The sequence below is a fragment of the Motacilla alba genome, chromosome 22 (assembly GCF_015832195.1).
Source record: "Motacilla alba alba isolate MOTALB_02 chromosome 22, Motacilla_alba_V1.0_pri, whole genome shotgun sequence".
NCBI lineage: Eukaryota > Metazoa > Chordata > Aves > Passeriformes > Motacillidae > Motacilla > Motacilla alba.
Genome location: NC_052037.1, coordinates 508,377 through 731,454, shown reverse-complemented (window position 1 = coordinate 731,454; position 223,078 = coordinate 508,377). Strand labels below are relative to the sequence as shown.

The window sequence follows — 223,078 nt, the reverse complement described above, 5'->3', positions numbered from 1 at the left end:
CTTCCTGTGAAGTTGCAGTTTTGCGGGGCTTGAATGAGTCCAGTCCTCCCCTGGCTCTGCCCAGCGCCACCGATTGGCTCCGCAGCCCGGGGGGGACCGATAAGGGCGGCTATAAAAGCCTCGCAGCTCCCGGTCCCCCAGCGAGCAGCAGCCAGAGGGGCCGCCCGGATCCTCCGCACATCCCTGCGCTCATCCCCGGGCTCGCCAGGATCCTCCCTCCCTCCTTCCCTCCCTCCTGCGAGCGCGTATCCAGCTCCACATCTTTGCTCAAGCCGGAGTGGAAGAGGAGAGGCGCACACATCCCAAAAAAAAAAAAAAAAAAAAAAAAAAAATCTACCACCCAAAAAAAAAAAAAAAAGAAAAAAAAAAAACCAACCCAACCCCACACTTAGCGGAAACTTGTCAAAGAATGCTCCTAAAGTCTGGTTTTCTCCTGCTGCTGCTGATCAGTGCATCCGCATCCTACGAAGCTGAGCAGAATGACTCTGTGAGCCCCAGGAAAGCGCGGGTGGCAGCCCAGAACTCAGGTAACGCCAGCGAGGAGGGCTCGGAGCCGCAGCCCCGATGCTTTAAACTGTCTCACGTTTCTCTGCTGCTGATTTTTCTTCTTTTTCATTTTCCCCCCTTTTTTTTTTCCCCCTTATAAACTCACCGGCTGGCAGCACCAACGTTCCTTGCAGGGCTGGCAGGAGCTGCTGGTGCAGAGCCGGAGCAGGAATCTCCCGGAGGAGCCGGGGCAGGGAAGCGCTGCGAGGATGCGATCCAGGCTCTCCCCTCCTCCCGCAGCTCCCCGGGAGCTCCGGGCACTTTTGATCGATTCCATTTTCCTGCTTGCATGTTTCCCTCTCCCTTCCCCGCTGCGGCGCTGCTCCGGTGTTAAACCCTTGCTTTTTAGGAAGTTGATGCGATCCGCGGCGCCGGGACTGCCCCATTGTTCGGGAACACCTCAAAGAGGGGCAGCCGGGGCCGCCGCTCGCAAGAATGCAGGAACCCAGAAAGTGTCCCCCGCTCGCTGCGATCGTCACAAACCGATCGCTATCGGGCAGCTGCTGCTGTAAAAACACATGGGTGACATTTTCCGAACTTGCTTCCACAATGGAGACAAAAAAAAAAAAAGAAAAATCGCTTTGGCGAGTGAGCCCGGGATGCGCGGACTTGGACATTGTCAGGAACAATGGGATTAAAAATCCGCCTTCTGCTGCGCCGCAAAGGTTTCAGGGCTCCAGTTCGGGGCTCGTTAGCAGCTGCCTTGTTTTAGCCCCGCGAGGCTGGCGGCGCTGGAGCGGGGTTCGCTCCCTCGCTCCTGTCGGTGGTTGCTATAGGAACGCGGGGTGTCCCCCTCGCCCCGCGCCCGGAGCGCTCCCAGCCCCGCGCACCCGCGGCCCGCGGCGAGAGAACTTCCACTGGAGCCTGGGGAAAGCCAATTACGGGAGCTGATGAACCGGGGAGGGCAAGAATTACCAAATATTCCTCCCTTCAGGCACGTCAGCAGGAGCGCGGAACGGCGAGGGGTTCATTGAGGATTTTTTTTTTTAATATTATTTCTTTTTTTTTTTTTTTTTTCGGGAAAAATCCCGGTTATAAAGAATCCTCTTTAGGATGAAGCTTAGATTTAATAAGGTGTGCTCTCTGCCGGTAAAGGCTTCATTTTCCTCCACCTCAGGGCGGGATGGGGGAGCCTGGCTTCGCATTTCTTCCCCGGGAATGTCTGGTAACATGAGCTGCAAAGGCAATGAACGTGCCTTGCCCGGGCGCGGGAGGGGACAGATGTTCGGCTCGCCCAGAAAGGTTAATCCCGGCTAATTTCAGGGCAATCATGTGGCAATTCTGCTGATTCATTGTTAAAATGCACTGGATCTGCTCTGAGAAAGCCGGGATGACATGGATACCCTCGTGCTCGGCCGCGCCGCTGCCTCCGGGGTTTCGCTATTCCCGGAGCGGAGCGGTATCACCTGAACTTTCTCTGCCCAAATTTCCCTTCCCCTCCCGAATCTTCAGCAAAAATGACCTTTTTTTGGCTATGCCAGCGAGCTGCCGGGGCAGTTTTAGCACCAAGCTGCTGGACCGAGTCCTTTTGGGCGCAGACAATTGACTCTCAAGCCCAAATCTTCCTTCTAGGTAATTCAGGCATTTCAGAAAAGCACAAACGCCTCCCAATAAGTGCAATTTCCTGCCAGCTTGTTGGCATTTGCCAACACTTCCATCTCATTTTCCAGTGGTTTTGTGACCCAAGGCTGCTCCTCGAGGAAGAGACCCCAGCACCCAGAGCTTTCCATGGGCCCATCCTCATCCCTGCTCTTTAGAGGGACTTGGGATAAAGATGTAAATGCCTGAAGAGAAATGGGTTGGGATGGACATTTGGGTCCCCATCTAAACAAGGACAATTAGGTGCTGCCTCTTTTAGTCCGTGTGCGACCCTCGAGGGCTTTGGCAGCTGGAATTTCTGTTTTTGGGGTGCTGGCCGTGTCTTCAGAGAATCCTGGAATTGTGGAATTGTAGAATCATGGAATCACAGAATCATGGAACTGTAGAATCGTGGGATTGTTGAATCGTGGAGTTATAGAATTATGGAATCCTGGAATGGTTTGGGTTGGAAAGGGACCTTAAAGCTCCTTCCATCCCCTGCCCTGGGCAGGGACACATTCCGCTATCCCAGGGTGCTCCAACCTGGCCCGGGACACTTCCAGGGATGAGGAATGCACAGCCTCTCTGGACACCCTGTACCAGGGCCTCACTGCCTCCAAGGAAGGATTTTCTCCCTAATATCTGACTTAAATCTCTCCTCTTTTAGCTTAAAACCAATCCCAGCTGTTCTAGCACTGTGCATATAAAAAGTCACTCTCCCACTTTTTATAATCTGCTTTTCTGCACCAGAAGAGGCTCCGAGCTTTCCCTGGAGCCTTCTCTTCTCCAGCAGGAGAAGCTCCAGCAGGAGCTCTCCCAGGCAGATTTTGGGGTATCAGAGAGGCTCTGAGCCTCGCCACGCTGCCGCAGCGGGATTTGGCCGCGGGCTGGGCTGGCTCTCGGTGTGCTGATGCTGCTGTGCCTCTCTGTCCCACAGCCGAGGTGGTTCGGTGCCTGAACAGTGCCCTCCAGGTGGGCTGCGGCGCCTTCGCCTGCCTGGAGAACTCCACGTGCGACACGGACGGGATGTACGACATCTGCAAATCCTTCCTCTACAGCGCTGCCAAGTTCGACACTCAGGTACGGCCCGGGCACAGAGGGCACGGGAATAAAACCCGGCCGAGAATGAATCAAACCTGGCTGGGAATCAAACCCAGCCAAGAATAAAACCCGGCCGAAAATAAAACCCGGCCGAGAATAAATGGGAGCCGCCTTCTCACGGCCCGGCCAAGTCCTGCGGGCTCTAAAGCACGTGCTGAGCGCTCCGCTCCATGCCTGCCTTAATTTAAGCTGTGCTTTGGGCAGGATTAACCCTCCCCTCCCTGCAGCCCTTCCTGCTGCTCGGCTGCTCCTCTCAGCCCCCGTTTTTGGCTCCAAGTGCATCCTCCAGGGCTCTTTTTCCACCCGCTCCCGGCTCCGTGTGAGGACTTGGCACGGAGGGTTCCGTGGGGTGGAGAGCAAGGTTTCCTCTCCGGGAGGAAATAGAAATGTTCTTCTAACAAAATAAATCTCCTGACTGTGTGACCTGGCACAGGGCTGGGCTTTGACTTGGAAGTGTTTGGGTCTGGGAAGGCACGGCCCGACTGGGGCTGAGGGGAGAATAAACGGGATAATATCGGAGGGCTGTGCTCTGCCAAAATCCTTTTCCCTCTGTGCTTTCCTCCCAAAATTCACACAGCCCCTTGTTCCCTGTCCTCCTGCTCCCAAGGACAGATTTAAAAGCTCATAAAGGCTCTTGAGGTCAGAACCAGAAGAGTTAAACTGCTGGCATTAAATTGATGTAGATCAATGGGCAGAGCTGCTCCACCTCTGGTCCTGGCACTGCCAGGCCGAAGATTCCCACTACCTAAATCCTTTGGGAATGGGAGTCCAGAACATCCCAGCTGCTGAGAGTGACAACTCTGCAGTAATTGGGAGCATTCAAGTCCATTCCCTGCCGTGTCTGTAATTGCAGGAGGGTGATCAGCACAGCCAGGACTGGCGAGTATCCATAACACTTCTCCTTCCTTTGGATTCTGTTAAAGATGGGTTAGAAACTGTGGTAAAATAGCTGATGGATCGTTCAGCATGTGCTGTGAGTTCGGTTATTCTATTGTAACAGGGGTTAAAGGGCAGTTGTAAGCAATCCGGTGCTCGAGGTACCCGAGCACAGCTCAGTAAAGTGCAGCACCCCCAGCGGAACGAGCCGGCCTGGCCAGAGCTGCCATGGGCCAACCCAGCGCCTCAAACCTTCCTGCGAATGAAGGATCCGAGCAGAAACCAACCCAAAGGGACAAAAACAGGATCAAAAGGGGCTCCTGGCCCCCTGAGCTGTGCTGCTCCATCGGGGCCATCGCTGCTGCAGCATCCTCGCCGGGAGCGCTGCTGCTCGGCCCGCGGGGCCCTCGCTTTGGGCCTTGCTTTTTATAATAAAAGCTGAAATCACGTCAGTCTGGGAGCTGCTCTCGTGTTTATCAGATTCCCTGGAAGTCAGCTGAAGGTGTTTTCCTTCCATTGGCAGGGAAAAGCTTTCGTGAAGGAGAGCCTGAAGTGCATCGCCAACGGGGTGACGTCCAAGGTGTTCCTGGCCATCCGCAGGTGCTCCACGTTCCAGAGGATGATCTCCGAGGTGCAGGAGGAGTGCTACAGCAAGCTGGACATGTGCGGCATCGCCCGCCGCAACCCCGAGGCCATCACCGAGGTGGTGCAGCTCCCAAACCACTTCTCCAACCGGTACGAGGGGCCCGCCTGGGACGCGGGAGGGGAGCTGCAGGGGCAGGACCAGAGGGGATGAGGGGCTAAACGCCTGCCAGTCCTGGAACACCTTAGCCCAGGAAAGCCCGCTGCCTTTTCAGACCCTGCTCAGCTCGGGCAGCATCCTCGCTGCTCTTTTTGGGAAATGCACTTACTTCCCTTTTTGGGAAAAATCCCTATCTCCCTTTCTGGGCAAATACATTTATTTCCCTTTGTGGGAAAATACACTTGATTTTCATTTTGGGAAATACACGCATTTCCCTTTCTGGACAAATACATTTATTTCCCTTTTTGGGCAAATACATTTATTTCCCTTTTTGGGAAAATACATTTATTTCCCTTTTTGGAAAAAATTTATTTCCCTTTCTGGGAAAACACACTTGATTTTCATTTTGGGAAATACACATATTTCCCTTTCTGGGCAAATACATTTATTTCTCCTTCTGGGAAATTAATTTAAAAGCATTTCCAGGGGAGAATCATAACATTCTCCAGACGTCCCATACTCCAAAGCCTGGAGCTTGTTTAAATGTTAATTTTTTTGTTGTTTTTGGATGCACTGTGATGGCCAATGATCCCGAACAGGTTGATTAATTTGGCGTGTCTGGTGCACTGAGCTGCTCAGAGAATCATGAAATGGTTTGGGTGGGAAGGGACCTTAAACCCCATCTCATCCCACCCCTCCAAGGACAGGGACACTTTCCCCTGTCCCAGGTGGCTCCAAGCCCTGTCCAGCCTGGCCTTCTCCATCCATTGCTATCATTCCCTTCTCCAGATGATTATGGGACCTCCTGACCAGCTCCAGCCACAGCCACAGCCTCTTTCCACGGCAGAACACGTCCCTCTCCTGCTCTTGGGCTTTGTGGGGTGGTTTGACCTCATTTTGCACCGTGGTGCCAGCTCCTGGTGACTAAGCCATGCAGCGAGTTTGGCAAATCCCAGCTTAAACGTGTTCACAGCATCCCCTTCCTGGGCTCGTGGCACCTGGAGAATGAATCCTTGTCCTCCAGGTGCTACAAGCCCAGGGAACACGAAAGGAGCCAGCACACCTGATCCTGTGCAACCCCACAGTGCCAGCCCCGTGTTCCTCATTTCTGGGGACAGCCTGGGGCTCTCGCCGCTCTGCTCCGGGGCTGTCTCCCGTCCCTGCAGGGACAGAATGTCACGCTGCTGCCCGGCACCTTCCCCTGAGCAGGACGGCCCTGTCCCTGTCCTGCAAGGACAAGGGACACAGGGAGGGCTGCTGCAGTCTGCACAGTCACGCTGCAGGGGCAGGGATTTCTTCCTCCCAGTCCTGGAACAATCAGTGCTGAGTCTTGTGATTGGGATAAAAGAGACCTTTTGGAGCAGTTGGAGTAAATAACGCCGGGTTGGAGTGCAAACAGAGCACTGGGTCCTGGGCCTGGCCGTGGCCGAGGCCTCAGCTCCTCTGGGGTGGCCTTGGCTGGATCCAGGAGCATCCCAAACCTCCAGACCTGTCCCGGGACAGGTGTGCAGGTGATTAATGCATTTTATGCTGCATCAACGAGCATAAATTTATTCAGAGAATCCCAGAATGTCCAGAGCTGGAAGGGACCCTCAAGGATCACGGGGATCCATTTCCTATTACAGAAAACTCTCTTGTAGATGGAGATATTTTTTCTGGTCTATCCAGAAAATGGCAACACTGGGAAGGCAAAATTATACTGGGGGGAGTAAAAATGAAACTGGTGTGTCTTTCCCCCAGGCAGATTTTGGGGCAGGGAATTGGAACCTTTGAAAGAGGTTTTCTGGAGGGCTGGGAGAGGAGCAGGCAGCTCTGTGGAGGCCCAGGTTAAGCTGATGGACGGTGGAGCTCAGCAGCCCCCAGAGGGGGACACGGGGACATTTGGGCAGCGCTGGCCACGCTCCTCCGAGAGGACCAAGCCCTGGAGCCTCTCCCGAGGCACGGGGAGCTCCTCCCCCGGCCCGAGGCAGAGGATATTGTGACACGCTGAGGAACAAAAGCAGCAGGATTTCCCAGCCCCGAGGTTAGGCTGAGGGCTCCCCGAGCATCCTGCTTTCCCAGCCCCAGGATCAGAATGTGCCACTTGGCCCGGCCGCCCAGGGGAAGTCGTTAAAGGTCATTGCATCTTCCTGCCATTTCATCTCGGGGCAGGAGCAGCAGGGGAGGAAAATCTCTGCTCGCAGCCCAGCTCTGACGGCTCTGGGAAGGTGTCGCAGCGTGGAGGCCACGGGGCTGGATGGGCTCTGTGTCTGGCTCTGATTTAAGCCGGGTGTGTGGCTGGCTCAGCTTTGCTCAGCTCCACTTCAGACCTCGCTGCCAGCCCTGCTGAGCCGGGCTCAGAGCGAGCCAGAGCCTGGTCCTTTTGTGCAGCTCAGGCTTTGACCTCACCTGACCTCCCCTGGCTGCTCCAAAGGCCAGGGCTGAGAGCTGGAAAAGGATTTTGAATGGGAACTCTCATTTCCCTCTTCCTTCCCCTCCTCCACCTGCAGGTTGTTCTCCTCTCTGCTCCTGTGGAAAAATGTCACCGTGACCTTAAAGTGCTTAAAATAAGTTCCCCGACGTCCTTTCAGGCAGAAATCCCAGCGAGTGTGGGACTGCTGCCCTTTTTCCCAACTTTGTCTCCCTGGGAAGATGTTCCCTGGCACAGGGAGTGCCAGGTGCTCTCCCAGCCCTGCTCCTGGGGGAGCATGCCTTGGGAATTCTCAGCAGGGCTGGGAATGCAGAGCAGCACCCCTTCCTGGCTGTCAGTGCACAATCAGGCCTGGTAAAAAGTGACCTGGACTCCCAAGGCATTCACAGGAGGATAATTCCATTTATTGAGAAACACATTGCTTTTTATACCCTAGTTCACTACAGGTGACCCTGACTGGGCCTTTAATTAAAACACCATCACCACTGGCCAATTAACAAAACACCCATTTATAAACAATCTTATGAGAATAACAAGAAAACAGATATTAGAGAAACACCTGCAGGTTGTTTTTAATAATTGGCTGTCATTGTCTATCTCCAGCTCCCCAAAGCTCCCCAGGCCAATGCTGGGAAAACTTATCTAGCTTCTCTCTCTCGGGGAGCTGCCACCACACCTGGCTGCTCCTTGGACACGGAATTTGTGCCCAGGGCTGCTGGCAGGGGATGCAGCTGGACAGGAGGCGGGGGAAGCCTCGCCTGGGGTTCTGTGCACGGCGGGCTGGAAGTGACCACGGATTGCGTGTCCCAAGGATCTGTCCCCAGGGAGTCCAGGGATCTGCTGGGCTTGGACTGGGCTGCTTCTCCCCCTGGCCCTTCAAAAGGCTGTGCAGGGAAAGGGACAAGAGGGACGAAGGGAATGGTGCCACAGGGATGGATCAGTCATGGCTCTGCCTCAGAGCAGAGGCCAGGCCAGCCTGGGACCCCAGCAGGATCTGTCGTTGCCAACACCAATTCTTTTCCTTCCCAAAACTCCAGGAATTCGGGTGTTCAGCAGAGAGTAAATCACACCCTTTAACCCATTCCTGATCTCTCAGCTCCTTGTTTTACCTTCCCGATCCACCAGGATCACTCCAAACCCACTGCGCTCACCCCCCACCTCCCAGAGCTGGGGCGGCTGCTGGTTTAGGGCAATTAAATCAGAATTTTGGCGATGGTGTTCCTTCCCTGTGCCAGGGCCACAGCACCTCCATACCCAGCGTGTTTGGCTGCAGTGACAACAAGGTTGGACTTGGCCCTGGGAGGCCTTTCCCAACCTTGAAAATCCTGCCACAACACCATCAGAAATCAATTCCAAACACGCTCTGGCTGAGTTAAAAATCCTGATTCTTGCAGTTTTGTCACCCGGCTGGGTGACACCGTGGGCTAACGAGGTGCCTCTGCTGCAGGTATTACAACAAGCTGGTGCGGAGCCTGCTGGAGTGCGACGAGGACACGGTGAGCACCATCAAGGAGAGCCTGATGGAGAAGCTGGGGCCCAACATGGCCAGCCTGTTCCACCTGCTGCAGAGCGACCACTGCGCCCAGGGCCACCCCCGCGCCGAGCTCCTGCGCAGGAGGCTCTCGGAGCCGCAGAAGCTGAAGCTGCTCCTCAGGAACCTGCGAGGTGAGGGCTCCGCGCCCGCCCACGCCAAGCGCGGCTCCGCCGAGCGCGCCTGAGCGGGCAGGGCAGGCCGAGCACGACCAAAGCTGAGGGCTCTAGGAGTGCTGCACCCAAAGCCGGTGGACTGTTGGTGTTTTAACCCCCAGGAGCTGGGTTTAGTTCCTTAGGGCTCGTTTAGTTAGTTCATCTTTTCTGTTCCTCTCCAACAACACTTCTGCATGGTCTGTGTTCGGTGTCGCGGCTTTCCCGCCAGCCAGACGGCTCTGTCTCTTCTCTTCCCCACAAAAAAATCTGTTATCCCAAAAAATCTTAGTCATTAGTAGATCCCTACAGTGGTCGGGCCTTCAGGCACCAAACTCCCAACGTTTGGAGGCTGAGTTTTGTCCCAAACTGTTGTGCTGACACCACCCAGGCCTGGAGCTTCGGCGCCGAGGGGAGGAGCCGGTCCTCTCCTGCAGGTGACGAAAGATGCACTAAAAACTCATCCTAAAAACATCCTAAAAACATCCGTGGGATTCATGTCATGAATCTGTGCTGGCCACGGACGAACATGGATGTCACGTTCCTGGTCCTGCAGTGTCACCCTCAGTCCTAATCCTTCCAGCAGAGTGCTGTGAACACGTTTAAGTCGGGATTTACCAAACTCGCTGCATGGCTTAGTCACCAGGAGCTGGCACCACGGTGCAAAATGAGGTCAAACCACCCCACAAAGCCCAAGAGCAGGAGAGGCACATGTTCTGCCGTGGAAAGAGGCTGTGGCTGGAGCTGGTCAGGAGGTCCCATAACCGTGCGTTGTATTTCAAAGCTCACATCTCTGTACTGTATTTAACTGCCTGAAGCTTTAAACCAAGCCTAACAGAAAGAAAGCCTGTCTTAAGATTAGAGTATTAAAGGCCTTGCTCTAACTGTGGTATGAATAGTGCTAGAATCTGTCTGTACTGTACATAAACTCCACCAGAGTCTGCTTCAAAGGAGCAGAACTGAATAACTTTATTGCCTAAACTGAGTTTTGTAAGTCAGCTCTTTCTTTATTATTATTATTATTATTATTATTATTATTATTATTATTATTATTATTATTATTATTGCTTTCTTTTTCCTGGAAGCAGCACCTCTGTCATAGTCAGGAGTTCACATTCCACTCTGTGGCCTTTTAAGAAAGGAAGAGGGGAAAGGTTTAGGATGGGAATCGCAGGACCAGGAACTGCCTTTCAGAGCTAAAATTGAGGCAAAATCCATAAAAACCCAGGTTCGGGCTGGTCAGTCCTGTCCCCACGGGGCTGCCAGGCAATGCACTTAGACCCAGGGCAGAGCTGCTGGGAATTCCGGCATTGTCAGATCCTTTGGGAATCTCACAGGGCAAAACTCCCGTCAGGATTGCAGGGGAAAGGCTGGGGAAATCCATCGTTCTCTCAAGCTCCAGCGGGAAAGCTGAGGACACCATGAGTGCTCTGGGAGCTGCCTTTCCTCCACCCTCCTCCTCCTCCTCAGCGGGCTCTGGGAAGAGGAGCCGAGCTGGGAGACCCCAAAGCTGCTCCCCACCATAGCCAGGCCCCGGTGAGCCCAAAAATGCCCTTTGTGGTGTGGGATCCACCAGGCCAATCCTAAATCCATGCCTTGGAGTCCCTGCAGAGTGGGAGACTCTGCCTCAGATCGCTGGAGAGCTGATAAAGGAGGGATCTCTTTTCCTTGTGGAAACCTGAAGCAATATTATTTTATTTTTTGAGTCGTTTGGGAAACCACAAAGCCTTTAAACCAGAACTTGCTGCTAAAATATCAAAACCAGATGCAGCGCAGCATTTCAGAGGTCACTGTCTTCACGAAATGTGGAAGTGCTGGCAGAGAATTGGAAGCAGCAAAAAAAATATTGCTGACATCAGTGGAGGGTCGGAATTTGTAATTTTTTTTAGGATACTCCGAACAGAGCCGTGCAGGGCAAGGAAGATGCAAAGTTGCTCCTTCCTGAATCAGGCAGGGATTGAGACGCCAGCACAAAGAAGTTCTGAGAAGTGAAAACCAAAAGCTTCTGGAATATCCCGACCCTAAAACTGGGATTATCTTTAGGAATTGATCCCAGAAGCGCATCCCTGACTTCCCGCCCTGCGGCTGTTGGGGTCCAGGGAATCCTGCTGGGGTTTGTGCATCCAGTCCATGCTTTTATTTGGGAATTGGACACAAAAATTCTTTCTCTTCCTCGGGTCAGTGGTCCAGCCCCAGCTGGGAGGCTCTGCCGGTGCTCCAGAGCTCCCACTGTGGGGTCCCAAAGCTCCCAGGAGCTTTCCAAGGACACCTGGGCAGGGACATTCCTTGGAAAGCGGCTTCTCCAGCCCCCCATTGCTCTGCAGCCCCAAAAAGGCGCCTGGAGCAGATTTGGGGCCAGGGAGGAGCCTCGGGCCTCCCAGCCCCATCTTTTTTTGGGATATGCCGTGATGAACTTTCCCTTTCCAGCAGTGATTCCAACTTTGCCTCCGGAACACGGGTGGGAAGAGGAGCGGGGAGATGATTCCCCCAGGTGGGGTTTGCTGTGGTGGCCCAGGGAATCATCCCCTGGAAACAGCCCGGGGAGCTGCCCCCGCGCCATCCGTGTCCCAAAGAGCCACAATTCCCCAGTTCTGAGCTGCTTTGAGGCCGCTTCTGTCCCTGTGCTGGAGCAGGGAGGAACTGGAGATCCCTCAGCCCAGCTGGCGCTCCCAGCTCTCCCCTCCCGGCAGAGGGGCTCTGCCCATCCCTTGGGAACGAGGGAAAGGTTGGGATTTGGGGTGAGAGACGCCGCGGGGCGGGGAGTGATCCCCACGATCAAGTCCAGCAATTTCACCCTGGAGTTCATCTCTGCTTCGTGGTTTTTTTTGGTCTCACAAAAGGATTCTTTCCTCTCGGGGCGGGGAGGGGCTTCCCCGGGAAGGTTTGCATGAGTCTCGTGGTTTGTTTGCACTTTAGACGTTTTCGTGCCATTTGAAATTTGCGCTGTTTGTATTTATAATTTAAAGAGACGAAGAAAAGGGAAAAGGGAGAGAGTTTGGGGGTTTCGGGGGGGTTTTGGGTTTTTTTTTTGCTGAGTACTGGAATAAACAGTGAGCATATCTGGGATATGTCCTTATTTATTGTTTCCATGACATTTGTAAAGCGCCGTGTGTTCATATAGAGGTTATTTGAAACATATCATAGCGAGGAGAGAGAGGCAAGGTATTTTCTTTGCTTATTTTTATAATTAAAGATGCATAATGTAATGAGGCCTACGTTGGATTTTCTTCTGCAATGAAATAAAAAAGTCGAATTTAAAGGGTTTTGGTGTCCGAGTCTTTATTGGGGTGTCGATGGCAGCAGGATAAAAATTCTATTAATAATTTTTATTATTTTTAAATAATTTATAATTATTTTATAAATTTGAAATAAATATCAATATAATAGAAATGTAATATAATTTTAAAAGAATTTATTTTCATTTTTTTTCCTTGGATTCAGCATCGAGCTCTGCTGTCTCCTCTGGCTGTTTGTGGCCTGGCTTGGTAATTGCATTTTATTCACCCTGCTTATGAAGGCAGAAGCACTTTTTAATGAATGCTGCTGCATTCATTAAAATAATTTATAATTATTTTATAAATTTTAAATAAATATAAATGTAATAGAAATTTAATATTATTTAAAATAAATAATTTATAATTATTTTATAATTTTTAATAATTTATAATTGTTTTATAAATTTTAAATAAATGTAAATGTAATAGAAATTTAGTATTATTTAAAAAGAATTTCTTTTAATTTTTTTTCCTTGGATTCAGCATCGAGCTCTGCTGTCTCCTCTGGCTGTTTGCGGCCTGGCTTGGTAACTGCATTTTATTCACCCTGCTTATGAAGGCAGAAGCACTTTTTAATGGATGCAGCTGCACTGCGCCTGCAGGGAAATAAAACACCTGGAAACTGGAATTCCATGTGCATTTTATCCAGCCAGGAAATCTCAGATTTCCACTGGAACATCAAAATACATTTAATAACCCGCAGAGGAAAAGTGGCATCTTAATTCCAACTCTGCTCCAAAAGTTGCTGCGAAGTTTGAAAAAACATTTTCCCGTTGCACGAGAGTGAAAGAATAAATACTGGGAATAGAAGAGGATTATTAAAATATTTCTTGTCCAAAAATCATGGAAAGATTTGGATTGGAAGGACCTTAAAGCTGAACTCATGCTACCCCTGCACTATTAGTGTTGCAATATTATTATTTTTATCATTATTATCATTATCATTATCATTATTAATAATAATATAAAGAAAAGTATTTGTAATAATGATAATTATAATATTATAATTATCATTATATTATATAATTATATATTATATTTATATGATATAATTATATATTATAATTATCATTATTACTAATAATTTTCTTTTTCATTCTAATTATTTTTATCATTGCAACAGCATGAATAAAAATAATGAGTTAAATTATTAAGATTATACACATAGGTGTTGACTAAAATAATTAGTTGTAATTAATATTTATATGTCATTATTATACCCATTGGCATTATTGGCACCGTCGGAAATTCCCTTGGACACTTCCACCTGGAGCTCCCAACCTTGACAATATTCCAGAATTTTGATGCCTTTTTAAGACTTGGGAATGAAATGGACACATTTAGGTCAGCGCTGGTAGGGGAGGGAGCTGAATTCCCAAAAAAAAAAAGAGCAGGAGCAGAGGGGTCGGATCAGCCTGGGCTCTGTGGTGGAAAAATGGGGAGGAAAATCATCCCGGAGAGGGAAATTTCAGTTCACTGATGAAGAAAATTCTGCTAGAAAAGGAAATTTACGCTGGATAATGAAGAAAAGGGTCCTGGAAAAGGAAATTTTGGCTCAGTGACAAAGAAAAAAGCCCTGGAAAAGGAAATTTATGCTTGATAACCGAGACAAAAGTCCTGGAAAAGGAAATTTCGCCTTGATGACGAAGAAAAGAGTCCTGGAAAAGGAAATCTGGGCTCGGTGGTGACGGAGAGCTCGGGAAGCATTAAAATCCTGGTTGATTTTCCCCTGGAAAAAAAACCCAGGAATTTGTTTTGGCCGGGATCCAAAGGATTGACTGGATGTTCTTTTCTTGTCCATGGGGGTTTTTGCAGTTTCGTGACGAAACAAAGGGAAAACCAGTTCAGATTTTCCCAGTCCTCACCCTTCCTGCCAGCTTTGGGAGGGAGGGAAGGAGGAGTGGGATCCCCGAAACTTCCAAAGGGCTGGGAATGAAATCTGGGACCAGACTTCCCTTCCAGCCTCCCAGAAACTGAGGAAAATAAAAAGGCAGGGGAAAAAAAACTCACACAGAAATGAAGGACAACAAAAACTCGCACAGAAATGAAGGATATTGTCTTTGCTGCTGTGATTCAGCCATTCCGAGTGGGAATACGGAAGGAGTTCAAAAGATAAAAGGAGTGGGAAATAGAAAATAGAAAAAATAGAAAATAGAAAAAATAGAAAAAAATAGAAATCAAAGCTCAAATTGCCTGGATCCAGGGGTGATTCCCATTGGGAGAGCTCAGATGGGTGAGGAGCGGAGAAAAAGGCAGGAGAAATGCAGAGGGATGAAGATTCAGCCAGGGAATTCTCAGGACCCCGAGATTTCGATGTCTTTTGATCAATTTCAGTGGAAAGCAGCGGCCAAAAACTAACCTGAGGGATTGAGAGGATGACGGGGCTGGAAATCCCTGAAAACCACGGACCCATGGAATGGGTTGGGTTGGGTTGGATGGGACCAGATCCTCCAACCCATGGGATGATGTGGTTGGGAATCCCTGAAAACCACGGAGCCCTGGAATGGGTTGGGTTGGCTTGGGTTGGACCAGATCTTCCAACCCATTAGATGATGGGGCTGGAAATCCTGGAAAACCATGGAATGGGTTGGGTTGGATGGGACCAGATCCTCCAACGCATGGGATGGTTGGGCTGGAAATCCCTGAAAACCACGGAGCCATGGAATGGGTTGGGTTGGATAAGACCAGATCCTCCAGATCCTCCGACCCATGGGATGATGCAGTTGGGAATCCCTGAAAACCACAGAGCCATGGAATGGGTTGGGTTGGGTTGGGTTGGATGGGACCAGATCCTCCAGTTCCAACCCTGCCGTGTTTCCGGGCAGATCCCGGGAGGATTCCCTGCTTCCAGACTCCCAAAAAGTCACTTCCCAATAAATTTCCACCTTTTCCAAGGAGCCAGCCCTTCCTCGGCACACAAAGCTGGATTTCCAAAGGCTTTTCCTCCCCAAAAAAGCCAAAAGAACATCAGAGAGGTTTTGTGTGACCCTCCCGCCGGATCCAACCAGAGAGGTTGGAGAACCTCAGGCACAAAATCCCTGGGAGAGACCCGGGAGTTTTATTCTAGGAGCAGTTGGAAAAACCAGTAAAACCAGTATGGCTCATGGGGGGATGGCATATTTCCACACAGACAGAGTTTTTTTTTGTTTTCCCTCTTTGATTTTGATTTTTAAGTGGAGTGAAAGTCCAAGACGAGCCGGATTGTGGCTCCAGAGGATGACCCCTGTTTCCCTCTCCAGCCTTTTCCCTGCTCCACCTGGAATCTTCAAGTCCTAAAAAACCAAACTGGTCACGATTGTTTAAAGGGAAAGGGGTTAGGGTTAGGGTTGTGGTTTAGGGTTATGGTTAAGGGTCAGGATTAGGGTTAAGGTCATGGTTTAGGGTTAGGGTTAGGGCTAGAGTTAGGATTAAGGTCGTGGTTTAGGGTTAGGGTTAGGGTTAGAGTTAGGATTAAGGTCGTGGTTTAGGGTTAGGGTTAGGGTCATTGTTTAGGGTTATGGTTTAAGGTCAGGGTTAGGGTCAGAATTAGGGTTAAGGTCATGGTTTAGGGTTAGGGTTAGGATTAGGGTTAAGGTTGTGGTTTCGGGTTATGGTTATGGTTATGGTTAGGGTTAGGGTTAGGGTTAAGGTCATGGTTTAGGATCAGGTTTGGGGTTAGTGTTATGGTTATGATCATATTTTACAGTTAGGGTTAGGGTTAGGGTTAGGGTTAGGGTTAAGGTCATGGTTTAGGTTTAGGGTTTGGGTTAGGGTTAGGCTTAGGCTTAGTGTTAGGGTTTGTGCTGGGGTTAGAGTTAGGGTTAAGGTCATGGTTTATGGTTAGGGTTAATGTCATTGTTTAGGATCTGGTTTGGGGTGTGTTATGGTCATATTTTACAGTTTGGGTTAGGGTTAGGGGGTTAGGGTCAGGTTTTGGGTCATCCACCTCCACCTGGGACAGGAGGCACATTCCCAGTTTGGAGTTCTTGGGATGCTCAGTCTTTCCAGGCCATCCCTGATCTGTTTATTAGTTTCTGCCCATCTCCGACCCTGGGGTTCATTTCTGCCCCTCGTGGTGCAGTTTCCAGCCACGGACAGGCCCAGCTCTCACCTCTGTGTTCTGGAGGAGCCTCTTGCTCTTTGCAGCCTTTGGAAGATCCCAGCTTCTCCTCAGAGCCTTGGCTTTCACCAGGGCTTTTCAATATTTTCAATATTTTTTATTTAAATTCAATTCCTGGGCTTTTTGGGGTGACCCCCAGCAGTCCCCGAGGTCTCCCGGCCCGGTGATGGATTCACAGTGTGGGAGAGGCACAGAGTCAGTAACTCCTGAGGCATTTCCCCTGCCCTGGCAGCCCTGGGGTTGGATGTGAGCTGGGCCCTGCCTGGGCCTTCAGCGTGGGATGACATCAGAGAAACAAAAATTACGCAATTCTGGGTTTAGGAGTTTATTTAATCCAGATATTTTCAGTTACGTTTTTGGGACAGAATCCAAGGGATCTTTCCACGATCTAAGTAAATCTCCCGTTAAGGAAAAACAAACCCAAAAGCAAAACAAAGCCCAAACCCAACAGATGTGGCCAGAGTTCCAGAGCTGGAAGCAAATCCCAGTACTTCTGCCACGGCTTTGAAATCCCAGAATCGTGGAATTCTGGAATGATTGGGCTTGGGAGGGACCTCAGAGCCCATCCAGTGCCCCCCTGCCACGGGCAGGGACACCTCCCCCGTGCCAGGTGGCTCCAAGCGCTGTCCAGCCTGGCGTGGGACACTGCCAGGGATGGAGAAACCCTCTGGGAATTCCATCCCAGGCCCACCCCACCCTCTGAGGGGGGAGAACTGTGCCTTTCCCGCCGCGAGTTTGGGATGCTCCAAGCCGTTATCCCGCCGGGAATTTCCGAGAGATGCTGGAAGGGACCTGCAGCCGTCCCGGGGTGAAGCACTCCAGGGCTTTTATCCTAGTTTGTTTTATTGGTTTTTGTTTTTTGTGGGGTTTTTTTTTTTTTTGGTGGTGTTTGTTTGTTTGTTTGTTTTCCCAGGAGATCTTTATCCCGGTTTTGTTGTTGTTGTTGGGGTTTTGGGGTTTTTTTTCTTGTCACGCCTCTTGTGCCACCTGCTGACCGAGGGCTCCGCGTCCCCGCAGCCCCGGAGCCTCCCCGCTCCTCCTCCGGCATCTCCCGGTTCCTTCCTTCCCTCACCCCGCTCCCACCGCCGGCCCCGACCCGGATTATTCACGAGGCTTCACCGCAAAAATCCCCTTTAAAAAACAACTCCGAGCGCGCTCGGGGCACCCTGAACCCCGCCGGATTTTATCTCCCGGGACAAAGCCCCAAAAATCAGCAATTCCCGCTCGCAGCCCTCGCTGCCCCGCTGCTCTCTCCCCGGGGGCTGGGGGAGCACAGCGGGGATTTTCCCACCTTTCCAAGCCCCAGTTTGGGGGATTTGGAGGAGAAGCAGAGCTGCAGATCCCGGCTGGCCAAGCAGAGGGCACTGCTGGCTCACGATTCCAGCCGGGGCTCTGCTCTTTGAGTCCATCCCAAAGCCCTGGCTCAGGAAATCTCCGCCGGGAGCAGAAATCCCAGGAGCGGCGGCTGAGAAAGCCTGTGTCCCCTTCACCCCCCTGATTCCAACAGGTCCTAAAAATCCGGGAATAGGAAGTTCAAAAGTGGGAATAACACCCAGTCGAACAGAGCAGCGATGGGCAAGTGCTCAAAATGGAAAATTGGGGGGGAAAAGAGATTAAATGGACACAGGAGAAGAGCCCCTGGCCCAGTTTGGGGTTCATCAGGGTGTCCTGACGCCCAGCAGGGCAGGGGAGCGGCTCCACCCCAGAGTCACGGAACGGGTTCCCCACGGAAGTGCACTAAAGTTTCATATTTCTGTCTCATGGATTCTGAAATGGAAGAATTTTTTCTTTTTTTTCCCCCACTGATGTATATTGGAAAGCCCTGGGGAGGGAATCTCCTCCCCCTCGTCCCCCTCCAGCTCCTTCTCCCTCCCTTCCTTCCCACTTTTTCTTTTCTTTTGCTGATGGAAAAGGACAGGAGCAGCTGGGAGGAAGCAAAGGATGTAGAAAACCCTCTCAAGTGGAATTTCAGCTGTTCCAGAGCATCCCCAAACCCCTCGGAGGTGCCCATGCACAGCTCTGCGCTCGCAGTCCCCTGTGCACCACATCATTACTCCATTTATTCATTCCTAATATTCCCACTGTGAATATTCCCATAATTCCCCCACTCCTGACCGCTTAAACCCCAAAATCCGGCAGGACTGAAGCTTCGCGGGGCGTGTTGGCTCTCCTGAGAGGCGGATTCGGGTTTCCAGGGCTTCGGATGCTCCTCCGCCGCCGCAGCTCCTGATGCATCCCAGCGATATCCCCCGGAATCCGATACCGCGGGCGCTGCCATGGGGCCGCTGCCATGGAAATGCTCCCGTCCCAGCCCAAAGTGGCTTCTGCCGGTTTCACCTAACCTGGTTAGAGAGAGGAGCCGTGGCCCCGGAGAGCCGTAACCGGATTAAGCCCGCGCCGGAGGGAGCCGGGGCTGAGGGGCGCTCGCCGCGGATCCTCCCGGGAACCCCCGGGGGCAGCCCGGCCCAAATGCTCCGGCCCAGAGCTTTGGGAAGGGCCCGAGCCCCCTGGGAAGGGTCTGAGCCCCCTGGGAGGGGTCTGAGCCCCCTGGGAAGGGCCTGAGCCCCCCTGGGAAGGGCCTGAGCCCCCTGGGAAGGGTCTGAGCCCCCCTGGGAAGGGTCTGAGCCCCCTGGAAAGGGTCTGAGCCCCCCTGGGAGGGGTCTGAGCCCCCTGGAAAGGGTCTGAGCCCCCTGGAAAGGGTCTGAGCCCCCCTGGGAAGGGTCTGAGCCCCCTGGAAAGGGTCTGAGCCCCCTGGAAAGGGTCTGAACCCCTCTGGGAAGGGTCTGATCCACCTGAATGGCACTTGGAAAGGGTCCCGAGCCCCCTGGGAAGTGCATGATCCTCCCTGCATGGCACTTGGGAAGGGTCTGATCCACCTGGATGGCACTTGTGGGAAGGGTCTGATACCCCTTGGGAAGGGCCTGAGCCCCCTGGAAAGGGTCTGAGCTCCCCTGGGAAGGGTCTGATCCACCTGAATGGCATTTGGGAAGGGGCTGAGCCCCTTGGGAAGGGTCCTGAGCTCCCTGGGAAGGGCATGATCCTCCCTGGATGGCACTTGGGAAGGGTCTGATCCCTCCTGGATGGCACTTGGGAATGGTCTGAGCCCCCTGGGAGTGGCATGATCCATCTGAATGGCACTTGGGAAATGTCTGATACCCCTGAGAATGGTCTGAGCCGCCTGGGAATGGCATGATCCTCCCCGGATGGCATTTGGGAAGAGTCTGATCCCTCCAGGATGGCACTTGTGGGAAGGGCCTGAGCCCCCTGGAAGGGTCTGATCCCCTCTGGATGGCACTTGGGAAGCATCTGATCCCCTCTGGATGGCACTTGGGAACAGCCTGAGCCCCTTGGGAAGGGCCTGAGCCCCTTGGGAATGTTCTGATCCCCCCTGGGAAGGGTCTGATCCCTCCAGGATGGCACTCGGGAATGTTCTGGTCCCTCCTGGATGCCGCTGGGAAAACCCCAAAAAGGCTCCAGGAAGGCTCAGCAGCAGGATTTGCCAGGGAGCACCTGTGAGGTGATTTAGGAGCCTCATCCAAGCCTCGGGATGCTGCAGAGGCCGCCTGCCAGCGAGGGGGGGCTGGATGTGACCTGTGGGATGTGCACGGAGAGGGATGGGGCGGCCACGCGGCCCCAAAGCCATCCTGGGGCAACGATCCTGCCCCGAAAATCCATTTTCCTTCCCTCAGCGCAGCCGGTGCCTCATCTCTCGGCGGGTCCCGAGAGCCAAACCCCTCCCGCCCATTAATCCCGGAGCCATTAGGGGCGGATGAAGCCGCTGCCCCCAATTCCTTCCTGCTCGTCTCGATCCCAGCCAAGCATTTCACCTCGGCGCCGAGGTGTAAAATGAGCCCTGTTTGCTCGCAGCCCCAAACAAAGCGGCCAGACGTGGCCACGAATCCCCCGGGCACCGGGAAAGGGCTGCGGGCGAGCGGGACGCGGGTCTGGAATTGTGGAGGGCGTTTGGAGCGGGGGAACTGCGGGAAGGGCTGTCCCGGGAGGAGGATCCAGCCCGAGGAGCCGGGGCTGGGCCAAGGAGCTGCAGCCTCGCTCCTCTGCGGGAATGGGAATTTTGGGGGGGGTGGGCTGCAAGTGCAATAGCACAAAAATGGCAAAAAATGGCCCCAAAAATGGCCAAAAATGGCACCAAAAAAAAAAAAAAAAAAAAGGCAAAAAGAGGGAAAAAAAAAGGGGGGGGGGGGGGCAAAACAAGGGAAAAATAAAAAAGGGCATCTCAGAGGAGAATGTGAGAGGAAAAAAATCACCGAGCAGGGCCTGGGCTTTCCCCACCAAAGGGATCCAGGAGATGCTGAGATGCTGAGGGGATGCTGAGCACTGAGCCTGGAAACCGGGGCAGGCGAGCTCAGTGATTCCTGCGATGTCTCCAGCCAAAATTCCCACTTTAGACTGGAAAGTGGGAATCATGGAATCGCAGAAAGGCTGGGAAATCCCTCAGATAAGACCCCGCGAGCAGGGATGTGCCGTGGCTGTGAAAGCACCCGGAGCAAACGCACCGAGCCCGGGGCTGAAGTGAGCCCGGCTGTTCCCCGGGAATCAGAACCGACCCGTGGCGGCTCCGAGCGCTTTTCTCGCCCAGCCACTGTATTTATTTTCCCTCCCGTTGCAGCCCCTCGCTTCCTGGCCTGCTTGGGGCCGTTTATTTGTTCAGCCTGCCCTCCCGGGCCGCCCTGGCTGCGGCGGGAGGCGCCGGCCCAGCCCGGCCGCGGCCGGCCCGGCTCTGTCAGGGCTATCAGCGAACACCAGCGCCGAGCCCGGCCAGGAATTTTAATTGAAATCGCCGCTCCCTGGGCTCAGATAAGGCCCAGCATCACCCCACGGCCCGAGGGGCTCCCCAGGCATCCCCCCCCCCCCGCGCTGTCCCACGGGGTACCAGCCCCCGACCCCGCTGCCCGAATTCACGGGGGTACCCTGACCCCTCGCCATGCCCCGGTAAGGCTCTGCCAGCTCAGCCGAGGAAGCGCTGGGACAAACTGGGACAAACTGGGAGGGAACTGGGGCCCGAAGCTGCCCCACGTCCCTGTCCCAGCGTCCCCCCCCCGCTCCCGCAGGAGCTTGGTGGTCTGCGCTCCTTATCAGCGCTTATCTGGCGGAGCCGCTCGCTAATGTGACCTTAATGGAGCTCAAATGGACTCGATTTGTTTTATTGCGGCTCAGCCCAAAGCCCGGCACCCCCTGCCCCCCTCCCTCCGCTCCTTGCCGCTTCCCTTGTTTTGGAAACACGCAGGGAAGGGGCTGCTCCTTCCCCGCGGCTCAGGGGGCAGCGCATGGGGAGCCGGAGCACCCCGGGAGGCAGGGAGAGCCCTCCCGGCACTGTCCCTCCTTCCCCTGCTCCCCCCGAGCTCCGGGACCCCCCCGGGCCTGGGGTGCTCGGTGGAGGGTGGGAGGCGGGAGCGGGGCTGGCAGCGCCCGGTGCCCCCCGCGCCCGGAGATGCTGCCCACGCCCTTCTCGGTGAGGGACATCCTCAAGCTGGAGGCGCCCGGGGGGCCCCGAGCCGGGCAGGACGAGCCGCGGCCGCGTAAGTGCCCGCGGGACCCCGCGGAACGGGCGGAGGAAGCGCCGGGGGGGGCCCCGCGGAGCCGCTCTCGCTCCCGCGGCGCGGATCCCGAGGGCAGCGCTGTATCCTCGCACCCGCCGCTCCCGGTGGATCCCCTTTTCCCTCCCTTTTCCCTTCATGCTCCTCTTTTTAACCCCCTGCTTTGGTATTTTTACGGTTGTTCGGGGCTTTTCGGGCATCCCAGTGCGCCCCGGCGCCGCCGCGCATCCCCCGCGCATCCCCCGCGCATCCCCCGCGCATCCCCCGCGCATCCCCCGCGCATCCCCCGCGCATCCCCGCAGCTCCGGCTGCCCTGGAGGAAGCGGGACGGTCCGGGCTGGATGGAGCTGGGGGCTGGATTTGGGATTTTCAGGGTTTTTTCCTGCCCAAAGTCACCCATCGCCGCCGCTTTCGATGTCACCCCCGTGTCGCGCTCCGTGAGTCGGCCCCGCTGGGGACACGCCCGGCCCCGGGAGCGCAGAGGATCCCCGAGGGGGGAGCGGAGCTGTCCCGCTTCTCCCCGCGCGGAAATCCCAAAAATTCCCTCTGTTCCCGTTCCCCAGCGCCCGGCGGCGGCGGAGCGGGGAAACCAGCGGGGACAGAGCGGGAGCGCTGGGCAGACTGGAGGGGGACAGGGAGGGCAGCCCGGGGGGGATTCTGTCCCCTTCACCCCTTCCACCATCCAGAGCCTTCCAGCACCCTGGGGCTCCCGAATTCCCAGCCGGGCTGTGCCAGCCGGAGCCGGACCCGATCCCGGCTGCTCCTCTGCCGCACAAATTCCCAGCGAATCAGAAACCCCCCAAAACCAGCAACTCCTCTCCGATTTAGCGATTTTCCCTCCTCCGCTCCCTGCTCCTCCGGGGGGTTTTGTTTTGCTGAAATTCAGAGAAATGCGGGATTCTCCTTTGCTGGGGCTGGAGGCAGATCCTGCCGCAGGTTCGGGTTCCAGCGCTGCGGAGCAGGGTGGAGGGGAAAGGACATTTGGGGTCTGGAATGCTCGAACCTGCCTTTCTTTGTGTCCCTCGGACAACGGCGGCAACCCCAAAACGTCAGAGGCGTCATTAGGAGGGGGAAAAAGGAGATTTTTATTCAGAATTCGTGTAACAGCTTAATTAAAAAAAAAAAGGGGGGGGGGATTTCATTATCGAGTGCTCAATAAATATCACGGTAAAATTCATATTAAAAAAATTCATATTAAATGTACCAAGTATCACACTTTACTTCATGAACTGTCAGCCCTACTCCATCCTATTCCCGAGGGGTGCCATTCCCGATTGGATCCCTCCCTGTCGCTGGGAACAGAGCTGGATTTGGGGCTGACTTCGCTTTGTTTTTCTCCCCGCCGCAGGAAAATCTCTGCTCGGCCCGAGCTTCGCGGCCGAGGAGGAGCGCGGGGAGCCCGGCCGGGCGCCGGCGCAGCGGCAGCGGCGGAAGCCGCGCGTTCTGTTCTCGCAGGCTCAGGTGCTGGAGCTGGAGCGGCGCTTCCAGCGGCAGAAATACCTGTCCGGGCCCGAGCGGGAGCAGCTGGCGCGGCTGCTGCAGCTCAGCCCCACGCAGGTGAAGATCTGGTTCCAGAACCGGCGCTACAAGAGCAAGCGGCAGCGGCGGGAGCGGTGCCCGGCGCCGGCCGCGCCCGCGCTGCCCCCGCGCACGGTGCCGGTGCCGGTGCTGGTGCGGGACGGCAGACCCTGCCCCGGGGGCGGCTCCCGGCCCTTCCCGGCGCCCTGCGGCATTCCCGGCCCTTTCCCCTGCGGCTCCTGCTGCGGCGCTCTCGGGGCGGGCCGCGGGGCCGGGTGTCCCGCGCTGTCGCCCGGTGCCACCCCCGGCGGTGCCCAGCGCCAGCCCCCGGCTCTGCCCGCGGGAATCGGCGCCGGCAGCTGGAGGTGAGCGCGGAGAGGCGCCGGGAGAGCTCCCGCTGCTCCGGAGCCCGGCCCCGATCGCCACCGCGGCCAAATCCAAAGGATTTCTGCCGGCCCGGGCAGCGAAACGATCCTGGAAGGAGAGAGGGGGACGCTGCCCCACAGCCCCGCGGTGACTTCTGGCACGCAACAATTATAAATTATTTATTTTTAAACAATAATTTGGAGTCTGGCCCCTCTAGCTCCCGAGGGATTTGCTCCCCCAGGGTGTCACCAGGACTTTTCCTTCCTCAGGATAACGGGAAAACAGGGGCTGGGCACATCCCTGTGCTTTTTTTTTTGCTTTTTTTTATTGACAATATTTAATGCTTTGCGTTCCTGTAATTTCTAGATTTGTTTCTGATTTGTTTTTCTTAATAAGTCCCAGCACAGGTATGGATTCCTGCCTTTATTATTATTATTATTGTTACTATTATTATTATTATTTGCAAGTAAAAGCTAATCAGTGAAATTGTGGATTCGCTCTCTTGTCATTTCTCACTTCATATTTTGAATTTACCATCTGCAATTTGCATCTGAGCATCCAAACCTAAGCCAAAGAAAAACAAAAATCAAATCCTAATAATCCAGCCAAAAATTACCTTTTAGTCCAAGGTTGGGAATTCCACAGGGTCCTTTTCCCTGCAGTTCCAGGGAATTCCTTTCCCTGCTGTTCCATAGGGAATTCCTTTCCCTGCAGTTCCAGGGAATTCCCTTTCCCTGCAATTCCACAGGGTCCTTTTCCCTGCAGTTCCAGGGAATTCCCTTTCCCTGCAGTTCCAGGGAATTCCCTTTCCCTGCTGTTCCACAGGGTCCTTTTCCCTTCAGTTCCAGGGAATTCCCTTCCCTGCAGTTCCACAGGGAATTCCCTTCCCTGCAGTTCCACAGGGAATTCCTTTCTCTGCAGTTCCACAGGGAATTCCCTTCCCTGTAGTTCCACAGGGAATTCCTTTCCCTGCTCTTCCACAGGGAATTCCTTTCCCTGTTCTTCCACAGGGAATTCCTTTCCCTGCAGTTCCACAGGGAATTCCTTTCCCTGTTCTTCCACAGGGAATTCCCTTCCCTGCAGTTCCAGGGAATTCCTTTCCCTGCAATTCCACAGGGAATTCCTTTCTCTGTTCTTCCACAGGGAATTCCTTTCCCTGGGCTTCCACAGGGAATTCCTTTCCCTGCAATTCCACAGGGAATTCCTTTCCCTGCAGTTCCACAGGGAATTCCTTTTCCTGCAGTTCCAGGGAATTCCTTTCCCTGCTCTTCCACAGGGAATTCCTTTCCCTGCTCTTCCACAGGGAATTCCTTTCCCCTGCAGTCCCCGGGAATCGCTGCTGGCGCTGGGAGCAGCCCTGGGCTCGCCGTGCACGGGCTCGCCTGGAATCCCCAACAACACCGGGAGATTTCCTTGGAGCTCCAGCCACAAACTGAGGCAAATCCCAGGAAGCTCCCCCAAATAAAGGCAGAAATAAGGAAGGAAAGGTCTTCCCTCAGGAAAAAAGCCTGGAAATGGGAATGGCGAGAGCTGGGGGAGCTCCGGCCAAGCCCCCAGGGACGGGGTGGGATTGTTGGGATTGCCCAGGGCAGGGCCGGGATTTGGACTCCATGATCCCCGTGGGTTCCTCCCAGCTCAGGACATTCCCAATTCCTTTAGGACTCTTCCCAATTTCCCTTTCTCTGCCTAAGAGCGGGCTGAGCCATTGGAGCCGCTGAGCTTTTCCGAGCGTTCCGTGAGTTCGGGGGGATAATTCCCAAACCCGAGGCTGCAGAAGGAAAAGGGGCTGGAAAATCCGGGTTTGGGGCACGTTCGCACAACCGCTGGCGGCTCCGGGCGGCCGTAACCAAACACCTCCTGTAAAATCAACAAAGCCCGCGGGGGATTGGAGGGAAATCTTTTGTTCCCCCTTTTAAGGGTAAAAAAAAAAACCCAGGCCCGGCTGAAGGGGCTGGGTTTGGGAATAAAAGAAGACATCCGTGCTGATATTCCAGCAGGAAAAGGGGTTTGGAGGCAGCAGAGCTGGAGGAGGTCACTGATAAATTCATATTTAGAAATTTATTTAAATATAAACTGCCCGCAATTCCCGGGGATTCTGCTCATGAGCATCACCAGAGCTCCCACGGGACCTTCCTCACGAGATGGATTTGCCTTGGGATGGCACGAGGTGGAGTTTCAATCCCGTGCTCCCCACGCCCGGGGGGTCCCAAGGCTGTTGGGGTTGTTTTCCAAACAGAAACTCTGGAAGAACAACCACAAATCAACCAGATCTCAGGAAAGAATCTGTTCCAGCAGGCGCCTCCCCTCGTGGTTCTCCTTGGATTTGGGAAGGTTTTGCTCCCTTGGGGTGACGCAGACTTTGTTGTTAAAGGTGTTCAGGCTTCTTGAATGAATTGAGGGATTAGTCTGAGGTTCAGGCTTAAACTTTCAGCCTTTTCCATGCCAGGATTTGCCTCTGGAACTGCTCTCCCTGGCTTTTAAATCATCCCCAAGCTCTTGTTGGAGCGGCTTTGCAAAGCTTTGGCATTTCCCCATTTTCCAACACGCTCGGAGCGCATCAAAGAGGAGGCGTTTGAGAAAAAGCCTCAAAATGAATTTAAAAGCCACCCAACCCTTTTATTTCTGTTTTTTTCCCCCCGAAAGCAGAGTTTTCCCAAATAGCTCAGGGGTGGAAATCACTCCCGTAAGCGAGGGGAAGCAGAGCTGGGACTGGGGCGAGGGATGCAGAACATCCTCCAAGGATGCTCTCCCGAAAAAACCCAGTCCGGACGCATTTGATCCCAAAATCCGCGTCCTCGTCTTCGGATCCGGGGGGGATTTGTGAGCAGAGAACGCGGGAGGCGCGGCGGGGCGGCTGTGACCCCCCAAATCCGCGGGGAGGGACGCCCCGAGCCGGAGGGAGCCGAGCCACGGGCGAAGGGCGTAGACGGTGCCGGGCTCTCCAATCAGCCCCGGGAGGTTTGGCTCGGGCCGGATAAATGCGGGGCCGGGCCGGGCGGGGACGCGGCGAGCCCCGGGCGGCGGGAGGAGCAGGGGATGAGCGGCGGGGCGCGGCCGGGACGGCGGCAGAGCTCGGCCCGCAGCCCCCCGGCCATGAGCGGCCCCGCCGGGGCAGCCCCGCAGCCCCGGGCCGGCCCCTCCCGGCCCCGCGCGTCCTTCCTCATCCAGGACATCCTCTGGGACGCGCCCGAGCGCGCCGCGAGCGCCGGGAACGCGGAGCGGGGAGCGGCCGGCGGGGAGAGCAGCGGGGCCAGCGGGGAGAGCAGCGGGGCCAGCGGGGAGAGCAGCGGGGCCAGCGGGGAGAGCAGCGGGGAGAGCAGCGGGGAGAGCAGCGGGGAGAGCAGCGCGGCCGGCGGGGAGAGCAGCGCGGGCAGCGCGGAGAGCAGCGGGGCCAGCGCAGCCCCGGCAGCGCCCCCCGCGGGCCCCCATCCCCCGCGAGCCTCGGCGCCAGCCCCGGCACCCGGCACAGGTAACGGGGAGCGGCCGGAGCGGAGCGGAACGGCCCTGCCTGGGCGGGCATGGAGCGGGGATGGAGCGGGATGGAGCGGGGATGGAGTGGGGATGGATCGGGAATGCATCGGGAACAGATCGGGAACGGATCGGGAATGCATCGGGGACGGATCGGGGACGGATCGGGGATGGATCGGGAATGGATCGGGAATGGATCGGGAACGCATCGGGGATGGATTTGGAACGCATCGGGGACGGATCAGGGACGGATCGGGGACGGATCGAGAATAGATCGGGGATGGATCGAGAATAGATCGGGGATGGAGTGGGGATGGATCGGGAATGCATCGGGAACGGATCGGGAATGCATCGGGGACGGATCGGGGACGGATCGGGGATGGATCGGGGACGGATCGGGGATGGATCGGGAATGGATTGGGGATGGATCGGGAATGGATCGGGAACGCATCGGGGATGGACTTGGAACGCATTGGGGATGGATTTGGAACGCATCGGGGACGGATCAGGGACGGATCGGGGACGGATCAAGAATAGATCGGGGATGGATCGGGGATGGATCGAGAATAGATCGGGGATGGATCGAGAATAGATCGGGGATGGATCGGGGATGGATCGGGAATGGATTGGGAATGGATCGGGAATGGCTGTGCCTGGAGCGGGAATTGATCAGGAATGGATCAGAGATGGATCAGGAATGGATTGGGACAGTCTGTGCTTAGGACAGGGAATAGATCAGGGATTGATCAGGAATGGATCACAAATGGGTCTGGAATGGCTGTGCTTGGGTCAAGGAATGGATTGGGAATTGATCAGGGATGGATCAGAAATGCACCGGGAATGGGTCGGGAATGGGTCAAGACAGTCTGTGCTTGGGACAGGGAACGGATCAGGGATGGATCAGGGATGGATCAGGGATGGATCAGAAATGGATCAGGAATGGATCAGGGATGGCTGTGCTTGGAGTGAATCAGGAATGGATCAGGGATGGATCAGGGATTGATCAGGAATGGATCAGGGATGGCTGTGCTTGTTGAATTAAGGCGTGGATCAGGGATGGATCAGGGATGGATCAGGGATGGATCAGGAATGGATCAGGAATGGATCAGGGATGTCTGAGCATGGGTCAGGGAATGGATCGGGATCCAGACCCAGCTGCTGGAGCCACTCTTGGATTAAACTCCAGGAGCACCTGAGCTGGAGCAGAGGCGAATAAGGAGCTCAGAGACTGAGTGAAAACCTTTCCCAGCGCCCCGAAGGGCTCCGAGCTCAGAACCTGCCTAAAACGTTGATGCAATTTGGTGCATTTCTGCAAAAGCTTCAGAAAAAATTCCCTTTAACGCAGATCCCAGAAAAGGCACCTGGGACAAGCAGCATCCCAAAAGCCCAGTGGGACACAGGACTTTGGGACAAGATTTTTGGAAAGGGGACCCAGCCTTTCCCTGCCCAAACATCCCAGGCCAAACTCAAACAGCCCCAAATCCCTTTGGAATTCTCCAGCGCTGGCTCTGGCTCCAACAGCCCTGCCAGGGGAATTTCGGCTTTCCAGCCCAATTCTATTCACAGAAGTCCCGACATAAAAGCTCTGGGATCCAGGGACAACCAGGATTCACAAAACTGGGAATTCAATCCCTTGGATTTTTCTTGAGCTTCTGTTCACACCTTAAGAAAGTAAACAGAGAAATGACCAAAAGAAAAAAAAATTGGTTGATTTCCATTGGGATGATGCTCAAAAAGGGATTAACTCCAGAAATAAATTTATCTGAGGGGTTTTAGGTGTTGTGGGTGAGACCTCCCCGGAGCGCAGCACCTTCCTGGCCCCTGCCTCTAGTGATCCTCTGGGAATCAGTCGGAGACACGAGGCCAGGGCTGAAGTTTGAGATGCAAAGGGTTAAAACTACCCTAAAATCTCTTGGCATTGCCTTGGAGTTATGGGATGGAAAAGGCAGGAATTTATTCCCTGCTCTCCCCCTGCATCTGCCCTGAGCTGCTCCCATTTCCCCATTCCTGTGAGGACTCAGGAGCAGGAGGATTTATTTCCTTTGGGAATTCTGGTTTTCCCACAGGCACAGGATATTCCAAAGCAGGGCTTGATGTGAATCCTACAAAAAAAAAAAAAAATCCTTCTATGCCACTTTGGACATAACAGCAGAACCTTGGGATTTAGGGAGACCTCCACCAGCACTGGAAAATACTGGAAAATATCCCTTTTGGGGATTTTATTCCATCCTGTCCTGTCCTGTCCTGTCCTATTTTATCTGGGGATTTGGGGATTTTATTCCATCCTATCCTATCCCGTCCCGTCCCGTCCCATCCTATCCTGTCCTATCCTATCCTATCCTATCCTATCCTATCCTATCCTATCCTATCCTATCCTATCCTATCCTATCCTATCCTATCCTATCCTATCCTATCCTATCCTATCCTATCCTATCCTATCCTGTCCTGTCCTGTCCTGTCCTATCCTATCCTGTCCTATCCTATCCTATCCTATCCTATCCTATCCTATCCTATCCTATCCTATCCTATCCTATCCTATCCTATCCTATCTTATCCATTTTATCTGGGGATTTTATTCCATTCTGTCCTATCCTATTTAATTTGGGGATATTATTCCATCTTATCCTACTTTATTTAGGGATATTATTCCATCCTATCCTACCTAATTTGGGGATATTATTCCAGCCTATCCTATTTTGTTTGAGGATATTATTCCTATCTTATTCTTATTCTTATTCTTATTCTTATTCTTATTCTTATTCCTATTTACTATTCCTTTTCCTATCCCTATTCCTATTCCAGTACTGGAAAATATCTTTTTGGGGGGTTTTATTCTATCCTATCCCTATCCCTGTCCCTATCCCTATCCCTGTGCCTGTCCCTGTCCCTATCCCTGTCCCTATCCTTGTCCCTGTCCCTATCCCTGTCCCTGTCCCTGTCCCTATCCCTGTCCCTATCCTTGTCCCTATCCCTGTCCCTGTCCCTATCCCTGTCCCTATCCCTGTCCCTATCCCTGTCCCTATCCCTGTCCCTGTCCCTATCCCTGTCCCTATCCCTGTCCCTGTTTCCATCCACTCCCTGGATCCCGGTTCCTATGGAATTCCGGAGGATGTGAATTAAACCCCGTCATTTAGGAGGGCAAAACTCCCCCCTATGACCCTCACACCATGACATTAAAACACGGGAAACAGGGAAAATGGGAATAGGGAACAGGAATTCTTTCCTCTCTGTGAGGAGGAAAACCAAGTGATTTTGGAGGGATTTTGATTTTTTTTTTTTCCAAGTGGGAACTTTTTTTTCTGAATGGGGATTTTTGTCCAGGTGGGAATTTTTATCCAAGTGGGGATTTTTTGTCCAAGTGGGAACTTTTTTCCGATTGGGATTTTTTGTCCAGCTGGGAATTTTTGTCCAAATGGGATTTTTTGTCCAAATGGGGATTTTTGTCCAGGTGGGATTTTTTATCCGAGTGGGAACTTTTTTCCTATTGGGATTTTTTGTCCAGCTGGGATTTTTTGTCCAAATGGGATTTTTTGTCCAAATGGGAATTTTTGTCCGGGTGGGAATTTTAGTCCAGGTGGGAATTTTAGTCCAGGTGGGAATTTTTGTTCGGGTGGGAATTTTTGTCCAGCTGGGATTTTTTGTCCAGGTGGGAATTTTAGTCCAGGTGGGAATTTTTGTCCGGGTGGGAATTTTTTGTCCAGGTGGGGATTTTTGTCCGGGTGGGAATTTTAGTCCAGCTGGGCATTTTCCCAAGCGGTTCTTTCCCAATTCTTCCCTTCCCAGAGGCGCCGCTGGAGCCGCTCCTGCCCGACCGCGCCCCCGCCGTGCGCGCCGCGGCGCCGCCGCCTCCCCGGCCGGGCAAGCGCTCCCGAGCCGCCTTCTCCCACAGCCAGGTGATCGAGCTGGAGCGCAAGTTCAGCCACCAGAAGTACCTGTCAGCCCCGGAGAGAGCTCACCTGGCGCGGCACCTGCAGCTCACCGAGACCCAGGTGAAGATCTGGTTCCAGAACAGGAGGTACAAGACCAAGAGGAAACAGGTGGTGGCCGGGATGAGCCGCTGGGACTCGCGCCAGGAAGCGCCAGAATTCCCGGGAATGTCGCTGCTGGCGCTCAGGGGCGCCTGGCCCTACCTGCCCTGCCTGTACTACGTCAATTCCTGGAGCCCCTCCTGGTAGAAATGGCTTTTTTGGGGTGGTTTTTCCATAAATCCAGAGGGGAGGGATTGCGGCGCCAGCGTTTCCTAGTGGCAGCGTGAAACTGTGTCACCACTAACGCTGAAATGAGTGAAAAAGAGCCCGACATTTCATGGCAGCGCTCTGGGAATCCTCGGGGCAGCCCATCCCTGGCAGTGCCCAAATCCAGGCTGGAGCTGAGGGCGCCGGGCCCTTCCTGCCCTGCCTGAACCGCGTCAGCTCCTGCAGCCCTCCTGGCAGAAACTGCATTTTTGGGTGGGAAAGATCTGATTTTTCCCCTTAGTTTGGGGTGGTTTAACCCTGTGTGGCTCTCGCTAGACCCGATTAGGGGTGGGATTTCCAGTGGCAGAACAAACTCTCCGGCCACTAACACCGAAACAACCAAAAGAAGCCCAAAACGTTAATAGCAATTAATTCGGGTTTGATTGCAGCGCTCTGGGAATTCCCGGGGAATCCGTGGCTGCTCCAGCCCTGGCAGGGCCCAAATCCAGGCTGCAGCTCAGGGCACCTGGCCCTACCTGCCCTGAAGAATTCTTGGAGCCCCTCTTGGGTTTTTTGGGAGGAAAATATCCAGTTTTTCCTTCAATCCAGAGGGGAGGGATTGGCAGCAGTGGCAGCTCGAAGCTTGCTCCTCACTAACACTGAAATAACCAAAGAAAACAGTCCACAATTTTCATTCCACTTAATTCAGTGTTGGATTGCAACGCTCCGGGAATTCCCAGGGAATCCGTGGCTGCTCCAGCCCTGGCAGTGCCTAAAGCTGGCCTGGCTGGGGCTTGGAGCCCCTCCTGGTAGAAACTGCATTTTGAGGTGGAAAATATCACTTTTTCCCTAAATTTGGGGTGGTTTAACCCCGTGTGGCTCTCCCTGGAGCAGGTTAGGGGTGGGATTTTCAGCGGCAGCACAAACTCTCTGGCCGCTAACACCGAAACAACCGAAGAGATTTTAATATCAGTTAATTCAGGTTTTGATCGCAGCGCTCTGGGAATTCCCGGGGAATCCGCGGCTGTCCCATCCCTGGAAGTGCCCAAATCCCGTCGCCAGCCGGAGGTGCCCCGGGTGCCACCCCGGGAGGGACAATGGGGCGGTGACAGACGAGCTTTGCATATCCGGGAGTGGGCCCGGGCTGGCCGGGCGGGAGCGGGGCTGGCAGAGCGGCCGATCCCCGCTGCAGGGGGAATTCGGGGGTCGCGCTCGTGGTTTTCCACCCCGATCACCCCAGGATTCCATGGATCAGCCCAATTCCCAGCGCTGGGGCACCGGAACAGCGACAGGATGATCCCAACAAGTCTTTTTTTTTGGGGGGGGGGGGGGGAGAAATTTCCCATTTGCACTTACAGAATAGCAAAAACTTCAATTAAAAAAATAATAATTATACTTAAAAGCTCATCAATTCCATGGGGGAAGTGTGAGAATAAAGAGATTTCCTTTATTATTTCCTGTTTAGATGGAAAATATCCTTAACATTGGATATTAAGGAATAAAATTAAATATTAAATGTTTCCTGAATACTTCCTTAAATGAATTTTGGTGGACTTTCCCAGCTGGAAATGCATTTTCTCAGCTGGAGCAACTCAGCAAAGCTCTGCTGGAGCAGGTTTAATCTCCTGGGATTAAAATCCACTGAGGTCTCTTCCCTGGGAAGCTCCAGGGATATTCCTGTGATTCCTGCTCTTCCCATGAAGATGAAAATTCCCATGAAATTCCCTCCTGGAGCAGGGAAACGCAGCCAACAAAGAACGGGACGGAACCGCCCGGATTGTTCCTTTTTCCACGGGATTTTTTGGGATTTCTCTTCTGCCTGCTGAATCCTCTGAGCTCCCGGGCAGAGGAGGCGAAAATTCCAGGGGCAAAATTGCCGGGAAGGGAGGGCAGGGAGTGGAGGACACCGAGCTCGGGAGCTGGGAATTCTTCTCTCGCTATCAGAGCGGCGGCGCTTTGGGGGCCGAGCCGCCCCTCCGGGATTGTCTCTTTCAGCAAAGTAACTTCCCAGAAAAGTAACTTCCCAGAAAAGTAACTTCCCAGAAAAGTAACTTCCCAGAAAAGTAACTTCTCCTATCTCCACTCCACTGCTCTGCCAGCGCCGGCACCCCCGCGCGTCCCGGATTCCAGAGGGAAGGACATCTCCTCTCTCTGTTGCAAAATGTTCCCGTCCCTGCTCTTATCCGCCGGGAACAACAAAAATCCCTTTATTGGCCTCAAAAAAAGTCCCTTTGTCCCCCCCGAGGGCACCTCCCGCCCAAATCCCGCGGGCTTCACCCGCCGAGCCTCGGGAATCCGGCACGGACACCGAGTTTAGCTAAACCCGGCTCGGACACCGAGTTTAACCTAAACCCGGCTCAGACCGGCACGGACACCGAGTTTAGCACGGACACCGAGTTTAGCACGGACACCGAGTTTAGCTAAACCCGGCTCAGACACCGAGTGTAAGCTAAACCCGGCTCAGACCGGCACGGACACCGAGTTTAGCTAAACCCGGCTCAGGCACCGAGTTTAAGCTAAACCCGGCTCAGACAGGCACGGACACCGAGTTTAGCTAAACCCGGCTCGGACACCGAGTTTAGCTAAACCCGGCTCGGACACCGAGTTTAGCTAAACCCGGCTCAGACCGGCACGGACACCAAGTTTAGCTAAACCCGGCTCAGACACCGAGTTTAGCTAAACCCGGCTCAGACCGGCACGGACACCGAGTTTAGCTAAACCCGGCTCAGACACCGAGTTTAGCTAAACCCGGCTCGGACACCGAGTTTAGCTAAACCCGGCTCAGACCGGCTCGGACACCGAGTTTAGCTAAACCCGGCTCAGACCGGCTCGGACACCGAGTTTAGCTAAACCCGGCTCAGGCACCGAGTTTAAGCTAAACCCGGCTCAGACAGGCACGGACACCGAGTTTAGCTAAACCCGGCTCGGACACCGAGTTTAGCTAAACCCGGCTCGGACACCGAGTTTAGCTAAACCCGGCTCAGACAGGCACGGACACCGAGTTTAGCTAAACCCGGCTCAGACCGGCACGGACACCGAGTTTAAGCTAAACCCGTCTCAGACACCGAGTTTAGCTAAACCCGGCTCAGACCAGCACGGACACCGAGTTTAGCTAAACCCGGCTCGGAGCATCCCGCGCTGCTCGGGCTGGGATGGGAGCGTTCCCCTGGGAGGGACTGGGCTGGGAAGAGGGGATTAAACTGGGAATGAGATCTGAGCTGGAAAATAAATCTAAACCGGAAATTAAATCTAAACTGGAAACTAAATCTAAACAGATATGAGATCTGAACCGAAAACTAGAACTAAACTGGAAATGAGACCTAAACTGGAAAAGAGTCCCAAAATAAAAGTCAGGTTTAAACTGAAAAAAATCTAAACTCAAAATAAAATCTAAGCTGAAATTGAAATCTAAACTAAAATGAGATCTAAACTAGAAATGGAAATTAAATCTAAACTGAAAATTTGATCTAAACTGAAAATGAAATCTAAACTGAAAATTAAATCTAAACTAGATGTGAGATCTGAACTGAAAATTAGAACTAAGCTGGAAATGAGATCTAAACTGGAAATGAGATCTAATATAAAAACTTGATCTAAACTGAAAAAAAACGAAGCTGAAAATAAAATCTAAACTAAAATTGAGATTTAAACTGAAATGAGATCTGAACTAAAAATAAGACCTAAACTAAAAAAGAGTTCTAAAATAAAAATGAGATCTAAACTGGACATGAGACCTAAACTGGAAATGAGACCTAAACTAAAAAAAAGAGATCTAAATTGAAAATGAGACCTAAACTGGAAATGAGATCTGAACTAGAAATGAGACCTAAACTAAAAAAGAGACCTAAACAAAAAATGAGCTCTAAACTAGAAATGAGCTCTAAACTGGAAACGAGCTCTAAACTGGAAATGAGACCTAAACTAAAAAAAGAGATCTAAATTGAAAATGAGCTCTAAACTGGAAACGAGCTCTAAACTGGAAACGAGCTCTAAACTGACAGTGAGCTCTAAACTGCCGGTGAGCCGGGAGCTGAGGGAGGGCTCTGCCGGGGTCTCTGGGGTGCCGGTCTGGGCTGTCGCTGTCACAGCGGAGCTTTGCTCCTGCTCGGGGTCCCGGCCCCCTCGCGGGGCTCAGATCCCCCGAGCTCTGCCCGGACCCCCGGCCCTGCCCCCGGCCCTGGCTTTGGCCCCGCTCCCTCTGCTCCGGGCCCGCTGGAATAAAGCGAGGAGCTGCGCCAAGAACGGCCGGCTGCGGGGGTTCTGTCCTGGGTTTGGGGTTTCCGTCCTGCCTTTGGGGTTTCTGTCTTGCCTTTGGGGTTTTTATCCTTCCTTTGGAGTTTCTGTCCTGCCTTTGGGGTTTCTGTCCTGCCTTCCGTGTTTTTATCCTGCCTCTGGGGTTTTTATCCCAGGTTTGGGGCTTTTGTTCTGGGTTTGGGGTTTTTGTCTCAGGTTTGGGGTTTTTATCCTGGCTTTGGGACTTTTGTCCCAGGTTTGGGGTTTTTGTCCCAGGTTTGGGGCTTTTGTCCTGGCTTTAGGGCTTTTGTCCCAGGTTTGGGGTTTTTGTCACAGGTTTGGGGTTTTTATCTTGGCTTTAGGGTTTTTGTCCTGGGTTTGGGGTTTTTGTCCTAGGTTTGGGGTTTTTTTATCCTACCTTTGGGGTTTTTGTCCTGCCTCTGGGGTTTTTGTCCTGGCTTTGGGGTTATTTATCCCAAGTTTGGGGTTCTTTCCATCCCTGCTCCTGCTGTGAGTGACCCCGAGTGTCCCAGCAGCACCAAAAACTGGGACACAACTCCCTGGAGCAAGGTTTGAGTGAGGAATCATCCCAAAATCCTCATCCATCCCTCTTTTTAGGTTCTCAGCACCCAATCCTGCCCCATCCCTTCTCCAGCCGGGCAGAAAGCATCCCTGAGCACCCCGATCCCATTTCCAGCTGATTATTCCCCAGAAGTTGGAGTTTCCAAGTGAAATTCTTTCCTTTTCACCCCCAAACCCCACAATTTCAGCACCATCCAGCATTTTGGAAGCCCCATCCCGGTTATTTCTGCTTTCCACGGTCCCGGAATCCCAGTCAGGGGCAGGTTTGGGTTTTTTTAGGGCCATAAATACAGGGATTGGTCCTGGGAATTCTCACCGTGGGTGCTCCCCTCGGAGGGTGGGGAGGGACAGACCTCTGTCCCAGCTGTCCCCTCATCCCTCCCTTCCTCCCGCTGCTCTTCCCAGATGGAAAATTAGCCCCAGGCCCTGCCTCATCCCCAGCTTGAATTTCTGTTCTGGTAAATGAAAAAAATAAATTACCAAACGCCCCAGAGCAGGAATGAAATGGGAAAAGAGAGCCGGGGATGGAGCCCAGGCCAGCTCCGCAGAGCCCACCACTGCGAGGGGAAAAGCTCCTCTCCAGGGGACGGTTTGTCCCAGGACACCCTCGGCCCCACAGCCAGGCTGGATTTGGGATTTCCCGCTGGATAATCCTGCTGAGCGCCCCCTGCTCCCTCATCCAGCTGCATCCCAAATTTGGCTGCCAAGCAGCAAAGTGCAGGCGGGATCCTGCCAAAAAATTCTGGGATGAGCCCGGCTGGAGCAGGGATGAGGCAGCAGCCCCAGATCCATCCCAGCTCTGTTGGGAGAACCCCTTGGCTGCCTCAGCCCTGCCCTCCCTCCTCCCCTCCCCTGCCATCCCAAGGGGGGTTTTATGGACATAAATCACGCTTCCAGTCACTTTTCCCTTTATTTTCCAAGCACAAAACACCAGGACAAACAAAAAAGGGGCTGAGCTGTTTGATGAGGAAATCCCTGGGGAGCGTGAAGGCATCAATCATTCCCAGGGGATAAATATCCCCTTGATTAATGGGGACTGGGAAAATCCCACACCTGACTCCAGAGCCAGGGGGTTCCACCAGCCCTGAGGAAGCAGAATTCCTGTTTGTGCCCCAGTGGGAAGGGAAAATATCCTTCAAATCCCTCACGATCCATGGGGATTATCCCAGGGCTGGTGCTGACACCACGCCGGCCCTGCTCGGGGCCAGAGCGTTTCTGTAAAGGATAAAACCCCCAAAAGGTGCAAGAGGGAGGGAGGAGGCTGCTGTGGATAATGGAGCTGCTGAGCAACATTTGCATGCCCTGAGCCACATTCCTGGCAGAACTCCAGGGACCGGAGCCAAGGAAAGCCGCGGCTGAAGGGTTTGCCGGGCGCTGGGAACGGGTTTGGGGACGGAGCTGGAGAGGGGTGGGAAGGACAAGGACACCCCGGGGGCTGCGGCAGGGGATCCTCCAGGGGAGCGAGGGAAAGCTCTTGGGAACGGGAATGGATCCTTTAGGATGGGGGATCCTCCAGGGGAAGCAGGGAAAGCCCTTGGGAATGGGAATGGATCCTTTAGGATGGGGGATCCTCCAGGAGAGGGAGGGAAAGCTCTTGGGAATGGGAATGGATCCTCTGGGGTGTGGGGATCCTCCAGGAGGAGAGTGGGAAAGCTCTTGGGAATAGGAATGGGAATGGGAATGGATCCTCTGGGGTGTGGGGATCCTCCAGAGGAGAACAGGAAAGCTCTTGGGAATGAGGAGGAACCCTTTGGGATTTGGGGATGTTTCCCAGGAGAGAGGGAAAGCTCTCAGGAATAAGGATGGATCCTTTGGGATGTGGGAATCCTCCAGGAGGAGAGTGGGAAAGCTCTTGGGAATGGGAATGAATCCTTTGGGATGTGAGGAACCTCTAGGAGAAGAGCAAGAAAGCTCTCGGGAAGGAGGATGGATCCTTTGGGGAGGAGCAGGAAAGCTCCCAGCAATGGGAATGAATCCTTTGGGATGTGGGGATGCTCTCCCAGGAGAGCAGGAAAGCTCTTGGGAATGGGAATGAATCCTTTGGGATGTGGGGATGCTCTCCCAGGAGAGCAGGAAAGCTCTTGGGAATGGGAATGAATCCTTTGGGATGTGGGGATGCTCTACCAGGAGAGCAGGAAAGCTCTTGGGAATGGGAATGAATCCTTTGGGATGTGGGGAATCCTTTGGGATGTTGGGTGCTCTCCCAGGAGAGCCGAAAAGCTCTCGGGAATGGGAATGAATCCTTTGGGATGTGGGGATGCTCTCCCAGGAGAGCAGGAAAGCTCCCGGGAATGGGAATGAATCCTTTGGGATGTGGGGATGCTCTCCCAGGAGAGAGGGCAGCTGAGCCGTGAGGACACCTCAGCCCTGGAAGTGTCCAAAGCCTGGAGGAGCCCCCAGGGACAGGGGAAAGTGTCCCATGGGAATGGGATGAGCTTTAGGGTCTCTCCAACCCAACCCATTCCATGATTCCACAGGGAATTCGGGCTCTTCAAATCCCTCAAGGATTTTCGGTGTTGATTATTCCCATTGTGGACGTTCCTGTTATCCATGGAAACTCCTCATGGATCCACCTGGTGCTTCCTCCACCCTTGGAAGCAGCAATGCCAAAGGGATTCGGGGAAGAAGGGGAAATCCAAGTGGCACAACCATCCAGGCAGATTTCCACAAAAAAAAAGGGGGGGGAAGGGAGAAAAGGGGCTTGGAGAGGTGGAAAATGCAGCTCTGGGGATTGGCATTCCCATGGCAAACTCCTGCAGAAAATCCCAGGTGAATTCCTCATCTTCTGTCACAACCTGGACACCTCACTTCCCAAAAAACAGCCAAAAGCAGGGAGAAATCCCAGGGAAAATCCCTGAAAGTGCTTCCAAAGCTGGCGGGAATTTGTGGTGGCCGCTCCCAGGAGGGAAAGTCGGGAGATAAGAGAAGGATTTTTATGGGAAAAGGAGTTTGGAGCAAAGCGTGGCTGGGGTTGTGCGGGAATGCTCTGAGCTTGGAGCCAAAAGGAGCAGAGGGAAGGATCTGGGGGATGGATTTGGGTTTGTTGTTATCCCTCTTCCCAAAATGGGAAAGGGAGGGATTAAAGGGATAAAAGGGGTCCCCTTCCAGCAGGGACTTGGGAGCCCTCTGGGAATGGGGACAGGAGGGGTGGAAAGCAAGGAAAAGGGGGAGCAAACAAGGGGAAAGGGTGGAAATGAAGGAAAAGGGGTGGAAAGCAAGGAAAAGGGACAGAAATCAAGGAAAAGGGGTGGAAATTGAGGAAATTTTGTGGAAATTGAGGAAAAGGGACAGAAATCAAGGAAGGGTGGAAATGAAAAAGGGGTGGGAATCAAGGAAAAGGGGTGGGAGTCAAGGATGGGAGCCAGGACCCAGCTTTGCCTCCCACCAAAAAATCCCCCTGAGGAGCCAGGAATGTTTCCCACCAGGATCCCAAACATTCCCTCTGCGCTGGGGATTTCACAATCCAAAGATTGCAGTTGACATTCCCATGTTTCCCCCTTTGGAGCCCACCCTGGGCTCCTCTCTGCCAGGGAGCGCCGCAGCCCCGCGATGATCCCGGGGGAGTTGGGCTCTCCCCCGGCTCCGGGGCTGCCAGGGACAGCAAGGACACGAGGGAGGCTCCCGGGAATTTCCCACTGGATGCCGCTGGAGGCGCGGGAGGATCCCCCGGTTCTGTTCCCACCGAGGGCTTTTCCCAGCGCTGATTCCAGGATTTCCCAGAGGCACCAGCAACACAGAATTCCCAGGAACTGGGCCCCACAGCCGGGGCTGGATTTGGGATTTCCTGCTGGATTAGCCCTGCCAGGATAATCCTGCTGAGCATCCCTCTGCTCCCTGATCCAGCTGCATCCCAAATTTTGCTGCCAAACAGCAAAGTGCTGCCAAACCCAATCCAGGGGTTTTTGGGACAGCCAGATAAAAAAAAAAAAAAAAAAAAAGGTGGTAGAACTTCAGAGCAAGGTGCACACATCCCCTCCAGCCCCGGCTTCCCACACGGAGCTTCCAGAGGGATGTTCCCAGATTTTCCAGCACAGTTGGTTTGCCATGGAAGAGTTTGAATCTCCCAGAACTCCTGAGGCTGGAGCAGGATCTCAAAGGAGGAGAAAGGGAAAGGGATCCTGTCCAGGGAATGGTATCCTGTCCAGGGAGTGGGATCCTGTCTTGGGAAAGGGATTCTGTCCTGGGAAACAGATCCCTTTCCCTGAACAAGGTCTCTTCCCCACGACAGGATCCCATTCCCAGGACAGGATCCCATTCCCAGGGCCAGATCCCATTCCCATTACAGGATTCCTTTCCCAGGACTGGATCCCCTTCCAAGGGCTGGATCCCATTCCTAGGATCCGTTTCTCCAGAGAAGATCCCGTTCCCAGGGCTGGATCCCTTTCCCAGGACAGGATCCCATTCCTGGGGTTTGATCCTATTCCCAGGGCAGGATCCCTTTCCCAGGACAGGATCCCATTCCCAGGGCCGGATCCCGTTCCCAGGGCAGGATCCCTTTCCCAGGGCCGGATCCTGTTCCCAGGACAGGATCCCATTCCCAGGGCCAGATCCCATTCCCATTACAGGATTCCTTTCCCAGGACTGGATCCCCTTCCAAGGGCTGGATCCCATTCCTAGGATCCGTTTCTCCAGAGAGGATCCCATTCCCAGGGCCGGATCCCTTTCCCAGGACAGGATCCCATTCCTGGGGTTTGATACTATTCCCAGGGCCAGATCCCGTTCCCAGGACAGGATCCCATTCCCAGGGCCGGATCCCTTTCCCCGGACAGGATCCCATTCCTGGGATTTGATCCCGTTCCCAGGGCCGTACCCCTTTCCCAGGACAGGATCCCATTCCCAGGGCCGGATCCCTTTCCCAGGACAGGATCCCATTCCTGGGGTTTGATCCCATTCCCAGGACCTGATCCCATTCCTGGGGTTTGATCCCGTTCCCAGGACCTGATCCCATTCCCAGGGAGGGGAGGAACTTCCAAGGGACCCTTTCCCCCACCCCAGGCAGCCCCGCATTCCCGGGGCCGATCCCAAGGCCGGGCGCTGCCCGTGGGTTAATCCAGGATCTGGGCTGGGCCGGTGTTGGTTTTGTGCAGCCCATCCGATCTTAATCTGGGGCTCTGCCCAAACACTGCGGCTCTTTCAGGGCTAACGAGCACGAACGCAAACATCTCACCCTCTCCACTCCCCTCTTCCCTCTCCCTGTTTGTCTTGGAGGGCTCCAGGAGGGAAAAGTTTTCCGGCCACTCCTTCCCCTCCCCTCCCCGGCTGATTCTGCCACGCTCGGCCACAAAGGGAATAAAAACAGTTGTGTTTGGCCACGGGATTTAATTCTTTTGAACAGCTCTGGGAGCAGGGAAAGTGTTTTCCTCGGGGCTCTGCAGGTGTAAAACTGCTCTGGAGCGGGGCCAGAAATTCTGAGCTAAAATTCCTGATCTTAGCCCAGGCTGTGACCCCAAATCCTGGATTTTAGCCCAGTTTCTGACCAAAAAATCCTTAATTTTAGTCCGGTCTGTGACCCCAAATCCTTGGTATTTACCTGGTCTGTGACCCCAAATCTTTCATTTTAGCCCAGGCTGTGACCCCAAATCCTTGATTTCAGCTGAGTCTGTGACCAAATCCTGGATTTTTGCCTGGTCTGTGACCCAGATTCTTGATTTTAGCCCGGTCTGTGGTGCAAAATCCTTGATTTTAGCCCAGTCTGTGGTGCAAAATCCTTGATTTTAGCCCAGTCTGTGGTGCAAAATCCTTGATTTTAGCCCAGCCTCTGACCCAATTCTGCCAAAAACGCACAAAGTTATTTAAGGGAGGATGGGGAACTTTTGCAATTCTTAATCTGCTTTTTGTTTGGTTTTTTGCCTTGGCCAAATAAAATAAATGGGTTTTTTAAAGGGTTTTCTTCACTGCTTACCAATGGGGGATCCAGGTGGGAAATGCTGCTACAGTTGTGTCGCTGGAACTTGAGGAAATAAAAATATCCTGATGGAATTCCAGCCCCAAATATTGTCAGTTTTGGGCTTTTTTGTGCCAGAATTCAGCAGCTTCAACCCCCTCAGAGCATCCCCACCTTTGCCTCACTCAGCTCCTGCTTTGTCTCCCACCTCAATAATCCCATTTTTGGCCGGGAAGGGGAAAACCAGGATTTCCTGCTGTTTTCTTTTCCACCTGCTCCGAGGTTTGCCAAACAAAAATCAATTTCTCGTCACCCGCAGGAAGCTGAACCCTCCAAAAACTCCTGGGAGCTGCAGCCCAGCCCAGATCAACGGGTCCATCCCATCCATCCGTCACCTTTATTTGAATTTTTATTATTGTTTTATTTGCTTTCGGCCGGGCCCCGGCGAGGTTTGGAGCAGGTGACAGAGGAAGGTGAGGATTGATGCCCCCCGGGCTGCTCTGCCCAGCTGAGGAGGGGAGAACCCGTGGATAAATAGTGGATAAATGTTGGATAAATAGGGAATAATCCCTCCTTTCGGCAGCTCCAAAGGGGCTGAGGTGCCCCGGAGAGCCAGGGAAAACCTCCAGCAAAAATCTTGGAGGGAGGGGGAATATTGGACATTTCCTGAAGGATTTGTTGGGAGTGGGAGCAGGGAAAAACGGGGCAGAGGAAATGGGCAGAAACTGAGATTTTGGTGGTTTGAAGAAATCCTTCTTCCAAATTCTGGGAGCTGCAGGCTCTGGGCGAGGCTCTGCTGAGCCTGGGCTTGAGGAGAGGAATCTCCAGGAATTCCCAGATTCCTGCCCCAGGATTTTGGCCCTGACCTTTTCTCAGTGATTAATGGGGAAACCCCCAATGTTTCCATCGTGCTGTGGCTTCGCATTAACCCCTGGAGGTTTTGCTCCTGGATTTTGTGGTGACCATGGAATTCCTGAGCTGGGATGGGAATGGTTGGAACCCGCCTGGATTTGGGGCCTCTCAGTGCTCGTTTCACCTGAGGCATCCCAATTTTGGGAATATCAGGGAACTGAGCCCCCGTGGTGGCTTTTTATGTAAGTTTGGGGGATTTTGAGGACCTTCCGCAGGAGCAGGGGAGGATTGGTGCCAACTTGAGGGTTATCCCCATTCCCTCTTTTTTTTTTTTTTTTTTTTTTATGGAAGTCTGGGTTTTCCTGGGAGCCTGCTGCAGGAGCAGGGAAGGATTGTTGCCAACTTATCCCCATTCCCTCTTTTTTTTAATGGAAGTTTGGGACTTCCTGGGAACCTGCAGCAGGATTCGTGCCAATTTCAACAGAATCTCCATTCCTGCCTTTTGCAGAGGGAAGTCTGGGCTTTCCTGGGAATCTGCTGCAGGAGCAGAGCAGGACTGGTGCAGGTTATCCCCACTCCCTCCTTTTTAACAGATACAACCTGGAATGAGGGAACATTTGAGGGGAAAACTGGATGTGGGTGGCTGCTCGCTGGGGAATGGAGAAGATTTCCATATTAAAAAATGAATATTTGGGAAAAAACTCCTGGGAACTTCCCTGGGAAACTCTGGCACTCCAGAGCCACCAGATCCCAGGAATGCTGGCAGTGCTTGTCTTGGTCTGGAAAGCCAGGCGTCTGCTCAGGAAGGCAGGAGCCTCCCCTGAAATGGAAAATGCAAACCCCCACCCTCCAAATGATTATCATTGTGAAATTAAGGGGCTCTCAGGCAAAGATGCAGGAGCAGGAATAACAGCTCTTTATTAGGGAAGAATTAAAAAAAAAAAAAAAAAAAAAAAAAAAAAAAAAAAAAAAAACCCAATAAAATAAACAGTGCAGTAAAACAAAACAACCCTGCCAGAGTCAGAGCAGGCCCTGACCCCCTGTGGGCCAGGCTGGTGGCAGCAGTGCCATTCCATGGTGGCTCAGCCCTCCTGCAGTGCCAGCTGTGCTTCTGCTGGAGCAGGGATCCTGCACAAGGCTGGAGTTTTCCTCTGGAGCTCCAGGGCTGCTGGAGATGGGCCTGGAATTCCTCTGGGAATGCAGGGGAGGGGAAAGCTGCTCCTCTGGGAATGCAGGGCAGAAGAAAGCTGCTCCTCTGGGAATGCAGGGGAGGAGAAAGCTGCTTCTCTGGGAATGCAGTGAGGAGAAAGCTGCTCCTCTGGGAATGCAGGGGAGGAGAAAGCTGCTCCTCTGGGAATGCAGGGGAGGAGAAAGCTGCTTCTCTGGGAATGCAGTGAGGAGAAAGCTGCTCCTCTGGGAATGCAGTGAGGAGAAAGCTGCTCCTCTGGGAACACAAGGGGCAGAGGCTGCTGTGGTGTCCCAAAGCTCAGATTGTATCCAGGTAGGAATGCTTGGCTCCTGCCCTGGGCAGAGCATCTCCCATGGGATGATGGAATTTTATCAGCCATGCAGGGACACTCACTGGCCATGGACAGAAGATAATTAATAATTAATGGCCCATGAACAGAAGATAATTAATAATTAATGGCCCATGAACAGCAGAGATCTCCTGTAGGGAGGATTGGCTGTGGAAGAGATAAAGAAACTGGCCCAATGAACAGCAGAGAACTGCCCCACAGAGAGGAACAGAAAACACACCCCCATTTCCAATCCAAGACAGCGCTCCAGGCTGGCTCCAGGGAATCTGGAGAAGGATTGTCCTTGTCTGGCTGCTCCAAAGGGATCCCACGTTCTCCCTGCTCCAGGAAAACATCTGCCCCATTCCAGGGGCACATCTGGAGTTGGCTGCCAGCCCTGGAACCCCATTCCTGCTCCCAGCATGGGGAACGAGCTCCATTTCAGCCTCATCCCAGCGGTGATTCCGTTGGGATGGTGTTGGGGAACGTTCCTGCATGGGAAGTTGCTCTGGGGTCACTCCGTTCTCTGAAAATTCCCCATTCCCCCAGACCCCCCCGGGCGCTGCCGTTCCCCATGGGAATGCGGCTCCCGATGGGGAATCCATCCCAGGAGGGCTCAGCGGAGCCTCCTTCCTTCCCCGGTGTCCCGTGGATCCCCCGGAGCGAGCGGCCGCTCCCGCCCGGCTCCGTTGGCTCGGGACGCGCCCATCCCTGGCTGCCCGCGCCTCCCGCGGGATGGGGACTCCAGCAGGGGAGGGGAAGCACCCGGGAGGGTTTCCAGAGGGGCCAGATCCCTGCTCTCACCCCTTCGGCTCCATGGGATCTGGACTGGATGCTTTTCCCTGGACTGGATCCCTTTCCAAAGACTTGGTCCCATTCCCAGGACTGGATCAATTCTCCAGGACTTGGTCCCTTTCCAAGAACTGGACCTCTTTCCATGGACTGGATCCCATCCCTGGACTGGATCCCATCCCCTGGACTGGATCCCTTTCCCTGGACTGGATCCCATCCCCTGGACTGCATCCCATCCCTGGACTGCATCCCATCCCTGGACTGGATCCCTTTCCCAGGACTGGATCCCTTTCCCAGGGAGCACTTGGACAGACTAAAAACCCCAAATTTGGACAAAGCCACCCCAAAGATCCCAAAGGAGCTGAGGGATCCCTGCTGCCCCTGTGCCAGCCTTAGGAACATCCGCGGCACAGAAGGGGCTGCTCAGGGCTCCAGAAATCCCTGGGGGAAACCAGGAATTGTCCATTTGGAGCTGAAATGCTCATTCTGCGGTAGGTAATTCATCATTTCAATATTTTGGTGAAGATTCCGATTTTTTTTTCCCCTTTAGATCCCACCCTCAGGGGGAGCTGAGTCCCTCTGAACCTGACGCTGCTCAGCCCAAATTCCAGGGAATTCAACTCCCGGGGAATTATTCCCCACTCAGCACCAGCACCGGGCAGAAACTGCTCCAATAAATGGAATTTTCTCCATTTTTATTCCAGAAGAAGGGAAAATCCAAAGCAGCTTCAGCATTTCCTGGGGTTTTTCCTTCAAATCCTGCAGGATTAAGAGAAACCCAGCAAAGAGCAGCTACGTCCCCGCATGCTCAATCCAGGGGAGGGAAGCTTCCAATTCTGTGGGAATCTGGGAATTTTTGCTGCCGCAGGAGCCACAGTTCCCGAGTTTGGGTCGGGAATTCCCAGCCAGGAGAGATCAAAAACTCTCCAGCGGCTCCTAGAGGAGCTGAGCCGCAGGAGGAGCTGCCAGGCTGGAAAACTCCTCCCAAAAGGGATTTTCCCCTCCCGGGACGGGTTTTCCTTTTCCCAGAAAGGAATTTCCTCCTCCCAGTTCAGATTTGCCTCCTCCCACAATGGATTTTCCTCCTCCCAAAAGGATTTTCCTCCTCCCAAAGGGATTTTCCTCCTCCCAGAACGGATTTTCCTCCCCCTCAGAACGGATTTTCTTCCTCCCAGGATAGATTTTCCTTTTCCCAAAATGGATTTTCCTCCTCCCAGAAAGAATTTTCCCCCTCCCAGAATGGAATTTCCCTTCTCCCAGAAAGATTTTTCCCCCTCCCAGAAAGATTTCCCTTCTCTCAGGATTGATTTTCCCCCTCCCAGTAGGATTTTTCTCCTCCCAGAATGGATTTTCCTTTTCCCAGGAGAATTTTCCTCCTCCCAGAAGGATTTTTCTTCTCTCAGAAAGATTTTCCTCCTCCCAAGAGAAATTTCCCCCTCCCAAAATGGAATTTTCCCCCTCCCAGTACAGATTTTTCTCCCCACAGAAAGAATTTTCCTCCTCCCAGGATAGATTTTCCTTCTCCCAGAAGGATTTTTCTCCTCCCGTGATGGATTTTCCCCCTCCCAGAAGGATTTCCCTTCTCCCAAAAAGATTTTCCTCCTCCCAGAATGGATTTTGCTCCTCACAGGAAGAATTTTCCTTCTCCCAGAATGGATTTTTGTCCTCCCAGGATGTATTTTCCCCTCCCAGTAGAGATGCTCTCTTGCAGAGCTCAGCCATCGCTAGAAGGCACCATTCCCTCAGGGATGAGCCAGCCCCTCCCTCATTCCCAAGGAAAAACAACCACCAACTCCAAAAGGACACAAAAAATCAGGATATTTTTATTTCCTCGAGCTCCAGTGACACAACTGTAGCAGCATTTCATACCCGGATCCTGCGCTGGTAAACAGTGAAGAAAACACTTTTTTTTTTTTCTTTTTTAAATTTTATTTTATTTTTGCCGAGGCAAAAAATCCAAAAGGAAAAAAAAAAAAGGGATTAAGAACTGGAAAAGTTCCTCCCTTAAAGAATTTGTGCGTTTGCGGCAGAATTGGGTCAGAGACCGGGCTAAAATCAAGGATTTCAGCTCAGAATTGCAGCACAACTTCCAAAGGCAAACTTGGCAGGGATTTGGGGGAAAGGGGATTTGGGAAGGGATTTTCCCTGCAGATCCAGCGCCAGCAGCTGGAAAATGGGAAATATTCCTGCTGCAGGTGAGACCTCTGGAATGATGAGGACTGGACTGGTTGTGGTGGATATCCAGGGGCATCCAAGTGGATTTTCCTCCTCCCAGGATGGATTTTCCTTTTCCCAACATGGGTTTTCCTTTTTCCAGGATGGATTTTCCTTTTCCCAGAATGAATTTTCCTTTTTCCAGAATGGATTTCCCCTTTCCCAGAAGGGATTTTCCTTTTCCCAGAAGGGATTTTCCCTTTCTCAGAATGGATTTTCCTTTTCCCAGAAGGGATTTTCCCTTTCCCAGAAGGGATTTTCCCTTTCCCAGAAGGATTTGCCCACTCCCAGCCTGATGAGGAGCGAATTCCCAACAGATGCTGGCTGATGATTTTTGCTCCCATCCCTTGGGATCTCCCCCTCTCCCGGGATGCCCCAGGCTGCATTTTTGTGTCCCTACTCCCAGGTGACTCCAAGGAGGAGCTGGGCTTCTCCCAAGGCAGAAATATTCAAGGAGCATCCCTAAGAACAGGAGGATGGAGCAGGAATTCCAGAGGCTGCACCAAAAGCTGGAATCACCCACATTATCCCACATTTTGGCTCTTCAGCATTAAATCCCCCAAATTCCATCTCCAAGGGAATTTTCCAGGCTGTTCTGGCTCTGGGAATGACTCTCCAGTTTCTCAAGGAAAAACTTCAGCTCTGAGACCTCCGATCCCACCGAGGGCAGGAGAATCCAGTGGGATTTTCCCCCTTTAAGGCACGGGGAGCCTTTGGTGCAGGGATTTATTCAGGTTAAGACACAAAGAAAAGGCAGCAAGAAGCTCATTTCACACTGGGATCCTTCCCACAAGGCACACGCGGCAGCCCCCGGGGGGATCCTGCATTTCCCTGCTCCAAAAACTGTGGGGAAAGGATGAGATCCGCTCAGGGTCACCCTCAAAACCAGGCCTGGGTGTTGAGACAGCTCCAGGGCCACATTCCAGCCCCAGAGATCCCAAAGGACATCCCAGGGAGGGGGGACGTGGATCCTGGAACTGCATCCCAAAAATCCCCCCTTGGCTGCTGATCTTCCAAGGGAGTGGCTAAAGGATGGAATTTGCTTTGGGAAGGATGGAATCCTGGATTCAAATGGGAAATGGAGCCTGGAACTGGAGTTTGCACATCCAGGATCCCAAAAATCCCTCCTGATCTCCCAAGGGAGCAGCTGAAGGATGGAATTTGGTTTAGGAGGAGCCTGGAACTGGAATTTGCACATCCAGGATCCCAAAAATCCCCCCTGATCATCCAAGCAAGAGGTTAAAGCATGGAATTTGCTTTGGAACAGCCACTCCCAAATGGGGAATGGACCCTGTTACTCAAACTTGCACATCCAGGATCCCAAAAATCCCTCCTGATCTCCCAAGGGAGCGGCTGAAGGAAGGAATTTGTTTTGGAAAGCCGTTCCCAGCTGGAGCAGGGAGGCTTCCACCCTTCCCACTCAGCATTCCAAGCAGGAAAACCAAACTCAGGGAACGAGGAGCTTCTCCAGGTTGGGTTTTCCCCCTCCAGGTGGGACTTTTGTCCCTCCTGGACAGGGATGAGCAGCAGGGAGGGCCGGGAGGTGCCTCTGGAGCTGCACTGGGATTTTCCCAAGGATTTGGGGCTGGTTTGGAGCTGCCAGGGGCTCTGTAAACAGCAGCTCCAGGATCTCCCTTTCCTGGGAGCAGAGCAGCTCCAGGCACCCGCCAGGATCCCAGGAGAGCTCCTGGAATGGGATCAGGGCTTCAGAGAGGAGAAAGTGGGAATAAACTCTGCGAGGATGAAGGCTGGTCAGCTGTCCCACCCCATAAAAATGTACCTTTAGCGAGCTGAAATTGTAAAATAACAATATTGGTTAAAAACCTACATCTCCAAGAGCTGTAAAAAACGGAATTGAAATTTCCCCCTCTCCCCCACAGAGGGATTTTGGGATGCCCCACGTGTTCCCAAAGTGATGTCCCCATTCCTTGTCCCCTCAAGGGGCTTCCAAGTACCTTGGCACCCAGAGGAGAAGCCAGGCCACCACCTGGGTAATTAAAGCCAATCTGGCCATAAAATCAGTGATTTTGGGTCTTCCTTATAGGAGGGAAGCACCGAGCCCTTTGAAAACAGCTTTGCACCCAGCTGTACAAGCATTTTAAAACCACCCAACTGCCTACATAGAAAAATAAAGGATAAACATTATCCAGCTATTTTATATTTATATAAAATTAACTTCTGTGCCTGGACATTTTTTGTTTCTCTGCTGTAAAAATAAAAATAAAAAATTTAAAAAAAAACAGCTTAGGTTGGACAACCTAAACCTTCAGCAAGGAGTAAACTCCATCTTCCCTCTTATTGCCAGAAAAAGAGAAGCTTGCGATTTCACTGCTTCAAAATAAAGTTATTAAATAGATATATATTAATATCAAAGTCTGTATAAACTCTTTTTTGTTGTTGTTTAAGGAAGGGAAAGGGGCACTCAGTGACCAGGAATCACAGGGACACCGAGTGACCGGGAATCCCTGGGGACACTTGGTGACAGGGGGACACTGAGTGACCAGGAATCCCTGGGGAGCACCCCAGGAATCCCTGGGGACACCCAGTGACCAGGAATCCTGGAGGAGCTCCATGGGAATCCCTGGGGACACCCAGTGACCAGGAATCCTGGGGGAGCACCACGGGAATCCCTGGGAAACACCATGGGAATCCCTAGGGACACCCAGTGACCAGGAATCCCCAGAATCCCTGAGGCACTCAGTGACAGGGACACACTCAGTGATCAGGAATCCCTGGGACACTCAGTGACAGGGACTCACTCAGTGACCAGGAATCCCCAGAATCCCTGGGGACACACAGTGACTGGGAATCCTGGAGGAGCTCCACGGGAATCCCTGGGGACACCCAGTGACCAGGAATCCTGGGGGAGCACCACGGGAATCCCTAGGGACACTGAGTGACCAGGAATCCCTGAGGACACCTAGTGACTGGGAATCCTGGAGGAGCTCCATGGGAATCCCTGGGGACACCCAGTGACTAGGAATCCCCAGAATCCCTGAGGCACTCAGTGACAGGGACTCACTCAGTAACCAGGAATCCCCAGAATCCCTGGGGCACGCAGTGACCAGGAATCCCTGGGGACACTCGGTGACAGGGACTCAGTGACCCGGAATCCCCAGAATCCCTGGGGCACGCAGTGACCGAGCACCGGGGGGATGTGGAGATGCGAATGCAGCAGAATTCCAGCGGGGCTGCCTGGGAGGAGGCCCAGGGACACTGGCGCTCCCTTCTCACGAGGCCGGCTTCTTCTCCAGCGCGCGCTTGGTGAGGACGTACTTGAAGAACTCATACACGGACCAGGCGATGGCCGTGGAGGGCATCTGGTAAATGACCCGAGCCTGGACGCCCTTGAAGAAGCCGGGAACCCCTCCCAGCTGGTAAACGGTGCTGAAGGCGTTGGCCATGCCCGACAGGTGCCCCCTGATCTTGAGGGAGCTCAGGGCCGTGTTCTCCTGCGTGTTGAGCAGCGTCTTGCACACGTCCAGGGGCGTGGTGGCGGCGGCGGCCACGGCTCCGGCCACGGCGCCGGCCACGATGTGGGACTGGGGGTGGTACTGGCGCTGGGGGTTCAGGTGCTCCTGCATGAGCTCGTAGGTGATGAAGTGGATGGCCTGGAAGGGCACGTTCATGGTCAGCTGCGTGGTGTAGCTGCGGTAGAAGGCTCCAAAGCCCTCAGTCCTGTGCACCGCCCGCACGCAGCCCAGCACCGACGTGTACGGCGAGTTGAACATCTGCAGCCGCTGCTTCACCACTGCTCGGGGACAGCGTGGGGACAGGGACACTGCTCAGCTGCGGGCTCAGGCCTGCCTGGCACAGCCCCGAGCTCCCCTTCCCCAGCCAACCAAACCCCCTGAGCTGCCCAGTGTCGGGACAGCTCAGAGCTCACTTCCTAATGAACCCCTCTCCTCACGGTTAATTAATGATCCTTTAGTTCTAATGAACCCCTCTCCTCACGGTTAATTAATGATCCTTTAGTTCTAATGAACCCCTCTCCTCACGGTTAATTAATGATCCTTTAGTTCTAATGAACCCCTCTCCTCAGGCTTAATTAATGACCCTTTAGTTCTAATGAACCCCTCTCCTCACGGTTAATTAATGACTCTTTGGTTCTATATGAACTCCTCAGGGTTAATTAATGACCCACCAGCTCTAATGAAGCCCTCTCCCCAGGGTTAATTACTGACCCTCAGCTCTCCCCATGAAGCCAGGCTGCTCAGGACCCTGGCTGGGGATGCAGGAGCACCCGGCAGTGACGAGGGTGGGAAGGTGAAGTCACACCTGAGCATCACCCGGGGTGTCCCACGCCCCCTCCAGCCTCACTGGCTGAGTGACTTCCACTGCCTTGCGAGGCCAATTAATTTAACTGATTAATGAGGGTGTGATTAGAAGGATTTGATACACTGGAGGTTTCTCCTTCAGAGATTCCCAGCTCTGGGCCCACTCAGGAGCAAACCCAGTGACGCTGAGGAGCTGGCAGGTGGCAGCATTGTCACTGGAGCTGCATCTTCCTGCGAATCCTCATTTTCCCGAGGCCTTCTCCTGCCTCTCCACCTCCCCAGGAATCTCACAGTCCCTCCATGGGCTCATCCAACAACCTGAGCTCAGCTTGGCTAGTCCAGAGCTCCAGGAAAACCAGAGTCACTGCCCCAAGGAGCAGCAGAGTGGTGACAGCAAAGGTGGCACCAGTAAAGGGGACACGTCCCCTGGCAAGTCCCAATGCACCACAGAGATCCAGGGATAAATCCCTCCTGGCTGCTCTCCCTCTCCTCCCACGGGACAGAGCAATGAGGTCCCTGCGTTTGGAGGTCTCCCAGCTGGGGGCAGCCCTGGATTTCTTCCTCCTCTTGCCACGAGGGAGAAGAGCCAGGAGGGATTTGTGCCTGGATTCACTGGGCAGGGGCACTGAGGGCCCGGGGTGTCCCAGGGGGAGCAGCCCTCCCCAGAGTGCCGGGATTACCTTCAGCAGGATTCATCACGGCGTCGTGGAGCAGCGTGGCCACACTCCCAGCGATGCCTGCAAGGAAGAGCAGCCCTGAGAGAACAAACCCTGGCTCAAAAGGCATGGCTGCCATCCGGGGATCCACCCAGGGGATCCCATCCATGGGAATCCACCCAGGGGATCCACCCAGGGGATCCCATCCATGGGAATCCACCCAGGGGATCCCATCCATGGGAATCCACCCAGGGGACCCCATCCACTGGAATCCACCCAGGGGATCCCATCCATGGGGATCCATCCAGAGGATCCCATCCATAGGAATCCATCCCATGGGATCTCATCCATGGGAATCCATCCATTGGAATCCATGCAGGGGGATCCCATCCATGGGGATCCATCCATGGGAATCCACCCAGGGGATCCCATCCATGGGAATCCATCCAGGGGGATCCATCCAGGGGGATCCCATCCATGGGAATCCATCCAAGAGATCCCATCCATGGGAATCCATCCATGGGAAACCATCCATGGCAATCCCACTCACAGGGGATCCTATCCATGGGGAATCCATCCAGGGGGATCTGTGGGAATCCAATCTGTGGGAATCATGCCCCTGGGGGATCCCACCCATGGGAACCCCTTCCATGGGAATACATCCATGGAGATCCCACCCAGGGGGGCTCCTATCCATGAGGGGCTCCTATCCATGAGGGGCTCCTATCCATGGGAGAATCCATCCATGGCGGATCCCATCCATGGGGATCACATCCATGGGAGAATCCATCCATGGGAATCCCATCCGGGGGGGGGCTTCATCCATGGGGATCCCATCCAGGGCGGGGCTCCTATCAATGGGGAATCCATCCATTGGGGAACTCCATCCATGGGAATCCCATCCAGGGGGGCTCCATCCATGGGGGGCTCCCATCCAGGGGGAATCCGTCCATGGTGGATCCCATCCATGCTGCAGGAGCACCCAGGTCCCGCCACCCAGGGCCACAGCACAGATTCCCAGGGCACAAACCCCATCCTGAGAGAAGCCCAGATCCACTCCCAGCCCCCACCTTCGCTCTTCCCAACAACCATTCCCAAGGATCCGTCCGGCCCAGACACCCGTGGCGCCTGAGCGAGCCGTGAGCAATGTTTACCCTCCCTCAGCGCATCCCTAATTGGGGAATTTCATCCCTTTACTCAGCCTGCTTTCCCAGCCTCAGTGCCCAGGCTGTGCCAAACCCGGCCGGCCCTGACCCATCCCGTGCTCAGCTCTGGGATGAGGCTCTGCAGCCACTCCTTCCCTTTGATGTCGGCTCTCACCTCCAATTCCCTCTTGCCCAAATGACTTTTGGTCATTGCTCATGAAGCCACGGCTCTGATTTTCCTGCTGGCACCACAGGCCTGTAGCTACTTGAAAGGCAAACACAGGAATGTGTTCCCAGCAAAGAGCAGCGAGGAGAAGGGATTTTATTCCCTTCACTGACCCCATGGCAGATTCCCACCAGCACATCCCAGCAAAATCACGGGAATCTCCAGCACAAACCCTTTGGTAAAGCCTTGGCTGCTCAATTCCAGGCTTTCTGCTGGGTTTAAAAGTGAAATGTTCCTGCTAAAAATTAAAGCACACAGAAGATGGAGGGCACTGTGCTCCCAGGGACACCTGAACTCTAACCTCCAGAGGCTGAGGTGACGCCTTCAGCGTAAGATCACACCTTTAGGTGATACCTTCAAAGGTGGGACTCGATCCTGAAGATCTTTCCCAACTTTAAGGATTCCATGGCAATATAGGAACAGCACAGCTGCACCCGAACACCTTTTGCCCACTAAATTGATGATTTGTGCTGGAAAAATTTGAGATGAAATAAGAATTTAGATGGGGAGGGGCACTAGGCTGAGTGAAAAGCAAGCAAGGGATAGGTTGATAACCACAAATGGGTTTGTTTTTTTTTAGGGCAAACCCCAAAAATACCATTGGCCAAGTGGCTGTTTCCTCCTGGCTGGAAAACATCACTGAGAGACTTTTTCATTTTCTCGTAGCAGGCGAAGTACAAGGCGTGGGCAGGACCAGCCCCCAGCATGGTGACATCAATCCCACGTAAAGGCCTCCAAAAGCCCTCGGTCAGCACCATCTTCTTGAGAGCTTCGTACACGCCCCTGTACTGGGCTTTGGGGTCTGGCTGCAGGCTCTGCATCCGTGTCTGCAACAAAGCAACCCGGGAGAGGCCTTGGTTACCCACCCCATGCAACAGCCCCAGGGTTCAGAGCCACCAGAATCCCGAGATCACCGAGGGATCACTTCAACCCCTGGATGCCCCTTATTTATCCTAATTTTTTACTTATCCTGCTGGATGGAGCCCACACTCCCACCGTGACACTCAGGCTGCTCCTGGAGGGAAGCACAACCTCTGCTCTGCTTTGTCCATGGAAAGCCCAAGGGATGAGGCTGCTCCAAAGGCTGGGTGAAGAAATCCAGGGAAGGTTGTAATTTTCTCCTGCTTTCAACACCCTGACTCTGCCCCAGCTTGTCCCTCCCGCAGCTGCCCAGCAGCTTGGGACAGTTCCTAGAAGGGTGAGCTGGGAAACCTGGGAACAGGCAGGAATTCCCTGAAAAGGAGCAAATGCAGAGCCAGCGTCCCCCAGGGGCTCTGGGAGGTTTCTTGTGCCAGTTTTCCCCTCAGCTCCCAGTGGTTTTCTCCCCCGAGGGCCTGGCAGGGAATTCCAGCTGCATTTCTGTCCCTCGGGGTTTTTTTCTCGCACAGATTTTAAGCCAGCTGAGCTCCTGGCACCCAAACCTGCTCCTGGCATCCAAACCTCCAAAGCTCACTGCCACCACTTCATTACACAACCTTCCCTCAGGAAAATTCCTTGGAGCTCCTTCCAGGGCTCCGCAGACAGCAGGGCTCAAAGGTGACAATGACAACACGTGAGGGGTCCCAGGATCCCAATCGGCACTGGGTAAAAGCCTCAAACCTCCACAGCCATGCCAGGAAATCCTGAACAGCAAAATGCCCACAGATCCTTCCTGTCTTCCCTGTGGAAAAGGTTAAAATCCGAGACGGGCCATGGAGTCACCGACCTGGAGGTGGCCAAGGAAGGCCTGGACGTGGCACTCAGTGCCCTGGGCTGGGGACAAGGTGGGGACGGGCCACAGCAGGACTGGATGGCCTTGGAAAGCTCTTCCGACCTCAGGAATTCCGTGCCTCTGCAATTCCAGCCCGTGGCACCAGCACTGGGAAGGCCTGGGCCCCGGGCGAGGGGCGCTCAGCAGCCTCTGCAATTCCTGCTTCTCCAAGGACAGGCTGGAGAGCTGCACAAGGATTCCCACCTCAGCAGGATCCCCTCCAGCTCGTCAAGCCCTTCATTAATTAGCCAGGAGGCCACGCAGCAGCTCGGCCTTCCATAAAAACCTTTAAGGTTTGAACCTCGGAGCCCTCACATCCCAAAACACTTCCACACCCCCTCTGTGAGCCCAAGGAAGAGACCAGAGCTCGGTTCAGGACTTTCACCCAAAATAACAAAACCAAGCTGGGTTTACTCAAGTCTAGGCCAACCAAATTATGGAATTTGTAGTAAATACACTTTAAAAACCCTCAAAATTTGGCTGGAATTTCAGACTGGTGCTCATGAAAGGCATCACCCTCCACCAGGGAATTTGGCAGCCTTGTGCAAAGCTCCCTGTTCCACAGCACCACATTCCCTGGGAACTCCAAACAAACCCAAAAACTCAGGAAAATCCCCTGGGTGGGGGCAGCAATGCACTGAATGAGCTCAGAATTTAAAAGCAGGTTTTATATCCAGCTTTCCATGCAACCCCTCATGGTCTCTGCACCTTCCCATCCTATGGAGGCTGCTCAGGATCTCAGGATGCCCTGGAGAAAATCCCAGTCTCATCCCAGTGTGACATTTACGTGCAGGACCAATGTGCTTTTGGGAAGTAAAGCCAAGCAAGCCATTGCTGATGATCCAGTTTTCTCCACTTTCACCCCAGCAGTTCCCATGAAGGAACAGAATCTCCCGTAGCTGTCAGGGCCACACACACCCCAGAAAAATCAATTTACAGACACCCTGCTGCTCCAGCTTGGGCAGGAACAGGGCAGCTTTTCATGGCAAAGGGATGTAAGGTGGGTACAGCTCTCACATGAGAACGGAGAAATAAGATTTCTTTTTATTTTTGTGTATCTGAGCTGCTCTGAAAACTCACCCCACAGCCCAGAGGAGCCCACACAGGCTGCAGTTTGCATCAGCCACCCATCACTTGTGGGTAGAACAGGACTAACAGCACAAGGAGCAGATAAAACCAGGACTAACTGCCCAAGGAATAACCAAAACCCAGGTTGAGCAGGACTAACAGCACAGGGAGCAGATAAAACCAGGACTAACTGCCCAGGGAATAACCAAAACCCAGGTTGAGCAGGACTAACAGCCCAAGGAATAACCAAAACCTGGGTAAAACAGGACTAACAGCCCAAGGAGGAGATAAAACCAGGACTAGCTGACCAAGGAATAACCAAAACCCAGGCTCAACAGGACTAACAGCCAAGGAGCAGTAAAACCAGGATTCAGCAACCCAAGGAGTAGCCAAAAGCAGGACTCAAGAGGACAAACTACCCAAAGAATAACCAAAATCAAGAAAAACAATCCAAGGAATAACTAAAACCTGGGTTTAACAGGACAAACTACCCAAGGAATAACTAAAACCTGGGTTTAACAGGACAAACTGCCCAAGGAATAACCAAAACCTGGGTTTAACAGGACAAACTGCCCAAGGAATAACCAAAACCTGGGTTTAACAGGACAAACTGCCCAAGGAATAACCAAACCCTGGATTTTGGAGAACAAACAGCCCAAGGAATAACCAAAACCTGCATTTAGGAGGACAAACAGCCAGAGGGGTAACCAAAACCTGGGGCTAGAAGGACAAGCAGCCTGAGGAATAACCAAAACCAGATTTAGGGGAACAAACAGTCAGAGGAATAATGAAAACCTGGGTTTAACAGGACAAACAGGCCAAGGAATAACCAAAATCCATGCTTAGAACATACAGCCAGAGGAATAACCCAAATCAGGATTTAGGAGGACAACAGCCCGAGGAATAACCAAATCCAGATTTAGGAGAACAAACAGTGCAAGGAATAACCAAAATCAGGATTTTGGGGAACGAACAGCCCAGGCAATAACCAAATCCAGGATCTCCCGGGTGGCTGCTGCCGAGCCAGAGGCCTGGAGCTGGGAGCAGCTCTGAGGGAGGGAGCTGAAGTTTATCAGGGCTTGAGGAGATGATTTCCCCGAGCTGGGCAGCGCCCCCAGCTCCTCTCACCTATCTGAAGCCACCAAGCAGCTCCTGGAGCCTCACCCCTGATAAGCAGCCAAGAAATTCTTCTCCACCTACTCCAATTAATCCCCATTGCATAAGGCAGCGGTGCAGGGCCAGCCGCGAGCGCCCTGCTTGTCCTGGCTGCAGCCTGGGCAGAAAAAAACCCCACCACAAGCGCCAGGGTCAGGTTGAGGCAGTTCCCTGCTCCCGGGGAAGAGCTCTGTCCTGCTGGATGCACTTTGGGATGAGCCCCAGCACTCCTCCAGCGCTGGTTTCTGGTTGGTTTTCAGCCAGAATTATTTTTCCAGGTCTCTGTTTTGCACATCCTGGCAGAGGGTCACTGCCTTGACACCCTACAAACACCCTCAGACCTCGTTTGCCTTTTGTTTGGGGTTTCTTTATTCATTTTCTCTGAGCACAACCTGCTTTTCCCGGGTTCACGTGACAGAGGTGCACAAAGGGAACACAAAATGCTTTCAGCAGGAAATCGGCAGCATTTCTGCAGGGATCCAGCAGATCCTGCCAGCTGGGCAAGGCACGAGCCAGGCTCAGGCTCTGATCCCAGTTTTGGGGGATTCACTGGAACAGGACAAGGCACGAGCCAAGCTCAAGCTCTGATCCCAGTTTTGGGGGAGTTCACTGGAACAGGACAAGGCACGAGCCAGGCTCAGGCTCTGATCCCAGTTTTGGGGGATTCACTGGAACAGGACAAGGCACGAGCCAGGCTCAAGCTCTGAACCCAGTTTTGGGGGAGTTCAGCTGGAACAGGACAAGGCACGAGCCAGGCTCAAGCTCTGATCCCAGTTTTGGGGGGATTCACTGGAACAGGACAAGGCACGAGCCAGGCTCAGGCTCTGATCCCAGTTTTGGGGGGATTCACTGGAACAGGACAAGGCACGAGCCAGGCTCAAGCTCTGATCCCAGTTTTGGGGAAGTTCAGCTGGAACAGGACAAGGCACGAGCCAGGCTCAAGCTCTGATCCCAGTTTTGGGGGGATTCACTGGAACAGGACAAGGCACGAGCCAGGCTCAGGCTCTGATCCCAGTTTTGGAGGATTCACTGGAACAGCCCCCACATGAGGAGCACACCCACGGGAGGGGAGCAGAGGGTCAGTCCAGCAGGGTATCCAGGAATTCCCAACATCCCAAAACTCCCCCTCAGCTGGAATATGAGGAACTGCTCCTCCTGGAGCAGCTGGAAATGGGGGGATGCAGAATCTCCCACCACCAAACCCCAGAGAATCCACAGTCCTGCCTCCCTCAGATGTTCTGCTGGGCTTCCAGGAACTTTGTGACCAAAGGCAGTCCAGGTTTTCATGGAAAAGGATTTTTTTGGTCCCCAGAGCCCCTGGCACCCTCTGCCAGAGGGGAGGTGCCAGCCCTGCACACCTCCAGTTTCTCCTCCCAGCAATTAATTACTCCCCAGGGGAGCAAAACTGTTCCTCACATCCCCAAGGGGAGCCCATCCATTGTTTTTACAGCCTTTGGGAAACCAGCTCCAGCAGGAAAATCCCCAAATGGATCAGGGCAGGAGGAGGAGGCTCCAGGGGAGCCCTCCAGAAACTCCTTTTCTGCTGCCGTCGGGAGTCCTTGACACACTGATCCCTCCAGATCATCTGGGGATGGATCAGGGCTCCCAGCAGCAGCCACAAACAAAAACAAGCCTGAGAAGTGTGAGGAACACCCTCAGCACCAGCAAAAACCCAGCCCAGGGTGTCCAAACAACCCGAGCTGAGGGGGAGAGGCAGAGGGAAAGTGCAGGTGAGGCTGCAGCTCAAGGGGGCTTTGCCTAATGGTAAAAAAAATGAAATCATTATTTATTATTCAACACTGGAAAATAACAGGGAGGAAAAGAGCGTAGATTTAAACTGGATGTTGGGAAGGAATTCTTTCCTGTGAGGGAGGAAGGAGGGATGGAATTCCCAGAGCAGCTGCAGCAGGTTGGAGCACCCTGGGACAGTGGGAGGTGTCCCTGCCCTGGGGTGGCCCCGGGGGATTTTATGGTCCCTTCCCACCCAAACCGTTCCTGGATTCTGTGACCCCACCAAGCTCAGGTGTTGTGCAAGTGTCTGCAGCAAACAATTCCCCAAATTACGACATTTTCAGTTTCTCTTTGGGAGGAAATGACTCGCTGGAAGGCAGACAGGAGGAACCTCCGAGCAGGAGCTGCCCAGGTGCCCCTTCTGCACCTGCAGGAAAACCCGACCTCCTCCAGCCTGGACCCTGCCCCAGGAGTCCCACCGAGGAAAAGCTTTGCTCCTCTTCTGCAGGAGCGTGGCCCCTCTGCCACCAGACAGCCAAAGCTTTTACTGGATTACACACACAGGAAAGCGAGCTCTTAGGGATCAAACTCCCTACTGGGGCAGCTGTCAGCTTTGCCCAGCAGGCAGGAGGAGCAGCGGCGAGTGATCCCAGCGGGATTTCGCTCTGCCCCGGCACACCGAGGGCCCCCGGCCGGGCTCCAGCGGCGTTCTCCCGCAGCAGCCGGGGCGATTGATCCGCTGCCGGGATCGCCCCAGCCCGAGGCACAGCCCCGGCAGTCCCAGCTCAGGAGCCTTTCCTCCAGAGCGCCTCCCACTCCAGGAAGCCGGGCACCGCTTTCATTTCTGGCTCCGCTCTCCCCGCCGAGGAGAGCGCTGCACAATTCCGGAGGGACAACACCCAGGAGCTGCCCCGGCCGTGACCGGGCGCAAAGCACCTCATCTGTTTGTGCCAGCAGCCGGCGGCACAGGGTGGGCACCGGCCCCACAGCCACGGGGACACCCCACATCTGCGAGCCAGGTGCGGCAGGGACGGAGCCAGAGGGCACAGAGGGCACAAAACCCGGGAACATTTCCTTCGAGCGCTCGGAACACTGGCAGGAGCTGCAAAAGCCAAGGCATTTCCTCTCCTCTGCCCTTTCTACTCTTTCAGGGAGCCCTGGACGAGAAGGGATTGCAACATCTCGTGATTCATCCACGCCAGCATCGAGGGAGCTCGGCTTTTCCCAGCTTTCCCTCTCCTTTTGAAGGCCCCACGGCAGCAAACCGGCGAGGAATCATCCTTCAGGACGATTCCCACACTCTGGAGACACTGGGAAGCCTTCCCTGAGTGTGCTCGAGCATCATCAGCTCCAAAACCCACCGGGCAGCTCCTCTTCAAACGCCCTGAGCCCAGCCAAGCCGCTCAGCCATCCCGGCGGCTCTTCCCCCCGAGCCGGGATCTGCAGAGCTCCGGGAGGGAGAAGCCGCCCAGGGAGCTCCTGACCGCAGCTCCGGGGATGCCAGCAGGGCACCGGGGGCACCGGGCTGCCATCTCCCAGTCAGGGAGCAGCACCGGGGGTCACCTCTGCACCAGCGGCCGCAGGACAGCCCCAAAGCCAGCGGGGATTTGGGGGTGACACCTCGGGGACCTGCCCGGCACCTTCCCTGTGCCAGGAACCTCGCGCACCTCAACATTCCATGGACACTTTCCCACATGTGCACCCCAACATCCCATGGACACTCTGCCCACCTGCACCCCAACATTCCATGGACACTCTGCCCATCTGCACCCCAACATTCCATGGACACTTTCCCACACGTGCACCCCAACATTCCATGGACACTCTGCCCATCTGCACCCCAACATTCCATGGACACCTTGCCTGTCTGCATCCCAACATTCCATGGACACTTCGCCTGTCTGCATCCCAACATTCCATGGACACCTTCCCACACGTGCACCCCAACATTCCATGGACACTCTGCCCATCTGCACCCCAACATTCCATGGACACCTTGCCTGTCTGCATCCCAACATTCCATGGGCACTTCGCCTGTCTGCATCCCAACATTCCTTACGCATCCCCACCTTTCCTGCACCCCAACATCCCCCCTCCACGCTCTCCCCCCCTTGTACCCCAATTTCTTGCAGATTTTCCTCTCTGGCACCTCGAAAACTCTTACACGTCCCTTGGACCCCAACACCCCTTGAACGCCCTGCACTCCTTTCACCCCAACGACTCCTCACACACTTCCCTCTGCACCCCAACAGCTCCTTGCACACCCTTGACACCTCCCCTCTTCTTGCACCCCAAAACCTCTTTGCACACCATTCTGTTCTCTCTCCTCCTTGCACCCCAATAATCCCTTGCACACCTCTTACAGCCCCCCTTGCACCCCAATAACGGCTTGCACACTCCCCTCTTGAACCCAAAGAAACCTTGCACCCCAATAACCGCTTGGACACCTCTCACACTCCCCCTCCCTTGCACCCCAGAAGTTCCTGCACCCCAATAACCTCTTGCACACCTCTCACACTCCCCCTCCCTTGCACCCCAATATCCGCTTGCACACTCCCCTCTTGCACCCCAAAGAAACCTCGCACCCTCGGCACTTCTTGCACCCCAGTAACGCTTGCACAGCTCTCACACTCCCCTCTCCGTGCACCCTAAAAGTTCCTGCACCCCAAAACCCCTCGCACACCTCTCCTTCTTCCCTCTCCCTGCACCCCACAAGTTCCTGCCCCCCAATAACGCTCTCACACCGCTCACTCTCCTATCCCTGCACCCCACAAGTTCCTGTCCCCCAATAACGCTCTCACACCGCTCACTCTCCCATCCCTGCACCCCACAAGTTCCTGTCCCCCAATAACGCTCTCTCACCTCTCACTCTCCTATCCCTGCACCCCACAAGTTCCTGCCCCCAATAACGCTCTCACACCGCTCACTCTCCCATCCCTGCACCCCACAAGTTCCTGCCCCCCAATAACCGCCCGCACCGCCGTCCCCCGAACAGCCGGCTCCCCTCGCGCGTTGCCCCGCTCCCCGCAGCATCCCGCGGCTGCCCCTCCCGCGTCCCCCGGCCCATCCCGGGCCGCCCGGCCCCCCGTGCCCAGCTGTCCCCGCGCACCTTGACCGAGTCCACGGGGTACATGATGGTGTGCTCCATGATCCCCGCCACGGCCCCGGCCACCATGTGCGTGCCGAGCGCGACGCCGCTGGGCAGGCTCTCGTAGTCCTCGCCGTCCCTCAGCGCGGCCCCGGCGGCGGCGGGGGGCCCGGGCCCCGGCGGGGCGGCGGCGCTGCCCGCCATGGCGCAGCTCAGCTCCATGCGCCGGCGGCGGGGCGCGGGCCGGGCCGGGACAGCGGCACCGGGGGGGCACCGCGACCGCGCGCCGCCCAACCTCCTTTAAAGCCGCGCTCGCCACGCCCACCCCGGCCTCACCAATCAGCGCGGCGCGCATTCGTGACATCGCAGGGCGGGAAAATGACCGGCAAGAGTATTGACCAATGGAAGGTGAGAGGCGAGAGAGGCGGAGGGCTGCGATTGGCCGTCGTGGTGGATGGGCGGGGCGTAGCCGTGAGGGGCGGGTGCGCTGTGGCAGCGCCGCTGAGGGGGACGCGGCGGTGGAGCCGTAACTGTCACCGCGGCGGCGGGCGCCGTGTCCCACCGGGCGGCGGCGGCCGTTTGTGGCTGCCTGAGGGAGGAACGGTGTGCCAGCCCCGCGGGGTGTGCCACGGGGAAAGCTGGGGGCGAGGAAACGGAGATTCAGCCCGCCTGTTGTCGGAGGGGTTTTAGTCGCTGCTGGATGGTGGCACGGCTGGGACTGCCGGGGTGTCACCTCTGCACGGTGACACCGGGACAGCGGGAGCGCGCTCAGAGCTCGCACTGAGCCCTTGTGCCGGCATGGGCACCCTCGTGCCAGCGTGTCCCCCTGCAGTCACCCCCGGTGAAGCAGGGCAAGGTGCAGTCAGACCTGGAGACGGAGATTCCATGGGCAAAGGGGCTGTGTTCCCTGCAGGGACCGCAAATTGTCCCCAAAGCAGCCCCAAATTGTGCCCCAAACTGTCCCCAAAGCAGCCCCAAATTGTCCCCAAAGCAGCCCCAAATTGTGCCCCAAACTGTCCCCAAAGCAGCCCCAAATTGTGCCCCAAACTGTCCCCAAAGCAGCCCTAAACTGTGCCCAAAGCAGCCCCAAATAGTCCCCAAAGCCCAGAGGGGCTGTGCTCAGCTCCTGCGCTGCTGATCCAGGGGATCCGCCCAGAACGGGCTTTCTTTGGGGTTTTGTGGGGAGTCCTGGGGTGTCTCTGTGCACACAGTCCCCTGTCCCCTCCTGTGGTGCTCCCCTGCCTGGGCTGTGCCTCGCTGTGGGGGACAAAACCTCCTGGAAGGGCTTAGGAAAACCTCCTGCCCTTGCTTTCTTTTGAGGAGGGGTGCACAGCATCCCCGTCCCTCTGCAGATCCCGCTCCTTGTGTGGGGGAGTAACGAGCTCCCCTCGAGTCCCTGCTCCCCAAAAATGCTTCTCCATCTTTTCCCACGATTTCCTCGTTCCACCACAAAACCAACCCAAGCCAGGTGAATTTGGTGCTCTCCGGGAGGAGGAGGCAAAGTCTTTGTGGCCCAGGGAGCAGCCCCGACTTTCATTTCATTCCTCTCCGAAGGATTATTTGGAATTCGACCTTGCAGGGAAGGAGGTGTTGCATGAACTCAAATCAAGGTTAACCATTCCCATGATACTGCAGGGCAATTTATTGCTGTGGGGGCCTTGGGAAGGAGGAAAACCACCCTCAGAGCCTGGAAAAAGCAGGAAAATGAAGTGTTGGGTTTGGAAATGAGCACACACGAGGTGAGAAAAGCCAGGTGAGGTCACATCCTGGGTACCTGCAGAGGTGCTGGGGGCAGCACGAGCTGTTCTCCTTCCTCCTTGCCTTGTTTGTGCTGGAAAGTCTCTGTTCCCCGTGGGAACACGGAGCTGCTGCAGAAAATAACAATAAATGACATTGTCACGCATGGGACTCGCTCCTGATTGATTCTGGGGACCTGGCAGCGTTTCCTGCACTTGGCAAAACACTTCTCCAGGATGTGGGAGAGCTGGAGGTGACAGCCAGCCGCTGTCCCAGCTGGGGTGTCCCAGCCATCCCCCCATCCCTGAGACCTGTGCAAAGCCGAGCGTGTAAAGCCCTTCAAGAACACAAAATTTAACCCAGGAATTGCTCAGATCTCCCCTTCTTGCCCTCTGGGAGAAGCCACGGGATCATCACACCTTCATCGCCTTGGAGAGAGACCAAACCTGTGCCGCTGGCAGGGCTCGGCACGGTGCTTTCCACATGAAATGACATTTAAAGCTGGAGAGCCACGTCCACACCCGTAACTGCAGCAGAGAACCACGATCCCCAGACCAAAGCAGGCACAGGAACTTCCCTTGCTGTGACCCAAGGAAATAAAACTGGCAGGGACACATTTCCCAGGATTGCTCCACAGGCTTTATCGAGGTTTTCCTCTCCCTGAGCAAGAACTTTAATCTCCTTCCCGTGCCTTTGGCAGGGCAGGGAGGGGGAATTGGAGTCACCTTAATGAGCCCTTTCTCCTGCACTCTCAGGTGTAGCTCCCTGATAATCACCTGGGTCAGGCTGGAATTCTGCTTCCAGGTTGTATTTTAACCCTGGAGCAGTGCCATGAAGAATCCTTCTGCTCCAAAGCTCAGGGAGCCACAGCAGGGGCTCGGTCTGAGGGGTTTCCCCGTGTTCCTGGGGTGGGATTGTCCGTGATTTCTGCCAGGGAAATGGGGCAGACAGGTCTGGGAAATCAATTTCTAGAAGATGTTTAAAGTTTGATCGAAGATTCCCGTAGTCTGCATAGGTTGTGGCCAGCAGCAGGAAAAGGAGCAGCCTGTGGCTCTGGGGGGGATTTGTGCCATCCCTGGACAAAAGGAGCTCAGCTTCCCTGGCAGAGCTTCCTTTGAGACCGGGCTTGTGCGAGGATTCCCTCGCTCCTCCCTTCCCAGCCTCTGCTCCCTGCTCCCCATCCTGCGGCTCCCCAGCCTCGGCGGTCCCTGGGTGCTCCACGAGCCCCAAACTCCGTGGGAGCAGGGAAACGGGGAAGGGCAGAGCTGAAAGCACCTTCGGGGAAGGGCAGAGCTGAAAGCACCTTCGGGCTGCGGCAGCCCCAGCCCGGGAGTGTCCAGGGCCACCTTGGATGGGCTCGGAGTGACCTGGGACAGCGGGAGGTGTCCTGTGGCAGGGGTGGCACTGGATGGGAGTTAAGGATCCTTCCCACCCAAACCATTCCAGGATTTTGGTTTCCCATCCCTCTGCAGGTGCTGCAGGAACAGCCCCGGACACTGGGAGCTGGCTGGGCAGGAGGGCCTGAGGGGCAGGGCCCAGGGAATGGCTTCCACTGCCAGAGAGCAGGGTTGGGTGGGATTTTGGGAAGGAATTCCTACCTGGGAGGGTGGGGAGGGGCTGGGATGGAATTCCCAGGGAGCTGGGGCTACCCCTGGGTCCCTGGCAGTGCCCAAGGCCAGGCTGGAGCCTCCTGGGACAGTGGGAGGTGTCCCTGCCATGGCAGGGGTGGCTCTAAGTTCCTTCCAACCCAAACCGTTCCATGAATCCACAACTTCACGATCCTCACCCCAGCAAGCCACAGCAGAATCCCCGAAGGTCGCCCTCGTTCCCCCTGTGCCAGCAGCCAAATAAACCCGGGAACCAGCCCCAGCCCCACGGCTGGGCAGCAGCTCCCCCCTGCAGCCTGCAGCAGTGCGTGACAGCAGGAACGGAGCCCGGGGCCAGGAGCCCCAGGAGAAAGGAGAACCCAGGCAGGGGGAGGCTCCCGGGCAGCACCCAGAGCCCCCGCAGCACCTCCCAGCTGATAAGGAGCACCTGGAGCTCCTTATCCAAGGCCTCAGCACGCAGGAGCTGCCAGACCCAGGAGCTGCGCCCAGGCTGATAAGGCAGCAGTGCCCAGCTGTGAGGTGGGCACCCAAACTGGGGTTTATCTCCTGGACCCAGGGGCTTGTATTTACATTTTTGTCACCTTGCAAATCTCCAGCTTCTCTAACAGCTGAGCACCACCTGGCTCAGGGGTTTATCCTCCCCACCAGCAGCACGGGCTGCCCTGGCAGCTGCCAAAGCCACGCAGCAGCAAATTCAAAGTTATTTTGTTTAAAAAAAAATTTAAAATTTAAAATGGGTGTGTTCAGCATCAGATATTAGTGGTTTTCTTCCCTGGCGTGGAATTCCCAGAGGAGCTGTGGCTGCTCCATCCCTGGAAGTGTCCAAGGCCAGCTTGGAGCACCCTGGGACAGTGGAACCTTGCCCTTGGATGATTTTAAGGTCCCAACCCAAACCATTCCAGGTTTTTAATGTGGAAAGGAAAAGACCCTGGTTTATGGCATTTTATAAAGGCTTTAGAAGAGGGATCAGAGCAAATATAAATGGTTGCTTTGATTTTAATTTTATTTGCAGCACAGACAACTGGAATTTTATGTCCTCACAGCTTTTTTTGGCAAGCCTGGGTGCCAGATCCTCATAGGAAAGGCAAATTCCACGTGGGAATCAATTCCCCATCCCACAGGACACGGACCAGCCCCTTCCCAGCACATCCCATCCTTCCTTAAAAACACCCAAAATGCCCCAAAATACAAATTTAACCCCGAGTCTGCACCTCTGTCCAGCCCCAAAATACAACTTTAACCCCGAGTCTGCACCTCTGTCCAGCCCCAAAATACAAATTTAACCCTGAGTCTGCACCTCCTTCCCAGCCCCAAAATACAAATTTAACCCCGAGTCTGCACCTCTGTCCAGCCCCAAAATACAAATTTAACCCCGAGTCTGCACCTCTGTCCAGCCCCAAAATACAAATTTAACCCCGAGTCTGGGCCCTGTCCAGCCCCAAAATACAAATTTAACCCCGAGTCTGCACCTCTTTCCCAGCCCCAAAATACAAATTTAACCCCGAGTCTGGGCCCTGTCCCAGCCCCATCCTGAGCTCCAAGGCAGTGCCAGCTTCAGGAGCTCCCTGGAAAAGGGCCCAGCCCGGGTTCTCCTGGGAATGGAGAGCCCAGGGAGATTCATCTGCTCCGAAACCTGACGTGTCCCAGTTATTTTTTATCTTTGCATTTGCAAACTCCAGGAATATAAACAAACAATTCTGTTTTGTCTTCGGGGTGGCCTGACCCACTTTGGGAGCAGCAGGCCCTGGTGTGAAGCCTCCGTGAGGAGCTGCTGCTGGGATCAGTGCTGGAAAATCACAGAAAACAGGAATTCCTGCTCTGCCACAAGCTCAGGGATTAATGCACTTTTTAGCCCCCCAAAAAAGTGGTGGAGCCCACCAGAATGAATCGATTTGCTGTTTGGAATGGCGGCAGAGCGGGATCGTTCCCAGCTTTAACCACATCCCCTGAACTTTCTCACCACAGCAGGAGGGGACAGTCACCAGCAAAGAAGATTTGAGAATTGAGCCCTGATGGTTCTCCAGGGGGTTATTCCAGCCCCAAACCACCCCAAGATGGGAAGGGGCAGTGCTGGAGCTGCACCAGAGCCGGGCAGGGAGCTCCAGCCCCTCTGACTTTGACTCCGGGAATGTGGCTGCTGGTGTTGGGATCGGTGCTGGAAAATCACGGGAAAAGGAATTCCTGCCCTGCCACAAGCTCAGGGCAGGCGTTAATGGGGTTCTTTGCCCCCAAAAGTGGCGGAGCCCACCAGAAGGAAACAGTTTGACCGGGTAGGCAGAGCAGGATGGTTCCCAGCCGTCGGCACGTTCCTGAACTTTCTCCTTTTCGCCCGAGTCACCCAGGGATTCTGTGAAACGTCACCACAGCGTCACCAGCAAAGACATCAGAAAGAACCGAGCCCCGATGGCTCTCCAGGGGGTTATTCCAGCCCCAAACCACCCCCAGATGGGAAAAGGAGCTGCACCAGAGGCAGGCAGGGAGCTCCAGGTGCGACTGCCGGGATTTCCTTTCGGTGCTCACATAACCCGACCCGATTCCCCTCCCCGGGCGGGCAGGGAGAGGCCGAGCCCGCCGTGTGGAATTAAAGCTGCTTTGCGATTATTTCCTGCGCCAGAGTCGTTGTTTTGGTTTGGTTTTGGTTTTTTCCCCAACTCGCCTTTCTGGTTCGGAGCCCTGCGGGAACAATGGCAGGGCGCGGCGGGAGGGGACTGCGGGGCGGAGCGGTGGCACCGGCGGCTGCGGGGCCGCGGGGCTGGAGCTCCGGGTTCGTCCCGGCTTCATTTCCAGAAAACAGCAACATTCGAGCCAGAAACGAGGGGAAAAGCCTGGCTGGGGATGAAGGGAAGGGAAGGGAAGGGAAGGGAAGGGAAGGGAAGGGAAGGGAAGGGAAGGGAAGGGAAGGGAAGGGAAGGGAAGGGAAGGGAAGGGAAGGGAAGGGAAGGGAAGGGCCTGGGGAGATTTCGGGGCAGTTCCCCAGAATCTAAAGGGCTCCAGGACAGCTGGAGAGGGACTTGGGACAAAGGATGGAGGGACAGGACACATGGAAAGGCTTCCCAGTGCCAGAGGGCAGGGATGGATGGATGGGATATTGGGAAGTCCTGGCTGGGAGGGTTGAGGGGCTGGGATGGAATTCCCAGGGAGCTGGGGCTGCCCCTGGATCCCTGGCAGTGCCCAAGGCCAGGCTGGACAGGGCTGGGAGCAGCCTGGGACAGTGGGAATGGTCGGGGTTGGAACTGGATGGGCTTCAAGCTCCTTCCAACCCAAACCATTCCAGGATCCTGCTCTCCCCAACCCCTCACATGGCCTCGGTCAAATTGGTTAATTCTGATGGGTTTCACCACTTCAGGGCAAATAGACGTGTTTGAAATGGGATTAAAAATAATGAAGAGAAAACGCTGGAATGAGGACTCTGATGCATTCTGAGCCTTCTGCCACAGCACAAGCAGAAAAAAAAATCCCCTTTATTCACCCCAAAGCCAGCGCAGCTTCAGGAGCTTTGAAATGGGAACATTTAAATGAATAAACGCAGAAATGCTGGGAGGAAAATCCCGCTGGGAGATGATAAACACGAGAGCAGCTCCCAGACTAAAGTGATTTCAGCTTTTATTATAAAGAGCAAGGCCCAAAGCGAGGGCCCCGCGGGCCGAGCAGCAGCGCTCCCGGCGAGGATGCTGCAGCAGCGATGGCCCCGATGGAGCAGCACGGCTCAGGGGGCCAGGAGCCCCTTTGGATCCTGTTTTTGTCCCTTTGGGTTGGTTTCTGCTCGGATCCTTCATTCGCAGGAAGGTTTGAGGCGCTGGGTCGGCCCATGGCAGCTCTGGCCAGGCCGGCTCGTTCCGCTGGGGGTGCTGCACTTTACTGAGCTGTGCTCGGGTACCGAGCACCGGATTGCTTACAACTGCCCTTTAACCCCTGTAACAATATAATAACCAAACTCACAGCACGTGCTGAACGATCCATCAGCTATTTTACAACAGTTTCTAACCCATCTTTGACAGGAGACCCTTCCAGCCGCACCCCCTCCTCCCCCGGGCCGCTCCCATCGGCGCTCCCGGGTCCCTGAGCGTGCGGCCGGCTGAGATGGGGACAGAGACCCCTTGAGGGGCACAGCCGTGGCCTGGCCGTGTCCCAGGGGTGATTCCTCCTTGGAGAAACCCCAAACGCTGCTCCTCCGCCCCGGTGTTCCCCAGCAGGATTGGCCCCGGGCTCTCCCGAATTGCACCGAGCGGGGTTGGGTGCTTGGCAAACTCCTCCAGCTGCATCTGGGCAGCGCTCACTGAGACTGAGAAACCCTTGGCTTCTTCCTTCCTTCCTTCCTTCCTTCCTTCCTTCCTTCCTTCCTTCCTTCCTTCCTTCCTTCCTTCCTTCCTTCCTTCCTTCCTTCCTTCCTTCCTTCCTTCCTTCCTTCCTTCCTTCCTTCCTTCCTTCCTTCCTTCCTTCCTTCCTTCCTTCCTTCCTTCCTTCCTTCCTTCCGCCACTTCCTTCCTTCCTTCCTTCCTTCCTTCCTTCCTTCCGCCACTTCCTTCCTTCCTTCCGCCACTTCCTTCCTTCCTTCCTTCCTTCCTTCCTTCCTTCCTTCCTTCCTTCCTTCCTTCCTTCCTTCCTTCCTTCCTTCCTTCCTTCCTTCCTTCCTTCCTTCCTTCCTTCCTTCCTTCCTTCCTTCCTTCCTTCCTTCCTTCCTTCCTTCCTTCCTTCCTTCCTTCCTCCGCCACTTCCTTCCTTCCTTCCGCACTTCCTTCCTTCCTTCCTTCCTTCCTTCCTTCCTTCCTTCCTTCCGCCCCTTCCTTCCGCCCCTTCCTTCCTTCCTTCCGCCCCTTCCTTCCTTCCGCCCCTTCCTTCCGCCCCTTCCTTCCTTCCGCCCCTTCCTTCCGCCCCTTCCTTCCTTCCGCCCCTTCCTTCCTTCCGCCCCTTCCTTCCTTCCTTCCGCCCCTTCCTTCCTTCCGCCCCCCTTCCTTCCTTCCTTCCTTCCGCCCCTTCCGCCCCTTCCTCCCTCCCTCATTCCTTCCCTCATTCCTTTTCTTTTCCTTATTACTTATAGCGTCCTTATTCCTCTCCCCTTTCCTTTTTCCTTCTCTTTTCCCTTTCCCCTTTCCTTATTCCTTTTCCTTTCCCCTTTTCCTTCTCAACTTTTTTTCTTTTCCTTATTCCTTCCCTTTCTCCTTTCCCCTTCCCTTTCTCCTTTCCTATTCCTTCCCTTTTTCCTTTCCCCTTTCCTTTTTCCTTTCCTCATTCTGTTCCCCCTTTTTTTCATTTTTTTTCCTTTCCTCTTCCATTTTCCTTATTCCATTCCCCTTTCCTTTCTCTTTTCAACTTTCCTTTCCCCTTTCCTTATTCCATTCCCTTTTCTTTCCCTTATTCCATTCCCTTTTCCTTTCCCCTTTCCTTATTCCTCCCCTTTCCCTTTCCCTTTCCCTTTCCCTTTCCCTTTCCCCTATTCCCTTTTCTTTCCCTTATTCCTCCCCTTTTCCTTTCCCTTTTCTTTCCCTTATTCCCTTTTCTTTCCCTTATTCCATTCCCTTTTGTTTCCCTTATTCCATTCTCTTTTCTTTCCCTTATTCCCTTTTCTTTCCCTTATTCCTCCCCTTTTCCTGTCCCCTTTCCTTCTTCCTTTTCCCCTCCCTCATTCCCTTCCCTCCCCCGGGGACATTTTCCCACCCAAGTCCTGCTCTCCAGCCCGTCCCGGGATGGATTTCCCCCTGTTACGTTTGCCCAGTTCTCCAATCGCAATGAAAGAACCAAGCAGAATGAAACGCAGCAGCAATTTTAGCGGAGCAGTTCAGAGCAGATGGAATTGAATCCTCTCGGGGTGCTGGCAGTCCAATTGGTTAAAATGAGGAATAACCCGGTTCTGATAACAGCGCGTGAGCAGAAATGGCCGCGGGGCAGGGGGGGCGAGGGCTTGGGGACCCTGCCACCTCCCGCACACGGTCGCTAGATTACAACTCCCCTCCTTGTGCTCGTGCCATCACCATCGCCCGTTTTCCATTCGGCACCATCCTATCTCCACCCTCATCCTCATCTTCATCCGCGTGCGCCGCCATCCCTTTGGGGTGGTCGCAGCACGCTTTGGGGGTGGTCTGAGGAAGGCTTCTCCTCTTCCTCAGGTGTGCTTTGTTTCACCTGTGGGTTACCCACGCGCACCAGGCTGGTATAACGTGAGCCAAAGCGAACATTGTACGAGCCAGCGCCGTGTTCTGACACTAAAGCAATGAATCTCGTACAATTAACACGTTCCTGACTTCCCCCCCAGTTTTCCCCCTTTTCCAGATCAATTCAGTAACACTTCCCTCTTACTCCTTCCTGTCCTGAACACCTGCAAGAGAAAGAGGGGGACGGGTCCCTCCCCTGGCGTTTCACTTTCCACCATTTTATTCTCTCCAAATACCAATTACTGCCTCAGTATTGATCACGGTTTCCGTTTTGTCAGCAGGAATCACCACCCCCAGCCCCGCTTTCCCTGCTCATCCCCATTCCATTCCCGTTATCTCCACTCGTCCTGGCCAGGAGGAGCTTTCCCATTCCTCGGGAGGGATCCTGGAGCGGGCACAGGCGGTGCTGCCGCTCAGTGGCAAAGCGCAGCAGAATTCCCCTCTTCCCATGGAATTTCCTCCCCTTCCTTGGTTTGTTTGTTTGTTTTTGTGTGGTTTTTTAAAATCAAATTAATAGATTTATTCTTTAGATGGTAAATATTGAGAGATTTATTACAGCTGCTACAACCATTGGATTTATGTTTAAAATATTTGCATGGTGACAGCTAGAAATTGAATTTATTCCGAAATATTGACACGTGTGTAAGTTTATTTGAAAACATTGACACTTTCATCGCTATAAATTTAATATATGTCAAAATATTGACACATAAGTATAAATTATATATTTCAAACCGCTATATTTTATATATTATATATATTTTTATATATTTTTATATTTTTATATTTTTATATTTTATATATTTTATATATTTTTATATTTTATATATTTTTATATTTTATATATTTTATATTTTATATATTTTATATTTTTATATATTTTATATATTTTATATATTTTATATATTTTATATATTTTTATTTTATAATGCGCTTGTAGCTATAAATTTATTTCAAAATATTGACGCATTTTCGGCTATAGATTTTATGTATTTCAAAATATATCATATATAGTGTGAGATCCAAAGCTGTGTTTGGTGTCAGGTACACACAGGCAGCGTGTGTGCTTGTGATTGTGATTTGTGTGGAAACTGATCATGGGACAGTTAAAGGATGAATTCTAATCAATAACTGAGGGAGTAAAGCAGGGAAGAAGGCCTTTGAACCTGTCCTTTGTTTGCAATTAACCTTTATAATATCTGAATTAAAGCTTTAAGGATGTTGCTGCTGGACAGGAACTTTCTGCACGTAGCTCAGCATTAAACAGCTTTGCAATAATCACCTTTTGAAGTAGAATTTTAGAATATTCCTTGTAGTAAGGAGCTTTGGAAATATAAGTTTAGAATATATGTAAAGGAAAGATGCTTATCTCAACACCTTAGCAGAACAGTAAAAAGCAGCTTGAGAAAGGAAGATGGACATCAGCCCAAGGATTGATGGCTTCGACCAAGGGAAGCTGGACATCACTGCTATGAGATTTATAGTCTTTGCAATTAAAAGGTGGGCCCACATCTGGAGTCTGGACCGCACCAGCTGGGAGACCTCTTTCTTCTTTCGGAAGCCGCACCCCACCATCTGGGGATACTCCTTTCTGGGGTACATCCTGAGAACAACTAACTCACAATAGTGTATAGAATTGTGCCGTGAAGATTGGGAATAGAAACTGCTGAGAAAAGCTTATGTGTGCCCCTATAAATATCTGTACGCCCCAACCATCGGCGTGCAGCTGGAGGGAAAACTTCCCCCGCTGTACCCAGCGCTGCTTTGCTCACACTTTACCACATTAATTAATAAATTGATTGAAGGAATCCGTGGCTTTCGGGCTGTAAATCCCCCCGGCTAGTTTGGGATTTAGGCCAGCACGGATCCTACATGGACGAAGCAAAGGACGAGGAGCGCTCTTTCTCCACGTGGTTCCCATGTCCTGTTTATTAGCTGGGAAGGGACATCTGCACCAGAGACCATCCAGGTGAAAAAAGAGACCGAATTCCACTCCCAAGGGACATTTACACCCGCGGAATGGGAGGCGGGGACGGAGGGCCGCAGCCAAGGGGACAGCAGTGAGGAGGGGCGAAGGGAGGGGCTACAGGGGACAGAGCACCTTATCCGAGGGGTACAAGGGGAACAGACCACCCGAGGGAGAAGGGGAACCGTTCGTGTAACACAACACCCAGTGCAGAACATCTAAACACCTCTACAGAGCATCACAACCATTGATTGCTGCTGGAATATTGGCCCGGTCAAGCTGCTTGTTGATGACATACATACACATTGCTGGGTGATTGCTGCTGGAATATTGGCCCGGTCAAGCTGCTTGTTGATGACACATAGACACATTGCTGGGCTGGGGCACATTCGTAGCCACAGCGCCGGTCTCTGCCCTGCAGCGCGCTCACGGCGAGCCAGGGCCCGGTCCACGGGAGCGCGCTCGCCCCGGCCACGCCCCCGGCCACGCCCACCCCTGGCCAAGCCCCCAGGGCCACGCCCCCGGGGAATCCCTTCTGGGCCCCGCCGTGACGTCAGCGCGCTTCGCGTCACGTCCGGCGGCGCACCCGGAAGTGGCGTGGGGCCGGTTGCCATGGGGCGGCCCGGGAGGTGAGGCTGGGGGAGAGAGGGGGGAACACCGGGACCGGGACCGGGACCAGGAATGGGAATGGGAATGGCATCGGGAATGAGAATGGCACCGGGATCGGGACCGGGACCGGGACCGGGACCGGGAATGGGAATGGCATCGGGAATGAGAATGGCACCGGGATCGGGACCGGGACCGGGATCGGGACCGGGAATGGGAATGGCACCGGGACCGGGAATGGGATTTGGATCGGGAATGGGACCGGGATCGCCGGGGGGCCGCGGGGTTCGGGGGCAGCCGAGCCCTGCGGGATGGTGGCGGCCGTGGGGAGCTGGACCAGCTCCTTCCGCTCCGCGTCCCTTCCCCGTCCTTGCCTCCATCCCATTCCCTCATCCCGCTTCCCCGTCCCTTTCCCTCACCCTGTTCTCTCCATCCCGTTATTCCCTCACCCCGGTGCTCCCCATCCCATTGTTCCCCCATCCTGGTGCTCCCCTGTCCTTTTCCCCCATCCCATTGTTCTCCATCCCGGTGTTCCCCATCCCGTTGTTCTCCATCCCGGTGTTCCCCATCCCGTTATTCCCCCATCCCGGTGCTCCCCGTCCTTTTCCCCCATCCCGTTATTCCCCCATCCCGGTGTTCCCCATCCCGTTGTTCCCCCATCCCGTTATTCCCCCATCCCGTTGTTCCCCATCCCGTTGTTCCCCATCCCATTGTTCCCCATCCCGGTGCTCGCTGTCCCCTCGGCCGCCCGGTCCCGGCTCCCGCCGTGGTGTCCCCCGGGCCGGGATGTCCCCTCCGGCCGGCGGAGGGAGGGACAGCCGCGGGGTGTCCCTGGGCTGGAATTCCAGCCTTTCCTTGGCTCTGTGGGAGTTGTGCTGGCGCTTGATCCTGGCGGGGGTCCCAGAGTGCCGGGATGCTTTGGGTGGGAAGGAGCTGAAATCCCACCCAGCTCCAGCCCCGCTCCCGCCGCTGTCCCTGCTGCTCCAGCCCCGCTCCCGCCGCTGTCCCTGCTGCTCCAGCCCCGCTCCCGCCGCTGTCCCTGCTGCTCCAGCCCTGCCTTGGGCACTGCCGGGACCCGGGGCAGCCCCAGCTGCTCTGGGAATTCCACCCCAGCCCCTCTCCTCCGTGCCCGAGGGATTCCTGATTGCCTTGGGATTCCGGCATTCCTGACCCGGGAAAGCCTCGGGCTGGCCCCATATCCCGGAGGGAAGGGAAGGGAAGGGAAGGGAAGGGAAGGGAAGGGAAGGGAAGGGAAGGGAAGGGAAGGGAAGGGAAGGGAAGGGAAGGATCCCATCCCTGGGTGTTTCCTCAGGGATCTCCCTGTGCTGAGCAGGGAATCAGCTCCCGTGGGGATCTCCCTGTGCTGAGCAGGGAATCAGCTCCCTCGGGGATCTCCCTGTGCTGAGCAGGGAATCAGCTCCCTCGGGGATCTCCCTGTGCTGAGCAGGGAATCAGCTCCCGCGGGGATCTCCCTGTGCTGAGCAGGGGATCAGCTGCCTTGGTTTTCCCTCAGGAGCAGAGCAGGGATGGCCCAGGGGAGGTCGGATGTTCCTGGTCCCTCCGAGGTCACCGGCTGAGGCTCCACAGCTCCTGCGGCTGCCCCGATCCCAAAATGGGCAGGTAAGGATCCCAGAGGAACTGTGGGATAATCTGGAAAGGCTTTGGAGGGAAGGACGGGGAATGTAATCGGGAATTCCAGCATGGCAATGGTGTCCTGAGTCCTCTCAATCCCGAGCGAAATCCTGGAGTGGGTTTGGGTTGGAGGGGGCCTTAAGGATCATCCCACCCCTGCCAGGGCAGGGACACCTCCCACTGTCCCAGGGGGCTCCAGCCCAGCCTTGGGCACCTCCAGGGATCCAGGGGCAGCCACAGCTCCCTGGGAATTCCATCCCAGCCCCTCCCCATCCTCCCAGGCAGGAATTCCTTCCCAATATCCCATCTATTCCATCTCTGTGGCACTGGGAAGCCATTCCCTCTGCCCCATCCCTCCATCCTTGGTCCCAGGTCCCTCTCCAGCTCTCCTGGAGCCCCTTCAGGCCCTGGGGAACTGCCCTGAGGTCCTCCCAGACTTCTCCAGGATCATCCCCAGATTCCCATTCCCTGAATCCCGAGCCAGGCTTTTCCCTCCTTCCTGGCTCTAATTCTCCTGAGTCTTTGAAAGAAAGCCAGGGGATAAAAAGGAGCTCCAGCTCCAAACCCAGCAAATCCCACGGGATATGGGATCCTTCCATCCTCCTCAGCCCCGGCCACTCCCAGGGATGGGGCAGGAGCGGGAATTCCATCCCAGCCCTCCCCACCCTCCAGGGAAGAATGTTTCCTGCGTTTAGCACCAAATCCATCGCTCAGTCCGCTCGTTTCTCCCTTGGGATTCCAGGATCAGCATCTCCTGCCTGCTGCCGGCCTCGTGGCACTTCAGCCTCTCGCCCGTGGGGTGTCCCCGGCTCCTGAACGCGTCCCTGCGGCAGCTGCTGCTGCTGGGGGCGGCCGCGGCCGCGGCGGCGCTGCTGCTCTGCTCCCTGCTGCTGCTCCGCGGCAAGCACCGCGACGGGAGATTCCACAGGTGAGAGAATTCCATGGGAAACAGGGAATGGAGCATGGGGGAACGGGAAATGCTGCTCTGCTCCCTGCTGCTGCTCCGCGGCAAGCACCGCGATGGGAGATTCCACAGGTGAGAGAATTCCATGGAAAACGGGGAATGGACCTGGGGGAAAGGGGAAACGCTGCTCTGCTGCTCTGCTCCCTGCTGCTGCTCCGCGGCAAGCACCGCGATGGGAGATTCCACAGGTGAGGGGAGGGAATTCCATGGGAAACAGGGAATGGAGAGCTTGGGGGAAAGGGGGAACGCTGCTCTGCTCCCTGCAAGCACCGGGACAGTGGCAGATTCCACAGGTGAGAGGAGGGAATACATGGGAAACAGGGAATGGAGCCTGGGGGAACGGGAAACGCTGCTCTGCTCCCTGCTGCTGCTCCGCGGCAAGCACCGCGATGGGAGATTCCACAGGTGAGAGAATTCCATGGAAAACGGGGAATGGACCTGGGGGAAAGGGGAAACGCTGCTCTGCTGCTCTGCTCCCTGCTGCTGCTCCGCGGCAAGCACCGCGATGGGAGATTCCACAGGTGAGGGGAGGGAATTCCATGGGAAACAGGGAATGGAGAGCCTGGGGGAAAGGGGAAACGCTGCTCTGCTCCCTGCTGCTGGTGCGCGGCACCGGGACAGCGGCAGATTCCACAGGTGAGAGGAGGGAATACATGGGAAACGGGGAATGGAGCCTGGGGGAACGGGAAACGCTGCTCTGCTGCTCTGCTCCCTGCTGCTGCTCCGCAGCAAGCACCGGGACAGGGGCAGATTCCACAGGTGAGAGGAGGGAATACATGGGAAATGGGGAATGGAGCCTGGGGGAACGGGGGAACGTTGCTGTCCTCCTGATCTGTGGGAATTACTGAGCCTGGGATGGGAGATTTCACAGGTGAGGGGAGGGAATTCCATGGGAATCAGGGAAATGGAGCCTGGGGGAAAGGGGAAACGCTGCTCTGCTGCTCTGCTCCCTGCTGCTGATCTGCGACAGCGGGAGATTCCACAGGTGAGAGGGACAGAATTCCACAGGAAACAGGGAATGGAGCCTGAGGGAAAGGGGGAACACTTACAGGTCTCCCTGCTCCTGATCCCTGGAAGCACTGAGCCTGGAATGGGAGATTCCGGAGGTGAGAGGGGAGGGAATCCATGAGAAGAGGGAAACGGAGCTTTGGGGGAATGGCTGCTCTGCTCCTGATCCACTGGAAGTACGGGAGGTTCCACAGGTGAGAGGGAGAGAATTCCATGGGAATCAGGGAATGGAGCCTGGGGGAAAAGGGGAAACGCTGCTCTGCTCCTGATCTGTGGGAATTACTGAGCCTGGGATGGGAGATTCCACAGGCAAGGGGAGGGAATTCCATGGGAATCAGGAAAATGGATCTCTGGAGGAAAGGGGAAACGCTGCTCTGCTCCCTGCAAGCACCGCGACAGCGGGAGATTCCACAGGTGAGAGAATTCCATGGGAAACAGGGAAATGGAGCCTGGGGGAAAGGGGAAACGCTGCTCTGCTCCCTGCAAACACTGGGACAGCGGCAGATTCCACAGGTGAGAGGGAGAGAATTCCATGGGAAACGGGGAATGGAGCCTGAAGGAGAGGGGAAATGCTGCTCTGCTCCTGATCTGTGGGAATCACTGAGCCTGGGATGGGAGATTCCACAGGTGAGGGGAGGGAATTCCATGGGAATCAGGGAAATGGAGCTCTGGGGGAAAGGAGGAAAGAATTCCATGGAAAACAGGGAGTGGAGCCTGGGGAAGAGGGGAAATGCTGCTCTGCTCCTGATCCCCGGGAGGTACTGAGCCCAGGACAGGACATTCCACAGGTGAGAGGGAGGGAATTCCATGAAAAACAGGGAATTGGAGCTCTGGGGGAAGGAGGAAAAGATTTCCATGGAAAAAGGAGAAGTGGAGCTCTGGGGGAAAATAATTCCATGGAAAAGAGGGAATTAGAGCTTGGGGGGAAAGGGGAAACACGCTCAGGTTGTGTTGGTGGTACAGCAAGCAGCTTTTAGCTTTTCCCATCAATTTTTATCTTTCCTAAAAAAACATTTCCTGCTTTTTTTAGGAACCTTTTCAGGTGTTTGTATTTTATGCTTCTGTTGGAGTTCTAGGGATGAAAATTCTCAATAATAAAACATTTTTGGGAATTGCTTTTGCCGTTTGCTGTGGGAATTTGATCCTTGAGGCTGGCTCTTGGAATTTCCTGTGAAACAGGGGCAGGAATGGCTTCCTTCTGCCAGAGGGCAGGGATAGGTGGGATGTTGGGTGTCATAATACGACACGAAAAGACCACACGGACACTGCTGCTCTCCAGGTGAACAAAAAAGAGGGACCTTTATTTTCTGACTCCAACATTTATAGTTTTCCAGAAGTGACAGTGGATTGGAGGGTGACAGTGCCACCTCTCCAGTGACACTGGACAGACCAAGAGTCCATCAATTCTCTCCTCCTCCATGAAAGAATGCAAAACATAAGTTGTTTACAGAACTGTGTGTGAGAAAGTTTGTTACAAGAATGCAAACATCAGAGGGCTTAGCAAGGTCTTAGAAAATCAGGGTGACAGTTGGGAAGGAATTCCTGGCTGGGATGGAATTCCCAGAGCAGCTGTGGTTGCCCCTGGATCCCTGGAAGTGTCCAAGGCCAGGCTGGAGCCCCCTGGGACAGTGGGAGGTGTCCCTGAGGGTGGCAGCGGATGGGATTTAAAATCCCACCCAACTCATCCCAAAATTCCCTGAAAACCACCCTGTTACTGCCATATGTTTTGGGAAAACCTTTTTGCCAGGATTTCCCTCTTGGGTAACTGAGAAGCCTCGGAGAAAAAGGGAAACAAGAATGATCTGATTCACTTCTCCTGTGTTCTGCTGCTCTGGAATGTGGCTGGGGATTGTTTATCCAACATGGGAATTGTTTCAGCTTAATGACCCATCACAGCCAGGCTGTGTCGGGGCTCTGGAAGGAGGCAAGAGTTTTTCTTTATTATCTTTCAGCCTTCTGTGTGTATCCTTTCTCTATTCTTCAGTAGAGTTTAGCATTCTTTAATATAATATCTCATAAAATGATAAATCAGCCTTCCAGGAGCATGGAGTCAGATTCAGCGCTCCTCCAGCCCCGGGGGACCCTGAGAGTACCACAGCACCCGATTTTAATGTGATTTTGACCAAGCCACCCACAGGAAGCTGAATTCCCTGCAGCAATTCCCATTTGTGCCCAGGTACCTGGCCAGGGTGACGGACACGGAGGCCACGGACACGGGGAACCCCAACCTGAGCTACGGCATCGTGGTGGACTGCGGCAGCAGCGGCTCCCGGGTGTTCGTGTACTGCTGGCCCCGGCACAACGGCAACCCCAAGGACCTGCTGGACATCCAGCAGATGAGGGACAGCAACAGGAAACCCGTGGTGATGAAAATCAAGCCAGGTACTGGCACAAACATGGAATTTCTCCATGATTTCCTCTCCTAGCTCTGCTTCCTGCACTCCAGAGGGGCTGGATAAGGGGTATTTCAACCTTGAGAGAGTGGAACAGCTCCAGGTTTCTTTGGGATTGATTTGCAGGGGGTTTTGTGGGGCTGAAATGGGCAGGAGGGAGAGGTTTTGCCATTGGAAAAGGTGGTGATGAAAATCAAAGCAGGTGCTGGGAGAAGCATGGAATTCCTCCATTATTTCCTCCCCTAGCTCTGCTTCCTGCACTCCAGAGGGGCTGGATAAAGGGATATTTCCATGTTGTGAGTGTGGGACAGCTCCAGGTTTCTTTGGGATTGATTTGCAGGAGTTTTGTGGAGCTGAAATGGGCAGGAGGGAGAGGTTTGTCCATGGATAAGGCAGGTGCTGTCCCCACGGGCTGCTGGACATCCAGCAGATGAGGGACAGCAACAGGAAACCCGTGGTGATGAAAATCCATCCAGGTACTGGCACAAACATGGAATTTCTCCATGATTTCCTCTCCTAGCTCTGCTTCCTGCACTCCAGAGGGGCTGGATAAAGGGATATTTCCGTGTTGTGAGTGTGGGACAGCTCCAGGTTTCTTTGGGATTGGTTTGCAGGAGTTTAAGTCTGGAATGGGGCAGGAGGGAGAGGATTTTCCATGAGACAGCAACAGGAAACCCGTGGTGATGAAAATCAAACCAGGTGCTGGCACAAACATGGAATTTCTCCAGGCTTTCCTCTCCTAGCTCTGCTTCCTGCACTCCAGAGGGGCTGGATAAGGGATATTTCCATGTTGTGAGTGTGGGACAGCTCCAGGTTTCTTTGGGATTGATTTGCCATGGGTTTAAGTCTGGAATGGGGCAGGAGGGAGAGGATTTTCCACAGGACAGCAACAGGAAAAGGTGGTGATCAAAGTCAAACCAGGTGCTGGCAAAACCATGGAATTTCTCCGTGATTTCCTCTCCTAACTGTGCTTCCTGCACTGCAAAGGGGCTGGATGAAGGGGATTTCCATACTGCGAGTGTGGAAGAGTTTGAGGTACCTTTGGGATTGGTTTGTAGGGAGTTTGTGGAGCTCAAATCTGGAATGGGGCAGAAGGGAGAGGTTTTGCCATTGGAAAAGGTGGTGATGAAAATCAAAGCAGGTGCTGGGAGAAGCATGGAATTCCTCCATTATTTCCTCCCCTAGCTCTGCTTCCTGCACTCCAGAGGGGCTGGATAAAGGGATATTTCCATGTTGTGAGTGTGGGACAGCTCCAGGTTTCTTTGGGATTGATTTGCAGGAGTTTTGTGGAGCTGAAATGGGCAGGAGGGAGAGGTTTGTCCATGGATAAGGCAGGTGCTGTCCCCACGGGCTGCTGGACATCCAGCAGATGAGGGACAGCAACAGGAAACCCGTGGTGATGGAAATCCATCCAGGTACTGGCACAAACATGGAATTTCTCCATGATTTCCTCTCCTAGCTCTGCTTCCTGCACTCCAGAGGGGCTGGATAAAGGGATATTTCCGTGTTGTGAGTGTGGGACAGCTCCAGGTTTCTTTGGGATTGATTTGCAGGAGTTTAAGTCTGGAATGGGGCAGGAAGGAGAGGTTTTTCCATGAGACAGCAACAGGAAAAGGTGGTGATGAAAATCAAAGCAGGCACAGGTACAAACATGGAATATCTCCAGGCTTTCCTCTCCTAACTCTGCTTCCTGCACTCCAAAGGGGCTGGATAAGGGATATTTCAACCTTGAGAGAGTGGAACAGCTCCAGGTTTCTTTGGGATTGGTTTGCAGGAGTTTAAGTCTGGAATGGGGCAGGAGGGAGAGGTTTGTCCATGGATGAGGCAGGTGCTGGTCCTGTTATAATTTACCTTTATTCTCTTTATTTAATGAAGAAATGATTGTGTTCCTGTAAAGTTGTTTCAGCCAATTATTATCGATAATTATCTATTAATTATATAAAAATCATCACGTCAACACAAGTTTTATCCCTAAGGTTTAAGGGATGCTCAGGTGTCACCTTCATTCTTTTTTTCCTTATTTTCCCCCCATTTTTTCCTTAATTTTTCCTCATCTTTTCCTTATTTTCCTATATTTCCTCATATTTCTTATTTTAAACTCCCTGCAGACCAATCCCAAAGAAACCTGGAGCTCTTCCACCTGGAAATATTCTTTATCCAAACCCTTTGCAGTGCAGGAAGCAGAGCTAGGAGAGGAAATCATGGAGAAATTCCATGTTTCTCCCAGTTCCTGGATGGATTTTCATCACCACCTTTTCCTGCTGCTGCCGCATGGAAAATCCTCTTCCTCCTGCCCTACTCCAGACTTTAAAATTCCCTGCAAACCAATCCCAAAGAAACCCAGAAATATCCCTTATCCAGACCCTTCAGAGTGCAAGGAGCGCCGTTAGGAGAGAAAAGCACCATCGAAAATCAGAATTCCATCATTTTTACAGCTGATTTCCCACTTTTCCTCATTCCTCTGTGCGGCATTCACATTCTCTGGAAAAATCCCTTTGCCAGGATTTCTCTCCCGGGAAGCTGAGAGGCCTCAGAGAAAAGGAAAACAATTTTATCTGCTTTGCTTCTGCTGTGTTTTGCTGCTGTGGAATGTGGCTGGGGATTGTTCACCCACAGGTGATTGTTCCATTGGTTCCTGGGAGTTGTTTTCACTCTTTGGCCGATCAGGGCCAGGCTGTGTCGGGGCTCTGGTGTCGGAATCCAGAACATCCCTCTGGGTGTCCTGGATGGCCAGAGCTGCTGGCAGGGGGCTCTGAGATCCTGGCATGCAGCCAAAGACACACGTGGGGTTTTGATCTTAGTTCATGGAGCAAGTTACTAACTCTGTATGAAGAATTACAAGCCACACACAAAAGTTTAGGTGTTGTAGTAGAAGTAACCACGAAGTGAAAGGAAGGATTTCTGAGTGCTGTACAGGGGGGTTTAAGCCTTGTACGCAGGGATCTAAGTGTTGTACATGGGGGTCAGGAGATCTAAGATGGAGGGATTTGGGTGTGCCCTGTCCTCCTCCTTTCTCCTTCCCAGCCTCCATGTCTGTGGTGATGTTGGCACTCACAGATTGGTTTAGAGTAGAAAGTCACCATTCAATATAGACAGGAGGCATTGGGGAAAAAGTATAAACATGGAACACGGAATGTGTGATATCAAAGATGGCAGCAGCCCCTGGGAGGGCAGTGTGCCTTTGTCTGACCTGCTGAACGGGCCACAGCAGCTCAGGAGAAGAATCTTTTAGATAAACAACAATAAACAACCTTGAGACCGGACAACAGAGGACTGCTGAGTCTTTCTTTGAAGGCAGGGGTTGGAGGAGGGACTTTTCCATCTTTTGGGGTCATCCCAATCTGGGGGTGAGACCCCACACTCTGGAAAGAGTCACGAGTTTCCATTATTATCTTTCAGCCTCTGGCTGTGTCCTTTCTGTATTCTTTAGCACAGTTTAGTGTAGCATTCTTTGATATAATATAGATCATGAAATAATCAATCAGCCTCCTGAGAACACGGAGTCACACTCAGCATTCCTGCCTTCCTCAGGGCACCCTGCAAACGTAACGCCTCTGCTCGGGATTTCCCAGGGAATGCTGCAGCTGCCCCACTGCCACTTTTGTGTTTTGCCAGGAATTTCGGAGTTTGCCAGCTCTCCTGACAAGGTCAGTGATTACATCTCACCCCTGCTGAGCTTCGCTGCCGAGCACGTGCCCCGCTCCAAGCACAAGGAGACTCCTCTCTACATCCTGTGCACTGCAGGCATGAGGATCCTGCCCGAGAGGTGATTGATTCCCTGCTCTTTGTTTTTGGGAATCCCAGCTGAATCCCAACTTTTATTTTAAGCTTTTTTTTTGGTGGGATTTTGCAGCCAGCAGAAAGCCATCCTGGAGGATCTGCTCACGGACATCCCCGTGCACTTCGATTTCCTCTTCTCTGACTCCCATGCTGAGGTGATTTCTGGGAAGCAGGAAGGTAGGTGGGCCTTGGGAAAGTGTCTGGGAAATATTTGGGATTTCCGAGGGATGGTTTGGGGTATTTTTATTGGTTTTTCAAATCCTGCTTTGCTTGAGAGCCTTTATTCCTCAGGGAAGGAATATTCCTGTGTTCCTCTGGAGTCTGGGGATGGTGGGAGCTCCTGATGGGCCAAATGTTTGCTGGTTATCCCTGAAAATTTAATGCAATTCAATTTGGAAAATATTTAGGAATTCCAAGGGATGATTTGGGGGTATTTTTATTGGTTTTTCAAATCCTGCTTTGCTTGAGAGCCTTTATTCCTCGGGGAAGGAATATTCCTGTGTTCCTCTGGAATATTCCTTTGTTCCTCTGGAATATTCCTTTGTTCCTCTGGAATATTCCTGTGTTCCTCTGGAATATTCCTTTCTTCCTCTGGAATATTCCTTTGTTCCTCTGGAGCTCCCGATTGGCCAAATATTTTCTGATTATCCCTGAAAAATTACTGGAATTGAATCTGGAAAATGTTTAGGATTTCCTTTAATGGAACTGAATCTGGAAAATATTTGGGATTTCCAAGGGATGATTTGGGATGTTTCTGTTGCTGGAAAATATTTAGGAATTCCAAGGGAAGATTTGGGGTGTTTTTGTTGCTTTTTCCAATCCTGATTGGCCAAATCTTTGCTGATTATCCCTGAAAATTTAATGGAATTGAATTCGGAAAATATTTAGGAATTCCAAGGGATGCTTTGGGGTATTTTTATTGGTTTTTCAAATCCTGCTTTGCTTGAGAGCCTTTATTCCTCAGGAAATGAATATTCCTGTGTTCCTCTGGAATATTCCTGTGTTCCTCTGGAATATTCCTTTCTTCCTCTGGAATATTCCTTTCTTCCTCTGGAGCTCCCGATTGGCCAAATATTTTCTAATTATCCCTGAAAAATTACTGGAATTGAATCTGGAAAATGTTTAGGATTTCCTTTAATGGAACTGAATCTGGAAAATATTTGGGATTTCCAAGGGATGCTTTGGGATGTTTCTGTTGCTGGAAAATATTTAGGAATTCCAAGGGAAGATTTGGGGTGTTTTTGTTGCTTTTTCCAATCCTGATTGGCCAAATCTTTGCTGATTATCCCTGAAAATTTAATGGAATTCAATTCGGAAAATATTTAGGAATTCCAAGGGAAGATTTGGGGTGGTTTTGTTGCTTTTTCCAATCCTGATTGGCGAAATCTTTGCTGATTATCCCTGAAAATGTAATGGCACTGAATCTGTTTCCTCCAGAGGGAGGGGAAGGATAAATCCCAACATTCCCGATGGAAGGAACTTCGCAGGGTGAGATGATTTCGAAAGCAGAGATATTTTGGTGTGATCACCAGAGCCTTAAAATCCCTTTAAAATTCCATTTCCCCCAGTTCTTTCCTGAATTTTGCACATCAAAGCGGCTTGAATTCATTAAATCCCAAATTTTATCACAGCATTGACCCAGGAGAGGAGAAAATCATCAGGAATTCCTGCGGGAATGAATGATTTCCCAGGAATGTTCAACTTGTACAACTTTATAAAATAAAAGTGAGCAGTGACAGAGCCGAACTCACCCGGGGAAAAAAGAAACGAAAGTGTTTCAATCTGCTTTCACGCTCCTGATGCAGCTGTTCCTGATGTTCCTGACATTCCAGATGTGGTTTATTTCCACCTGCAGGAGTCTACGCGTGGATTGGGATCAACTTTGTCCTTGGGAGATTCGAGCACACGGACGATGGTGAGGATCTGATGGGGCACTGGGGGCTCCAGGGGGTGATTTGCCAGCCAGATGTTGGGAAGCAATCCCAGCCAGATGTTGGGAAGCAATCCCAGCCATGGGAGTTGCATTTCCAGATGTTGGGAAGCAATCCCAGCCAGATGTTGGGGTGCAGTCCCAGCCATGGGAGTTGCATTTCCAGATGTTGGGAAGCAATCCCAGCCATGGGAGTTGCATTTCCAGATGTTGGGAAGCAATCCCAGCCAGATGTTGAGAAGCAGTCCCAGCCAGATGTTGGGAATCAGTCCCAGCCAGATGTTGGGATGCAGTTCCAGCCACGGAAGTTGCATTTCCAGATGTTGGGAAGCAATCCCAGCCATGGGAGTTGCATTTCCAGATGTTGGGAAGCAGTCCCAGCCAGATGTTGGGAAGCAATCCCAGCCATGGGAGTTGCATTTCCAGATGTTGGGAAGCATTTCCAGCCATGGGAGTTGCATTTCCAGATGTTGGGGTGCAGTCCCAGCCATGGGAGTTACATTTCCAGATGTTGGGGTGCAGTCCCAGCCATGGGAGTTGCATTTCCAGATGTTGGGGTGCAGTTCCAGATGTTGGCAGCTGCTGCAGGGGTTGGTTTGGCTCCACTCCCACCTGAAGCTTTGACAGCCACAAACAGCAGCTGCTCTGGGCCCTCCCTGGCTGGACCCCCAGGAGTTCTCCCCGTATCCCATGGATTTTTCCCTATTTCCCATTGATTTTTTTCCCAGTCTCCCACTGATTTTTCCCAGTTCCCCACTGATTTTTCCCCATTTCCCATTGATTTTTCCCTGTTTCCCATTGACTCTTCCCATTTTTTCCCAGAGGATGAGGCCGTGGTGGAGGTGCAGGTCCCAGGCAGTGAGCACAAGGATTTTAACCTCTTTCCCATGGATTTTTCCCTGTTTCCCAGAGGATGAGGCCGTGGTGGAGGTGCAGGTTCGGGGTAGCGAGCACAGGGATTTTTCCCTATTTCCCATGGATTTTTCCCATTGATTTCCCCAGAGGATGAGGCCGTGGTGGAGGTGCAGGTCCCAGGCAGTGAGCACAAGGATTTTTCCCTATTTCCCATGGATTTTTCCCTGTTTCCCAGAGGATGAGGCTGTGGTGGAGGTGCAGGTCCCGGGCAGCGAGCACAAGGATTTTAACCTCTTTCCCATGGATTTTTCCCATTGATTTCCCCAGAGGATGAGGCCGTGGTGGAGGTGCAGGTCCCGGGCAGCGAGCGCAGGGATTTTAACCTCTTTCCCATGGATTTTTCCCATTGATTTCCCCAGAGGATGAGGCCGTGGTGGAGGTGCAGGTCCCGGGCAGCGAGCGCAGGGATTTTAACCTCTTTCCCATGGATTTTTCCCTGTTTCCCAGAGGATGAGGCTGTGGTGACGGTGCAGGTCCCAGGCAGTGAGCACAAGGATTTTTCCCTATTTCCCATGGATTTTTCCCTATTTCCCATGGATTTTTCTGTGTTTCCCAGAGGATGAGGCCGTGGTGGAGGTGCAGGTCCCGGGCAGTGAGCACAAGGATTTTAACCTCTTTCCCATGGATTTTTCCCATTGATTTCCCCAGCGGATGCAGCCGTGGTGGAGGTGCAGGTCCCAGGCAGCGAGCACAGGGATTTTAACCTCTTTCCCATGGATTTTTCTGTGTTTCCCAGAGGATGAGGCCGTGGTGGAGGTGCAGGTCCCGGGCAGCGAGCACAGGGATTTTTCCCTGTATCCCATGGATTTTTTTCCTCTTTCTCATTGATTTTCCCAGAGGATGAGGCCGTGGTGGAGGTGCAGGTTTGGGGTAGTGAGCACAGGGATTTTTTCCCTATTTCCCATGGATTTTTCCCATTGATTTCCCCAGAGGATGAGGCCGTGGTGGAGGTGCAGGTCCCGGGCAGTGAGCACAAGGATTTTTCCCTATTTCCCATGGATTTTTTCCCTATTTCCCATGGATTTTTCTGTGTTTCCCAGAGGATGAGGCTGTGGTGGAGGTGCAGGTCCCGGGCAGCGAGCACAAGGATTTTAACCTCTTTCCCATGGATTTTTCCCATTGATTTCCCCAGCGGATGTAGCCGTGGTGGAGGTGCAGGTCCCGGGCAGCGAGCACAGGGATTTTAACCTCTTTCCCATGGATTTTTCTGTGTTTCCCAGAGGATGAGGCCGTGGTGGAGGTGCAGGTCCCGGGCAGCGAGCGCCACGATCCCATTTTCCGCAAGAGAACCGTGGGGATCCTGGACATGGGCGGGGTCTCCACGCAGATCGCCTACGAAGTGCCCCAAAGTGTAAGCCTTGCCTCCCCATCCCAGGTCATTCTCCAGGAATTCCCCCTTCCCTCGGGGCTCATTTTAACACCTTTTCCTTTCTTTCCCATCCTTTGGAATCCTCCATCCCATCCCATCCCATCCCATCCCATCCCATCCCATCCCATCCCATCCCATCCCATCCCATCCCATCCCATTCTCTAAGCAGTTCCTTTGTTTTTTTCGTTCCCATCGCTCAAGTCCTGCATCAATCCTTCATTTTTAATCTTTCTGGACAATTTTAAATCCCTTACATTCCAAACTTTGCATCCTGGGGCTTAAAACCCAAAAATTCCTGGTGGTTCCTATAAAAAGCCTTCCATAAAAATGACTTTTTCCTTTTAATTCTTGGGAGAAATAGAATTAGCATTTATAAACGTCACCAGATTGCTTTGTCCCAAACTGAACATAAATTGCTCCAATTCCACTGAGTTCTGGAGCAATTCCTGAATTTTCCAAGCTGAACTTCCCATGAAATTAATTGGGAATTATCTAGAGGGAAAACAGCATCAAATCCCCACGTTTGGCTCTTTTCTAATAACGGATAAATCGAGTTTTTAAATCCCGTGGAATGATGTTTCCCCAATTAATTCCCTAATTCCTCTGTTTTAATTAACAGAGGGTGTAGGAAATGATTTGCAATTAATAAAATCTGGACACTCAGCTCCAGAGCAGAGCCAGTCAAATATCAGCTGGGAAAACAGGGATGAAAATTCCTGCCTGTGGGGTGGCTTTATCTGAGCATAAATGGAACAAAAACGGGAATTCTGGTCATGGAATCTGTCCTGGCAATCCAGAGTGGGAGAGGGAAGTGGAGCACTGAATTCAGCAGCCACAATCCACATTTTTCTCTGGGAGAAGAAAATTCCAGGCTCCACAGAAGCAATTCCTGGGTTTTTCAGGGCCAGGGGTCTGAAATTCCAAGATTTTGCCATCCCTATGAAGTGATCTTTTTCAAAATGATGTGGGAAGTGATCGTTCCCAAGGAAAACTCTTTTATTTTGCTCTCCCTATGAAATAATCTTGGATTTTCCAAATAAAATGGGAGAGATGATCATTCCCGAGGAAAACTCCTCAATTTTGCTCTCCCTAGGAAATAATCTGGATTTCACAAATAAAATGGGAAAGATGATCATTCCCAAGGAAAACTCCTTTTTTTGTGCTCTCCCTTTGAAGTAATCCTGGTCTTTTTCACAAATAAAATGGGAAAGATGATAATTCCCAAGGAAAACTCCTTTTTTTTTCTCTCCCTATGAAGTAATCCTATTTTTTAAACAAAAAATATGGGAGAGATTATAATTCCTGAGGAAAATCCCTTTTTTTTTTTGCTCTCCCTATGAAGCAATCCTATTTTTTAACAAAAAAATATGGGAGAGATGATGATTCCCAAGGAGAATTCCTCAGTTTTGCTCTCCCTCCGAAATAATCTTGGATTTTCCAAATAATGTGGGAGATGATCATCCCTGAGGAAAACTCCTGAAATACCTGGATTGCAAAGGGCTGGAAAGCATTGGAAAAGCTGCCCAGGGCAGTGTGGAGTTCTCATTCCTGGCAGTATCCAAAAAGCACGGCTGTGGCTCCGCAGGATTCTTGGATTGATGATCTTCAAGATCTGTTCCAGCCAGAACACGTCCATGATGCTGTGGGAATATCCAAATATCCCGGGAATATCAAAAAACCACAGGCGTGGCTCTTCAGGACTCTTGCATTGATGATCTTCAAGATCTTCAAGATCTTTTCCAAGCAGAACACCTCCACAATCCCGTGGGAATGTCCTTCATCCAGAGTGCAGGAAGCACAGACAGGACAGCACTAAAGAGATGGGCGAGGGGTGGAATTAAAGGTGTCCAAGATATCCCCAAAAATTCATTTTTAGATAGGGATCATCCCAGTGATTCCTGATTTTGCTAAATCAGGATGCAGGAGGCACAGACAGGAAAGCACTGAAGAGATGGGTGAACTTAAAGGTGTCCAAGATATCCCAAAAACTTCATTTTTGGATCAGGACCATCGCAGCGATTCCTGATTTTGCTGTTGGATTGATGATCTTCAAGATCTTTTCCAACCAGACCACCCCCACCATCCCATGGGAATATCCTTTATCCGGAGAGCAGGAAGCACAGGCAGGAAAGCACTAAAGAGATGGGCGAGGGGTGGAATTAAAGGTGTCCAAAATATCCCAAAAAATTCATTTTTGAATCGGGACCATCGCAATGATTCCTGATTTTGCTGTTGGATTGATGACCTTCGAGATCTTTGCCAACCAGATCAACCCCCACCATCCCATGGGAATATCCTTTATCCAGAGAGCAGGAAGCACAGGCAGGAAAGCACTAAAGAGATGGGTGAGGGGTGGAATTAAAGGTGTCCAAAATATCCCAAAAAATTCATTTTTGGATCGGGACCATCGCAATGATTCCCGATTTTGCTGTTGGATTGATGATCTTCGAGACCTTTTCCAACCAGACCACCCCCACCATCCCATGGGAATATCCTTTATCCAGAGTGCAGGAAGCACAGGCAGGAGAGGAAGGCGCTGAAGAGATGGGTGAAATTAGAGGTGTCCAGGACATCCCAAGAACTTCATTTTCGGATCGGGACCGTGGCAATGATCCCTGGTTTTGCCGCTGCAGGAGGAGGTGGCCAAGAGCCTGCTGGCGGAGGTGAACCTGGGCTGTGACGCCCACCAGACGGAGCACGTCTACCGCGTCTACGTGGCCACCTTCCTGGGCTTCGGCGGCAACGCGGCGCGCGCGAGGTACGAGGAGAGCCTCCTGTCCAGCAGCCTCCTGAGGAACAGGTACCCGGAATTCCCGGCAACGAGGGGCCGGCTGGGAGCAGCCTGGGGGTGGGAACGGTCCTGGGAAGGTGGGGATGGTCCTGGGTGACGTGTGGGGAGATCGCAGCACTTCCAGGGTGTGGTGGGAATAGACTGGATTTACGGAAGGAATTCCCGGTGTGAGGGTGGTGAAAGGCTGGGATGGAGTTCCCAGAGGAGCTGTGACTGCTCCAGCCCTGGGAGCGTCCAAGGTCGGCTGGGGCAGCCTGGGCCAGGGGGAGGTGGTCCTGGAAAGATGGGAATTATGGATGGGATGGGAATTATGGATGGGATTTATGGAAGGGAAAATCTGGGCGGTGGAGAGGGATTCCTCCTCAGGAGTTGGAGTCAGCTGAAAAAGTGGAAATTTTGGTTGGATTTATGGAAGGAATTCCCAATATGAGGGTGGGGAGGGCTGGGATGGAATTCCCAGAGAAGCTGTGGCTGCTCCAGCCCTGGGAGGGCCCCGGGGCAGCTCAGAGTAGCCTGGAGTGATGGGAGATGGTCCTGGAAAGATGGGAATGATCCTGGATATTCTGAATGATCCTGGATATTGTGGAGAGATCGCAGCACGTCTGGTGTGGGAAGGGAAAATCTGGGAGGTGGAGAGGGATTCCTCCTCAGGAATTGGAGTGATGGGTTCAGCTGAAAAAGTGGAAATTGAAGCTGGGCCTTGCTGAGCTCTCTCTGTCTCCCAGAGAGAGCTGGACCTTGCTGAGCCGGGCCTGGCTGATCTCTCTCCCTGCCCCAGGCTGGGTGGGCAGGCTGGGCTGAGCCAGGCCTGGCTGATCTCTCTCCCTGTCCCAGGCAGGCCAGGCTGAGCCGTGCCTTGCTGAGCTGGGCCTGGCTGATCTCTCTCCCTGTCTCAGGCAGGCCGGGCTGAGCTGGGCCTTGCTGAGCTGGGCCTGGATGATCTCTGTCTCTCTCCCAGGCAGGCTGGGCTGAGCCGGGCCTGGCTGATCTCTCCCCCTGTCCCAGGCAGGCCAGGCTGAGCTGGGCCAGGCTGAGCCGGGCCTTGCTGAGCCAAGCTTTGCGATCTCTCCCCGTGCCAGGGAGGCCGGGCTGAGCTGGGCCGGGCTGAGCTGGGCCTTGCTGAGCCAGGCTTTGCTATCTCTCCCCATGCCAGGCAGGCCGGGCTGAGCTGGGCCGGGCTGAGCCGGGCCAGGCTGAGCCGGGCCTTGCTGAGCCAGGCTTTGCTATCTCTCCCTGTGCCAGGCAGGCCGGGCTGAGCTGGGCCAGGCTGAGCCGGGCCTCGCTGAGCCAGGCTTTGCTGTGTCTCCCCGTGGCAGGCAGGCCGGGCTGAGCCGGGCCTTGCTGAGCCAGGCTTTGCTGTCTCTCCCCGTGCCAGGCAGGCCGGGCTGAGCCGGGCCTTGCTGAGCCGGGCCTTGCTGAGCCGGGCCTTGCTGAGCCAGGCTTTGCTGTGTCTCCCCGTGGCAGGCAGGCCGGACTGAGCCGGGCCGGGCTGAGCTGGGCCGGGCTGAGCCAGGCCTTGCTGAGCCAGGCTTTGCTGTCTCTCCCCGTGCCAGGCAGGCCGGGCTGAGCCGGGCCTTGCTGAGCCGGGCCTTGCTGAGCCGGGCCTCGCTGAGCCAGGCTTTGCTGTGTCTCCCCGCGGCAGGCAGGCCGGGCTGAGCTGGGCCAGGCTGAGCCGGGCCTCGCTGAGCCAGGCTTTGCTGTCTCTCCCCGTGGCAGGCAGGCCGGGCTGAGCCGGGCCCTGCTGAGCCGGGCCTTGCTGAGCCGGGCCTTGCTGAGCCGGGCCTTGCTGAGCCAGGCCTTGCTGAGCCAGGCTTTGCTGTGTCTCCCCGTGCCAGGCAGGCCGGGCTCAGCCCGCAGGCCCCTCTCCCGGACCCGTGCCTGCCGCGGGACGCGCAGGACGAGCTGCGGCTCCGGGGGCTGACGCTGCACCTGCGCGGCACCGGCGACTTCCAGCAGTGCCGGGAGCGGCTGCGGCCGCTGCTGAACCGCACCGACGGCACCCAGAGCTCCCTGAACGGCGTCTTCCAGCCGCCCCTGCACCTGCAGAGCAGCGAGTTCTACGGCTTCTCCGAGTTCTACTACTGCACCGAGGACGTGCTGCGCATGGGCGGCGACTACAGCGCGGCCAAGTTCACCCGGGCCGCGCAGGTGGGAGAAACGGGGCAGCTCTGACTCGGGACGGCTCTCCTAAGGATTTCATTCCCAAAGTCCTGCAGAAAACACTGCCTTAAGAGAGCCTAAATTCAAAAATTCACTGACGCTGCGCAGGGGAAAGAAAAGATATAAATGCTCTCATTTGTAACATCAGCCCATGAGGATTTTATTCCCAAAAACATTGCCTTGAGAGATCCTAAATTCACTGAAGCTGCACAAGTGAAAAAAGGATCAATTCCTAATTTATAACATCCTAAAGGATTTTGTTCCCAAAGTCCTGCAGAAAAACATTGCCTTAAGAGATCCCATATTCATAAATTCACTGAAGCTGCACAAGTGAAAAAGGGATCAATTCCTCAAGGAATTGAGGAATCAATTCCTTTGTTCTCAAAGTGCTGCGGCAAATCTCTTCCTTAAGAGATCCTACAATCACTGAAGCTGCACAGGTGAAAAAATGGGGATAAATTCCTTATTTAAAACATCTTTTCACAAGGATTTTACTCCCAAAGTCCTGCAGAAAAACATTGCCTTAAGAGACCTTAAATTCAAAAATTCACTGAAGCTGCACAGGTGAAAAAAGGGATCAATTCCTCATTTAAAACATCTCTCCACAAGGATTTTACTCCCAAAGTCCTGCAGAAAAGCATTGCCAAAAGAGATCCTACATTCATAAATTCACTGAAGCTGCACAGGTGAAAAAAGGGATCAATTCCTTCATTTAGGACCTCTCTCCATAGGGATTTTACTCCCCGAGTCCTGAAACAAAAGGGATTGCCTTAAGGGATCCCGTTTCATAAATTCACTGAAGCTGCACAGGTGAAAAAAGGGGATAAATTCCTCATTTAAAACATCTCTCCACAAGGATTTCATTCCCAATGTCCTGCAGAAAAACATTGCCTTAAGAGAGCCTAAATTCAAAAATTCACTGAAGCTGCACAGGTGAAAGAAAAGATATAAATTCCTTCATTTGTAACATCAGCCCATGAGGATTTTATTCCCAAAAACATTGCCTTGAGAGATCCTAAATTCACTGAAGCTGCAGAGGTGAAAAAAGGATCAATTCCTAATTTAAAACATCTCTCCACAAGGATTTTACTCCCAACGTCCTGCAGCAAAACATTGCTGTAAGAGACACTAAATTCAAACATTCACCGAAGCTGCACAGGTGAAAAAAGGGATCAATTTTTAACATCCACAAGGATTTTACTCCCAAAGTCCTGCAACAAAACATTGCCTTGAGAGATCCTAAATTCCTAAATTCACTGAAGCTGCACAGGTGAAAAAAAAGGGATCAATTTCTAATTTATAACATCCTCAAGGATTTTGTTCTCAAAGTCCTGCAGCAAATCTCTTCCTTAAGAGATCCCACATTCACTGAAGCTGCACAGGTGAAAAAACAGGGATAAATTCCTCATTTAGAACATCCTCAATGATTTTGTTCCCAAAGTTCTGCAGAAAAACATTGCCTTAAGAGACCCTAAATTCAAAAATTCACTGAAGCTGCGCAGGTGAAAGAAAATGTATCAATTCCCTCATTTGTAACATCACGAGGGTTTTATTCCCAAAAACATTGCCTTGAGAGATCCTAAATTCCTAAATTCACTGAAGCTGCACAGGTGAAAAAAGGGATCGATTCCTAATTTAAAATTTCTCTCCATTAGGATTTTATTCCCAGAGTCCTGCAGCAGAACTCTTCCTTAAGAGATCTCAAATTCCTGAAGAAATCCCAAATTCCTAAATTCGCTAAAGCTCACAGGTGAAGAAAAAGGGATCAGTTTAACATCAAATCCAGCCCAAATTCCAAGTGTGGATCGAAATATTCCCAGGAAATTTGGGATTTGCCTGGCTGGATATTCCCAGAGAGTTTGACGTTAATTATTAATTGACGTTAACGTTAATTAATTATTTCAGGTAATTTTTTCTTGTTGGGGATAGTTAAAACTACAGCAAAGCAGAGGAATGAGACAATTTGGCAATTCCCTAAAAACAGAGGAACAAGTTTCACCTCCAAGGATATTCCCAAAGAGTTGATCATTATTTCCACCCCAAATTCCAAATGCGGATCAAAATATTCCCATGAAATTTGGGATTTTCCTTGCTGGATCTTCCCAAAGAGTTTAACGTTAGTTGCACCACAAATTCCAAGTGTGGATCAAAATATTTGCATGAAATTTGGGATCCTGGATATTCCCAGAGAGTTTAACGTTAATTCCATCCCAAATTCCCAGAGTTTAACATTAATTCCACTCCAAATTCCAAGAGTTGAACTTTAATTCCACCCCAAATTCCAAGTGTGGATCAAAATATTCGCATGAAATTTGGGATCCTGGATATTCCCAGAGAGTTTAACATTAATTCCATCCCAAATTCCAAGAGTTGAACTTTAATTCCACCCCAAATTCCAAGTGCGGATCAAAATATTCCCAGGAAAATTGGGATTTTCCTGCTGGCAGCGCGAGCTGCTGTTACTTTTTGGTTTTTGGTATTTCAGGTTATTTTTTTCTGGTGGGATTTTCCTTCTCCAGGCAGGTGGAGTGCTGGGATCATTCCCTTTTTCCCTTTTTTTTTTTTGGATTCCACAGGATTATTGTGCCACCAGGTGGTCGGTGCTGCGGGAACGCTTCGAGCGCGGGCTCTACGCGCCCCACGCGGATCTGCACCGGCTCAAGTGAGCGGGGTCGGGCTTGGGCTTGGCTTTGGGCTTGGGCTTGGCTTTGGGCTTGGGCTTGGCTTTGGGCTCAGGCTTTGTCCAGGAAGTTCCTCCTGCCAGGGCCTGTCCGTTTGCTGGATCACTGGAAGTGGGACAAAACCTTGGGAAAGGCCTGAGAATTGTGAAAAGATCCCTTGGAAAAGCTGAGAATTCCATATTTAATTGTGCCCCATGGGCGCTGGAATGCTGAGCTGAGCTTAACCCGCTCTCCCTGGCTGATCCCACCCAGAATTCCCAAGGCCTTTCCATTTCATGGGACCACTGGAAGTGGGAAAAAAACTTTGAAAAGCTGGGAATTCTGTATTTAATTCTGCCCCGTAGTTGCTGTAATGCTGAGCTGAGCTTAACCTGCTCTCCCTGACTGATCCCACTGTTCCCGGCTGATCCCGATGTCCTTAATTGATCCCACTGTTCCCGACTGATCCCGATGTCCTTCATTGATCCCACTGTTCCCGACTGATCCCGATGTCCTTAATTGATCCCACTGTTCCCGGCTGATCCCGATGTCCTTAATTGATCCCACTGTTCCTGGCTGATCCCGATGTCCTTAATTGATCCCACTGTTCCTGGCTGATCCCGATGTCCTTAATTGATCCCACTGTTCCCGGCTGATCCCGATGTCCTTAATTGATCCCACTGTTCCTGGCTGATCCCGATGTCCTTAATTGATCCTACTGTTCCTGGCTGATCCCACCCAGAACTGCCAAAGCTTTTCCATTTCATGGAAGTGGGAAAAAACCTTGCAGAAGCTGAGAATTCCGTGTTTGATTGTGCCCGGTGGTTGCTGGAATGCTGAGCTGAGCTTATCCCGTTCTCCTTCACTGATCCCAATGTCCCTGGCTGATCCCACCGTTCCTGACCAATCCCACCCAGAACTGCCAAGGCCTTTCCATTTCATGGGATCACTGGAAGTGGGAAAAAAACTTGCAAAAGCTGAGAATTCCATATTTAATTCTGCCCTGCAAATGCTGGAATGCTGAGCTGAGCTTATCCTGTTCTCCTTCACTGATCCCAGTGTTCCTGACTGATCCCAGTGTTCCTGATCCCACTGTCCCTGACTGATCCCAATGTTCCTGATCCCTGTGTTCCTGATCCCATGTTTCCTGGCTGATCCCACTGTTCCTGATCCCAGTGTTCCTTCACTGATCCCCGTGTCCTGGCTGATCCCACTGTCCCTGACTGATCCCAGTGTTCCTGATCCCATGTTTCCTGGCTGGTCCCACTGTCCCTGACCCCACTGTCCCTGACCACATTTCTCCTGGCTGATCCCATTTCTCCTGGCTGATCCCATGTTTCCTGGCTGATCCCACTGTTCCTGATCCCATTTCTCCTGGCTGACCCCACTGTCCGTGATCCCATTTTTCCTGGCTGATCCTGCTCGCCTTGACTGATCCCATGTTTCCTGGCTGATCCCACTGTTCCTGATCCCACTGTTCCTGATCCCACTGTTCCTGCCCGATCCTGCTGTCCTTGACTGATTCCACATTTCCTGGCTAACCCCACTGTCCCTGATCCCATGTTTCCTGGCTGATCCCATTTCTCCTGGCTGACCCCACTGTCCCTGATCCCATTTTTGCTGGCTGATCCCCCTGTCCCTGATCCCATTTTTCCTGGCTGATCCCGTTTCTCCTGGCTGATCCCGCTGTCTCTGATCCCATTTTTCCTGGCTGATCCCCCTGTCCCTGATCCCATGTTTCCTGGCTGATCCCATTTCTCCTGGCTGACCCCACTGTCCCTGATCCCATGTTTCCTGGCTGATCCCATTTCTCCTGGCTGACCCCACTGTCCCTGATCCCATGTTTCCTGGCTGATCCCATTTTTCCTGACTGATCCCGCTGTCCTTGGCTGATCCCGCTCTCCTTGACTGATCCCACGTTTCCTGGCTGATCCCACTGTTCCTGGTTGATCCTGTCGTCGCTGACCCCGTGTCTCCTGGCTGACCCCACTGCTCTCCGCAGGTTCCAGTGCTTTAAGTCTGCCTGGATGTTCGAGGTTTTCCACCGGGGCTTTTCCTTCCCGGAGAGCTACGGGAGCCTGAAGACGGCGCTGCAGGTCTACGACAAGGAGGTGCAGTGGACGCTGGGGGCCATCCTCTACCGCACCCGCTTCCTGCCCCTCAGGTACCCCAGGGATCCGGGAAGGGCTTTGGGAAGGGGAATTGTGGGGTGGGAAGAGGTGGAGATCCCTCAAATCGGGCTTTTTAGAGCCTCGTCCCCAAAACAGGCTGGGATTCCTGCCCAGAGCCCAGCTGGAAGGGGAATTTTGCCTCCGAAGCGTGGCCGTTGTCCCTCTGCTCTTTTCCAGGGACATCCTCTCAAAAATCTGGGAAAAGCCTTTGGGAGAGGATTTGGGGGATGGGAATTTGTGCTTTTTAGAGCCTCACCTTGGGGTTTTTAGATGCTGCTCCCAAAAATGGGCTCGGATTCCTGCCCAGAGCCAAGTTAGAAGTGGAATTTTGCCTCCAAAGCGTGGCTGTTGTCCCTCTGCTCTTTTCCAGGGATATCCTCTCAAAAATCTAGGAAAAGCCTTTGGGAGGGGAATTTTAGGGATGGGAGTCTGTGCTTTTTAGAGCCTCAGCTTGTGCTTTTTAGAGCTTATTCCACCCAGTGAGCTCTGATTCCCACCAGGTTGGAAGCAGAGCTTTGCCTCTAAGACGTGGCCGTTGTCCCTCTGCTCTTTTTCAGGGACATCCTCTCAAAAATCTGGGAGAAGCCTTTGGGAGGGGAATTTTGGGATGGGAATTTGTGGCTTTTAGAACCTCAACTTGTGCTGTTTTTCTTATTCCACCCAATGAGCTCTGATTCCACCAAGCTGGCAGTGGAATTTTGCTGTATTTGCTGGGAAATGCCCTGAGGAAGGCAGGAATGCTGAGTGTGACTCCGTGTTCTCAGGAGGCTGATTGATTATTTCATGATCTATATTAGATCAAAGAATGCTAAACTGAACTGTGCTAAAGAACACAGAAAGGACACAGCCAGAGGCTGAAAGATAATAATGGAAACTCGTGACTCTCTCCAGAGCCCCGACACAGCCTGGCCCTGATCGGCCAAAGAGTGAAAACAACTCCCAGGAACCAATGGAACAATCACCTGTGGGTGAACAATCCCCAGCCACATTCCACAGCAGCAAAACACAGGAGAAGCAAAGCAGATAAAATTGTTTTCCTTTTCTCTGAGGCCTCTCAGCTTCCCGGGAGAGAAATCCTGGGGGAAGGGATTTTCCAGGGAACGCGAGTGCCACGGAGCTTTGCCTCTGAGTCGTGCCCGTTGTCCCTCTGCTCTTTTCCAGGGACATCCAGCAGGAGAATTTCCGCGGCGTTCACTCTCACTGGAGGAGCTTCTCCTTTGTGTACAACCACTACCTGTTCCTGGCCTGCTTCCTGGTGGTGCTGCTCTCCATCCTGCTCTACCTGCTCCGCCTGCGCCGCATCCACCGCCGCCTGCTCCCCGGCGGCTCCTCCCCTGCCCTCTGGATCCAGGAGGGGCTCCCCCCGCAGAAAATCCCGGGATAGGATCCAGGGTGGAGGATTCATACACACACACACACACACACACACACACACACACACACAAAAAAGCCATTTTTGCCTCAGGGTTCCTCCTTTTTTTGCCCCTTTTGGAGAAGCGGAGTTGGGAATTCCGGGCAGGCTTGGGAATTCCAGGGGAACGGGGTGGTGAGGGAAAAATGCCAAAAAATGACTTTGCTGGGAATGTTGCACTTGGAGGTGTGCGGGAGAGGATGAGTTGAGTTCCCACCTTTGGGAGAGGCTGAAATCCCAGAATGAGCTTGGATTTTCCTTGCTGGATTCCAGCGTTGCCATCCCTGCTCTCGCTTTGGAGTCTCGAAGAACGGGAGGTTCCAAAAGCAGGAACAAAAAAACACACACAAAAAAACCCCTTTTAGGACATTTTATGTGATTTTCCCCTTCTGGAATCACTCCTGGGATGGAGAAGGAAAATGCCTCGCATCCAATGCTGTGCTTCCATATAAAACTGCTTCCATCACTTCTGCTCCCTCCTTTTTTCCCTTGGAAAAGGGAAAAGGATTTCCTCCTTTTTCACCCTCCCAGTGGCACCAGTCGCTGCTTTTAATCCCAAATTTCTGTTCCATAATCGTGGAGAGACCTCCCAGAAACTCCAGGAATGTGAAGAGAACTGGAAAAGCAGAGGAGAACGTGCACAGGGTCTTTCCAAGTCCTCTGGTAATTTATATTTTATTTAAAACTGTTGATTTTACTTGAAAGTCAATTTGTCCCTGATTAAAAGTGGGATTTCTATGAACCTTTGGGGTGTGGGTGTTTTATTTGTTAATTCTCCAGCTGGAAAACTTCCAAAAGGTGGGAAAATGCAGGAAAATTGGATGGTTTTATTATTGGAGAACTGGATAGATTTTATTTAGCATAAATAATCCAAAAATCTGGATAATTGAAATTGTTTTATGGTCTGGTGTTGATGGTTTTTTACCTTTGTACAGAGAATTTAGGTTGGAGCTGCTGAATTCCACCTAAATTTGGGTGCTGAACTTCTGCTCCTGCCACCCAGCACGGGCTGGAGTCAGAATTCCCTGGATTTGGGGCAGAAGTTTGGAGCAGAATTTTGGAGCAGAATCTTTCCCTGGACCTTCAGAATTCCAAACATCTCCCTTTGGCAAAGGATATTTTTGAAGCTGACGAAAATCAAAGTTTTGGTAGAGTTTAAACCCAAATCTGGATGAGAAAATCCCGGGCTGGAATTGGGATTAAAATCGGGGCTGATAAAAGTGATCCCAAAATTGACCCTGCCAGAGCCTGAATTTCCCCTTCTCATTGCCCCAAATCTCCAATTTCAGGGTTAAATTTTTGAAACAATCCTGTGGGAAGGGTCTGTGGGGCTTGGAAACACCCAGGCAGAAGTGCCAGAGCCTCTAATCCAGCAAGGGGGAAAAAACAACAGAAAAAAAGCATTAAAATGCAATAGAAGCAGGGAAAAAATAAAATTGGGGGGAAAATAAAATCAGGGAAAAAAAGAAAATCAGGGGAAAAATTAATTCAGGGAAAAAAATGGGAAAAAATAAAATTCGGGGAAAAATAAAATCAGGGGGAAAATAAAATTCGGGGGAAAATTGGGAAAGAAAAAAGGGGGAAAATCAGGAGAAAATCAGGAAAAAATCAAATCAGGGGAAAAATTAATTCAGGGGAAAAAATGGGAAAAAAATTTGGGAAAAAATAAAATTAAGGGAAAAATAAAATTAGGGAGAAAATTAGGAAAAAAATTGGGGGGAAAATTAGGAAAAAAAATAAAATCAAGGGAAAAAAAGGCTTTTAAAAATTTGAAGGGGGAGCGGTTCAGCCCTAAAATAAAATTTCCTTTCACTGGAGGGAGGATCAGAGAATTCCAGGCTGGTTTGGGTGGGAAGGGACCCAAAATCCAGATTTAATCCCTCATTGGCCATTCCTGCTGCTCCAGGCTGCTCCAGGCCGCTTTTCCAGGGGTTTCCTGGTGTCACCTCGGTGTCACAGCTCCCCGAGGGCTGTGACAGACAATTGCCTCTCTTGTGCCTTGAGCTGCCGCAGGAGCTCGGGCCGGGGGCAGATTTTCCACGTTTCCCCCTCTGGAATCCCTGGGTTTGGGTTTCGGGCGCGTCCCCTGAGGAGCGTTCACACCCAGCCCGTCCCTCTTGCAGTTCTGCCGGCAGGGACCCCGGAGTGGGGGGCTGGCGGCTTCCTTGGCTTCGGTTTCCTTCCTCCTTCATCCCACCCACACCCCAGGGATCCCAAACCCCAGAGATCCCAGAGATCCAAAATCCCAGAGATCCCAAATCCCACAGATCCCAAATCCCAAATCCCAGGGATCCCAAATCCCACAGATCCCAAATCCCACGGATCCCACATCCCAGAGATCCCAGAGATCCAAAATCCCAGAGATCTATCCCACAGATCCCAAATCCCACGGATCCCAAATCCCACGGATCCCACATCCCAGAGATCCCAGAGATCTCCTATCCCACAGATCCCAGATCCCACAGATCCCACATTTCAGAGATCCAAAATCCTGGAGATTCTGCATCCCAGAGATGCCATATCCCAGGGATCCCAAATGTCACAGATCCCACATTACAGAGATCCCAGAGGTCCCATATCCTGGGGATCCCAGGGATCCCAAATCCCAGAAATCCCAAACCCCAGAGATCCCCCATCCCACAGATCCCAGATCCCAAATCCCAGAGATCCCCCATCCCAGGGATCCCAGATCCCAAATCCCAGAGATCCCCCATCCCACGGATCCCAAATCCCAGAGATCCCCCATCCCAAGGATCCCAGATCCCAAATCCCAGAGATCCCCCATCCCAGGAATCCCAAATCCCAGAGATCCCACATCCCACAGATCCCAAATCCCAGAGATCCCCCATCCCAGGGATCCCAGATCCCAAATCCCGTGGATCCCAAGGATTTGCAGGGTGGGCTCAGCCAGAGGAGGCAGAACTTGGGTGCCGTCTCCTGAGGAGGAAATAAACCCCAAATTAATCCCAAATTAACCCCAAATTATCCCCCCAGATCTTCCTGTGGCTCCAGGAGAAGGAGCAAACCCAAAGGGATTTTCCATCCCAGCCCTGGGGTGATGGCTTTGGGATCCTCAGCCTGGAATTCCCGACCCGCGCTGGGACCTGGGGTTCCCTGCCCTGACAGAATCCATTTTCCTTCTCCGGCTGCTCTAGGGCCCCATGAGGGAGGGGAGCAGGGCAGGGAACGATCCCAAAACTCCCGGCCCTCAAACCCGTCCCTCTTCCTTCCGTTGGGGTTTCCCGTGGGGAGAACGCCCTGAAAGCGGCCCCGAAGGGAGGAGGGAGCCCGAGAGCCACGGCGGGGAAGGGATTGGTGTCCCCGAGCCCCGGGGAACGGGACAAGGGGACACTGAGCGGCAGCGGCTCGGGGCACGGGCACCTCGTCCCTCCCGAGTGCCATTGTTGTTCCCAAAGTCCCGGTATTGTCCCCAAAGTCCCATTGTTGTCCCCAAACTCCCATTGTTGTTTCCGAAATTCCATTGTTGTTCCCAAGGCCCCATTGTCGGTACCAAATAACGCGTGAAGCTCCCGAGAGCCGGAATGGGCCTGGAGGACTCCCTGTGTGCCTGTCCCCTCACTGTGTGCCTGTCCCCATGTCCCTGTCCCCTCACTGTGTGCCTGTCCCCTCACTGTGTCCCTGTCCCCTCCCTGTGTGCCTGTCCCCGTGTCCCTGTCCCCTCTCTGTGTCCCTGTCCATCCCTGTGTCCCTGTTCCTGTGTCCCTTCCCTGGGTCCCCTCCCTGTGTCCCTGTCCCTGTTCCTGTGTCCCTTCCCTGTGTCCCCACCCTGTGCCCCATCCCTTCCCCGTGTCCCTGTCCCATCCCTGCATCCTTGTCCCTTCCCTCTGTCCCGGTGTCCTTTCCCTGTGTCCCTGTCCCTGGGTAGCCTCTCTGTGTCCCTCAGTCCTGTTCCTGGCTCCCCTCCCTGTGTCCCTGTCCCTTCCCTGTGTCCCTGTCCCTGTCGGGACACGTTCCCAGCCTGGCACAGGGAATCAGCACTCCCCGGTTTTCCCTAAAGGCTGAGGGGGGATTTGGGATTTGGAATTTCCTGGGGATGCTCCTGAGCATCCTCACCTTTCCCAGCCCGACCCATTCAGTTCCTGCCTCTTCTCCCTTTTCCTTGGATCAGCCCTTCCTGAGGCCTGAGGGATTGGAGGGTTCCTGAGGTGACTTCCCTGGATCCGATCCTTGGATCCCATCCCTGGATCTGATCCCAGGCTCCCACCCCTGGCTGCCACCCCCGGCTCCCACCCCTGGATCCCACCCCTGGATCCCATCCCCGGATCCCACCCCTGGATCCCACCCCTGGATCCCACCCCTGGATCCCACCCCCGGCTCCCACCCCTGGATCCCACCCCTGGATCCCATCCCCGGATCCCACCCCCGGCTCCCACCCCTGGATCCCACCCCTGGATCCCATCCCTGGATCCCATCCTCGGATCCCACCCCTGGATCCCATCCCTGGCTCCCATCCCAGGCTCCCACCCCCGGCTCCCATCTCCAGATCCCACCCCTGGATCCCACCTCTGGATCCCACCCCCAGATCCCATCCCTGGCTCCTACCCCCAGATCCCATCTCGGGATCCCACCCCCGGATCCCACCCCTGGCTCCCACCCCCAGATCCCATCCCTGGTTCCCACCCCCCGGTTCCCACCCCCGGCTGCCGCCCCCGGCTCCCTCCGGAGCTGGGCTCTGGAAGGGCCCTTTGCCCTCGGAAGGGCCGGGAATGCCGCGGGCTCGGATCCCGCAGGAAGAGGCAGAGCCGCCCGACCCTCATTGCCGGTTTTCCGTGGGATGCGCCGCATCCGCCTCCAGCTGCACTTCTCCTCCTCTTCCTTGCTAGAAATTCCCTCTCTTCGTGGTTTTTGGGGTAAAACGTCGTTTTCCCCGTTCCATCCTCGTCTCCTGGCGAGCTGCACGTGGCACTCCGTCAGGAGCCTGGAATGGATGTGGTGGGATCTTTGTGCCTCCTGCGCTTTGTCAGGAGCTTCCTGGGGGAATTCATTCCAGCCCCGATTCCTTCCCTCCCCGCTCATCCCAGACAGGCAACGAGGCTCAGTGCCTCGTGCTGGGATTCTTCTTCCAGGAAATCCAGGAGCTCCCATTCCATGGGAGACCCCAGCACTGATCCGCCCTTCTCCTGAAAGGGTGGAAATAAAGGAGTTCATTCCTTGAAAAAGGAAGGAGGGAAATAAAGGAAGATTGGCTTTCTCTGGGAATGCCTGGAGCCATCCCCAAGCCCCAGCGCCTGCAGGGAAATGTTCCTGCTGGGAGGATTTGTCCGGAATTTGGGTTTTTCCCACCTTGGCTTTGAAACCTTCCAGGGGTTTGGATAATGGGGGGCTGCCCCGTGCCTGGATGAGTCCCGGGCCAGCTTGGAATGACCCGGGATAGTGGAAGGGTGGAATGAGATGATTTTTTGTCCTTTCCTGCCCAAACCATCCCATGGTTCCAAGCTGGAGAAATTCCCACCAGGATTAAAAATGGAAATATCTTTTTGGGGGGAGATACTGATTCATTTCTCCAGAATTTTGGGGTTTCTGAGCCATTGGGATCTGGCTCTTCAGTCCAGGAGCTCCCCACTGGGTCCCTTGGGTGTGAAAACAGCCACGTGGCCCTAAAATTCCTGCAGGTTTTTGGGATCTCCAGGATCATCTCTGCAGGGAAAAGCTTTTAGGGAGCTGCTCCCAGACTTGGAGAGGTCGAGTCGCCCCACGGAGCCTGCAGGGTGCAAACAGCGGGATGGGGAGGCACTGAGCCTCCAAGGAACTGCGAATTAGGGAAATTACTGCAAATTAGGGAAATTAGAGCAGCCAACGGCCCGTTCCTCATCTCTGGGAGCAGGGAGCATGACTGGCACTCCCCGGTCAAAGCCCAGGTGTGTCCTCAGGGCAGGGAAAAATCCTGGAGGAAGGGATGGGACCGGGAATGGGGGCTGGGAGCGAGGCCAGGGAAGGGATTCAGCCGGGACTGGGATTTGTACAGGGCTTTGGGGTGGGAAATCCATCTGCAAAGTCACCGGGTGCTGAAAACCCGGACCCACGACGTGCCCTCCCGGCTTCCCAGATCCGTTGGAGCAGCGTTTTCCCCCTGTGTGATTCCAGGCTGTTTTCAAATCCCTTTCCCCCCTGGGTGCTTTTCCCCCAGCTGCAGGACGGAGAGGGCAGCAAATTCCCTGAGCCTTGAGGAGCTCTGCTGGATTCCTGCTGGATTCCTGCTGGATTCCTGCTGGATGTTTCATCCCAGGCTCTCCCTTCCATCAGCTGGAATTTTTCTTGGATAAAAAATCCTGCCCTGGCCTGGCCTGACCCGTGCTGGGCCGGGCAGGCTCTGACACGTTCCTTTCTCCACATCCCTCATTCCAGCCTGGAACTGCTCCTGCAGCTTCTCCTGGGACACCTCGATGTCCCCGAGCTGGGGGAGGTGGCTCTGCTGAGGGTCAGCATCCAATTCCCAGGGTTTGTCCTCTTCCCTGAGAATTCCTGGTGCAGAGAAAGGACCTGAGAGCTCATCCCATCACATCCCCTTCCTCTATCCCAGGCTGCTCCAAATCCCAGGGATCCCACATCCCAGGGATCCCAAATCCCAGAGATCCCTCATTCCAAAGATCCCACATCCCAGGGATCCCTTATCCCAGAGATCACAAATCCCAAGGATCCCAAATCCCAGAGATCCCTCATTCCAAAGGTCCCTCATCCCAGGGATCCCACATCCCAGGGATCTCACAGCCCAGGGATCCCTTATCCCAGAGATTCCACATCCCAGAGATCACAAATCCCAAGGATCCCTCATTCCAGAGATCCCTCATTCCAAAGATCCCTCGTTCCAGGGATCCCACAGCCCAGCGACCACAAATCCCGAGGATCCCAAATCCCAGAGATCCCTCATTCCAAAGATCCCTCAAGGTCCCTCATTCCAAAGATCCCACAGCCCAGGGATCCCACAGCCCAGGGATCCCTCATTCCAGGGATCCCTTTTCTCTGGAAGTGACTTGGACACTCCCAGGGACGGAGCTGCCCCAGCTCCTCTGGGAATTCCATCCCAGCCCCTCCTCACCCTCCCAGGGAGGAATTTTTTTCCAAAATCCCATTTATTTCCTCTAGTGCTGGTGCCCAATCCAGTGCAATTTCCCTTCCCAATTCCCATGGGAATTGTTTCTGGAGCGGGAATTGGATCAAACTCAGCTTTTCCAGAAGATGGAGTTGGGCCCCGGAGCTGGAATCACCTGGCATGGATGAATCCCGTTTGGGAGGGATGGAAAAGCTGGGAAAAGGGAGAAGTCTCCTGCTGGGAATGTTCCTGTGCTGCACTGATGGAAATGTGTCTGGAACTGGGCATTAAACCTGGAATTTTAATCCTGATGAATAGAATTAGGTTGGAATTGCTGTGCAGGAGGATCCCAAAGGAAAACCCATGGACAGCAGCCCTGTGCTAGGATCCCACCTCCGGATCCCATCCCCGGATCCCATCCCTGAATCCCATCCCCGGATCCCATCCCCAGATTCCATCCCCAAATTCCATCTCTGAATCCCATCCCCGGATCCCATCCCTGGATCCCATCCCCAAATCTCATCCCCGGTTCCCACCCCCGGATCCCATCCCCAGATCCCATCCCCGGTTCCCATCCTGGGTTCCCACCCCTGGATCCCATCCCCAAATCCCATCCCCAGGTTCCATCCCGGGATCCCATCCCCGGATCCCATCCCTGGTTCCCATCCCCGGATCCCATCCCTGGATCCCATCCCCGGGCTCGCTGGGAAATCCTCTAAAACAGGAACGCAGGATAACGGGGAATGCTCCCTCAGGAGTTACCTTGGGGAATACTTTCCTTGCTGTGTCCATCAGCTTCCTGCTGATTCCTTTGGAAAACCCACGGAAGAGAGGTTTAAACACCCCGGGCCAAAGCTGGGGGGAAAATACCGGGGAACATTCCGGAATTTGGGAAGTGCTGGCACTGCTGCCCGAAGCTGGGTCAGGAGACAGAATCCCGGGTTCTCTTCGGAGATTTAAACCCCGCTCCGTTTCCTGTTATTGTCACACCTGAAGCAAAGGGAATGAAGAGAAATTTTGGGATAAATTAAAGCCCTGAACGACTTTAAAACCACAGCCCCCTGGCAGAGGCTCAGGACGATGTGGGATTGATCCAGCTCTGGTTTTTGGGAGAAGAACTGTTCCCACCTGGGAATTCTCCAATCTAGGATTTGTTATTTTTCCGTGAGGAATCGTTTTTAATCCTTGGGAGATGCCAGGAGTGGGGAATAACTGCAGGACAAGGTGGGTTAATAACAAAAATTCCCTGCTTTGCTTTGAGCTGCTGTAGGAGCGAGTGGAAGGAATTCCCGGGAGCTGGAAAAGCTGGATGCTGATTAAAGGTGGCTGAACGCCGGGAGATGCCAGCGCTGGGAATTCCCGGGAATGAGGAGCAGCTGGAAAAGGGGGATGCTGAAAGGTTCGAGGTGGCTGAACCCCGGGAGATGCCAGCGCTGGGAATTCCAGGATTCTGCGCCAGAACCCCCTGGAATCGCAGGGACCGAATCACCTCAGAGTCCTTCAATATTAAGGTTTCACCCCGGGGGCCGGGATAACTCCCAGGATTTATTCTCTGGGGCCAGCCGCATTACAGATCCATGCTCCTCATCCTTTTTTTATTTTTTTTTTGGGAAGCGCGGCCGCTCCCCCCGCTCTGCCCCTGCCGGGAGGAGCGGGAGCTGCCGGCGGGGCGGCTCCGGGGAGGGGTTTGCGGAGCGAACCCAGTGAAATTTGGCAGGAAGCGGCAGCTCCCCGCGCACATTTCCCTGCCTGCGGGAGGATTTCCACAGCGCTCAGCCCGGCAGGGAAGCCTGGGTGAAGCCGGGCTGAGCTGCCCCCCAGCACAGGCACCGCAGATTGAGGTAAACTCGGGGCTGCGAGCCGGGTTTGGGGTTTTATTGCCGCAAAAAGTGCGGCTGATTGATTGGTTTCAGCGTTTCTAAACCTTGCTTTCTTCGCGGCTGAAAGTTTCGTTTCCCCTCTTCTCTCCGAGTGTGTTTTTCTCCCTCTCCCATCGCGGTGTAAGACTGGGAGGGAAAACCTCCCGCTTCTCCTCATCCTTGTCCCCCGGCTGGATTCGGCCGGGCTGCGATGCCGAGGAGTTTCGGTGTCACTTTTTAAAGAAGTCCCGCCCGAGCTGGAGATTTTATCCCTTTTTTGCTCCCAGCCATTCCCGGCTGGAATAAAAGACGAGTGGCGAGCTCGAGCAATGCCTGAGCCGGGATTTTGGTAAAATATCCCGAATTTCGAGCAGAAAACCCCGGTGGGTGCCATCAGCGTTGGGTAAATCCGGGGGGATCTTGGAGTTCTCCTCTCTGGATAATTCCCGTTTTTTCAGAGGGCAGATGTTTGGCAGAAGGTGCAAAATATGTCCTTAATTAAGGATTTTTTTTTTTTTTTCCTGCTGTCACTGCTGGGGATTCTCTGAGCCTACCAGCAGCTCCTTGAAAAGTGTTTTATCCTGGTGATTTTTAGGATTACTTCGGGATACTCACCTGGAAAACTGGCCCGGAGAAACGTGGGATGTTCACCCCGACCCGGGCTGAGCTCGCCAGTCATTGTGGTTAATATTTCCTTCCCGATGAGTTTTTGTTGTTAATTAAACAGCTGTGGATAAAAGATCTAAGCCCAGATAATTTAGAATATTAAAGAGGAAGATCCAAGTTTGGATATCTGGGAGTGCAGCAGGAAAATAGTTCATCATATCCACAATCAGCTCATAAAGGTGACAGCGCAGTGCTTCCAGTTTTTCCTGGATGAAGCCTGAAAATCGTGGATTTAGGGCTCCTCCTTCCCATTTTTCTCTGCATTGAGCCACCCACGGCGGTGGAATTTCCTCGGCTGGGGAGTGGGGAGCAGTTAAAATCATTTAAAATGAAATGAAAGCGTGAATTGCTGGAACATCCGAGTGCTCAGGGAGGAATCTCACCTCGGAGCGAGTGCTGGGTGCTCCGGGAGGGAATTCCGATCATCCCGGCCCCAGGGGCAGGAGGATGTTGGGAAACATCCCCGAAAATGCTTTGGTGAAGGAAATTTAATCCTTAAATCAGGCGGCGCTGGGGCTCAGAATCCCTCTCCTGTCCGAGCCAGCAGGAGCTTTGGGGCGCAGAAATGAGAATTTTGGGGGGGAAAAACTTCAGGGAAGCGTCGGCAGCTCGGGAAAGCCGCGAGGGTCGCGGGGTGGGATGGGGGAGCCCAGGACAAGGCTCGGGGGACTCGATGGAAAAGCCGCGAGGGTCGCAGGGTGGGATGGGGGAGCCCAGGACAAGGCTCCTGGGGGGACTTGGGATGGAAAAGCCGCGTGCTCTGCTGGAAGCTCGCTCTCACAGGCTGAGACCCCAGAATGGAGCCGGCGATGAGCTCGGGGGTTCGTAAATCCATCACTTGGCTCCTCGCTCTCCCTGTGCTCCGTTCTGCTTTCCTGTCTGTTCCTCCGTTCGCATTCATCTTTCCCTTTCACTCCCTCCCCTCCTGAGCGCCCCCGGAGCTCCCAGTTTGGGGCACTGGGATGATCCCCAGAGTCTGCCGGGGCTGGGATTAAAGGCACGAGACATTATGTCTTGTTTGGACTCAGATGGTCATTAGTTCCTATTTGCATTATATTTACATAGATGTCTATTAGTTCCTATTTATATTATATTTACATAGATGTTTATTAGTTCTTATTTACATTATATTTACATAGATGTTCATTAGTTCTTATCTATTTTATACTTACTTAGATGTCCATTAGATCTTATTTATATTATATTTACTCAGATGTCCATTAGTTCCTATTTACATTACATTTACATAGATGTCTATTAGTTCTTATCTATATTATACTTACATAGATGTCCATTAGTTCTTAATTATATTAAATTTACTTAGATATTCATTAGTTCTTATTTATTTATATTTACTTAGATATTCATTAGTTCTTATTTATATTATATTTACTTAGATGTCCATTAGTTCTTATTTACATTATATTTACATAGATATTCATTAGTTATTATTTATATTATATTTACTTAGATATTCATTAGTTCTTATCTATAATATACTTACTTAGATGTTCATTAGTTCTTATTTACATTATATTTACATAGATGTTCATTAGTTCTTATTTATGTTTCATTCTCACCAAATCTGAGTTTTGCAGCACCTCACTCCAACAAACTAAAAAAATGGAGCCCTGTCTCTCCCCAAGGCTTGTTAAGGATAAATTGTCTAATTAAGAAATCACACTGAAGTTGTTTTTACTCTTAACTTAATAACCGACCACTCGTGGCCTGCAGTCAGGAGTTTTTTATCCATTTACACAATGCCACTTAAACTCGTGAAGAAGGAGCAGCCTCTGCCCTAAAACCTCTATCTTGATTTATATTTATATTTATATTTATATTTATATTTATATTTATATTTATATTTATATTTATATTTATATTTATATTTATATTTATATTTTGTAATTTTATATATATAAAAAATAGAATATATTACTATATTCTAAAACCTTAAACTCAGAGTTTTGCACCCTGTGATGTCACACACTTCTATCCAAACTCCACACCACAATCCCAGCTCTGTCATTCCATTTTGGAAGCTTCTCCAGGGCCTCAGGTCAAATGCAGAGTTCTCCTGGGGGTCAGAGCCCTTTTTTGGACCCTCTCTGGGCCCTTTTTTGACGCCTTTGGGGCCCTTTTTGGGCAATTTCTGAGCCTTTTTTTTGGACTTTTTCAGGGCCCTTTTTTGATGCTCTCAGTGCCTTTTTTGCCACTTTCCGAGCCCTTTTTTGGACACTCTCTGAGCCCTTTTCTGGGCCCTTTTTAGACACTTTCAGAGCCCTTTTTTGATACTTCCCATCCCACATTTCCCATTCCCATCTGCAAAAACGCCCTCGGAGGAGGAAAAGTTCCACTCCTAATCCAGGATGGATATTTGTTATTCCAGGGGGGATTTCCCAGCAATAACAGCAGCCTGCTCTGGAGCCTGGCTGTCCCCTGGTGGATCAGGGGGATTAATTTAAACAGCATCACCCGCAGGCAGAGCAGGGATCCCCTCCTCCTTGGAGGATTTCGGATCCACCTGGAAATCCTCTCCGTGGAAATTTGGGGTGTTCAGCCCCGAGCCAGGCTGAGCTCTGCTCCTTCAGCTCACACAGGATCCTCCTCTGGGGTTAATTTTTCCCTTCAGATGAGTTTTTGGTGTTTCATTTAAGTGGTTTCTGCTGTGTGGAGATAAAAAAAATAAAGATCCAAAGACCAGGAGAGCTTAGAACATCACAGAGACCCTGGCTTAGGAATCTGGGGATGCAGCAGGAAAAGTTTTCCTCATCTATATCAGGAGAAATGTATCACTATAAAGAGATATTCATCTCCATATTTACCTTTACGAGGATATATTTATAAGGATATATTGATGTTTATAAACATAAATGCGAAATTTGCAAGGACAGGGGAATTTTTCCAGGTCCCAACACCCGGATCCATGGCCAGCACCTTTCCTGAAGGGGCAGATCCCAAATCCAGGCCGTGGCCTCTTCCCAGATCTCCTCCAGTTCCCATCTGATTTCAGTTTTAGCCCCTCAGTGCATCCCAGGAGGCACAAAAAGCTCTCCTGGGAACAGAGGGATGTGTGGAGCCCCTTCTGGCCACGGCACAGCTGGAATCCAGCTGTTTCCCCGGCAAGTGCCTGCTCTCCTGCTCTCTTCCCTGTGCCTGGCGTGGGAGGAGGAGCAGGAACGGGGATGAGGATTCTGACTCTCCCAGGGTCCAGGGCCAGCCCTGTCCTGGCTGCTCCAAGGGCCTGCAAATGGGAACCGGGAATTCCCAGCCCATGAACTGCAGTGCTGGGGAAAGGGGGGAAATTCAGGAAGGAATTCCTGCCTGGGAGGGTGGGGATGGGCTGGGATGGAATTCCCAGGGAGCTGGGGCTGCCCTGGATCCCTGGCAGTGCCCAAGGCCAGGCTGGAGCACCTGGGGCAGTGGGAGCTGTCCCTGCCCTGGCAGGGGGGCCACTGGATGAATTTCAGGTCTCTTCCAACCCAAACCATTCCAGGATTTTCAGATTTAGTCAAGCAGTGATAAAAAGGGCCTCGATCAGGGAATTTTCACACGGATTTTTCCATCCCTCTTTGCCCTCCTAGGCTGGCAAACATTCCCAAGTGCCCTGGGAATGGGCAGCCAAGGTGGAATCACCATCCCTGGGAATTCCAGGAGCACCTGTTGTGGCCCTGGGGACGTGGTTAGGTGGTGATCGAGGTGGTGGCTTGGACGGGATGGTCTGAAGGGTCTTTTCCAGCTGAACCATTCCATGGCTCTCTGGGCTTTCCCAGAGCTCCTTTTCCAACCCGGGGAATCCCTGCTCTGATTGTTCCCTTGGCTCGGGATCTCTGCTGGAGACTGGGATTTTCTGCCAGTGGTTGGGGCCTCTGATCCCTGCAGGGACCTTTGTGGCTCAGGGTTTTAGGAGTGGGAATGAGAAGGGATTTAATCCATGGGATTCAACCCTTGGAGAGCCATGGCAAGGTGGAGACTCTCGGAGCAGTGGGAGAAGGTATCCAAAATCTCACCCCAGGGAATGGTGGGATTTTATTCCCTTCAGCAGTTCTGGAGAGGCTCCAGGGGAGAAGAGGCTGGAGAAATCCTCCCGTGGCACCGGGAAATCCTGTTCCCAGCCCGAGGAATGCTCCTGGGGCGATGGAGCTGGAGATGGGGATGCAGGGATTCCCAGGATTCCTGGTCCAAGGGAAATCCTGTTCCCAGCCCGAGGAATGCTCCTGGGGCGATGGAGCTGGAGTTGGGGATGCAGGGATTCCCAGGATTCCTGGTCCAAGGGAAATCCTGTTCCCAGCCCGAGGAATGCTCCTGGGGCGATGGAGCTGGAGATGGGGATGCAGGGATTCCCAGGATTCCTGTTCCAAGGGAAATCCTGTTCCCAGCCCGAGGAATGCTCCTGGGGCAATGGAGAGTGGAATTGGGAATGCAGGGATTGCCGGGATTCCTGTTCCCACCCTGAGGAATGCACCTGGGGGATGGAACAGGGAATTGGGGATGCAGGGATTCCTGGTCCAAGGGAAATCCTGTTCCCAGCCCAAGGAATGCACCTGGGGCGATGGAGAGCGGAACTGGGGATGCAGGGATTGCCGGGATTCCTGTTCCAAGGGAAATCTTTTTCACACCCCCAAGGAATGCACCTGGGGCGAGGAATGCACCTGGGGTGATGAAGCTGGAATTGGGGATGCAGGGATTGCCGGGATTCCTGTTCCCACCCTGAGGAATGCACCTGGGGGGATGGAACAGGGAATTGGGGATGCAGGGATTCCTGGTCCAAGGGAAATCCTGTTCCCACCCCGAGGAATGCACCTGGGGCGATGGAGAGTGGAACTGGGGATGCAGGGATTCCCGGGATTCCCGGTTCCGAGCGGCTGAACACCAACGGTTCAGAGCTCCGGGGACAATCGGGACAATTGTCCCCGCTCCCGGGGGATGTGGAGCGTTGCTGCTCCTCGGGCACAAACCGGCATTCCAGACTTTCCTTTTGCTGTCCGGATGAGGACGGGAGCAGGGAAGCGGCTGGTTCTGGGGTTTGTCTGAGCTGGGTGACTGGATGGATTCCAAAGGGGGGTTTTGGCTGGATTGGGCTCGGGCTCTGTTACACCCGGGAAAACGCTGGAGAAGGAAAATCTCAGGATTGGGAGCTTCGGGAGGTCCGTGAAAAGGAGGGAGAAGGATTTTAAATGGGCAGAGTGCCAGGACAAGGGGCGATGGTTTTAAACTGCCGGAGGGCAGGGTTCAGTGGGATATTGGGAAGGAATTCCTCCCTGGGAAGGGGTGGGGAGGGGCTGGGATGGAATTCCCAGAGCAGCTGGGGCTGCCCCTGGATCCCTGGAAGTGTCCAGGGATGGACGCCCTGGGCCAGTGGGAGGTGACCCTGCCCATGGCAGGGGTGGCTCTGGATGGATCTGAATCCCTTCCAACCCAAACCATCCCAGGATTCCATAAAAATTCCATGTTTTTTCCTCACCATCCCGCACCTCTGTTCCCTTCAAGACCCAGGACTGGAGCCCTGGAAAGGGCTGAGTCAGCAGCCACCAGGATCATCCCTGGAAGCCTTAAATTACACATTCCTGCGGGGATGGATCTCAGCTTCCAGCCTGGAACATGGCACAGAGAAGCGGGAGACCTGGAGCGTTTCCTGCCTTCTCCACCAGCTCTGCTCGATGGGTTTTTAATGCTCTGACTTGGATTCCTTTGAATGGAGAGACCAAAATATTGCCCTGACGTCAGGAGTAAATCTGGAGGTCGTTAGAGGCCGTGAGGGGAGCGATGAGCCCGAGAGGAAGGGAAAATCCAGCCCACACCAAACCTCCTGCAAGCTGGGGCCTGGATTTATTCTCAGGCAGCTCAGCACGTGCAGCTCCCCCGGGCTGGAGGGGGGAACGCGTCCAAGCGTCGCTGCCAGCGGCGGAGCCGTGGTTTTGCCGGAATATTTTCCATGTTAAGTTGTGTTCTTGTGGTTTCTGGTGCCCCCACGCTGTGTGGGTGCAGCTGGTGCTGCCCGTGCCCGCTCAGGGCTGTTTTGAGCGAGGCGCGGCTGAGCAGCCTGCTGCAGTGAGGGGCAGGGAGAGCTCTGCACATCAGAGCCCTGAAAGTCTTGGAGCTGAGGAGGGAGATTTCAGGAAAGAAGAAACCCAGGATTTCTGTGGAGTAAAGGAACTGCTGGGCAATTTTCTCTGTTCTCAATCCTCAAAACCAGTCCAGGCCTCGAATCCCAGTGGGAAAGGACCTGGGTGCTGTGGGTCAGAGCCACGGAATGGTTTGGGTGGGAAGGGACTTTAAATCCCTTAGATCCCGTCTCCTTCCACCATCCCTGGGTGCTCCAAGCCCCGTCCAGCCTGGCCTTGGATATTTCCAGGGATGGGGCAGCCCCAGCCTGAGCTCTGCCATGCCAGAATTCCCAGTTTTCCCTCCTGTCCCCTCGGGATAGACAAAAGCTGAGAGCCCATTTCAGTGCTGAGGCCCTGGGAGCTTTCCCTGGCTTCTGCTGAGTTCCTGAAGTTTCCCCCTTGGACCCGGGCTGCCATTTTTTGTGGGAATCCCAAATTGTGGCTGTGGAATCCCTCTGGATTCTGCTCTTCCTGGCTTAATCTGAGGAAATTTCCTGAGCCCCTCAATGATCAGGGGCTGAGGTTTATTCTTTTGGGGGGCGCAGACCCTGTGGAAGTTTTGTCTCCTGGTGCTTGGGATTGGAGGGAGCTCAGGGCGCTGCTGCTGTCCCAGTCTTGGGCAGAATTCCTGCAGGATTTTTGCACATGGAATGGGATTTCTGAGTGGTTTTCCAGTGCCTTCCCCTCAAGGAGCCCCTCCTGATCCCACAGCAAAGAAGGAACATGGTGCTGCTCCACCTGAGTGCCCTGAGCCATTTTTCCTAGGGATAGGTGGGGAATGTGTTCCTACAATCTTGCTGGAATTCCTTTTCCCCCAGCCAGAATTCCCTCTGTAGTGCTTTATGCTCTCTCACCAGGATTTCTCCAGCTGTGTGAGTTCTCTCCTCTCCCTGTGCAGGATTTGGATGATCCTTGTGGGTCCCTTCCAGCTCAGGACACTCGACGATTCCCAAATCCCTGAATTCCTGGGGAACAGCAGCAAACCCATTTTGGGCTCCAGGGCAGCCCGGCTCAGCAAGGGTGAAAGTTCCACCTCCAAGAGTGAAAGTTCCACCTCCTGGATCTGCTCTAATCCCAATTAGCATCTCCCAGGCTAATCCTGGTTCCAATTAAAGCAACCTGGAGCTCTGCCCTGACCTTCCCGCCCCTGCCGGCTGCTGCCGAGGTCTCGCAGGGCCGGGGCTCTTGGAAAGGCTCTGGCATCTGGCAGCGCTCGGCTCATTAACACCTCCGCAGGGCTGGGAGCCATCCCGGCCTCCTCCGCGTGCTTTCCCCAAATCCTTGTGTCTTTTGGCTCCAGTCCTCCGCGACACGGCTGCAGAGGATCGAGCAGGGGAAGGGCTGCGAAGGGGAGCTCACAGCTTGGAGCTGTTCCTCCATCCCCAGGGACCCCCGAGAGCGGGGCTGACACGGGTTCCTGTTTTCCAGGCACGGGGCAGGTTCTGGGCTCTTGGTCGAGCCTTTTCTCCTCTCAGATATTCGGGGTTAGTTGATGCTGAGCTTTCTGGAGGCTCAGAAATGAACCAAAACTGACCCAGAGGGGAGTTTGTTCATGCTCTGGTCAAGATGCTGAAGTGCTGCCTTATCTCAGCTGCAGGCTTTGACTGGGAGGCTGCTCCTCTCTTTATCTGCCTTTTCCTTCCCAGATTTCCCTCTCGTGGCTGCAGGACCATCCAGATGCTGCCAGAAATAGAAATACAAATATTTATAAACAGAGCCCTGCGTTCTCAGTGTGTGGGACAGCCCTGGGAAACCAAATAATGACCATTTCTAAACCAAATAACGACAATTTCCAAACCCAAATAATGACCATTTCTAAACCCAAATAATGACCATTTCTAAACCAAATAATGACCATTTCTAAACCCAAATAATGACCATTTCTAAACCAAATAATGACCATTTCTAAACCCAAATAATGACCATTTCTAAACCAAATAATGACCATTTCTAAACCCAAATAATGACCATTTCCAAACCCAAATAATGACCATTTCCAAACCCAAATAATGACCATTTCTTAACCCAAATAATGACCATTTCTAAACCCAGCTGGGAGTTTGGGACTAAGGCAGCCTCCCCAGCTGAATTTTTCGGGAGACCTTCTGCAGCCCAATTTCGTTTTTGAGGGGGGTTTGCTGAGGGTTTGAAAATGCTGTTTCTGCAGCAGCCAGGAACATGGAGCTGATCAAACCAGATGTTTAGGGACGGAGCAGATCAATACAGATGTTGAAGGACGAAGCAGATCAATACAGATGTTGAGGGATGGAGCAGATCAAGACAGATGTTGAGGGACAGAGCAGATCAATACAGATGTTGAGGGATGGAGCAGATCAAACCAGATGTTGAGGGATGGAGCAGATCAATACAGATGTTGAGGGATGGAGCAGACCAATACAGATGTTGAGGGATGGAGCAGATCAATACAGATGTTGAGGGATGGAGCAGATCAAGACAGATGTTGAGGGACAGAGCAAATCAATACAGATGTTGAGGGATGGAGCAGATCAATACAGATGTTGTTGAGGGATGGAACAAATCAAGACAGATGTTTAGGGATGGAGCAGATCAAACCAGATGTTTAGGGATGGAGCAGATCAAACCAGATGTTTCAAAGTGAAACCTGCAGCCCAGATTTTCCTGCAGAGCTCGAGGCTCTGCTGAGGTGGAACTCCTCCCCTCTGGAGTCTGGGCTGACAATTCCCACCTGCCCTTCCCTGTCGAGATCCACGGGGACTTCTGGAATTTCTTTCTGCATCCAGGAGCATCTCCCTGCCCCTGTTTGTCCCCTGGGCTGAACCCATCCCGTACCCATTCAAACATCTCCAGAGGTTCCTTCAGAGCCTGGTGCTGCTGGGCTGGGGACCGGGGTGATGCTGGGACCAGTCCAGGCACTGGAGCTCCTGGATCTGGATCCAGGCTTCTGGATCACTCTGCATCCCTCTGGAGCTCCTGCGTCCCTCTGGAGTTTCTGGATCTGGAACTCCTGGATCCCTCCGGAGCTCCTGGATCCAGGATTCTGGATCACTCTGGAACTCCTGGATCCCTCTGGAGCTCCTGGATCTGGAATCCTAGATCCCCCCGGAGCTCCTGGATTCAGAATTCTGGATCACTCTGGAACTCCTGGATCCCTCTGGAGCTCCTGGATCCAGAATATGGATCACTCTGGAACTCCTGGATGCCTCTGGAGCTCCTGGATCCAGGATTCTGGATCGCTCTGGAACTCCTGGATCCCTCTGGAGCTCCTGGATTTGGAATCCTGGAGCTCCTGGATCTGGGATCCCTCGGATCCTGCCCTGCCAGCTGCATTCCCGTTGGAAAATCCCCTCTCCTCACTGCCAGAGGGAGCAGCAGCTGCATTTCCCTCCTCCCCTCCCCTCCAGCCCTCCCCAGGCAGGGGCAGGACCTGATTTCATTCCCCTCTCTCAGCCTCACCTCCTGACCTACAAAAAAATTGGCTCCTGGAAACTCAGTGTTTGTTTTCCAAGATTTTTTCCCCCTCATTTCCCCGTCCCATCCTGATTTATGAGATCCGTTGTAAAACCTCCTCTTGCTTTTCCTGTTTCCCCTCCAACCCTGGGCTCTAAAATCCCTGTGCTTCTGTTTCATTCCTCCCTTCCTCAGCAAAACCCTTTTCATTCCAGCAGGAATCTCCTGAGCCCCATCCCTGTTTAACTCATGGGGAAACTGAGGCACAGCCCTGGTGATGAGCTGGAATTCTGATCCATGTCCTCCTCAGCTTTAAAGGCTGCTCACAGATTTTGTATCTTTATGTGAGGATGGGATTTTTCTGGGATTTTTTTTTTTAGGGGTAAATTTAGCTGAAATTTCAGAGAATTTTCGTTCCTAGACATCTCCTTTGGAGCCAAATCCTCCCCCTTCCTTCCTCCCTCCCCTCCGGTGGCTGCCAGGAAACAACGGAGCTCCGAAGGTCTGGGGAGGTTTTTCCCCCGAGCTCTGGCATTGCTTCGCTGGGAAATGATGGAATCCTCGTCCCCACGTGTCCTGCTTGGCCACTCCACGTGCCTGGGTGTCAGTGGGAAGCAGGGAAAGGACAGCATTCCACAGGATTCCATTCCTGGGTGAAAGTCCTCTCATGAGTCACGAGAAGTTGTCTGTTCCTGCCTTAAATTGTGCTCGTGGAGCCCTTGGATGGCAATAAATCCCCACCCAGACTTACAACCAAAACCTGGAGACCTTTCCCACTATTCCAAGGTCACCCAAGGCTTCTGCCGAGTGTCTGGTGATGTTTTGAGTTTCTACAGGTGGAGCCAGACGTGCAGGAACAGAAATAAATCTTTGATCCCACTGGGAGCCCAGAGTTTGGGATAAATCTCTCACTGCTGGCCACGAGATCTCCTCACCCTCCTGGTTTTCCACTGCTCGTGATGGGTTTGGGTTCCTGATGGGGAGAAAAAAGGGTTCAGTTCTGTCCTGGCAGGATTTGGATGAAGTTTTCCTGCTGGGTTTCTGGAGGAAAACAGGAAAATCATTTGCTACGCCTCCCAGCATAGAGAATTTCACCTGAGGAAAATGTATTTTTGGGGTGAAATTATGTGGCAAGTTGATCTAAACTTATAAATGGGGGAGGTTTCAGTTTGTTTGTCCACCCCACAAGAAATAATTGACCCGACCTTGGTTTTTACAGGTGGCATTGGAGGTAATCCCCATTTCCAAGCTAATAATAGAAATAATCATTAATAATAGAAATAATAAATATAACAATGGATAAAAAATTAAACATTATAAGCAATAAAATGAATAATAACATATAAATAATAATGAAAAAATATAAATACGATACTAATATAAATCACATCAATTTTGTATCATCACAAACTTTAATTAAAATCTGCTTTTCCTCCAGGTCAGCCCTGCCTGCCCTGCCTGCCTCTGTGATCGCTGAGAATGGGAAGATCCCACGCGTTTCCCTCCAGCCCCTGCCTGCTGCTGCTGCTGCTGGCCGAGCTCAGCGGTGCCCAGTACGAGCCCTGGCCGTTCCCGCCCGGCTACCCCGAGCCGGCCCCGCAGGCGTTCCAGCCCCCCCCGAGAGCCCCGAACGTGCCCAAAATCCAGCTGAGGCTGGCGGGCCAGAAGAGGAAGCACAACGAGGGCAGGGTGGAGGTGTTCTACGGCGGCGAGTGGGGCACCGTGTGCGACGACGACTTCTCCATCCACGCCGCCCACGTGGTGTGCCGCGAGCTGGGCTACGTGGAGGCCGTGTCCTGGCTGCCCAGCTCCAAGTACGGGAAAGGAGAAGGTGAGGAACAGGGAGAGGGCCTTTCCAGCTCCCAAGAATCCCTAATTTCAGTCTCATTGATGGTTTTGAGTGTTGGTTTCTTGTGCTCTGCTCTGTGAGGTAAAAAAGATGTTAAAGTGTTGGAAAGCATCCAAAGGATGGACACAGGGATGGACAAGGGCCTGGAGCAGCTGAAGGACCTTGGATTGGGATCCCAGGGCATTGGGAGGGCCTCTCCAGCTCCCAATAATCCCTAATTTCGGTTTAATTGGTGGTGTTGGGGTGTTTCTCTCTCATGCTGGGAGCTGGGCTACGTGGAGGCCGTGTCCTACTGCCCAGCTCCAAGTACAGAAAAGGAGAAGGTCAGGGGGTCTTGGAACAGGGAGAGGGCCTTCCCAGCTCCCAGTAATCCCTAATTTCAGTCTCATTGATGGTTTTGAGCGTTGGTTTCTCGTGCTCTGCTCTGTGAGGTAGAAAAGGTATTGGAAAGCATCCAAAGGATGGACACAGGGATGGGGAAAGGCCTGGAGCAGCTGAGGGACGTTGGATTGGGATTTCAGGGCCTTTCCAGCTCCCCAAAAATCCATAATTTTAGTTTAATTGGTGGTTTTGAATGTTCCTTTCTCATGCTGTGCTCTGTGAGGTAAAAAAGATGTTAAAGTGTTGGAAAGCATCCAAAGGATGGACACAGGGATGGACAAGGGCCTGGAGCAGCTGAAGGACCTTGGATTGGGATCCCAGGGCATTGGGGGAGCCTCTCCAGCTCCCAGTAATCCCTAATTTCGGTTTAATTGGTGGTATTGGGGTGTTTCTCTCTCATGCTGGGAGCTGGGCTACGTGGAGGCCGTGTCCTACTGCCCAGCTCCAGGTACGGGAAAGGAGAAGGTGAGGGGGTCTTGGAACAGGGAGAGGGCCTTCCCAGCTCCCAATAATCCTTCATTCCAGTCTCACTGATGGTGTTGGGGTGTTTCTCTCTCATGCCGGGAGCTGGGTCTTTTCATCTCCCAGTAATCCCTGATTTCAGTCTCATTGATGGTTTTGAGCGTTGGTTTCTCGTGCTCTGCTCTGTGAGGTAGAAAAGGTGTTGGAAAGCATCCAAAGGATGGACACAGGGATGGAGAAGGACCTGGAGCAGCTGGAGGACCTTGGATTGGGATTTCAGGGCCTTTCCAGCTCCCCACAATCCATAATCTTAGTTTAATTGGTGGTTTTGAATGTTCCTTTCTCATGCTGTGCTCTGTGAGGTAAAAAAGATGTTAAAATGTTGGAAAGCATCCAAAGGATGGACACAGGGATGGGGAAGGGCCTGGAGCAGCTGAGGGACCTTGGATTGGGATCCCAGGGCATTGGGGGAGCCTCTCCAGCTCCCAGTAATCCCCAATTTCAGTTTAATTGGTGGTATTGGGGTGTTTCTCTCTCGTGCTGGGAGCTGGGCTACGTGGAGGCCGTGTCCTACTGCCCAGCTCCAAGTACGGGAAAGGAGAAGGTGAGGGGGTCTTGGAACAGGGAGAGGGCCTTTCCAGCTCCCAAGAATCCTTCATTCCAGTCTCACTGATGGTGTTGGGGTGTTTCTCTCCCGTGCCAGGAGCTGGGTCTTTTCATCTCCCAATAATCCCTAATTTCAGTCTCATTGAAGGTTTCGGGGTGTTTCTCTGTCGTGCCAGGAGCTGGGTCTTTTCATCTCCCAATAATCCCTAATTTCAGTCCCATTGATGGTTTTGAGTGTTGGTTTCTCGTGCTCTGCTCTGTGAGGTAGAAAAGGTGTTGGAAAGCATCCAAAGGATGAACACAGGGATGGACAAGGGCCTGGAGCAGCTGAGGGACCTTGGATTGGGATCCCAGGGCATTGGGGGAGCCTCTCCAGCTCCCAGTAATCCCTAATTTCGGTTTAATTGATGAGTTTGGGGTGTTTCATGCTGTGCTGAGTGGATTTGGGACCTGAGAGGTAAAAAAAGGAGTGAAATTATTGGAAAGCGTCCAAAGGATGGACACGGAAATGGGGAAGGGTCCGGAGCAGCTGAGGGCACTTGGAAAACAGGAGACTGAGGGGAGAATTTTTGGGATCTGCTTCTGCCCAGGGGCAGCTCTGACTGTTCCCTGAACAGAATCCAGGCAAGGCTGGAGCTGTGCCGGGGGAATTCAGGTTGGATTTTAGGGAAAAGTTCTGTGTTGTGGCCCGGTCTGTGCCTCCAAAGGGGTCTGAGCATTTCATGTCCTATGGGAATGGTTATATGGGAACAGCAACTCCTGGGTTAAATGGGAATAACAATTATTGGGTTATATGGGAACAGCAGCTCCTGGGTTATAGGGGAATAACAATTATTGGGTTAAATGGGAATAACAATTATGGGGTTATATGGGAATAGCAACTCCTGGGTTAAATGGGAATAACAATGATACTGGAATAACCATTTTGGGTGTCTTCAGGCTGCTCCTGGTGGGGAAAACCTGTCCAGCCTCATCCCAGATTTTATCTGCTGGAATCACGGAATGGTTTGGCTTGGAAAGGAGCTTAGAATCACTCAATGCCACCCTGCCATGGTCACCTCCCACTGTCCCAGGTGCTCCAGCCTGGCCTTGGGCACTTCCAGGGATCCAGGGGCAGCAGCAGCTCCTCTGGGAATCCCATCCCAGCCCGTCCTCACCCTCCCAGGGAGGAATTTCTTCCCAAAATCCCTTCTAAATTTCCCCTCTTTCACCTTAAAGCCACTCCCTTTGTCCCGGGGACGCGTTCTCCACATCCTTTCTCGCCCTCTGAACCTTGCACCTGGTGGAAATGTGGAAAATCCCACCTGAACCCCAAATATCTGCCGGGCAAACCCTTGGAAAGGAGAACGTTTGTGTGTGACAGCCGGGAATTCCCGAAATCACCAAATTTGAGAGGGAAAATGCAGAAACAATCCAGGAATAACAACAGATCTGTGTAACAACGGACGCCCCACAGGATTTCTCGGGATTTCTTGGGATTTGGGTTGGAATCTGTCCTGCTGAGGACCTTTCCTGCCCTCCCTGGAGCTGGTGGATCCCACAGGGGTTAAATCCCACTCGGGAGGGCCGAAGGTGCCGCGTGCTGGATTTGAGCGGGGTTTGAGAGCTCGCACCCATAAACGTCCCATGAAAGAGCCAGCGGGGCCTGAGGGAAATTGCAAAGCTGGAAGGAGCTCCCAGAGTTGTGGATTTTGGCTCCGGAGCAGAGCTGGAGAGTTCCAAGCGAGGAAGAGGCCGTGACATCGGAAAACAAACCGGGCTGGCCACGGGGTCACACGGGAGGGAGAATTCCGGGGAAACCCCAAATCCGGGGTCTGGGGGGCTCCTCCCACTCTGGTTCTGAGGGGAACCTGATTTCTATATAAATTTACAGGTTTAATAGATCAAAGAAATTAAAATATATTAATTTAATATAGATTAATTTTATTCTCTTATATAAGATGTATAATATATAATATTAAATTATATTATCATTAAATCATAATAATAATTTATTGTAAATATAATATGTAATATTAAATTACATTATCATTAAATAATAATAATAATTTATTGTAAATATAATATATAATATAAAATTATATTATAATTAAATCATAATTATAATTTATTGTAATTTAATTTACTGTACTCTTACTTTTAATTAATTAGTTATACTATATTATTAATTTAATATATTAATTTAATTCAATAATAAATACATATTCATATAATATTTAAATAAATAGATTTTTAACATTTTGTGACTATATAATTAATTTAATTAATAGAACATATTATATTGATAAAATATAATGATAATTTGATTAATAAAATAAAATTATATATAAGATGAATATTGGTTCAATATAATTATATATAAGATGAATATTGGTTTCATATAATTATATATAAGATGAATATTGGTTTAATATTTTAAATAAATATATTTCTTTACTATTTAATAAATATATAATTATCCCAGTAAAATACAATTATATATAATTGAATAAATCTACTTAATGTTTTAACGTTTTAAATAAATTAATTAAATTAAATTTTAATTTAAGTTCATTTAATTAACATTTAAATAAATTCATTTTTTACTAGTTTAACAATTTAAATATAATTACTTTAAAACATTACCATTTTAATATATTAGATAGATAGATAGATAGATAGATAGATAGATAGATAATATCTATTTTTAATATAATATAAATGCCTGTGCACACACACCGAGGAAAAATGGGAATTCCAGGCTGGAAACTGGAGGGGAAATTTTCATTTCCCAAGAACCTCCAAAGAACAGCAGCTTCCACCAGCGATGGCTTCAGAAAGAGATGTCAGAGTCTCCTTGGTAGGGCGCGGAAGCAATCCCGGATTTCATGAGGATTTGCTAAATCAGGAATGATTTGAAGCTTTTTGGAGGGCAGGGCCTCGTCAATAAAACTGGAGTGATTTTAATCGGAATTGTCATCACTGATCCCCGGGGCAGCACAGGCTGGAGGTGGATGTTCATTCCCAAATGGATAAAGGACGGGAAAATCCACGGGCCAGAGCTTTGCCCCATCATCAATCCTTGAGGCGCCGCTTGACTTCCACACCAAGATTTCACACCTTGATTTTCACACCGAGAGTGAGACTGAGCAGCTCCCCTGGCTTCCAGGGAAGATTCCTTGGAATCCAGATTCAGGGAATCCAGCCCAGATTCCTCCTTGTGGGATCTCAGCTGCATTTTCCAACTTTTCCAAGGAAAATCTGGCTGGACAACGTGCTCTGCTTGAGGTGCTGCTTTATTCACCTTGATTTTCACACTGTGAGTGAGACCCAGCTGCTTCCCTGCCTTCCAGGGAAGATTCCCTGGAATCCAGGTTCAGGGAATCCAGCCCCGATTCCTCCTCTTGGAATCTCTGCTGTGGATTTTCCCATTCCAGGGAAAATCTGGCTGGACAGTGTGCTCTGCTAGAGCTGCTGCTTTATTCACCTCGATTGTCACACAGTTTTCCACACTGGGAATTTTCCTCTCTGATCCCTGTGATGGATCTGATCACTGCACTGGGGCAGCACAGGCTGGAGGTGGATGTTCATTCCCAAATGGATAAAGGACAGGAAAATCCACGGGCCAGAGCTTTGCCCCATCATCAATCCTTGAGGTGCCGCATGACTTCCACACCAAGATCTCACACCTTGATTGTCACACCGAGAGCGAGACTGAGCAGCTCCCCTGGCTTCCAGGGAAGATTCCTTGGAATCCAGGTTCAGGGAATCCACCCTGATTCCTCCTCGTGGGATCTCAGCTGCATTTTCCAACTTTTCAAGGGAAAATCTGGCTGGACAACATGCGCTACTTGAGGTGCTGCTTTATTCTCCTTGATTTTCACACTGTGAGTGAGACCCAGCTGCTTCCCTGACTTCCAGGCAAGATTCCCTGGAATCCAGGTTCAGGGAATCCACCCTGATTCCTCCTCTTGGAATCTCTGCTGTGGGTTTTCCCATTCCGGGGAAAATCTGGCTGGACAACGTGCTCTGCTTGAGGTGCTGCTTTATTCACCTCGATTGTCACACTATGAATGAGACCCAGCTGCTTCCCTGACTTCCAGGGAAGATTCCCTGGAATCCAGGTTCAGGGAATCCACCCCGATTCCTCCTCTTGGGATCTCAGTGGTGGTTCTTCCCATTCCAGGGAAAATGTGGCTGGACAGTGTGCTCTGCTTGAGCTGCTGCTTTATTCACCCTAATTTTCAACAGAGAGCAAGGCCCAGCTGCTTCCCCGGAATCCAGAGTCAGGGACTCCAGCCCCGATTCCTCCTCCTGGAATCTCAGCTGTGTTTTCCTCTCTTTCCAGGGAAAATCTGGCTGGACAACGTGCACTGCACGGGCAAGGAGAGCAGCCTGGCCGCCTGCGGCTCCAACGGCTGGGGCGTGAGCGACTGCAAGCACACCGAGGACGTGGGCGTGGTGTGCAGCGAGAAGAGGATCCCAGGCTTCAAGTTTGACAACTCCCTGATTAATCAAATTGAGGTAATTGGGGTAAAAATGATGATCCGGAGCGTCCTGAGGGGAGGGATGGCTGGAAGTGATGGAAATTGTTAATTTATCATGTTTATCTCCCATGTTTATCCCATGTTTATCCCATACTTATTCCCATTATCAATTTATCCCATGTTTATTCACATTATCAATTTATCCTATATTTATCCCACATATTTATTCTCATTATCTATTTATCCCACATTATCCATTTATCCTGTATTTATCCCACCTATTTATCCCACATCATCAATTTATCCCATATTTATCCCATCTATTTATTCACATTATCAGTTCATCCCATATTTATCCCATCTATTTATTCCCATTATCAATTTATCCCATATTTATCCCACCTATTTATCCCACATTATCGATTTATCCCGTATTTATGCCATCTATTTATTCACATTATCCGTTTATCCCATATTTATTCACATTATCAGTTTATCCCATATTTATTCCCACATTATCAATTTATCCCATATTATTCCCATTATCAATTTATCTCATGTTTATCCCACATTATCAGTTTATCCCATATTTATCCCACATTATAAATTTATCCCTTATTTATCCCACCTATTTATTCACCTTATCAATTTATCCCATACTTTTCCCACATTATCAATTTGCCCCACATGAATTCCCATTATCAATTTCTCTCCTGTTTATCCCATATTTATTCACACGATCAATTTATCCCAAATTTATTCCCATTATCAATTTCTCTCCTGTTTATCCCATATTTATTCACACGATCAATTTGTCCCATAATTATTTCCATTATCAATTTCTCTCCTGTTTATCCCATATTTACTCACATGATCAATTTGTCCCATAATTATTTCCATTATCAATTTATCTCCTGTTTATCCCATATTTATTCACACGATCAATTTATCCCATATTTATTCCCATTATCAATTTATCTCCTGTTTATCCCATATTTACTCACATGATCAATTTGTCCCATACTGCTCCCATCTCTGGGGTTAAAACTTGGCTGCTCCTGGCTGGGCTGGAGAGACAAAGTTCAGGTTCCAATTTCAGAAAGTCAGATAATAAGAATTTAAAACTTTTTAATATAAATTATTTCGGTTCCTCAGTCGGTTTTTCAAAATCGAAACCTCTTCTTTTCATGTTTCAAAGGATGAATTTAGAGACAAAATGTGCCCTTGATTAATCAGATTGAGCTAAATGGGGTGAAACCACTGACTCAGAGCATCCTGTGGACTGGACTGACATCAATTATCAATTTATCCCATGTTTATCCCACGTATTTTTTCACAATATCAGATCAATAATAAGAATTTGAAACAATCAGAGATTTATTTTATTTTTTTACTATAAATTATTCCAGTTCCTCAAACAATTTTTCAAAATTGAAACCTGATCTGTTACTATTTCAAAGAATGAATTTAGACAGACAAAATCCGTGTTGTGCTCACAGAACTTCCTGACATTTTTACTTCTAATGGACAAAAATCCCGAATTTTCTCTCCACTTTTAACACTGGGACCAGTTTGGAGCTCTCTGGGCTAATGGGGGCAGCGGGAAGGGTTGGATTTGGGGTGGAATAATTCCTACAGCCACGCTGGATTTGCAGTGAAGATATAAAGATATTTGTGCGTTGTTTGGATGAGCAATGATGGAGAAGCCGTGATAAAAATGTGGGAATATTTGCGGGAATGTGGGATTAGGGCTGGAAGTGAGGAAGGTTCTGGGCTCTCACTGGGAGGCTGAGGCGGAGATTTGGGGAAATGACAGAGCCAAAGGGCTCGGAGCCCAAATGGATAAAGGACAGGAAAATCCATGGGACTTCCACAGGATAAAGAAATGCGGGAATGCTGGGCTGGAAGGGAGCTGGGATGAGCTCTCCAGAGGGGAAAAAAGGGATTTTTTTCCTTTAGCTCCTCAGCTTGGGGAGTTTGTGGTGCCTCAGGCACCTCCCTTTCCTTGGATTTTTCACTGTCTCAATTCCCAACTGCCCTTGGCTGAAATTTATGGCAAGAGCCCCCTGTAAGCGTTTCCAGAGCTCCTTTTGAGCAGCCAGGGAAAGCCCGGGATGTGCTGCACATCCCAGTGTGCGGGGCAATCCTTGGGTTTGTCCGGGAGCTGAAGCGGGAGGAGCAGGCAGGGAAGGGCTGCAGGTCCAGGATCTGAGGGATTCGAGTTCTCTCCTCGCCCTGACCTGGCTTCCCCTGCCCGGGAGGGATCATCCCCCGCTGCTCCATCAATGGCTCCCTTGTGTCCCAGGGAATGAGGCGGGATCGTGGAACACCAGGGGTGGCTTTGGCTCCTCTGAAGCCACAGAGAGTCCTCAAAACACCTGGGAGAAAATCTGCTTTAGTCTAGACAGAGGTCAGCTCACCCCGAGCTGCTCCCGGAATTAGTCACGGCAGCCTTGGAGGGCTCTGCCTTTCCATGAGCTCAGCAGCGGGGCTGGATGAGTGGAACTCCTCGGAGAACCGGGAGGGAGCTCGGCTGCCGCTCTGGGGGTGCTGAAGCTTCAGATGAATCATGAGACTGAAGTGGTTCCTGGAGCAGAAGCCTGCATCCATCAGCAGGAGGAGGGGACAGAAAAGGGAGAAGTGGATTTATTTTTGAGGGGCTGTGCTGAGTGGGGTGGAAGCGCTGCATTCGCTGGGCAGAGGCTGTGGCACCCCCTGCTCACCCCCTGCCTGCCTCAAACTGACAGAGAGAGCAGCTTAAAATCAGAAAATGGGGAAAAACCTTCCCTGTGAGGGTGGGGAGGGGCTGGGATGGAATTCCAGAGAAGCTGTGGCTGCCCCTGGATCCTTGGAAGTGTCCAAAACCAGGTGGGAGCAACCTGGGCATTGTCCCTGCCCATGGCAGGGGTGGCACTAGATAATTTTGAGCTCCTTTCCCAAACAAATCATTCCAGGATTCTTTATCTCCCTGAATGATTTTGAGCTCCTTTCCTGCCAAATCATTCCACAATTCTGTCTCTCCCGGAATGATTTTAAACTCCTTTCCTACCAAAAATCATTCCAGGATTCTGTCTCTCCCTAAATGATTTTGAGCTCCTTTCCTACCCAGCTGTTCCAGGATTCTGTTTCTCCCAGAATGATTTTAAACTCCTTTCCTACCCAAATCATTCCAGGATTCTGTCTCTCCCAAAATGATTTTAAACTCCTTTCCTACCCAAATCATTCCAGGATTCTGTTCCTCCCTGAATGATTTTAAACTCCTTTCCTACCCAAATCATTCCAGGATTCTGTTTCTCCCTGAATTTCATGAACCTTCCCACAGCACCACTGCTTCCATCCTGCAAAACCCAGCTGATTTTCCTTCTCTCCCTCTAGAATAAAATCCCTGCAGCTGCAGGGCTCCTTCCCTGCCGCTTTCCCTGCAGCAGGATCGGGGCTGGAGGTGAGGAGCTGGGATGTTTAGGATGCCATCGTGGCAGCTCCTTGCAGTCACAACTGGCTGTCAAACGTTCAGCTCCTTCCTCCTCTGAGTTTTCCACTCTGCTCTATCTCCTCAGCAGCCAGTGGGACACGGCTGGAGCCACAGGCGAGGAGCAGGGTGGCCCAGGGGGTCACAAACCTGAACCAGGGGGGTCCAAAGCCTCCTGTGAAGGCGAGTTTGGAAGTTTTTGCCCTTCTCAACGTGCCTGGGAATTCTGCAGGTCATTCCTCGCATTCACCAGGGGAAACATCATCATCTGGGAGCTCCTGGGTTCTGCTGGAGCCCAGAGCTCGTCCCAGTGATGTTTTCTCTTTGGAATGAGGGTGAGGGGGCTGGAATTTCCTCTGAGCTCTGCTGTGGTCAGGACTCTCCATCAGCTTTTGGGCTGACAGAGCAAAACCAGCTCAATCCCACCGGGATTCCCAGGGGAAGAGATCTGTCCGTTTGTCCTTCAGCTGCTGTTCAAAGCAGGCTTTACTAGAACAGGCCAGATCTGTCCGTCTGTCCTTCAGCTGCTGTTTCAACCAGGCTTTTCTAAAACAGGCCAGATCTGTCCGTTTGTCCTTCAGCTGCTGTTCAAACCAGGCTTTAGTAGAACAGGCCAGGTCTGTCCGTTTGTCCTTCAGCTGCTGTTCAAACCAGGCTTTTCTAAAACAGGCCAGATCTGTCCGTTTGTCCTTCAGCTGCTGTTCAAACCAGGCTTTACTAGAACAGGCCAGACCTGTCCGTTTGTCCTTCAGCTGCTGTTCAAACCAGGCTTTGCTAGAACAGGCCAGATCTGTCCGTGTGTCCTTCAGCTGCTGTTCAAACCAGGCTTTGCTAGAACAGGCCAGATCTGTCCGTTTGTCCTTCAGCTGCTGTTACAACCAGGCTTTATTAAAACAGGCCAGACCTGTCCGTGTGTCCTTCAGCTGCTGTTCAAACCAGGCTTTGCTAGAACAGGCCAGATCTGTCCGTGTGTCCTTCAGCTGCTGTTCAAACCAGGCTTTGCTAGAACAGGCCAGATCTGTCCGTTTGTCCTTCAGCTGCTGTTCAAACCAGGCTTTGCTAGAACAGGCCAGATCTGTCCGTCTGTCCTTCAGCTGCTGTTCAAACCAGGCTTTGCTAGAACAGGCCAGATCTGTCCGTTTGTCCTTCAGCTGCTGTTCAAACCAGGCTTTGCTAGAACAGGCCAGATCTGTCCGTTTGTCCTTCAGCTGCTGTTCAAACCAGGCTTTGCTAGAACAGGCCTGCCTGGAGGTGCTGCACGGAGCTTGGCTGTTGGATCCCGTATTCCCAGCCTGGCTGTGATTCCCAAACGGAGCTGACTGTGCACAGCCCATGGATTTACAGGAGGCAGGGCTGGCTTTGGTGCCTGTGGTCCAAGGGAACGGCTGGAGCTGGGCCAGGGGAGCTTTAGTTGGATATTGGGAAAAGTTTCTTCACCTTGAGGGCACTGCCAGGGATCCAGGGGCAGCCACAGCTCCCCTGGGAATCCCATCCCAGCTCCTGGTCTCCCTCAGAGCCAGGAATTCCTTCCCAATACCGCACCCGAATCTCCCCTTTTCCAGTGGAAGCCATTCCCGGGTCCTGTCCCTCCATCCCTTGTCCCAAATCCCTCTCCATGTTTCTGTAGCTCCTTCAGGCACTCGAGGGCCACAGTGAGGTCACCCCAAAACTTCTGAACAATCCCAATTCCCCCGGCATTTCCTCATCCTTTAGAAAGTCTTAAAGCCCCTTTGGTGCAAATTCCCTGGGGCTGGGAAGGGCTGGGAACATGGAAAACCGGGGTGGGGGGGATCCAGCGGTGACCCCACGGTGACAGGGCCCTGCGTGGGGACGTTGTGCCCAAATCTGGCCTGGCTGGCTCAGCTCTGCCCCACAGGGAGCCCCAACTCATCCAGAAGCAGCTCGATAACCCTTGAGCCGAGCTCATTTCCATTGGACGCCGGCCCAGCTCCGCTTCCCAGTTTGGAAGAGCTGCGGATAAGTGGGATAGGATGAAACTTTCCATGGCCATAAATCACCCAGCCATTCCATACGGATGTGCTCAGGCAGATCCCTTCCCATCACAGCTCATGCTTGGAGGGTTATGTCACACTTCTTCCCATCCCCGAGCCCTTCCATCCTTTTCCTGCTGGGAAGGGGCAGTGCTTGACCTCTGAAAGCTGGGAAAACTGATTGCCAAGGCACAACAAGGTCAGGAACACAGAATTAATTAAATTAAATCTGTGCAAAGGACCTCCAAGCTCATTAAGACCAACCTCTGACCAATCAGCACTTTCTCACCCAGACCACCCCACTCTGTCCTTAGGAGAAGTTCAGTATTTGAACAGAAAATGATCTCTAAAGGCCTTTCCAACCCAAACCCTGAAGTGTTTCAGGGGAGGGAGAACATTGGGAGAGTTGTGATAAGGAGAAGGGAGACAGGTAGGAAGGGGTTAATCCTTCTGGCAACACCAGAATTCCATCCCTCCCTTGTTAAAATTCCTCTTTTGCAGTTTTCCACTTCCACTGCGGATTTTAGAGGATTTCTTGGAGGGTGGTGGAGCTGCAGAGCCTTTGCTGGGTGTCAGGAGCTCTGAAATCCAAATTCCCTGTGTGCTCCCGGAGCTGGGAACGCCATCCCTGCTTTCCCAACAGTGCCTGCAGTCACTCTGTGTCACCCCAGCTCATTCCAGACCCACCTGCAGCTGCTTTCCTGGCTTTTCCAGCCATTTCAAGGCCACAGTGGCTGATTCCTACCTTAATGTATTCCTTAAATCAATGCACCAGAGGGATTTTATTTAATGCCCGCCCCAAAACATCCTGAACAAAATATTTGCTGTCCACCTCCTTCCTCTGCGTGAGCCCACACAGCCTTCAAATAGGCCAGGCTCTAAATATATCGAATTTCTGCAGCTCCCAAATAGCTCTGGTACCTGAGGCCAGCCCAGGGCTTTGGCCAGACGCTGCCCAGACAGGTCTGGCTGCTATTTCTGGCCTTCGCTTCCCCTCTGGGTTCTTGTGAGGCAGAAAAATCTCCCTTCAAAGCCCAGTGGCTCAAAGGCTTTGGTTGTGCTGGGTTAAAGGGGGGCTCAGCCACGGCTGGAAGTGCCCAAGGCTCGGCTGGATGGGGTTTGGAGCAGCCTGGGGTGGTGGAAGGTGTCCCAGGGGTGGGATGAGATGGGGTTAAGGTCCCTTCCAGCACGAACCATCCCATGATTCTGGCAAATTCCAGGTTTTTGACGAGTCCTGCTCAGGGGTTTTCAGTCAAACCAGGCTCTGTGCGAGGCCAGACTGAGCTGGGGCTGCAGGGAGGGAAGGGGGAGAAGTTTGTGCCTTGTCCCCAGGTAAATCTCCCCCTTTTCCAGCTTTTTGCCAAGAAAATCCGTGGAATCTCTGTCTGCACCGTGGGGATTTGTCACACAGGTCACCCCCAGCCGATCTCTGTGTCCTGCAGCCCTCAGTGTTTAATTAGGAAAGTTTCATTTGCCTGTTTGTTGTGACAACAGCGTTGGAGTTTCCCGTTGCTGAAAATCTTCAATCCTCCAAACCAAAGCCCAAGGGCAGCAAAATTCTGCTGCTTTGTGTGTCTGGGAGGGTCTTCAGCATCCCCTCACCTCGGGAAAATGTTAATTAACCTGATCTGGGGGTGATCCAGCATGTTTTAGTGCTGTGAATTCAAAGTGAGTGTGATCATTTGCCTCAGTGGCTCCTTTGTGGCAGGTCAGGGTGCTGGAATCAGGGACTCGTGGAAGGATTTGGGTTGGAAAGGCCTTTAAGGATCATTTTTCTGTTCAAATATTGAACTTTTAAGGACAGAGTGGGGTGGTCTGGGTGAGAAAGTGCTGATTGGTCAGAGGTTGGTCTTAATGAGCTTGGAGGTCCTTTGCACAGATTTAATTTAATTAATTCTGTGTTCCTGACCTTGTTGTGCCTTGGCAATAAATTTTCCCAGCTTTTGGTGCCTGATCCAAACACTTAGGGCAGCTCAGCAGGAAGGGCACAGGGAATGACAAAGCTGTGCCCATCAGGAGCCCCCAGCCCTGGGGCTGCCAGGACAGAGCCGTGTCCCCCCTAAGCTGAGCCCGCCCCGTGCCAAAGCCTCTCCAGGCCCCCCTGCTCCTGCTCTGTCCCCTCCCTGGCGTCCCCAGCCTTTCCCAGGACTGTCCCCTGGCTCTGCCCAGGCTCCACGGAGCCTTTCCCAGCTCAGCCAGCCTTTGGTCAGCCCAAAGCTGCGCTGGATTTGCTCCTGGCCCCCAAGCCTGCCTCACACTCTGCTCCCTCTCCCTTTTGTGCAGCCCCAGCCCAGCTCTGTGCCCCGGGCACTGCTGTCCCCCATCCTCCTGTGTTTATTTAACAGCCAGGACCTTGGGGTGACTCAGAGGCTCAGCTCCAGATGTTCAAACCCAAACAGATTCCACCCATTCCAATGAATGTGGAGAAAAAAGAGTCTTTTTCCTCTGGTGGCTGAGGTTTAGTGGAAGTGAAGGTTTTTATGACGGACAAAGCCCCCGTGGAAAGATTTTTGTGTTGTGTTGTGGATTGGAGGGAAAAAAACAATTTCTTGTTGAAGTTTCAGCCTTAATTCCTGATGTTTGGAAGCTGAGAAATCCTGGAGCTCAGCTGGGAGGGAAAAAGGATTTCACTATTATTATATTATTAAATTATTATTATATTATTATTAAAACCCATTTATATAGGCTTTATTTAAGGGACAGTGGAATAGGTCAGGCTTAGGGAAGGAAAGAGGAGCTTGAGTGGATCACGGAGCTCTCAAAGCAGGAGAGGAATGAAAATGGAAATGAAAAAAATCCAAGGACAGAGCAGAGAGAAATCCAAACTCCAGGGTGATTCAGCACCAGGGCAGCGTCTGAGTCTGGGATTTCTAGGAACAGGATCCTCTCCTGGATGGATTCCTGAGCATCCTCGGGGCTCTTCAAAAGGAAAGGAACAGCAGGGTTTGGGCACGGGCAGGGCCCCAAAAACCCGTCCTGGGCATCACCTGCCAGCACAAAGCACGTGGCAATCGGGGCAGGGGAAGGCTCCCAAAGTTGGGTGGGATTTTGCCGTCGGATCCGGAGCCGCGGGGAAGCGTTTGGTTCAGAGGGTGGAAACAAAAGCAGTCGAGGCTCATGTGAAAACTTTTCCGAGCCAGGAATCCTTTTGTGAGGGCTCAAAACAAACCCTTTTCCCTGGGCTGGCCCCGGCTGCCGAGGCTGCGAGTCCCCGGTTTCGTAACGGAGCTCGGAGCCTCTGCCAGGGCTTTGTGTCCCCGCTGCAGAGGAGCGGCTCTGGGGCCCTGGACGTGGCTCCTGGCAAGGCAAGGATTGGGACAGAGGGAAACACGGCCTGGCATGGAGAGCTTCACACGTTCTTCCCTCATTTTACTAATTGGTGTTGTAGGATGCTGGAAGTCCCAGCCGAGGCTGTGGAATCCTGGAATGGTTTGATTGGGAAGGGAGCTGAAATCCCATCCCCAGGGACACCTCCCACTAACCCAGGCTGCTCCAACCTCTCCCTGGGCACTTCCAGGGACCCAGGGGCAGCCACAGCTGCTCTGGGAATTCCATCCCAGCCCTTTCCTTCCAACCTCCCATCGTGTCCCTGCCCTCTTTCTGTTCCAAACCATTCCCCCGTCCTGTCCCTCCCTCCCTTCCCCAAATCCCTCTCCATCACACCCTTGCCTCCCTCCGTGGTTTAGGGTTAGGGTTCAGCTTTCTCTCGATCCCACGGTTTTCCTTGCGGTGGGATCGCTCTCCACGTGTCCATGGAGCACAGAGAGGGGGATTTTAGGAATCTGCTTTATCCATTAGGTGTTGTTTGCTCCCAGTTTTTCTCTGGGATCTGTTTTCACCATCAGCCCCGCTGCTGTTGGAGGATAAACCATTTCTGCCTGGATCTGCATTATTGAACAGCCCTGGTGTAACAAAAGCTCTGCAGCCGAAGGAAACCATTCCAACCCCACAGAATTATTGGGAAAAAAAGCTCCTGGCAGCCCTTCCTCATGGAGAACCCTCAGTGTGCTTATTCTAATCCTTTGTTCTTGAATTTTCCAATACAAAGCCGAGCTCTGCAGTGCCTTGAATTCCTCTCTGAGGTTTTGCTCTTTGTTCAGAGCTGAGCAAACCCTTGAGTTGCTCCATCAAAAATTCCTTGCTCTAAACCAGCTCTGGGAGGGAAAAGGGGATGGGATTGGGGTTGGTTTTGCTCCCAGACAAAATTTCCTGAGCTCCAGAGCTCTAAACCAGCCCTGGGAGGGAAAAGGGGATGGGATTGGGGTTGGTTTTGCTCCCAGACAAAATTCCAACATTTCCTGCTCTAAACCAGCTCTGGGAGGGAAAAGAGGATGGGATTGGGGTTGGTTTTGCTCTCAGACAGACCCTAAAAATGTCACTGTGGCCTGTTGGAGCTATCAGAAGATGAATTCCCTCCAGGAATGAAATTTTGCCTGATTTTTTGCTGCTTTGCTGATTTTTTTATCCTCCTTGGCAAACACAGGCCAAAAACAAAAACAAAACATGATGACAAAAGGGCTGGATGCACTAAACAGAATCCCAGGTTGGAGCAGGATTTCTTTTCCTGTCTGAGTCAGCATCTCTGGGGGAGAGGGATGAGATGGGAGAGCTCTGTCCAAAGCCTGAGGTGGCACATTGGACCCGGGAATGTTTTCCCAATTTTCCATTTACACCTGGTTTTTCACTGCTGTCAAAAAACCAACAAGGAGCCAGCCCAGACAGTCAGGGGGGAGAAATGTCCAAAGGCCCAGCTTGGAAGGGGGAAATGCAGGACTTTGAAGCCCTGGAGTGGGAAATTCTGAAATCTCGAGTGAGAAATACAGCGATCTTGAGCCTGGACTGGGAAATACAGGGATTTTGAGCCTGGAGTGGGAAATACAGGGATTTTAAATGCTGGACTGGGAAATGCAGGGATTTTGAGCCTGGAATGGGAAATACAGGGATTTTAAATGCTGGACTGGGAAATGCAGGAATTTTGAGCCTGGAGTGGGAAATACAGGGATTTTGAGTGCTGGAGTGGCAAATACTCAAGTGCTGGAGTTGGAGATTTCAGAATCTCAAGTGCTGGAGTGGGAAATACAGGGATCTTGAGTGCTGGAATGGGTAATACAGGGATTTTGAGTCCTGGAAGGGGAAATACAGGGATCTCGAGTTCTGGAGTCATGGATATCCCACCCTTGCTGTGCTCAGAGCTCTTCTGGAAACAGCTGGAACAACTTCTTTTGATTTGTTAAGCTGCAGAAATAATTGCAACAATAACAGGCAAATCCCAAAGTATCTGCCAGCATTCCCAAGCTTCCCATTTTTAAAAGGGTTTTTTTTTTTTTTTGCATCATTGTGACTTTTCTCCTTCTCAGCCTCAGTGGGCTGTTTTCCTTCTCTGCCTGATGCTCTGATACCACAAATCCCCGCAAGGCATTCCCAGATCCATCCAGGGCTTTGGAACATTAAAATCCACCCTCTGGCTTGGAAAATCCATGAGGTGGAGATGCCTGGAAGCTGTGGGAATGCAGCAGGGAAGGATTGCTCCCTGTTACCCTGCTCAGTGTTCTCCCCTCAGCCTCTGGCAGGGACAGGCTGGATGTGCTGGGATTTGGGAACAGAGCTCCTGCCTGGCTGGAGGAGTGGGAAGAAAAGGGAAATCCCAAATCTGTTGGATCAGGACAGGAAAACCCAAATATTCTTGATGAGAGCGTGGCTGCTTTAGGGGCTCTGTTGCGTTCCCTGCTGCAGGGGGATCCTCGGGAGGAGGCTGGAGTTGAATCCTCAGGATCCTGGATAGGATTCCCTGGTTCTTTGGCCTTTGAAGAAGCAGTTTGCTCTCTCTGAGCCTGATCCCTGCACAGAAGGAGTCTGGGAATTGCTGCTCCCTCCCAGGAATCCTTAAGGCTGGAAAAGACCTCCAAGACTGGGCCCAGCTGAGTCCTTTGACTCCTCTGTTTGCCTCGGGGGTTTCCAGGATTCCCACCCGGATGACATTCCCTGGGATGGCCCAGCAGCGAGAAGAGGGATGTTCAATGATGAGGAAGAGGTGGAACATGGGAATGCTGATCCTGGGAAGCACCAGACAGATGTCCAACATCTGGAATGACCCAGGACTCAAGCGGGCTGAGCTGTGGAGCAGCTTCCTCACAAAAACACAAAACACAGCACCTGGAGCAGCACCCCTGGGTGTGAACTCATCCCAAGGACCGGCTGTGGCCTCCAGCTGGTCTAAATCCAAGGAAAAGGGGCAGGGCTGTCCCTTTTGAAAACCATGTGTGGGCTCTAGCACATTGCTGATGCCAGGTCTAGAAGGAAAATGTCCCATTTCTGCCACTTTAATGTGCAGCAGAGCTGATTCTCACCTAACTGTGGGTCCCAAACCCACCCAGGGCTTCCTACAGGATGGAAAAATCCCACAATCACGGATGGAAAACTCCCTCTCCCACTTTCCCAGCTGCAAATTTCCTCCTGTTTCCCATCTTTTCCCAGGTGCTTTCCCAGCCCAGTTCGAAGTGTCGGCTCCCTGGCCTTTGGGTTAATCCCTTTAAAAGGCTTTTATTAAAAACACGTGGAGATCTTCAGCACCCAGAGCTGTTTCCAAGTGGATTTAAAGCTTTGATTACTTTTTCCTGGTGAAGAAAATGAGGCAGGGTAGGGGAAGCAGGGGAACAAAGTTCCCTCTGACAGCCCTGGGTAAGCACAATTTCTCCATCAAGGCAAAAGCTGGAAACATTTCCTAAATTGCACCAGGGAAAAGCGAGTTGCAGGGTTTGGAAAGCAGCCTGGGGAGGCCTGGAATGCCCTGAGGCTCCGATACCTTCCTGACAGCACGTAGGCAAAAACTCTGCAAGATTTTAGGAGACGCTGCCAAGCTCAGGAGAAGCTGCCAGCTCAGGAGAAACTTCGTGCTGCAAATGGATTCCTCAGGCTCCACTGGAGAGGTTTCAAATCCCCTCTTACATCAGACCCTTGGAACACCTGAAATTGCCTCAGATGTAACAAATTTAGGTTTCACAGGGGTTATTTTTAATTCTTGAGGGCTACAAGAGCTTTTAAAAACGGAGCCCAGCCTATGAACCCTACGTGAGTAGCACTTTTGGATAAATCCTATTTTCCAGGGGTTGAGGGATGTTCCAGCTCAGATTTTGGAGAATTAAATTCTTGCAGCTGAGGGGGAGAGGGGGAATCAGTGATTTGCAAAACTGGGTGGTAAATGTAGACAAATAAAAGACAGAGAGGTGGGGGGGAACAAGGAAAAGGAAGGGGGAGGCCTTGAGTGAGTTGTCCAAGGTGGGGTGGGCAGAGCTGAGGATGAGGACGAGATGCCAACCCCATTCCTTGCCCCTTGTCCCACTCCCTGACCCATTTCCTGCCCCAGCAGCCTCTTTCTTTGCCCTTCCCTGGGCCCTGTTTGTTGTATCAGCACCGGTGAAAGCATCTGGAGAATGGATGAGCCATGGAATCTGCAGGACTCGGCAGGTCCTGCTCCAATCCTGACCAGGGGCCCGTGGCCCTTTAAAGCTCCGGGCAATTTTTCTTTTCCGAGTGGCTGAATCCGAGGATTCCTCAGTTCTGATGTAACCCCGAGCGGGACCACGTGGGTTTGCACATATTTGACAAGGAAAGGGCTCCTGGAAGGGAATTTATCCATTTTTCAGAAGCTCTTTTGTAACCACTCGCCACAGAGGACCTTTTCCAGCCAGAATTCGCCTCTGGGGCTCTGCAGGGCTGCTTTGTGCCCTCATGGGTATTTTCCAGTCTGGATTTGCCCCTTTCAGCCAGGATTGCCCCTGGAGTCTTACAGGGCTGGTTTGTGCCCTCAGGGATCTTTCCCATCCAGGATTTGCCCCCTTCAGCCAGGATTTGCCCCTGCAGGGCTGCTTTCTACCCTCGGGGATCTGTTCCAGCCAGGATTTACCCCTGAGGCCCTGCAGGGCTGGTTTGTGCCCTCAGGGATATTTTCCAGCCAGCATTCACCTCTGGAGTGCTGCAGGGCTGGTTTTGCCCTCAGGGATCTTTCCCAGCCAGGATTTGCCCCTGCAGGGCTGCTTTCTACCCTCGGGGATCGGTTCCAGCCAGGATTTGCCCCTGGAGCCCTGCAGGGCTGGTTTGTGCCCTCAGGGATCTTTCCCAGCCTGAATTTGCCCCCTCCAGCCAGGATTTTTCCCTGGGGCCCTGCAGGGCTGGTTTGTGCCCTCACAGGTATTTTCCAGTCTGGATTTGCTCCTGGGGCTCTTCAGGACTGGTTTGTGCCCTCAGGGATCTTTCCCAGTCTGGATTTGCCCCTGGAGCCCTGCAGGGCTGGTTTGTGCCCTCAGGGATCTTTCCCATCCAGGATTTGCCCCCTCCAGCCAGGATTTGCCCCTGCAGGGCTGCTTTCTACCCTCGGGGATCTGTTCCAGCCAGGATTGGCCCCTGAGGCCCTGCAGGGCTGGTTTGTGCCCTCAGGGAACTTTTCCAGCCTGGATTCACCTCTGGAGTTCTGCAGGGCTGGTTTTTGCCCTCAGGGATCTTCTCCAGCCAGGACTCTCCCCTGGGGTTCTGCAGGTCTGATTTTTGCCCTCAGGGGTATTTTCCAGCCAGGATTTGCCCCTGGAGCCCTGCAGGGCTGCTTTGTGCCCTCAGGGAACTTTTCCATCCAGAATTTGCCTCTGGGGCCCCGCAGGGCTGATTTTTGCCCTCAAGGATATTTTCCAGCCAGGATTTGTTTCTGTGGCTCTGCAGGGCTGGTTTGTGCCCTCAGGGGTATTTTCCAGCCAGGATTTGTTTCTGTGGCTCTGCAGGGCTGGTTTGTGCCCTCAGGGGTATTTTCCAGCCAGGATTTGCCCCCTCCAGCCAGGATTTGCCCCCTCCAGCCAGGCTTTGCCCCCGGGGTGTCGCGGGACGTCTCTGTGTCCTCACGTAGGTGCCATATGTGAAATCCATTCGCCTTCCATGACTCACTCGCTGTCCCAGGCTGGGGAGGAGGAGCCAGGGAAACGCTGCTGTCAGCACGTTGGAATCCCAGATTCCACATGAAATCATGGCTGTGGATGAAAACCCCAAAGTCCTTCCCCTGCCAGGGCTCCCACCTCCCTGCCCCTGGAATGATTCTGTGAGTAAGGCTGGCCCTAACAGAGCTGAGCTTGGTTAATTTCCACCGAACAGGGGCTAAATTAAGGTGAAAACGGCACTTGGAATTGAAGTGACAAAGCAGATTTGTTATAGGGCTACTTACAAAATAAATTAGAGCGCTTTTTTTAATGAGGAAAAGAACCTTCTTCCAGAGGATGGATTTACACAAGGTGGAAAGGTTTGTTTCATAAAACCCCAGAAAGGTTTGGATTGGAAGGGAGCTCAAAAATCAGCTCATTCCACCCCCTGCAACTGGCAAGGACACCTTCCACTATCCCAGGCTGCTCCAAGCTGGCCTTGGACACTTCCAGGGATGGGGCAGCCACAGCTGCTCTGGGAATTTCATCCCAGCCCCTCACAGGGAAGAATTTATTCCAAATGTCCACCTAACCCTGCCCTCTGGAAGTCTCTATCTCTGTTTTCCTGTCACTCCTCTGCCTCCCTGCCCTGTCCCCTCCTCAGCGCCTCATCCTTTCTGCCCTACCTGACCACAGCAGGTCTGTGACCCCACCTGGAATTTCCAAAACCCATTTCCCTCCAACCCAGCCTCATTCCCATTTATTTTCCACCCGCAGAACATGAACATCCAGGTGGAGGACATCCGGATCCGCGCCATCCTGGCCACCTACCGCAAGCGCGTCCCTGTCACCGAGGGCTACGTGGAGGTGAAGGACGAGGGCACCTGGAAACAGATCTGCGACAAGCACTGGACCATGAAGAATTCCCGGGTGGTCTGCGGGATGTTCGGCTTCCCGAGCGAGAGGAAATACAACACCAACGTCTACAAGTAAGGGCAGGGCTTGGGGGGAGCCAGAGCCATTGCTTGGAACACTCGGGGCCTTGTTCCCAAGGCAGATTGGCAGGTGGCACCCGGGACCCTGGGGGAGGAAAAGCTCTGACTGCTTCGTGCCTCCAGATGGGAATTTTTCATTTCTGTGAATGTTTGGAATGTCCAGCGTTTCCTGGTGCAGGAGGGGAGGCCTTTGATCCTCATCCATGGGATGCAGGCCTTGATGAGTATCAGTGTTTGACAGGGCCTGGACTGGGAGATAGGACACTTGGCCCAAAAAATATTTGTATTTTGTAATACCAGCTTGAGGATGAACATTTCCTCCAGCAGGGATGGGCTCTGTGTGGTGGGCAGGGATGGGACCAAACTGCTCCCACTGTGCCAGGAAATCCATCAGCTATGAGAAAATCGTGGAATGGGTTGGGTTGGAGGGGATTTACAGCCCATCCAGTGCCACCCCTGCCATGGCAGGGACACCTCCCACAAGACCAGTTTGCTCCAAGCTGGCCTTGGGCACTTCCAGGGATCCAGGGGCAGCCACAGCTTCTCTGGGAATTCCATCCCAGGCCCTCCCCACCCTCCCAGGCAGTAATTCCTTCTCCATATCCCAGCTCACCCTGCCCTCTGGCAGTTTGAAGCCATTCCCTGTGTCCTGTCATTCCATAATGGAAAGTCTCCAACTGCTCACCCCATCCCTGTGCAGAAATCCAGAGGTGGGATCAGTTCTGGATGTGCTGGAAGCTCCAAAAAAGCCACCTTGGAATAAAACGAGCCTTTCTGTGCTTCCTTCTGCCCAGCTTCCCCCTTCCCACTCCAAGTGCAATTCCTGTCCGTGCATCCCAGAAGGTGCTGGGAAAAGGGCTCTCTGTGATCTCAGTGCTGCTTTTCCTCCCTAGATTTGCAGATTCCTTTAAAATGAAGGATGAAGCCAGTGATTTACAGGAGACCATTGTGTTTCCAGAGCTGCAAGCGGAGAGGTTTAGGCTGCGTTTCCTGTTCCTTGGGAGCCAGGAGCTCTGGACTTTGTTGTTGTCATTGCTTCTGTTTGCTTTTTGTCACCAAGCCCTCATCCCAGACTGGGCTCTTCCCACACTGCTCCCTAGGAAAAACACCCTAAAGCAGATGTAAAAGAGCTTAAATGAAATTCCGTCTCGTTCCTTTGCTGCTCCGTGACCTGGGGAGTGGGAAAGCAGCGGCTGCTCCAGGGGAGGGCTGAAGGCCCCAGGCAGGAGCCGTGGTTTTCCTGCCTGCTCCTTCTGGCCTGTGGAATTGCTATTTCGGAACGTTCCCCCTGGATCAGCCTGGCCACGTTTCGTTCCTTTCATTAGCAAGATCCTGATCTGCTGGAGAGGTCCTTGGCTTGGAATAGCCCAAAGCCACACAGGGAAAATCGGGAATAAAGAACCCACTGGAATTCAGTCTGCAGGATTCCCAGGGAGACGAGCAGGGAATTCGTTGCCCTGGACACAGTTTCAGGAGGGTTTGCTTCCACCAGTGCAGCACGTTTCCCTCAAACCCATCCCTGAGATTCCCACCCCCTGCAGGAGCAGGGAATAAATCACCTCCAGACAGACAAAGTAGATTTTTCCTGCTTCCAATTGTGGCCTTTCCAAGAAAAGCATTAACTGGAGCATCTGGAGCCATCTGCCTTAAATAAAAGGGTGCTCAGGAGCTGTCCTGTCTCTGGGACACATGGAAATGGAAAGACTGACAGAAGGTTGTTCAGCAGCAACTCAGCACTGCTGAAAATCCCACTGCACTGAGCAGGAATTAGGAATATGAAGTGCTCCCAAATCCCAGCCCAGGAGACCTCTGCTGCTGAAGAGCCTCAGTGCCCCCAGACCTCCCTCCCTTTCCCTGTTTTTGGCCTTGCTGGGCTCCAGCACCCACAAATATTTTGGAAAACACGCTGAACATTATCCCAGGTTGGAAAAAAAATGGAGATGGCATTTTATTGGAGGGGAGAGGCTTGTAAAGCTTTGGCAGCTGCACAGTTTTGTTTGTCAGCAGAGTTTAAAAGCTGAATTCTTCCTTGGGCCGCTTCCCTCCGTGTTACGGGCGGATGCATCATGTTCAGCTGGTGTTACTGGGAAAGCTCCCAGTTCTGGGCTGGGAATGACCTTGGATTTGTGGTCAAGGCATTGGGATGATGAGCAGTGGCACCTTCTCACCTGGGCCAGGGGATGCTTGTCCCACGTGGTTTGTTTAGGAGAGGGAAAAGCTCATCCTGGAGCTAAACCCCCTCTCCCTGTGAATGTGAAGCTGCAGAAAAGTCCTTTCTCCTCATCCCTCCCTTTGATTTGAGAATCCCCTTCTCCCTGGAGCAGATCCTTCCCCACTCCTCCTCCACAGGCGGGGGAAAAGCTGGGATCAGGTTTCTGCTGGCCAAGGCTGCCCCTTCCCACATCCCCCCATCCCACTGCCCCCAGCCCTGCCTGCCCAGCTCTGCTCCTGCACAATGCTGGGAGGTGAAATGATTTGCAGATGGATCTTGCTCAAAAGAAAACAAGTGAGTTCATCGTTGTCCCGCTGCCAGGGGTTTATTCCTGACTGTAACTCGGCCTCTGGAGCTGACAGCACGATTTATGTTCGGAAATGAAACAAATCTAAAGTCGAGTCCCTGCTCTTGTTCTTTCCTCACAGTGGCTTTTATATAGGAATTGCTGTGACTCCTCCTCCCAGTTCCTGCTCTGGCTGGGAAAGCAGAATTTAATGCATTTTGCTGGTGGAGAGAGGAGAAATTTGGGATCAGTGAGGCAGACCTGATGCTTTTTTGAAGTCTTTGTGACTTGACAAAGAAATGGCTCCAGGATCAAACAGCTACCCCCAACTGAACCAGTCTGCTCACCCCGATACAAACCCAGTCAGAGGTGCTGGGCAGCTCATCACTTCAGGATTTGCAGTAGGAACCCTCCTGGCTTTTTTCCCCCTGGAAAATCCGGGATCTGAAGGGTTTTGGTGGGCCTGGCTTCCCTCCCTCCTGCCTGAGGCTGAAGGCAGCACCTTGATAACTTCAGGAGTTTCCTGAGGGTTGAAACCTCTGCTCACAGTTCCAAGGAGGAGCTCCCCAGTCTCTGCTCAGTGGGATTTGGGTGAATTTTCCTGGAGTTTGTGTGCAATGATTTGTTCTCTGCCCCCCAAGTCATGGAATCCTGGAATACCCTGAGTGCTCCTTAACCAACCCTTCCCACAGAGCTCTGCTTGAGCTTTGTTTAAAGCTTTTCTGGGATGAAAATCCCTCTCTCCTCACCAGTAGAAATGGTTGGAGTTCCAGCTTGACCTGGAATTGGCTGAATTCTCCCAGCAGGAATGCCCCTTCCCACCTCTGACCTGAGCAGCATCACCCTGGGCTCCCACTGATCCCAGCTGGACCCTTTTGTGTTAAAAACGAAACATCAGCAAAGCCTGGGATCCTGGCTGTAAGATCAGCTGAATTCTGCTTTTTTTACATAGATTCAGTCTGGGGACACGAGGTGGGGCTTTATTTCTCCCCAGCCTCCCGAGGGCTGTTAATACCATACAGATGTTGATGCCTCATGAAATTTCCAGGATGAGGTCATTGTTTGCTATTCTAAGGCATCCCCATCCCTGCTTGCCGAAGTCAGGCTGGTTCTTGTCTGCTCTGGAGTTCATGGAGCTCTCTGGACCTGTCTGTGAAGGATGAAAATGCTCCTTCAGGTCCTCCCTTCTGTCCTGAGCATGGCTGGGAAGCAGCTGCTTTGTATTGCATCCTCCCTGGCTTTGTTTTTTACATTTTAACTCTATTCCTATTTTCCCATCCCTTTTTTCTCGACTCAGGGAGTCCCTGACAGCTCTGCTGTGCCAGAGGTGGGTTCTGACAGCCCCTTTTCCCCACAGGACAGGCAGGGTCCTGCTGCTGTTCCCTGGGATGGATCTCAGCCCTGCTTCATCCTTCTCCAGCATCATGGGATGCAGGCGCAGCTCCCTCTCCAGCCTGGCTGGATCCATCCCCAGCCTCGGCCCAGGGAGATCGGGTTCCAGGAAGGATTAGTGAGAGGCTGGGAGCCAGCAGAGCCTGGAGAAATGCTGAGCTGGGCAGCAGAGCTCGGTGAGCACAGGGGACAAAAGCGACCCCTCAAACATCCGCGACCCTGCAAAATCTAAATCCTAAATGGAAAACCTGGGAAAGCCTGGAGCTGCTCAGTGGAGTCCCAAAAGCCCCTCAGAAAGGCTCTTTGGCCCTCTCCAGCTGCTCCCCAGGCTCTCTGCTGCAGCAAAGCAGAACTGCTGCTTTTTCTCCCCAAATTCCAGCCACCTTGCTGCGCCATGTATCACAGCTAATCCCTGATCCCAGCTCTGCGTGGCAGAGATTCCTGGAATGAGGAGCAGCACCAGGATCACACAGAGCCACGTGGAGATCCCAGCAGGGCGAGGGCTCCCCTGAGCCTTCCCTGGTTTTAACTCCTTTTGGAGGCTGACCTGACCCATATTTCCATTCCTGTCCTCTCCAGCAGCCTCCCAGTTAGGATGGAGCTGGATCCCTTCCCTTCCCGGTTTATTGCACGTGCCCCTGCCTCCTCAGGAGTGCCTGGAGCAGCTCCAGGAAGTTTGGGAGCGAGAAGCAGGAGCTGCTGCCAAGCTGCTCTGCTGTGAACAAGTCAGCGGGGGAATTGCTCGTGCTCTCGGAAATTGCTCTCAGGTTGTTAACACAGACTCGGAGAGGCTTTGGATTTTTCCCAACCCCAGCTGATAGCTGCTGGGCAGCAAAAGGGGAGGGTTTTTCTGGGGGATCTCCAGCCCAGTTATCTGCACAAATCCTCTTGGTCCATTTGGAACTCGCTGACCCCTGTCCCTGCCTTGGATGGGATCTGCTCTCCTGGGAGCGTGTCATTTGCTGGAGCCACACCTTTGATTCCTACTCAGACTTTTTAGTTCTTGCAGGGATTTATTTGCTGTAATGTGGTTGGACTTGATGATCTTGGAGGTCTTTTCCAAGCTGAACGATTCCAAGTTTTCAAGTGACACCTCAACAGAGTCATGGTGTGGATGAACACATCAGCCTCCAAATAATCCTGTCCAATCCCCACTTCATCCTAGGGCGTTTTTCCTCCCAAAATTTAGCAAAATCCATTTGTTTACAGATCCCTAACTTCCCCCCTTCTCCTTAACTCCTTTCAGGATGTTTGCCAGCAGAAGGAAGCAGCACTACTGGGCTTACTCCATGGACTGCAGCGGGAACGAGGCTCACATCTCCAGCTGCAAACTGGGGAACCACCTGACGGGCACGGGGAAGAACAGCAGCTGTGACAACGGCATGCCCGCGGTCGTCAGCTGCGTGCCCGGCCGCGCCTTCGCCCCCAGCAGCCACAGCGGCTTCCGGAAGGCCTTCAGGCAGGAGGTGAGCAGGGAACAACCCCAAAACGGGTCGGAAAAACATTCCAAACCATCACCCCCAGCCACGGGCAGGACACTTTCTGCTGGGCTTGTTCCAACCTGGCCTCGGGCGCTTCCCAGGCAGCCGCAGCTTCTCTGGGAATTCCATCCCGGGACCTCACCACCGTTCCAGGGAAGAATTCCTTCCCAGTATCTCATCTATCCCTTCCCTCTGGCGGTGGAAGCCATTCCCTGTGTCCTGTCCCTCCAGGCCTTCCTGCCCAGCAGATTCCCAGAGCTCAGGGCTGTTCCTGCAGCATCCGCTGAGAGATGTGAAAACAGAATTATGGGATAGTTTGGGTTGGAAGGGACCTCTAAGTCCATCCCATTCCACCCCTGCCATGGGCAGGGACACCTTCCACTATCCCAGGGTGCTCCAAGCCCTGTCCAGCCTGGCCTGGGACACTTCCAGGGATGGGGCAGCCACAGCTTCTCTGGGAATTCCATCCAGCCCCTCACCACCCTCACAGGGAGGAATTTCTTCCCAATATCCCATCCAGCTGCCAATTAAACAGGAAACCCTGGGGGTGTGGCATTCACCACCAACTCCCACAATGTCCCCGCTGCAATTCCCACCTCCCTGCACCCGTGGCTGAGCTCCCACCCTCCCAAATTCCAGGTTCTTTCCTCCATCTCCTGCCTCCAAAGGGTGGGAGAGCAGCTCCCGGGGCAGCTGGCAAAGCTGGGAGAGAGGAGTGAGGAAATCCCTGGGTCACGTTCCTGTCGGAGCTGCTCGGTCTGAGCCAGCTGAACTCGTGCCCAGCCGTGCTGTTCCACAGGCTCTGGAATTCTGTTGGAATTACCCTGTGGAAATCAGCTGGCATTTCCTCTACCTCCATGTCCTGTGCGAGGAAATGCCCTGGGGGGAGACTGGGAAAACACAGGGAGCTCGGAAAGCTGGGTTTGTTTAGTCTAGCGAGGAGGAGAGTGCTGAGCGGGGCGTACAAATCCCGGGAGATGCAAAAATGTCGGAAAACAAGGCTGGAATTGGTCGTTCCCAGTGTCAGGGGTAGCAGAGGACAGCTTAACGAGCAGCAAACACGGGCTAGGTGGGTGCCAGGGGAAATTTTCCAGCTGCAGCCTTGGGATAGAGGGGGAATTTCGGAGGTCTCTCAGCGGAGAATTTTGTGGATTTGTGAAATCGTGAACATTTGATTTTGTGGCTGTTCCTGGGTGGTTTTAGGGGGGTCTCGGCTCTTCCTAGGTGCCAATAATGGGAATAATTATTGGTGGGAATAATGCAGTCCCTGCCTGGATCCCAGGCTCTTCCCTGCAGCAGAGCTTGCAGGATTTAGGCCCGGGAGGTGAAAGGTTTTGTAAATCATTGTTAATCTCCCGAGCTGCACGCGCTGCCAAGTAATTCCTTAAGCCTTTGTTTAGGCTTTGCATGTCCTTGGTGCGACCCCAGCCTGGAGAAAAAGCTCCAGGCAGCTCCAGGCATGATCCCAGTCGGAAAAGCAAAGGATTTTTGGTGTTCCCAAACCTAAAGCTCTGCTCTCACCACCTCAAGCCAGCTCCCAGGTGCAGCAGGAATTGGCAGCTCCCTGCTTGGTACTGGAGAGAGGAGTGGCTGATTAACAGATAATAACTAAATGCTATAAACCCAGAAATGAGAGGAACTGGGGCTGCCACCCAGCTGGGTATTTCTGACTGAAATGTCAGATTTTTTATTCCCCTTTTCATTTATTTTTTCCTTATTATTGATGATGTATTGTTTATATATTATTATTGGTCAGGACTGAGCACTCAGGCAGGTTTTATAGGGCTCGAGCTCAGCGTTGGTCCTGGATGAAGCCAGGGCTGGAGGTGTGAACAGCAAATAAACCTCTTTAGGGCAGCCAGGGGTGAGAGCTGGGCACTGCTGGGCTCAGGGCCATTCCCAACCCTCCTGCAAGGCTCCCAAGGAACACGAGAAATGGGTTTTTTCCATTTTTTCCAGGATGGAAAAAGGTTCCTAAATCCAAGCACCTGCAGAGACCTGGGATGGGGTTTTTTATTCTCTCCCCACATGTGAGGTGTGAGAAACAACTCCATGCTCACCAAAATCTTCACAGATAAAAATCTCCTTTCATTCAGCACCTTCAGGCATTGGAATTACGTGATTTTTTTTAAGGTGTCTCAAGTGATTCTGTGATAATTTATAGGCCCAGATTTCCATAAATAACCCCTGTAAAGGATGGAAGTGCCACTCCCACTGGTGCCTTTTTCCCAGCCTGGAAAGGAAACTCGGGACAGTTTTAGTAAGGGGGATCTTTATTTGTTATTTATTTATTTAGTATTTTATTTAGTAAGAGGATCTTTATTTGAAGGCCTCCAGGAGCAGTTGTGGAAAGATGTCCCCAAAACTCACCCCCACAAGGATGAGTACATATTTATAGGGGGAACATATTTGTGAACAGTGCATATTGATAGGGTTTAGGAAATTAGCATGATTGATGAAAAGCACTAATTAGGAGGGCAAGTGGTGATGCAATTTCCCCCCTTCTCTGGAGTCTTCCCTTCAGCACTGGCTGTGTTCTACCCATAAAAATGTTCCTCAAAGAGTTGTTCTGAGCCTTGGCTCCCAGGAAAAACCAAGACAGGACTGGGGCCCTGCACCTCCTGGGGCTTGGAGCTCCGGAATTTGTTTTGTCTTTCTGCCTAGGGAAGGGCCATGGAAAAGTAACTACAAATACAATAGGCTACAGAGCTCCAAACACGTGTGTGAGGAATAAAGAGAACATATCAAAGAAAAAAAAGGTCTGAACAATGAGGTTTGCTTTCTTGGTAAAATTTTAAAAGTTTAATAAAAAGACAGTAGGAGGAAGAAATAACGCAAAGGGTTAAAAATGTTGGGTGTTTGGTATTTAGGTAAGAGTATACTGTTATCTTTGGAGATAATTTTTAAGTATTTTTAAAAATTATATAATCTTGTTGTATAGTCATAGAATTTTATGTATATTCACATTTTTCTACAAGCTAATTTACATATTTTAGTAACTATTTTGCATGGCCCCTCCTTGGGTTTGTGTTTTTAGAGCGTGTGTGTTTCTTGGCTGTGATTTTAGTCTGGATTTTTTTATTACTTTTAGTTTGGGCTTTGGTCTATATTTTCTTCAGATGCTGATAGTTGGTATAGCAATAGTAGGGTCTTCATTGAATGTTCACTGGAAGTTATCTTGACTAAACAGTTCACCCATATCAGCTACTACTACTGTTATGCCTAAGTTTTTGTTACTTCACAGAATCCCTGGGTTGGGAGAGACCTCAAAGATCATCGAGCCCAACCCAGCCCCAACAGCTCAACTGAACCCTGGCAGCCAGTGCCAATCCAGGCTTTGTTAAACACAGCCAGGGATGGTGACTGCGCCAGCTCCCGGGCAGAACATTCCAGAACTTGTTGCGTTCTCAATGCACAAGTGTTGTTATCTTATTGCAAGAGTCCCACACCTTCTCGGTGATTTCTCACGGGTAGCTCTTCTCAACACTGCTCCTTCTCCTTCAAAGCCCAGCCAGCAGCTGCCTCTGGGTGCCAGTTCTCCCTTGTCCTACAGGACTGTTCTTCTGTATTGGTCACAGCTGTGAGCCAAGCCTGTTTCTCATCTTGGATAATTGGCCTGGCTGCAACTCTTTGGGGGTAAAACTGCTTTTTACACATTTCTCAGACTCTATTCCCACCACAAGAGCTTTATCACTCTTTCATGAAAAACTTTTTCCTAATACCCAACCTGTATTTCCCTTCACACAGCCCAGGCTGTGTGCTCTGCTTCTGCCAGTGCTGCTGGAGACAGAGCCCAGCCCAGCTGAGCACAGGCACCTTTCAGGAGCTGTAGAGATAACAGCAGGAATAAAAGTAGAGTTATTTTAACGTTATACATAAAGAATTCATCTTAATGTTTGCAAAAAGCCAACAATATAATATGTAAGCCCTGTGAGGAACGACTGAGGGAGCTGGGGGTGCTCAGCCCAGAGAAAGGAGACTCAGGGGTGACTTTATCCCTCTCTACAGCTCCCTAGGTTGTGCTCAGCTGGGGCTGGGCTCCTTCTCCAGGCAGCACTGACAGAACCAGAGGACACAGTCTCAAGCTGCACCGAGGGAAATATACTGTGGGTTCTCTGTTTCCTTTTTCTGCTTTTATTGAGGTTGGGATTGAAGGGATTTGAAATGATAGTTTGTGTTTAGACTCAGGCGTTCATTGTTTTTTACCAATGTTACAGTCTCACAGCAGTGAGTTTTGTAGTCTTTCATTAACAAAATGGTTAACTATCTCTAGGTACAAGGTCTTTTAAAGTTAAATTATCCAATTAAGAAATTACACCTAAATTATTTTAATTTTAACCCAATAATTGACCACTCAAAGTCCGCACTGAGGACTTTTCTGTTCAGTTACCAAATACCCCCCAAACCCCTGAAGAAAAAGGTGAAGAAGGTAAGGAAGAACAACCTGCCTCCACCCCAAAACCTCCATCTTGCTCCAGATTTATTACTATATTCTAAAACCCCAAACTCTCGGTTTTCCACCCTGTGATATCACACACTTCTAACCAACCCCACACCCATAATCTCAGTGTTATTGATCAATTTTGGAAGCCTTCTCCACAGCCTCGGGTCAAATGCAGTGTTCTCTTGTGTGTCTGTGCCTTTCAGCACAGAAAGTTTAAAATCCTCAGCATCCAGGGCTCCAACATCTTAGGTTGGATGTTAGGAAAAAGTTCGTTACAGAAAGAGTGATAAAGTTCTGGAATGGCTGCCCGGGAGCTGGTGCAGTCACCATCCCTGGGTGTGTTTAACCAAGCCTGGATTGGCACTGGCTGCCAGGGTTCAGTTGAGCTGTTGGGGCTGGGTTGGGCTCGATGATATTGAAGGTCTCTTCCAACACAGGGATTGTGTGATTCTGTGACTCTGTGAATTCTGTGACTCTGTGAATTCTGTGACTCTGTGAATTCTGTGATTCTGTGATTCTGTGAATTCTGTGATTCTGTGATTCTGTGAATTCTGTGACTCTGTGAATTCTGTGAATTCTGTGACTCTGTGAATTCTGTGATTCTGTGATTCCGTGATTCCGTGATTCTGTGATTCTGTGACTCTGTGAATTCTGCATTTATAACAAAGGCAAAACCCAAAGGGCATCACCACTCCTGTGTCTGTCTCCCGCAGCAACCCCTGGTGAGGCTGAAAGGAGGAGCCAACACGGGGGAAGGGCGCGTGGAGGTGCTGAAGAACGGGGAGTGGGGCACGGTGTGCGACGACAACTGGAACCTGGTGTCGGCCAGCGTGGTGTGCCGGGAGCTGGGCTTCGGCAGCGCCAAGGAGGCCATCACGGGAGCCAGGCTGGGCCAAGGTGAGCTCCACCACAGCTCCAGGGAGCCCTGGGCTCGGGAAAACTGATCTGCAAACACCAGACACCTTATTCATCCCCAAACACCAGAAGTTCATGTCCAAAAAGGAGACAGAGGAGTCCTGGAACTTCATTCGAATAAAGGGAGAGGCCATGGGGTCTCTCAAGTTTTTGGAGGATGCAGACTCCCTTTAATCCTAATTTCTCTCTCTCATTTCCCATTGGCTGAGGTACTTGAGAGGTACAGACTTCCCAAATCCCCTAACCCAGACCCTCTTCTAATGTATCCCCCTTTGTCTTTTCCTTCTGTCCATCTGTGGAATTCCTGTGGAATTTATGGTTCCTTCCATTGTTTCTTTCATCTCTCGGTATCCAATTTTATTTATCAGCACACCCACAGCTTGTTTGTAAAGACAAATCCCTCATTCCTTTCACTGGTGCCCTGAATTAAGGAATGTTTCACCCCCAGGAACATCCAGTAATTCAGGCCACGGTGGGTTTTCCTCGGGATGTTCAATTTGAGGACCAGGAATTCCTTCCCTAACCTTAATAAGTCTCTTGGGGCCAGACTGGAATTCTGTGACTTAAAAAGATTCCCTGAAAAAAAAACGTGGGGATGATGAGGTTGACCTTTCGCTCAGGCAGCTGTTCCTGAGCAAAAGGTCAAACTCAGCATCCCAGTAATTAATTCTTAACAACTCCTCATTGTTCCAGTAATTAATTCTTAATTATCTCATCTGCTGCTCTGAAATTCCCTTTGAGTTCTCCAGAACCACACCATGATGTAATGCATTACTAGAAGGTTCCTGGCAAAAAACAAGTCCTGGAGTCAGACTTCAAACGCTCCAATTTAAGAGCAGGACAGTAATTTAGCTCATTATAAATAGAAGGGCATTTGAACACCTCAGAGCCAGGTTTGGGTTTGGATTTCCTGTCTTTGGGAGTTGGTTTAAATCCCAAAAAGTGGTCAAAGGTGAACTGAAACCACCTGGTGATTCCCACACCCCGTTCCCGGGGTGGAAATCCAAAAAAAAAAAAAAAAAAAAAACACCAAATCCTTGTTGCAAGAATAAAGGAATGGGGGGAAATTTGAGAATAAAGGAATGGAGGAAAATTTGAGAATAAAGGAATGGGGGAAAAATGAGAATAAAGGAATGGGGGAAATTCCTTCCGCTTAGAGAAGGGGAGAGAAGGAAAAAACACGTGGGTGTCCTGAGTCTGGGAAGCTTTAAAAGTTGACCAAATCCACTGGATTTGCCAAAAACCCTCTTTGTGGCGGGCTGGAATTTGCTGATGTGTTTAAGGGGATGTAGGAAACAGCTTCATCATCCTGGGGCTGCCACGTGAGGGAGGAGAACGTGGAACGCGCTGTTCCTGCCGGGTCCCACGGCCTGGAACCTCCCTCAGCCTTCCCACATGCTTCCCTTTCCATTTTTTTTTTCTTTCCCTTCTGCTCATCCATCAGTGCTCCCTGTCAGGAGTGTCCCTTGGATGGGTGATGTCCCTCCAGCAGCCAGAGGGTCACGTTTTGGTTGGAAAAGGAGTTTTTTCTGGCCCTGGATGCACAGGGAGCTCTCCAAGCTCTCCACGCTGTGTCCCTGTTTACACTTCATTCTGTTCCAGCTGCATCCCAGGGAATTTGGGTTTTCTGAGGGTGCTTTGAAGGAGCAGCCTCACCGTGGGTGTGGGAGGTTGGATTTCACAGGCTAAATCAGCTCCCAGTGGCTGAACTGGGACTCCCAGTTCACAGAGTCACAGAATCCCTGGGTTGGAAGAGACCTCAAAGATCATAGAGACCAACCCAGCCCCAACAGCTCAGCTCAACCCTGGCAGCCAGTGCCACATCAACGTAGCCACGATGTTTATGTGTAGGAATGTGCCCCCTATGGACAGAGTGACAGAACCTTCCTCTGTCCCCCAAAAAGGAAAGAGCCCAGAACTTTCTCCCAGTGATCAGGTAGAAAAGTCACTGACAGGACCTTGGGGGCTTCATGTCAAGTTTGGGGACAGCAGCTAATCGGCCATGAGCCAAAAGGTCCCGCCTGGGCCATTGAGTAGAAAAGGACAGAACAAAGAAACCAAATCGCTTTTGTGAGGTGTCTTTACCAGGAGCACAAGTGGCACCTGGATCGGTTTGAGTTTGTTATTTTGCCTTTTATTAAACCTTTTTGTTCCTGACGCTGTCACATCAGCCTCCTGCTCCTTTTATGCCTCCCGATGAAAGCTGAGCTATTCTGGGGTGTAGTGTTAGGGTGCTGAGAGCTCATCAGATCAGCTCGAAACCCCCCGGGCAAAACGCTACATTTATGAAAATCCTTTTGCCAGGATTTTCTTCTCCGGAGAAGCTGAGGGGCCTCAGGAACAAATGAAAACAATGATTATCTGCCAGTGTGGAATGCAACAGGTGCATCCTTGGTTGGTCCATGTGAGGTGCTTCTACTTAATAACCAACCAAGGATGCAACTAGATCAGACTCTCTGGGAGTCCCAAAGCTTTGTTATTCATTCCATTCTATTCCTGCTCGCCTTCAGATGAATCCTTCCTCTCTGTTCTTTTAATACAATTTTAACAATGCATTTTTAATATATTATATATCCTAATATAATAAACCAGCCTTCTGAAACATAGAATCAAGATTTCACATCTCTTCCCTCATCCCAGCTGCCCTAAATGCCACACATCCAGGCTTGTTCTAAACACATCCAGGGATGGTCACTCCGCCACCTCCCCGGGCAGAACATTCCAGAACTTTATCACTCTTTCCATAACAAACTTTTTCCTAACATCCAACCTATATTTCCCTTGGCGCACCTTGAGACTGTGACCTCTGCAGTGCTGCCTGGAGAAAGAGAAAGCTCAGACAGAGTGGGAGAGCAGTGCCTTCCACAGAGCTCGGGGTGTGGGAGGAGGATTGATCCACCTTTCACAGGCCCAGACGAAACAATCCACCCTTATTTCCACAAGAGGAGGGGACACTGAGCCCTGAGCTCATGGACATGTGGATGTCCTGGGAGGGAGAACAGGGAATTAAACTCCAAGGACTAGGTGAAGGCAAATGTTGGATGGACAGGCCTAATCCTGGGGGTTTTCAAGTGCAATGGCATGGGAGGAAATACAATTTTCCTCACAGTTCAACATTTGGCTCCATTTCTGTACCCCCATGTGCCATAATTTCCCCAGAAGAGCAGCCCTGCCCGGGTTCTCTGGCTCAGAGAGGCCCTGCCCTTGTCATTTGTCATCCTTGTCATCTTTGCCATCCTTGTCATCGCACTGGAATGGCTTTGCCAGGCTGGGAATGTTGGCCTGGCTCTCTCCTGCATTCCTGGAGCTTCTCCCTCCAGTTCTGGTCAAGGCTTTCCTCCCCCTCAGCCCTTTGGTGGCTGCAGAATGACTGGGAAGTGCTGCCAGCTCCAGATGGGAACCACAAACGGGATTTTAATGAGAGAGAGGCAAAAGAAAGGGACAAGATTCCCATTCCCAGCAGCCTCCCCCAGTAATGTCCTCCCAGCCTGCCCAGCTGTGGTGTGAGGGGTGGACACAGGGCTGGCCAAGTTGCCCAAACCCCATTAATAAATCGTGGGTGAAATTAAACCCAACACATTCACATCTCTGCCTTGTTGTTCTTTCTAACCAGTTTTGGAAGCAGGAGCTGAGTTTTGCAGGAGGATCATTCCCTTCTATGCTTTTCTGATGGAAATTCCAATTTTCTGCTGCTGCTCATCCTCGGAAGACCCAAATTGTTCCATTTTTCTGCCAGCACCTCGAGCCCGTTCTCTGCAGTTGTTCTCTGCTGCTTCCCTCAGTGCTGGAATCCTCGACCTGCCCCAGATTTCTTTTCCTGGCTCCTCACCCACCCTGTGGATGTTTTATTCACAGCCAACGTGTCGATGTCCCAGTTCTATGTCAGGAATGTCAGGCCTTGACTGGAAGCAGATTCCAGCACAAAGACCCAGCCAAGAGGTCACAGTTTGTGAATCCCTACAGCTCGAGTTTGTAAATTATGAAACAGTGGAAACTTGGTTTTTCCTGGGATTCTTGCATGCTTGAATCACAGAGAATACCGGAAAAGTTTTAACAGTGAAATTATAACAGCAATGTCACAGATTTTTGTTTTACTTTTACAAACAATCAGCAGGTTTTTTCCAAGTTTGGAATGCTGGAGGTCACTGTGGTGTTCACAACCTGCTGGGGTATTCCCGCACCACACAAAAGGACGTTTTTTCCCTATTTTTTTCCCAAGGAATGGGTCCCATCCACCTGAACGAGATCGACTGCACGGGCTTTGAGAAGTCGGTCACGGACTGCAAGTTCAACACCGAGTCCCAGGGCTGCAACCACGAGGAAGATGCTGCTGTGAGGTGCAATGTGCCAGCCATGGGCTTCCAGAACCAGGTGAGGAGCTGAGGGATCCAGGTGTGAGGGAATTTTGGGTGGGAATTTTGGGCAGGAATCATTTCACCCAAGCTGTCAATATTTAATTCAAGTTTTACCTAAAAAAGGAGGGGAAATGAGGAGGAGTGTCCCATTTTATGTGGGTTTTGAGCTCCTCTGGACTCATCTCAGAGTCCTGAAAATGAGGAAGGCCAGGTTGGAAGTGGCTTGGAGCAACCTGGGATGGTGGAAGGTCCCTGCCCATGGCAGGAGGTGGCACTGGGTGATTTTTAACCCAATTTTCAACCTTTTCCAACACAACCATTCCATGATTCTGCGCTAACTGCATGAACTCAGACTCAGATTCCTCTGAGTGCTCCTTCCGGAGGTCTAAAGGAGCAGGGAAGGGGAAGCTTTCCCAGGGAATTCCTGCAGCTGGTCCAAGCCATTGAACTGACGGGCTTGGCTGGACCATCCCCTGCCGAACTGGGAGAGGAGCTGAACTCCCTGAGCTCAAGCCTGGAGGAGACTCCAGTGCTGCTCCATCCCTGGATGGTTGCCCAGTGCCTTCCCCTTGGGGAGCCCCTCCTGATCCCACACAGAGACGGGACACGGTGCTGCACAACCAGAGCGCCCTGCGTCGTTTTCCCTAGGAAAGATTTGGGAACGTGTTCGTCTTTTCCTGACTCCCCACCCACCCTGTGGATGTTTTATTCACAGCCAACGTGTCGATGTCCCAGTTCCATGTCAGGAATGTCAGGCCTTGACTGGAAGCAGATTCCAGCACAACGGCCCAGCCAAGAGGTCACAGTCTGTGAATCCACACAGCTCAATCCCCACAGCTCTCCTTTTTGCCAGTCAGAATTCCCCCTGTGGGAGGGAAATCCCTCACCAGGCTTTCTCCAGCTCCGTGCTAAAGGGGGAGTTTTCTGCTGTGCAGCACCTGGGTCGCTTCCAGCTGGGAACAGCCAATGATTCCAAAATTCTGGGGGAACAAAACCCACTTTCCCAGCTGTTGCCCTTTCCCTTGGAAGTTTGCTGTGGATTTAGGGGTTCTGTGTCCTGCAGCTTCGCCTGAGCGGGGGCCGCAACCCCTACGAGGGCCGCGTGGAGGTGCTGGCCGAGCGCAACGGCAGCCTGCGGTGGGGCACGGTCTGCAGCCACAACTGGGGCACCGTGGAGGCCATGGTGGTGTGCCGGCAGCTGGGGCTGGGCTTTGCCAGCCACGCCTTCCAGGTGAGCCCCTTCCCACCCCTGCCTGGGCTTCTCATCTGGACGGGTGGGTTGGGCGTGCTGGAGGAGGAGGAGGAGGAGGAGGAGGAAGGAGGAGGAAGGGTCTTTCCAAAAGGAGCTTCAAATGTGGAGCTGCAAAGACCTTGAGAGTAAAATCTCATTGTGGAGGTGGGGATTTGGAGTAGACGGAGCTGTGGATGATAAAAAGTGAGGGAACTTCATCAGGAACTGGAATGATGGGACAAGGGGGAATGGCTTCCTACTGCCAGAGAACAGGGATGGATGGAATACTGGGAATAAATTCTGCCCTGGGGCTGTGGTGAGGTCCTGGGATGGAATTCCCAGAGGAGCTGTGGTTGTCCCATCCCTGGAAGTGTCCAAGGCCAGCCTGAAGCAACCTGGAATAGTCGAAGGTGTCCCTGCCCGGGTGGGACTGGATGAGTTTTAAGATTTTTAAGGATTTGGTGGTAAACATTCTGCTTCCCTGAGTTCTCTGTTATTTTGTCACAGCTCAGGTCTCCTGACACTCACCAATCCCAGCCTGGGCTGGTGGCTGCATGCAGGTTCTTGTCCCTCCCTGAAATGCAGAGGTCAGGTTCAAACTGGCCTCAGGTCTCCTGAAAAAACAGGATTTTGCTGCAGCTGCTCCGGTGCAGCCCTGAGCAGCGGGACTGGATGCAGCTCCATGCATTGTTGGTGTTCCCGGCTCCACTCCCGCCCCAAACCCTCCCTGCTTCTGCATGGCCAAGAATGACACCTTAGTTCTGCCCCACCCCTGGGAGTGTCCAAGGCCAGACTGGACAGGGCTCGGAGCAAGCTGGGCTGGTGGAAAGTGTCCCTGCCCATGGGATGAGCAATCCAAACCGTTCCATGACCTCTGCCACCCTGGGCTCATGGACAGATCCCAGCCATTCTCCATGGCCAGGGAGGGATCTGCAGGGGACACTCAGGGCATGGACACCCAGCAGGAAGGAGGCTGGATCTGCCCACGTGCTGCTGGAGCCATTCCCTGCTCCAACTGCTTCCTCCAGCTGATTTCCCCCATCAATCCCCGGAGCTGAGGATCTCCACATCCCTGAGCGTGGCCTTTCCGACCGCCTGGCTCTGTTGACACAGCCCTGAGAGGCCAGTGAGGAAAAGGCATTTTTTCCCTGAGCTGAGGCTGCTGGAATTTGGAACAGAAAAGGCTCTTATGCTGCCCCAGCTCCAGGAGCATAAAGCCCCAGTGTGCAGAACAGGGCAGCCCTGTGTGCTCCCAGCCTTCCCAAACAGCCGGGGGCAACGGGAGCCGGGGGACACCGGGGGTTTCTTTTCCTGGAAGCGGCTCCCAGCTTGGGCACGGACAGATCTCGTAGGATTTTTTTAGATTCTTTCTCCCTCCCCTTCTCCCAGTTTTGGGGTTTGGGAGTTGACGTTGTGTCATTCCCATCAGTTTTGTAAAACTGGGGGATGATGAGAGGAGAGGGAATTTCATCAGGAACTGGAATGATGGGACAAGGGGGAATGGCTTCCCACTGCCAGAGGACAGAGTTAGATGGGATATTGAGAATAAATTCTTCCCTGGAACAGTGGTGAGGTCCTGGGATGAAATCCCCAGAGAAGCTGCCCCTGGATCCCTGGAAGTGCCCAAGACCAGCTTTAAACAACCTGGGATAGTGAGAGGTGTCCCTCTCCATGGCATGGGGTGAGACTGGATGGGATTCGAGGTTTTTAAGGATTTGGTGACAACACTTCAGCTTCCCTGAGTCCCCTGTTCCAGCGTCCTTTGGCAAGATCCTCCTGGATAATGCAGGGTCTTGCACCGATCCAGGTAAATGTTCCCCTAAGAGCCGCTGAACCCCAAGGAATGTGTGAAATGCCTTTTCCTGCCTTTTTTTTTGCCCAGGAAACGTGGTACTGGCACGGGGACGTCAGCGCCGACGACGTGGTGATGAGCGGGGTCAAGTGCTCGGGGACAGAGATGTCCCTGTCCCACTGCCGGCACGACGGGCCCCACGTGTCCTGCCCCAGGGGAGGGGGACGCTTCGGGGCCGGCGTGTCCTGCTCGGAGAGTGAGTGACTCGGGATTTGTCCCACCTGGGCAAGGGGGGTGTGCAGGAGGAATGGGGGGACCTGGATACATCAAAACAACACCAGATTTTAACTCCCAGAGAGGTTCTGGCTGTGGCTGCCCCATCCCTGGAAATGTCCAAGGCCAGCTTGGAGCGAGCTGGGATAGTGGAAGATGTCCCTGCCCATGGTGGGAAGGGATGGGAAGGGATGGGATGGGATGGGATGGGATGGGATGGGATGGGATGGGATGGGATGGGATGGGATGGGATGGGATGGGATGGGATGGGATGGGATTTAAGGTCAACTACTCCCGTATGGTGAATGGTTCCCCCCCAGGCTTTTCCTACTCAAACTCGAGAGCAGGATTAATTTGGATATTCAGGAGAAATTGTTCTTTTCGAGAGTGGTGAGGGAACTTCATCAGGAACTGGAATGATGGGATAAGGGGGAATGGCTTCCTACTGCCAGAGAGCAGGGATGGATGGAATACTGGGAATAAATTCTGCCCTGGGACTGTGGTGAGGTCCTGGGATGGAATTCCCAGAGGAGCTGTGGGTGCCCCATTCCTGGAAGCATCCAAGGCCAGCTTGGAGCACCCTGGGATAGTGGAAGGTGCCCATGGCAGGGAGAGGAATGGGATGGGATTTAAGGTCCATATTCCCCTGTGGTGAATTGTTCCCCACCAGGCTTTCCCTGCTCAAACTCGGAGGAGGATTAGATTGGATATTCAGGAGAAATTCTTCCCTGGGAGGGTGGGGAGGGGCTGGAATGGATTCTCTATAGAAGCTGTGGCTACCCCATCCTTGGAAATGTCCAAGGCCAGGTTGGACAGGGCTTGGAGCAACCCGGGATAGTGGGAGGGGTTGGGGCTGGAAGTGGCCGATCCTTAAACCCCTTCCCAGCTAAACCATTCCATGGCACTCTGATTAGCGCTGAGTGAGTCTGATTAGCATTCCATGTCGGGTCATTCCATGGCCTCTGATTAGCATTCCACGTCGGGTCATTCCATGGGCTCTGATTAGCATCGAGTGTGTCTGAGGAGCCCGGTGGCAGGACCATCCTGCACCTCCAGCAGCCACCTTTGGGGTGATTTTACTTCATTTAAACCACTCATCCCTCACTCCAGCCGCCCCTGACCTGGTGCTGAACGCGGAGCTGGTGGAGCAGACGGCCTACCTGGAGGACAGGCCCATGTTCCTGCTGCAGTGTGCCCTGGAGGAGAACTGCCTGGCCAGCTCAGCCCACAACACCTCGCTGACCTCGGGCTACCGGCGCCTGCTGCGCTTCTCCTCCCAGATCCACAACAACGGCCAGTCCGACTTCCGGCCCAAGAACGGCCGCCACGCCTGGGTGTGGCACGACTGCCACCGGTGGGTGTCACAGCCCAGGGGCTCGCTGCCACCCTCCAGCCCCTCCTGCTGCCCCGGGGAAGTCTTGTCCCAGTTCTGTCCCAGTTTTGTCCCAGTTCTGTCCCGGTTTTGTCCCAGTTCTGTCCCGGTTTTGTCCCAGTTCTGTCCCAGTTTTGTCCCAGTTTGCCCCTCAGTTTGGTGGTTGTAAGCAACGTTCCCTGGATTTCGGGAATTCTTTCTTCATTCCGTTCTTTCTTCATTAGATTCCTCAGCAACTCCGAATTAGGCGCTGTCTGTGCCTCGCTCTGAGCTGAGCTTTGCAGACCGGCCCTGCTGGGTCTCGGTGCAGGGCTCCAGGGCTGGGACAGGCATTCCCAGGTGCCATTTGTGGGGGTTTTGTAGGAATTCAGGCCAGGCCTCCCGTCTGTGCCTGTGGCTGGAGTGGGGGGAATTGTCTGGGTCTAAAAACAGCCCCTGGCACTGGGGAGGAGGGCAAGGAGGGGAATTATTTCTGTCTGAGCTGTGTGGAATGGAAAATGGGGGTTTGGAGGGACATTTTGGGGCACAGGGGAAGGTGTGGCTGAGGTGAATTAGAGATGGAGCAGCTCTGCTGGAAGGAAAGGCTGAGGGAGCTGGGAATGTTCACCTGGAGAAGGGAAAGCTCCAGGGAGAGCTCAGAGCCCCTGCCAGGGCCTGAAGGGGCTCCAGGAGAGCTGGAGAGGGGCTGGGGACAAGGCCTGGAGGGACAGGACCCAGGGAATGGCTCCCGCTGGGAAAGGGGAGATTCGGGTGGGATCTTGGGAAGGAATGAGGGTGGGGAGGGGCTGGGATGGAATTCCCAGAGGAGCTGTGGCTGCCCCTGGATCCCTGGCAGTGCCCAAGGCCAGGCTGGAGCCCCCTGGGACAGTGGAAGGTGTCCTGTACGTGGCAGGGGTGGCACTGGGTGGGATTTAAATCCATTCCAACCCAAACCTCTCCATGATTTTCTCACACCTGGGAGCTGAGTTTGCACAGACAGGACATGGGAACTCTTCACCCCCCCACCAGGTGAGCAGTTTCTCACCTGGAAAAGGAACCAAAAATGCTGGAATTCTGTGGGTTTTATGCATCTCAACCCCACTAAAACTGTCAGCAGCTGGGAGGTGTTTTTGCGCTTATTTTTGACAAAATTCATCCCAGAAATGCATCATTTTTCAAGGAATTAAGACAGTTTTGGGGAAATTGAGGGGGGAAAGGGAGCTGGAGGCCATCCAGGTGCTTTGCTGTGAAATGTGGACTGGTGCAAGGTGGATTTTTCCCCAATTTGAGGTAAAAGGCAGTGAAATAATGCACCGCTCCTGTCCTGCTTAAAAAACTGGGGAAACACCAGAGAGGTAAATTTTAAATCTTAGAGTTCTTTATAATCTTCCCAGAGAGCTGAGATGTGCAGGTAGCACTGAAAAAGGGGGAAGTTGGAGCCATTTTGGACACGGTGGAAGGGAGGTGGGATGGGAAAGGGTGAGCAAGAGGCCAGGAGCCATCTGTGCTCCAAACTGGAGCCAGTTTAGATGGACAGGGATGAACTCAATCCCTCTTCAGTCTTTCCAGTCTGTGAACAGCAGAGTGTAAACAGCCCAGGGAGTGACTCAGGCATAGCTCAGAAGCTGAGTCAGGCTCGAGAAGCTCAAGCTCACATCAAATTCCTTGATTTGAGCCAAATCTGCCTCCATCAACAGCCCGGCCTCAGCCTAAGGGCTTTGCTGCCTGCCCTGGGAGCTCCTGTTTGGATGTGGAAGTAGAATAAAAACGGGAAAGACCCCGAGCAGGGAGTGCAAATTGATTTCATTTTTCATTCTGGCAGATGGCAATTTCTGGATTGGTTTGTTTTGGGGTTTTTTTAGTGAGGGGAAATGCAGGAAAAATTTCCTCCCCTTCCCTCTTTCCTCATGCCCCATCTGTAAGCCCATGAGCAACGGTGGTGATTGGAAGTGTTTCAGCCTTGATTATTTTTACAGCTGGAAAGGAGTGGATTTATGCCTGGTTTTCTTCCTTTTTTCTTTTTTTTTTCCTTTTTTTTTTTTTTTTTAATTCTTAAGCAACTGGCTCGCTCTGAGCTGAGCTGTGCAGCTGGGCCCTGCTGGGTCTCAGTGCAGGGCTCCAGGGCTGGGACAGGCATTCCCAAAGCTGGGATACACACATTCCCAAAGGTAAAATGGGATACACAATCCCAAAGCTGGGATAGGCATTCCCAAAGGTAAAACAGGCATTCCCAAAGCTGGGATACACATTCCCAAAGCTGAGATACACATTCCCAAAGCTAGGACGGACATTCCCAAAGCTGGGATACACATTCCCATAGCTGGGACAGGCATTCCCAAAGGTAAAACGGGCATTCCCAAAGCTGGGACAGGCATTTCCAAAGGTAAAACGGGCATTCCCAAAGCTGGGACAGGCATTCCCAAAGGTAAAACAGGCATTCCCAAAGCTGGGTCAGACATTCCCAAAGCTGGGATAGGCATTCCCAAAGCTAGGATACACACATTCCCAAAGCTGGATAGGCATTCCCAAAGGTAAAACAGGCATTCCCAAAGCTGTGATAGGCATTCCCATAGCTGGGACAGGCATTCCCAAAGCTGGGATACGCATTCCCAAAGCTGGATAGGCATTCCCAAAGCTGGGATAGGCATTCCCAAAGCTGGATAGTCATTCCCAAAGCTGGGATAGGCATTCCCAAAGCTCGGACAGACATTCCCATAGCTGGGACAGGCATTCCCAATGCTGGGATACACATTCCCATAGCTGGGATACACATTCCCAAAGCTGGGACAGGCATTCCTAAAGCTGAGACAGGCATTCCCAAAGCTGGGATACACATTCCCATAGCTGGGATACACATTCCCAAAGCTGGGACAGGCATTCCTAAAGCTGAGACAGGCATTCCCAAAGCTGGGATACACATTCCCAAAGCTGGGACAGGCATTCCCAAAGCTGGGATACACATTCCCAAAGCTGGGACAGGCATTCCCAAAGCTGGGATACACATTCCCAAAGCTGGGACAGGCATTCCCAAAGCTGGGATACACATTCCCAACGCTGGGATACACATTCCCATAGCTGGGACAGGCATTCCCAAAGCTAGGATACACATTCCCAAAGCTGAGATCCACATTCCCATAGCTGGGATACACATTCCCAAAGCTGGGACAGGCATTCCCAAAGCTCGGTGACGCAGAGTGGTTTCAGGTCCCACTCCAGTTGTCTCCCTGTTCCCTCGTGCCCGGGATTTGCTCCCGATTCCAAGGCCGGGCTCAAATCCCAGGTGTTGCTCAGCAGCACCCGCACTGCTGCTCCCGGCCCTGACCACGCGGGGTCCAGCTGGGCTAAAGCTCAGCTCAGCTCTGCTGAGCCAGCAGTGGGGCTTAAAAAACCCAATGTCCCCTGAGCCCAATGTCACCCAAACCCTGCTGGGCTCTGCCTTTGCTAATCTGGGATCTGAACATGGACTCTGGGCTCTCTCCTGACTTTCCTGAGCCCAGCAGTGCTGGAATGTTCCCCGGGCTGGGCTGACACAACCTCGGTTTAAAACCAAAAGTGCATCCCGGGTGAAAATCCAGCTCTGAGCAGGGTGAAAGAAGCTGCTCCAGCTGTCGTTTTTTGCTGATAAATTCTCATTCTGCTGCTGAAAACGTTAATCAGTGAAAGCAGCCAGGTCTGGGCACAGCCAGCTCCGTGGGGAATGTTCCTGGGAAATGATGGGGCTGCTCCAAGGGATGATTTTTTGGGTGGATTTCTTGCCCTTCCTGCCACTATAAAACATTGTGATCCCACAAAAGTTGGAGCAAGGGACTTCATAAATGTCCCAGGCCAGGTTGGACAGGGCTTGGAGCAACCTGGGATAGGGGGAAGCATCTCTGCCATGGACAGGGATGGAAGAAAACGATCCTTGAATCCCTCCCCACCCAACCAGTCTGGGATTCCATGTAAATAAATCCCAGGAGGCAGCAGGAGGGGTGAGGGAGCCACAGGATCATCCCCAGGGAATATTTCCTGGGAATTTTCCTCCCCACCCAACCAGTCTGGGATTCCATGTAAATGAATCCCAGGAGGCAGCAGGAGGGGTGAGGGAGCCACACAGGGATCCCCAGGGAATATTTCCTGGCTGGAGCTGTCCCACTCCTGCAGCTCCCCTTGGCCCTTCAGCCCTGGTAATTAAAGGGAAATAAATACAGGGGTAAATTAATGATCCCTCGGGATAATTGTCCTGTCTGTCCCCACAGGCACTACCACAGCATGGAGGTGTTCACCCACTACGACCTCCTGAACCTCAATGGCACCAAGGTGGCCGAGGGACACAAGGCCAGCTTCTGCCTGGAGGACACCGAGTGCGAAGCAGGTCTGTGCCAGGGCCCGCGTCCCGGGAATGTCAGCCTCTTCCTGCAGGAGACGGCTCCCGAGGGCGGAACGCGGCCTGGCAGGAGCCAAGAACCTGTGCTGGATGGATGATGGATGGATGATGGATGGATGGATGGATGGATGGATGGATGGATGGATGGATGGATGGATGGATGATGGATGGATGATGGATGGAAGGATGACGGATGGATGGATGGATGATGGATGGATGGATGGATGGATGGATGGATGGATGGATGGATGGGTGGATGATGGATGATGGATGGATGGATGGATGGATGGATGATGGATGATGGATGGATGATGGATGATGGATGGATGGATGGATGGATGGATGATGGATGCATGGATGGATGATGGATGATGGATGATGGATGGATGGATGGATGGATGGATGGATGGATGGATGGATTGATGGATGGATGATGGATGGAAGGATGACGGATGGATGGATGGATGGATGGATGGATGATGGATGGATGGATGGATGGATGGATGGATGGATGGATGGATGGATGGGTGGATGATGGATGATGGATGGATGGATGGATGGATGGATGATGGATGATGGATGGATGATGGATGATGGATAATGGATGGATGGATGGATGATGGATGCATGGATGGATGATGGATGATGGATGATGGATGGATGGATGGATTGATGGATGGATGATGGATGGATGATGGATGGATGGATGGATGGATGGATGATGGATGGATGATGGATGGATGGATGGATGATGGATGATGGATAATGGATGGATGGATGATGGATGGATGGATGGATGATGGATGGATGATGGATGGATGGATGGATGATGGATGGATGGATGAAATGAATCAATGCAATGGATGGATGCATGGATGGATGGATGATGCATGGATGGGGAGCCCCAGGTCCCCCATTCACCTTTCCACCCTCAGCTCCCTCCATCCTGACTCTGAGCTGCTCCAGAACCCAAACTGAGCATTTTCTGCTCCCTATCCAGTGAACAATTCCAAAAGATACCTCCAGCTGTGAGGGTCGGAAGGTGGCAGCTGGTGAAATCTCCCCTAAAGCACCACCCCTGGAGTTCATCACTGTCCATGGGAACAGCCAGGAATTTTCTGGGGATTCTGCTGAGGGTTTGACACTTTCTGCCTCACTCTCCTCCTTTAGATGTGCAGAAGCAGTACGAGTGCGCCAATTTTGGGGAGCAGGGGATCACAGTTGGCTGCTGGGACGTTTATCGGCACGACATCGACTGCCAGTGGATCGACATCACCGACGTCCCCCCCGGTGATTACCTCTTCCAGGTGGGACAAACACATCTGTGACACCCCCGCCGCTCTTATCTTACCAATCAGATCCAGAATTTACCAAATTTGTCCATTTGACACCTCCAACTTCTGATTGTAAAGGGATTTTATTCCCAGATACCTAAAGGATTATCCACCAGGATAATCAACACACGCTCCCAAGGGAAAAATCAGGCCCATGAGCACAGTTTGGAGATTAAAATCTTAAAAAAAATCCATGTCCAGCTAATCCTGGATAGGCCCAGCCCAGCTGATGTTGACGGTGTTGTCACAGCCCCAAAGCACTGCACCCCTCTCTGGAGCTGGTTGTGAGCAACATTCCTGCATTTTGGGATTCCCAGGCGCTGCTTTTGGGGATGTTGCAGGAATTCGGGCCAGGCCCACGGCAGGGAATTGTCTGGGTCTAAAAACAGCCCCTGGCACTGGGGAGGAGGGAAAGGAGAGGAATTATTTCTGTCTGAGCTGTGTGAAATGGAAAATGAGGGTTTGGAGGGACATTTTGGGGCACGGGGGAAGGTGTGGCTGTGGTGGATTAGAGATGGAGCAGCTCTGCTGGGAGGAAAGGCTGAGGGAGCCGGGAATGTTCACCTGGAGAAGGGAGAGCTCCAGGAGAGCTCAGAGCCCCTGGCAGGGCCTGAAGGGGCTCCAGGAGAGCTGGAGAGGGGCTGGGGACAAGGCATGGAGGGACAGGACCCAGGGAATGGCTCCCACTGGGAAAGGGGAGATTCGGGTGGGATCTTGGGAAGGAATGAGGGTGGGCAGGGGCTGGGATGGAATTCCCAGAGGAGCTGGGGCTGCCCCTGGATCCCTGGCAGTGCCCAAGGTGAGTTTGGAACACCCTGGGACAGTGGGAGGTGTCCCTGCCATGGCAGGGGTGGCACTGGGTGGGATTTCAGGTCCCTTCCCACCCCAAACCATCGCAGGATTCCCTGACTGAGCCTTTATTCCCCGAGCTGCTTTATTCCGCTCATTTCTCTCCCTTTACAAAACAAATCGTATCTTCATTTTTTGCTAAAATAAATGCTGTGAGAAAACAACTGATCCTGCCCAATCCCCCTTTCAACAACCCCACCCCTGTCCCCCCACCCCTCCCAGGTCGTGATCAACCCCAACTACGAGGTGGCAGAGTCGGATTATTCCAACAACGTCATGAAATGCCGGAGCCGCTACGACGGGCAGCGCATCTGGATGTACAACTGCCACATAGGTGAGGGCTGGGAATCCCCAGGCACGCTCCAAGCATTCCTCTCAGACAAGGAATTCCATGTTTCCCCCCCTGTGAAAAGCTCTGGTGCAATCCCAGCGTCCTGGGAAATTCCTTCTTCCCAAAATCCAATTATTGTGCCAAGCTGGGGTCGCGAAGCTTCTCTTGGAAAACAAAGCAGTGGGAAAGAGCCTGCTGTGCCAGGCAGGAATTAAACTGTCCCTGGAATGCCAGGGAAATCTCTGTTTTCTTGGAAAGATTTAAAAGATTTTAAAATTTAAAATATTTTCATTTGGTATTTTTCCTTTTGGTCATGGAAATATCAAAGCCAAGCTAATTTAAATTTGGCTTATTCCATTGTCAAAACCATTGAAAGTGGAATTAACGTGGGGACTTTTCAGGACTGTTTTTACCACAGAAAATGAAATAACACAACTCCCTGCCCAGCTCCAAATAAACCCAGCTTTGAAAAATTCTCTTCTTCAAGGAATGTTTTTCCTGGAAAAAAAAAATCCAGATTTTTCTCATTATTTTGTTGGGATTTCAGCAGAAAATGCTGGTCCTGTGTGTCACATTTCAGACTGTGACCTAGTTCAGGAAAGTGAAGCCTCTTGCAGCTGTTGCACGGGCTCTGCAGCTGAGCTGGGAGGGATTTCTGGTTAAAAATGAAGGTTTTAGCTTTCACTTTGCCCTAATTAGAGAGAAATGAGGGTTTGGTTCTGGTTTAGAGCAGAGCCCTCACACCCTCCCAGGCCTTGCTGGGCCTCACTTTGTTTTTTAAGCACCGAACCAGTGAAATTTGGGTAATTCAGTCTTGCAAATCCACATCCAGCCCTCCTGGGGACCCCTGGCTGTGCCGGTTAGGGCAAGATTTAATTAAAACTTCATTTAATTAACCTCAAACCTTTAAGCCCTTCATTTCCAGGGCGCTGGTTCCATCCAATCCCAGTGTTTCCAAGTGCTTTTCCCTCTCCCAGTGCTCCCAAGGGCTTTTCCCTCTCCTGGTGATTCCAAGGGTTTTTCCCTGCGTATCCGGTGCTCTTCCTTGTGTTCCCAAGGTTTTTTTCCCATGCTCTCCCCATTTTCCAAGGGTTTTTCCCTTTCCTGGTGTTCCCAAGGATTTTCCCCGTGTTCTCCCCATGTTCCAGAGTGTTTTTCCCGTGCTCTCCTGGTGTTTCCAAGGGTTTTTCCCATGCTCTCCCCATGTTCCCAAGTGTTTTTCCCTCTCCTGCTCACCCCCTGCTCTCTTGGTGTTCCCAAGGGTTTTTCCCCGTGTTCTCCCCATGTTCCAAATTTTTCCCGTGCTCTCCCAGTGTTCCTGGGTGTTTTTCCCTGCTCCTCCTGTACTCTCCCACTGTTCCCAAGGGTTTTTCCTGTACTCTCACAGTGTTCCCAAGGGTTTTTCCCGTGCTCTCTTGGTGTTCCCAAGGGTTTTCCCCATGCTCCCCCCATGCTCCCAGGTGTTTCCCTCTCCTGCTGACCCCCTGCCCTCCTGGTGATCCCAAGGGTTTTCCCATGCTCTCCCAGTGTTCCCAAGGGTTTTCCCTGTGCTCTCCCAGTGTTCCCAGGGTTTTTCCTGTGCTCTCACAGTGTTCCCAAGGGTTTTCCCTGTGCTCTCCCAGTGTTCCCAGGGTTTTTCCTGTGCTCCCCCCATGCTCCCGGCGTTTCCCCTCTCCTGCTGACCCCTGCTCTCCCAGTGATCCCAAGGGTTTTCCCCGTGCTCCCTGCGTTTCCCCTCTCCTGCTGTTCCCAAGGGTTTTCCCGTGCTCTCCCAGTGTTCCCAGGGTTCTTCCCATGCTCTCCCCATGCTCCCGGGTGTTTCCCCTCTCCTGCTCCCCCCTGCTCTCCCAGTGATCCCAAGGGTTTTCCCCGTGCTCCCGGCGTTTCCCCTCTCCTGCTGACCCCTGCTCTCCCAGTGATCCCAAGGGTTTTCCCCGTGCTCCCGGCGTTTCCCCTCTCCTGCTGACCCCTGCTCTCCCAGTGATCCCAAGGGTTTTCCCCGTGCTCCCGGCGTTTCCCCTCTCCTGCTGACCCCCGCTCTCCCGTGGCCTCTCCAGGGGGTTCCTTCAGCGAGGAGACGGAGCAGAAGTTCGACCACTTCAGGGGACTCACAAATAACAACGTGTCTGCCCGGTAGAATTCCCACTAATTTAAGGAAGCCAGGACTCCTGCTCCGGCCCTTCCCGAACCACTGCACCCCAGGACATGGAGCCTCCACCAAACTCTGAATTTCAGGTGAATCGTTCCTGAAGAAGCCTCTCCCTCCCCAGTTTAGGTGCTCAGGCCACCCCTCGGTGCCTCCCGCGATTCCAGCTCTCCTCAGCTCCAGCTCTTCACCATTCCAAAGATTTCTCCCACACTTTGCAGCACTCCTCGCCTCAGGTTGGGTGCCAGCCACCCAGAAGTGCCTTCATCCTTCATTTCCAAGGCATTATTTGGGAATTCTCAGCTCTTTTCCACGCCCAGCGCCTGTTTGTGCTGCTGCTTCCTGCTCTCCTCCTCAGCACTGACTCCAGTTCAGCAAGGAAAAGGAAGGAAAGATTTAAAAAAAAGGAAACAGGAAAAAAAGGAGCAGCTTTTTGTGAGCAGAACAGTGTAAAGCTGAATTTAATACTGCAGTGAAACGCTTGGATCCAACAACGGCCACGCTCCGGAGGGGAGCAAACGCAGAACGTGGAATCTCACAGGGAATCTCACAGGGAATCTCAATTTCACAGGGAATCTCACAGGGAATCTCACAGGGAATTTCAGTTTCACAGGGAATTTCACAGGGAATCTCACAAGGAACCTCACAGGGAATCAGAGCTCCCTGAAGTGACCCAGAACTCAGCAGATTCCCAGGGACGAGGCCTCTGGGCTGGAAATTCCCACCCCACGGGGATCCTCCACCCGCCAGGTGCTGTGCCCATCCAAGAATCACCTCCTGGCTGGATATTCCATCTTTTTTTTCAAGGATGAACTATCCTTGTGCACCTTGCAGAGGGAATTTCTGCCTCTCATCCCCAGGGCTCTGCTCCCGTGGGAACTCCCAGTGCTCCTCTGTTTGTTTGAGGACACGCTTTGCTACAGAGCTCCAATAAAAACCTTTTCCCTGGGGAAAAAAAAAAAAAATCACTTTAGAAGCCCTTGGTGTATTTTCTCCTCACAATTTCCGGAAGTTTGGGGGTTTTCCCCCTCTCCTACAATCAAAGTTACCTGGAATTCCAGCTGATTCCACAGGGGATTCCAAACTTCCCCCAAAACCCCACCTCACAGGGATGTTGTGAGGCTCAAAAATGCAGAAATGTTTTGAGTATTTGTCATTTCTCCAGTGCTCCAGAGGGCAGCTGGCAAAGGGTTTTAAGCTCCTGGCAATTGGAACATTCCAGTTTTTCCTCAGAATTCCAGACTGGAGCACAAGCAGAGCCTGGGATGGGGGTGGAAGCTCATTTTAAACCCAGCTCTGGGCACAAATTCTGGAGTTTTTTCCCTAATGAGCAGATCCCAACTTTCCTCACCAACAGGGAAGTTTCAGGCACTTGAAACTCTGTAAATAAGGAAAAAAATTCCCCAAAACTTGGATTCACTGCCTGTCAGTTTTCTGGGATATCTGAACGGCAACGTCGCAACAAACTTGGAACAGATTTTTGAACTCCTGCCCTTGCTTAGAGTTGAATTTTGGCCCCAAAAAATCCCAATTTTCTTACTCTTAATGCCTATTGTCTGTTGGAGAACAGAGCAGGAATAAGGAATAAAGAAACCACCTCGTTCCTGCAGCTGCCCCAGCTTTGAAACAAAGAATTCCAGCGCTTCCCAGGGCTCCAAAAAAACCCGAACAGGAATTCCCATTCCCAACCTTCCCAAGCTGCTCCCTAAAGGAACACCCCCGTGGCACTGCCTGCTCTGCATGCGTTTAATAGCACAGCCATGCTCATCTTTACAGCCTTTTTTTTTTTGGGGATTATTCCTGCTGATCCAAGGGCTCTGCCTGGAAAGCTTCGGTGTCCACGGCCTCGTGCTGCCGCTGCCTCCAGCCCAGCGCGTGGGACACGAGCCGCCTGGCCACCGCCGCGTCCGTCTGCGGCCTCTCCTTCCCCAGCTGAAGCAGTTCTGGGGAAAAACAGGAAAATTTACCCAGCTGCGGCTCGGCCCGGGAGGAATTCGTGGTGCAATCCCAAAAATCAGCTTTTTTTCCTGCTGTTGGATTTGTTTATCAACAGCCAATCGTTCTGGCGCGGTGAATAAATTGGGTTTTTTCGGGATGATGGAATTCCACGTTTTGCACTGGGATTGTTTGGTCACCGTAAAGGTTCAGGGCTCTTCTGCTGTGTGGAAAATTGTTCCCCATCCTCTTCCAGGAATTATTTCTGGTAAAATTCCCAACACCCCATCCCTGTGAACTGGCAAAATTCCCAACACCCCATCCCTGTGAACTGGCAAAATTCCCAACATCCCATCCCTTTCCATGCCTGGAAAAACCCAGGCAATTCATCCATTTATCCAATCGAAACTCCTCCAGAGCAGCTGCCGAAATCCTTGGAAAACAGCAAGGAAGATAAACAAAAAAACCCCTGCATTTAAAATGATTTTTAAATATTTCAGATAATCCGGGGGGCCCTTGGTCAATGCCCTCCATTTCTTGGATTGCTGCAATTCCATCTGCAAGGAAATCCACCAAAATTCCACCCCAAAATTTGGGGATTAATTAATTAATTAATCCATCCTTTATCAATCTGAAGTTGTTCTTTATGCAGCAAGGGGGGGCTTTGTTTGTTTTTCCAGCAGTTTCATTCATAAGGGGAAAAAAAAATCATTAAAAATTTTTTTTAAAGAGACACTGTCAGCTAATTAAAATCCAAATTTGTGTTTGGAAAATAATTAATTGAAACTGGAGACCAACAGAATTTATGTTTAGTTATTGATTAATTAAGTAATTCATTAATAATAAAATAAAAAGAATTCTGTTCTAATTTAACCTGATTCAGAAGAGTGAATTAATGAAAAAACAGATGAAGGGGAGATGCAAATAAACCAGATTTTTGGATCTTTCCTTTAAATCCAGCAGTGCTGAAGCTCAGGAATGTGTCCCTGTGACAGTGTCCCTTTAAAGCATTAAAGATGAATCGATTGTGGCTGCAGTGAGCTGCAAAACCCAGGAACTGCTGGCTCACAGTCACTGCTGCTGCTGCTGCTGGGGTTCGTGGCTTTGCTTCCCTGTGCCAACTGGACCTGATCAGTCTGATTGAAGGCAGTGAAACCAATCACTCGAACCAATCAATAATCAATCAGTCAATGGTAATCAATCAACCGATGCTCACGGCTCAGCTTCACCGTTTCTCCTTCCTGAATAAAACCATGCCAACCACAAGAGCGGGTTTGTGTCCTTCGGGTTGCCAGGGGGAGAGGGAAGGGAAAACTCCTGGGGAATCCGATGGCTTTGCCTGCCAGAAAATCCCAATTCCAGCAGAACCCTTCCCTTGCAGCTGCCCAAAAGAGCAGCGAACTACACCAAAAAAAAATTAAACTAAATCTGAATTCCAGCGAAATTCCACACCGCGGCTCAGCGCCGAGAAATCCACAACAAACCCAGCCAGAAAGAAAAAGAATCCGCCCCGAGTGCAGCTTGCTCAGGAACTGCACCGAGCAGCCAGGAGGGGGAATCCCGAGGAGAGGGAAACCCCGAGGAGGGGGAATCCCAAGAGGGAATCCCGAGGAGAGGGAAATCCCGAGGAGAGGGAATCCCGAGGAGGGGGAATCCTGAGGAGAGGGAATCCCGAGGAGGGGGAATCCCGAGGAGGGGGAATCCCGAGGAGGGGAATCCCGAGGAGCGGGTGGGGTGGGTTTAGGGGCTCTCCTTACTTGGTCTCTGCAGCGCCCTCAGCCTGGACTGCCGCGAGGCGTGGAGCAGCGGCCGCAGCTTCAGGCACGGGTAGCGACGGCCCAGGGCCTGCGAGGCTGCAGGGACAGAGGCTGCAGTGAACCCCAAAACCAGAGAGGGACCCCAAAACCCAGAGAGGGCTGCAGTGAACCCCAAAACCCACAGAGGGCTGCAGTGAACCCCAAAACCCAGAGAGGGCTGCAGTGAACCCCAAAACCCACAGAGAGGGCTGCAGTGAACTCCAAAACCCACAGAGGGCTGCAGTGAACCCCAAAACCCACAGAGAGGGCTGCAGTGAACTCCAAAACCCACAGCATGCTCTGCTGGAACTGAGGCTCAGCCAGGGAGATTCCTCTGCCTGTCCTGAGATGCCTGACCCAGGAGAACTCTGCTTGAACCCCCAACAGCTCTGATATAACCCAACAACTCTGCTTGAACCCCCAATAACTCTGCTTGAACCCCCAACAACTCTGCTTTAACCCAACTCTGCTTGAACCCAACAGCTCTGCTTGAACCCAACTCTGCTTTAACCTCCATCCCTGGAGAAAGCTCCCGGGACTTCGGGATGAACGGGAGTCTCCGAGTGGCTGAGATGGATTGTGGTGCAGCTCAGCACAGGCTGAGAAACGCAGGGCTTTCAGCATGGAAAAAGTTTAGTATGGAAAAGAAAGTTTAATATGGAAAAAAAAAGTTTAGTATGGAAAAAGTTAAGTATGGAAAAAGTTTAGTATGGAAAAAGTTTAGTATGGAGAAAAAAGTTTAATATGGAAAGAAAAAGTTTAGTATGGAAAAAAGTTTAGTATGGAAGAAAATGTTTAGTATGGAGGAAAAAGAAGTTTACTATAGAGGAAGAAGTTTAATATGGAAAAAAAAGTTTAGTATGGGAAAAAAGTTTAGTGTGGAGGAAAAAGTTTTTAGTATGGAAAAACTTTTTAGAATGAAAGAAAAAGTTTAGTGTGGAAGGAAAAAGTTCAGGATGGAAGAAAAAGTTTAGGACAGAAAAGTTTAGTATGGAAAAAGTTCAGTATGGAAAAAATTCAGTATGGAAAAAAGCTCAGTGTGGGAAAAAAGTTGAATGTGGAAAAAAAGTTCAGCATGGAAGAAAAAGTTCAGCGTGGAGGAAAAAGTTTAGGATAGGGAAAAAAGATCAGCGTGGAGGAAAAGGTTTAGTATAGAAGAAAAAGTTTAAAAAAGTTTTAAAAAGTTTATATGGAAAAAGAGTTCAGGATGGAAAAGAAGTTTAGTAGGGAAGAAAAAGTTTAGGATGGAGGAAAAAGTTTAGGATGGAGGAAAAAGTTTAGGATGGAGGAAAAAGTTTAGGATGGAGGAAAAAGTTTAGGATGGAGGAAAAAGTTTAGGATGGAGGAAAAAGTTTAGGATGGAAAGAAAGTTGTTTAGGATGGAAGAAAACATTTAGGATGAAGAAAAAGTTTCGTATGGAAAAAATTCAGTATGGCAAAAAGCTCAGTGTGGGAAAAAAGTTGAATGGGGAAAAAAAGTTCAGAGTGGAAGAAAAAGATCAGTGTGGAGGAAAAGGTTTCGTATAGAAGAAAAAGTTTAATATGGAAAAAAGTTTAGTAGGGAAGAAAAAGTTTAGGATGGAGGAAAAAGTTTAGGACGGAAAGAAAAGTTCAGCGTGGAAGAAAAAGTTCAGTGTGGAGGAAAAAGTTTAGGATAGGGAAAAAAAGATTAGTGTGGAGGAAAAGGTTTAGTATAGAAGAAAAAGTTTTAAAAAGTTTTAAAAAGTTTATATGGAAAAAAAGTTCAGGATGGAAAAGAAGTTTAGTAGGGAAGAAAAAGTTTAGGGTGGAGGAAAAAGTTTAGGATGGAGGAAAAAGTTTAGCACAGAGGAAAAGCTTTAGTGTGGAGGAAAAAGTTTAGGATGGAAAAAATCGTTTAGGATGGAAAAAAATTGTTTAGGATCGAAGAAAAAGTTTAGGATGAAGAAAAAGTTTCATATGGAAAAAATTCAGTGTGGGAAAAAAGTTGAATGTGGAAAAAAAGTTCAGCGTGGAAGAAAAAGTTCAGTGTGGAGGAAAAAGTTTAGGATAGGGAAAAAAAGATCAGCGTGGAGGAAAAGGTTTAGTATAGAAGAAAAAGTTTAATATGGAAAAAAGTTCAGGATGGAAAAGAAGTTTAGTAGGGAGGAAAAAGTTTAGTAGGGAGGAAGAAGTTTAGGATGGAGGAAAAAGTTTAGGATGGAGGAAAAAGTTTAGCGTGGAATAAAAAGTTTAGCAGAGAGGAAAAGCTTTAGTGTGGAGGAAAAAGTTTAGGATGGAAAAAATCGTTTAGGATGGAAAAAAATTGTTTAGGATGGAAGAAAAAGTTCAGGATGAGGAAAAAGTTTTGGGTTTTTAGTACGGAGGTGGGCGGGAGACAAGAGGGAGGATTTTGGGCGTTGTCTGATCTCCCTGCTCTTCATCTGCTCCGTTTTCTGCAGTGCTGGTGGCACAGGGGGATTAATTAGAAAGAATCACAACGCAGATGTTGGACAGGCGAATAATGAGTTATTGGTAGGAAGGTGGAAATAAAACACATTCCAGGAGTCAACTGGACAAAAGAGCTTTAAAAGACCTCGAATCTGGGTCTGGTGAGTTTGGTGCCTTCTCTGTGTGCAGGGAGCCTGAGATGCAGACAGTGTGCTGAGCTCGAAACGAGAGCAAAACAAACATCAACCTGAAGAGTGACAACCCAAAAACCCCACCCGAGCCTCATTCCTGACACAAAACCCTTTAAACATCTCCCCATCAGAAAAAAAACCCCAAAAAAGCTTCCACAGGGTACAGAAACCCCACCTGTGCCTCATTCCTGACACAAAACCCTTTAAACATCTCCCCACCAAAAATGAAAACCCCAAAAAAGCTTCCATGGGGTACAAAAATCCCATCCATGGCTCATTCCTGACACAAAACTCTTTAAACATCTCCCCACCAAAAATAAAACACAAAAAAGCTTCCACAGGGTACAGAAACCCCACCCGTGCCTCATTCCTAACCAGAACTCTTTAAACATCTTCCCATCAGAAAAAAAACCCCAAAAAAGCTTCCACAGGGTACAGAAATCCCACCCGTGCCTCATTCCTGACACAAAACTCTTCAAAAGTCTGCCCGTCAAAAATAAAAACCCCAAAAAAGCTTCCACAGTGGTACAAAAATCCCATCCATGGCTCATTCCTGACACAAACTCCTCAAAGCCCTGCCCGCCAATAAAAGCTCAAAGCCACTGAGCAGCCCCAGCGCTCACCCAGGGCCTGGAGAGAGCAGCTGGAATCACACTGGGCACCCCGGGAGGAACCCCAAAAACAGGAGAAAAGAACCCCAAAAACGGGAGAAAAGAACCCCAAAAACGGGAGGAAGGAACCCCAAAAACGGGAGAAAGGAACCCTAAAAATGGGAGAAAAGAACCCTAAAAACAGGAGAAAAGAACCCCAAAAACGGGAGAAAAGAACCCCACAAAACGGGAGAAAAGAACCCCAAAAACAGGAGAAAGGAACCCCAAAAACGGGAAAAAAGAACCCCAAAAACGGGAGAAAGGAACCCCAAAAACGGGAGAAAAGAACCCCAAAAACGAGAGAAAAGAACCCCAAAAACGGGAGAAAGGAACCCCAAAAACGGCAGAAAAGAACCCTAAAAATGGGAGAAAAGAACCCCAAAAACAGGATAAAAGAACCCCAAAAACAGGAGATAAGAACCCCAAAAACGGGAGAAAGGAACCCCAAAAACGGGAGAAAAGAACCCCAAAAACGGGAGAAAAGAACCCCAAAAATGGGAGAAAAGAACCCCACAAAACAGGAGAAAAGAACCCCAAAAACAGGAGAAAGGAACCCCAAAAACGGCAGAAAAGAACCCTAAAAATGGGAGAAAAGAACCCCAAAAACAGGAGATAAGAACCCAAAAATGGGAGAAAAGAACCCCAAAAATGGGAGAAAAGAACCCCAAAAATGGGAGAAAACCCCACAAAACAAAAGAACCCCACAAAACGGGAGAAATGAACCCCAAAAACGGGAGAAAAGAACCCCAAAAACAGGGGAAAAGAACCCCAAAAACAGGGGAAAAGAACCCCACAAAACAAGAGAAAAGAACCCCAAAAACGGGACAAAGGAACCCCAAAAACAAGAGAAAGGAACCCCAAAAACAAGAGAAAGGAACCCCAAAAACGGGAGAAAAGAACCCCAAAAAGGGGAGAAAAGAACCCCAAAAACGGGAGAAAAGAACCCCAAAAACAGGAGATAAGAACCCCAAAAATGGGAGAAAAGAACCCCAAAAATGGGAGAAAAGAACCCCACCAAATGGGAGAAAAGAACCCCAAAAACGGGAGAAAAGAACCCCAAAAATGGGAGAAAAGAACCCAAAAATGGGAGAAAGGAACCCCAAAAACGGGAGAAAAGAACCCCAAAAACGGGAGACATGAACCCCAAAAACAGGAGAAAAGAACCCAAAAAACGGGAGAAAAGAACCCCAAAAACGGGAGAAATGAACCCCAAAAACGGGAGAAAAGAACCCAAAAATGGGAGAAAGGAACCCCAAAAACGGGAGAAGAGAACCCCAGAAAGGGGAGAAGATGTCTCATTTTGAAGAACCTTGGCCCTTGGGGAATCCCGAGGGATCGCTGCGGCAGCAGAGCAGCCCCCGCGCTGGCTCTGACCGCACTCGGGGCTTTGGCCCCCAAAATGAGAGCACCCGGAGTTCTGTGAGTGCACCCGGAGTTCTGTGAGTGCACCCAGAGTTCTGTGAGAGCACCCGGAGTTCTGTGAGAGCACCCGGAGTTCTGTGAGAGCACCCGGAGTTCTGTGAGAGCACCCAGAGTTCTGTGAGTGCACCCAGAGTTCTGTGAGTGCACCCGGAGTTCTGTGAGAGCACCCAGAGTTCTGTGAGAGCACCCGGAGTTCTGTGAGTGCACCCACAGTTCTGTGAGTGCACCCGGAGTTCTGTGAGTGCACCCACAGTTCTGTGAGTGCACCTGGAGTTCTGTGAGAGCACCCGGAGTTCTGTGAGAGCACCCGGAGTTCTGTGAGTGCACCCGGAGTTCTGTGAGTGCACCCAGAGTTCTGTGAGTGCACCCGGAGTTCTGTGGTTCTGTGAGTGCACCCGGAGTTCTGTGGTTCTGTGAGTGCACCTGGAGTTCTGTGGTTCTGTGAGTGCACCCGGAGTTCTGTGAGTGCACCCGGAGTTCTGTGAGTGCACCCGGAGTTCTGTGAGTGCACCCGGAGTTCTGTGAGTGCACCCGGAGTTCTGTGAGTGCACCCAGAGTTCTGTGAGTGCACCCGGAGTTCTGTGAGTGCACCCGGAGTTCTGTGAGAGCACCCGGAGTTCTGTGAGAGCACCCAGAGTTCTGTGAGAGCACCCAGAGTTCTGTGAGTGCACCCGGAGTTCTGTGAGAGCACCCGGAGTTCTGTGAGTGTACCCGGAGTTCTGTGAGTGCACCCGGAGTTCTGTGAGTGCACCCAGAGTTCTGTGAGTGCACCCGGAGTTCTGGTGCCGTCCCCCTCCCTGTACCCCTGGGACGCGGCTGGATGCTCACGGGAATTTTTTCAAGCCATAAAAGACAAAAAAAAATGGGGAAAAACCCTAAAAAAATCAATTTCTGATCATTATTGTGAGCTGTCGTTTCTAAGAGGGCACACGGCTGCATCCCAGGCAACTAAAAACCAGTTTCCACATCCCAGCCCAGAAATTCCAGCTCCCCAAACCCCTTCCAGGATGGAAAGGAACAGGAAGAAGAAATAAAATTGATTTAAATTAAAATAAAATAAAATAAAATGAAATTAAAATAAAATAAAATAAAATTACAATAAAATTAAAATAAAATTAAAATAAAATTAAAATAAAATATAATATAATATATAATAAAAATAAAATAAAATTACAATAAAATTAAAATAAAATTAAAATTAAATTAAAATTAAATTAAAATAAAATAAAATAAAAATATAATATATAATATAATATATAATTAAAATAAAATAAAAATAAAATTAAATAAAATTAAAATAAAATATAATATATAATAAAAATAAAATAAAAGTAAAATAAAAATAAAATTATATTAAAATATAATATAATATAATATAATATATAATAAAAATAAAATAAAAATAAGATAAAAATAAAATAAAATTATAATATAATATAATATAATATATAATGAAAATAAAATAAAAATAAGATAAAAATAAAATAAAATTAAAATAAAGTAAAATATTATATAATATATAATAAAAATAAAATAAAATAATAAAAATTAAATTAAAATAAAATAAAATATAATATAATATATAATAAAAATAAAATTAAAATTAAATTAAAATAAAATTACAATAAAATTACAATAAAATTACAATAAAATAAAAGAAATACAATATAATATAATATAATATAACATAATATAATAAAAATAAAAATGAAATTAAATTAAAATAAAATTAAATTAAAATAAAATAAAATAAAAATCAAATAAAAATCAAATAAAAAATAAAAATAAAATTAAAAAATAAAATAAAATAAAATAAAATAAGATAAAATAAAATAAAATAAAATAAAATAAAATAAAATAAAATAAAATAAAATAAAATAAAATAAAATAAAATAAAATAAAATCAATCCCAGTGCCAAGCAGCTCAGGGCATTGGGAGGGCGCCTGGAGCCCAGCCAGTACCTGTGCAGAGGCTGGAGAAGATGCCCAGGGCGTGCGTGTCGTCCACCCACTGCAGTCTGAAGCCGCTCTCGCTGCAAGAGAGGAGAAGAATTTGAGTTCATGCCAAGGGAAACAAAGGCCCAGGTAAAGCCCAGGAGGGGCTTCCGGTGTTTTCAGGAGTTTCCCGGAGCATTTTTCCCATTTTAAAGGGGGAAAGGGCAGGAAAAGAAGGAACAAAGGACATTAAAGGTGCCCTTTCCGAGGCCACGGTGAGAAACCACCCGAACTCTCCTCTCCTCTCAAAGCCAAGCTCAGGTCCAGGGATTGCCTTCCAGCACCAAAATCCTGACATTTCTGAACTGCTTCCCAGACATCAAAATTTAAAAAAAGGATTTATCAGGTGATTTGGGGTGAAATCCCATAAAGAGTCAGTGGAAAATGGGAATTTGAGAGCAGGAACTCAAATTCATTCCAATCCATGCTCCACCGGATCCATCCTTCCCCAGCTCTGCTCCACTCCCTGAGGGGGCAAAAAGGAACCTGAGGAAGCACACACAGGGCAGAAAGAGTTATTTAAATATTATTAAAACAGAAATTTGAATCGTTAAATGGAAATTATTCTTTCCGTTTTAAAGAATCATTTCAATGTAATTTTGAAATGTAATTTATTTGGTTTAATTGAGCTGGAGAAGGAATTTTCACAGGTAATCCAGGAATTATCCCAAGAGAGGAACTCAGCTCTGCACCGAAGAATTATTTTAAATACAGTTTTAAAGAATAATTTCAATATAGATTTAAAATGTCATTAATTTATTTATTTGATTTAATTGATCTGTAGAGGGAATTTTCCCATCTAATCCAGGAATTATCCAAAGAGAGGGAGAGGAAAACAGGAGGAGAACTCAGATCTGCCCTCATAAGAATTACCTCAAATATAGTTTTAAATAATTATTTAAATGTAATTTTAAAATGTAATTAATTTATTTATTTGGTTTAATTGCAGGGATCTGTAGAGAGAATTTTCCCATCTAATCCAAGAATTATCCAAAGAGAGGGAGAGGAAAACAGGAGGAGAACTCAGATCTGCCCTCACTGAACAATTATTTAAAATATAGTTTTAAATAAAAATTTAAATGTAATTCTAAAATATAATTTATTTGGTTTAACTGGGGGGATCTGTAGAGGGAATTTTCCCATTAATCCAGGAATTATCCCAAGAGAGGAAAGCAGGGAAAGGAGCCTTTCACAGGACCTCAGAGCTGGGCCCAGCTCTGCCCTCACTGAAGAATGATTTGAAATATAGCTTGAAATAATAATTTAAATGTAATTCTAAAATACAATTTATTTGGTTGAATTGGGGGGATCTGTAGAGGGAATTTTCCCATTAATCCAGGAATTATCTGAAGAGAGGGTGTGGAAAACAGGAGAAGAACCCAGATCTGCCCTCACTGAGGAATTATTTAAAATATCATTTTAAAGAATCATTTAATTATAAAATGTAATTGATTTGGTTGAATTGAAGGGGTTTGTAGAGGGAATTTTCCCATTAATCCAGGAATTATCCCAAGAGAGGAAAGCAGGGAAAGTGCCTTTTACAGGACCTCAGAGCTGGGCCCAGGTCTGGCCTCACTGAAGAATGATTTGAAATATAGCTTGAAATAATAATTCTAATTTCTAAATGTAATTGATTTGGTTTAATTCAAAGGATTTGTAGAGAGAATTTTCCCATCTAATCCAGGAATTATCTGAAGAGAGGGGGAAGAAAACAGGAGAAGAACCCAGATCTGCCCTCACTGAGGAATTATTTAAAATATAGTTTTAAATAAAAATTTAAATATAATTCTAAAATATAATTGATTTGGTTTAATTGGAGGGGTTTGTAGGGGGAATTTTCCCATTAATCCAGGAATTATCCCAAGAGAGGAAAGCAGGGAAAGGAGCCTTTCACAGGACCTCAGAGCTGGGCCCAGCTCTGCCCTCACTGAAGAATGATTTGAAATATAGCTTGAAATAATAATTTAAATATAATTCTAAAATACAATTTATTTGGTTGAACTGGGGGGATCTGTAGAGGGAATTTTCCCATTAATCCAGGAATTATCCCAAGAGAGGGTGTGGAAAACAGGAGAAGAACCCAGATCTGCCCTCACTGAGGATTAATTAAAATATCATTTTAAAGAATCATTTAATTATAAAATGTAATTGATTTGGTTGAATTGAAGGGGTTTGTAGAGGGAATTTTCCCATTAATCCAGGAATTATCTGAAGAGAGGAAAGCAGGGAAAGTGCCTTTCACAGGAGCTGAGAGCTGGGCCCAGCTCTGCCTGCACCCCAAGCTCCCGCCCTGCACTTCCCAGTTTAACCCCGGGCCGAGCCCTTTGGAAACGGCCGGAATCCCCCAGGAACCAACAAAAACATCCCCAAAAACGCACCTGGATGGAGCCAGGCTGTGCACAGTGGGGATACCACTGCCCTGGAGCAAAGCTGGGCTTTAATCCAGGCCTGAACTGCAGGAGAAGCCTTTGAGGCACACGGAGAGGGGAAGGTGGAACTAAAATCCAGAATTTGGGTGCCAGAGCCATGGACAAAAGCTGGGCTTTAATCCAGGCCTAAACTGCAGGAGAAGCCTTTGAGGCACATGGAGAGGGGAAGGTGGAACTAAAATCCAGAATTGGGGTGTCAGAAATGTGGAGGGGAGTAAAGCTGGGCTTTAAACCAAGCCTAAACTGCAGGAGAAGCCTTTGAGGCACACAGGGAGGGGAAGGTGAAACTGAAGCTCAGAATTTGGGTGCCAGAGCCATGGACAAAAGCTGGGCTTTAAACCAGGCCTAAACTGCAGGAAAAGCCCCTTTGAGGCACACAGGGAGGGGAAGGTGAAACTAAAATCCAGAATTTGGGTGCCAGAAATGTGGAGGGGAGTAAAACTGAGCTTCAAACCAGGCCTAAACTGCAGGAAAAGCCCCTTTGAGGCACATGGAGAGGAGAAGGTGAAACTAAAATCCAGAATTTGGGTGCCAGAAATGTGGAGGGGAGTAAAGCTGGGCTTTAAACCAAGCCTAAACTGCAGGAGAAGCCTTTGAGGCACACGGAGAGGGGAAGGTGGAACTGAAGCTCAGGATTTGGGTGCCAGTCCCAGGCTGGCTGCGCTCCCTGCCGCGCTCAGGCTCTGGGGAGTTACTCACTGGAAATCCGAGAATATTTCCAGCAGGTCCTCGGTTTTCAGGGACGAGGGGAAGTCGTAGATCTCGGTGACGTGGCCCAGGTCCCCCTCGCTGACCTGGGCCTCCCCGTAGCCGCAGTAATCCACGCTGATCCTCTCGATGCTGATGTCCTTCACCGTCAAATTCCCAACGATCTGGGAAGATCCAAACCAATTAAAAAATAAAACAATGAGCCAGGCTCCAGTTCCACCCCCTTGAAACAGGAGCTTCTTTGAGCCAGGTCCCAGCTCTTGGAGGTTTATTTCACACTCAAGACAGCTCAGCCGCCTCAGAAGGCAAAAAATCAGCAGGATGGCTTCCGTGGCAGTGTTGGTTTCATAAAAGGCAAAATAACAAACTCTTTACAAAGAAAAAACTATTCAAGTGCAGGAGGTCCTTGCCCCTGGTGAAACACCTCACAAAAGGCATTGGTTTCCTTCTTCTCTCCTTTTTCTAAGGAATTGTCTAGGCAGGACTCTCTGGCTCCTGTCCAGTTTGCTGTCCTTAAGGCTGAGGTGAAGTCCCCAGGCCCAGGAGACGCCTTTTCACCAAACTGAGGAGAGAAACCCTGGGCTTCTTTCCTTTCTAATGGGACAAAAGCTAGTTTTGTCACTCCTTCAACAAAAAGCACATCCCTCCAGCCCCGGAGCCCAGTCCTCACCTTGGCCCCTCCAGCCCCACCTGCACACCCGGGAATCTCCTCCCCGGGAGCGACTCCTTCCCCTCTTTTCCCAGATTTTCCCTCCAGTCACCTCTGCCAGGAGCTCTGCTGTGCAGTCGTCCTCGAGGCCGCTCTGCCTCGTCCCCTCTCTGTCCCCTGCAGCCAAATCCAGGCCCCTGCCCAGCGCCTCAGCCACATCCGAGCCTTCCTCGTCCTCCTCTTCCTCCTTCCTGCCGCGGATCCGCCCCGGAGCGCCGGGATCTCCAGCAGGGAGCGGCTCGGGAGCGGCCAGATCCTCGCCTGGGCCTTCCAGAACCTTCTGCAAGGGTTTCTGCTCCTCCTGCCCAGCGCGGGGGCTCTCCGGCGTGGAATCAGCCCGGCCTCCCTCGGAATTCCGGGAATCCTGCTGGCCAGGGGGGGACACCAGGCCCCTGCTGCTCGGCAGTGTTTCCAGCACTGGGGGGTCTGTCACGGCCACATCTGTCACAGCTGGGTCTGTCACAGGCAGGTCTGTCACGGCTGGGTCTGTCACAGGCGGGTGTGTCACGGCCACATCTGTCACAGGCAGGTGTGTCACGGCCACATCTGTCACAGGTGGGTCTGTCACGGCCACATCTGTCACAGCTGGGTCTGTCACGGCCACATCTGTCACAGGCGGGTGTGTCACGGCCACATCTGTCACAGGTGGGTCTGTCACGGCTGGGTCTGTCACAGCCGGGTCTGTCACGGCCACATCTGTCACGACCGGGTCTGTCACGGCCGGGTCTGTCCTGCTGCCACCGTGGTTTTCCAAAGGGATGGAGCTTCTCCCGCACTCCGACCCTCTGGAATCCCGGCTGGGTTGGTTCTCCTCTTGCAGCTGGCCCTGGAATTCGCTGCCTTCTGGAATGACGGCGCTGGCGTGGCTCGGCTCTTCCTCTCCGGCCTCGGGTGGGTGTTTGTCGTGTGCAGAAGACGGGGAGTGGGAACAGTCTTTATCCCGACTTTCCTGCTCACGGGAACCGCGGCTATTCCCTAAGGATGGCACCTTCCCATCACACAGGGGATGCTCAGCGCTGCCCTTTCCTGGGACATCCTCCGGCTCCTGCTGCTTGCCAGGGCTGCCTCCAGCCTTGCCCAGCTCCTGCTGGGTGTCCCGGGTGGAATTTCTGGGGCAGTTTTCCCCCCCTGGAGCCGCATCCTCGTCCCCGGGGCTCTCCCGCTCCCTCCAATTGGCCTTTTTCCGGATCCCTTTGGGCACGTACAGGGCTTTCTCTGGCTTCTTCCTGGGCGGCCTGGTGATCCTGCCCGAGCCCACGGAGGCGCGGGGATTGTCCCCGTGGGTGTCCCCGGCGAGGCGCAGCCGGGCCCCCCGGCCCCCCCGGCCCCAGGGCTGCGCTGGGCGCTGCGGCCGAGGGGGGTTGGTCCCAGGTTTTTGGTCGCTCGAGGTCTCGTTGGGAAGCCTGGGAAGGAGGGGATGGTGAGAGGGGGGCAGGGGAAGCCCAGGGATGTGGGGGATGCCAGAGGAAAAGGAGGAGAAGCATCAAATTGCCAAAGGGAAAATCCCGCTGCTCCTTAGGGTCTGGGAGGGGCCATTGGTAATGGAGAACCTAAATGGGACACGGTGACTTTGTGCCTGATCCGGGGGCTGGAGCCCCTCTGGAGCCAGGCTGGCAGAGCTGGGAACGCTCCAGGGGCTCCAGAGAGAGCTCAGGGCCCCTTCCAGAGCCTGAAGGGGCTCCAGGAGAGCTGGAGAGGGACTGGGGACAAGGCCTGGAGGGACAGGACACAGGGAATGGCTCCCAGTGCCAGAGGGTAGGGATGGATGGGAAGTTGGGAGGGTTGAGGAACTGGAAAAGAATTCCCAGAGCAGCTGTGGCTGCCCCTGGATTCCTGGAAGTGCCTACGGCCAGGCCGGATGGGGCTTGGAGCAGCCACCATCCCACTGGGACAGCGGGAGGTGTCCCCAGAAGGTGACAAAGGGTGGCACTGGGATGAGTTTCGGGTCCCTCCCAAATCATTCCAGGATTTCCACGATCGTTGTCAGCCCTGACCCAACGGTGCAGAGCTCACCTGACGGCCGAGTGACAAATGACTGTCCTCCTCCTCCAGCCCTCTCCCACCGAGAAGCTGCTCAGCAATTCCATGTTTTCCACGGTGCGGTGGATCAGGTACCTGAGGCGGCTGGACAGGGGTGGGAACAGGAGCACTCTGAAAGGAGAGGGGGCTCAGGGCGTCAGAAACGAGCAGGAAGGGATGGGAACGATGGAAAAATTTAATAACCTCATCCCCACGTCATTCCCAGCACGGGATTTAAATCAGAAAAAAGGCAAGCAGGACCTGATGACATGAAAAGCATAAATGGCTTCTCAGATTTGCAGCCAGGCACATTTTACTCATAAAATGGAATGTGGGGAGGCTGGGAATGCCTGACCCCAAGGCCTTGGCCTGGACTCTCATTCCTGCTGTATCCATATGGGAAAGGCTGGGAAGCACCAGCAGAAAGCTGCCACTGATCCCCTCCCGCCCAGGCTGAGCCTAATTTCATCTCTCTCTCAACAATATCTATCTCATTCTGTAACACTCCTGAATCAAGATTTATCTCAAAAATTATATACAAATATACACTATACAAACCTTCTATCAAACTTTAAAATTCCTCTACAAACCCATTTCCCACACGGAAACCAGGAATAAACCAAGAATGGATAACAATGTCACTGCTGCCACACGGTTCGTCCCCAAGTGTTTGACAACGGCACAGGGAATTTGTTCGCCAAACATTTCAATAAAAAAAGCACTGAAACAAATATTTAAAGTCCTGAGAAGCTGGCAGGGAGCTCAGCTCAGCATTGCCAGCCCTGCTCCTGTCCAGCACCCTGCAAGGGCTCCAAAGGTCACTGGACTGGGAACAGCTCCAGGTGAACCCAGGACGAGCAGTGGCTGCTGTGAAAGCCACCACAAAACCCTGCGTGACAGGGGAGGGGATCCCACCCCAATCCCAGCACGTGGAGCTCCACGGCCAGACCCCAAATGCCGCCGCTTCCACCCCAGAAACCCAGGCAAAGCACGAGCCCGATGTCCCCAGGCGTCCCCGCGGCTGCCTGGCACCCACCGCTGGTGCTGGCCCTGCCCCATGAAGCGCTCCAGCTCCTCCGCGATCCTGCCCACGAACTCATCCTCGCTGGGCGACAGGAAAACGCCATCCATGGAGCGCAGCGCCAGCGCGGCGGCGGGGACAGCCTGCGGGGGACAGGGCACACGTGGAGGGACAGGGCAGGGACACGCGGGGAGGGACAGGGACAGGGCACACGGGGAGGGACAGGGACAGGGCACGCGTGGAGGGACAGGGCACACGGGGAGGGACAGGGACAGGGCACACGGGGAGGGACCGGGGAGGGACAGGGACAGGGCACACCGGGAGGGACAGGGACACGCGGGGAGGGACAGGGCAGACGGGGAGGGACAGGTCACGGGCACGCGTGGAGGGACAGGGACAGGGCACACAGGGAGGGACAGGGCACCCGTGGAGGGACAGGGCAGGGGCACACGGGGAAGGGACAGGGACAGGGCACACCGGGAGGGACAGGGACAGGGCACGCGGGGAGGGAAGCAGGGACAGCCGCCAACCCCCGCCCATGGGTGCTCAGCACCCCCTACAAATCTCACCCGCCCCTGTGCTGGCTCCGTCTGCACCCTGTTATCCCCCCGCCCTGGGCATCCCCAGCATCTCTGCACTGCGTTATCCCCCTTTCCCGGACACCCCCAGTCCCCATCCCGCTCTCTGCATGCCCCTGCCCCCCCCTTCTCCCAGCGCCACGTGCTGCCTCCTGCCCCTACCATCATCACCATCATCATCACCACCCGAGCCCCCCATCGCCCCCATCCCCGCCCCCCGGACCCTCCGCGCCCCCCGCTCCCGCACCCCCGGTGTCCCCGCAGGCTCCGGCCGCCCCGCCCGGGGTCCCCCCGCGTCCTCACCGCCAGGCCCGGCCGAGCAGCGGATACCGGTGCGGCGCCTGCGCCCGGTGCCGGCTCCTCCCGCTCCATCCAGGCTCCTCCCGCCCGGCCCCGGCTCCTCCCGCCCGGCCCCGGCTCCTCCCGCTCCATCCAGGCTCCTCCCGCCCGGCCCCGGCTCCTCCCGCTCCATCCAGGCTCCTCCCGCCCGGCCCCGGCTCCTCCCGCTCCATCCAGGCTCCTCCCGCCCGGCCCCGGCTCCTCCCGCTCCATCCAGGCTCCTCCCGCTCCATCCCGGCTCCTCCCGCCCGGCCCCGGCTCCTCCCGCTCCATCCCGGCTCCTCCCGAGTGGTGCGAGCTTTTTGGTCCCTGTCCGTGTTCGTCCCCTTGCTCTGGGCTCCTCTCGGCCTGTCCTGGCTCTTCCCCGTCACCCCAGTTCTCTCCCTCTCGCTCCCGGTTCTTTCTCCCGGTGCCGGCTCCGTCCGAGCCATCCCCGCTGGTGCCGGCGGAGCTCCTGGCTCTGCTGTCCCCAAACCCCCCCGGGCCGGGTTCATCCCCCTCCCGCTCGGCTCCGAGCGCTGCAGAGGCACCGCTCAGACTGGGGCGGCCGGGGCTGATTCCAGCCTGCCCAGAGCTGCTTTCCCGGGAAACAGCCCCGGCCTCGGCTTTCCCGGGAAACGGTCCCGGCCTCGGCTTTCCCGGGAAACAATCCCGACCTCGGCTTTCCCGGGAAACAATCCCGGCCTCGGCTTTCCCGGGAAACAGCCCCGGCCTCGCCTTTCCCGGGTGGCAGTCCCAGCCTCGGCCTTTCCCTGACGAGAGGAGCGGGTTTCCAGTCTGGAAACAAAGTCAGGCAAAGTCATCCCCCAGCAGCCACATCCCGTTATCCTCCCCTGTGCTCATTTCTTCCTTTCTCTGTTAAATCCATTCTTCTTAAAATTTCTGATTTCTTCTCGCTGAAAAATGACTTTCAGGTCAGCAGCCATTCCCTGTCCCAGGCTGTCTCCTGCGATTCCAGCTGGGAAAGCAGCACAATTCCACGTCACGTTAATTCCCACGCTCTCCCTGCCTGCTGCAGCCCAGCACATTAAAATCATGGAATGGTTTGGATTAGGATGAACCTCCAGTTTTTCTCCTCTATCTGCTGACTTCCACGTGGATCTGATGCTTTTCCTCCTTTCTCTCTTCTGCAAATATCACTTTTCTCAGGCCCCTCTGCTCCTCACCCAAAAAACCCAGAGCCTGTCCCCGGGTCACCCAGGGCGCATCCAGAGCTCCAGGAGTGACCTGTGCTTTTTGGGATTGCAGAGCAGGGTCAGGACAGATCCTGCCCCCATCCCTGCTCTGGGATCAGCCCCAGACTGGAATCACTTCACCCCCCCGAGCGTGGAATTTGGGATGGGAGAAGGAAAAAGAGGAGGAGGAGAAGGAGGAAGACGCTTCCCGGTGGGATTACAGAGGAAGCTGTGCAGGCAGAAAGGGAAAGACGAGACGCATTCTGCGGCCAGGTAAACGGGGGGGCCGTGCCAAAGGCAGCCCCAGTCCCACCAGTTTGGAGCTGTTCCCTTTCCAGTCTGCCCACAGCAATGTCTGTAACACTCTGCGATTTCTTCCGGAGCCTGGCAGGTTTTGGGTTGGCTCTGTCACCACCCGTCCCTTCTATTGCTGGGTCAGAGCTGCTGCAGGAAAGTAACAATAATTAAAGATATTAATTTAATTAAATCATTAAATACAGGTAACAATAGCACACAAAATGGGTCACCTCACCCTGTTCATCACAGACACACCGAGCTGGCTGTTTCCCCAATCCCTTTACAAACCATCCTGGATTAAGCCCCTGAATTTTGCCACACGTATCAAGAAACTCTCCCAAAACGGATTTGGGAGAAGCTGGGCGCTCCCGTTCCCTCCTGCTGCCAGGCCAGGAGTTCCAAGCCCCACACAACACGCTGAATTACAAATGTTAATTATAAACATGACAGCAGCGTTGAGATGGACTCGGTCACTTGAGGGCTTCCAGATGGTCACTCCCCTCTCAGACCAACAATTCCTTCTCTAAATTAGGCTGAAAAACCCCAAGATTGTTTGGGGTTGACCCAAAACCCTCCTGGCTGTCCCACAGGGAGATGCTGTAGATGCTGTGGAATCCTATCAGAGCTTCCTTAGAAAAATCCCCGAGCCCGGGAGAGCTCTGCTCCCCTGCCTCGCTGGTCCTGCTCTAACTGGGCCCTGGTTCATTACTCTAATTAGCGCTGGGCTCGGTCATTAGCACTGGCTGATTTCCCCCTTTGTTTGCCGGGAGGGGGAGCTGAGGGTGTCTGGGGCTCACAGGGATGAGCCGGGTTTAATCAGGCTGGGATCAAACCTCCTTCCCAAAGTCACCGCCAGGGCTGGGATGGAGCCCGGGAGCTGTTCCTGACCCCTCTGATGAGACAGAAACTTCCAGAGGGTGGGATGGAGCCCGGGAGCTGTTCCTGACCCCTCTGATGAGACAGAAACTTCCAGAGGGTGGGATGGAGCCCGGGAGCTGTTCCTGACCCCTCTGATGAGACAGAAACTTCCAGAGGGTGGGATGGAGCCCGGGAGCTGTTCCTGACCCCTCTGATGAGACAGAAACTTCCAGAGGGTGGGATGGAGCCCGGCAGCTGTTCCTGACCCCTCTGATGAGACAGAAACTTCCAGAGGTTGATTGTGGAGCGAGGAGAGCTCCTGAAGAGCCTTTGTGATTGAAATGAGGCAGCTCCGGAGAAGGATCCTCATGAAATGGAGGAGGAAGGGAATTAGAGGGAGAATGAAGCAAAAAGGGATGGAGCAGCCCCGGAACAGGAGGATCTGAGGGCTGGAAGGTGCAGTGGAGGAGCAGAAACCAGGACAGTGTTGTGGGTTTTCTCCTGTTCCCTCTGGAGGGCTCGGACCCCTCGTTGCCAAAGGCTCCCAACAGCCAGGGGCTGGAGCAGGGCTTTGACCCCTGCCCGGACCCCTCAGCCGGGCAATCCCAGCTCCTGCCCCCGGGCCAGAGCAGAATTCCAGCCACCAAATCCTTCCTGCAACAGCTCCAGACAGGAGCTGCTCCCAAACACAGCGCCGGGCTCCAGGGAAGGCGGCCAGACCTGCAGGAGCAGTTCCTGAGGACAGGAGAGCCAGAGGTGAGCCTGGGAGAGTTATCCTGGGAAATCCATGGAATTCCTGAAGACAGGAGAGCCAGAGGTGAGCCCAGGAGAGTTATCCCAGGAAATCCATCACCTTTTCCCCACATAATCCACTGGTTTTCCGTGGCTGGAGGTGCCACACAGCCCAGCATTGCCCCACCGAGCTCCAGGCAGGATTGCCAGCAGCAGTCGGCTGCTGGGGAGCAGGATTTGGCCAGTCCCATCCAGCAGCCCCGGGCCAGTGAGCAGTTGGATTTGGCCAGTGAGCAGTTGGATTTGGCCAGTCCCATCCAGCAGCCTTGGGCTGGTGGCCGCAGGACAAGGGCAGTGGCCAAAGCCTCCTCTCCCCTCAGGCACAGCCGGGTTTTCACTTCCTGACCACAGAGAGGCTCAGGAGACCCAACCATCTCTGCTCTCCCAGCTGAAGTCACCAGGAGAGAGGAATTCCAGCCCTTCCATTTCCATCTTTTGCAGAAAGTGAGGGTTTTGAACCATGGGTGAACTGGAGAAAGCAGCAACGCAAATTCTGCTGCCACCTGGGCTGGGCCCGAAATTCAGTTACAGAAACAGGGATGGAGACACCTGGAAAACCACTCTGGAATTCCACCCTGGGTGATGCAAGCAGAGTGGAGCACCCTCATCATCCTCAGCTCCTCAGAGGACGGGCGTGGCAGGAAGGTCCCAGCTCCTCTCTCTGCTGGAGGCCTTCCCGCCGCCCTTTTCCCACCCAGGCTCAAGGGAAGGCGCTGCTGGGGCAATCCTCCCCGGCCACACCGGGGTTCCACACTCAGGAAGGGGCATCTGAGCGGGGGACGAGCCCGGAGAAACCCTCTCCGAGGCCACCTCGGGGTTTTCCACCTGCAGCACAGCGTGGGGCAGCGGCCGGGGCGGGCTGAGGGTCCGCAGAGCCCTGCGCTCGGACGTGTCGGGGTGGAAGGACGCCAGCTCGTTGCTGAAGGCCACCGTCTGCACGGCGCCGCCGCGGCACGGGCGGCCCCAGCCCAGCAGGGCGGCGAAAGCCCCGCGGAACTCGGCGTTGAAGGCGTAGATGATGGGGTTGAGGGCCGAGTTGGCCCAGCCCAGCCAGGTGAAGGTGCTGAGCACGGCCCCGCTGGCGCACGGCAGCGCTCCGGCCGCGCGGGGCCCGCGCTCGCAGAAGGGCGCCAGGCAGTTGAGCACGAAGAAGGGCAGCCAGCAGCACACGAAGACGCCCACGATGATGGCGAGGGTCTGCAGCACCTTGGTCTCCTTCTTGAGGGAGTTTTTCAGGGAGGTTTCCCAGGGGCAGTCGCTGCTGCCCGGGCAGCCCCGGGCGCGTCCCGCCGGCGTCTCCAGGGAGGAGATCCCGCGGAGCTGGCGCCGGGCGATGCGGAAGAGGCGCCCGTAGGTGCCCAGCATGATGGCAACGGGGATGTAGAAGCTGATGAGGGACGAGGAGATGGCGTAGGTCCTGCTGAGGCTGGAATCGCAGCTCCCCTCCTCCGCAGAGCCGTTAGACCCCAGCTGCTCTCGGCCGGGCAGCTCCCGGTCCTGGTGCCACTGCAGCTGCACGGGGATGAAGGAGATGAGGAGGGACAGCAGCCAAGCCACCGCGATGGTGACGAAGGCCAGGCGCTGTGTCACCCTCCTCTGGTAGCGGAAGGGGTCGGCGATGGCCCAGTAGCGCTCGACGCTGATGAGGCACAGGTGGAGGATGGAGGCCGTGCAGCACGTGATGTCAAAAGCCACCCAGAGGTCACAGAAAGCCCCGAAGGGCCAGAAGCCCAGCACGTCGCTGGCAGCTCTCCAGGGCATCACCAGGACGGCCACCAGCAGGTCGGACACGGCCAAGGAGACCACGAACAGGTTGGTGACCTTGGAGCGCAGGTGCGGGAACCTGAGCACGGCCAGGCACACCAGGGCGTTCCCCAGCAGCGTGCAGAGGATGAGCAGGGACAGGCAGGCGGCTGTCACCACCCGCAGGGACAGCGGGGAGTGGCTTGGTTCTGCCCAGCTGGTGGCACTGAGCGCGTCCTGCCCAGCTCCTCCTGCCGAGGGGTGAAACCCGTCCATGGCTGCCCCGTTTGTCCCGTCCTGCCGAGGTTTCTCAGCTGCTCAAGGCTCCATCAGCATCCAGAGCCCGCTTTTCCTTTTCCCCTGCTCCCACAGCAGCTCCGAAGCCCCGGCTGCAACCCAGTCCTGCTGCCAGCCCAGGAAAAGTTCCGGAAGCTCTCGGTCCTTTCCAGGTCTCTGCTGACAGGATTGTTGGATTTTTGGATTTTTGGATTTTTGGAGTTTGGATTTTCCCTCCTGCCTCCCACCCCAGTTCCCCTCCTCTGCTGCTCCCAGGAGTCAGAGCTCACCTCCGGGGCTGGGGAGGCTTTGCTGCAAATCTTCCTCCCTCTCCTCTCTCCTCTTCTCCTGCTGGTGCTCCTGTAGAATTCCCAGATCCCTTCCGTGGCCAGGCTGGGATTTGCTGCCGGGAGCGAGAGGGGTCTGAGCTCCCTCTGCTCCTGCTGCTCTTCCCTCTGGAGCCGGATCCCTCTGCATTTGGCTCAGGTGGGATCTGGCTGTGCCCTGGGAGCTGGGAGAGTGTGTGAATCCACGAGGTGAGTCACTGGGAATGCAGTGAGAGGGTTCGAGGGGGGAAATAATCATTCCAGTCAGATTTGAGGGTCCTCAATGCAAATGAGCACAGAAATTGATTGTGATTTCTGCACAAGAGATGCCTGATTTCGGTGCCCAGGCGCTGAGTCACAGCTCCGAGATGACCCCAAACCAATCACTGCTCCCTGCCCTGAGCCGGAGCAAAGCTGGCATTTACTGTCCACTGCAAAATTCCTTCTCCAGGAAAAATAAGAGAAAAAAAAAACACAGCTAAAAATCCTGTTCAAACCTGGAAGTTTTTTCTTTTTGAAAGCCCCACACAAAGCAGCCTCAGATCTTTTTCCAGCACAGGTTCCCTGCAGAAGCAGTGAGGATGAGGATGTTTTTTAATCCTTGATAAATGGATTTTGCTTTCGGTAAGGTGGTGTAAAGTTGCTTCTCTTTCAAGTTCATCACAATTTCCTTAATTCCCTGCTCGTTCCACATCCACTTTCACCTCAGGGATAACTGGTGAAACTAACCAGAAAGTCAAGATCCTTTTCCAGTCGGGTGTGGATGTGGCAGCTGGGGACAGCGTGTGGGGGTGGCCCCAGTGCTCTGAAGGTCTTTGCCAAACTTAACTCCAGAATTTCAGATTTTGGAGCTCCCAAGGAGGAGGAGCTGATTTGTACCTTAAAGAGGGATTTCCTGGAAGCCTCCTGGCTCGGGATGTGCCACCATGAGCTGCCACTGCCACCAGTGCTGTGACTTACGGAGGTGACAGATCAGTGCCACCCCTACTCTGTGTGCCAGATCAGTGCCACCCCTACTCTGTGTGTGCCAGATCAGTGCCACCCTGCTGTGTGTGCCAGATCAGTGCCATCCTGCTGTGTGTGACAGATCCAGTGCCATCCCTGCTGTGTGTGCCAGATCAGTGCCACCACTGTGTGTGCCAGATCACTGCCACCCTGCTGTGTGTGCCAGATCAGTGCCACCCTGCTGTGTGTGACAGATCCAGTGCCACCACTGCTCTGTGTGACAGATCACTGCCACCACTGCCCTGTGTGACAGATCAGTGCCACCCCTACTCTGTGTGTGACAGATCAGTGCCACCCTGCTGTGTGTGACAGATCCAGTGCCACTACTGCTGTGTGTGCCAGATCAGTGCCATCCTGCCCTGTGTGACAGATCAGTGCCACCCTGCCCTGTGTGACAGATCAGTGCCACCACTGCTCACCTGAGAACAGCCTCCCTGCAAAAGTGAGGTGGGGAAAAACAGGACAAGCTTTGCAAATCCTGGGCACAAAACGAGTTGGTTCAGCTCTAATTAATTCCCTCTGTGCCCGGAGCGTGGTCCTGGAGCGTCCCTGGCCCTGCCTTTCCTGTCACCTCAGGGGGAAAGAGCCACCCGAGCGCCCCGAGCCAGCTCAGCTGAGCCCGCGTCCATCAACCCAGCTCTGCTAAACCGGGATCCATCAAACCCGGGATTGCTAAACCAAGATCCATCAACCCGGGATTGCTAAACCCAGATCCATCAAACCCGGATCCATCACCCCGGGATTACTAAACCCGGATCCATCAACCCAGCTCTGCTAAACCCAGATCCATCAAACCCGGATCCATCACCCCGGGATTGCTGAGCCCGGATCCATCACCCGGGATTGCTGAGCCCAGCTCCATCCCCCGGGATTGCTGAGCCCAGATCCATCACCCGGGATTGCTGAGCCCGGATCCATCACCCCGGGATTGCTGAGCCCGGATCCATCACCCGGGATTGCTGAGCCCGGATCCATCCCCCGGGATTGCTGAGCCTGGATCCATCACCCCGGGATTGCTGAGCCCGGATCCATCCCCCGGGATTGCTGAGCCCGGGTCCATCCCCCGGGATTGCTGAGCCCGGATCCATCACCCGGGATTGCTGAGCCCGGGTCCATCCCCCGGGATTGCTGAGCCCGGGTCCATCCCCCGAGCCGGCTCAGCTGAGCCCGGGGAGAGCGGGCTGCCCCGATCCGTTCCCAGCAGGAGCCGATGTTCCCTGGGGACACAGCCCGGGCTCGCTCCTGGTGTCCGGGCGCTCGCTGTCCCCGAGTCACGGCCACAGCTCGCTTTAATTAAGCCTCGTTAGCGGCGGCTGCAGCGCCGGGAGCGAGGGCAGGCGGCAGCAGCGGCCGCGCTCGGAGCAGCGCCTGCCCCGGGAATTCGGGATCCAGCCGAGGAGAGCCGGAGCTGGGGCAGGGCAGGGCCGGAGAGCCGGGCAGGTTCCTCCCGGGGGGATAAACCCTGGGACAGCCCCCGGGAACGGGCACGGCCCGGGGCTGCCGCGGCTCCAGGAGCGTTGGGACGCCGCTGCCAGGGCGGGGTTTGGGGTGCCCGGGTCCTTCCCCGCTCGGGATACCCCAAGGCCCTGGCAGACCCCTCACCCCCCCGGGGACGCTCTGCCCTCTGCGCACACGGGGCGCTTCCCACCCAGCCCCGCGCCGGGCACAGAGGAGTTCAGGATGTCAGAGACAAACACCGGGAAGCTGCCACTGCTGCCACTGCTGGCACTGCTGGCACTGCTGTCACTGCTGTCACTGCTGGCACTGCTGCCACTGCTGCCACTGCTGTCACTGCTGCCACTGCTGGCACTGCTGGCACTGCTGTCACTGCTGTCACTGCTGGCACTGCTGCCACTGCTGTCACTGCTGCCACTGCTGCCACTGCTGTCACTGCTGTCACTGCTGTCACTGCTGGCACTGCTGGCACTGCTGCCACTGCTGTCACTTCTGCCACTGCTGCCACTGCTGCCACTGCTGGCACTGCTGGCACTGCTGTCACTGCTGTCACTGCTGGCACTGCTGGCACTGCTGCCACTGCTGTCACTGCTGCCACTGCTGCCACTGCTGCCACTGCTGCCACTGCCGTCACTGCTGGCACTGCTGGCACTGCTGTCACTGCTGACACTGCTGTCACTGCTGCCACTGCTGCCACTGCTGTCACTGCTGCCACTGCTGCCACTGCTGTCACTGCCAGCACTGCTGGCACTGCTGGCACTGCTGCCACTGCTGCCACTGCCGGCACTGCTGCCACTGCTGTCACTGCTGGCACTGCTGGCACTGCTGCCACTGCTGGCACTGCTGCCACTGCTGCCACTGCTGTCCGGCTGAGCACGGTGGCAGCGCCCTGTGACAAGGCAGGGTGGCACTGATCTGTCACATGGGGCAGGGTGGCACTGGATCTGTCACACACACAGCAGTGGTGGCACTGGATCTGTCACAGCCCAGCAGGGGTCGCCCTGATCTGTCACACAGGGCAGTGGTGGCACTGATCTGTCACATGGGACAGGGTGGCACTGATCTGTCACACACAGCAGGATGGCACTGATCTGTCACACAGGGCAGGGTGGCACTGGATCTGTCACAGCCAGCAGGGGTCGCCCTGATCTGGCACACACAGGGCAGGATGGCACTGATCTGTCACCTCCGTAAGTCACAGTCACCCACACCGTGTCCCCAGGTGCCACCTCCACAGTTTTGAACCCCTCCAGGGATGGTGATTCCACCCTTCCAGTGCCTGACATTTTCCATGAAGGATTTTGTCCCAGTTTCCAACCTAAACCTCCCCTGGCACAACCTGAGGCTGTGGGAAAGGATCCCCCCTTCGGCGGGGGATGGGGGGATGGGATGGGATCCATGGGATGGGATCCGTGGGATGGGATGGGATGGGATGGGATGGGATGGGATGGGATGGGATGGGATGGGATCCATGGGATCCATGGGATGAGATGGAATCCATGGGATGGGATCCATGGGATGGGATCTATGGGATGGGATGGGATCCATGGGATGGGATGGGATCCATGGGATCCATGGGATGGGATGGGATGGGATCCATGGGACCCATGGGATCCATGGGATGGGATCCATGGGATCCATGGGATGGGATGGGATGGGATCCATGGGATGGGATAGGATGGGATCCATGGGATGGGATCCATGGGATGGCATGGGATCCATGGGATGGGATGGGATGGGATGGGATCCATGGGATGAGATGGAATCCATGGGATGGGATCCATGGGATCCATGGGATGGGATCTATGGGATGGGATGGGATGGGATGGGATGGGATGGGATGGGATGGGATCCATGGGATGGGATCCATGGGATGGGATCTATGGGATGGGATGGGATCCATGGGATCTATGGGATGGGATGGGATGGGATTTATCCAATTTCTGTGCACTTTGGGCCACGCCTGCTGCAGACGTCCCCGCGGTTCTGCCGTCACAAACCCAACCCAGCAGCTCCTCGTGCTCCCGGGGCAGCTCCTGCTGGGACAGATCGGATCTCCTGATCTCCTCCCCTGGGGAAGCTGCACTGTTTGATAATCAACAGCTCAGCAGCTATTTTTTCCAGGCTCAAGTCAAGCACTATTTTAAACAGCTCTCCAGCATGAAAAGATTCCAGTTTGGTGGCAATTCAGCTCAAAGTTTTTATATTTAATTTCCTCACCCAGCAAGAGGCTGCCCTTGATTTCCTTTCCCTGCTGTCTCACCAAAATATCCTGAAAATTCTCCATTCAGGCACCCTGATTGCATCCCCCACTCTGCATCAAAGGCAGAAAATTACCAGCCACTCCAAATGAAGCAGCAGCTGCTCGGGTTTAACTCCTAAATGTCACTTCCAGCACGGCTGGTGCATCCCAGGATTACAGGGGAGTGTTTATTCCTGCAGGAGTTTCCAGGGAAGGGACAAGTTCTGAGATCAGGGGAGAAAGGAGGAGGAGTCAGACTTTCAAAACAAAAACCCAGGTTGTAGGTGAGACCTGAGCCCCGTAAAAACCCACGGGAGCTCTCCAGGGATCAGATCAAACCTCAGCCAGAGGAAACAGCATCAACAGCCTGGGGACTCCTGGTTTAGGCATCGTGCTTTCCGAGGGAAATTTGGTTTTTTATACAGCAGGCCACTCCATTTACATCGATTTTCTTCAGGCAGAGGGAAAGCCAGTACCAGGCTCCCAGCCTGGGCTGCTGAATTACAATTACAATGACTGGATGAAAAACTGCCCCAAAAGCAGCTTTGGGAATTGTCTGGTACAGAACCAAGGGCTTCATTAGAGCTGATTTCCTTTTCTCCATGGGCAAAGTGGTTTGGGCAAAGGGCTGTGAGCCTTCAAAGTGCAGGTTTTGATGCACAGTGATAAAAAAGAAGGGGAAAGATAAGGAAAAGCAGGAATTGTGTCCCAAAGGACAGCAGGAATGAAGGCAGTGCCACCCAAAAAGCAGCAGAGCCTGCTCAGGAAAAACAGACAAATTATGAAATGTAGTAATATTTAATAATGGGCTTTTTAAACCCAGGTTAGTGTGGCGGAGCAGTTGCTCACTTTGGGTTTGGATAAAGCAGCCCAGGACTAACCCTGGATCAGCTGGAACAGCAGCTGGAACAGGGACAAAGCCCAGGAGGCCCCAGAGAGGTCCCTGCCCTCCCCTTTGGTCACACACAGGCAGAAAACACCGAGGTTTTTCTCCCATTTACTTCCAGAGGAAAGGAATACAGAGCTTCAAGTCATTGTACATCATTCCATGGGGGAAGTGAGAGCTGCAGCCTCCCCCCTCCCCCGGCAGGAGCCTGCACTGGTGAGCGGTGACAGAGGGGACACAGCCCCTGGGGACAGCCCCGGTGCCACCCCTGGCCCTGCGCTGGGACTGAGGGGGCAAGCAACGATCACCAGGGGGGGAACTCCAGCCCCCATTCCCAATATCCCAAGCTGCCACTGAGGAACAGGGTTTGCAGAGGCAGCGTGGAAGTGCTGGGATACATTCCCAGGGCTGGGGGAATTCATTCCCAGGGCTGAGGGAACACATTCCCAGTGATGCTGGAATACATTCCCAGGGCTGAACACATTCCCAGTGGTACTGGAATACATTCCAGGGCTTAGGGAATTCATTCCCAGGGCTGAGGGAACACATTCCCAGTGATGCTGGAATACATTCCCAGGGCTGAGGGAATAAATTCCCAGGGCTGAGGGAATTCATTCCCAGGGCTGAGGGAACTCATTCCCAGTGATGCTGGAATACATTCCCAGGGCTGAGGGAACACATTCCCAGGGCTGAGGGAACTCATTCCCAGGGCTGAGGGAATAAATTCCCAGTGATGCTGGAATACATTCCCAGGGCTGAGGGAACTCATTCCCAGTGGTACTGGAATACATTCCAGGGCTTAGGGAATTCATTCCCAGGGCTGAGGGAACTCATTCCCAGTGATGCTGGAATACATTCCCAGTGCTGTGGGAATAAATTCCCAGGGCTGAGGGAACACATTCCCAGTGATGCTGGAATTCATTCCAGTGCTGAGGGAATACATTCCCAGGGCTGTGGGAATAAATTCCCAGGGCTGAGGGAATTCATTCCCAGGGCTGAGGGAATACATTCCTAGTGGTACTGGAATACATTCCCACTGGTGATGGGACACATTCCGAGTGCTGTGGGAATTCATTCCCGGTGGCACAGGAACACATTCCCACTGGTGATGGGACACATTCCCGGTGCTGTGGGAATTCATTCCCAGTGGTACAGGAACACATTCCCAGTGGCACAGGAATACATTCCCAGTAGTGATGGGACACATTCCCAGTGCTGAGGGAATAAATTCCCAGTGCTGTGGGAATACATTCCCAGTAGTGATGGGACACATTCCCGGTGCTGTGGCTACATTCCCAGTCAGGAGGAGGGGCACGGGGCTGGTGATCCATCCACGGGCAGCCAGGCACTCCCCTGCCACGCTCAGGAACCCCAGGGAGGGCACGTTCCCCTTCCGGAGCTCCGTTTTTCAGGGATTTGGGCGTCCCGGGCTCCCGTGTGCACGCCAGGGGTAAAAAGTGACCTGCAAAAGATGAGGGGTTGGCTCGTGGGGGGAGAGGCAGCCCTGGAGCAGCTGCAGCTGCGGTGCTCAGGGTTTTGTGCATCAAAAACATCCACAGGGGCTGGCTGGGGGCTTTCTGGGAACACGCGATCCTGTGGGAGTGCAGTGCCAGGGCTGAGGGCAGAGCCAAGGCCGTTCCGTGGAGCTGCGCTCTCCCGAGGGATCCCTTTATTTCCCACCCCAAATCCCTCCGTGGCAGCTCAGAGCCATCACCCTGCAGCTCCCAAGGAGTTTCGCTTACAGGGGTGATACAAAAATAGCCAGCAGCTCCAATTTCAAGTGTCAGCAGAAAGAGGCTGGATGGCAACGCCCAGCCTCGGCCACAGAGCCTGAAACTCCTCCGGGGGAATCTTTTGCAGGTCTCCCTTTTAAGGCCTTAATGTCATTACAGAGAGAGGGATTCTTTTGTCTTGTGCTTGCCATTGCTGCCCTCTCCGAGCAGCACCAAAATCTCCTCAGACCGAGCAGTTCCAGTGCCTGGCTGTCAGTGCAGGATCCGGAGGGAGGGACACAACAAGCACCAGGTGTTTAAGCTGCTGCAAGGGCAGGACCGATGTGCCGAGTGTTCTAAACAACCACACAAACAGCCAAATGTTGAGCCACTGCAACGCTGCTGCTACTCAGATTCTCAACATCAGCCACAGCAAAGGAAGAGAAATCAAAATCAAACCCAAAACCGAGCACTGGTATGGACACAGAAGAGTTCATCTTGGCTGGAGTCGTGTTCCCGGGAGGGAAGACTGGATGTGGCAGTGACTTGAGGTCACGAGTCAGATCGAGACCAGATGTTGGCACAGAGATGACAAACACCAGCTGGGGCCAGGTCCAGAGTGGATTGTCATGGCAGGAGCTCCTGCTGCTGAGCAAAGACAGATCCAGGAGGACAGGGGTGTTCCCCTCTCCTTGGAAGTTCTGGTCATCGGTTCAGGAACGTTGAGACACTTCCCAAACTGCAGCAACAGGATTCTGTTGGCTCTTCAGAGATTCAGTCCCAGAGCTGTTTTGGGTTCAGAAGAAGCAGAGGGAGTCTTTTGTGCCAGATCTGTGAAGGGAATTGCAACGAGAAGAGATCAGAGCTCATCAAACACATCCACAAGCACCCAATACAACCCCAGAGTGCCAGGTGCTTCCCTGCTCTGCTCCATCCCCTGGCAAGCACATGTTCCATCCCCTGGCAAGCACATGTTCCATCCCCTGGAATCACGTGTTCCATCCCCTGGAATCACGTGTTCCATCCCCTGGAATCACGTGTTCCACGTGGAACAGGGCATGCCCTGGAAATTTCCAGGGAATGCCTTGGAAATGGAGGGGATAACCTGCCCAGACAGAAGGAAAACTACATGGCCAGTCCTGTGGAATTGAACAGTTCCCAAAAGGAAAACTGAAACTGTCCAGGACAGGTGTAGGGAAAGCTGGTCATTCACTGTTACTAAATCACAGGATATCCTGACTTGGAAGGGACCCAAAAAGATCATTAAGAAATAATAAAATACACTTTATTTATCATTCTTATTATTTATTTCCTTATCAGTAAATAAAGCCCAGGTTAAGCAGGCCTGTCCCACATAAAGAGCATTCCAGGGAAGATGCTGAGTGCTGGACAAATCCTGTTTAGAAAGTTCTGGTTTATCCCTTCCAACACTGCCTGGCTTTGTAGAACTTTGTTAAATGTAAAAAAGCAAGTAGTGCAAGCAGCAGCTCCCCCACAGAGCCTTCAGCTTTCCCTCACCCCTGGCAAAGGATCCAGGCACAATTCCCAGCTCTCCCAGGACTGGGTTTAGGATCCAGGCACAATTCCCAGCTCTCCCAGGACTGGGTTTAGGATCCAGGCACAATTCCCAGCTCTCCCAGGACTGGGTTTAGGATCCAGGCAGAACTCCCAGCTCTCCCAGGACTGGGTTTAGGATCCAGGCAGAAATCCCAGCTCTCCCAGGACTGGGTTTAGGATCCAGGCACAATTCCCAGCTCTCCCAGGACTGGGTTTAGGATCCAGGCACAATTCCCAGTTCTCCCAGGACTGGGTTTAGGATCCAGGCACAGTTCCCAGCTCTCCCAGGACTGGGTTTAGGATCCAGGCACAATTCCCAGTTCTCCCAGGACTGGGTTTAGGATCCAGGCACAGTTCCCAGCTCTCCCAGGACTGGGTTTAGGATCCAGGCACAATTCCCAGTTCTCCCAGGACTGGGTTTAGGATCCAGGCACAATTCCCAACTCTCCCAGGACTGGGTTTAGGATCCAGGCACAGTTCCCAGCTCTCCCAGGACTGGGTTTAGGATCCAGGCACAATTCCCAGCTCTCCCAGGACTGGGTTTAGGATCCAGGCAGAACTCCCAGCTCTCCCAGGACTGGGTTTAGGATCCAGGCACAGTTCCCAGCTCTCCCAGGACTGGGTTTAGGATCCAGGCACAGTTCCCAGCTCTCCCAGGACTGGGTTTAGGATCCAGGCACAGTTCCCAGCTCTCCCAGGACTGGGTTTAGGATCCAGGCACAGTTCCCAGCTCTCCCAGGACTCTCTGAGCCCTGTGCTGCTCAGGGCTGTCCCAGCTCCCCTCGCAGCCCCCTCGCAGGCCCTGCTGCCATTCCCACCTCCAGCAGACACAGAGAGCTGCTCCAGCTCAGCTTCCAGCTCGGCATCAGAGATGGGGGCACTCAGCACCTTCTGGGGAACGGCAGGCAGATCCAGGGAATCCTTGCTGGAGTCCTGCAGGAGACTGTCCAGCTCCTTCTCCAGCTCCTCAGAGTCCATCTCTGCTGAGTAAAGACAATATTTCAGCTCCAAGGAGAATTCAGTGGCATCCTCAGGGCACAGACCGAGATCCAAACCAAAGCTGTTATTCCTTCCAGCCATTGTTCCTCACAAGAAATTTCCTGTACTTCTTTTAAAGGACTGAAAATTCAGTCCTGATCTCAGGGAGGAGAATTTTTTTCTTGGCACTGAGGCCAAGGAGCTCTGGCACCTTTCAGCAGAGGCAAACAAGCTGCAGCAGCAACCAGGCCAGAGGAAAAAGCTCATCACTGCAACAAAACAAAGCAGCAGCTGCCCTAAAAATAGATTTAAACCAACATCACCCAGCTTTGGACTGAAACCCAGCCCCAAACGGGGACCACGAGGATTTGGAGAGGAGTAAACTGTCAGAGGGGAGAACTCCCCGCTCCCATTCCCTTCAAGCACCAACGCTGGTGTTTGGGAAGAGTTTATTCCCCCAGGAAGGCGCTGAATGTGGGGAGGGAGCGGGGAAAGGAGGGAGTGAGGGAAAGGAGGGAGCAGGGAAAGGAGGGAGTGAGGGAAAGGAGGGAGTGAGGGAAAGGAGGGAGCAGGGAAAGGAGGGAGTGAGGGAAAGGAGGGAGCAGGGAAAGGAGGGAGAAGGGAAAGGAGGGAGCAGGGAAAGGAGGGAGCAGGGAAAGGAGGGAGTGAGGGAAAGGAGGGAGCAGGGAAAGGAGGGAGCAGGGAAAGGAGGGAGCGGGGAAAGGAGGGAGTGAGGGAAAGGAGGGAGTGAGGGAAAGGAGGGAGTGAGGGAAAGGAGGGAGCAGGGAAAGGAGGGAGCAGGGAAAGGAGGGAGCAGGGAAAGGAGGGAGTGAGGGAAAGGAGGGAGCAGGGAAAGGAGGGAGTGAGGGAAAGGAGGGAGCAGGGAAAGGAGGGAGAAGGGAAAGGAGGGAGCAGGGAAAGGAGGGAGCAGGGAAAGGAGGGAGTGAGGGAAAGGAGGGAGCAGGGAAAGGAGGGAGCAGGGAAAGGAGGGAGCGGGGAAAGGAGGGAGTGAGGGAAAGGAGGGAGTGAGGGAAAGGAGGGAGTGAGGGAAAGGAGGGAGCAGGGAAAGGAGGGAGTGAGGGAAAGGAGGGAGCAGGGAAAGGAGGGAGCAGGGAAAGGAGGGAGTGAGGGAAAGGAGGGAGTGAGGGAAAGGAGGGAGTGAGGGAAAGGAGGGAGTGAGGGAAAGGAGGGAGTGAGGGAAAGGAGGGAGTGAGGGAAAGGAGGGAGCAGGGAAAGGAGGGAGCAGGGAAAGGAGGGAGCAGGGAAAGGAGGGAGCAGAGAAAGGAGGGAGCAGGGAAAGGAGGGAGTGAGGGAAAGGAGGGAGCAGGGAAAGGAGGGAGCAGGGAAAGGAGGGAGTGAGGGAAAGGAGGGAGCGGGGAAAGGAGGCAGTGAGGGAAAGGAGGGAGCGGGGAAAGGAGGGAGCGGGGAAAGGAGGGAGCGGGGAAAGGAGGGAGTGAGGGAAAGGAGGGAGTGAGGGAAAGGAGGGAGTGAGGGAAAGGAGGGAGTGAGGGAAAGGAGGGAGTGAGGGAAAGGAGGGAGTGAGGGAAAGGAGGGAGTGAGGGAAAGGAGGGAGCAGGGAAAGGAGGGAGCAGGGAAAGGAGAAGCAAAGCATAAAAAGCCCAGGACATACCCAGACCATTGATCCCCACTCCAGCCAGAGTCTGGGCCACTTCATCTTGAGTGTCACACAGCTGAGGTAAAATAAACACAATTAGATACAATTAGAAATCAATTTTGTGTCCTGCTGCAGCTGCTTTATCAAAAGCAGAAATAACAAACAAAATCAGAAGCTGGCCTGAAGGCAGCAGGAGTTAGTGCACAAGACATTTCCAGCATGGTTTTCACAAGGAACATGAAGATTATTTGATAATAATAAATAACACCAAGGATGGCACATTTGAGGATCAAACCCAGACCAGAATTTCCCAGTGGGAGTAAAAATATCCCTCTGATTGGAGCTTTTTCCCAGAAATCCTGAGCTGAAATTGCAGCTTGGGCTCCAGAAGCAGGGAGCTGGAGACCAGCACATTCAAGCAGGACATTCTGCAGCCCCTCAGCTCGAGCTGAAGGCAGTTTGAGCTGATGGTGATAAAAAATTAATCCTTGGCTGCTTTTCACAGCAGCTCAGACTGCCAGCCTGCTCTGCTCACTTCAATTCCTGCAGAATTAACTCCTCTCCCTCACTGAAATGCAGATTACAGAATTACAGAATTAACTGGAAAAGGTTGGAAAAGACCTTTGAGATCACCAAATCCAGACAATAAAAATAAAACAAACAAGAAAATAAAATAAAATAAAATAAAATAAAATAAAATAAAATAAAACTAGAATAAAAATAGAGTAGAATAAAATAAAATAGAATAAAATGAAATAGAATAAAAATAGAATAAAATAGAACAAAACCAAAATAGAATAGAATAAATAAAATAAAATAAAATAAAATAAAATAAAATAAAATAAAATGTCAGGCTGTTTCATGCACACAGTTGCATTCCAGCTTCCAAAGGTTTCATTTGTATTTTTAATACACATAAAGACTTTCTAGGAAAGCTGATAAAAAAACCCCACAAAATGCAAATTTAAAGTAAATTAAAATACATTGCAGCAAAACCAGAAGACACAGAAATCTTCTTGCTGATGTTTTAGCTCAAAATTAAGTCAGTTTGCTTTAGTGCCATAAAGAGAAAAAACTAAATAATTAAAAGCAACCAAAGAATTAATAATTAATTCATATCTGGGCAGGTTTCTTGGGAATATCCACACCCCCGGCTGTTCCAGTACCTCTTGGATCTGATCCACCAGGTTCTCTGCCCTCTCCACAGTCACATCCTTCATGGAAAGCTTCAGAGCTCCCACTCCAGCCTGGTAGGCATTAAACACCTGGAAATTCAAAATACAACAGATGAAGATGCCCAGTGCTGATGAACTCCAGCCTGGTAGGCATTAAACACCTTGAAAATCAAAATAAAAGAGATGAAAATGCCCAGTGCTCATGATCTCCAGCCTGAAAGGCATTAAACGCTTGGAAATTCAAAATGAAAGAGATGAAGATGCACAATGCTCATGAACTCCAGCCTGGTAGGTATTAAACACCTTGAAATTCAAAATAAAAGACAAATCTGCACAATGCTGACGGAAACAGCGGGAGCTCCTCTCCAGAGCTGCTTCCCAAGCATCATCCCTGGAGAAACACCAGGACACGGAGGGAGCTCCGTGCAGAGGGACACTGCCAGGGTAAATCCCACCCCCCGGGTGAAGGGACGGGGAAGGAGCTGGGGAGGAGCCAGGGAGGAGCCCTCGGTACCATCTGGTCGGTCTGGGAGGCGTAGATCCGATCCAGGATTCCCTGCACCGCATCCAGCTTGGAGTGCAGCTCCTCGATGCGCCGCTCCGTCCTCCGCTTGGACTTGAGGCACCTCAGGGCCTGGCCAGGGACACGGACACAGAGACAGCTCAGCTCACTGAGAGCTCAGCTCACACACACACAGAGAGAGCTCGGCTCACTGAGAGCTCAGCTCACACACACAGAGAGAGCTCAGCTCACTGAGAGCTCAGCTCACACACACAGAGAGAGCTCAGCTCACTGAGAGCTCAGCTCACACACACAGACATACAGAGAGCTCAGCTCACACACACACACAGAGCTCAGCTCACTGAGAGCTCAGCTCACAGACACAGACACAGAGAGAGCTCAGCTCACACAGAGAGAGCTCAGCTTCACAAACACAGATACAGAGAGCGCAGCTCACATAGAGAGCTCAGCTCACAGATACAGACAGCTCAGCTCAACAGAGAGAGCTCAGCTCACACACACAGACACAGAGAGTTCAGCTCAACAGAGAGAGCTCAGCTCACACAGAGAGAGCTCAGCTCACACAGAGATCACCTTCACAAACACAGACACACAGAGCGCAGCTCACACACACACAGAGCTCAGCTTCACAAATACGTACACAGAGAGTTCAGCTTCACAAACACACATACAGATACCTAAGCTCACACACAGATCTGGGAACTCTCCCCTCCCCTGGGCTTATTCCCACTTTGGTGAGTCCAGTAACTCCTGGTGTGGGAATCCTTAAAACCAGAGGGTTTTGGGAAAGCTGCAAAGGGCAGGCCTCAGAGACAGCAGAACTGTGACTGGAGCTAAGCAGCAGCCTTGAGTCAGCAGAAAAGTTACATGAGATGTAGAAAGTAGGGATAAATAAAACCAATGGTCTGTGTACTAACACTTGGCTAGAATAACTCCCTAAGCTACAGAGAAGTCTATCTAGAGAGGCATTAGGAAGTTCTAAGCTGAATAACGGAGCTCTGTGCATTGTGTTTGAAGGCTCACAAGCAGGGATTGTACTGGAAATAAGCAAACATTGTTTAACCAAAGGGATGTGTGTTTACAGTGGCTGGATGGAACTGCTGTCAATGTGCTTCTGCTTTGTGTGATTAGTAAAAAACTTTTAAAGTGAGTTGTAACATTAAGTTCTTTGTCTGCTGCCGGGGATGTGAGCTGCTGGCATGTCCCCACTGTCACACCCATGTAATGAGGCTGATGCTGGAAAACAAACAGCTCGAGGCATCCCTCAGCAGCCCCGTCCTGCTGGTGATTTGTGCACAGAGCCCTGGCCAGCAGCGCCAGGAAAAGGGGGCTGAAGCTCTGAAAATGGGGAGCTCATGGACCCGTGGGTTCATCCATGAAAAACCTGCATTACCCAGGCGTCGCCACATTTCCCTTCCCAGAGAAAAGCAGGGCACAATTCTTCCCAAGGTGATTTGTGCACAGAGCCCTGGCCAGCAGCACCAGGAAAAGGGGGCTGGAGCTCTGAAAATGGGGAGCTCAGCTGCAACTGGACCCGTGGGTTCATCCAGGAAAAACCCTGCATTACCCAGGTGTTGCCACATTTCCCTTTCCAGAGAAAAGCAGGGCACAATTCTTCCCAAGAACATTTCTGGCTTTCACATTCTCAGAACCCCAGGGAATGGAAAACCAGTTCTCAGGTCGTTTGCTGTGCCTGAGGGTGCCACAGCAGAGGGCAGGGTGGGGATTGCTCACCCAGAGTGGGTGGTTTGCTCCCTGTGCCTGCCAGGCCCAGGGGTGTGTGTGAGTGGGGATGAGATCCTGGGCAGTGTGACAGGGCTGAGTGCCAGGCAGAGGCAGTTTAGAGGCAATGGAAAATAACAGAATACACAATAACAGAGTATAATGTGGTTGTGATATTTTATGAAAATCCCTTTGCTAGGATTTTCTTCTCCTGAGAAGCTGAAGGGCCTCAGCTTCGAGTGTAACCAATTTGTGATCTGCTGCTGTGGGATGCAGCAGGTGCTGCCTCCATTGCTCAGTGTGGGATGTTTCTGCTTGGTGGCCAATCCAGGAGGCAGCAGCTCTGGGACTCTCTGGAGTCACAGAACTTTGTTATTCGTTCCTTTCTATTCCTGTCTCGCCTTCTGATGAATCTTTCTCTCTGTTCTTTGTAGTACAGTTATAGTGTGGTCTTTTTAATGTAATATATATCACAATATAATAAACCAGCCTTCTGAAATGGAGTCGAGATCTCTCCTTCCCTTCACCAAGTCCTGACTGCCCTGAAGAGCCACGGCAATAGTGTAATAAAGGAATTAATTATCTTTTTAAAGATAAGAGTCAGGTGCATCATTTCTCTCCCCTCGTCGGGGATTGCCTGCAAATTCTATACCCAGGGGGCAACCAGCAGAAAAATCCTGGATGACTGCTTTGGAAAGTTAAAAAGGGTTTTTTTTGGTTTTGTTAAAGCTAAGATTGAAGGGTTAGAGATGGTATTTTAAATGTTTATTATTTTTTATTTATATTCTAGTTTTCTAAGTTGTAAATTTGATAGTATTTTATTAATAAGTTATAAACGTTATTTATTTTTAATAAAGTTTTTTAAAAACTTTACTAAAAGTTTTTATTTTTAAAGTTAAAATTCTCAAAATTAGTAAAATCTCAACTTTGCAAACCAAAACCACTACACTATTTACTTAAAAAATTATACTTAAATTACTTTTATTTTTAACTTAATAACTAATTATTTAAAATTTGTAATATAGATTTTTTGTTTAATTATAAAAGATTATTTAAATTGGTAAAGAAAAAAATTAGTTTTTATTTTAAAACTTTTATACATATTATTATATTTTAATACTTATTTTTTTTTACTTTGTGATATTATATATTCTTAACTAAATTACATATTTATAATCTTAGTGTTAATTAATTTTAGAAGGCTTTTTTAATAGTTTTTAATTAAATGTAGTGGGTTTTTTTAGAAGTTAGAGTTTGTTAACATAATCATTCTAAAATTTTTAAGATGTAAAATATTCCAGCTAAACTCTAAACATCAAAATATTCCAGCTTTAACACCTAACTATGCCATCTGAAATGTTCCAGCTGGCATCTGCCCCTGTTCACATTCCCGGGCATTGAATTTTTCTTCAAAGAAAGGAATCCTTGTGGGATTTCATGCTGATTAAAAGCAGGTATTTGTAGCCGGCTGCAGGACACAAGAAGCAGGGAAAAGCAGAGAGAGGTTGTGAAATGTGTGGTTTTGTTTGTGCTGAACTTGTTCAGAAATGATCGTGTCAAGAAAAATATTTTAAATGACAAATCAGAAAAAAAAAAATTAAAAAAAAAAAGAGCCAGGAGTTGGATTTTGATGATTCTGATTGGGTCCCTTCCAACTGGGGATATCCTGGGACTGAAAGTGTCATAAAAAAACTCCAAATCAACCAGGAATCCCTGAGGTACACACAGCACAAGGGGGTGAAGAGTTTATCTCAAATTCCCTTCATCCCCTCACTCTGGGAAAAGAAATCCTTCACCTTAAGGAGAGCTTTGGCTTCAGAGGCAGCACCCAACAGCCCTGGGATGAAGCCCCCAGCTTAACCCCGGGCATGATCTGCATTCTGGGGCAGCAGCCCTGGGATGAAGCCCCCAGCTTAACCCCGGGCATGATCTGCATTCTGGGGCAGCAGCCCTGGGATGAAGCCCCCAGCTTAACCCCGGGCATGATCTGCATTCTGGGGCAGCTCCAGGACATTCCCCCGGCACTTCCACTCACCAGCTGCTTCTTCCCAGCTCTGCAAGCGCTCCTGGCGTCCTCTTTACACCTGCAAGATGGAAAAAGGAGAAAGGAAAGGAAATTCCTTCCTTTTTTCACAGCCCACAACCACCCTCCCCCTCTCTCTGAGGGGACCACAGCGGTGCATTCTGGACACAAGCACCCTCAAGCCACTGCAGATTGCCGCAGATCCTTGCCTGTGGGAACCCAGGACATCCCTCTGGGGCAGGGGGCTCTGAGACCCTGGCATGCAGCCAAGGACACGTGGGGTTTTGATCTGAGCCCGTGGAGCAAATCACCAACTCTGTATCACAGAATTTCCAGGTTGGAAGAGACCTTTAAGATCGGGTCCAAGCCATGCTCTAACACCTCAACCAGATCATGGCACCCAGTGCCACATCCAGGCTTTTTTTAAACACATCCAGGGATGGTGACTCCACCACCTCCCTGGGCAGATGATTCCAGTGTTTGACCACTCTTTGTGTGAAAAACTTCCTCCTCAATTCCAGCCTGGATCTCCCTTGGCGCAGCCTGACACTGTGTCCTCTTGTTCTGTCTGTGCTGCCCGGAGAAAGAGACTGACCCCAGCTCAGCACAGCCCCGCTTCAGGAGCTGCAGAGAGTGACAAGGTCACCTCTGAGTCTCCTTTTCTCCAGGCTGAACACCCCCAGCTCCCTCAGTCGTTCCTCACAGGGTTTGTGTTCCAAGCCCCTCAGCAGCCTCGTTGCTCTGCTTTGGACACTCTCAAGCCTCTCCACGTCCCTCCTGAACTGAGGGGCCAGAGCTGGGCACAGCACTCGAGGTGTGGCCTCACCATTCCTCCTCTGGATGCTCTCCAGTGTCCCAACGTCCCTCCTGAACTGAGGGGCCGGAGCTGGACACAGCACTCGAGGTGTGGCCTCACCAGTGCCGAGCACAGGGGAAAATGCAGGAAGAATTACAAGCCACACACAGGTTTAGGTGTTGTAGCAGAAGTAGTCCCGAAGTGAAAGGAAGGATTTCTGAGTGCTGTACAGGGGGGTTTAAGCCTTGTACCCAGGGGTCCAAGTTTTGTACATGGGGGTCAGGGGTTCTAAGATGGAGGGATTTGGGTGTGCCCTGTCCTCCTTCTTTCTCCTTCCCAGCCTCCATGTCTGTGGTGATGTTGGCACTCACAGATTGGTTTAGAGTAGAAAGTCACCATTCAATATAGATAGTAGGCATTGGGGGAAAATATAAACATGTAGTATGTAATGTGTGATATAAAAGATGGCAGCAGCCCCTGGGAGGGCAGTGTGCCTTTGTCTGAGCTGCTGAACGGGCCACAGCAGCTCAGGAGAAGAATCTTTTAGATAACCAACAATAAACAACCTTGAGACCGGACAGCAGAGGACTGCTGAGCCTTTCTTTGAAGTCACGGATTGGAGCAGAGACTTTTCCATCTTTTGGGGTCACCCCAATCCGAGCACAAGACCCCACACCTGCCTGCGTTCCAAATCCTTGCAAACATTCCCCACAGCCTTGCAAGCATTCCCGGCACCTTGTTTTCACAGGGAACAGGGAACAAAGGCTGGAAAAGCTGCCCCAGCACACGGCTGTGACTGTTTTGTTTATGAACAGGAAAGAACAGGAGAAAGCAGCTTCTAATTGTGTCCCAGAGTTCTACATCCCACACATGTTGTTCCCACCACCCTTCCCCAAATTACTTCTCTGCTTCCTGGGAAAGGGACTCCACCTTCTGAGACAGCAGCTGCTCGCTCTGCATCAGCTGATAAACCCCGATGTCCACGTCATTCATTGGGGACACCTTGGCGTGGAGGCCTCGGGCAAACTTCACGATCTGAAACCAGAGCAGCACAGGCTGGAGTCACCTCCCAGAAATCTCAGTTAGGAAGAGTTTCATTTGCAAGGAAGGAAAAGAAGTTTTTGCACTCCCAGTTTAAGCCTTGGAGTCATGAGGATGTCCCGGTCACCACAGCTTTTAATATTAAACTATGATCAGGATCAGCAGCGTGGAAACAAAAAGCCTTAAGGGAACAGCTGAAGATTTAAAGCTGTCCCTGGATTCTGGAAGTGGATGGGAATGTCAGGCTCCCAAGGACTTCAGAACACTACAGGGCGAGTGGAATCTCAGAGCTGTGTGCCTGCACCTCTGTAGGAAGTGACAAACATAAAAAGCGTTTCAAAAAGGCGCAATTCCACGCTGACTCGAGAGGTGTGGAGTTCGTGTGGTTGGGAATAGCCAACCTGCAGGGTCTGCCATGATTTTAACTCTTCAATTAAACCTGAATTATTATAAACGTTTAAAGAACCTGCCATGCCAGAATTGGGATTTCTTGTCACCTACAGCCAGGTAACAACATTGAAGCGCGTGGAATTTACCTTTCCAGACAGAGCACGCCCATTCCAGCCACCAAAATGGCTAAAATCCATTTCTCTCCAGGCAGATGGAAGGCAAGACAGGGATGATACCACCCAAAAGCAGTCACCTGGACCCTGTACCTTCTCTCCGTTCTGTTCCAGGATGGTGACCCTCTTCTCCTTCTGCAGCTGGAGCAGCAGCAGGTAGAAGGTCCTTTCATCGGGGCAGAGGCCGGCGCAGAGGGAGCGCAGCTCGGAGAGGGCGACCACGGGGTGGGACGAGAGGGCAGAGCTCTGGTACAGGCGGTAAACTTCCTCTGCCTTCTCCTGCAAGGGACCCAGGGACGCCTTAGGGCTCCACCTTTGGTGTCTGCAGATCCTGCAGTGCCTCAGTGCATCGCTCTGAGCTCCACAGAGCGTCAGGGACTGCCTTCACTCTGGGCACACAGAACAATCCCTCCAGGCCTGAGATCCACGGACACTCTGCTGCCTCAGGCCCAGAAAGCATCGACAGAAGGGAATTGAGGGGAGCAGACTGGGGGTAAATGACTTCATTACCTGAAGCTGTAATTGGACAATTAACCCCGATATGTAAATGAACCAAACTCATACCTGTCTGAACAACTCGTGACCGCTGTGCACCTTGGAGGCTGCTGACTGCCCAAGGTGTGTCTACTGAAGGCCTTTAATATCATTTATTATTAATAAATATGTCTTAGTTTGTTATTATTTCTCTTTAATTATTTTATTAATAAATTTATTATTTATTATTAATAAATATCCACTTTATTCTCTAACTCTGTCTAGCCTCTGTTCTAGGTAACCACTCCAAGGCATCACAGGGATGCCAGCAGCCCACACAGCATTCCTGCTCTTCCCAAATCCTCCCCCACCTCCTTCCTCCCAGCTTGGACACCTCCTGCTGTATTCTGGAGTGAATTTCAGAATGAGCCACAGGGAACTCTCAAAATAGTCGTCCACAAAAACCAAAACTCCGTTATTGACATTCCCTGAGAAGCTGTGGAGCAGCACAGGAGCCACACAGGCAATGGGCTGGCTTCCCCTGCGCGTCCTGGAAATCCCTCCCCAGGTCCGAACCAAATCAAAATTCCTGCCTTGGAAGGTTTCCTGGAAATCCCTCCCCAGGTCCGAACCAAATCAAAATTCCTGCCTTGGAAGGTTTCCTGGAAATCCCTCCCCAGGTCTGAACCAAATCAGAATTCCTGCCTTGAAAGGTTTCCTGGAAATCCCTCCCCAGGTCTGAACCAAATCAGAATTCCTGCCTTTAAGGGTTTCCTGCATTTCTGCTGGACACAGCAGCCCAGACAAGCACAGCAGGGCTTGGGGCTCGTTCTGCAGACACAGAGTAACAGAGAGAGAAGAGGGGCTGGGACAGGATCCAACCCCAGGGGAGAGCAGCTGCAATCATGCCCAGGGAATCGGCTGGTGGGACACTGGATGGCCAGGCTGTGACTGCTCCATCCCCTGCTCCTCCTGGATGGAGCCTGGGCTCAGAGATCCCCATGGCCTGCACAGGAATGCCATCCCCTGCTGCTCCCTGGATGGAGCCTGGGCTCACAGTTCCCCATGTCCTGCACAGGAATGCCATCCCCTGCTGCTCCCTGGATGGAGCCTGGGCTCACAGTTCCCCATCCCCTGCTCCTCCTGGATGGAGCCTGGGCTCACAGTTCCCCATGTCCTGCACAGGAATGCCATCCCCTGCTGCTCCCTGGATGGAGCCTGGGCTCACAGTTCCCCATCCCCTGCTCCTCCTGGATGGAGCCTGGGCTCACAGTTCCCCGTGTCCTGCACAGCAGTGAGCTCCAGCCTGGCATTCCCAGCTGGCTCCCAGCACTGTTCTTGCCTCCCTGGACAAGCAAGGAATTGTGTCCCTCCCTTTTCCTGGAGTCACTGAGAAGTCACTGTCAGAACCATGGAATGGTTTGGGATGGAAGGACCTGAAATCCCACCCAGTGCCACCCCTGCGAGGGCAGGGACACCTCCCACTGTCCCAGAGGGCTCCAGCCTGGCCTTGGGCACCTCCAGGGATCCAGGGGCAGCCACAGCTCCCTGGGAATTCCATCCCAGCCTCACAGGGAACAATTCCTTCCCCAAATCCCATCCATCCCTGCCCTCTGGCAGTGGGAGCCATTCCCTGTGTCCTGTCCCTCCATGCCTTGTCCCCAGTCCCTCTCCAGCTCTCCTGGAGCCCCTTCAGGCCTGGCAGTGGCTCTGAGCTCTCCCTGGAGTTTCTCTTCTCCAGGGGAGCAGCTCCAGCTCTCCCAGCCTGGCTCCAGCCCTTGGAGCAGCTCCATCATTTTCAAGGAACATCAAAATCCCTTCCCATCCCCAAGTCACTCCACACATCTCTCTGCAGGCTCTTGAGCACCCCAGCAGCACCAAAGATCTGCTCAGCCCTGACCCCTCCTTCCCAGCACATGAAAGGACTCCCGGTTTTCCCGGACATGCACAACCTCAGGAGAGCTCTCCACAACACTCACCTGCAGCAGCTCCACGTAAATCAGAACCTCCTCTTCCTCGGGGATTTTGCTGTCCCCCAGCACGCTGGAGAGGGTCCACTTGAGGGGCTTCAGGATGAAAACTCCCACACCCCATGAGATCCAGCTGCTGTCTACACTGGCCATGAAGTCTGACTCCCTCTGGAGCTTCCCACGTCTAGGGAAAAGACAATTCACGTGGAACTGAAGGCAGTCAGTCTAAACCCTGCGCATCCTGCACATCCTCCACTCCAGGGGCATCTTCTATCACCAAATCCAGCTCAAGTTTGAGATTTCACTGCTGGAAGTACACAGAGGTTTCCACTCCTCCCCTGCTTCCTCTGGATCCCAAGTGCCTTTTGTTTACTCTTTTTTCCCATATTGCAAGTTTCTCCCAGTTTTCTACTCAAAACTGATGAGGCATCAAAGGAGGGGATGAACAGGGAGGGTCAGTTTTAGGGGCAATCAGCCATCTCAGGATAGTTCTGTTTTTATGCTAAATTCCAAAAACAGCTTCTCAAATCTACTGGTTTTCATTTTCAGGTCACCAACAGAGCTCCTGCTGGTTTGAGCCTCTTCGAGGTACCAGTCCCGGGCTCCAATTTCACAGCACAACAGCTCTGGTTGCAAACAGCAGCTCAACATAGCCCCAGTGCCCTCAGCAGCTGCGACACCACAACATTCCAGGGAACATCCCCCTGTTACACAGCGATATTCCCGTGGGAATATTCCTGTCCTCCCACACCTCCTGCGAGGCCCTGGCTGAGCTGATTCCCTGTCCAGCTCGGCCTCCCAAATTCCACACACACACACACACACACCATGAACCGCAATTCACAGAATCTCAGACTGCTTTGGGTTGGAAGGACCTCAAATCCCACCCAGTGCCACCCCTGCCTCGCCGGGGACACCTTACACTGTCGCAGGCTGCTCCAAGCCCCATCCAACCCGGCCTTGCACACTTCCAGGCACGGGGCAGCCGGAGCTCCTCCGGGAACCCCGTGCCAATGCAGAATTGACCCTCCAGGCTGGCACAGCGCGGATCCATGGCCAGCCGCATCCCCTGACACCCTCCGCGATGCCGCCCCCGACCTCCGTTACCTCAGCAGCTCCCTGAGGACGGTGCCGAGCCCCAAGGGGACGCTGCCCCGCCGCTCGAAGCCGTTCTGCAGCTCCCTCAGGCACGTCCTCACCGCGCCCCTCCGCCGGCCGCGGGCCAGAACCAGCCCGACCCAGAAGGCCATCTTGCTGTCCCACTCGGTGCTGTTCACCTCGCGGCTCTGCTTGAAGGCCGAGAACAGGAAGGCCATGCGCTCGTCATCCGTCTCCCACTCCGGGGGCAGGTCCCCGGCCGGGGCCGGCCCAGGGGGGGCCTCCCCCGGGCTGCACATCTACGCGAGCCCCCGGCTCGGCCGCGGCCTCCGCCCGGCCCGGCCGCCCGCCCGCCTCAGGGGAGACGCGCAGGGCGCATGCGCGGTGCCACCCCCGCTCCCCCCCCGCCTCGCTTGGGGTGGGCCGCGCCGTCCCCCCCCTCAGCTCCCGCCGTGGTACGGCCCGGAGAGCGACCACGGCCCCGCCCCCAATCGCCGCCCGGATTCCTGGTGGTGACGTCATTGTGACGTCATATCTAGGGGTCATAAATTGCGTCAACGCCAGCGGGGAGGGGGCGGGGTTCGGGCTTTTTGGGACCATATACAATAACTCTATATATAATATATATTATATACAATAATTCTATATATAATATATATTATATACAATAACTCTCTATATAATATATATTATATACAATAATTCTATATATAATATATATTATATACAATAACTCTCTATATAATATATATTATATACAATAATTCTATATATAATATATATTATATACAATAACTCTATATATAATATCTATTTCTCATATATGTCATATACGGAATAAATGTATATTTTTAACTTCCATCATATAACATTTATTACTATTATTAATATTAATATTATAATGAAAAATACTGATAATAATCTATTATAACATATAATGTACATATAACAAAATATAATAAATAATTTCTTAATGTATTAAATAATAACTAGATATTAATTACTATGGAATAAAATAGGTATCAGTATATTCTATAATACTATATTATGTGTAATCTATTTATATTATAGAATACAATATTATAGATATGATATTATGATCTGATATTATATCACATCACGATACAACATTATATTAGATGATAATATAATACTATATTATCATTGTTTAATATATAATGGATCTAATTCAGTAGGTTATTATATAATATATAAGAATGTCTTATTGTGTATATTACTTAATATCACTACATATGTACAGAATTGGATCTAACATTATATATATATATATATATATGCATACACACATACACATTTTATACAATGAAATTGGTGCAAATTGCCCGGAATTTGGTGACAGCAGCTCGGCTCTGCCAGCCCCAGGGAAAGCAGCAGGACCCAGAGCTGCCCTTCATGGAAATCAGAGAATGACTCAGCACGGGCAGTGCTTATTTTTAGCTCCTTCCAAGCCAAAATTTCTTATTTTTTATAATTATATATAATTTTTATAGAATATATTTATTATATATAATTTTATGATTTTATATATTATTATATATTATAGTATATATTATAATTATATATTATAATTATTAATATTATGTATAATTATATTTAATAAATGATATATGTTATCTATTATCATATATCATATATCATATATTATATATTATATATCATATATTGTATATTATATATTGTATATTGTATATTGTACAATATATTCTACATTTTCTTACATTTATTTATCTTATTTCATTTATAATTATATCATATCTTTATTGTTATATTATTATATTTTTTATAATATATTAATACATGTTATATATTATATAATTTACAATATATATTATATATATTGTTCCCTCCAGTTCTAGAGTTCTAGCCCCAAAAGGACATAATTTTGTGCCTGGGAAACCATTCCCACCGCAGGAGCTGGGACTGCTCCTGCCCAAACGCAGCCCGGCTTTGAGCAGGGCCGGTTTGGCGTCAGCAGGAACAAAAACGCTGCTCCAGGAAGAGAAGGGACCCGAGGCTTTGTCCAAAGCCAGCCTGAGAAACCGGCCTTGGCGCGAGGCCGGAGCCGGGATCACGCATGGGGGTGGAAGGGGCCAAAGGATGAGCTCAGCCTAAGGATGGGCTGGGCCAAAGGTGGAGCTGGGCCAAAGGCTGAGCTGGGCCTAAGGATGGCCTAGGCCTAAGGATGGGCTAGGCAAAAGGTGGAGCTGGGCCAAAGGTTGAGCTGGGCCTAAGGATGGGCTGGGCTTCAGGATGGGCTGGGCCAAAGGTGGAGCTGGGCCAAAGGTTCAGCTGGGCCTAAGGATGGGCTGGGCCAAAGGTGGAGCTGGGCCTAAGGATTGGCTGGGCCGAAGGTGGAGCTGGGCCAAAGGATGAGCTGGGCCAAATGATGGGCTAAGCTAAAGGTTGAGGTGGGCTGAAGGATGAGCTGGGCCTAAGGATGAGCTGGGCCGAAGGATGAGCTGGGCCTAAGGTTGAGCTGGGCCGAAGGATGACCTGGGCCTAAGGTTAAGCTGGGCTGAAGGATGAGCTGGGCCTAAGGTTAAGCTGGGCTGAAGGTTGAGCTGGGCTGAAGGATGAGCTGGGCTGAAGAATGAGCTGGGCCTAAGGTTGAGTTGGGCCTAAGGTTGAGCTGGGCTGAAGGATGAGCTGGGCCTAAGGTTGAGCTGGGCCTAAGGTTGAGCTGGTCTGAAGGATGAGCTGGGCCTAAGGTTGAGCTGGGCCTAAGGATGAGCTGATCCCGGCCTGCTGGCGGTCGGGCCCTGCCCGGGGATGGATCCCCTCAGCCCCAGCGGCCGCTCCCCCTCGTGGGACGGGAGAGGCTCGGGACAGGTGGGGACCCTGAGACAGGTGAGGGGTGCAAAACCAGGAATTCTTGCCCTGGTTCCCATCGTTCAGCCCTTCCCGGGGAAGCAGAGATCCAGCACAGGGATTTGGGAAGATAAATCCCATCATTCCAAATAAATCTCTTCATTCCAAATGTTCTGACTCCCCTCTGCCCTTCTCAGGGAAGCAGGGATCCAGCACAGGTATTTGGGATGATAAATCCGATAATTCCAACTGTTTCTGCTTTCCTTTAGCCCTCCTCAGGGAAGCAGAGATCCAGCACAGGTATTTGGGATGATAAATCCCAGCATTCTGAATAAATCCCTCTGCCCTTCCCGGGGAAGCAGGGATCCAGCTCACATTTTTGGGGAGATAAATAATTCCAAATAAATCCCTCAGCCCTTCCTGGGGAAGCAGGGATCCAGCTCACATTTTTGGGGAGATAAATAATTCCAAATAAATCCCTCAGCCCTTCCCGGGGAAGCAGGGATCCAGCTCACATTTTTGGGGAGATAAATAATTCCAAATAAATCCCTCAGCCCTTCCCGGGGAAGCAGGGATCCAGCTCACATTTTTGGGGAAGACAAATCCCGCCACTCCAAGTGTTTCTGCTTCCCCTGTGCCCCGCTCAGCTGTGACCCCAGCCGTGGAGCTGCCCCAGCCCTGGGACACAGCACGGGAAGGACGTGGGGCTGCTGGAGCGATTCCAGAGTGGGGTCAGAGGGATGGAATCCCTCTCCCACGAGGAAAGGCTGGGAGAGCTGGGATTGTTCAGCCTGGAGAAGATTTGGGGTGGCCTCCTTGTGGCCTTCCAGTGGCTGGAGGGAGGAAAGTGGGACAGGGACAATTCACAAGGCCGGGAGTGACAGGACACAGGGAATGGCTTCCCAGTGCCAGAGGGCAGGGTTAGATGGGATATTGGGAAGGAGTTCTTGAACTGCCCAGAGAAGTTGTGGCTGCCCCTGGATCCCTGGAAGTGTCCAAGGCCAGGCTGGACAGGGCTCGGAGCACCCTGGGACAGTGGGGTGGCACTGGCTGAGCCCTTCCCACCCAAACCATTCCAGGATTCCATGATTTTTCCCCAGTTTTGCACTGCTGGCCATTCCCATGGTCAGGAATATCCCTGGGCTCAGCTGTGTCCCCTCCCAAAGTCTGCTTTCCTGTCCCACTGGAAGCAGGAAAAGCCTGGAGGTTTTGTAGCCCCGCTCAGAAATACTGAAAACCTCTCGCTGTAAACAACCCCGGACCCAGCACAGACCCAAAACAGCTCCCGTGAGCAAAATTCAATAAATCTGGGCTCTGGCCCAGCCCAAACCAGCACAATCCCTCCTGGAAATTCAGCTGTGGAAAAAAAAAACATGATATCATTTACAAGACATTAATTGAAATTTAGTCTGGCTGGAGAATGCCAATCCACGCGCTCTGACAAGTTCGGGATAAAAGACTCAAGGTATCATCAGAGTTTAAACCCCAAACCCAATTTTTAATTTGCTTTTGTAGCTGTGCCTGCAGAGGGAGCAGCAGCAGCTCTGTCCCCTCATGGAAGTTTAACCTGGGACAGGACTTTCCAAGGTTAGGAAAAAGCTGGATTTTATCCATCATTTTGATCTGCTGAGCCACAGCTTTCTGCTCCAGCTCCTGCTCCAGTTTCCAAGCTGGTGGATGTGGAGTTTGGAAAGGGAATTTGGAGAGGGAGGAGTTTGGCTAGGGAGTTTGGATATGGAGATTGGATATGGAATTTAGACACAGGGTTTGGATAGGGAGTTTGGATACAGGGTTTGGATACAGAGGAGTTTGGAGAGGGAGTTTGGGTGTGGAGATTGGATATGAAGGAGTTTGGATATGGAGTTTGGGTATGGAGTTTGGATACAGAATTTGGATACAGGGTTTGGATAGGGAGTTTGGATACAGGGTTTAAATATAGAGGAGTTTGGATAGGAAGTTTGGCTAGGGAGTTTGGATATGGAGATTGGATATGGAGTTTGGACACAGGGTTTGGATAGGGAGTTTGGATACAGGGTTTGGATATAGAGGAGTTTGGATAGGGAGTTTGGATATGGAGGAGTTTGGAGAGGGAGTTTGGATATGGAGGAGTTTGGAGAGGGAGTTTGCATAGGGAGTTTGGATCAGGGTTTGGATATAGAGGAGTTTGGATATGGAGTTTGGATATGGAGGAGTTTGGATATGGAGTTTGGATATGGAGTTTGGATAGGGAGTTTGGATATGGAAGAGATGGATAGGGAGTTTGGATATGGAGGAGTTTGGAGAGGGAGTTTGCAAGGGAGTTTGGATATGGAGGAATTGGGATATGGAGTTTGGATAGGGAGTTTGGATATGGAGGAGTTTGGAGAGGGAGTTTGGATATGGAGTTTGGATATGGAGTTTGCATAGGGAGTTTGCATAGGGAGTTTGGATATGGAGGAATTGGGATATGGAGTTTGGATAGGGAGTTTGGATATGGAGGAGTTTGGATAGGGAGTTTGGATAGGGTGTTTGGATATGGAGGAGTTTGGATATGGAGCAGTTTGGATTTGGATTTTTGCAAACCCCTCACTCTCTCCTCCATCCCCCAGCTCCTTTTGAGTCCCAATTCGAGAGGAGGGGAGGGGGAGGGCAGAGAAAGGGAGAGGACAGAGCTGAGCTCAGACTCTGCATTTGCTGTTAGCTCTCCCTTGTTCTTAGGGCACTGGGCTGGCAGGGAAGGAGAAGGGTTCGTTTGACCTTTCCCTGCTCACAGGCTGGGAAGCTGCCTCAGGAAAGGCAGAAAGGATGAAAAATCCACCTGCTTGCCCTAAGCACCCCACAAACCCCACAAATAAAGCAGGCAAAGGGAGTGAGGACAGAAATCTGAGCACCTCTCACCGCAGAGGGGAAACTGAGGCACAGAGGGCCAGAGTGGCTTGCCCAGGCTTGCCCAAGGAAGGTGCAGTGGGG

At 52.1% G+C, this 223,078-nt stretch overlaps 9 protein-coding genes across 16 annotated transcripts; 5 read left to right on the top strand and 4 right to left on the bottom strand.

Annotated features, from left to right (window-relative positions):
• The first annotated feature begins 127 nt into the window (after positions 1-127).
• On the top strand, positions 128-9,829 carry STC1 (stanniocalcin 1). The gene is made up of 4 exons (XM_038160515.1): positions 128-527; positions 3,062-3,204; positions 4,625-4,836; positions 8,701-9,829. The coding sequence occupies exons 1-4, from the start codon at positions 410-412 to the stop codon at positions 8,969-8,971; spliced, it is 744 nt and encodes a 247-aa protein (XP_038016443.1). The 5' UTR covers positions 128-409; the 3' UTR covers positions 8,972-9,829.
• An 11,930-nt stretch (positions 9,830-21,759) lies between these two features.
• On the top strand, positions 21,760-23,752 carry NKX2-6 (NK2 homeobox 6). Its single transcript, XM_038160159.1, has 2 exons — positions 21,760-21,847; positions 23,214-23,752. The coding sequence occupies exons 1-2, from the start codon at positions 21,760-21,762 to the stop codon at positions 23,750-23,752; spliced, it is 627 nt and encodes a 208-aa protein (XP_038016087.1).
• Positions 23,753-26,785: 3,033 nt separating this feature from the next.
• NKX3-1 (NK3 homeobox 1) lies at positions 26,786-32,661 on the top strand. The gene is made up of 2 exons (XM_038160158.1): positions 26,786-27,218; positions 31,001-32,661. The coding sequence occupies exons 1-2, from the start codon at positions 26,786-26,788 to the stop codon at positions 31,390-31,392; spliced, it is 825 nt and encodes a 274-aa protein (XP_038016086.1). The 3' UTR covers positions 31,393-32,661.
• Positions 32,662-50,522: 17,861 nt separating this feature from the next.
• On the bottom strand, positions 50,523-62,932 carry SLC25A37 (solute carrier family 25 member 37). Of its 5 annotated transcripts, none has more exons than XM_038160361.1 (4): positions 62,584-62,854; positions 54,369-54,597; positions 52,424-52,480; positions 50,523-51,217 (listed from the first exon to the last, which is right to left on the bottom strand). In XM_038160361.1, the coding sequence occupies exons 1-4, from the start codon at positions 62,782-62,784 to the stop codon at positions 50,697-50,699; spliced, it is 1,008 nt and encodes a 335-aa protein (XP_038016289.1). In that variant the 5' UTR covers positions 62,785-62,854; the 3' UTR covers positions 50,523-50,696. The 5 variants fall into 5 exon arrangements, with proteins under 5 accessions (XP_038016289.1, XP_038016292.1, XP_038016290.1 ...); XM_038160364.1 differs by having other exon boundaries at positions 50,523-51,077; XM_038160362.1 differs by lacking the exon at positions 54,369-54,597 and having other exon boundaries at positions 62,584-62,932.
• Positions 62,933-74,563: 11,631 nt separating this feature from the next.
• On the top strand, positions 74,564-100,553 carry ENTPD4 (ectonucleoside triphosphate diphosphohydrolase 4). Of its 2 annotated transcripts, XM_038160400.1 has the most exons (13): positions 74,564-74,650; positions 76,141-76,247; positions 77,002-77,187; positions 80,408-80,613; positions 84,240-84,390; positions 84,478-84,581; positions 86,260-86,319; positions 88,470-88,600; positions 91,252-91,418; positions 93,245-93,557; positions 96,146-96,231; positions 98,232-98,393; positions 99,562-100,553. In XM_038160400.1, exons 2-13 carry the CDS (start codon positions 76,240-76,242, stop codon positions 99,782-99,784), a joined length of 1,797 nt encoding a protein of 598 aa, XP_038016328.1. In that variant the 5' UTR covers positions 74,564-74,650; positions 76,141-76,239; the 3' UTR covers positions 99,785-100,553. The 2 variants fall into 2 exon arrangements, with proteins under 2 accessions (XP_038016328.1, XP_038016329.1); XM_038160401.1 differs by lacking the exons at positions 74,564-74,650; positions 76,141-76,247; positions 77,002-77,187 and adding an exon at positions 77,609-77,744.
• Positions 100,554-108,565: 8,012 nt separating this feature from the next.
• LOXL2 (lysyl oxidase like 2) lies at positions 108,566-171,762 on the top strand. 2 transcript variants are annotated; one of them, XM_038160378.1, is made up of 14 exons: positions 108,566-108,703; positions 120,362-120,754; positions 126,549-126,724; positions 141,822-142,033; positions 147,176-147,395; positions 152,568-152,751; positions 156,989-157,140; positions 158,188-158,355; positions 160,238-160,403; positions 161,531-161,774; positions 166,010-166,125; positions 167,308-167,444; positions 168,543-168,654; positions 170,709-171,762. In XM_038160378.1, exons 2-14 carry the CDS (start codon positions 120,403-120,405, stop codon positions 170,786-170,788), a joined length of 2,319 nt encoding a protein of 772 aa, XP_038016306.1. In that variant the 5' UTR covers positions 108,566-108,703; positions 120,362-120,402; the 3' UTR covers positions 170,789-171,762. The 2 variants fall into 2 exon arrangements, with proteins under 2 accessions (XP_038016306.1, XP_038016307.1); XM_038160379.1 differs by lacking the exons at positions 108,566-108,703; positions 120,362-120,754 and adding an exon at positions 122,197-122,219.
• A 434-nt stretch (positions 171,763-172,196) lies between these two features.
• R3HCC1 (R3H domain and coiled-coil containing 1) lies at positions 172,197-189,069 on the bottom strand. Its single transcript, XM_038160380.1, has 9 exons — positions 188,963-189,069; positions 188,097-188,224; positions 187,055-187,192; positions 185,719-186,444; positions 185,094-185,583; positions 184,324-184,496; positions 181,163-181,233; positions 174,490-174,585; positions 172,197-172,740 (listed from the first exon to the last, which is right to left on the bottom strand). The coding sequence occupies exons 1-9, from the start codon at positions 189,029-189,031 to the stop codon at positions 172,592-172,594; spliced, it is 2,040 nt and encodes a 679-aa protein (XP_038016308.1). The 5' UTR covers positions 189,032-189,069; the 3' UTR covers positions 172,197-172,591.
• A 3,639-nt stretch (positions 189,070-192,708) lies between these two features.
• LOC119710845 (D(1) dopamine receptor-like) lies at positions 192,709-195,273 on the bottom strand. Its single transcript, XM_038160301.1, has one exon. It carries the CDS (start codon positions 194,137-194,139, stop codon positions 192,742-192,744), a length of 1,398 nt encoding a protein of 465 aa, XP_038016229.1. The 5' UTR covers positions 194,140-195,273; the 3' UTR covers positions 192,709-192,741.
• A 6,873-nt stretch (positions 195,274-202,146) lies between these two features.
• On the bottom strand, positions 202,147-217,686 carry CHMP7 (charged multivesicular body protein 7). Of its 2 annotated transcripts, none has more exons than XM_038160381.1 (10): positions 217,310-217,686; positions 216,212-216,386; positions 213,852-214,037; positions 213,056-213,189; positions 211,371-211,419; positions 207,605-207,724; positions 207,082-207,180; positions 205,931-205,991; positions 204,141-204,305; positions 202,147-202,596 (listed from the first exon to the last, which is right to left on the bottom strand). In XM_038160381.1, exons 1-10 carry the CDS (start codon positions 217,597-217,599, stop codon positions 202,532-202,534), a joined length of 1,344 nt encoding a protein of 447 aa, XP_038016309.1. In that variant the 5' UTR covers positions 217,600-217,686; the 3' UTR covers positions 202,147-202,531. The 2 variants fall into 2 exon arrangements, with proteins under 2 accessions (XP_038016309.1, XP_038016310.1); XM_038160382.1 differs by having other exon boundaries at positions 204,141-204,302; positions 217,310-217,684.
• Between the last annotated feature and the right edge of the window lie 5,392 nt (positions 217,687-223,078).

What these genes read in the sequence shown, in the direction of transcription:
- STC1 (XM_038160515.1), top strand. Translation starts at nt 410, where the DNA reads ATGCTCCTAAAGTCTGGTTTTCTCCTGCTGCTGCTGATCAGTGCATCC. An exon ending in CTGCCAAGTTCGACACTCAG is followed by an intron (nt 3,205 to 4,624) that starts GTACGGCCCGGG and finishes TTCCATTGGCAG; the next exon opens with GGAAAAGCTTTCGTGAAGGA. An exon ending in CCAAACCACTTCTCCAACCG is followed by an intron (nt 4,837 to 8,700) that starts GTACGAGGGGCC and finishes CCTCTGCTGCAG; the next exon opens with GTATTACAACAAGCTGGTGC.
- NKX2-6 (XM_038160159.1), top strand. Translation starts at nt 21,760, where the DNA reads ATGCTGCCCACGCCCTTCTCGGTGAGGGACATCCTCAAGCTGGAGGCG. An exon ending in GCAGGACGAGCCGCGGCCGC is followed by an intron (nt 21,848 to 23,213) that starts GTAAGTGCCCGC and finishes TCCCCGCCGCAG; the next exon opens with GAAAATCTCTGCTCGGCCCG.
- NKX3-1 (XM_038160158.1), top strand. Translation starts at nt 26,786, where the DNA reads ATGAGCGGCGGGGCGCGGCCGGGACGGCGGCAGAGCTCGGCCCGCAGC. An exon ending in AGCCCCGGCACCCGGCACAG is followed by an intron (nt 27,219 to 31,000) that starts GTAACGGGGAGC and finishes TTCCCTTCCCAG; the next exon opens with AGGCGCCGCTGGAGCCGCTC.
- SLC25A37 (XM_038160361.1), bottom strand. Translation starts at nt 62,784, where the DNA reads ATGGAGCTGAGCTGCGCCATGGCGGGCAGCGCCGCCGCCCCGCCGGGG. An exon ending in ACCCCGTGGACTCGGTCAAG is followed by an intron (nt 54,598 to 62,583) that starts GTGCGCGGGGAC and finishes GCTTTGTTGCAG; the next exon opens with ACACGGATGCAGAGCCTGCA. An exon ending in CGTGATGAATCCTGCTGAAG is followed by an intron (nt 51,218 to 52,423) that starts GTAATCCCGGCA and finishes GTCCCCGAGCAG; the next exon opens with TGGTGAAGCAGCGGCTGCAG.
- ENTPD4 (XM_038160400.1), top strand. An exon ending in AGCAGCCTCCTGAGGAACAG is followed by an intron (nt 91,419 to 93,244) that starts GTACCCGGAATT and finishes TCCCCGTGCCAG; the next exon opens with GCAGGCCGGGCTCAGCCCGC. An exon ending in GCGGATCTGCACCGGCTCAA is followed by an intron (nt 96,232 to 98,231) that starts GTGAGCGGGGTC and finishes TGCTCTCCGCAG; the next exon opens with GTTCCAGTGCTTTAAGTCTG.
- LOXL2 (XM_038160378.1), top strand. Translation starts at nt 120,403, where the DNA reads ATGGGAAGATCCCACGCGTTTCCCTCCAGCCCCTGCCTGCTGCTGCTG. An exon ending in TACAACACCAACGTCTACAA is followed by an intron (nt 142,034 to 147,175) that starts GTAAGGGCAGGG and finishes AACTCCTTTCAG; the next exon opens with GATGTTTGCCAGCAGAAGGA. An exon ending in GTGTGGCACGACTGCCACCG is followed by an intron (nt 161,775 to 166,009) that starts GTGGGTGTCACA and finishes CTGTCCCCACAG; the next exon opens with GCACTACCACAGCATGGAGG.
- R3HCC1 (XM_038160380.1), bottom strand. Translation starts at nt 189,031, where the DNA reads ATGGAGCGGGAGGAGCCGGCACCGGGCGCAGGCGCCGCACCGGTATCC. An exon ending in GAAATATTCTCGGATTTCCA is followed by an intron (nt 181,234 to 184,323) that starts GTGAGTAACTCC and finishes CCTCTCTTGCAG; the next exon opens with CGAGAGCGGCTTCAGACTGC. An exon ending in GAGGGCGCTGCAGAGACCAA is followed by an intron (nt 172,741 to 174,489) that starts GTAAGGAGAGCC and finishes GTTTTTCCCCAG; the next exon opens with AACTGCTTCAGCTGGGGAAG.
- LOC119710845 (XM_038160301.1), bottom strand. Translation starts at nt 194,139, where the DNA reads ATGGACGGGTTTCACCCCTCGGCAGGAGGAGCTGGGCAGGACGCGCTC.
- CHMP7 (XM_038160381.1), bottom strand. Translation starts at nt 217,599, where the DNA reads ATGTGCAGCCCGGGGGAGGCCCCCCCTGGGCCGGCCCCGGCCGGGGAC. An exon ending in CCTCCCAGACCGACCAGATG is followed by an intron (nt 207,181 to 207,604) that starts GTACCGAGGGCT and finishes TTGAATTTCCAG; the next exon opens with GTGTTTAATGCCTACCAGGC. An exon ending in TGGTGGATCAGATCCAAGAG is followed by an intron (nt 205,992 to 207,081) that starts GTACTGGAACAG and finishes ATTTTACCTCAG; the next exon opens with CTGTGTGACACTCAAGATGA.